Genomic DNA, 288,358 nt, shown 5'->3' with positions numbered 1-288,358 from the left:
TCCTGCTCTGTGGGCCTCTCCTGGGCTTGCTAACATGCATGTGCGTGCCCCCTGGTGGACCAAGCACCACCAAGGCAGAGGCTACATCTTTTACAGTCTGAGCTCAGTAGTCACATACCATTATGCTATGGCATTTTTCAGCCACAGAGAACAAGTCTGGTTTGATATGAGGACTTAACTCTATAAGGACCATGGGGCCATTATTGGAGGCTTTCCTGCAGTACTTTTGCCCATATCATGAATCCTGAAAGTTACAGAATTTGAATGTTTTTCCCTTCCCTCCCCCCAAATCAGGTATATATTTGTCTTGAATCTGTCGAAAGTTGTAGTTTGTTTAACCAGCACAGTGACACAGAAGACAGTGGAGTCGGCTGGGAATCTGAGTCAGAGAGCCTAGAGGAGGCACTGCGGAGGTTCAATAAGAATATGGAGACATTCCCTCCTCTGACAGACTTCAGAACAGGTACTAGTCTTTCAGGAAAGTGGGATTCCTAATGAAGTCATTGTTTTGTTTCAGTGCTGATGAGATTGAGTTGTTTCTAAGGTTAACTGGTATTTTTATTGCCCTTACTTTATACGCTTGGCCTCATGCCTTAGGGCACTTTGATTTTCCAAAGCTCAGGCCGCCTGTGGACACTTGACTGCATGAAGATGGCTTTTCTGAGCTTGAGGTTTTACCAGTAGCTCAAAATTGTGAGTTGTTATTCAGACCTAAATGGCACTTAATTTCATTACAAGCCACCTAAATAGAGAATTTTGGCGTGAGGGCAGGGGAATTCACATTGTGTCCTGTCCTGTCAGGATGGACGAAATTGTGCTTTTCCCCTTTCTAATATATATTACCATCCTTTATTAAATACATGGGATTCTCCTCGGAAAATGCATTTCGTTACCTGTGTTGACAGTTCCTGAAATACTGAGCAGTGTCTGTACATTTTATCCATGTCATGTATAGAGGTGCGTTCATCCTTGTAGTTTGTACTTATCAGAGGATACTTTAGCAAAGGAAAGCTAGAGCCTAATGTCTTATCTGCTACTTAATAAGATTTTAATCACTTATGACCCATGTTTGGCTGATAACACTTGCCCTTTTCCCTGCCTGGAAAGTTCTGGAATGTGTATAGCAAGACCTCTGCTCTACTTTCCCCTACCGCAGGTCTTCTTCCCTGGTGCTCTTCCTCCCGCACCCCCCCCAACTTCCCTCCCCTGCCCTGCCCTTCTCCACCACCTCCTCTCCCTTGCCTCCAGGAAGGGGCACTGTGAGCAGGAATACTTTGTACTGCAGTGTCCCTAGCTTTTGAGGAAGGCAACTTGCATGAGTAGGTGCTCATAAATATTTGTTGAATGAGTGAAAAAATAAGCTCATTATCATATTTTCTTTTAGTAAACTAATTTATAGTCTAGAAGAAACAATTCCTTCCTCATGTTCTTCTCTCAAGGGAAGTTACACACTCTGTGCATGATACGGTAATTCACGGAGCTATCTATACATATATTGTTTGTGCATTTTTCTATAGTTATTGTGGAATTAAAGTTAAGTATGTATATGTGAAAGTTGATTCATAAGCAAGTACATATTAAATACATATGGAATCTATATTAAAGGAGTTGAATAAAGAATCTGTTTGGGTAACACGTTGAGGATATATGGTCAGAGTGGGTTGGGAGTATACAGTTCAGAACCTTGTAAATTGTAGTCTAAGAACTTGGTACTGCAAACAGTTAAGATGCCATTGAAAAATGTTAAACTAGAGAGCAATGGAATTGCCTTGGGTGGGGGGAATTAAAAGTAGGAATAGAACCCATTTTACTAATCCTTTGCCTAAGACAGCTGCCCAAAAGAAAAAAACCAGGGGCATATAAGAAGTGAGAGGAGTGGGAGAATGGTCTAAGCCATGGGAGGTAGAACTAGGAACTCTGAGAATGGGATAAATGTCTGTCTTCAAACATTTTCCTAATTTAGGAATTAGGAAAAACAGGGTATATAAACAGAAAAAAGAGCACAAGCCAACATATGGCTGTTGAGTGTTTAACTCTGAATAACAGGTATATGGGGATTATATCTTCTTTATACTTTACTGTATTTCAAAGCATATATATTTTTAAGAAACTAAAAGGCAGTGTAATTTTCCCCTTTTTCTGTCTTTTCAGAAATGCCTTGCCTTGCAGAATATGATGATGGCTTATGGTATAGAGCAAAGATTGTTTCCATTAAAGAATTTAATCCTCTAGCTGTCCTGGTACAATTTGTTGATTATGGATCAACTGAAAAGCTGACAGTAAACAGGTTAAAAAACAAAAAAGTAAACTTAGTTACACTAGGATTCTTAGTTCTGTGTTCTTTTTTTAATAATTAAAAAGATTTTACTTCAAAAAGCTATTTTAGAGCTACTTTGGGAGTTTGTTTTTACTCTAAAAGTTATTCTTTATTCTGGTAAGATGTACATAACATAAAATTTACTGTGTTAAAGTTTTTAAAGTAAAAAAAATTACCGTCATCCATTTTTAAGTATACAATTAATTGACATTAAATACATTCACAGTGTTGTACAACCACTGCTGTTGTACATTTTCACAACTTTTTCATAATCCCAAACAAAAACTCTGGACCTCTTAGTAACATTCTGTTCCCTTTCTCTCAGCTCCCAGTGAGTCCTATTCTACTCTCTGTATGAATTTACTTAAGTTCTTCATACAAACATAATCATACAATATTTGCCTTTTTATGTCTGGCTTATTTTACTTAGAATAACGTTTTCAGAGTTCATCCAGTTGTAGCTTGTCAGAATTCCATTACTTTTACAATTAAGTAATATTCCATTGTACATATACACCACATTTTGTTTATTCATCTGTTGATGGACACTTGGTCTGTGAATAATACTGTGGTGAACACTGACATAAAAAGATCCATTTAAATTCCAGCTTTCAACTGTTTTAGGATATGTACCTCAAAATGGAATTGCAGGATCACATGGTAATTTCATGTTTAACTTTTTGAGGAAATGCCAAAGTTTTCCATATCAGCTATACGATTTAACATTTTTACCAGCAACACACAGGAGTTCCATTTTCTCCACATCCTTGCCAACACTGTTATTTTTCCAAGTTTTGTTGTTATTTGTAATTATTTTTTAAATAGTGATATAATATACATATAAAATCTATCATCTTAACCATTTTTAAATGTATAGTTAAGTAGTGTTAACTCAATTTACATGGTTAGTGCAACCAATCTCCATAACCCTCTTCATTTTCAAAACTGAAATTAATATTGTACCCATTAAATGATTCCTCATTGTCCCTTCATCCAGCCCATCGGCCACCATTCTGCTTTCCACCTCTATGAATTTGATTATTGTAGGTATATCTCACATCTTTTTATAACTGGCTTATTTCACTTAGCATAATGTCAAGGATCAACCATGTTATAGCATGTTAGAAGTTTCTTCCTTTTTACAGCTGAATAATATTCCATCATATGTATTAAACACATTTATCCACACACCCATCAGTGGATATTTGACTGTTGTGAATGATGTTATGAAAATGGACATACAAATCTCTCTTTACAACCTTGCTTTCAGTATACTGAGAAGTGGAGTCACTGGATAATATGCTTATTCTTAGTATTTGGAGGAACCATCAAACTTCCCCAGCAGCATTTTACATTCCCACCAAATGTCCAGTGGTTCCAGTTTCTCTCTATATCCTCACCAACACTTGTTATCTTCTGGGTGGTATTTTGTTTAATAGCAGCCATGCTAATGGGTATGAGGTGATATCATATCATATGGCTTTCATTGGCATTTCCCTGATGATTAGTGATGTTGAACATCTTTTCATGTGCTTGTTGGCCATTTACAGCTCTTTGAAGAAATGTCGTTTTTAACGTGAACATATATTCTCTCATTCTGCAAGGTGCCTTTTCACTCTATTGATTGTGCCTTTTGCATAGTTTTAAGTTTTGATATAATTGAATTTTCTTCTGTTGCCTGTGCTCTTGGTCTCATATCAAAGAAATCACTGCCAAATCCAACTTCATAAAGTTTTCCCCTAATTGTGACATTCACATTTTTTTAATAGGGGTTTTTTTTATTATTCTTTAAAAAAAATTTTTTTTTAATTTTAGACTTTCTTTTGTGACAGACTGCGTCAAATCCCTCTTCATCTTATGCAGTATCCAGCCCGAGCCATAAAGGTTCTCTTGGCAGGGTTTAAACCACCCTTGAGAGACGTAGGAAAGACAAGAATACCATATTGTCCAAAGTGGAGCATGGAAGCATTGTGGGCCATGATAGACTGTCTACAAGGAAAACAGCTTTATGCTTCTTCCATGGTAAGTATTTGTCTTAACTGACCCAAGATTCTTTTGAAGCTATTTCAAGGCTCCCTAGTAATTTTCTAAAGTGCTTTACATGTAAAATGCTTTAAAGTTTATAATTCTATAAATACTATAGGATTAATTTTAAGGCTGGTTCAAATGATGTCTTAGTTTTATATAATTTATACTTAAGCTTTTGATTAGCCCTGCAATGATTTAAAATATCAGGGATGTAATGACTAAGATAAAAAATGATCCAGATGAATATTCTATAATTAAAGAACGGATAAGTCAATGAGGTTCTCAAGGCAAGAATACTGAAGTGGTTTGCCATTCCCTTCTCCAGGGGACCACATTCTGTCAGACCTCTCCACCATGACCCATCCGTCTTGGGTGGCCCCAAATGGCATGGCTTAGTTTCAGTGAGTTAGACAAGGCTATGGTCCATGTGATCAGACTGGCTAGTTGTCTGTGATTGTAGTTTCAGTGTGTCTGCCCTCGGATGCCCTCTCTCAGTGCCTACCTTCTTACTAGGGTTTCTTTTACATTGGACGTGGGGTATCTCTTCACGGCTGCTCAAGCAAAGCAAAGCCGCTGCTCCTTAGAGCAGCTGAAGTCAAGTGGGCCTTAGGAAGCATCACTACGAACAAAGCTAGTGGAGGTGATGGAATTCTAGTTGAGCAATTTCAAATCCTAAAAGATGATGCTGTGAAAGTGCTGCACTCAATACACCAGCAAACTTGGAAAACTCAGCAGTGGCCACAGGCCTGGGAAAGGTCAGTTTTTATTCCAATCCCAAAGAAAGGCAATGCCAAAGAACGCTCAAACTACCACATAATTTCACTCATCTCACACGTTAGTAAAGTGATACTTAAAATTCTCCAAGCCAGGCTTCAGCAATACGTGAACCATGAACTACCAGATGTTCAAGCTGGTTTTAGAAAAGGCAGATGAACCAGAGATCAAATTGCCAACATCTGCTGGATCATGGAAAAAGCAAGAGAGTTCCAGAAAAACATCTATTTCTGCTTTATTGACTATGCCAAACCCTTTGGCTGTGTGGATCACAACTGTGGAAAATTCTGAAAGAGATGGGAATACCAGAGCACCTGACCTGCCTCCTGAGAAATCTGTATGCAGGTCAGGAAGCAACAGTTAGAACTGGACATGGAACAACAGACTGGTTCCAAATACGAAAAGGAGTACGTCAAGGCTATATATTGTCATCCTGCTTATTTAACTTATATGCAGAGTACATCATGGGAAACACTGGGCTGGAAGAAGCACAAGCTGGAATCAAGACTGCTGGGAGAAATATCAATAACTTCAGATATGCAAATGGCACCACCCTTATGGCAGAAAGTGAAGAGGAACTAAAAAGCCTCTTGATGAAAGTGAGAGAGAAGAGTGAAAAAGTTGGCTTACAGTGATCATGGCATCTGATCCCATCACTTCATGGCAAATAGATGGGGAAACAGTGGCTGACTTCATTTTTCTGGGCTCCAAAATCAGCCATGAAATTAAAAAACACTTACTCCTTGGAAGAAAAGTTATGACCAACCTAGACAGCATATTAAAACGCAGAGACATTACTTTGCCAACAAAGGTCCGTCTAGTCAAGGCTATGGTTTTTCCATTGTTCACGTATGGATGTGAGAGTTGGACTATAAAGAAACCTGAGCGCCAAAGAATTGATGCTTTTGAACTGTGGTGTTGGAGAAGACTTTTGAGTCCCTTGGACTGCAAGGAGATCCAACCAGTCCATCCTAAAGGAGATCAGTCCTGGGTGTTTGTTTATTGGAAGGACTGATGTTGAAGCTGAAACTCCAATACTTTGGCTACCTAATGTGAAGAGTTGACTCATTTGAAAAGACTCTGATGCTGGGAAAGACTGAGGGGAGAAGGGGACAACAGAGGATGAGATGGTTGGATGGCATCACCAACTCAATGGACATCGGTTTGGGTGGACTCCAGAAGTTGGTGATGGACAGGGAGGCCTAGTGTACCGTGGTTCATGGGGTCACAAAGAGTTGGACACGACTGAGCAACTGAACTGAAATGAACTGAAGTCAGTGACACTGTTTCCACTGTTTCCCCATCTATTTCCCATGAAGTGATGGGACCAGATGCCATGATCTTCGTTTTCTGAATGTTGAGCTTTAAGGCAACTTTTTCACTCTCCTCTTTCACTTTCATCAAAAGGCTTTTTAGTTCCTCTTCACTTTCTGCCTTAAGGGTGGTGTCATTTGCATATCTGAGGTTATTGATATTTCTCCCAGCAATCTTGCAGATGGTGATTGCAGCCATGAAATTAAAAGATGCTTACTCCTTGGAAGGAAAGTTGTGACCAACTTAGATAGCATATTCAAAAGCAGAGACATTACTTTGCCAACAAAGGTCCATTTAGTCAAGGTTATGGTTTTTCCAGTAGTCACGTGTGGATGTGAGAGATGGACTGGGAAGAAGGCTGAGTGCCAAAGAATTGATGCTTTTGAACTGTGGTGTTGGAGAAGACGCTTGAGACTCGTCCTTTGGACTGCAAGGAGATCCAACCAGTCCATTCTAAAGGAAATCATGTCAATCTATGCCAAAACCAATACAGAATTGTAAAGTAAAAATTAAAAATAAATAAATTAATTTAAAAAATAAAAAAAATAAAGGAAATCAGTCCTGGCTGTTCTTTGGAAGGACTGATGGATGCTAAAGCTGAAACTCCAATACTTTGGTCACCTCATGCGAAGATTTGACTCATTGGAAAAGACTCTGATGCTGGGAGGGATTGGGGGCAGGAGGAGAAGGGGACGACAGAGGATGAGATGGCTGGATGGCATCACCAACTCAATGGACATGAGTTTGAGTGAACTCCGGGAGTTGGTGATGGACAGGGAGGCCTGGCGTGCTGTGATTCATGGGGTTGCAAAGAGTCAGACACGACTGAGCAACTGAACTGAACTGAATTCAGTGAGGGGAACGTGTAAACCACTAATAGAAGTAGAATGAATTAAGTGTGAATCAAACAAATACAGGTATTTGCAGGTGAGACGTAGGGAGAAGCAGGAATGATATCTATCTGAAGCAAAAAAGACACAGATGTGTATAGCGGACTTTTGGACTCAGTGGGAGAGGGAGAGGGTGAGATGATTTGGGAGAATGGCATTGAAACATGTATAATATCATGTAAGAATCGAATTGCCAGTCTATGTCCGATGCAGGATATGGCACGCTTGGGGCTGGTACGCAGGGATGACCCAGAGAGATGATGTGGGGAGGGGGGTGGGAGGGGGGTTCATGTTTGGGAACGCATGTACACCTGTGGTGGATTCATGTCAATGTATGCCAAAACCAATACAGAATTGTAAAGTAAAAACTAAAAAAATAAATTAATTAATTTAAAAAAAAAAAAAAAGATTGGAATATGGTATTTGAGCCCCTGCCCAGTAGAGTACGACAGGGGAGAAGTAACATTTAAACTGCGTCCTAAAAGTTGGAAAAATTAGAACGGAATTGTGGTCAAAATCAGAGAAAGTGGTTTTCATGGTACCCATAATTATACTAATTTTGAATTGTTTAATGTAATAGAACTGTATGAAAAGGTTCAAATAAGAAAATCCAGGTCATGCTCAGTATTAATATGCTTTCTACTTTAGAGGCTTAGACACAAAAGGGAGACCCACAAACTCTGACCTGTACCCATGTTTAATAACACAGCTGTTTTAAAACTGGAAAATTATACACCAAAACTGCTGTTTTTAAGTGTCATAAAATCTAGTATTTATATATTTTATGTATTATAAAATCTAATATTTTATATATTTAAATATTATAAAATCTTCCGGAATGACAACACAAGTGGTGCCACAACTGTCCCTTTAGATGGAAACATGTTCTTGGTTCAGCTTCATCCTCACCACTATTGTTTCAGCCCAACTTGCACTGATTTGAGGACCTGAGATTTGGGGATTTCTGATATATTGGCTGTGGCAAAAATGAGCTCTTAATGAACTAGTGCTGTTACTAGAAAGTGCTTTTCGAAGACCTCTGTACACATCACACTCCTGTGTGTGCAGTAAAGAGCTTATGCAAGGTTTCTCTCAAGAAGCCAGTGAAAATACTAGCAGACCAAGTAAGTGTTCTTACAAATACATGTGTATTCACCTCATGAACAACAATCGAAATGTGGTGTGTGCATAAAGGTATACTTTATGTGTACAGTGCAAATGAATTTTAACAAGGAAGGTACTATGAGAGCCCACTGGCTCAATCCAGGAAAGCTTTGGGGATGAGTAACATTTCAAATAAAGTAGAAGATGGAAGGAATGGAATTTAGCAAGAAACCATCACAGATACCTTTGAAAGGACATAGTACCAATTTATAAACAAACTTAAGAGAATGCCTTGTCTCTCTTGCCAGCTGTAGGAGGAAACAGGCAGCAAAGACATGATGGTATTTTCTTGACAAAGATCTTTTCATTTTAGGCTCAGGTATCAGAACAAATGGTGACTTTATATGAAGATAAACAGTATCCAATTCATATGTCATTAGTAGAAATGGGGCTTGCAGAACGAGATGAATGATGTAAGTACCATGATTTCTTGTTCATCCTTACAGTCAGCTTCAGGCACAGCACTGACACAGCAGAGATTCACGCTATTTCTCAAAGGAATGACAACCAAGCTCAACAAGAATCTCTCTTCTAGATTTCTCCTTAACAGGCCCTTCTATACTACTGAGTGTCAGTATCAGAAAGGTTCCATAGTTGTGAAAATGCTGGGACCAAACAGCTGTCCTGATTGTTCATGGTACCAGATAGTTTCGGGGTGTAAGGAGGAGAGCAGAACTGAAAATAATTGAGCCTCGTAACTCTTACCTCTGCATATGGTACTACTGGACAACCAGTGTCCTAATAACAAAGATCATTAGGGTTAATCAGTAAACAGCTCATACTCTATCCATTCACATAAGTGTAACACACGATTTAGTAACTAGATTTGAACATTAAGCAGAGGTTTAAAATAACACATTCTGTTTTTCAGGTATACAGTACAGAGCATCTGTAGAAGCCCAGAAGAAAGTTTTCTGTTACAATGTAGACCATTTCAGACTTATTTCCTTCATTTGTTCTGTAATACTGCTGGGCTTTTTTTTTCCTTACATGTTGAACTGTTAACTGTTTGAAAAAAGTTAATAAATATTTGCTTTCAAGTATTTACTTATTTTAATTTTTAAATATTTTAGCCACATTAGGAAAAATATTTCCTATATATTCAGTTTAAGAAATAAGACACTGTCAGCACAGGTGTAGGTGCCTGTTCTACCCTTCCCCAATCATTCTCTTACCTACAAAGGAGGTGAATACTGTGAATTTGGCATTTATTGTGCTTATATACCTTGGAGAAGGGTATGGCAACCCACTCCAGTATTCTTGCCTGGAGAATCCCATGGACAGAGGAGCCTGGTGGGCTACAGTCCATGAGGTCGCAAAGAGTAGAACACAACTGAAGCAACTTAGCACATGCTTATATATGTCTTTATAATTTTACTGTATATGTAAGCATCTATAAACAATATACAGTTCTGTATATTTTTAAGTATGTGCAGTATCACACAGTTGCCTTTCTCCCTACTTTATTTACAGTCTTCTATCCATACTGATATGCATAGCTCTGTTTTATTCACTTGCATTGTTACATCCCTCTATGCACATCATTTATTCTGTTAGATCTTTAGGTTGTTACCAGTTTTTTCTCAATTATTCTACAGTAGGACCCTCTCTGTACCTATGAGTGGTTTTCTAGTGAATATACTTACTAATGGAATTTACTAAGTCCTGAGGTAATTGTTTTTCAAACTAACTCTACCATTAGTAATCTTGAGTTCCTTGCTGACATGCAGTGTGGCCAGACCATTATTTGCCAGTTTATGATACTACTATAAAGAGATACTTCATTTTTGTAATATGCATTCACTGGTTTAGTTGCTTGTTTATTGCTGATTCGTATCTTTTGTAATTTTAACTAGTAAGGTTTCTTAATGTATTTGGGTTATTAATCCTTTGTCAGATATGTGTATTTTTTCCTAGTCTGTGACTTTTTTGGGAGGGCTATCTTTGGACAAACTTTTGACTCATTAACCTTTAAGGTTTATGCTGTGTCTCATTTAAAAGTCTTTCTCAAGGGTGGACCTTGTGATCTAGGGGTTAGAATTTGGCACATTCACTGCCGTGGCCTGAGTTCATTCCCGGGTTGGGGAACCTGAGATCCCAGAAGCTGTACAGTGTGGGCCCCCCAACCAGAAACAAAAATGGCTTTCTATCCTGAGGTTCAGTTCAGTTCAGTCGCTCAGTTGTGTCTGACTCTTTGCGACCCCATGAATTGCAGCACACCAGGCCTCCCTGTCCATCACCAACTCCCGGAGTTCACTCAAACTCATGTCCATCGAGTTGGTGATGCCATCCAGCCATCTCATCCTCTGTCATCCTCTTCTCCTCCTGCCCCCAATCCTTCCCAGCATCAGTCTTTTCCAGTGAGTCAACTCTTCACATGAGGTAGCCAAAGTATTGGAGTTTCAGCTTTAGCATCAGTCCTTCCAAAGAACAGCCAGGACTGATCTCCTTTAGAATGGACTGGCTGGATCTCCTTGCAGTCCAAGGGACTCTCAAGAGTCTTCTCCAACACCACAGTTCAAAAGCATCAATTCTTTGGCACATCTTTCTTCATAGTCCCACTCTCACATCCATACATGACGACTGGAAAAACCATAGCCTTGAGTAGATGGACCTTTGTTGGCAAAGTAATGTCTCTGCTTCTGAATATGCTGTCTAGGTTGGTCATAATTTTCCTTCCAAGGAGTAAGTGTCTTTTAATTTCATGGCTGCAGTCACCATCTGCAGTGATTTTGGAGTCCAAAAAAATAAAGTCTGACACCGTTTCCCCATCTATTTTCCATGAAGTGATACCATGATCTTCATTTTCTGAATGTTGAGCTTTAAGCCAACTTTTTCACTCTCCTCTTTCACTTGCATCAAGAGGCTCTGTAGTGCCTCTTCACTTTCTGGCATAAAGGTGGTGTCATCTGCATATCTGAGGTTATTGATAGTTCTCCCAGCAATCTTGATTCCAGCTTGTGCTTCTTCCAGCCCAGCGTTTCTCATGATGTACTCTGTGTATAAGTTAAATAAGCAGGGTGATAATATACAGCCTTGATGTACTTCTGTTCCTATTTGGAACCAGTCTGTTGTTCATGTCCAGTTCTAACTGTTGCTTCCTGACCTGCATATCGGTTTCTCAAGAAGCAGGTCAGGTGGTCTGGTATTCCCACCTCTTTCAGAATTTTCCAGTTTATTGTGATCCACACAGTCAAAGGCTTTGGCATAGTCAATTAAGTAGAAATAGATGTTTTTCTGGAAGTCTCTTGCTTTTTCCATGATCCAGCGGATGTTGGCAATTTGATCTCTGGTTCCTCTGCCTTTTCTAAAACCAGCTTTTCTAAATCCTGAGATTACATAAATATAATTTCTTATTTTCTCTGAAGACTTTTAACACTGCCTGGTTGTTTCTCAGGCCCCGCCTTTCTCACATGTCCTGTTTTGACCAGATAGATATCACCCTGATTACAGCTGCTTTCTCCTCCCATGAGATTTGCACTCGCAGAATGAACTCTTCCTACCTGTTTGACTGATTGACTTCTATATTCCCTCATTGTTTTAACTTCCCATTCTGTGACCTTGGTGGTAGATAAAATGCTTTAATTTCAGCACTGATTGAGTATAGTGAGTGGAGAAATGATTCCTCCTTCAGTGATGTTTCTGAGCATGACCTTGATAGGGCTGACAGGCAGTAGGAAAATCTGTGTGATAAAAACTATGTGATACTGTATTTCTTGTACTTCCTGGTTTTCATAGCCATCACCAACCATAGAAAGCATCCCCTTATTAAAGTCTATGCTGCTTATGACCATAGAAGACAAGGGAGATGAATTAAAAATGAAAGCTGCCCTGTTCATTTCAAACATAAAAAGCAAGAAGTTTTATGCTCTAAAGTCTTTTCTATTTATTTATATACACACACAGACGCGCACACACAGAGTACATAAATTAAACCACAGAATCCACAAGAAATGTACATTTCTTTTTAACAAGAAAATCAAGTTAGTGTCATTTCATGATGAGTCACACAATTTTCATGACAGTTTTGTGTCCATGAGAACATTACCGTCCTTGTCTTTCATTCTTACTCGACCAGATGTGTACTTGGTCTCCTGATGCCCGTTTGTGTACACAGTTTTCACAGTGCCGTCTGGATACTCCCGTCTCTTGAACTGGGCCGTATGCAGTTCTCTTTGGCCATTATTAAACTCTATGATTTTGTTGCCATCTCTGTAAATTTTAAATAGAATTTAATTCCTTTATAAAAACATGAAGAGTATAGCAGGAGAAATCTGGCAGTTACTCCTCCTCCAAGAGTATCCCTGGTCCTTATTTTAAGAATAATGTCCCATTATAAAACAAAGCTAGGGTGCTGAAGTTGAGAAGCTGTCAAACTTCTCAACACAGAATGTTTTTTTCTATTTTGGTTATTTCTCAAATTTCGTATGAACACATGTGTGGCTCTCTGCCACATACAAAGGTTAGAGAGCCACTGCTCTAGTAAGTATGGCCCTGTGGTGTCTGTATCACCCAAGAGCTCACTAGAAATGCAAATTATTTGAGTGGGGCCCAGCAACAAGCCCTTGAACAGTCCCTCCAGATTCAGATGCACCCTGAAGTTTGAGAATCACTGCTGTAAGTGAAAAACAGCAGTTACCCTGAATGAATTGCACATTTGAAAGCTACCAAGAGAATAAAAGTTTTTATGACAAGAAAAACATGTAATTATGTGTGATGATGGATGTTAACTAGACTTTTGTGATCATTCTGCAGTATATATAAATATCTAGTAAATTTTTGTGGTACACCTGAAACTAATGTCATATGTCACACCTCAATTTAAAAATGATAATCCTGAATGAACTAATAACATTGGATGTGTCTGAGTACAGACGAGAAAAGACTGGCCATGAGATTAAATAGATGGCTCTAGGGAAGTTTTCATAAGAGTCAAAATTGAGAAGTTTCTGATGAAATCTATACTGTACACATAAGCTTTTCCTCAAATTTTATTTAGTTGAGCACCAGATAAAGAGCACCAGATTTCAGACCACAATAAGGGAAAAAGTCATGACCATAAGGAGTTCCTACATTATTGCCAAGTTTACATCACATAGTTCAAGTTAATGGGTACTTAACTGCTACACTCCAGGAAACGAGGGTATAATTAAAAATAGGACTGGATCTGACAAACCTCTATTATGGTTTTAATTATAATGGAACCTATAAGATGCTCTTCACTGTGAATTAAAGAAGTCATCTCTGACTTGAAGAAATTTAACATTCAGAAGGATAAAGAAAAATTGTTAATTTGGAATTGGCTTAGAGAGGCCAGAAGAGTAAAGTGCTTAGGCTGGGACAGGAAGACCCAGAAAATCAAAATACAGAGTCCAGTTATTCTTAACAATTGACAGGGAAGCTTCCCTTCTGTGTCTCACTCACTGTTTTCAAATTTCACCAAACTTATTTCTAAATAAGTATCTGCCATCCTTTTGTGAAGTGTTCTTTAGATATCCTTTAGATCGCTAGGCTAAAGACTAAGCAAACATTCGAATCCATTGGTCTCAAACTTGTCTAAAATTCTAAAGTGCTGCAAACACATCTTAGCTGCTTTCAGATTCTGAACTCAACTAAAATGTTGAATGACTTATTAAAGTTTCAGATTTTTAAACTTCATTACTGATTGAAAGTTGAAAACCAGAAACCAACTTAACAGGTAACATACCGTTGTACTCTGACAACTGTACCATCTGGGAAAATGCTCTCTTCTTGTCCATCAGCAAACAAGTTTTTGATAGTCTGGTCAGGAAATGTGATTTCTTTTCTTCCATCTGGAAAATGTTTTTCTGTAAGAAAGGGGGTTATTATAAATATTTTATTTTTAAAGGAAGGAAGAATTTAATAGAACTGAGAAGGCAGAGCAAGTTCTCACCTATTTGGCCATTAGAGAAATGTAGAACTTCCAGCCCTTCTGGGAATGTGGTGTGGGCAGTCTGCGTGGCTGCATAGTAGTAGATCTGTAAAGACAGGAAGTCAGCGCTGCCACTCCTTCAGGGGTGTTTATGCTACAGAGAAAACAGACCTGTGGAAACCTACCACTCTCCCATCTGGCATGACCTGCTTGATGTCACCGTTGAAGAAAGTGACAGTGACGGTCTCCCCATCTGCACTCACTTCCTTTCGCGTTCCATTTGGAAACAACACAACATGGCACCCATTCTTATAAACCTTCTCTATCTACAAAAAAGAAAACCAAACTAGCAAATATTTCCTGAGACCACATGACAAAAACGTCCCTAATTCTTATAAATCACTTACTTTGATATTTTCACAATAAAAATTAAAATATTTCTCAGAGAGAAAAGTTACAATTCAAAACAATCAACTTCACCTATTAGCACGTCATGTCCATTCTTAAGTCACCTATTCCCCCCAAACTTTTCAGTTGATTTTTTAGGCAACCTTCAGATTATCACTTCAGCTCTAAACACTTCAACAAATCTCTCTACTGGAATAGTAACATAACCAAACTATTATCATCCCTAACACTATATCATAACCTTTACACTGTTTTTCTTAAATTCGCCAAAAAAAAAGGCTTTGTATGGTTTACTTGAGTATGGATGAAAATAAGGTACACACACACTTGGGCTGATGTATCTCTCCAATCTCAGTTTTTAATGGTCCCTTCATTTACCCATTTTAATGCCAACTGTTGAAGGAATGAAGTCACTGAACATATAATATTGACCACATTCTGGATCTGGCAAATTACTTTTCTACTTTTGTGTCAGTTAACATATTCTCATATCCTGTTTTTTGTTAAAAAAACCCAGTAGTTACTCTCAAGGCTTGATTACATTCCAGGTGAATTATTCTGATGAGTGCCTTTTAGGTACAGCACTGGGCTCTGTATGACAGCGTGTCCATAAATTCAGTAAGTACGCAGCTGCCTCATGACCTCAGCACTGACTGGGTGGCATCATGAGACCCGTCAAACTTTCATCTGAGGTTTCAGCAGCCACTGATGACTGCTGCCAAAGACCCTTCCTTTCATTAGACCTTGTACACTGGTGATATCCTAATTTTCTCATTCCTCTTCTAAAAAAGAAAACCCTTCCTCATCAACGATTTGTTACCCGAAAGTAAAGTGTTGCTTTTGAACTGTGGTGTTGGAGAGGACTCTTGAGAGTCCCCTGGACTGCAAGGAGATCCAACCAGTCCATCCTAAAGGAGATCAGTCCTGGGTGTTCATTGGAAGGACTGATGTTGAAGCTGAAACTCCAATACTTTAGCCACCTGATGCGAAGAGCTGACTCATTTGAAAAGACCCTGATGCTGGGAGGGATTGGGGGCAGGAGGAGAAGGGGACGACAGAGGATGAGATGGCTGGATGGCATCACCCACTCGATGCCCATGAGTTTGGGTGAACTCTGGGAGTTGGTGATGGACAGGGAGGCCTGGCGTGCTGTGGTTCATGGGGTCACAAAGAGTCAGACACGACTGGGCAACTGAACTGAAAGTAGAGTGTACAGGAAAACTACTTTAGGATAGAGGTAACAACTTCCTTCTGATTGCTGGTCTTTGTCCTTCACTCATTCCTCACGATGCACAGTGAACTTCAACCTTCTCATTTCTATTAAAGTGGATCAAAGAACCTAGAAAAGTACATGTTCTAGAAACCTAAGGAAAAATCCCCTCACCACCACCTCAGTAACCCTGTTTCTGTCCCTTCCCTTGTCCTTCATTCTTTAACTGGAGCACCTAGCCAGGCTGTTCCCACTCAGAACGTTTCCTAAGCACAGGAATAATACTGTTGGGCTGAGGCAGAGAAGCAGCTAATCCAGGAAATATTTAAGGATAGGTAGGAGATGGAACAACAGACTGGTTCCAAATAGGAAAAGGAGTACGTCAAGGCTGTGTATTGTCACCCTGCTTATTTAACTTATATGCAGAGTACATCATGAGAAACGCTGGACTGGAAGAAACACAAGCTGGAATCAAGATTGCCAGGAGAAATATCAATAACCTCAGATATGCAGATGACACCAACCTTATGGCAGAAAGTGAAGAGGAGCTAAAAAGCCTCTTGATGAAAGTGAAAGAGGAGAGGGAAAAAGTTGGCTTAAAGCTCAACATTCAGAAAACGAAGATCATGGCATCTGGTCCCATCACTTCATGGGAAATAGATGGGGAAACAGTAGAAACAGTGTCAGACTTTATTGTTTTGGAATCCAAAATCACTGCAGATGGTGACTGCAGCCATGAAATTAAAAGACGCTTACTCCTTGGAAGAAAAGTTATGACCAACCTAAATAGTATATTCAAAAGCAGAGACATTACTTTGCCAACTAAGGTCTGTCTAGTCAAGGCTATGGTTTTTTCTGTGGTCATGTATGGATGTGAGAGTTGGACTGTGAAGAAGGCTGAGTGCCGAAGAATTGATGCTTTTGAACTGTGGTGTTGGAGAAGACCCTTGAGAGTCCCCTGGACTGCAAGGAGATCCAACCACTCCATTCTGAAGGAGATCAACCCTGGGATTTCTTTGGAAGGAATGATGCTAAAGCTGAAGCTCCAGTACTTTGGCCACCTCATGCGAAGAGTTGACTCACTGGAAAAGACTGATGCTGGGAGGGATTGGGGGCAGGAGGAGAAGGGGACGACCAAGGATGAGATGGCTGGATGGCATCACCGACTCGATGCACATGAGTTTGGGTGAACTCCAGGAGTTGGTGATGGACAGGGAAGCCTGGCATGCTGTGATTCATGGGGTTGCAAAGAGTCGGACACGACTGAGCAACTGAACTGAACTGAGTGTATAGAACTGAGGCTTTTACAAGTACTAGGGATTACCAAGACTTTCAGTCGTATCTGGGGAAAGAACAAGAAGTTTATACAATGGGACTGTACTCCTCCCCTTGTTGCATCTCTCAGTTAGAAATGGCAACTAAATGCATTTTCATTTATCAAGTGTTTTCAGAGGAGTCCAAAGGTTCAGGCTGAGGATATGTACCAAAGCATTGAAGACCTTAAGCCCCATCAAGTCTCAAAAGTCAATGATTTTAGAATCTGTTTCAATTATATTTTAACCCGTCTTTTTTTTATTTAAAAAAAAAAAAAAGTAACCTTTCCATCAGGATGGCTGATTTCTCCCTCAATTTCCTCTTTTTCATCCTCCTCTTTATAGTCAGGATCTGGAAAGTTCACTGGTTCAGGCAGCTCTCTGGGTGAGGCTGTCTATAAGGACAAGAGGCTCTTAGTCTGTGCTATATGACATGTAATAAAAATCTCAAGCAGCTAACAACTTTAACACTTATGTCCAAAAGCCAGATTTCACTATTATAGGATTCTATGGCTAGTGTTAGTGTTGTATAGAAAATCTTTACGATGTTAAGTAAAAAGCTTCCTTTAGAAATGGAAACTTAAACCAGTCCACTAATCAACTGTAAGCCTAAGAAATATGTCTGAATATATAAAAACAAAGATTTACCTGTCCCTTCTCCGAGCTGCCTAAATCACGAGGCTCAGACTTGGATCTTTGAGATGAATTGCCTGTTAGAATATTATTGTCAGAGTTAGTTTGATTATTTAATTGAAAGATTTTAGTTTACTCAATACTATGGTCAAACATTTCCTTAGTTCACTCTTATTTACCCATTATTTAAGAAAGTTTTATTATTTTTCTTTACTAATTCCTAGTTCTTCATTATATACATTTAAATGCTTATTCAAATACTTAAGTCCTGATGACCAAGAAAGACAAAGACAGTATCCGTTTTCTGAAAGTTTACAACCTCTTTCTGGAGAAAGAGACACATGCTCGCTCAACCAACTTAACAGATAAACCTGAAGGTACTCTGGAAACAGTCACCAGGAGCTTTAGTTAAGAGGGCAGAAATGGAGAACAAAGAGTAGAAGCATCCAGAAAGACACAGAGAATCTGGCTTGAAAAAGAAGCTGGATAGACCTAATGGCTATGGTCTAAACTTTTTAGATCATGACCAATACACCCAATTATACTGTGTATTAGTACACACATTATAAAATAAGCATACATGCGTGTACGTGCTCACACATAGACACCACATCACCACAGAAGCAACAAACTGAAGTTAGGTTAAAAAGGCACTAAAGTTCTAATACTGTCTTCCTATGTGCCAATGGATAGTAGTCCTAAATTTGAAGGGTTTCAAGCTCAAGTGCCAGGATCTGACTTAAATGTAAAAAACCAGAATGGATCCTGAATGCTCCAAGAATGGAGAAGAGCAAAGGTAGAGGGTCCACTAAGCAGGCTGTGGGCATCTGTGGAGATGGCAGTTTGTGTGCTGTGTCAAATAACCGACCCAAGGATCCCAAGTTGCCAGGTACTAGCAATTTCATTACACTTCAACATACTTAATCAATTCAGAAAAACATCAACATCAGAGGAGATTCGTTTAAGGATGGATGGGAATGCAGGGGAGTGGGGAGTAAAGATAAAAGGAATCAAGGAGCACACATAGGTTTTGGCTAAATGACCAACTTCCCCCACGTCACAAGTACAAAAACCACACTGCAGTCTGAGCTCTGTGTTAACATCACCTCTGAATCCTGTAATCACCCTCCACAGAAGAGACTAATATCCTCATTTTATAGGCAAGAGGACTACCCATAAAGAAGTGAAATTCAACTACATTAAAGAAAGAAACTGAGGAACTTTTAAGATGACATCAGCGTCATGGCAGCTAAGCCATTCTTTCCCCTTAACAACTAACTTGACATTTGTAACTGAACAAAACAGCCCCAACGCCTTACACCCAGGGATCTGGGGGGATTCTTGCCCACCTGTGCATCTGAAGATAGACCAGACCTCAGTAGGAGTTGTGGACCCAAGGGACTCAGCAAACCCGTCCCATCCCCACTCACTACGGGAGGAAAAGCCTGGAGAGAGTGGACCTGAAGACGTCCAGGGTAGACGAGCAGGCTACCAGGGCAGGACAGAGACAAGTTTGTACGCAGAGCAGAGGGGAACCCGAGACAGCTGCCCCCAGCCCAGGGGACAGTGCGTGGACCTGAGCTGTGTGGTGGTGGCAAACCACCTCTCCCGAGGAGGACATGGAAAGCTTGAGTGGGGAGCAGCTGCCCAGCCGCCTGCCATGTGGCTCACAAGCTGCTTTCTCTCCAAGAGCACCTGAACTGAGGAGGGACTGGACCTCCACGACTAGGGGGAGTCAGGAAAAGAGGAAGGGAGCAGGTAAGAACATCATTGACATGGAGGGATGCAGCTCCTGCTGTCCACTGCAGGACCTCTAATGGAGGTCCACCCATGCCACTCAAGGGTTGCCCCCTGGGCCCACGGGCACCTCAGGACCCTGAACCCCCACCCCCAGTGCTGCCAGCTCCTAGTGTGTCTGCATAGAGTGCTCAGAAAATAGGCCACAGTCAGTCTGTGGACAGGGAAGGAAGCACAAACTTGAGCTATGGCCCTACCTCCTGGAAAACAAAGGTTTCTAGCAGCCAGCCTGGTGAATTGAAGGAACCAATGAAGTCATAAAAGCTTTGTTAAGGAAGTATCTGCTACTTCAAATTCTGGAGGTGAAGAATTCAGTGACAGATGAAGAATGCAACAGAGAGCATCTACTGCAGAGCAGACCAGATGGAAAGAACAAGTGACTTGGGAACACGAATTCAAGAATAATACAGCTAGAAAAGGAGATGAAACTAAGAAAGCCAACAAGAGCTATTGGATTCCCACTAGAAGGGCAAATACTTGATTAACTTGTTCCAGAAGAAGAGTGGTAGAAAGGGGCACAGAGTTTAAAGAAATCAGAGCTTTTATATTTAAAGAAATAATAGGTGAGAACTTCCTAAATCAATGATAATAAACCTTCAAGGCAGCCAGGGGAAAAAAAGAAATAACCTATGAAGGCACAGTCTTAGGTTCTCAGTGGATTTCTCAGCAGAAACCCCAAAGGCCAAGAGAGGAAAACAACATATCCAAAGTAAGAAACAAAAACTGCCCACCAAGACTACTTTATCCGGCAAAGTTATCCTTCAGATATGAAGGGGGAAATAAAGGCTTTCCCAGACAAAAACTGAGGTAGTTCAGCATCACCTGACCTATAAGACACTGTATGAAATGCTGAAAGGATATCTTCAAGTAGAAACAAAAAGATGCTAACCAGCAACAAGACAACATGATAGTACACAACACAACACACTGGTAAATGTGAACAGTCAGATGATAAAAAAGCAAAAACCTAATCCACCTAATTATAGTATAACGTTTAAAGGAATATTTTTTAAAACTCCAGCTATGGAATTCCCTGAAAGTCCAGTGGTGGGGACTCTGCACTTCCACTGTAGGAGGTAAAGGTTCGTTCCCTACTGGAGGAACTAAGATCCCGCATGCTGTGCAGTGCTGCGAAAAAACCAAAAACACCAGCTACTATAAATAATGTTACTGAAATCAAGAGCATAAAAAAGGCAAATTGTGACATCAAAACATAAAAGGGTGGTGGAGCCTCTATAATGATAAGTTGCTAATAGCATACAGCAGATTGTTTTATCTTTGAGATGTTGACCACAAGCAAAAATCTAGAGTTGATCCACAAATACAACAAAACGAGATGAAGCACATCACCATGGGAAAAAGTTTATAGAGGAAGGCAGAAACGGGGGAAAAGAAACAACGGAAATAGAAAACCAAAAGAAAGCAATCAATAGGATGGCAGTCATAAGTCCTTACATATCAATAATCAACTAATGTGAATGCCCATAGAACAGAATAGAAAACCCCCTACATATACAATCAACTAATACTCAACAAAGGAGTCAAGAACACCCAATGGGGGGGAATGCACAGTCTCTTTATAAAGCAGTGCAAAAACTGAACACATGCAGAAAAATGGAATTGGATCTCTCTCACACCACTCACAAAATGAACTCAAAATGGATCAGGCTTAAACATAAGACCTGGTACTGTAAAAGTTCTAGAGCAAAACAAAACAAAGAAGCTCCTTAACAGTCTTGGCAATAATTTCTTGGCTATAACATCAAAAGCACAAACACCAAAAGCAAAAACCATCAAACTTAAAAGTTTCTGCCCAGCTAAGAATCAACAAATAACCTACAGAATGAGAGAAATTTTTTATAAACCATCTATCAAGAGTTAATATACAAAATATATAAAGAACTCATGTGTGCACTTTAGTCGTGTCTGACTCTGCGACCCTATGGACTGTAGCCCACCAGGCTCCTCTGTCCAAGGGATTCTCCAGGCAAGAACACTGGAGTGGGGTGCCATACCCTTCTCCAGGGCATCTTCCCAACCGCGGGATCAAACCCATGTCTCTTAGGTCTCCTGCATTGGCAGGTGGGTTCTTTACCACTAGCACTACCTGGGAGGCCCTAAAGAACTCATACAACTCAATAATTAAAAAACAAAGCACAAAAAAATACAATTTAAAAATGGGTTTAGGGCTTTCTGTGCTGGTAGCACTCTCGCAAACATGGTTAATGTTCCTAAAAGCCGCTGAACTAAGTATGGCAAGCACCAACCCCACAAAGTAACCCAGTACAAGAAAAGCAAGGATTCTCTGCATCCCCAAGGAAAGTAGCATTATGACAGGAAGCAGAGGGGCTCTGGTGGGCAGACTAAGCCGATTTTCCAGAAAAAGGCTAAAACTACAAAGATTGTACTGAGGCTTGAATACATTTAGGCGTTGAGCCCAACTGCAGATCTAAGAGAATGCTTGTTATTAAGAGATGCAAGTATTTTGGGCTGGGAGGAGATAAGAGAAAGGGCCAAGTGAACCAGTTTTGAGCTTCATGTTTTTTTTTTATTAAGACAATAAAAATTTGAGATTGTTTATGTGCTCACTTCGGCAGCACATATACTAAAAATTTGAGATTGTTTTAAAAAAATAAAAATGGGCAGAGGAACTAGAAAATATTTTTAAACATGGTATCCAAATGTCCAAGAGGTACATGAAAAGATGCTCAACATCACTAATCATGAGGGAAATGCATATCAATGGCTATCAAAAAAAAAAAAAAAAAAAAACCCCAAACGATAACAAGTATTATCCTGTTGGATAACAAGGATGTGGATAACAGGAAACCCTTGTACAATGGTGGTGGGAATACAAACTGGTACAGCCACTAGGGAACAGTATGCACATTCCTCAAAAAATTAAAAACAAATTACCACACAATTCAGCAATTCCACTTCTGAGTATATATATCCAAAGGAAATGGAAACAGGATATTGAAGAGATACATGCATTCCCATTTTTACTGCAGTATTATTCACAATAGTCAAGATATAGAAATAACCTAAAGTGCCCTTCCATGAATAAATGAAGAAAATGTGGTACATATATACCAGGGAATATTGCTGTATGGTATAACTTATATGTGGAATTTCAAAAAGCCACACATTAAAACAGAGAATAAAACAGTGGTTACTAAGGACTAGGAGGTGAAAGTTAGGGTATACCAACTTGCAGTGAGCTGTAAATAAGCCCTAGAGATACAAAGCACAGTGTAGTGAACAATACTATGCTATAATCATCAAACTTGCTAAGAAAACGAGATCTTAATTATTCCAATCACCAAAAAAGAAATCATAACTGTGATTTAATAGAGGTGCTAGGTATGGACAAACTGACAGTCACATTACAATATCTAAATGCATCAAATCAACATGATATACACCTCAGATTTACACAATGTTATGTCAGATATATTTCAATTAAAAAAGATACTTTTTATATCTTTAACATATTAAGAGTAAAAAGACAAGCTAGACACTGGGAAAAGATACCTGCAGTACATGAAACTGTTAGGGTTATGAGGATGTGGGGACCCTCCCACAAACAATAAAGAGACAGCTCCACAAAATAAAGATCTCATCAGTTTCTTCTCTAAAGATGAATTCTGAACAGCTACTAAACACAGGCAAATGTGTTCAACATATTTAGTAATGGTGATGCAAATTAAAACTGAGATACAGATACACTCCTAACAGACTGGCATGAATTTAATTCTGAAAATCAAGTAATAACAAGATGTGGAGCAAAGCAAGCACTTACATTGCTGGTGAGAGAGTAAAATCACTTTGGGAAATTTTTGGCAATATCTGTTAAAGATATTCCTACAAATTACTCAGTAACTCTAGCCCTAGGTATATGTCTTAGAGAAATAAATGTGTACCAGCAATGTATAGCAAAGTTCACAGCATCATTGTTTAACATTCCAAAACTTAAAATCTTAACCATCAACAGAAAAATAGCAAACTGTAATATATTCATAAATGGAATACTAACACTACCTTGCAGTGAAAATTAGTGAACTAGATCAACAAGACTGAATCTCAAAAACACAGTGAAAGAAGAATACCATGGAATACATACAGCATGACTAACTCTTCAGAAAGCTCAAAAAAAGTAAAAGTTTTTTTTTAGGACTATACCTGTGAAAGTAGAAACAATTTTCAAGGAAAAGCAACGTAATATGATCACAGAGGGGGCAGTTCTGAGGTGTTGCTAATTCTTATTGTGGGCAGTGGTTACTCATATTTCCTTTATAATTTTCAAACCACATATGTTATATCCATTTCTATAAATTTCATTTACAGAAATACTTTCTAAAACTTCCAGGCAGATTAAAGACCCAGCTGTGAAAACAAAAGTTCACAGAAGAAAATAGTGTATTTGTGACTTGACGTTTGAGAAGGATTTCTTAGTCACAAAAAGCAAAAACCATTAAAAAAAAAAAATAGATTAAATTCAATATTAAAAGGAAAAACACATGTATAAAGAAACACAAACCAAAAAGCTAAATATAGATGGGCAGAAGATACTGGCAGTGCTTATAATTAACTTTAATAAGCAAAACCTTACAAGCACACACAGAGTTTTAAACGGGCAAAAGAGATGAACAGGCAGTTCTCAAGAGGAAACTCAAATGTCCACTACTAAATATCAAAAGATGTTCACATTACCTCATTGGTAATCAGGGAAATGCGTATTTAAATGACAGTGACTCTTCATTTCACACCCATCTCACTGGCCAAATTAAAGTCTAAGCAGATCAAGTGTTAGCAAGCACAAAGAGCATGTTCTGTTGACAATAAAAAAACTGCAAAGGGAAGTGAAAGTCGCTCAGTTGTGTCCAACTCTCTGCGACCCTAAGGACTGTACAGTCCATGGATTTCTCCAGGCCAGAATACTGGAGTGGGTAGCCATTCCCTTCTCCAGGGGATCTTCACAACCCAGGGATCGAACTCAAACATCTCCTCAACTGAGACAAACCTGATGTGACCCAATATCCTACCCCTGACATTTGTCTAAGAGAAACTCACATGACCAAGACTTGTCCTATTCATTCTGTGACAGACATGGAAAATATGAATGCCCATCAACAAGACAGCTTAACTGTGGCAAATATACATGGAACATGTATAGCTGGAGTTTGTATTTATTACTGAGCGTAGGTTTTAAAACACTGAGAGAGAAAGCAAACGGCAGAGGGATGGAGTATGAAACAATACTACGTTGATTTATGGACACAATGTACTAAAAGAATGAAAAATAAGAAAGGGAATGTGGTCTGGGTGCAAATTAACTGGAAGTAGATACACAGGGGCTTCAATTATATTTAGAATATCTTATTTCTATTAAGTTGGTGTAAATTCTCCACTATTTAAATTTCTAAAATATTTTATAAAAAGATCATGCAACTATCTTACCTTGTGTTGGCAAATAATTTTTTTTGTACTTTTCTACCTGGGTTCCTGAAGAAATCTGACTCTTTTGAAATCGAATTGATGAATTCTATAGTATGAGAAAATGTTGAATATAAAATTAGTTTAGTCTACACATTAGTACAAGGAATGAAAGTAACAGAACTCAGCTTGCAAAGGGAATATTTTAAGTGTGTTCAATTTATGCTGTTTCCATGTATACTGAGTGAACAAGCAGAGTGAACCAGCTGCTCCTAGAAATGGACTACATGCATACTCACACGCCTCCTCTGGAAATACATTCACTCCTCAAGTGAGGCACAGCAATGTGAAACAACAGTTTTTGTGACGTTACCAGAGCGGTCAGAGGAGAGGGCTGGAACTCATGGTCAGACACCAGGAGACTGCACCCACTGTCCTCCCACCCCCAGGGGTTAGAGGTCAATGGAGATGTCCTCCTTGCTCCCATCTCCTCCTCCAGCCAGATCTCCTTCTCTCCTGCCCAGTCAGTCTCATCCACGTACCCTGCTTGTCAGGAGATGATGCCATAGCTGCCACCTCTAGACCACTCTCTCCCACCTCAGCTAGTACTCCAGTGGACAAAGGAGAACTAGTCATTATCAATATCTGCAATTATTAAGAGCTGCAAAAGTATCAATTTCAGAGCAACTTACAAAATAATAATCATTCAAAAAGCCAGTGCCATTTAATAAGTGCCAAAGTATTTAGGGGTGAGATGCCACAATTTCTGCCATTACCTTCAAATGGTTCAGCAAAACACTTTACATGGAAATGTGGCTAAATGTGAATAATGATTGGATCTAGGTGTGTTCAGGTATTCATCATACTATTCTTTCAAATTTGTTTGGCTCAACTTTCATAATAACATGGTAGGGAGGTGGGGAATCTCACCCTCTGACTCCACGTCCTGTCCTCCCAGCTCACCCCGCTGACATCCTCCCTCCTCCAGGGCTTACAGCCTGCAGGGTCCCACGATCCACTGATCGTGTTTCCTGCATCTCCCCAAACCTCTGCCCTTCTTGAGCAGACTGAAATCATGGCTCACTGCAGTCACTCTTACTATATATACTGTCAACTTCCACGCCCCTCTCACTCTGGTATTCACTGGGCTGACATACCTCTGCTAACTGTCTAACATTTACACTCGAAAAGCTGAATAAGCAAAAATAACAATTCCTACTTGAAACATACCATCTCTAACCTCTGTGGAGTCAGACCACATTTCCCCCTCGCTTTGCGCTCTTTCGTCCCTCCCTCCCCTCAAAGCTCCCAGAGCCTCCTCCATCCCCCCTCTCAGCAGAGAGCCAGGCTTCCCACTCCTCTGAGAAAAGGTAAAGGGCTGGGGGAACTTCCCACCAAGGGCTCCTCCACGTCCAGCTCTGTGTTCACCCGAGCAGCCCAATCACCAGGCACTGACGTCCACGCCAGTGCCTCCACCCCTCAAACCCCAGCTCCTCTCCACGTGCACACCGCTTCAACGACCCTCGACCCTCGGGTTGTATCCTGCTTCAAGGTTTTCCTCTCCGCCTACTCAGTCCTACTAATACATAAACACTTGTTAACTTTCCCATTTTAAAACAAAACAAAAAAAACTCCCCCTGCAGCTACTACCTCATTTCCTTGTATTTACTACAAGACTTCTGCACAAAGCTTTACACTCTGTCTGAAGCTTCTCACTCTCTCACCCAGTCAGGCTCTCCTCTGGCAAATTCCTGGATCCACTTTCAGCCCTCACCTTACTCAGCAGCAGCCTCTGAGGCTCAGGCCTCTCTGCCTACTGTACTTGGCCCTCAGGACACCACACTAACCTCCCCACTTCAGCTCTGGTTCTTTCTCCTCACCATCCATACCTTCAGCCCTAATGGTCTGGTCTCTCTCACACATTCTGAGGGCCCCAAACTTCTAGCCCAGACCTGACCTTCTAGATACAACCCAACTCCACCCCATGTCCACCTGATGTCCAGCAGGCAATTCAAACTCACCTGACCTAACCTGAGCTCCTAACATCCACACCCCCAGAAATGTGTACTCTCTTTTGAGGGGACAAGTGATAAATGGACAAAAAGAAAAAAAAACAACACTCGACTTGGAAGCCCACTTTCCTGCTGTCATACCCCATACCTAGTTTATCACTAAATCCCACCCACATCTCCACCCCCCGCAACCGCTCCACAGCCTCAGCCACCAGTCTCTGTTTAAGGCCACAATCCCCCAGTGCTCCTGAACCCACCTCAGTCCACTCTCACATCTACAGCAGGGGGGCCACCCCTCCCATGCATCCTTCCGAGAGTTAAGAGATCTCACTCAGAAGAAAAGGCAGCACTCTGGGAAGTGATTAAGGCCTAAGGAAGGCTGCACCAGCCACTCCAAGCCCATCTCCAATGTCACACCCTGCTCTGTTCCCCAGGATGGACTCTGCTCCAGCCACACAAGCCACAGGGCTCCTCTGGCTCGGGACTCCCAAACCGTCTTATCCTGGCTCAGCGCACCCTCTCCTGGCTGTTGTTCAAACCTCGCTTTCTCAGGAGGGCTTTCCCCAGATGCTGGACAGAAAACTGCAACACCCTCTCCCAACAGGTATCCCGCCTCCTTGCTTTTTCTCCTTAGTCCTCATCACAACCTCACACACCATGTCCAACACTCATCTTTCTCCCACCACTGGAATACAAGTTCCAAGAGGACAAGAAGTCTGTTTTGTTCACTGCTTGATCTCCAGTGCCTCAGTGTCCGCACATCACAGCTGTGAATATAGATGAGTAAAAAAAACCAACAATTGATTCAAAAGGATCATATGCACACACAAAAAAGGATCTCTGCAGAAAATTTACTTACCCTGTTTTAACTGAGTTTACCTGCCTATTGTGTTATAATTCCTCTACAAGAATTATCAAAATGAAGGACTTCCCTGATGGTCCAGTGGTTAAGAATCCATGTGCCAATGCAAGGGAAAACAGGTTTGACCTCTGGTCTGGGAAGACTTCACACGCCACAGAGCAACTGAGCCCACTGAGCCACAACCACTGAGCCCTCAGGCTGCAGCTGCTGGGCCTGCACGCCCTGAGCCCATGCGCCACAAGAGAAGCCGCTGCAATCAGCCCACACAACTAGAGGAGCCCCCACTCGCTGCAACTGGAGAAAGCCCGTGCACAGCAACAGAGACCCAGCACAGCCATAAATAAATAAACAAAAAGTTTTTTAAAAAAAGATTAAAAGTGGGACTTCCTTCATGGTACAGTGGTTTTAAAGAATCATAAAAATGAGTTTGAAATCTTTACAATGCAAAAAGAAGAATTTAACTGTGGTGAAATACACAAAGAACTACCATCTCAACCTTCTCAAGGCAGTTCAGTGTTTAAGTACACTCACACTGCTGTGCAGTTGCACCACCATCTCCAGAGCTCTTACCTCACAAAACTGAGTCTGTACCCAGGAAACAGCAGCTCCTCCTCCTCCCCTCCTCCAGCCCTGGCACCCACCCTCTATATCTTTCTATGAATCCAACTCCCCAAATATTCAGCATCTCCCCAGGGTGACAGAGGCTTCCCTGGAGGCTCAGAGGGAAAGAATCTGCCTGTAACACAGGAGACGCAGTTCGACCCCTGGGTCAGGAAGATCCCCTGAAGGAGGAAATGGCCACCCACTCCAGTATTCTCGCCCGGAGAATCCCACGGACAGAGGAGCCTGGTGGGCTACAGTCCACGGGGTCGCACAGAGTCAGACACGACTGAGAGACTAAATGACAACAGAGACAAGGTGACAAACCTACCAAGAACCCATCTTTCTTTGAGGAGGTCACACACTGACCCATCCTGGCGCTGCTCTCTGTGGCTTCTGCTTTCTTCCACGCATCTAGTCGGAACCTTTCCATCACTTTTATTTCCTCCCGGAGGTCTGTGTTCTCTCTGACCAACATTTCTATCTGGCTTCTAAGACGGCCATGTGTACTAGACCACTTTGCTTCCTTTCTTTTCAGATCTTCCTGTAAATCAGATACCTGCCGCTTCAAAGCCTTACCAAAAAAAAGAAAACACAAAACACCATTACTAGAATTAAAACAATGCAACAGAAGAGACAACACATCAACAAACCAGGATCACTAGCCCAGCACAAAGAACAGAAAAGGGAAGACTCAGCGAATCACATTTCAGAAACATCGGGTTCCTCAGGAAAATGAACGACGTTCAAGCTGGAGTCTCACCTCATACCATCAACAAAATTCCAGGAGATGGTGGGGGGACGGGGCGGGGGAGAGTGTCAGACACCACATAGGAGCCATGTGGTAACTGAGATCTAATCTAAGATATTAACTGAAATAGAAAGAGACAAGTGGGGTTATCTGGTGAAGAAAACAGTAACAGGAATCCATGACTAACTGAAGGAAGAGCGGTGACAAAGGGAATAAATGAAATCAGAACTCCCAGCCCTGAAACTGGGTCTATCTGAAATTCCTGAGACTGAAACTGGGTCTGAGAAAATGACTTGTTTCAGATGCACTGAATGACTAAGTGAAGAAACTCCTGGAGATGTCTGAGGAAGCTACCTGCAACTGTACAAACAGAAATCAGCCACCTGCACCCACATAGGCACAAATTATGGGGAGTGACTGAGAGCAGAGGGAAGCCAAATCAAGAAAGCATCGCCACCACCCACAAGCTCACTCCCGACTGAGGTGTGAATGAGGAGGCCCACCACCTCGTGAACACATATGGGCCTGGACACCCACCCGCCCTCTTACAGCCTCACAGCAGTCAACAGAGCAGCAAAGGCAACAGGGGGAGAACAGGGCTCAGGGGCCCTTCCCAGGTGTGACTTCAGAGACAGACAGAGGCTGGACCCAGGTGAGGTCAAGGCCCTTCCCAGGGTTCGATGTCAGAGAGACAGACTCAGGGCCCAGTTGAGGTCAAGGCTCATATCCCAGTTCTGCGCCATGAAAACACATGAAGCAAGGTCATTACCTCCCTGAACTTCCTATTTATAAAATGGTGGGGTGCAACCAACAAGTGAGCAATTTCTAACTGGTAACCACTGTTATCATGTGGGAAAATAAACTATTCTACTAAAATGGTAACTCATTAATCTAAATAATTTAAGAATCCAAAGCCAAATAAACCAAAAATAGACAAACACTATCGGAGAAGGCACTGGTGACCTACTCCAGTACTCTTGTGTGGAAAATCCCATGGACAGAGGAGCCTGGCAGGCTGCAGTCTATGGGGTCGCTAAGAGTCGGACATGACTGAGCGACTTCACTTTCACTTTTCACTTTCATGCACTGGAGAAGGAAATGGCAACCCACTCATGTTCTTGCCTGCAGAGTCCCAGGAATGGCAGAGCCTGGTGGGCTGCCATCTATGGGGTCACACAGAGTCGGACACAACTGACGCAACTTAGCAGCAGCAGACAAATACTATATAGTATCACTTACACACAGAATTTTAGGGGGGGGAAAGCTGACTTCCAAGAGCAGAATGCTGGTTTCCGGGAACTGGAGGGAGGCGAAATGGAGCAAGGGAGGTCAAAGGACATGAACTTTGAGCTGTAAGAAGAGTGTAAGTTCTGAGGGGCTTTGGTACAGCTCAGTGACTGGTTAACAAGGTTGCACTGTGCACCAGACAGTTGCTCAGAGCAGATCTTCGGCTTTCTCCACACCCACTCACTCAGAGATAACTTGACCTTGGTAATTATTCTACAATGTATATGTGCATCAAATCATCACACAGTATACTTTTAAACACAGAGCTATGAGTGAAGTGAGTGAAAGTCGCTCAGTCGTGTCCGACTCTTTGTGACCCTGTAGACTATACAGTCCATGGAATTCTCCAGGCCAGAATACTGGAGGGGGTAGCCTTTCCCTCCTCCAGGGGATCTTCCCAACCCAGGGATCGAACCCAGGTCTCCCTCATTGCAGGCGGATTCTTTACCAGCTGAGCTATCGGGGAAGCATAGCTATATATTTCAATTATTCCTCAGTAAAGTTAAAAGGAATTCAAAATCAATGTTTTGAATTTATCCATGTCATTATCATAGTCTTTTCTGGGGAAGTCTTTAGTAAAAAAAGAACTGACATATTTTATTCTTCACAAGTCAAGAGTACAGGACTTCTCTGGAGGTCCAGTGGTTAAGATGGAGGGGGCGAGGGTTCGATCCCTGGTTGGGGAACTAAGATCCCCATGGCATAGCCAAAGAGTAAAAAATTTAATAAAAATTTAAATGAAAAGCCGTGACTACAGAAGGTATTTCTGGTATCTCCAATTATCTGCTGAGTCAATGGATGATTAATACATTGATACCCAATTTCTCTTTGACACAAGTAATTGTAAAATTCTTACAAGACTGCCGTCTTTAATAAGTTATGAATATGATAAAAATAACTGACATACTTGTATTTCTTCACGTTCCTTTTTATCTGGAAAAGTTCTTGCAACTGTAGAATACTTTTCAAAAACTTTGCGTTCCTTTTGTAACTTCCTCATTTCTTCCTTTTTAAACTCCTCTATTCGAGCCAATTCTTTTGCTTTCTGTTGTTCAAAGTCAGCAATTTCTTTCCTAAAATGACCAAACCACATTATCATCTAAGGAGACCACCTCAATATCATAATCCACACGTGGTACAAAATGAAGCCCCAGTGACAGCCTGGAATGGAGAAGCTGCTGGTTTCGGTGACTCCACCTTCAATCAACAGTAGTGAAATAACAATCAATTCAGTAAAGCCCCTCTCATCAAGCATTTTCTGGGAACCTACTATGACTCAGGCACTATGCTAAGAACTGGAGAAACCACAGTGAAAAAAATAAAATCCTTAGTCTTACAAAGCTTCTTACATTCTAGTGGGAGCAACAGAGGACAATAAAGATAAACAAGTAAAATATATGGAACACTAGAAATGTTAAGAATAAAGCAAAGAATGAGGTTAGAAAATATGGAGGTCAGGGGACTGGAATTACAGATGGAATCATCTTGCTGAGATAGTACGTGAAGTGAAATCTGAGGGACCGGAAGAGATCAGTCATGAAGATATCTGGACAGAGTATTCCAGGAAAAGGAAACTCCATGTGCAAAAGCCCCAGGGTACGAACATGACTCAGTGTTCAAAGACCAGCCAGGAGGCCAGTGTGGCTAAAGAGACAGAACAGTAGGAGAGAATGTCAAAAACATGGTGGGGCTGGGGGAACCAATAAACGTCATGGTCTCTGGGACCACAGTGAGGACTCTGCTGTTGAGCACAGCAGCACATTGGTCTGGGGCTGTCATAACCCAGGGTCTTTCTGGATGCTGTGCTGAGAGCACACGGCGCGACAACAGCAGGACTGTGGAATAAGGGGTCCCGGCTCACATGCTCCCACACAAACGACAATCTGACCAGCATCTACAGACAAAAGTGGGAACTCGAGGCTTTTGTGGGAACTCAAGGACCCTGGGAGGTAACTAAGAAACCCTGATGAAGCCTGAGATCAAGGACAGCACTTTGAGAATGCAGGTCCACGCAGACCTACCAAATGGCGAACTGACTGCACTACACACAGCCCCACTGCCAAAGGAGGCAGGAGGAGCCATGCCCACCCATGCCCCCGGAAGCAGACCCACAGACCATGGTCCTGCCTACAGATCCTGACACAACCCGGTGACCCAGCTCTAACCCTGCTCTGGGTACGGAGGCAGTCCTGCCGGACCGGAGGCCCAGTAGAAAGATGCTGAGGAACCTGGCAGGAGCCACACCTGTGCTGACCTCTGGAAACACACCTCCCGTTACAGACCCAGCAGTGGTCCAGGAGGCAGCCCATTGACATAGCTTCAGTCCTGCCTGACTGCAGTCCAAGAAGCAGTTCTGTCCACTGGGGATCTGGCAGGAACCACAGCTGACTGCAACACTGGTGACAGGCCTATCAAATGGTGAATCCCTTCACTGTGGATCCAGCACAGTGAACCAGCTACAATCCCACCATGATCCTGGAGGTACCCATCAGTCCAGGAGTCCAGCAGGACAAGGTCTTTACCTGCCAGAAACAGCCTCTAGAGACAGGAGCAGGTATTTGTTCCTTCAAATACAAGGACATCCACACAAGTTTACACAGATCGGTAAGAATCAGGTAAACATGAGACCACCAAAGGAAACTGTTAAGAAAGCTTCAGTAACCAGCCCAAAGAAATGGAGATCTACAAACCACCTGACAAAGAACACAAATTAATTGTTTTATGAAGCTCAGCAAGCTACAAGGGACACAGATAAACGACTCAATGAAATCAGGGAAAAAACATGTGAAACAAAACAAGAACAAACAAATTATTTAAAAAAGAAAGAAAGAAATTCTAGAGCTGAAGAATAAAAGAAATGAAGCGACAAATGCAACAGAGAACTTCAACAGCACTCAAGCAGAAGAAAAACATCTGTGACTGCACAGGCTGGTGACTTGAAGATACCCAGTCAGAGGGAAAAAAAGGGAAAAGAATGAAAAGGAGTGAAGAAAGCCTACAGGACTTATGTGATGTGACTAAATGAATGACACACGCATTAGGGGAAACAAACCCCTAGTCAGACTAAGAAAAAAAGAGAAATACAGGCCTTAACAGATACCTCAGAAATAAAAAGGGCCACACATGAACAATTAGATTCCAAAACACTGGATAACTCAGAAGAAATTGACAAATTCCTAGAAACATACAACCTACCAAAACTGACCCAACAGGAAGAGAAAGCCTGAACAGACCAATAACAAATAAGAGGACTGAATCAGTCATCAAAAACTTCCCACAAAAGGAAAGCCCAGGACAGGTGGCTTCACAGGTGAGTCCCACCAAACACTCAAAGAAGGATTAGTCCCAATCTCCAAACTCATTCTGTGAAGCTAGTTTACACTCTCATACCAAAGGCAGACAAAAACACAAGGAAAGAAAACTATAAGCTAATGTCCCTGATGAATAAGGGTGTAAAACTCAAAAAAAAAAACAACTATCAAACCAAATTCAACAGCACAGTAAAGGCATTAACACACCATGACTGATCCCCAGGATGCAGAGCTGGCTCGTGCAGATGAACACAATATAACTGGCGTAGCCCCTGTGGAACAGCATGGTGGCTCCTCAGCACTATTCTCAATAACCCAGAGGCAGAAACAACCCCATGTTCAGCTGCAACCCAAGCAAGGCCAAGGATCACTAGAAACCAAGAGAAGACAGAAGAGAAAGCACAGCCCTGCTGATGCCCGACTTCAGGCTTTCAGTCTCCAGAAATGTGAGAAAATAAATTTGTGTTGTTTTACGCCACCCAATTTGTGTGCATTATGTCACAGCAGCCCTAGAACGTAATACACTGGCCAAGGTGGCGCTTGGATTCACAGTTCCAAACTGCTTGTCAAACTTCAGTTTATGACCTCATCACTAAGAGAATTCCCCTTTTGACACATCTTTGACCACAATAGGTCATTTTATCTAAATTTATTAAATTCTTTTGTGGTATGTATTTCATTTCCTTCTCTTGCTAGATTAACAGGAATTGTTTCAAATAGTTTAGATATAATCTTAAAGATATAACTGGATCACTGTACATTTCCCCCAACTTACCTGAGTTTTTCCAAGGCACTTTCTCGTTCAATGCGAAGTTTAGCTAAAGATGCGTTCTCAGCTTTAAATTTTTCTATTTCTGTTTCCAATTCAATAATTTTCTCTCTCAAAAGTTGAGATCGAGCATTGCCACCTAGAAGATAAACCACAAATACTGAACTTCACAAAAAGCTTTTAGCAGCACAACACCAGCTAGCTATTACACTAAGAGCCGAAGATATTCTCAATACCTGTATTATTAAAAAGCATTAGGAACAATACTTCTAAAAAAAATTTACAACGGCCTAACTTTGCAGATGGGGCAATCTAAACTTGAAGAATCAAATCATTCTACCTCAAAAAAACAATCTGATGACAAATTAACATCATATATTTTAAAAGTCATTCAAATAAATTTTTGAACAAATATACATAAACAGCTTAAGAACATGAATAAGCATTCACAAGAATGCACTAATCAACACCAAAATCAAAGTTTACCCCCCACCAATAAAAGAAATATAAGACCTTTTCCACATCAAATTTGCTACTTAACAGAATAGCCTATACTTTCGTCCTTCAACCACCCATTTGGAAAATAACCTTGATTTATATCACAAAACTGGAATACATGTATCTCCTCTCTGATCCACTTCTAAAAATCTAGTTAAAGAATGAACTTATAAAATCATACAAGTCATTCTACACAAAAATGTGCATTGCAGTGTTATTTCTAATAGTGAAAAACTGAAATGTTCAACATGAAACTACTAAATAAAATTATGCTACATTAATATTCTCTGCAACCATTTTTTTCTTTAAAGTGCACAAACAGTTTTAATGATATGGCCACAGCACTGCATACATCTGGTCAAAAAGGATAAGGCCAATTATATGTCTCTACCATATTAAAAATACATAGGAAAAACGAATGTAAAGAAATACATCAGTTACCTTAGGACTGACTTCCCTGGTGGCTCAGACAGTAAAGCGTCTGTCTACAATGTGGTAGACCCAGGTTCAGTCCCTGGGTTGGGAAGATCCCCTGGAGAAGGAAATAGCAATCCACTCCAGGACTATTACCTGGAAAATCCCATGGACAGAGGAGCCTGGTAGGCTACAGTCCATGGGGTCACAAAGAGTCAGACACGACTGAGCGACTTCACTATACTATACTATACCTTAGGATAGTCTAGTTATAAACACTTTTGCTTCCATACTTTAAGCTTCCAGCCTTCCTGCAAAAAATACAATTTTTAAAAATAGCTTATATTTTAAAGCACCCATGCTTTGCTAGACATTCGAGTTTATAATATACATAAAAGAACGGAAAACTGGTTTTCAATATAAGTTTAGAAAGTCCATCCCATCAACTAAATACTTCACAGCCATGAAATGGAATAAGACAGATGTGTATCACCACAAGCTTCAAAATGTATTACAAGCAAGGAGCAGAGCAGTATATACAAAGAGTGTTTACATTTGTGTAGAAAGGCAAATTATATACACATTCACACATACACTTTCATATGCATGGAATATTGGTAGAATACACAAATGAAATGGGAAAGCTGGTGTCTCTAGGAGCCCAGGTCTGGGGCTGGGGAAGAGAGGAAACTTGGATTTTAGTCTATTTCTTCTTCATATTTAGCAAGTTAATGCATGAGACCATTAAAAAAACTGATTTAAAATGATGTGCACAAGTGGAGGTAACACAGTAACACCAACCACAAGTTGGGTATTCCTTGGTTGTTGGTGGTGGTTTAGTCACTAAATCGTGTCCTACTCTTATGACCCCATGGACTGTAGCCTGCCAGGCTCCTCTGTCCATGGGATTTTCCAGGCAAGCATATTGGAGTGGATTGCCATTTCCTTCTCCAGGGGACCCAGGATTCGAACCCCGGTCTCCTGCATTGCAGGCAGATTCTTTACCAACTAAGCTATGAGGGAAGCCCAACAGCCCCCTGGGTTATTAAAGAAACTTAAACGTTATCTCACCTTACAGTAATTAATTTTAAAGCCTTGGCAATAAGACACAGGTTAAAATCTGAAAAAATCTGCAATCACAATTCTTCCAAATCGCTTATACTAGTGTGTGCACACACACACGTGTGTGTGACTATTACATTATTCAGGCTCATGAAAGAAATCAATCCTTAACAAACACCTACTAGGTATCTACTGAGCATCTAGAAAGATTAAGATTTTAAGAAACATTCTGACAACATACTGATAAAATAAATTTAAACTTACAACATTTCATTACAATACTCTGACATACCAGGTGGGTGGTCTTGACTTGTGTTTAACTTGGGATCCCTTCCTGAGCATGAGTGTGACTTTGAGTGTGACTTTGACTTCGATTTCAGAGAAGGAAAGAATTCCATCATCAGATCTGAGGTAGGAGGAGGGCTTGGGCCCCTGCTGGATTTGCCCAAGTCTTCTCCCTTCTTGACTGGCATGACCTTCCTTTTTATCGTTTTGTCCAGTACACACATTTCACTCTTGCTAGGGCAGGTTGTCTGGGGAGTCCCATAAATGGCTTCATTCCCAAGAACACCATCATGTTTAAAGGCATTATCTTCAAGGTCAGTCCAAGTTCTTTCATCATCAAAGTCAATTTTATTCACACTTATAGATGAGTGTCTTCCGGAGGAATCAGAAACTTTATTTTTCAAGCTTTCTATAATGAGAGAATCATCACTGCTATAATCCTTATCAGACAAATCTAAATCAACATCTCTCCTTTTCTCTTCATCTTGAGTCGTGGTGTCCCGAAAAGGTCCCTTACCATCACAGACTTGCGGACTATCTTCTCTGCTGCTGGAACTCCTTTCCTTACCCTCAGATGATGGCTTTATAGTGACGTCAAGCTGTTCCTCCAAATCGGTGCTATTATCACTGTCTGTAACACCTTCACCATCGCCTGCACTCCACCTGGTCTGCCTTTCAGAAGGATTCATTTGGTACACTCTCTTCCTGACTTCACAGGACGGTGCCCACAATCCTCCACGTGAGAACACTGAATCAAGCTGTCTGGGAGCAACCTCGCACTCAGCCTTGCTTCTACACTGGGCACTGTCTGGATCCTCGTTTTGGTTATGCTGACTAACAGAACCTGGTGTTGCTGTCTTCTCTTCCCGCACACTTTTGACAGGGGTAGAAGATAGCCGGCGACCTCTGCAGTTCTGCTGGTCCCTCTCTAAGATCTTCAGTACAAATGAGGAGTTACTAGAGAATGATATTTCATCAGCAGCTTTTTCTAAAAACAAAAACTCATCTAATTCAAAATTTTCCTTTTCCTTTTCTCGTTCCCAATTCTCTAACTTTTTCTGAAGAGAATCATCAAGAGAAGATTCTGACCCTTTCAAAGTTTCACTTGCTGGGTTCTGAGAAGCCATACAGCTGATGAGTCCTGTGGAAATGGGAAGTCTGTCTTTACTGCGTGCCTTATTCCAGATTGTGCAACCAACATCGCAAGGTTTTGTACACTCAGGTACATTTTCTTTATTATTAGATTCCACTTTTTTTCCTAAACTGATCTGCTCTCTAAATTGCCCATCACATTTCTTCTCTGCTGGCATTTTCAATCCTGATGGAGAGAGACTTTTCCTACTATTACTCTTAAGCACTTTTGGCTTCTGACTGAGTGTGAGAGAACGACACTTGGTTCTGACTTTACTGTTCTTTTTAACAGGAAGGTTCTCTGTACAGATTTCTTTATTTATAAGAGCAGTTTTCCGCTGGAATTGTTGTTTATCTGATTTAAACACAGGTTGGTCCTCTGAAATGCTCTGAGTGGTGACTAGGTTACTTTCTCTCCCCTTCTGAAACTTAGATTTAGCATTAGTAAATCTGGCTAAACCTTCTCCTCGTTTTAAGAATGGTTGTTTTGGTTTTGCTTTGATAAGCAAAGATCCTTCTGCTTCCTAAAATAAAAGAATATTTGAATTAATTCTGGATAGCCAAGTAATCTCAAAGCTATTTTTTAAGCAAATTATAAACAAATCTCTAAAGCCTTAGATAACTGGATCAAAATAGTAGAAATGCTAACCTTTAGCTGTTTTTGTTGCAGTTCTAGTTCTTCCAACCGAATCTGTTCCTCTAAGTAGTCTTCAAAAGTTTGTTTCCTTTCTCTAATAGCAGCTTTAATAGGCCTAATCATAAAAATAAAGTTATGTAACATGCAAACCATGATGTGGTGAATACTTTACACTTAGTGTGGCTGATAGACACCTCTAACTAAGAACTAACCTTTTCCAACATCACAAATTCCATTTGAGCATCTATTAAAATCTACAATTCCATTCCATCTCCCAAATACAGAAATACATGTCTCTATATGTGATTTGAAAAAGCTCCTCTGAAGTCTACCTACTGACCTCAGATTAACTTTTAAAGTAGCATATTCATTATATAACTAAGATATCTTTCCAAGAATAGTTCATTAAATAAATATTCTTTAAGATCCTTAATAATATTAACAAGTCATTCAGCATTCCAAACATATACTAAAATATTTAAGAAAATAATAACCTCACTATTGATATTTTCTTTGATATAAAAATAAACTTAAAATTCTATAACCACACTCAATTATTATTTATAAGTGATAGCATATGTGAAACTCCAATATATGATCTTTCTCTTCTCCAAAACAGGATTTACCTATTTGAGAGAATATTAGTTTTATCCAGGTATTTCCCTTAGATGAAAAAACTGCTGCTGCTGCTAAGTCGCTTCAGTCGTGTCTGACTCTTAGCAACCCCATGGACTGCAGCCCACTAGGCTCCTCCATCCATGAGATTTTCCAGGCAAGAGTACTGGAGTGGGGTGCCATTGCCTTTCCTGGAAAAAACTGCTAGATTCTCCCAATACAATGTCAAGGCTACTTTAACTGATTATCTTCCCAACCTCTTACTGTTGCTAACAATATGGAATAAGCTGGATCTTCAATCCTATACTTAAAAGCACGTCCAAGCAAAAACAAGAAAACTATGGATCTTTCAAACAAAGAAAGTACCAATAATAATGACTCATTAAATTCCTTTCAACGCAAATGATACCTTTCTTCAATATTAACCACTTCTGAGGAATCACCAATTTTTTTTAAGTTCGTATCGTTCCCTTCCTGAATCTGTTCCGCCATTTTCTCCAAACATGGTAAAATACCTTCTCCTAGAACAAAAATTAGGAGCAATTTAGTTCAGTAAAAAAAGCAGATTAAAGACTTAAAATGTGAGAATTTTACAAGTTACCATGCTTAAAAAAAAAATTTAGGTAAACAATGTATACCAAAGATTTTAAAACACTCAAGGACTTCTTTAATATGATAAAGAAAACTAAAAAACCCTAATTAAAACACAACATCCTTCAAAAAGTTAATGTTAAGGGGGAGAAATTTTCTAAATTATAAAAGACTCAAAAGCTACAGAAAGTGCCATGAGCACTTTTCACATTGAGTGGGAAAAGAACATAATTTATTACACAATACTCACTCTATAATTACAAAATATGGAAAGAAAAAAAAGGCCAGGGAGTGAGCACAGAAACAGGACTTTACACTAGAAATGCCTTGAGCGCTTGGTGAGGTTGGAACAAGCAGACACTAAGAGCCAGCACTCTGGCAGAAGTGTGCCGGGTGCTGGGAACACAGCAATACAGTAAGGGTGTTGGGGTTGGAGGGATTTCTCTTACAAGTAGTAAGTCCCATCACTAATCTATTGTTCACCTGTCACATCTTCTATCCTATTCCCCACCACCAACACACACTTTTTAAATAGATTTCAAACTTTTCCTAAGCTCTCGAGAAAAATGATCCACGCAGAAATTGCTTCCTCCCTTTCTGAAGACCGGATGCTACCACGACAACGTCTGAAGTCAGCAAGAGTCATCCTGCAACTTGTTCCTGGAAAGTGACAAATTCTGTGTCCAAACCAGGCTCAGTGGCTGTACAGAAGTTAGGATCTCTCATTTAAAGACGTAGCATGGACTTCCCTGGAGGTCCAGTGGCTAAGACTCTGCACTCACAATGCAGGAGGTCCGGGTTCAAACCTGATTATGGAATTAGATCCCACATGCTACAACTAAGTGTTTGCATGCTGCAACTAAGACCCAGTGCAGCCAAATAAATAAATAGACAAATATTTAGGAGGACAAAAAAAGACACGAATAGGAGAAAAATATGCAGGACTTTCTTGGTCTTAGAACAACTAGGTGACACTATCCATTAACTATAGAAGAGAAAAAGATAAGTAACTCACCTTTAGAATAGTTATCGTTTTCTTCCTTCAAATCATTTTTTTTCACAAGTGCTTCCTGACACTGTGCCTCATAAAACACACTGGGAGAAGCACCACTTCTTGAAGTTAAAACAAAATCCTGATGAGTAGTTCTACAGAAGTCGTTTTGTTCACTGGATAAAATGTTAGAAGGGTGTTTTTCTTCTTGGCTTTGATTTTGGTAGATATATGATGGCAAGAAGGGCATGGTTTTCTCTACAGTGGTTGAATTTCCCGGAGGTCTGTACTTTTTCTGGCTCTGGTCATCAGGCAGTGGAGTTAAACCTTACAATTAAGAAAATCAACAAAACTGATGATTTTCTATAACATTTTCTGTTCTACCTTTTAATGGCACCTATGTTTTCTCCAAAGTGAGAAAAGTACTTTTTTCCCTCATTATTAGGAAACTGTTTAACAAAGTCATGAAATTTTAAGAGTCTAAAGTGACTTTTGCACGCTTTTGATTGAAAGTGCATTTACACCACAACTCACGTGCAGTGTTCAAACGCCAGAGCTGCAGCCTGCCTAACTGTGGAAGGCATTATTCATCCTCCATCCGTGAGCACTGCCTGGAGCTGTCAACTCTAAGCCCTGTGACAAACAGTTAAATGCAGAGCACCGGTGCACAGTTACAAATAATCTGAACTGTTCCTTCACTATCAATAACTGCTCTGCATTACAACACTTGAAAACATTTTTTCTTTATGTTCCCATTAAGATACTGGTGACCTCCAGTGGTGGAATGATGGGTGATTTTGTTTTGTACTTTTCTGTAGTCCCTAAATTTCCTGTAATACTTTCTGCTTGTTCTGTTTCTTAAGTCTCTGCTTTTGAAATCACCCAATAGACAGAAGATTCCCTTTCTGTGTATCTCGAAGACAGAATTCTGTGTATCTCGAAGATAGAATTCTTAGAGAATAAATGGCAATACTAGCTATCCTGCCTGCTGTACCAGCCCCTTGAAATTTACTACTCCTGTTTTCCCAGATTATGTCTTATACCCTCTGCTTCTCCACTAGCCCACAAATAAAACTGGAAGTCAGGTAGGTCCTCACTGAGTATCAGATTCAACCTGCCGTCTTTAGTAACAATATTCTCCCATCTAAAATATTTTTCACTAATGGTCATCCCACTTCAGCCTAAAGACATCTCTGACAGAAGAACAAAATCCCAAAGTAGCAGTCCTCAAAGTGTGGTCTGTACACTCCCAGTCTCCAAGACTGTCAGAGCATCCACCAACGTCCAAGCCATCTTCAGAACTACTGAGACAGTATCTGCCTTTTCACTGTGCTGACGTGTACCCTGATCACATGCACTATCAGCGAACTTCCTGGGGACCTCACTCAAAAGCAGAACAGCAGTACCCAGTACCCAGAACACAGTGCTCACCACCACACTCTCAGCTCAAAAACTAACAACAGCTTTACTGAAGAATGTTCCAGACAAAGCAAGCAGGAAAAATATTAATTTTTTAGTTAAATTTTAACTCTTCAGTTCATGTCTTCTGAATATTTTATAGGACAAGATGAGAAGTATGCACAAATCACTTCTGCTGTAAACTAAGCCATGGGCTGTGAAATTTTTTCAGCCATAAGCTCAACTAATTGATCTTTCAGGGATTATCTCTATTTGAAAGAATGACGAACTATGATGATTTAAACCACAGTACTTGGCAGAACATTTTCTCAAAAATGAGACAACTGAGCCAGATATTTCAAGGAAACTGACGGTATTTGTTGCCAATGATAAAGTATGAACTTTCAAGTAAAAATCAGAATGTTGGAAAATATGTCCATCACCATGAGCTTGAAAGCTTTATATTTCAAGACTTTTATGATGAGATCTGTGGTAGCATTAATACATATAAATTTTTATACTTTATAATGAAATATAGCAATATTTTTAGAACCTACCTCACTCAGAGAACTATTATTTTCCAAATAACCAATGCATGATTTTACCAAACCATGGATGATGAAAAGTCCATTCAAAATGTCAAGATACTTTAATGTATTTTAATGTAACAGAGCACAGAAAGTTCATTAATATGATTGATTCCATACTGTGAATAACAGCTAAGAAATGACTACTTGTTAAGTTTGGTGGAATATCAAAGAAATAACCACATTATTTGAAAAAGCTTTCTCCTTTTTCCAATCACATGTCCTTGTGAGGCTGGATTTTTTTTTTCACATACATCAACCAAAACAACATAAATGAAGAGATGGAACGTGAAAGTAGATATGAGAATCAACTGAGTTCTATAAGCCAAAAGTTAAGAGATCTTCAAAAACAATGAACAATGCCATTCCTCTCAATTATTTTTTAGAAAAATTTTTTTGTTTAGAAGTGTTATTTATAGCACATAATTATTTTAAAGAAATTAGCTTTTAAATTTCTTAGTTTTAATCTCTAACACAATAAATATCAATAGCTATAGCCCATATAATAATACAAACTCTTTGGAGTCCTCAATAATTTAAGAGTATTATGAGGTTCTGAAACCAAAAAATGTTGAGAACTGTCCTAAAACAACTGTTACATAACTCAATGGAGGTACTTCTCACATTAGTAACTTTAAAATCTGCTTCCCTATTGCTCTACCATATGCTATTTCTACCCAGGAAACTATCACAGGCTATTATGTAAGTGATTGTGATTATTTTTTTTCTGTCCTCCATAAAGGAACCCTGAACCACTCAGTTATTTCCACATATACACCATATTCTCTATATTGTCTAAGATAAACATCCAAATTTCCTGAGCCATTCATTTGCTGCCTTCCTTGTCACCAGTGCTACCACCATGCCCAAGGTACCACCCAGCCACATCTGCATGCACACCGACCAAGATCTTTCTTCTTTGTATTCTCTACGTCCAGGACAGCCTCTTAACAGAACAGGTGCTCCACTCAATCAGCAAAGTGTGTCTCTTAAAAGGCAGCACCAAGTAGCAAGCACACTGCCCCTGACCACTGTTTTTCAAACCACAGGACACAATCCATTTTGAAATGTCCTTGCTACCTGCCAGGCATGTGAATAAGAACTGATTCATGAAATTTCTCTGAAATTATGAGTCATGATTTTAAATGTTTTTGTTACTATGCAATCTGGTCAAAGAACTTTCAAAACTACTGCTCCAGATCAACTTCCAACTGCTTGCTCGTCCCCATTAGTACATCATAGTTTCTATTAACTGATCTAGCATTCAACAGAAAAGCTGTCCTGTACTACCCCAGAAAGTACTTCTGGTATGGCTCGTTAGTGGAGCAGAATGGCTTCTACACATACACACTTTTATGAATGTGCTCAGTTTTTCATTCATCAGGCAGGGGTTGTACCTCAGTAGCCCAGGTCAAATTCAGCTCTGCATCTTTTATTCTGTTACTACTACTACTAAGTCACTTCAGCTGTGTCCGACTCTGTGTGACCCCATAGACGGCAGCCCACCAGGCTCCCCCGTCCCTGGGATTCTCCAGGCAAGAACACTGGAGTGGGTTGCCATTTCCTTCTCCAGTGCATGAAAGTGAAAAGTGAAAGTGAAGTCACTCAGTCATGTCCAACCCTCAGCGACCCCATGGACTACAGCCTACCAGGCTCCTCCGTCCATGGGATTTTCCAGGCAAGAGTACTGGAGTGGGGTGCCATTGCCTTCTCCCTTTATTCTGTTGGGTCTTTAAAAAAATTTTTTTTATAAATAAATGTCAATGCCTTTAAGTAGGGCACATATGTTCCAGAATGGCACAGATCCCTCATCTGTATTATATTACACCACTACCATTCCATAGTTGTCTGTCTGGCTTGAAATTGGAGTTGGCAACATGACAGAGAAACGGTAGGAATAATCTGTCAACTAAAAACAGGAAATGGGTATAACTGCCTACCACTGTACTGACCAAAGGCCTCACAGTAAATAATACCTGGGCGTGTCTGCTGCCCAGACACCAAGGCGAGTAGCTCCTCCTGCTCACCCATGAGCCTCTGCAACTGCTCGAGCTGTCGCCTCTTCAGCTGCTCCTGCTTCTTCTGTTGCTCTTCTTTCAGCTTTTTAGACATAAAATTGATTAAAATTACTATTTCTTTAAGGACCTGTGCTCCTTAACATTAATCTTAATCCCTCCCAGCTCCTTCCTCATATCTTCTCTAAAAAAGAGTTCCAAAGAGGGATCCCAAAGTAACTTAATCTGCCACCAAAATTCTAAACTCTCAACTAAGAAAGAGAAAAAAAAAAATCACATGAATCCTTTGATTCTTAAAGTAGGATCGGTATCAGTCCATTTATAATCAACTAATATTTGATCAGTCATTTCTAAATTAGTTTTTACAAAATGAGGTAGGAAGATATTGTTAAGTGCTATACTTGTATCTTACATATCAATCATGTCTTAATGTTTCACCTCAAACAAAGTATGATATTATGAGTAAAAGATAAACAAAGACCTGGAACAGATGACTTTTCATTGTAAACAGAAACCTGCAATAACTGTGCAATCATACACATACATATCAGATCAAACCCCATTTTACCTGTTCAAGCTTTTTAACAAGTGGGTCTTTGTAAGGCACTTCTTTGAATTCACTCAAAAGATCTGCGATAAACCCATTTTTGCTATCTTCCCATTGTCCAGGAACATCGTGACGTGCCACTAGCTGTGGCCCCTCTTTAGTTAAAGGAAAGAGACTCTGTGGTTCAGATTTATCTGACTGTAACTTGTACGGGCTGTTAGGCTCCAATTTCTGTTCTTCATGAAGTGAATCTTCTTCCCTTATAAAGCTTAAACTATTTGAAAATTTTGTAGCTTTAATAGGAAAGCTGGTAGAAAAGTTCACATTTGCTGGCTTCTCTTCCTCTGCTTCTAAAATAGGAAATCCACGATTTAATATGACCCCAGCCCGAGAAGGATTCGCCATCCACTGGGTTAAGAAGTTCTGCCCACTGTTTAACTCTGAAGAGGTTGGCATCAGAAACATTTTGGTCCAATGGCAGTACTGTATTTAAATAATGTAAAAGACGGAACAGTTATTAATTTCCAACACCTGCAGAAAGAAGACAGAAAACAAGCTATTCTACCCAAATCTCAACCTAGCACAAAAATCTACTGAGTATTTCTTATATAAAAGACTTCAGCAAAGCAATCAAGGAATTAGTTACATATTTTTTTTAATGTCCTTAAAAAATCCACACTGAGGGGATCAAAAATCAAAGTTCCCTCTGATTCAATCAGTTATGGATCAATTTACACAAATGATGATCAATCAAAAGACCTAAAACTAAGGGAGCAGGATTCCCTGGTGGCGCAGTGGCAAAGAATGTGCCTTTGCATGAGAGTTGGGTTCGATCCCTGGAAAAATCCCCTGAAGGAGGAAATGGCAACCCACTCCATTGTTTGCCTGGGAAATTCCACGGACAGAGAAGCCAGAGTCCATGGAGCCACAGAGTCAGACACGAATGAGCACAACACAACAACAAAAAACCTAAGGGAGTTAAAGCTCGTCTAAGTTATTTGATTACCAAAAGAAAAACAAGTCACTATCTATATCCACTACTACCCACTTTAACCACTTTCAATGCTTCTGACTGTAGTCCAATACTGCTTCTTTGCCCAACCAGGGAAGCAGTGTTCCTCCTAGTTCCAGAACAAGTCACCACCACCCCAAGGCTTTATCTGGCACCGTCTCCTGTTGTCCCTTCCTCCTCTTCCTATAACTCCCTTCCCGACCACGAGGCAGTCTCTTATCTGTATCCCTAGAGGTCTCTGACATCACTATTTTGGCATTCCTCTCATTATTACTGGTATTTTGTTTTTGTGTTCATAACCTACCAAGTGAACCATCCTACACTGTTGGTGGGAATGTAAATTGCTGCAGCAACTATGGAGAATAGAATGGAGGTTCCTTAAAGAAACTAACAACAGTGTTACCATATGATGGAGCAATCCCACTCCTGGTCATATATTCAGAGAAAACTCTAATTCAAAAAGATACATGCACCCCAATGTTCACAGCAGCACCACAACAGCCAAGACATGGAAGCAACTTAAATGTCCATTGACAGATGAATGGATACAGATGTGGTCTATATATACAATTGAATATTACTCAGTCATAAAAAAAGAATGGAATAATGCCATTTGCAGCAACATAGATGGATCCAGAGATTAAATGCTATCATTTATATGTGGAATATTTTTAAATGATACAAATCAAGTTATTTACAAAACAGAAACAGACAGACATAGAAAACACTTATGATTACCAGAGCAGATAGGAGAACAGAAGTTCAGGATTAACAGAAAGAGCCTCTTGATGAAAGTGAAAGAGGAGAGTGAAAAAGTTGGCTTAAAACTTAACATTCAGAAAACTAAGATCATGGCATCTGGTCCCATCACTTCATGCCAAATAGATGGGGAAACAGAGGAAACAGTGACAGACTTTATCTTGGGGGGCTCCAAAATCACTGCAGATGGTGACTGCAGCCATGAAATTGAAAGACATTTGCTCCTTGGAAGAAAAGTTATGACCAACCTAGACAGCATATTAAAAAGCAAAGACACTACTTTGCCAACAAAGGTACATCTAGTCAAAGCTATGGTTTTTCCAGTAGTCACATATGGATGTGAGAGTTGGACTATAAAGAAAGCTGAGTGCCAAAGAATTGATGTTTCTGAACTGTGGTGTTAGAGAAGACTCTTGAGAGTCCCTTGGACAGTAAGGAGATCCAACCAGTCCACCCTAAAGGAAATCAGTCCTCAATATTTATCGGAAGGACTAGTGCTGAAGCTGAAACTCCAATACTTTGGCCACCTGATGAGAAGAACTGACTCATTTGAAAAGACCCTGATGCTGGGAAAGATTGAAGGTGGGAGGAGAAGGGGCCAACAGAGGATGAGATGGTTAGATGGCCTCACTGACTCAATGGACATGAGTTTGAGTATACTCTGGGAGTTGGTGATGGACCGGGAGGCCTGGTGTGCTGCAGTCCATGGGGTCACAAAGAGTTCGACACGACTGAGCGACTGAATTGAGGATTAACAGATACACACGACTACATATAAAACAGGTAAACAAGGATCTACAGTATAGCACAGGGAACTACACTATCTTGTAATAACCTAGAAAGGAAAACAACCTGAAAAAGAATATGTATGTATATATAACTGAATCACTTTTCTATTCACTTGAAACACACTGTAAATTAACTATACTCAAATTTTATTTTAAAAAAAAAGCTAGAAAAATTTCCTCCCAGACTGACAAGTGCATTTTCCCTCCGAGACTTGTTTAGATGCACTGACAAACGGCATCACCATTGTGATGCAGCACTCAGACGTCTGCATCTGAAACAGAACAGGGCCCTGTGGTCCTTGCCCTGGCGTCCTCAGCCTGCCAAGTTTTCTGTGGAAAAACTTCAGCCAAAGAATAAGTTCAATCAGAGAAGTAAGGAAAAGCAGAAGCAAAGAAAAGCAAACAGGACAAAACAGTAACAGCTTAAGTCATTAAGCAAAATCAAAGGCCCTGTAGTTCCTTGTCATGGGTTAGTGATAATATTGCGAGCCATTCGGATGAGCTATCTTGGAGAGACTAAAACTCCCACCAGGTGGAAGAAGTTAACTCCATGATGACCAACCAGACACTAGCCATGACACAGCTGCTACAATTCTGAGACCTGGCCTTGAGAAAATGTGAACTGACTCTGAAACTGAAGATTAACTGTACTTAAAACAATCAAGATGACCCCAATCAGAGGACCGTCATGACGGATTTCAAGATGACTCTCAGAGCTGACTGTGCTGTTTCTCCATGTAGGTGCCTCCATCCACCTAATGGAGGGGGTGGTGGGGAAGGTCCTGTCTTCTTTCCACAAAACTTGCCTCTTTATTGGCTTTGAGCAGTGAGCAGGTGGACCCCGCTTTGGGTAATACATCTTTCCTCCACCTATAAAGGAAACCTCCACCGCTTCATGTCAATTTCATTACTATGATCCTGAAAGTATATTTAATGTCAGCATGATGCATAGAAATCCTGTTTTTCCACCATAACCTGTTATTTATTATTGATACTAAGGCCTTGGTAAAGGGAGCATACTCAGCAAAATGCCTAGGACTATCAGCATGTGAACTCGGATTTTCTATTATCAAAATCTGTTTGAAACAGACAGCCTTAAGACCTCCAAAAACTGCCACACAAGCATTCTTTAAAGCACCGGGGGAGGAGTTAAATTCTCTGCAACGCGAAGCAGAAAACGTAGATGCAAACAATTCAAACCCACCCTCAGGTCTTGAAAACAAATTGGTTGCTTAGGGAAGTGAATTTCCGGTCTCCCAAAGAACACGTGATTGAAACCCACCGACCCACAGCAAATCTTTCAAACCCACAGCTTTGAATAACCGCGGAACAGGGCACCCCGCACGGCCCCTCCACGACGAACGGCGCGCCCCCACCGGCCGAGCCGGTCCCTCCGCGCACCGCCGGCCCGCTTGGATTCAGGACGGCAAACTAACCAGCTCCTTAAGTCCCTCCCCACAAGAAGTCCCGCTCGGAGGCCGGGGGGCCTCAGGCCTCAAGCCAGAGCCGGAGCGGAGGCAGCTGCACTTACAAACCACCCGCCACTGCCGCCGCCGCTCCGCCCGCGGACCCAAAGGCTCCTGGAAAGTGTAGTTCCTTCGGCCCCTCTGCGCTTGCGCAAGCGCGCCGTCGGACAAACGCAAACTACAACTCCCAGAGAAGTTCGGTAGACACCCGTTAGCGGGCGCTCGCGGCCAGGCACCTTCCGCCCGGGCGTGGGCTCGGGGCCGGAGTTCAGTTCAGTTCAATTCAGTCGCTCAGTCGTCTCCGACTCTTTGGGATCCCATGAATCACAGCATGATGATTCTGTGGGGGCCGGAGTAGTGGGCGGTTAAGCAGCGGGGAGATGGTTGCTTCAGAACACTTCCGGGTCCGATCGACCCTCTCCCTTGGCCTTTGAAAGCTTCGCTGGCGTTCTCACGAGAATTGAGTCTCCTCGTCGCCGGAAACATGAGGCTGCGGCTGTTCTGATTGGTGGAGGAAGACTTTTTGCCAAGATTTCTTTGGTTTTTGTTGTCTTTGCCAGGCGGGACCGAGTAAAGGAAGGAAGGGCGGTCGGCCACACTATTTCATGGCAAAGACAACCTTGTGATGAATTCACTGCTTGTCTTTATTGCTTGTCTTTGCTGCCTAATGCGTAATTGGCCGTGTGCGCAGTGTTGAAACTATGTATTTTGAACACTGGCGTCCAAAGTTCGAAAACTTTTCTTAATTGCCATCGCAGAGTGCTGCGTAGAAGCGGACTCAACAATGCAAGGTAGCATTGTGTACACAACTTGGGTTTTGTGCCTGTTTATAAATATTTAAAGAAATCAAACGAAGTGCCATTTGTGACAACCGGTATAAGAAAACAAACTAGCGCCTACTGTTGGCCCTGCACGACAGGATAGGGCAATAATGGACAGACAGTTGTTGGGGCAAGGAATGATAACTATTCCAAAACCCAGAAAACAGAGAAAATGGTATACTTGGGCCCCTAAAGAACCATGTTGGCAGAGTTAGACTTCCGACTTCTTTTGCACTAAAAGTCTCCAGAGGCAGGGCAAGGCGGTAAAGTCACCTACTCCTGGTTCTCCTCAGCGTCTGGAGGAGATATGTTAATTTCTTCTTTCCTGCAGTCATTCAGGGGTGGGCCTAATAAGGATGTTTCTAGTCAGGGAGCTTGAAATCGGGGGAAATATATATTTGGTACGAGTTGTACAAAAAGAAAGGTACTTTAGCTAAACAAAGGTATTTTAGCTTAATACCAATTACCTGGAAGGCAGTGCTCCCACAGATGAGTCATTATGTACAATTTAAGCTGATAGGCAGAGGAACCAGCGATCAAATTGCCAACATCTGTTGGATCATAGAAAAATCAAGAGAGCTCCAGAAAAACATCTACTTCTGCTTTATTGACTACACCAAAGCCTTTGACTGTATGGATCACAGCAAACTGTGGAAAATTCTTCAAGAGATGGGAATACCAGACTTACCACCTTACTGCCTGCTGAGAAACTGCTATGCAGGTCAAGAAGCAATAGTTAGAACAGGACATGGAACAATGGACTGGTTCCAAGTTGGGAAGGGAGTACATCAAGGCTGTATGCAGAGTACATCATGCAAAATGCTGGGCTGGATGAAGCACAAGCTGGAATCAAGATTGCCGGTAGAAATACCAATAACCTCAGATGTGCAGATGCAGAGATCTGCAGATAATAACCTTATGGCAGAAAGCGAAGAGGAACTGAAGAACCTCTTGATGAAAGTGAAAGAGTGAAGAAACTGGTTTGAAACTCAACGTTCAAAAAACGAAGATCATGGTATCCAGCCCCATCACTTCATGGCAAATAGATGAGGAAACAATGGAAACAGTGACAGACTATTTTCTTGGGCTCCAAAATCACTGCAGATGGTGACTGCAGCCATGAAATTAAAAGACGCTTGCTCCTTGAAAGACAAACTGACCAACGTAGACAGCAAATTAAAAAGCAGAGATATTACTTTACCAACAAAGGAACATCTAGTCAGAGCTATGGTTTTTGCCAGTAGTCATGTATGGATGTGAGAGTTGGGCCATAAAGAAAGCTGAGCACCAAAGAATTGATGCTTTTGAACTGTGGTGGGAGAAGACTCTCGAGAGTCCCTTGGATTGCAAGGAGAGTCAACCAGTCCATCCTAAAGGAAGTCAGTCCTGAATATTCATTGGAAGGACTGATGCTGAAGCTGAAACTCCAGTACTTTGGCCAACTGATATGAAGAACTGACTCATTGGAAAAGACCCTGATGCTGAGAATGATAAAAGGTAGGAGGAGAAGGGTATGACAGAGGATGAGATGGTTGGATGGCTTCACTGACTTGATGGACATGAATTTGAGCAAGAGTTGGTTAGCAAGGAGTTGGTGATGGACAGGGAAGCCTGGCATGCTGCAGTCCTTGGGGTTGCTCAGAGTCAGACACAACTGAGCGACTGAACTTTCTGAAGCTGGTAGGCAACATCTTTTTAGTGATTAATTTGTATAGACTATGAAAAGGTTCTTTCCTATTACACTGCCACTGAGTTAAAGATAATTTTAAAAAAGCAGGGACTTCCCTGGTGATCCAATGGCTAAGACTCCATGCCATCTGTAGGGAGCCCAGATTGATCCCTGGTCAGGGAACTAGATCTCTCATGCCACAACTAAAAGAATCCACATACTGCAACCAAGACCTGGTGCAGCTAAATAAATAAATACATATATATTTGTTAAAAGATTACTTTAAAGACACTTCATAAAAATTGGGTTTCCCAAAAGTGTTTTGCTAGCTACTTCAAAAATAGTCCTTCTTTCTGAAATCATGGTTTTCTTTTTTTTTTTTTCTTTTTTAAATTATGGATGAAGAAGTCAAAGCCCAAGACTTCCAAAGTCACACAGCTAGATGCCACACAGGAACCAAATGCTCATCCTCATTTATTATAGTCCTTTGGCTTGAAAGCTTGCCCAAAAGTCTTATTTTTTTTTCAGGTGTGTATCTTTTTAAAATAGTCACAATATTTCCTACTTTTTTGCCTATATTTTATTCCTCTATTTTTATTCTAATTCAGTCTAAGTATCACGTTGGTTATTGGTTGAATAAATTAGTCTTTTACTACATTCAGGTCTAACTGACTTTTCAGTCAGTTCAGTTCAGTTCAGTCACTCAGTCGTGTCTGACTCCTTGCGACCTCATGAACTGCAGCACACCAGGCCTCCCTGTCCATCACCATCTCCCGGAGTTCACTCAAACTCATGTGCATCGAGTCGGTGATGCCATCCAGCCATCTCATCCTCTGTCGTCCCCTTCTCCTCCTGCCCCCAATCCCTCCCAGCATCAGAGTCTTTTCCAGTGAGTCAACTCTTCTCATGAGGTGGCCAAAGTACTGGAGTTTCAGCTTTAGCATCATTCCTTCAAAGAACACCCAGGACTGATCTCCTTTAGAATGGACTGGTTGGATCTCCTTGCATTCCAAGGGACTCTCAAGAGTCTTCTCCAACATCACAGTTCAAAAGCATCAATTCTTTGGTGCTCAGCTTTCTTCACAGTCCAACTCTCACATCCATACATGACTACTGGAAAAACCATAGCCTTGACTAGATGGACCTTTGTTGGCAAAGTAAATCAATGTTATATAAATGTTCACCTGTAGCCCAGGTGCCCACTAAGCTTAAAGGTTCTTAAAATCCATCACAAGGTGGAAGAGGGAGAGGGGAGGAACTGCCAGATACAATGAAAAATATTGCATCAATCTTGCTGTAGAGAAAAGTCAGACTAAGTGCTCCCACAAGGGATTTTAGCCACAAATTATCCATTCTGATACAATCTTTTATGTCATCACTGGAGGCAGGAGGGCACTGTAATATAATGGCTAATGGCCCATGCGTTGGAGTCAGGCAGCCTGGGATCAGAGGAGTTCTATTCTCAGAAACTGTTCTCATCTGCAAAATGGGGATGATAATAACACACTTGGCCCTCGCAACTGTGGTTCCACGTCTGCGGATTCAACTCAACAGAGATTGGAAAAAGCAGGGGAAAAAAATTACACGAATTTCCAAAGAGCAAAACTTGAATTTGTTGTGCACCCACAATTATTTACTACATGGACAGAAAAGCCTGGTGGGCTTCAGTCCATGAGGTCACAAAGAGTCAGACAACTGAGCAACTAAGAGTAGGCCTGAACACTATAATTATTTACATAGCATTTACATGTACTAGGTATTATAAGTAATATAGAGGTGATTTCAAGTATAGGGAGGATCTAAGTAGGTTACATGCAAACACTATACATTTTATATGAGGGACTTGAGCATTCAGGGATTCTGGTATCCATGGGTGTCTAGGAACCAGTCCCCCATGCAAACTGGGACACAACTGTGTCTGCTTCATAAAATTATCAACAATGTTAGATCAAAAGAATATGTCTAGGGAGTTCCCTAGTGGTCCAGTGGTTGGTTAAGAATTCGCCTTCTAATGTAGGGGATGTGGGCTCAATCCCTGTCAGGAAACTAAGATCTCACATACATAAGCCCTTAGGGCCTTAACTAGAGGGAAGCCTGTGTGCCAAGGAAGAGCCCTGCATGCCACAGCTATGACTTGACACAGCTGTACATAAGCCAATAAATAAATAAATCTTTAAAAAATAAAAATAAAAAAAAATAAAAAAAAAATAAAAACCACCATACTGAAGTATATGACTAGCATACAAAAAGCTATATATAATACATATAACTTGATGAGTCTAGAGAAGTCCTCACCCAAGAAGCCATCATCACATCTATACCATAAACAAATCCATCAAGGCACTTTCAATTTTATGACTTCCCAACTGTTGATGAACTCAGTTTGTCTGCCAAAGTCCAGCTCGATAGGTCATGTCAGATGGTTCTGCAAGATATAAAAATAATATGTAATTCTCAAGTCATTTGGTAAGAATACTATTTTAATTGGGCATGAAAAATCTTCGGAGAGTTGAGGAATTTTCTTTGCTAGCTATGATAGGAGTGACCACTCTGTCCAGAAAGGACAGAATTTCAGGTCTGGCTATGGGAGGCTTCCCATGGTGATGCTGTCCAGGCTAGAACAGGTGACCCCAGCAAGGGATAGGGGGACCTGAGAGATGCGAGTACCCAGCCTCTAAGCAAAGGCAAGAAAAGCCACAGCCCACTTTACCCGTGGGAAATAGAATTCTTCTCTAAGGTCCTAAGGCTCAGCTTTCCAGAATGTTACCTCATTAAGAAAATTTCTAACAAGTACGTTGGATGCAGAAAGACATCTTAAAAAAAAAAATCTTGTCATTTTAATATGGATAGAACTAGTGCTGGTGGGTTGGGCTTGCAGCAAAAGGTCATGGAAACCTGTGAGTCTAAACAATGAAGGGATTATCACATGCACTACATTCTAGAATGTCCGAGCAATAATGTGGAGTAGATAATAAAGAGAATTCTAGCCTGAATCTGCTGGGATCACAGCAGAGCAATACAATGATAGTTAATTAAGGCTTTACTGTAATTATAGTCTGATGGTTCTTGACACATTCTATGGGTTTTTATGCTTCAGATCAACTTGCAGCATTCTATGCGTTTTAAATGTTTTATTACACATTTTCACAGCAGCACATTTACCCTTCAGAAATAAGATTACTGATTCCAGGAAGGGGAGATCAAGATGGCAGAGTAGGAGGACACAAAGTTTGCCTACACTTACAAACACATCAAAAATACATCTACATGTGGAGCAATCCTCACTGAAGACAAATTGGAGACAGACAGCCTTGTAAAACCAAGCCTGTAAGAAAGATCCACACAGAATCAAGTAGGAAGGGAAGAGAAGAAATTGGCTCAGGACCTGCACCCTGGAAGGGGACACAGAAGAGGAGAGAGATGACACAGACCTGAAGACCTTTCCTGGGGAGGGGGCAGTTTTAGCCACTATTGGGCACCCTAGTCCTGGTATCTGACACTGGGAAGACATACCCCCTTAGGTGGCGTGAAAACCAGTGGAACTAATAGGAAGGCTGTAAGAACCCTAGACTCCACTCGTGAGGGACATGCACAAGCCTGCTTACTCCAGAAACAAGGGGAAGCAGACCGACGCTGCCTGGGTTCTGGCTGGTTTCCTGGGACCGCCCCAGCACACAGCCCAGCACATACCCACAGCTCCATGTTAGGTAAAGGTGCAGCACCTGAGGCGACTGCAAGTCTGTGAGGCACAGAACAGGCTGAGACCCCTAAACAGGGTAGGGGAGGCATTGGTGCACTTGCTGAGGAGCGCATCAGAGGCAGCGCAGCTCTGACTGGTGGTGCAGCCCATGCCAGCCACCTGCTCTAATCCCACCTGCTCCAGCCCTGCGCTCTTGAGAGCAAAAGGGTCCTGTGTGGGATCCTTGCAAGGGTGGGCAGACCACCCAAGTTAAGCCTCCTCGGATCAGTTCCTACCCTCACCCTATTTAAAGAACCAGGTCGCCCCAGCTCCTGGAGCAGGGGCACCTGATGTTTGTTTTCACGTCCTCTTACTGCAGCACAAGGCTGACCTCATCAATTTCTATCGATAAGGAGTCCAAGGGGACTTCCCTGGTCATACAGTGGATAGAAATCCACTCGCCAATGCAGGGGACACCGGTTCCCTCCCTGGTCTAGGAAGATCCCACATGCCTTGTAGCAACTAAGCTACAACCAGAGAAACCACCACAATGAGGAGAGGGTGCACCACAACAAAGAGTAGCCCCCCTCGCCGCAACTACAGAAAAACCCACGCAGTAACAAAGATCCAGTGCAGCCAAAGATAAAAATAATATAAACAAACATTTTAAAGAGAGTCCAAGGACCCCTGTCTATAACATTTATACATCTGCTTGTTTGTTGTAAACCTTTGACTATCTTCTAGGATCTGGTAAGGTAGTTTCTGACAAGTTTTGTCAAGTTTTAAAAGATGTTTCAAAAATAAATTTAAGAAACTGTTTTGGGACTTCTCTGGTAGTCCAGTGATTAAGACTCCGAGGTTCCACTACAGGGGGATAAGTGTTTGATCCCTGGTCAGGGAACTAAGCCCCCACATGTTGCCCTACACAGTCCCCCAAAATTGTTTTGGGGTAGGGATGGACCGTGTGCCATTTTTGCTGAAGTCAGCTAAATTGATTCTCACACAATCTTGTAAGGTAGGGGGACCCAACCTCTGGGATCTAATGCCAGGATCTGAGGTGGAGATGATGTAATGATAATAGAAATAAAGTGAACAATAAATGTAATGCGCTTGAATCATCCCACCCTTTCCGCAGAAAAACTATCTTCCCTGGTGCCAAAAATGTTGGGGATCGCTGCTGTAAGGTAGCTTCTCCATAATCCCCTGGGAATTAAGTAGTAAAGTCAGGATTCAAATCCATATTCTTTCTACATCTTTTTTATGACCATTTTATTCACTATTTTCAGAATTTTATTATTTCCCATTAGGCCTGTCTAGCCAAAGCTATGGTTTTTCCAGTAGTCATGTATGGATGTGAGAGTTGGGCTATAAAGAAAGCTGAGTGGCGAAGAATTGATGCTTTTGAACTGCGGTGTTGGAGAAGACTCTTGGGAATCCTCTGGACTGCAAGGAGATCCAACCAGTCCATCCTAAAGGGAATTAGTTCTGAATATTCACTGGAAGGACTGATACTGAAGATGAAACTTCAATACTTTGGCCACCTGATGTGGAGATCTGATTCATTGGAAAAGACCGTGATTCTGGCAAAGATTGAAGGCAGGAGAAGTGGACGACAGAGGATAGGATGGTTGGATGGCACCACCGACGCCAAGGACATGAGTTTGGGTAAACTCCGAGAGTTGGTGATGGACAGGGAAGCCTGACGTGCTACAGTCCATGGGGTCGCAGAGTCGGACACGACTGAGTGACTGAACTGATCGCCCCTCTACTCAGTGAGTGGCCAGCACCTCCTCTCTGGAATGGCAGATTGCTGTTGTCCTTGTTTAGTCCTTAAGTCCTGTCTGACTCTGTGCGACACCCCCGCTCCCCCCGTCCCCCCCGCCCCCCACCCCTTCCCCTTGGATTGCAGCCCTCCAGGCTCCTCTGTCCATGGGATTCTCCAGGCAAGAATAACTGGAGTGGGTTGCCATGCCCTCCTCCTCCAGGGGTTCTTCCCGACCCAGGGATCGAACCCGGGTCTCCACAATTGGTAGTCCGATTCTTTACCGGCTGAGCTACCAAGGAAAACACATATTTCTAATTACTCAGTAACACTACCAAGAACTACAAACTCTGAGAATCCTGCACTAAAATTAGCCTCATGTTTCCCCAATCTCAAATCCTCTCGAAATTGTTCTTTTCCCGCTCCGGAAAACTGCCCTCCTTCCTTAGGCAGTACCACCACCGCTTTCCCCAAACGACGAAGTTTGGAGACCTCCTCACAGCCCAAATCCCGCCTGAAAGATGAACCCGAGTCCTGACTCTGGAAGACCGCGCGCAGTCCCGACGCCGTCCGCGGCGATATCCGGGTCTTGCCGTGCGCGCCGCGGCCAGTCCAGGGCGGCGCCGGAACCCCAGAACCCGCAGCGGGGGCGCGCCCGGAACCCGGAAGGGCCCGGACCCGGGAAGTCCCAAGTCCTGAAGGCCTGGGAGTCGGAAGCTGAGGACTCGCGGGCGCCAGCGCCCGAGTGGGCCGGGGCCTCAGGCAGGTAGGTGGGCGCCGCTGCGGCCGACCGGTCGGGCCGGGCAGTCAGCTGAAGGTGCGGGGGTGAGGCCAGGAGGGGACCGCGCCGACCGTCCGGGGAGGGCCGGTCCCCTCGCCGCGGCGGCCGCCGCCGCCGGCCAAAAAACGCCCCCGCTGCCGGGTGCCTCGGCGTGTCCCCAGCTCGCAAAAGTGAGCCGATGGAGATAGAACTTAGTTTTTTCTTGGGTGGGGTTTTTTTTTTTTTTTTTGATAGTTTTTTCTTGTTTCCAATGTGCTAAACAGGCTTTCTCCTGAAAGTTAGGTTCCAGAGAAAGAACCTTGCCTAATACTGCATTTTGGTGACTAATCAGGGAATGTAGCCCGACCTGGCGAGTGACAGGGAGCCCCGGACGGAAACACGGAAGGTACCTGTGAGTCCAAAGTGGAAAGCCCGGAAATGAGTAGCTGACGCCTCGGGAAAGCGCACGGACGTGGGTGCAAAGTCTCAGCTCCTTAGAACAGGCGGCTGTGTGTCCTTTGCCATTGCAGGGGTTTTAACAGTCCCTTTAGAGATGTGCGGAATTAATGACATTTGAGCCCAGAAATGCAGGTAGTGTCAGAAAGGTTTTGGGTTTTTTTGTTTTTGTTTTTTTTAATACTCCTAGGCTTAAATTCCGGCTTCCCTGGTGCCTCAGATTGGAAAGAATCTGCCTGCAATGCAGGAGACCCAGGTTCAATCCTTGAGACCCAGGTTCAATCCTTGGGTCAGGAAGATTCCCCTGGAGGAGGGCATGGCAACCCACTCCAGTATTCCTGCCTGGAGAATCCCCGCGGACAGAGGAGCCAGGCGGGCTACAGTCCATGAGGTCACAAAAAGTATGACAGGACTGAACGACTAAGCACAGCAAACAGCAGGCTTTAATTCATGCTTGGAAGAGTTTATAGTTAGCAAGCGTTTGTTGAATGCCTGCTGCTGCTAAGTCGCTTCAGTCATGTCCTACTCTGTGCGACCCCATAGACAGCAGCCCACCAGGCTCCCCCATCCCTGGGATTCTCCAGGCAAGAACACTGGAGTGGGTTGCCATTTCCTTCTCCAATGCATGAAAGTGAAAAGTGAAAGTGAAGACGTTTAGTCGTGTCCGACTCTTAGCGACCCCATGGACTGCAGCCTACCAGGCTCTTCCATCCATGGGATTTTCCAGGCAAGAGTACTGGAGTGAGTTGCCATTGCCTTCTCCTGTTGAATGCCTACTGTGTGCCAAAAGATGTCTAGATTCCAAGGATATAAAGATGACCAAGGACCAGCTGTTCACATAGGCTTGCCATCCTGGAGACACTGATAATGTTAACAGTGCAGGCCTTCCCATGATTACAGAGAGATGTGTGATTAAAGCCACTGCTGTGGGCTCTTGAAGTGAAGGGAAGTGTTAGTCCCTCAGTCCTGTCCAACTCTTTGTGATACCATGCTCCTCTGTCCATGAAATTCTCCAGGCAAGAATACTGGAGACTGTTGCTGTTCCCTTCTTCAGGGGATCTTCCCTACCCAGGGCTTGAACCCAGTTCTCCTGCATTGCAGGCAGATTGTTTACTATCAGAGCCATCAGGGAAGCCAGGGGAGGAAATGCCAGCTGTAAAGATGCCAGATTGGGTGGCAGTGAGCCTCTTGCTCCCAGATGCATCCATGGTTTCTAGATAGAGATGGGATTTGTGAGGGGAGTGCTGGAGTTTCTTCAGACCTGAGGCTGAACTGGGCCTGATGGGTGGAAGACACCCAGAGCTCACATACAACAGAGCAGTCTCCAATGAAGATGTGAGATTGAGTTCATGTAGAGAAAGTTTAAGAAGAAGATCTTGACGGGTGGTGTATGTCTGTCAGGAAACTGCTCACAGGAGAAGAGGCAGGTGTTTGAGGGAGACTCCAGACAGAACCTGCAGGAAGACAGGAGTCAAGGCCAGACTTGAAGTTTCACAAAACTTGGTGTTAGTCTCTCTCCTGCCCATGCAGCCTCTGCTGGACCAGAGGAGGCTCACTGCCACCCAATCTGGCATCTTTACAGCTGGCATTTCCTCCCCTGGCTTCCCTGGTCGCTCTGACAGTAAACAATCTGCCTGCAATGCAGGAGACCCAGGTTCAAACCCTGGGTAGGGAAGATCCCCTGAAAAAGGAAACGGCAACAGTCTCCAGTATTCTTGCCTGGAGAACTCCATGGACAGATTTATTAATATGTTTAAAATCTTTATATTCTGGTTTCACAGTGTGAATGTACTTAATGCTACTGAGCTGTATGCTTAAAAATGATTATTGTTGTTCAGTCATTCAGTTGGACACGACTCTTTGCAGCCCCATGAACTGCTTCCCTGTCCTTCTCCATCTCCCAGAGTTTGCTCAAACTCATATTCATTGAGTCGGTGATGGCACCCAACGATCTCATCCTCTGTTGTTCCTTTCTCCTCCTGTCTTCAGTCTTCCCCAGCATTAAGGGTCTTTTCCAATGAGTCTGCTCTTTGCATCATCAGGTGGCCAAAGTATTGGAGCATCAGCTTCAGCACCAGTCCTTCCAATGAATATTCAGGGTTGATTTCCTTTAAAAATGATTAAAATGGTAAATTTTTTGTTATGTATACTTTGTTGTGCTAGTTATATCCAACTTTTTTGCAACCCCATGGACTGTAGCCCGCCAGCCTTCTCTGTCTGTGGAATTTTCCAGGCAAGAATACTGGAGTGGATTGCCATTTCCTTCTCCAGGGGATCTTCCTGACCCAGGAATCAAACCTGCATCTCCTGCATTGCAGGTGGATTCTTTACTGCTGAGCCACCAGGAAAGCCCATGTATACTTTACCACACAGGAAAAAAAATGTATAATGAACAATTTTAGATAACCAAATACCTGATGACAGGGTAGGAGTTAAATAACAGAAAACTTATGCACCACTACAAATTCTTTCAAAGAACATTTAGTGCCATAGGAAAATTCTCATGAAAAGTTAGAGAAACTATCCATAAACTTAAGTAAACAATATGAATAAATAACATTTTATAAGAATACTGTACAAAATAGTAATGATATGGGGAAAATAATACCAAAAAGAAATATCGCAGTGTCAACAGTTGGGGTTGTTTCTGGATGGAGGGATCACAGGTGCTTTTTCTGTAATACATGTGTATTACATACACGTGTGCAGAGTTGGTGGTATAGTGGTGAGTGTAGCTGCCTTCCAAGCAGTTAACCCAGGTTCAATTCCTGGCCAACACAGTGTTCTCAGTGTTGGAGACTGAGAGCAAGGTGGATGAACCTGAATAGCATAGTCTCATATCTTTCACAGTGTCTATCAGCATTCTTGTCTGTGCACAGTGCTAATTATGAATCCATCTGCATGTGAAAGATAGTCAACACCTGTGAAGTTATGGAGTTAGTAAACATTAATGCCACTGAAAGGCAGAGTTAAATCCAGGCACTTCTGTTTAACCAGATCTTAGACCATGTAAGAAACAAGAAATGTGAAGCCCTAGTTTGTTGATTGTTGGGCAGACACCACTAGGTCCTGGGTGTGATACACCAGTGTGAGTGGCGGCAGTGGGAGGGTCCTGGGGAAAGGAACAGTTGTGTGGAGGCCCTTAGGGTTTGCCAACCTGAAGAAAAGCCACCTTGGCCAGGATGAGGCTGCGGGGAGGCCATATCTTGAACTCTGACAGGAAAATTGAATTTCATTTAAAGCATAATTTTCAAAATAAGAAAATGGTTGTTCATGCTTCAGTGTTGCGAAGGAATGAGAGGCGCAGGGGAGCGGAGGTTGGCAGGGGAGCGGAGGTTGGCAGGGGAGGGAAACAGGTTCCTCTGCTGGGGGTGGGGGGAGGTTGAGGGGGTGGGGGGTGCTATAGGGGTGGGAGGGAGCCTGGCTCCAGGGCTGGGGGGAACAGGAACAGTTGCCTATGGCAGGTGTCCATGGCAAGTGGGGCCTTGACCTAGGACCGCACCCTGGTGGGGGCTAGCCAGGAGGAGATTGGACATGTCAGGGGCCCACGCTGAGACACAATAGACCTTCTGTGTTAAACTGGGGGTCGTTGGCACACAGGTGCATTCTGGGTCTCCCGTGGGCACTACAGCCCAGCAGAGGGCCTAGAGTGGGACTCCAGCCAGGGAAACCCAGTGATCAAGGGCAGGTGCAGTGGAGGAGGCCATCCTGAGAGGTCACCTGCTCACTGACCATCTTCAACCCAGTGGGACTTGTAGACTTCTGAAAAGTACCAGCTCACTGTGGACAAGCTCTCAGAGAGACTCCAAGTTCAAAGCCTGGCAAATAGCTACTGTCTATTAAACCCAGTATCTCACCATTCATTAGTTTATTATTAAATACACATAAAAGTTCTTTCAGTTAAAAATATGTTTATTTTTCTTAGAAGTAATTCTTTTTTTCTATGTTATATCTAAAAATAACAGTATTTTTATTACTAATGGTTCACACTTTTTTCCCCACAGTGGTTTTACAGAAACTTGTGTAACTAATGAGTCTCTTTAAGTTTAGAGAAGAATTATATGTAAAAATTCATGGCTTCACTGTCACATAATCGTAGTTTTTAATTTAGAAATAAATGCTTCTATGGTCTTAAAATGGGCTTCCCTCATAGCTCAGTTGGTAAAGAATCCACCTGCAGTACAAGAGACCCCGGTTCAATTCCTGGGTCGGGAATATCCACTGGAGAAGGGATAGGCTACCCACTCGAGTATTTTGAGGTTTCCCTTGTGGCTCAGCTGGTAAAGAATCCGCTTGCAATGCGGGACACCTGGGTTCGATTCCTGGGTTGGGAAGATCCCCTGGAGAAGGGAAAGACTACCCACTCCAGTATTCTGGCCTGGAGAATTCCATGGATTATACAATCCATGGGGTCGCAAAGAGTTGGACACGACTGGGCGACTTTCACTTTCATAGTCTTAAAACACACCCATTTATAACTGAAATATGCTACATTTTCATTAAGATGAGTATCATGAGTCTATGCAAAAGGATCTTGGGGTGTTACTAGCCACAAAAATTAGAAACCAACATACAATTTACAAATTTGAATAATCAGATTTTGTGATTATAACATGATTGCAATATCTTTTTTAAAAAAATAACGTCCAACTGCCCCACGGTTTTCCTGTAAAACAATTCTAAATTCACTGTCGACTGTATTCACTGGAAAGAGAATCCTTAAGAACTCTGACTTGAAACTTTTTTTCCTACAGGATGACTGTGGGACTCTTCACAAACTGTACCTTCTGTTTGAAAGTCAAGCACTTAACTCGTCAACAGAAGAGAAAACTACAAACTGATATTAAGGAAAATGGTGGAAAATTTTCCTTTTTATTAAATGCTCAGGTATTTTCAATTTTATGACAACTGTATGATAAACATTGTGCATTACCTGAGGGCAAGTCATGGTTAGAAGGGCAAGCAGAGAAAATCGGCAGCAGGAGAAAGCCAGAAAAGGCAAGAGAAAGTGTGCAGTTGTTTCCAGTTTTCACTGTTGTGGACAGTGGTGTGCTGGATGTTTTCCTGTCCCATCCTCATACGTTTCTTTAGTTATTTCCTTAAGAGTAAAATGAGCAGTTCAAAGGTGCTCATTATTTATTTTAATTTGTTTATAATTTTATCAATTTATTTTTCAATAAATATGAAGTATCTACACATTGTAGAATATCTAAAAACTAAAATAATAATAAGTTAACTTATTTCCCACCATGGTTCCCGACTCTGGAGCTGCTCTCTGCATAGACAGCACACACGAGGACACATGAGTGCACATGAGCACACAGCTCTGTTTCAGCCCAGACGCAGAAAACACACATTCTGCACTTACTTTTCCACTTCACAATTTTGAGAGATCATTCCTCACTGTCATGTATCAAACTACTTCCTTTGTTATAGTACCTGGTGTGCATATTTCAGATGTTTATATATATTGAAAAATAATGTCCAAAAAGATTGAAAAGTTTCTAAAATTAGAGACCATGTTGGCATTCTCTACCCAGAAGATGGACTGAGAATAGGCAGGAATTATTTATCCATCCACAGAGATGGTGAGATAGGTTAAGTTATGTGATTCTGCCTAACTGGTGGCAAATTGGGACATTTCATTTCTGACATTCACAGGCAAAGTATTAAATACCAGAGAAGCACCCAGTACCTCCTGGCTGGAACAGAACGTGTCTCGTAGAACAAGCAGGCTCCCTGTGGGCTGTGGTCCAGGAAGGGGCAGGTGAAGTCGGCGCCCCCAGTGACCCAGAGGGAAGCGCAGCCTAGGGGCAGGCCCTGCATTTCAGGCCTGGGGTCTAACAACTGGACTTCAAGTTTTACTTTTTATGATGAGGTGGTTAGTTGGTTAATCAATTATGGTACACCCATATCCATACTCTGTTGAGTTTTTAAAACTTTTATGTAACTAGAGATTGTCATTCATAAGAGTTTTATAAATCTGAGAAATATTAGTACCAATGGGGTGAAAAACAGGTACAAATAATTTATTAAATTTTTGTTTTTACTAATGCATAATTACTTGTTTTTTCTCAGTGCACACATGTAATCTTAGACAATGCTGATGTTCTGAGCCAGTATCAGCTGAAGTCTATTCAGAAGAACCATATTCTTATTGCAAACCCAGATTTTGTATGGGAATCTATCAAAGAAAGGAGACTGCTGGATACAAAGATTTATGGTCCCAGTGAGTCACTGGACATCACATCAGCTTCCAAGGAAGAATGGAGCAGCTCTAGTAAGTATTTCATGTCAACTGCCTAATGTATTGGGCTTCCTTGGGGCTTCCCAGCTGTTGATAGTGGTAAAGAACCCACCTGGCAATGCAAGAGATGTGGGTTTGATCCCTGGGTCAGGAAGAGCCCCTGGAGAAGGAAATGGCAACCCATTCCAGTATTCTTGCCTGGAAAATCCTATGGACAGAGAAGCCTGGTGGGCCGTAGTCCACTGGGTCACAAAGAGTCATACACAACTTAGCGACTGAGCACACACACTTAATGTATTAGAGTTCCTACAGTAAACATTTTGCTTTATCAAAGATATTATTGACAAAAGATTATCCAAATACCATGAAACTAAGCAGGCTTCTTGTCATCCCAGAAAAGGGTCAGCAAACTAGTGAAGGGCAAAAGACTACTTTAGCAATAGAAATAGATTTCTCAATATTCCGTCTGGTACACTCAGATTCAAAATGACTACAAAAACACTGGTAATTTCAGAAAGCTTGATGTGTAAAATCTGTTCAAAATTTTATTGTCATACAAAGGCTACATTAGGTTAAATACAACAAATACTATGAGGCAATTTTACATTTATTAAACTATTGTTCAAAGCATAAATTTACACATTGTATATACACTGAACACATCTGCTGAAGTCAGCATTGGTCTTCCATTGACATTTGATACATCTTAGTGAAAGATGTTGACTTTACAAGACTTTTTAATGTGAATCCTTAATATGAAAATTTGTACTACTTGTATGTAAATTGTTTAATGGAGAATCCAGTGAGTAGGCTTCCATCACCACCATATCCTCCATTTTGTTGCATATTTAATTTTAAATGCATATAAGGTAGGGCAAAGTGTCAAGTTTAAATCTGAACACATTACCTAAATCTCCCAGTTACCCACAGTGAATTATAGATGAAAGCTGGTTTGATCTGGTCCCAAACACCTAATACTAATGGTTTTTGTTTGCAAGAGAATTAACAGAATAAAATTGTTCACATTGTTCCACACTGGAATGTAGACTAGACAAACTTCACCTGCTACTTCAGATCTTTCTAAAGAAAGTGCTGATGCCTGTTGAAGTGGAGAAGCTGTCTTGGAGGCTTGGCTGAGTGGGTGAAGGCACAGAGAAGAGCTTTCATCATTGTGTCCAAAGTGATTGCAGCATCCTCCCCTCTTGCCAGTCACTGAATGACATCCTGTGATAAACGGCTGGCTCTGAAAAAGCGTTCAAAGCAGATGATTTGTGGAAAGAATCTGCTTCCATGCTATCAGAGAAAAGCCAGCCTCCCATATTCAAGAAGAGAGTTTTCCACAGTTTGATCAAGCTCATCACAGGATGGACTTCATGGGCTGCTTATAAACTTCATTCTTGTATTTCTTGTGAATCTTCGGGATGGTATTTAAGTCCTTAGACAGTTTACTTGCAAAAGAACCATAAACCCCATCATTCGGATAATACACAAAGTCTGGCTCATCACTTCTGGTATTTTATATTCCAAAGAAAAATGTATCACTTTCAATAGCTTTCTTTTCAATGATGTTAATAGCAAATGTAAAGGCAGAAGACACCTAGTATCTTCTAGGTCCTGAAGTTGTCTTAACGCTAGATCCTCCTGGAAATTGGAACATCCAGCACTGGGCTGGCAACATACGAACCTCTTTCAGCTGAACCTCTTTTTAGTTCCTGTGACCGTCCCCCCTCCCCCTGTCCACAGTGTATAGTGTGTTCATTGTGAGGCTGAGTTCTGCAGCCACGTCACACACTGGGCATCTGATAGAGCATGGGTGTTTACTTGAGAGTCTTTGCAGGCCCTTGAAACATGAAATTTGACCTCAGTAATTTAGACACCACGTTCCTTAGCATGTTCAAAAAAAACACCTATTGTTCTTCAGGGTAGTGCCGCCCTCAGTGTTACCTTCTGCTGCAGTAGGTAGTGAGACCTCAGAGAAGGGGGGATGCGGCAGGGCTGATCCACGCCCACAGCAGCACACGTCAGGCCTGCAGACTGGAGCTGCGTGGACGGTGCCAGTCTCCCCAGACCCAGGACAGGAGAACCAAGTGAGCCTCACAAAGTACAGTCTAGATTACAAGTCTTTTATGTCTCCTGCATTGGCAAGCAGGTTCTTCACCACTAGTGCCACCTGGGAAGCCCATAGCTAATTTAAAGTGAAAGTGAAAGTCACTCAGTCATATCTGACTCTGCAACCCCATGGACTGTATAGTCCATGGAATTCTCTAGGCCAGAATACTGGAGTGGGTAGCCGTTCCCTTCTCCAGGGGATCTTCCCAAGCTAGGGATCAAACCCAGGTCTCCCGCATTGCAGTCGGATTCTTTACCAGCTGAGCCATAAGGGAAGCCTGTAGCTAATTTAAGGACACCTAAGAAAACATAACAGCATGGCAAGATTTATTGTTAACTAACTGTAATATATATTTGAGTATTAAACATGCTTTGTTTGTTTTAATTCTAGAAATGGAAATGAATGATTCTTCATTCCCGGACAGTTCCACAGAAAGGGAGAACACTGTTGAACTCACTAAGTAATCTACTTCTGCTCTTTAAGACTTGACATAGTTTGTGAAATGTTTTGTAAACCTCAGTGTTAAAATGCTATTAGTACATCAGTGTTTTTATAGTATTTTAATTTATCTTGCTTATCTAACTATTAAGTTTTTAGTTATTCACTTACCATAGTGATAATTATTTTTATCTTATCAGTATTATATGAGACTAGATGTAATTGTTAGATTGATTTTAAAAAAGAAAAACCACTGGAGATGAGATTTGGGCAGTCTGCTCTTTCTGTTACCTTTCTGAACAGCGTTCAGAGTAAAGACCATTCATTAGTCTCTACCTGATACTTTAAAAGACCCTGATACTGGGAAAGATTGAAGGCAGGAGGAGAAAGGGACAACAGAGGATGAGATGTTTGGATGGCATCACCAACTCAATGGACATGAGTTTGAGCAGGCTCTAGGATTTGGTGATCGAAAGGGAAGCCTGCCGTGCTGCAGTCTGTGGGGTCACAAAGAGTCAAACATGACTGAGCAGCTGAACTGAACTGATATTTTAAATAAATAAATAGAGATAGAAATAACACAACCTTCCCCAAATGACGTATATGAGTCTAAAGTTCTATATGGCCTCTTAAAGTGTACATACCCTCAGCTGCAGTGTCATTTAAACATCACAATTGATCCCACTTTATTGTTAATCTTCATGTTACAAGACAGAACAAATATCAAAAATACAGATTATGAGGAATCTGATACCCTTAATTAATTAGTTACTTTGTTAATTAGCTAATTTATTTTAAAGAGGACTTGAGTGTAGTCTGGAGAGGTATGGGTCCCTCTGGAGTGACCGGCTTCCAAGGGCCAGAGCCCAGGGTGAACACAGGTTCCCCCGCCCCCATCTCTGTGACACATGTCACCCCCCCTCTGCTGCAGACTCACAGCACTCAGAGCTCTAGAATTGTGTACAGAAGGGATCAATCCATTCTTTCCACAGGACCTTGTTGCCATCTTTACACAGGACCTTGTTGTCATCTTTAGAATATCTAAGGAGGTGTTAAGAACTTATAATATATTTTGGATGGCATTAGGAGAGCTATAAGAATAATTTTATGAAAAGTCTGTTTAATCTAAAGCTTCATTTTAATGTTAAAATTGTATTATACAAATTTCAGGTTTTATGCAGAGGATGTTGAAATTCCTCATTTTCATCAAGATTTTGAAGTTGCAAAATATAACATCTTGGAAAAAGTAAGAGTCTAATTTTTAGTTGAGGGAGCAAAGCTGTTTGAAGTCTTCTGATTATTTTTCCTGTTTGATAATTTTCCCATTTTTGAAAAATTATGCATTTCCTGAATAAATACTCCTTAATATATGAGTTGATTTTTAATAGTAAAAAAACTTCACATTTAAAATGTTTGATTTTAGTGTTTTTATTATAAAAGAAATGCATGCTTATAATAAAATATAATAAAAATATAAATAGCACAAAAACTTAATATGACATTAAAAAGTGAAGATACTCCTCTCTGTTAACAGTTTCTTGTATTTTAAAAGAGTAGATTTCACACCAAGTATTTACACTATGTTGAATTTCCATTATTTTTCATTAAAAAGAAAAACAAAAATCTTTTCCTCTGACATCATATAAATGCAAAATAACAGTAGCATTTAAAATGATGCTCCATTTGTATTTTTAAGATATTTTAATAAAATGTAACTTGAAAATAACATTTCCTCTGTGATTAAGAAAATGTGAAAAGTGGAATGGTTTAAACATATACACGTATATTTATAACAAAAATTCCAGAAGTAAACATAGAAAAGTAATAATGATTACATATCTGCAGTAGGACTCCAGATGATTTTTATTTTCTATTTACTTTCTAAATTATATCTGCAAATGATATAATTTGTATCAGGTTTATAATCAACGTTTTTAAATGGCATGTGTAGTTTGTTATTTAGTGAATACAGATTATGAAAGAGCAACGTGTTTTCCAGGTTGTGACAGAGGGAGGTAAGGAGACCGCTGTGGTGGAGCTGCATTGCCTCCAGGGCCCTGGGGACCGTGGCTTTCTGATATGCACACACTTCCTCCTGGCCACCGGCACCCAGGTAAGGGCTTCGTGGTGACACCTACATTTTTATTGTCCACCTTGTTGACAGCGAATTTTGTAAAAACTGGTCAGTTGAACCAGCCAATCTGTTAGTGTCTCTCTTTTTAGCTAGTACCATTTTGAAAAATGGAGAGGTGCTCTTTTGGGATATGGAGGTGAGGAGTGCAGGCTGGGAGCCAGGAGAACATTCCCTGGGGTGCAGGTTCCTGCTCCTGCTCTGAGTTACTTACAGAAGTGTTCTTGATGTTTGTACCTTGGCACTGGATCCCTTCACTCACTTCATTAAATACCTACTCTGTACCAGGGAGTCGCCTAGAGGCTACTCCTAGTGTGAGTTAAAAAGACAACACACCCACCCTTGGAAATTGGGAGGGACAGCAAATCATGGTCCCGCCCCCGCCGTGACTCAGCTGCTACTGAAATGTGTGTGAAGTGCCTGGGCTCAGGGACAGCAAGTGGGGCTGCCCATGCCCGTGACCTTCTCGAGGTCAATGTCAGGTCAAGGGCAGGGTTCTGACCTAAGACAGGTAGGGAAAAAAACAACCCAGAGCCTACACCTGAAGTTCCAAGTAAAACCTGCAGTCCTGTCAGAGTCTTCTGTGAGACGCTAACTGACCGGAGGCTCACAGGCTCCCCTTCGAGTGACCACACAGTGGTTCTCTCGGGCTCAGGACGTGCCCGCTTCACCCATTCCCCACAGTGGGGGTCAGCTGTCGTCTAGGAAGGAGACATCTCAGATCCCAGACTGCTGGTGATGCCCCCGGGTTCCTGATGCCCGGCAGGGAAACAGTTACACAGTCTTGGGCCCAGGGCTCAGGCTGGCCATCTGTCGGTGTACACTGCTGACCTCCAGTCCTGGTATGGGACTCCATTACCCAAGTAGTTCTGCCAAATATTACAGCTGGTATCCCACACCTGTCAAGATTCCATGAGGACATAAAAGATTAACCCAAGGTCAAGTGTGTCCAAGAAGGAGAAAGACCTTGTTAACCTTCTACCCAAAAATGTAGACCGTGTTTTGTGGAGAATTTAGGTATGTGGGTAAAAAGTAAGTAAAAATCAAGTTGAAAACCATGTAGAATGTATCAGAGCTACTTCTGCTTTCCCAGCCTCCCTCCCCCAGCCTGGCCCTTCTGCTCCTGGGTGAGTCTGTTCCCTCAACGGGCATAACCTTCCCTGATGAGACAGCCAGAGCTTCTCTGGCCCTTGTCCTTTGTTAATCCATTGTGGCAGAAATCTTCCAAAATTAGGTTAAATTTTACCTTAAAAAATTTTTTTTTTGTAAAAATTGATTTATTGAATCTTGGCCCTTGTTCATTTTTGTTTTTAATTTGCTCTGCTTGAATGGAGTGACATGGACGTGGTATGTGTCCTGTGGCCAGTGGGGCAGGGTTATTGGCCCCATGTGATCCAGCCCTGATGCACAGCCTGCAGGGTCTCCACAGCCCCACTGGGCAAGCCCTCCATGTTCACTGAGATTGGGACGGGGCAGCATTTGGGGAGGACAGACACCCCATCAGGACAGCAGGAGTGACCATGGTGTTTGCCTCTGCCTTTGTCTGCGTGACCTGCCAGCACCTCTCCCTTTCTCCTTGGCTAGGCCAGTCCTTTCGTTTAGGCTGTGCCTGTCTCTAACGATGCCTCATCTCTGAGGTATTTTTCTTTCCTCGCCTTGCCCGGTTTTTCTCATTTCTGGAAGGCTAGAAGAAGCAAGACTTCAAAGCAGGGTAGGATGGTGTGTAAGGTCAGATTCTGGGCTCTGAATACATGTCCTGAGGCTCTTTCTTGAGTCCAGTGCTTCTTTCCCACCTGCCTTGCCTCTCAAACTTTCCCCCCAACTTGCAGGTTTTAGGCTGTTTTGTCAAGAATTGAAAATGTTAAGTAATTCCTTGAAATACTAGTTTCTCAGCTCCGTTACAGCAGGAAACTGGCAGCAGCGCCGTATCTGTGACCCTGTTCCCCCACCCCCACCGCAGCACCCGGCAGGTGTTCAGGAAAGGTCGATGTGCTAATAGGCTTCCATGAGCTCATGTCCTGACACTGTGCTACGCGCTGTAACTTACAGACCAGGAAGCAGTCCTCTGTGAAGAAAACCTCTGCAGACGCAAGTGAATACTATGAGAATTATATTGAGGAACTGAAGAAACAAGGCTTTCTACTGAGAGAACATTTTATACCTGAAGCAACCCAGTTAGCATCTGAAAAACTGCAAGCAGTAAGCTTGATTTCTACATATTCTTCTGTATTACTGATTAAATAAACAGAAATATTTTCTTCATGACAAATGAAAAGCTGGCAAGAGACGAGAATAGGAGTTAAAAGAAGGGAAGAGGGGCCCACAGAGAGGCTCAAAGTCGAGTGGGGAGTGAGTCCCAGGATGAGTCACAGACCTTCCAGCTTCCCAGAGATTTCACTGGGAGCCAGGCCAGGAGCCAGGCCGGGTCCTCAAACCCTTAATGCCACTTGATCTTTAATGCCACAGCAGGCCTAAAGAATTGCAGGGTGCAGAAAAAGGCAGGAGGGACAACAGCATGGGGGTGAAAGAGAAGAGGGTTGAGAGAGGAGGACAAGGAGCAGGGACAAGTTGGGAGGGGCCCAGGGTTAACGGTCACCCTCTCCTGGGATGACATGGGCTGTTTCCTCTCACACCTCTGTTCATCTCAGATTTAAAAGGGCACACTCATGAACTCTTTGTGGGTGTTTCTCTGTGGTTGCAGTTGCTTTTGGAGGAGGTAATAAACTCAAATGCCCTGAGCCCCGAGGTGAGCAGCTTGGTGGAGATGCTTTGGACAGAAGCCCTCGGCCGCCTGGAGGACACGCTGCTGATACCCGTGGGCATGATAGGCCTGAATGACGTGAGTGCCGTTTCCTGGAAGCAGGTTCTGCCAGGCAAGCCTGCCTTCTGCTTGTGGCTTAGAGGCCTGTACCTCGTCTGAACCAGACTCCCGCTGTGCTGCTCCTCTTCCTTCTCGCACTGGAGAGAGGGGTGTGAGGGGCGCTGCTGGGAAATGGGCTTCCGAGGAAGAGTCCCATCTGCAGCATCAGCCTTGGGAGCAGCACAGGGCAGGCCTGGGACATGGGCACTATGGGTCCTCAGGGAGAGGTACAGACCACTCACTTCAGAGTGACCGTCTTGAGCCTTCGACCAGGTGGGGGAGGGCAGGTGCACCTGCAGCCTTCAGGAGGCTCTTCTTGACTGTGTACAATTGAAGGAGCAGGTGAAGAAGGCGTTCCCAGGGGTAGAGCGTGTGTGGCTGCTCTAGCACATTGAAATAACTCATGGAGAAAGTAATGGGGTCAAGTCCAAAAGCGCTTGTGTGATGAAAAAGGTGTTCTGGTGGGCTTCATCCCTGAGTCTGATCCAGATGTCTTCCTAAATGTCTCGTATGGAAGGAAGTCCCCGAGTGAGAGCTCCTCTCTGTGGACGTGGACGTGGATGCAGATATGCTGAACTGAAGACTCTGGTTCCCTCTAGTTAAGCCCGTCCCAGTTTGGAAATGAGATGCATTTTCGAGAGCATCAAGCTTGCTTTATACATGTCCAGTTGAAAGCTAATAGTCATGATGTATCTAAGAACCATTTTAGGTATTGTTATACAAGTTACTTTACCTTTTCTAGATTATCAAGTTAAATTTTAATAATCATGTGTCATCTTCTATTTAAAGGTGAGCAAGGCAGAGGGAATTCTCCTCCTGGTAAAGGAAGCAATGAGAAATGGAGAAACACAGGAGCAACTGCAAACGATGCTGACCGAGTTCTACAGATTAATCCCTCACAGAGCTGCTGTGGCCGAGAAGGTCAGCCTGAGCCTGCTGGCTAAGAAGGAGGACCTGTGCCAGGTAAGCCTCTGCACCTTGGGGTTCAGTTTACACCTTGTGGGGACAGGGGAGAGGGATCTTTCACATCTGACTGAGATAACACTGGATCACGAAATTTGGCTCTCGAGATTCCTCAAAAACAAACAGTTGAGCCATTTGGGGGTGATTGAGGTCCTTACGGAAGTTACCTGAATCACACTCCCAAAGGAGCCTGTGTTGGAAGAGTGGTGCAGGAGCAAATGTTTAGAATTGTTACGCTGGGGACTTTCCTGACGGTCCAGTGGTTAAGCATCCACCTTCCAATGCAGGGGATGTGGGTTCAATGCTTGGCCTTGGAACTAAGATCCTACCTGGTCCCAGGCAATTAAGCCCACACGCTGTATCTAGAGAAGCCTGCAAGGAAGACCCAGCACAGTACCCCCAACACACACACACATACACTCAAACACACACAAAAAGAATTTTCAAAATTGCTATGTTGTGAAATGACTTTCCGAATCAGGAGATAAGTAGGATTATTTCCTAGAAGAAACAGAAAGCTGCTCCTGACTTGAACAGTGAGGAAGCTTGTCACCCTGTAGGATGAGAAGTGCAGCTGTGGGGTGGCCACAGGTCCAGTTCACTCAAGGCTGCGACCTCACTGGAGCCTGGCCTCTTCCCACCTCTGTGCTTCCTGCAGGAATGGCTCCCGCGCACCTGCCAACTCCCCTTCCCATCAGCTCACAGCATCCCTCCTAGATGGTTTTTTCTTATGTCTCTTGGAGGATGCCCCCAGTACCCTCTTATTTTTCTTTTTTTTTATTATTTTTAAATTAAGTATAGTTCATTTATAATATAGTGTTAGTTTCAGGTGTACAGCAAAGTGGCTAGGTTTTATATATATACATAGCTGTATATATATATATATATATTTTACACATATATATACACATGTACACATATATATACACACATGTACTTTTTCAGATTCTTTTCCATGATAGGTACTGTAAGATGCTGAATATAGCTCCATATGCTACAGTAAATCCTTGATTTTTTATTTCTTTTATATGTAAGGGTATGTATCTGTTAATCCCAGACTCCTAATTTATCCCTCCACTTTTGTAACTATAAGTTTATTTTCTATGTTTGTGAGTCTGTTTATGTTCCATAAATAAGTTCATTTGGCTTCCCTGGTGGCTCAGACAGTAAAGAATCTACCTGAATGCAGGAGACGTGGATTTGATCCCTGGGTCGGGAAGATCACCTGGAAAAGGGAATGGCTACTCACTCCACTGTTCTTGCCTGGAGAAATTTCATGGACAGAGGAGCCTGGCATGTCACAGGCATGAACAGAGGAGTCTATGGAGTCGCAAAGCGTTGGACATGACTTAGCAACTAAACAACAACAATATTAATTCCACATACAAGTGACATCATAGATATTTGTCTTTGTCCGACTTACTTCACTTAGTGTGATAATCTCTAGTTGCATCCATGTTGCTGCAAATGGCATTATTTTAGGCATTATTTTATTCTTTTTTATGACTGAGTAAGCATTGTCTAAGTTCAAGATTTACAGTGCAATCATCTAGCACACAGTACTGTGAAATGACTACCACAATCAGATTAGCTATCAAGAACATCTCGGAGAAGGCAGTGGCACCCCACTCCAGTACTCTTGCCTGGAAAATCCCATGGACAGAGGAGCCTGGAAGGCTGCAGTCCATGGGGTCGCTGAGGGCTGGACACAACTGAGCGACTTCACTTTCACTTTTCACTTTCATGCATTGAAGAAGGAAATGGCAATCCACTCCAGTGTTCTTGCCTGGAGAACCCCAGGGACAGGGGAGCCTGGTGGGCTGCCGTCTATGGGGCTGCACAGAGTCAGACACAACTGAAGCGACTTGGCAGCAGCAGCAGTATTCCATTGTATATATGTACCACATCTTTATCCATTCATCTGTCAATGGGCATGGGTTGCTGCCAGGTCTTGGCTATTTCTTTAGCCAGAAGCGAGTCATGTGTGCATAGCTAAGCCAGTTTTTGCTGAGGAAAACAGTATTACTGAGATTGCTCGGAAGTGGGGAAAGGAGCTGTTCTTTCACAAAGAACAGCAGGAAGGCAGACAGGGCTCACCCTGTCCCGGGTGAGGCAGCACCCTCTCTGACTCTGGGTTGCCGCATCTGAGCATGAAGGATTCGCGACAAAATCAGAGATCCATGACCTCTAGACTTCAGAGGAGTTTGTAGATGTTAAATTTTGCGTGTTTGGGGGAAATTACAGCTTCCCACAGATTCCCAGGTGGTGCTAGTGGTAAAGGACATGATTGATGCTACTTAGCATGCATGCACGCACAGATTCCCAGAGGAGTCTATAATCCAAAATATATGAGGAACCAACAAATGAGATGAGCTAGTGAATGAGATGACGAAGGACCTCTATGTTTAAAGTTCCATGATTTCCTCAACACTGAGTGTAACTTCAGTTCCTGGTTTTGCTACTGAGAGGGTGTGTGTGCTGCCCACCCAAATACTGTTAACCTGGATTCTGTATTTTCAGTAGGTCACACATCCTCATGATTCAGAAGTCAAAATTATATTTAAAAGCTGTACTCTGTTGCACCCTGTCCCCACCACCCCTATTCCAGCTCCTCTTCCCCAACACATAACCATGCTTGTTAGTTTCCTGTTTGTCTGCACCATTTCTTTATGCAAATAAATGTGAAAATGAACAAACATACTTAATCCTTCCCCCTTTTTCTATGTAAAAAGTCATATACCCTCTTCACTGTCCTACACCTGTTTTCTTTACCTGACATAATGTACTCTGAGTGTGGAGACCACCCTCATTCTAGTCCACAGTGGCCCCTGGGTGGGCATCCTCCACCCATCCCTGCCAGACACAGTGAACGACGCCACGGGAAGTAAACGCTCTGTGTGTCTGGTGTCTTGTTCTTGCGCAGGGGCATCTCTGAGAGGCAGTCCCTAAGGGAGAAGTGCAGCTCTAAAGAATAAACACATCAGTAACTGGGGTGATTTTGTCCGGTTCCCTGAGGGTTTCTCTGTGCTGGCCTCTCATGGCCGTTGAATGACAGTTTCCGTTTCCTGTCGTCTTATGAGCTGTGTCTTTGTCAAACTTCACCATGTGTATGGACTAGAAACAGCTTTGGTGTAGTGAGTCTGAGCACCTTTCCAGATGTTTTAGGGATGTTTGTGTTTCTTCTTCTGTGAACTGTCTGTTTGTGTCCTTTGCCTCTTTCTCTCTTGGGTCTTGATGTTTTTATTCATGGTTTTTAGGACCTTTGTTAAGTTAAGAAGCTTAATCTGTGTTGTGAATTGCGAATATTTGGCAGTTTTTGCAGTTTATTTAGGTTTCTTTCTTTGCTCATACTGAGTTTGTTGGTGATGAAAAAAGCTTATTCAACCTTTTTGAGAAATGCAGTATGATATAAATTATTTTGATATGTGGTCATTCTGACATGTCAGAAGTAGAAATGACTGTAATCATTTCTACTTACAGCTAATAAGAGACATGGTTAATGTCTGTGAAACTAATTTGGCCAAACCCAACCCACCGTCTCTTGCCAAATACCGAGCTTTGAGATGCAAAATTGAGCATGTTGAGCCGAACACTGAAGAATTTTTGAGAGTAAGAGAAGAGGTGCTGCAGAATAATCACAGGTAGGATTACAGGAGATAGGTGAGGGTCTGCTCTTTAACCTGCTTCAGATTCTGGTAGAGCAGATCTTCACACACCTAGATAATTAATCCTCACTGCAGGGTAATCACAGTGTGATGACAGATACTTACTTCTGTGTCTATAATAGGGCTCAGAGCTATATTCTGTGCTTAAACACTCCCCACTGTTGCAGTCCATTCCAAGTTCACCTACTGTTGCACAGAATTAAATTCTAAAAATTGAGATGAGAGAGTATTGGAGTTTGTTCACAAATGCAGTGTTTGAGTGCTAAAGGGTATTGCACGGGAAAATCCACTCAAATTAAGATTTTAAGGTGGATCTCTCTCTGAACCTGGCTGGACTGCTAAGCATCACAGAAGGTCAGCTGTTTATTACCTTCTTGATCTTGTCTCATCAGGGTGTCAGCTTGGCAAGGCTGAGACGGATTTTCTTACTTCTGTTGCTGGTAGAGTGCTTAGCACATAGTATGTTTGTTGAATGAATGCAGAGTATGTTTGTTGAATGAATGCATGAATAAAGGAACATATTCAATTCGTATATTCTGTATATTATATGTTTGATAAAATATGGGATATTTTGCATGATGTTTTATAACCTACTTATAACACTTACATCTTACTATAAGTTTTGTTTCACATCCTTACTTATTTTTAAGAGAGTATTTTTTAATGGCTGTATAGTATTTCCAAGAAATGTTGCATTGTGATTCATTGAATCAGTTCTCTAATAATGGACATTTGGGCAGTTTGGGGTTTTCTGCTGCTGCTAACAATTTTTTATTGTGCTTTCAATTATGTAATCTCAAAGTTTTCTTCTAATTCTACAGTAAGAGTCCAGTGGACATCTTGCAGATATTTAGAGTTGGCAGAGTGAGTGAAACCACAGAGTTCCAGGGCCACCTTGGCAATGTCAGGCACTTGCTGCATGGGTCTCCTGTGCAGAGCTTCATGGGAATCCTGTCCCGGTAAGAGCACACCATCTCTATTTTCCAGACTTTTCAGCTCACAGTTAGACTTTTTTTCTGTGGTACGTGGATCTATTCCATTAAAGTCAGCCAGCTTATTGAATTGCAGAGAAAACAGAACACTTGATAGTTAAGTATGTAATTTAAGTCATATGTTATTTATTATATATTTTAAAATGCAGTGCATGGAAACAAATTGCTTCTTGAAGAAAGGGGATTTTCTATGTCCTGACTCTTCTCTGTGTATCTAACTCAAAGACAGTCTAGAAATTAGAACTCCCAGATGCCATGAATTATGTATTCAAAACATAGCTCTAATTTCTGTTAGCTTTGAATAACACTTAATATTGGAGTTGAAACTGAAGTCACAAGGAGCAAGGGAAAGCATGGTTAAATCTAGATGTTAGTTAAATCCCCTACCAAAGACTTATAAACATGCAGGCTCCACCTGGAAAAAGCTTTAACTGCTTCAGAAGAACCCAAAGACAAGCTGATTAGAAAGATACAAGTTTTCCTTGAATTGACGTATGCATTTTGTGCTATCACAATAAGAATACTAACAATTGACTTCCCTGGTGGTTCAGTGGTAAAGAATCTGCCTGCTAGTGCAGGAGATACGGGTTCAGTCCCTGATCTGAGAGGATTCCAGATTGTGCGGAGCCACTAAGCCCATGCACCACAGCTATTGAGCCTGTGCTCTAGAGCCCAGAAGCTGCAACTACTGAAACCTGTCCACGCCAAAGCCCATGCTCCGCAACAAGAGAAGCCACCGCAGTAAGAAAGCCGTGCACCACAACTAGAGAGTAGCCCATGCTCGCTGCAACTAGAGAAAGCCCACGAGCAGCAATGAAGACCCAGCACAGCCATAAATAAATAAGTAATAAACCTACTAACAAGATTTTTTTTTTAAGAAAAGAAAAGCTGATTCTATAGCCTATATATTTTTTTAATTTGAATTTACCAGGGTAATTCTGAAAAAGAAGGATAACCAGAGAGGATTAACCAGTCAGATGTTAAAAACATAAAGCTTTACTGGGTAAAACAGTGAGGTGAGAAATGGATGAGGCAGCAAAATAAAAATCCACAAATAAATGCAAAAACATAGGGGCTTTAATATATGATAAAATTAGCTTTTATCTCTATGGGAAAAGTTTATTTTCTTCAGTACCATATATGGATATAAATGGTTAACTGTCTGGAAAAAAATATAAAGTTGGATCTTTACTTCATTCCTCACACAAACTCCACGTGGAGTGAAGATTTGAAAATTTAAAATAAAATGAAGCAGTAAAAACAATCTTTGAGAAAGAAAGATTATTTTAAGTACATCCCCAAAGCCATTTTACAAAATTGATTCTATTTTATAACACAGAACATAAACTTCAGATTTAATAAAAGGCAGGAGTTTCTCTTCTCCCACCTTCCCAGAAATAATCTGGTTTGTTTGATTGCAGAGAGTTCTAGAAAGCAGGAACTTGCAATGGGAATACAGTCAGCCTTGGCCTCATGGCTGTTCTGCTGAGCCCTTCATGGGCCCAGCCTGAGGGTGGGCAATGGCTAGCTGGCCAGCCAGTCCAGATGGTGATGAAAAACAGTGTTGGCTGTCCATTTCAATGGCACCTGGAATTCCTACTCTGAGGTTACTTTGAAATACATTTTTCTTTTCACTTCATGCCAATTATTTATTTATTGACTTTCAGTTGGTATATTTTTTCCAGGTTTGTAGAGTTATGATTGACAAATAAAAATTGTATATCTTTAGGTTGTACAACGTGATTTCTTAAAGTTGTACAATGTGTGGTTTAATATACGTAGTTATTATGAAAAAATCTCCACAGTCAAGTTAATTAGCATATCCGTCATCTCACAGGCTTACCTTTTCTTTTTCTTGTGAGTACAGAAGACCTAATACTATGTTAGCAGACTTCGGGTGTACAGTATCATCACAAACAGTTAACCACTATGGGCATTGCATCCCCAGAGTGTTTTTGTCTTGTAACTGGAAGTTAGTGATTTTTTACTAGCACCATCCCCTGTAGCTTCCCCCACCCCTAGCCCCTGGAAACCACAACTCTACTCTCTAGGTTTATGAGTTTGACTTTTTCAGATTCCACATACTAGTGAAGTCTCATAGTATCCGTCTGTGTCTGGCTTGTTTCACAGAAGTCGCTAAATAGCTCCTTTCTTGGCCAGAATTGTGAGGCTATAATGAAAGATTCCTTTTTTCTAGTATATCACTATAATGTTCTTTTCCAGTGGGTTGCTTTTACCCAAAGTAGTTGAAGATCGTGGCATGAAGAGGACAGACATTGGAAATCTTGGGAGTGGGATATATTTCAGCGATTCACTCAGGTCAGTATCATATCTTTTTAATCACATCATACACACCCGTCACCAAGGAGACGTGACCAACACTTGCTACAAGTTTTTACCAAGTTTTCACCTGTCTTTGCTTGGTGAGGATTTCTCACCAAGAACAGATAATTAAAGCAGCCAGTTTTCTGAGTATATTGTAGAAGCCTGTCTTGTGGTGGATATTTGGGAAAATTATATTTGAAATCGTCTTAGTGATTGTACTATCCTAAGAGCTTTTACCTGTATTTACTCACTCAGTCTCACAGCAAACCTCTGAGGTCAGGCCTTGTGACTCCCACCCTGATCACAGATGAGAACACTGTGGGACAGTGGGGGTGACTTGCCGAAAGCCACACAGAACATTGTCTTCTCCAGAGCTGGCGGTCCTGATTTCTCCAGCACATGACCTCGCTCACAGACAGGGCCTGGAATAATAACTGAGTCTGTCTTCATTTCAGCTACAGCATATTGAACTTACTAAGCACCAGGTTTAGTGCTTCAAGTGCGTTGTTTGATAACCTCACAGTGGTGCTGGGAATCATTTTATGAAGATGAAACACATTCATGGAGTTTAAGTAACTTGCATTCAGGTCACAAAACTAAGAAAATGACAGGTTCAGGCCCAGGACAGAGGATGACTATCCAGGAATTTAAGGAGTCCCCCCAAATCAATGAGAGGAGGAATACCCAGTATGCAAAGGGCAAAAGATATGAAAAGGAAACATGTATGGACACACTTGAAGAAATTAGTGATCAAGAACATGCAAATCAAAAAAGAATGAGACCATTTCACACCTGTTGTATCGAAAGACACTTCAACACCTTTAGGTGTTGGTGAGTCTCCCCTCCTGGAAAAGGGTCCCGTCATCTCATGGAGCTGAAGAGCAGCTGTGATGATGTGACTCGGCGGCTGGGGGGCAGTGCACCCCATCCTGGCTGCATGTGGAATCACCCACGAGCTTTCAGACAGTGTTGGTGCAGACTTCACTCAGATCAGCTCAGTCAGGGCTCACGGGCTGAGATTGGGCTCCCAGTAGTTTATCTGCTCCGTGTATGACTTTAACATACAATCTGGGCTGAGAATCACCACCTAATAAATACTGGTATACGTAGACAGGTGGGGATTGGACAGTGGGGTGGGTGTTGTGCTGGTGTGGTCCGACGTTTCCATGTGTGTGTGTGTGCGCGGGTGGGTTAACCAAGTGCCCTCCAGCTGCATGTGTCAAATGGATGAGCCTTAGGACCAGACCACAGAGTGACTCTGTCCACATAACATTATTACCGAGGGGCATGTGCCTGTGTGCTGACACCGAGAAAGACAGACAAGATAATGATGCTCTTTTTTCCTGAGCTGGCGGCAGCTACGATACCTGTCTTATTATTATTCTTGAGACTTAACATTTATAGAATAAATGCTTTCCTATGTACAAAGTATTTCCAAGTAAGCACTTTTATATGTTAAAATATTTTTCAAAAGGCAAACTGCCAGTCAGTTGAATTTAACCAAATTGAAGTCCTCAGTGGATATGGACAGTAGGGTTTTAGTGAGAAAGTGCAAACAGACCAGACTGCAGTAGGTTGAGAGCTGGTTCGCAGACAAGCCAGAGAGACAGTTGCTGATGGTGAGGGGTGAGGAGGGAGGTGGGGGCCGAGGGGAAGGAGAATAGATGAGCAGGAGGAGGGTGGGGTAGTCGGGGTCCTGTGTTTATAAATATAGGGCACCCATTAGCACAGACAGAAGTGCAAGTTTTAGAGGTGTGTCCTCAACAGTGCCCCCCAAGGCCCCCAGCCTGAACTCTTGACACAAAAGTTATTTTATTAAAGCTGTTGGTTGGTTCCTAAGAAAGTTAAATGAAATTGCTTGTTTGGGCCTCACTTGACATTTTGTTTTTCCACTTGGATCCAGAACGCTTCATGAGGGTGCAGCATTGTTTGTCCCTTGACCAGTTCTTACATGGCATTTCATGTTCTTTCTGAACTTCAGTGCCAGGAATTAATCCACTTTTTCTTCTTATCAGGTGGGCTTCTTCCTTCTCTTTCCTCAGTCTGTACATTTTAGTAGCTGATAAAGAGCTGCCTAGCACAGCAGAGGAGCAATAAATGTGTGTTTTACGTAAAAATTTTAAATAAGTAAATAGAGTTCTAAATGGAATCTTCAGAGATCCTTCAATAACAGTAAAATTTGGAATACTCTACTAGCAAAGTTGTTTGGATTCTGGTTTTCCTACATGTATAAAATAGTGTTGCCATGTAACTGTAAAGTAAAACACATATGTGCTTACTTCCTGTGACGTGCAGTACAAGCATCAAGTACTCGCACCCTGGACAGACAGATGGCACCCGACTCCTGGTCGTCTGCGATGTCGCCCTCGGCAGGTGTATGGACCTGCACAAGCGAGACTTCTCCCTGACAGAGGCACCACCCGAGTACAACAGCGTCCATGGGGTGCGGGGAACGGATATGGTCAGCTCGGACTTTGAGGTATTTCTATCGAGGCAGACAGACAGGCTCCTGTTTTTATCAAATATGTTTAAGTTTAAATAATTACTGTATAGCTACTGTCTGAATTCAACAGTTTATAAATTAACAAACATGAAATTCTGCTTTTATGAAAACATCTGTCAATAAAGTTTTTTTTCCTTTATTATTAAACTTTTGTTTTCTCTAGGATGACGAATTTGTTGTATACAAAACCAATCAGGTTAAAATGAAATATATTGTTAAATTTTCTGTACCTGGAGATGAAATAAAGGACTTTCATCCTTGTGATAATATGGAATTAGAGGAAGACAGGCCTGAGTTTTCAAATTTTTCAGCAGTTGAAGGTAAGATGGCTTTTTTGACTGCTGTTCTCTGTGATGTTTATAGAACTTAAACATTGTATTTTCAGTGAAATTTGTATTCATGTTTGGTAACTATATCTCTGATTTCTTACATAAATACTTAATTTCCTTTTTTATTTTATAAAAACAAAACCCGGAGTGATTGAGAGAGAGCCCCCTGTTACTTCATTAACGCACTGAGGCTGAGCTACCGCCTCCCTGAACCAAGTCTAGGTGTCGTAATGCAGAAGACACAGCCTTAGAGTTCAGAAGCTTGCCAGTTACCAGGCTATGCAATCTCAGACAAACCTGATAACCTTTCTGGGCTCAGCTTCTCCCCTGTGGGAATGACATCAACACCTGCATTACGGTGAAGGGGCTGCAAAGTCGCCATGTGCAGCTTGTGTGTCAGCAGAAGGTGACTGCTTCTCAGAAAATTGTAAATTCAAACTAGTATAATATTAATTGATAGCATTTAAAAACACATCAGCATTTTAAACTGTGATCAAATTATTTTTTATCAGAAATATATGGCTTCATATAGAACATGACCCCTGTTTTCCTCTGGGAGTCATTAAGTGTGTATCTCATGAGAGTGTATCTGCCTCTTTAGCCCAGTCCGGCACCTTCCCCACGTGACTCGTGAGGACAGGGGCTTCCTAGGACTGAAGTCTGAGAGACCTCCTGTCGCTGCAGCTCTATGGCACAATGACAACGCTGACTGAGCAGGGGGTGCAGAAACCCAGATTCATACTTGAGATACACTTAATAGGTGTTCTGAAGACCTGTGTGTACTTGTGTACGTTTAAACTCTGAATTTGCGAGATGATGCCGCATAGTTGGTAGACTTTGAAAAGACAGCATGCCCGTTGGGAATGCTTCCCTCACCCCATCTCATGTGGGTTAACTTTTCAGAAATGGTGACTGAAAATCATAAAATGCTATTTGTCCACTTACCCTAAAATGTAAGGTTTGAAGGGAAGGGGAAGGAATAAAGGTCAAAGTGACAGAAACACACAGTGGAGGGAAGGCTTTCAAAGCTGATATGAATGTTTCTGACTTGCAGATCACCAGCTTCCAGGCAGCACGCCTTTCCCTGACATCAAGGCCGGCCTCCAGGATGCCTCTGGGAATTCAGTTCCTCTGGAGGATGTTCATATCAAGGGGAAAATAATAGACTTTGTAGCCCAGGTATGTTCTTCGTGGTTTTGTGATGCTTAAACTAAATGAATGTAAATCATACACAAGAATTGGATTACAGTTGTGTGAACTAAACATGTACATTTCTAAAATTTGTTTGTTCATTGAGCACCCAGTGTGTGCCCTGGGGCCGTCCTAAGCTCTAGGTGAACCGCAAGGAGCAGCCTAAGGAAAGCCTGCCTGGTAGAGCAGAACCAGGCAGTGAACTCGGGAAATAAATCAAATATGTAACATGGGCCTGCTGGAGAGAAAACCAGGGCAGATAGGAGGGGATGGAATGGTGAACACTGTGGCCAATAAGTCCTCCTGAGAAGGGACATCTCAGGTGCCCATTCCAGGTGGTAGAAGGGCTTGTGCAAAGGCCCTGAGGCAGGAGTGCACCTAACATGGGGTGCAGCGAGGATCAGGGTGAAGAGGGGGTGGGGGAAGCAGTGAGCAGCAGTGGGGGCACCAAGGAGCAGGGTGGAAGGGATACTGAGGATCAGCATGGAGGGTGGGGGCCCCTGAGGAGCACCGTGAGGGGGCCTTGGTTGGAAGTGCGTGAGGAGGTGGCAGGCACTCCTGTCAGGCACAGACAGACACTCGGTGTGAGCGGGAAGCCTTTGGAAGACATTTGCAGTGACCTGTCAGAGCTGTGTTCTCACGGGATTACTCCGGCCCCCACCCTCCTCCGCAAGTTGAGGACAGTCAGGATGACCAGCTAGGAGACACAGGTCTGTCCAGGAGCACACCGTGCAGGGATGTGGGCTGGAGCAAGGCCTGCAGGGGGAGGAAGACGGGCTGGCCGGAGAGACTGGCTGTGGTCCTTCAGAGGAAAGTGGGGCTGGTCTTTAGTGAGCACCTGCCTGGGGAAGGTGGGGGTGGGGCGGGGAAGAGCCTACCTGCCACCCCTGAGGCTGACACCGCGTGGGTGTGTCTGACCTCCACCCCCACCCGTGCTGACCCACCCCAACAGCCCTGAAGCCCCTGGGGGCACCGTGTCCAGCTATGGGAAGGACCCAGGTGTGGACTCCAGGCAGGGCACTACAGGCGCTCCTCTCTGTGGGGCCATGTAGTAGCTGTGAGCCCATGACTGCCACTTCCTGTGACTCAGGCTTCACCTGCATGTCAGTTCTTCCCAGACTCCACAGAGTGAGCGCTTGTACTGTTGTTTGAATGAGGAGGCACTGAACAATATGATAAAGACCAGTCTGAACTCGTCATTCCAACTGGGATGGATTGAGTTGTGGGGGAACTGGTGTTGACTGCAGCGGAGCCCTGGGGTTTGAGAGCCCAGTTTGGAGTTCATGCTTCTCCTTCTCCAGCCTGGTCATGTGGTGGTTTCCTCAGGTGTAGATGAGACGGTAACGCTGGGCTGCCCGTCGGTAGTGGCTGTTCCCTGATGGTTTCCTCGGATGTAGATGAGATGGTAACACTGGGCTGGCTGCCCATCGGTGGGGGCCGTTCCCCAATGGTTTCCTTGGATGTAGATGAGACGGTAACACTGGGCTGCCCATCGGTGGTGGCCATTCCACAGTGGTTTCCTCAGGTGCAGATGAGACGGTAACGCTAGGCTGCCTGTCGGTGGTGGCCATTCCATGGTGGTTTCCTTGGGTGCAGATGAGATGGTAACGCTAGGCTGCCTGTCGGTGGTGGCCATTCCACGGTGGTTTCCTTGGGTGCAGATGAGACAGTAATGCTGGGCTGCCCATCGGTGCCTGTTCCGCATAGTGAACATGAGGGTCCCAGCGCACACAAGTGTTGCAGGAGCAGCCTGTGTCCTCCGTGTGTCACTGTGGATTAGACACTGTTTGATGAGGCTTTTCCGTGGAGAAGTTTGCCCCACACATAACTCGTGGTGCAGCCGTGAACCTTCCTCTCATTTCTGGATAGCTGGCCTGTTGTTTGACTTGAGTGTCCACACAGGCCGGCAGCAGGGAACTTGGCTGTACATAGCCCACTCTGGACTTCTCGGAGTGAGCTTAATGTTTTCAGTTTAACAACTAAACTGAACTCAAACACTAGTTGCATTTGAAGGAGGAATATTAAGATGTCAAAAATGTGTACAGCATATTAGTTTCTGTTGTAAGTCCTAGTAAAAATCCTCCATCATCTTTACCTAAAATTTCTTTCTTTTTGGTGCCTGTGCATCATCAAAGGCAGTGACTTGGATGGGGTCCTGACCTCTGGGGCCTCACATGCACAGCAGTTTCCATTAATAGCTGTTCCTACCAACATCATTCCTGCAGTTTCATCAAATATACGGGTTTTTCTTCTTCAGGTCGTTGTTTTTCAAACATACACAAACCAAAGTCATGTGCCCATTGAGGCAAAATATGTTTTTCCCTTGGACGACAAGGCAGCTGTGTGTGGTTTCGAGGCGTTCATCAATGGGAAACACGTGGTGGGAGAGGTAAGGGAGAACCCCAACTGTTCTGTGGGATGGGCCATCCTTAGTCCCTTAGTTTTGGGCTGAGTAGCAGCCTGGTCATAAAACAGAATGTTCCTGGAAGAATCAGGCCCTTGTATAGCCAGCCTCCACTTAGACATCTGGCGTCCCTCCCTGGTTAGCTAGCCCTGTTCCTGCCTGTCCAGATTCCTTGTCCAGACACTTCAACAAACAGTGATTTCAGTATCAAAAGTTTGAGAGACACATTGGAAAATTGGTGAAGCCCTTTATGTATTTTTGCAAAAATACTGATCCTTTGTATCCTGCTATAAAAGCCAACTGAAGTGAAGAAAAATATGTCCAGAAGAAGTATAAGGTGATTAATTCTTTGTTTGTTCTAATAGTCCACAGTTGCAATAGTAACTCACATTTTATCAAATTTAAGACAAACTTAATTTTTTATTTATTCAGAGTAAAGCTCCAAACTTCCTTTTCACTATCAACTCTCAAATATTTTGGTCCCAGCTTTTAAAGAGCATCCTCTTCAACTGGCCTTTTCTGATTCAAATTCTTATTAGATAAGTACATTTTTATGATTGCTGTATGTAAGTTTTCATTCATCTTGGATGCTTAGCTTTCTGTTTTTACCTGGATTTTAATAAATGTTGATAAAGTTTTCCTTATTAAAGTCCAGTCACTGTTCATATTGTGACTGGTACAACATTGTCTTTTTCAGATTAAAGAGAAGGAAGCAGCCCAGCGAGAGTACCGAGTGGCGATCAGTCAAGGCCACGGCGCCTACCTGATGGATCAGGACACACCTGTAAGACTTGATGTTCATTCAAGTCAGTGGAAATTGATTTAGAATATGAAATTCTAATTTTCACTAGAAATTTAGCATATGAAATTCTAAATTTCACTAGAAAGTGGAATCATTTTTACTGGTTTAGGCCCTGGAGGTTCATGTAGTTGGGAAGGGAGGTTGGGCTACTGAGACCCATGTGCTTGTTTAGATAAAAGAGGAAATGGCCAGGGTTGCCAGCGGATCCTAAGAGCCATTTCTGTCCTTGGGAACTGTGTTCCCCAGACGTGACAACAGAAAGAAACCATGTGGGCACATAATTTCCATCTTCCCATAGAAGGGTAAGATATTTACATTTCCCCCAGAACTAAGCTCACTTAGCAGTTTATCCAGTTTTCACCAGTCGTGTCTCAGGGAGGCACATCTGCAGGGCCTGGACTGGGTCCATGGTTAGGGTTAGGTCTTCACGGGGTCAGATGTGGAGATCTGGGAGGAGGAGCCACAGGGCCACATCCATGCGCTTCTTGCCTTAACTGTAAGATGTTTTAAGTATGCCTTAGGCAGGTGCTGGGCCGCGTGCAGCCTCTCCTGACATGTAGACATGTCAGTCATTTGTAAAAATAGGCCATGTGCTTCAGACACACCTCTGAGGAGGACTCATCGCCAGAATACTGTCAAAATGTGATGTTTGGAGCAGGCAGTTATTAAAATTACAATAGATTTAAGGGATAAATCTGCAGAATGGGGATTAACAAGAAGAGGTGATTGTTCCACAGGGAGCTCGCTGCCCCTGTGCTCAAGTGCTGGATCCCCTGGGGTCCCTAGAGGGGCATGGTGGCATTACACAGGCCCCTAGTGCTGTTTATCCGGAGAAGGCAATGGCACCCCACTCCAGCACTCTTGCCTGGAAAATCCGATGGATGGAGGAGCCTGGTAGGCGGCAGTCCATGGGGTCGCTAAGAGTCGGGCACGACTAAGCGACTTCACTTTCGCTTTTCACTTTCATGCATTGGAGAAGGAAATGGCAACCCACTCCCGTGTTCTTGCCTGGAGAATCCCAGAGACAGAGGAGCCTGATGGGCTGCCATCTGTGGGGTCACATGGAGTCGGACACGACTGAAGCGACTTAGCAGCAGCAGCAGCAGCAGTGCTGTTTATCCAGGTGGAGGCCCAGCTTGGAATCCCAGTGTTTAAGCGGTAAAGTAACAAGAGAGGTTAGATTAAAAGTTAATGGAAAAACGAAGAGAAAATTTGAGTGCCAAAAGCAAGGCTGGAGACAGTGCCTCTGTGAAGAAGGCCTGCAGGAGTTGGACCCCTGTGTCAGGAGGCCCAGGTGCCCTAACCATGGGTCCCCTCTTCCTCTGAGGGATTCAGCTGAAATTCAGTTCACCTGGCTGCCTGGCAGCTCGGCATTCCTTAGGGTTTGCGACAAGTTAGGAATCTGTAGGGGACCCAGGTGACACCACATGGGTGACAGCTGGCACCCATCCAGATCCTGTATCAGCAGGGCTACCATACACCTCCAGTGGCACCTCTCCAGGAAGCCCTGGCCTCCATACCCTTCCCTTGAGGCTGAGCGCTGCTGCCATGTGATAATCCTGTCTTCGTTGTTTATTCCCACCTTGATGTCAAAGGTAACAACAATTGACTCCTCAAATCCACATTATTCGTGATATCATACACCCCTAACCTAAGCACACTGAGTTTTCACAGCAGCACTGTTGAGTGAAACAGAGCACTGGCTTGGCCCTGTCAAGAGGCACCCAATGAGGGTTCAGTGGAAATGATCCAGCCTCTTTCTGACCTCACTAAGCATGAAGTTGTTTCCTTACACAGTGATTGGCAATACTCACTAAAAGAAAGCAAAGCAATTATTCTGAAAAGTAAGATGATGAATTTTCTAGAAAAGACTTAAATGAGGGCCAAGCTTGGTGTGACAGGCTCCAGCTCTATAGCCAGCAGGAGCCTGCTGGTATATTGTGTCCACAGAGAGGCCTTGGGGTTAGGGAGGTGGTCTCCAGGGAGGGGCGGGCAGGCATCCTGGGCAGACCCCTGTGGCCACAGAGAGGCCATAGGGTTGCAGGTGAGGTGGTCTCCACTGGAGCAGAGGCCACTGGGTGCAGCCCCTCAGATCCCAGACCACTGGGGAAGGGCCCTGGGTGGTTCTTCCACACAACCAGTGCTGGTCTGGAGGCCACGTCACCTTCTCTGAGGAGGAAGCAGGCAAGTTGTGATCAGACCATTTATGTAACAGGAGGGGCTCGCCTGCAGGATGGAGATGCTTCTGTGACACAGGATAAGTCATATACTTCCATTTCAGGACATCTTCACCGTCAGCGTCGGGAACTTACCCCCGAAGGCCAAAGTCCTGGTCAAAATCACCTACATCACGGAGCTGAGCATCCAGGGTGCCTGTGCGGTCTTCTTCCTGCCAGCCACCGTGGCACCCTGGCAACAGGACAGGGCTCTGAAGGAGAACCTTCAGGTTCGTTTGGCAACAGCAGCTTTGTTGTGATTTATGCAGAGGGAAGAAACAGCATCTAAATAACCTAACCTTTGAGCCATAGAGTCAATTGTAGTGACATTTAGGGATTTAGACACAATTGTAGTGACCTTTAGGGATTTAGACACATGTAACGTCTGCTTTATTGACTATGCCAAAGCCTTTGACTGTGTGGATCACAATAAACTGGAAAATTCTGAAAGAGATGGGAATACCAGACCACCTAACCTGCCTCTTGAGAAACCTATATGCAGGTCAGGAAGCAACAGTTAGAACTGGACATGGAACAACAGACTGGTTCCAAATAGGAAAAGGAGTCCGTCAAGGCTGTATATTGTCACCCTGCTTATTTAACTTATATGCAGAGAACATCATGAGAAGCGCTGGGCTGGCAGAAGCACAGGCTGGAATCAAGATTGCCAGGAGGAATATCAATAACCTCAGATATGCAGATGACACCACCCTTATGGCAGAAAGTGAAGAAGAACTAAAAAGCCTCTTGATGAAAGTGGAAGAGGAAAGAAAAAGTTGGCTTAAAGCTTAACATTCAGAAAATGAAGATCATGGCATCTGGTCCCATCACTTCATGGCAAATAGCTGGGGAAACAATGGAAACAGTGTCAGACTTTATTTTTGGGGGCTCCAAAATCACTGCAGATGGTGATTGCAGCCATGAAATTAAAAGACATTTACTCCTTGGAAGGAAAGTTGTGACCAACCTAGACAGCATATTGAAAAGCAGAGACATTACTTTGCCAACAAAGGTGGGTCTAGTCAAGGCTATGGTTTTTCCAGTGTTCACGTATGGATGTGAGAGTTGGACTATAAAGAAACCTGAGCGCCAAAGAATTGATGTTTTTGAACTGTGGTGTTGGAGAAGACTCTTGAGAGTCCCTTGGACTGCAGGAGATCCAACCAGTCCATCCTAAAGGAGATCAGTCCTGAGTGTTCGTTGGAAGGACTGATGCTGAGGCTGAAACTCCAGTACTTTGGCCACCTCATGCAAAGAGTTGACTCATTGGAAAAGACCCTGATGCTGGGAGGGATTGAGGGCAGGAGGAGAAGGGGTCGACAGAGGATGAGATGGCTGTATGGCATCACCGACTCAATGCACATGAGTTTGGGTGAACTCCGGGAGATGGTGATAGACAGGGAGGCCTGGCGTGCTGCGAATCATGAGGTCGCAAAGAGTCGGACACAACTGAGCATCTGAACTGAACTGAACGTCCGTGAGATGAAGAGAATAAACACAGATATGCTCAATGACATCCTGTTTTTATTCTGTTCAGTCTCTTTAAATTTTATGTTGGTACTGGGTGCTCATTATGAAGAATTTTGATAAGCGTAAAGAACGCCAATAAGCCAAAAAGGAAACTTTAAACCATCCTTAATTCCGTCACCAGAGACGCCACCAAAGCTGCTGTTGCTGCTTTCCATACAGTGTTCAGACCCCCTGCTTTGTGTGCATCTGTATAAATTGTGTACTTGTGTGTGTGTGTGTGTGGATTCTTGTGGTGAAACTGAGCAGATACTTAGTTGTGCGTATGTATTTTTCTTTTCACAGGATACAGTGGAGAAGATTTGTATAAAGGAAATAGGAACAAAGCAAAGGTTAGTACCCAAAATACAAAACCTGTTAATTATTCAGTGAACATTCATTTTATAGCTGAAGTTATCATTTAAAATTACACAGAAGAGCTGTATATAATTGGTCAGTAATTGGGATGTTGGACTGAGCCACCTCTCTGTTCACTTCGGTAGCTTTTCTCTGAGCATGTCTATCGAGATGCCACACATGATTGAATTCATCTTCAGTGATACACACGACCTGAGAAAAAAGGTTAGTAGATCTTTGCTTTTACTTCTTAAGAACTCGTATTTTAACATGAGTTTTCCAAAGCAATACATGCAAAGAGTTGACTCATTGGAAAAGACCCTGATGCTGGGAGGTTGTTCACAGTATGACTGGGGACGCCAGCCTTCACTTCACTGCCCTCTGTGTCTGTGCTTCATTATAGTTAGGACTCCTGAGTCTGGACTCTACTTGGTTAAATTTCTCAAAGTAATAAATCTTCAGTTTCCATTAGTGAGAACAGGTGCCAGCTGCTTGTTACCAAGGGCAGAGAGGGGACCTGGGCTAACAGCTCAGGGCATGATCCGCTCTCCAGTGCCTCCGAGGGGTCCTTCCCAGGGAGCTGCAGGCCCTGAGCCCACAGCTCAAGGCCGCCCTGCCATGGAGCTTGGGCAGTGGCTTCCTCTCCTCTGGCTGAATCACTTAACACAGCTCTGTCAGTTCTCCATCTTATTGAAATTTGCTGGCATCTTCTCTGCTTTTTCCTTTGTTCCCATTCTCAATATCTTTATGCCCTTTTTATTGTAGAGAGTTTTGGGATCTTGCTAGGGAATAGAGTTGTCTGTGTGCTCAGTCATGTCTGACTCTTTTCGACCCCATGGACTGTAGCCTGTTAGGCTCTTCTGTCCATGGGATTCTCCAGGCAAGAATACTGAAGTGGGCTGCCATTCCCTTCTCCAGGGGATCTTCCTGACCCAGAGATTGAAGCTGTGTCACTTGCATCTCCTGCATTAGCAGGAAGCTTCTTTACCACTACACCACCTGGGAAGCAAGGGAATAAAGTTAAACACATGTAAATAATACATCCTTAACAAGAACTCCTCGGCATCAGAGAGCTTTTGCTGTGTAACAAACAATCCCAACATCTTGTGGATTAAAACAATAAGTATTTGTTGTTTCTCAAGCTTTCCTCCTGTTGCTGGGGACAGGATGGTCTGGGACAGGTGGCTGGTGGCCTGGTGTCAGCTAGGGTGCTGGCCCTTGTCTCTCACCTGGCATAGGTTAGCTCAGAGCTCAGCACAGCAGACAAGGGCAGCCTGTTCCACAAACACAGCACAAGCCCCTGCCTGCATTCCATCTGCCATTGTCCCCTTGGCCACAGCACATTCAAGGCCAGAAAAATAGGCACGACCTCCTGAGAGGAGGAGCTGGAAAGTTTTACTACAGAGGGCAGGCCCAGAAATCTACCACACCGCCTTTGTCACTTAAAGCCTCCCCTCTGTATTTTCAGAAAGTATTTTATACTTATAAAAACACTATTTTACAATAAAGGCATAATTCTAAAATTCCCATTGGGTTTTCTGTTTTACTATTCTGTGTTGTATCTTCTGCATCCAGATAATGGGATACACAGACCAGTCACCTTTGGGTCCAGGGACTGAGACTGTCTCCAGGGGGCTGAGTTTGCTTGTGTATATCCACAGTAGATGGAGAAGGAAATGGCAATCCACTCCAGTATTCTTGCCTGGAAAATTCCATGGATAGAGAAGCCTGGCGGGCTACAGTCCATGGGTTTGCCAAGAGTCGACCACAACTGAGCGACTGAGCACATGTATCTTAGATTAGAACCAAGAAGATAAAAATGTGATCTGGCAAATGGATAGGAAAGCTGTGGTACATATACACAATGGAGTATTACTCAGCCATTAAAAAGAATACATTTGAATCAGTTCTAATGAGGTGGATGAAACAGGAGCCTCTTATACAGAATGAAGTAAGCCAGAAAGAAAAACACCAATACAGTATACTAACACATATATATGAAATTTAGAAAGACAGTAACAATAACCGTGTATGCAAGACAGCAAAAGAGACACAGATGTATAGAATAGTCTTTTGGACTCTATAGGAGAGGGCGAGGGTGGGATGATTTGAGAGAATGGCATTGAAACGTATAATATCATGTGAAACGAATCACCAGTCCAGGTTCGATGCAGGATACAGGATGCTTTGGGCTGGTGCACTGCTATGACCCAGAGGGATGGTACAGGAAGGGAGGTGGGAGAGGGGGTTCAGGATGGGGAACACATGTACACTTGTGGCGGATTCATGTTGATGTATGACAAAACCAATACAATATTGTAAAGTAATTAGCCTCCAATTAAAATAAATTTATATTAAATAAATTTTATTCTTGTTAAAAAAAAAAAACAACGTGATATTGGTCACACTTGTAAAACCTACAGTTCACAATTTGGGGAGCTGTTGACACATGTTGATTTTTAATAGAGTTATGTAAATCATGCACGGATTTGCTACTTGATAGTATGATGTAATTCACTTATTTACTTAGTTCTCACTCTTGTTTATTTTGCAGAGAACAGACTGTAAAGCTGTGATTAGTACTGTGGCAGGCAGCTCCTTAGACAGCAATGGATTTTCTCTCCTCATCGGTTTGGTTGATGTGTATCTCCCAAGAATGTGGGTTGAAAAGCATCCAGATAAAGAAAGCGAGGTATACTCCTTCTTACTTAGAAGTAGGAGATACTGTTGAAAAAGTATTTTAGGATAGATCATTTAAATTTGGAAATGATTGATAGTCTTGAAAAGCTAGCATTACAAAAAGAGCTCTCACCACCCCAAGATTTTACAATTAAAAATATTCGTGATAGAGGAGATTCCCTGGCAGTCTAGTGTTTCCACAGCAGAGGTTTCAGGTTCACTTCTTGGTTGGGATCCCCACATGTGAGAGGCACAACCAAAAAATACTTACGATATCAAGAATGAAAAATTTTTGTGGTTTCAAGCAAAGCCCCCATGTGGCATATTTCCCATAAAAATTGTCATTTTTCTTTTGTTTTTGTTTAGTAGCTAAGTTGGGTCTGACTCTTTTGTGACCCCATGGACTGCAGCCTACCAGACTCCTCCGTCCATAGGATTTTCCAGGCAAGAGTACTGGAGTGCCTTCTCCGAGATGTTCCTGCTAGCTAACCTTATTGTGGTAGTCATTTCACAGTACTGTGTGCTAGATGATTGCACTGTAAATCTTGAACTTACACAATGCTTTATGTAAATCGTGTCCAGTAAATCTGGAGGAAAGTTTTAATGGAAACTAATAGTAGTTCTATTTTGAGTGTTAGTTGGTTATAAGATAAAAGGTCAGGCTGTGCGTTTCAGTCATCACACACCACGGTGGCAGAGAGTGGGACATATTCATTATTCATTCATCCTGAAGGCACTTTTGATATCACAGCAATGTTCATATATTAATTCTGTATTAGTTCTGAATCCCTCAGGGGTTTATGAGGTTCACGTTGGGAACCCCAGCTCTGACATTCTGCTTTTTATTTGATCTCCTTTAGGCCATCTCATTTTTGAATAAATCTTATTCTTTTTGCCTTTATAGTATTATTTTGCCTGATGAGAAAGTTTTCAGATTTTACATGTAAATCTTTTCCAATAAACACATTTATGCCAAATGTTGCAAATCCTAGGTACATGTGTATCTTGTTTGTACCTTAGAGGGTTATTATGTGAGATACTGCTGCTGCTGAGTCACTTCGGTCATGTTCGACTCTGTGCGAGTCCATAGACATCAGCCCACCAGGCTCCCCCGCCCCTGGGATTCTCCAGGCAAGAACACTGGAGTGGGTTGCCATTTCCTTCTCCAATGCATGAAAGTGAAAAGTGAAAGTGAAGTCGCTCAGTCGTGTCTAACTCTTAGCGACCCCATGGACTGCAGCCTATCAGACTCCTCCGTCCATGGAATTTTCCAGGCAAGAGTACTGGAGTGGGGTGCCATTGCCTCCACTAGGCGTGTACAAACTCAAGGGTCTTTGAAGTGCCACAGCTGAGTGTGGTTTAAAGTTGCTGAGCCCTTTAAGTAGCAAGAATTAGTACCTTTTCATTCATCTTGCCTGTGATGTGGGTTGTTGTACACTGGCTATGCTCCTGATGAAGTGCACACTCCTATGTACATTAGTGTGGGGTGTATCTCCCTTCTGGAGGATTAGAGGATTTTTTTTTTTTGCCAGCCTTTCCCACTGGCAAGTGGCACATTCCCATGAGGGTCTGAGAAGTAGTGAGAAGCCATGGGCCTGAGCCCACAGAGCCTCATTGTTTAGGCTCAGTGCTTTGTAACTGTCCCAACTATGAGTCCATCGTTTAGAAAAGCTGTGGCGTGGGTTTTAGAGTGGAGTTCTGGGTCTTTGGGTGCATGTAAATAACCAGATGAACTCAAGTGATAAGAAGCACCAGCCTAGCTCCTGTTTTTCTCCCTCTAGGCCTGCATGCTTGTGTTTCAACCAAATCTTGGTATTACCGTCCCTGACGAAGCTGAGAGGAGTGAAGTGATTATTTGTCTTGATTGCTCCAGTTCCATGGAGGGCGAGACGTTCCTGCAAGCAAAGCAGATTGCCTTGCACGCACTGTCCTGTGTGGGAAAGGAGCAGAAGGTGAACGTCGTCAAGTTTGGCACAGGTGAGTGCTCCACCCTGTGCCTTCTCCAAAGCGTCAGGATGTCAGTGGAAAGGGGTGACTGTGACCTCTCTGTGCATTGAGAGGCAGCACAGCAAGGTTCAAGAGCAAGAACTCTAGAGCCAGGTCCCAGCTTGAATCACAGCTCTGCACCTGAGCCCTGGATGTGGCCTTGGGCAGCTTACTGGAACTTGGTTCTCTCATCTGTAACAGGAGAGAAATAGTCCCTCCTCATAGTGCTGTTGTGAGGGTTGAGCTCATGTATTTAAAGGACTTTAAACAATGCCTATCATATAGAAAACACCAGATGAGTATTACTATTGTTATTGTTACCAGTTGAACTGAGTGTGAGACCCTTGGTCTGATGAGTTCAAGGGTCCAAGGATCAGGACAGAACCTCTGAAATCAGCACGGTGGTAGAGGAGCTATTAGGAACAGTCTCAGGAGGCACCAGATAAGCCCCACTGAAGAAAGGACTGTCCCCTTGAGGTGGGGTCCAGGGGCCTCTCAGCCCCTCAGAAGGAGCAGCATGGGGTGTGGGGACAGCCACACCCTGCTGATTCTTATTTACTGTGCCGTTTGGCAGAAGAGGCAGCCCCTTCACAAAGGAGGAAGGAGCCGGGGTCTGCTGCTGCTGGTGGGGAGAGGTCAGATGAACAGGGACATGCCGAGGGCCGGAGGGCGACATGACCTGCTGCCTGGGCTGTCCCCGTGTCCTGTGTCTTCCTCTGCACGGAGTTGGCTAAGGAGCAGACTCCTCATGCACAGCCTGACCCAGGTCGTTTTTGCTCAGTAAAGTGCGTCATTTGAATGCAGCGGAATTTTTTAAAGGAATGCTGTGGTGAATTTTTTTTATGTATTAAAATTACCAACCATTATTATTGTTTGTTAGTGGTCAAAAAGTGAATATTTAATGGCAACATCTTAAACCAGTCTTATCACACAGGTTACAAGGAATTATTTTCATATCCTAAGTGCATCACGAACAATAAGACGCCCACAGAGTTCATCATGGTGAGTACCAGTAACTGCCTTTGTCCTCTGTCTTCTCTCCATCAGGCTTCAGTGGTTCTGCCAGGTCTTTCTCCCCAAGAAGCCCTAGTCCTTCCATTTCTGTATGCGGATGGGCTCTTTTAGTTCATTAATGAAAGTGATATGAACTCATTAAGAAAATGGAAAATTAAAAAAGAAAGAAAAAGTCTTTCACAGTCCCAACATCTGAATACAATCAGCATTAACAGCTTTGAATGTTTTGCTCTGTTCCCTTTCTTTCTTTCTTTTTTTGCATTGAACAAACTAGGAATGACCAATTGTGTCCTCAATCCAGACTAGCTGGCAATCCCAGGGGTGTTTTGATGTAATAGTTCTTAGAAAACCATAAACAAACACCAACTAATAATATTATAGGTACTGTGTGACATGAAATAAACTAAAAGGATAGTTGTTCCACAAATGAATCATTAGGAAAGAACTTCCTTTCAGTGACAATAACCCTCACTAAGGGGTGTGCTTCAGTAAGTGATTACAGTTGGTGGTCAAGACACCCCAAAAGAAGTAAATGATTTTGCTTCATTTCCTCCAGTCTGCCACACCTACCATGGGAAACACAGATTTCTGGAAGACACTTCGATACTTAAGTTTGCTGTACCCTTCCCACGTGTTACGGAACATCCTCCTCATATCTGACGGGCACCTCCAGAACCAGAGCTTGACCTTGCAGCTCGTAAGAAGAAGCGTGCCACACACCAGGCTGTTCTCCTGTGGGGTCGGGTGAGCACAGGCAGGCCGGTCCCACAGGGAAAGTCAGCAGGTGGGAGCTGCTTGGTGCAGAGGGGCCGGCTCTGGGCTCCTGGCCCCAGCCACTGCCTGGGTCTCAGAGCCTGAGCAGCCACAGGTTAGCCGTGACTCTGGGGGGAGGGGGACCTTCACCCTCTTCTGTGAGGTGGAGATGACAGTGGGTCTAATAGGCTTACTCTAGAAATCTCGTGAACTTGTATACATGGAAACAGCCAGCAAGCTCCACTTCAGTGTTGGAGACTGTTACTTGAATAATTGAGCCTAACCTGACAGGCCGGGCACACCCAGGCCTGATGGTGACCCCACCCCACCCCCGGCTGCTCTGTCCCTTCCCTGCACCTCTCTGACTGCTGCCATTTTCTCACTGGCATTTGCTCACCCTGCTGTGTACAGGAATCTTTCTCTAGAGAAGCTAAAACCCATGACTGTTGGGGTTCACTCCTTCCCCATTTATAGTTAATGTTTTTGCATTATATTGAGGATTATGGTGTAAAAATAAGACAGCGGAGAGTGGGGGCCATGCTGGCATTTGTACACAGCATACCTGACCCTGCCCCCTGTACTCCCCCGCTGTGAGGTCACTGTCCTGGCCAGTGGGCATCGGCCTCCCTGGGCAGGACATCCCGCTGCACAGGCGGGGGTGAGGAGAGATGTCCAGGGCTCTCCTACCCATAGTCATAGAGCAAAGGGAGCAGATCGTGACTAGGGAGGGAGGTGACCCTGAGCTTGGACACAGTTTGTCCAGTTTTTAGTGTTTTTCTATGGGTTTCTTCTTCATTTTATATATATGCATTTGTGTTCACATGCTAACCACATTTCGTGAGTCTTCAGGAGCAGAGACTGTTTATCCTGCCTGTTTAACAAGTGGTCCTCTCAGGCCCACACGGCAACCTCACTAACCCGTAAAAGCTGTAAATACATATAGACTCTGGCTTAAGGATTTTCTAATCAGTATTGTAATCAAATCATTTAGTTTTGATCACCGAAGACCTACCCACGTTATCAATAGGCTGATGTATATTTCCAAATATCTTTCTCAAACTTTTTCGATATTTTCTAAATATTTTTGATAATTTTGAAAATTATCAATCACTTGTCTAATATTTCAGGAGGAACTTCTCTAACAAAGTACTCTTGATTAGTTGTAGAATAATTGAGAGAAATGTAACAAAACATTGTCAATTAAATATCAAAGATTACATTTGCTGGAAAGAGAGTTACTTCCTAGTTCTTTGTTATCTAAATGTGGACCAGATTTTAAGATGCAGGCTTGGTTAACTCTTCTGTCAGCCTTGACTTTAGAATCAGTTGAGGGCAGCTTTGACATTCATTGAGAGTGGGTCCCAGTCACCATCCCTGTCACAAGCACTCCACAGGTTTCTCAGAATCATCTCCTCCCTCCTCCAATGAATCAGAAGCCAGAAATGTATGCTTTTTTCTCTTGTGGAAGAGACATGAGTCTTCTGATACGTGGGAACTTGGGTTACCCAGACCTGCAGATGTTTCCTACTTTCTGGCCTAAGTTTTATATCTGCCTTCAGCTGCAGAACATAACGTGTCTTCCACTGAGTCCTAAGCTGTGTCAGTATTCACTACATGTACTTCAACTTGTTTCTAAAATTTGGTTAAAACGTGAAATGTTATCAGTTCTACAGCAAATCGTCATGTCTTACGGAGTCTGTCCCACTATGGCGCTGGAGTATTTGAATATTTTAACTCAAAATCCAAACATAGCTGGAAAAAACAGGTATGTGTCTCATACATCTTATTTCAGTCTTATGTCTAAATGTGGAAATCTTATCTTCTTAGAAATCTAGTGACAGTAACTTCTGTATTTTCATCAATGGAAAAGGGAACTAGAAAAAGCCAAAAAGGTACCCAAAGCGTATGCAACCCACCCTTAGTTACCCCTAGCCTTCCCCCCCACCCTTAGTTACTGCTAGCTTGCACAGGAAACACTCCAGTGGGGCGTTCTTCTAGCTAACTTTTTTTTTTTTCCAATTTATGTATTATTGCATGGTTGCAAGCCTTAACCCTGGTTCTGACAACATGAATTCCTCTTCCCATCTCTAACCACTGATTACTGTAAACCTCGGCATACTGTTTATTTTAGCCACACGGAGCCTGGCCATTTATTCCATCTTGTCATCTGGATGAGCTTCAGATTCAAAACACACACTAACCAGAGCTCTCTGGTTTGATTTCTGCTTTATATAATGTCATGGGTTGGTTTTTAAAAGTGAAATATTACACTTATTTTTTGCTCGGATTAATTTTTTATTGTGGCAAAATATACATAAATTTTACCATTTTCAGGTATACAATTCAGGGTTATTAAGTGAACTCACAGTATTGTGTAGCCATCACCATGATCTAGCTCCAGAACATTTCCATCATCCCAAACAGGAAGTCTATCCCTATTTCTTTTCTTTTTTGGCTGTGGCATGTAGCAATCTTAGTTCCCTGACCAGGGATCAAATCTGCGCCTCTGCAGTGGCAGCACAGAGTCTCAACCGCTGGGGACCCAGGGAAACCCCTCTACCCCCAGTTAAACAATGACGCCTCGCCCCTGCACCCCCAACCCCTGGCACCCACCCTCTTCTGTCTCTGTGAATTTAACTCCTCTAGAAACCTCATATCAGTGGAATCCAGCAATGTTTGTCTGTTTGTGCCTGGCTTATTTCATTTGGCATAGTGTTTTTGAGGTCCATTCACGTAGTATATGTCAGAATTTTCTACCTTTTTAAGGCTGAAAAATATTCCATTATATATATACACCACATTTTGTGTATCCATTTATTGTCATTAGACCCTAGGGTTGTTCCTGCCTTTTGACTGTGAATCATACTGACATGATTGGTGTACAGGCATGTGTTGGAGGCCCTAATTTCAATACCCAGAAGTGGGATCGCTGAGTCATGTCGTAACTGCACTTAGTGTTTTAAGAGCTGCCATACTGTTGTTCACTGGCATTTTATATTCCCACTAGCAGTGTGCCAAGGTTCCAGTTTCTTCCACATCTGCATCAACACTTATTTTCACACTTTTTTATTTTATATAGCCCTCCCAGTGGATGTGAATTTGTATCTGATTATGGTTTCGATTTGCATTTCCCTTAGTAACAACATCTTTTCATGTGCTGATTGGCCATTAGCATATCTTCTTTGGAGAAGTGTCTATTCAAGTCCTTTGTAGGGTTAATTTTTATAACTGGAATCTACTACACGACAAAGTTGTTTATTGGTAATTAATTAATAGAATAATTTTAAGATGGTTTGTGAATTTAAATTGTGTGCTAGTGCTATTATTAAAAATTTGACTGAATCCTTTTGGAAATGTATCCTGTAGCAGGAATGAGGTAAAAAAAAAACAAAGAGCTACAATTCCCAAAGGACAGAATGTAAAGTCATTTTTAAGTGTTAGGTAACTATTTCTGAATGTAACACTGAAAGAGAAATAACTCCTCTTGATAAATAGATAGAAGCCCAGATGGATAGGCTGAGTTCTCCCAGTTGCCACTCGGTCTCCATCAAATGGCAGCAGCTGAGCACGGACGCACCCGTACCCCTGCAGGCCCCCGCCCAAGTGCAGTCCCTGTTTCACAGCGAGCGACTCCTTGTCTACGGGCTCACTCTTCACTGTACACAGGTGAGGAGCACGCAAGCGTTTTATTATGGGAACAGCAATGTGTTTTGCTAATAATTTTATTTTTATTTTTTCTTCCCTTTCCTTTACCCCCAAGTCATAATATGCTGCACAGTTTTTCCTGGGATCACAGCGGTTGGTTAACCAAGGGCACTGGAGAGCCTCTTAATTCCCATTAAAATCACTGAAAGAATCACTGTTGAACTAATCAGGACATTATGAAGTAGAAAAACTATAAGGAATTTTTTTCCCATTTCAGGCAACTCTACATGCGCTAATTCAAGAGAGAGAGTATTCTACAGTGGTGTCAACTACTGAACTTCAGAAGACAACTGGAACGGTGAGATTGTAAAGTTAAAATAATTCTGTTATTTTCATATTTAATGCACCACATCCTTCCTGCATTGTTTTCTGTGTTGACATCTTAGAACCTGATGTGATGTGGAGGGTTGTCATCTCCACAAGCGAGGACACTGACCATCATTTTCTAAGGCAGCAGCTCTTCATCCGGGGTCTTGAGTCCAGGAGTATCCACAGGGCCATCAGTGGGCATAAATAAGTGCAGTTAAACCTGGTGTTTTGTGAATGAAACCTTTAAAGGTGGTTCTCAAAGATGCGCATGTCTCCCTACAAGTTCAGTGTACCTGCAGTGCCTGGTCCTTGCCACTTATTTTAGAATACTGAGTATAACTGTACTGGATGACAAGTAAAACATTGTATATTGAAGATGTGTTTTTGTTTTTTCTATTTTGGGATTAAAAGCAAATGAATTTGTAGTATTTGCATAAGTACCAAATCTGCTATAGTTAGATCTGGAAAATTCCTAACCTGTCTATGCTGTAGGCCTGGAGAATTCCATGGACAGAGGAGCCCAGTGAGCTACAGTGCATGGGGTCGAAAAGAGTCAGATACGACTGAGGCAGTAACTACTACTACTATTCACAGGAGTATTTATATAATCAGACAGCCATTCCTTATTTATATCTATATAACCACATTGCTGTGGCTCAGTGTTAAAGAATCCACCTGCCAATGCAGAGGACACAGGTTTGATCCCTGGGTCAGGAAGATCCCCTGGAGAAGGAAATGGCAACTCACTCCAGTATTCTTGCCTGGGAAATCCCATGGACAGAGGAGCCCAGCAGGCTACAATCCATGAGGTCACAAAAGAGTTGGACATGACTTAGTGACTAAACAACAACAAAAATAAAGCAAAGCTTTCATTTTGGCATTGAATGAAAACACTTAACTTATTACTTGCCAATGGCTTATGTATAGAATTTAAGGGCATCTTTGTATTGTCTGAAAAACTGAATCTCAGTGGGATTTTACCTGGGAGCAGGTCATTTTCCATAAAGTCACAATTTTTATAGTTGTCCTTCCACTGTGAATCATGGCCTTACCAGTAAAAAAATGGCAGGAGTTGAAATTGTCACTGATGGGAGATGCTGCCTTTGGAGTCCTGTTGTTTCAGCCATTTGAGGAAAGGGCGGTGCCCTGGCCCTTGACTTCCTGGTGCTCTGTCTGTGGCCCCTTCAGAGTGGAGATCACAGTCAGGCCTCACAACCCTGGGCTGGCTCTTCCAGTAGCGCAGTTCACACGTGTATAGAAAATGCCAACTATAGGGACAGAATGGAGACGAATGGGTACCAGAACTGGAGGTGACTGCACAGGGACACGATACAAGGTTTTAATGGGAAGAAATCCCCTCCTCTGTGTTTCAGTGGTGCTCACACACCGTCTGTATGCATGTATACTCAGTCACTTGAGTCGTGTCTGAATCTTTGTGACCCCATGGACTGTAACCCACCAGGCTCCTCTGTCCATGGGATTCTCCAGGCAAAAATACTGGAGTGGGTTGCCATGCCCTCCTCCCAGGGATCTTCCCAACCCAGGGATCAAACCTTGGTCTTCTGCATCGCAGGCAGATTCTTTACAGCTGAGCCACCAGGGAAGCCCCCACATACAGTCTGTGAAAGTGAAAGTCGCTCAGTCATGTCCGACTCTTTGCAGCCCCATGGACTATACAGTCCGTGGAATTCTCCAGGCCAGAATGCTGGAGTGGTAGCCTTTCCCTTCTCCAGGGGATCTTCCCAACCCAGGAGTCAAACCCAGGTCTCCTGCATGGCAGGTGGATTCTTTATGAGCTGAACCACTAGGGAAGCCCACACACCATCTACATTAGTTAAAACTCATCAACCTGCACACCTAAAGGGGGTGAATTTCATTTTATGTAAACACATCTCAATTATTTAAATGATTTCCTATGTATGACATGGATTAGAATCTTTTTTCCTTTGGTGCCTGAACAGATGATTCACAAGCTGGCAGCGCGAGCTCTGATCAGAGATTACGAAGATGGCATTCTCCACGAAAATGAAGTGAATCACGAGGTTTGCTTTTTCACATGAAAGCCATCGTCTGTTTTTTTTTGGCCTTTCTTGAGTTGCTTTATCCGTGGAAATGTGAGTGAGGATCAGCAGGTGGAAAGGGACCCCTGTAATCATTGCCATGTTTTCCGTGCCGGGGTGCAGGGTGCCCCATAGTTACTTGATTTAGTTTTTATTTAGCTTGTTGAATGAATTATTGACAGAACAAAGGAGACTCAGACGCCTCCCTCAGTGCCTGTAAAGACATCACCTAGGTGCTTGTGTGTTGTAGGGTGAGTGTCTCCATCTGTGATGAAGAGGCCGGGTCTGGGGGGCTGAGCCGCCTGTGTAGCTCAGCAGAGCCAAGCCCACCTTGCCCCCGCATCACTGAGCCACTGAGGCCCTGGCAGGGGACTCCCTCTGCTACCCCATACCCAGATGACTGCTGTCAAATGATGGCTGGAACATTAGCACTCAGCGCACTCCTCCCCAGGCAGTTGGTTCCCTCAGAAGTCAGCACCCTCCTTCCCACTCTCAGGTCAGCAGCCTTGGTCCTGCTTTGCTCAGGGTCCTTTTCCATCTGAGGGCAGCTGACCAGCTGCATTGGCAGACCAGCTTGGACCAGTCCCTCCACCTCCCAACACCCCTGGGCTCCTCTTCTTTACAGTGAGAGACAGACTCAATGTGACAGGTCTTGGCAGCTCAGCAGCCTTGACCTTGAGGGCTCCTTATAAACACACCACAAAGAAGCTCATGAGTATGAATTGCTGTTTCTGTACTTTAGCCTCTCATTGAGCCCATTTTTTGCAGGAAATGGTAGGTTAGCCACTTGAGATACTTAGGCAGAGCCATCGACTCAATGTTGCAATTATAAAATTATCTACTTCTTATAGAAAGACACCTTTTTGTATTATGTAGTACTCATTTAATTGGTCGTATATAGCTAAATAGTGAAAAATAGGACATGATTTCATTTGTTATTCATTATTATTCTGTCTTATTATTCATTTTTCTTAGATGAAGAAGCAAACCTTAAAATCTCTGATTATTAAACTCAGTAAAGAAAACTCTCTCATAACACAATTTACAAGCTTTGTGGCTGTGGAGAAAAGGGTATGTATTGTTAATTCACGGTCATTTTATCTATATTTGCACGCTAAGAAAATGACTCTTGCCTTCACTGTCACTGGTGGCCCCTGCGTCCATGAAGAGCAGCAGAAAGCCTCTCATCCACGCAGGGCAAGGGCTTGCGTGATCTCTGCATGATTTACCTGTGCTGTTATTTTAATGTTACAGTTGAATTAGTACACAATAAAGATGAGAAATGCCAAAAATGTAACAAATTGTTGAATATGTGAATTTTAAGATATACTACAATTTGTTACATTTTTGGCATTTCTCACCTTTATTAATTCTTGACCCTCAAAAAATAAGAGAGGCCTAGGCTCCTCTTACCCTATGAGTGGCCCTTTCTTCTACAGTTTGAGAGGAGAGCCCTCCAAGGCACTTGGTGCAGCGCCACCCAGCGGGTGCTCTGTGAAGGGGACCCTCACCCCAACCTGACCATCTTCTCCCCCAGGACACAGGATCCAGTCCGACCCCCAAACTTTCCAAACCAAACATTCATGAGGCTTTAGAATTTGTAATAATAATTTAATGTGATAATGTCTGTTTTCTCTTTACCTGATTGTGATTCAATATAGAATGGTAATGAGTCACCTTCTCCTGATATTCCAAATACTTTGGAACTTATTGCCAAAGAAGACATAGATTTTCTGCCATACATGAGCTGGGAGGGGGAACAACCAGATGCCAGCAGGATGCAAGTGAGTGTTGATTACAAATCAATTGATACAATTGTGTGTACAAATTGTGATTACAAATCAATTGATACAATTGATCAATTGTGTGTTCATGCTTTTATGATGGTAAGGGGAACCCTTCGCTAAAATAGCACCCTTTTGATCTGTATACACAGATGCAGATGTCTCCCTGATGATGGGAATTTTTGCACATTTTAAAAAATGCTGTTATGTGACTGAGAAAGGCTCCATTTACAAATGTAGCTATAAGATGCAGAAGAGGAACAATTGTGGTTACAGACAAACTGTGGTTCAGGAAGCCAAAGGCCTTCCCTCTAAGAGTGACAGGCAATTCATCCTGAAAGTAGTGATAAAAGCCTATCTAATTATCTAACTTCACCACCAGTATTTATTAAAGTTTGTAGTGCTTTATGCTGTGGCCTTTGTGACCACATAATAGAAGCTGAGAAGCACAACTTAAATAACTGGAAGATGTTCGTCACTAGTCGTGTCCAACTCTGTGCAACCCCATGGACTCCCACCAAGCTCCTCTATCCTTGGAATTCTCCAGGCAAGAATACTGGAATAGGTTGCCATTCCCTTCTCCAGGGAAATAAAACCTGGGAGACATATACAAAAGCAAAGGAACAAAACAGTAGTAGTAAGACTCTGGAGTATCCAAGTTAGAGAAGTAAAACTGCCAAAATTTAAGGATTTAAAATCCAAGGGAAAAAATTTATGTGCTTCCAAGGTGGCCCTAGTGCTAAAGAACCAGCCTGCCAACACAGGAGACATAAGAGACACCAGTTTGATCCCTGGGTCAGGAAGATCCCCTGGAGGAGGGCATGGCAACTCACTCCAGTATTCTTGCCTAAAGAATCCCATGGACAGAGGTGCCTACAATTGGCGGGCTACAATCCATGGAGTTGCAAAGAGTCTGACACAACTTGGCAACTAAAGAACAAAGTGTAAAGGATCTTGGCCAGCTAAAACAACTTTGAAAAGGAAGAAGAGGTTGGAGGCCTTACACCATCTGATATCGAGGTTTACTGTAAAGCCACAGTAAGTAGGAAAGTGTGGTATTAACATAAAATGGACATCTAGACCATTGGAACAGCATGGAGAATCTAGAAATATATCCAGATATATAGGGCCAATTGTCTACAGAGGCCCAAGGCTATTCAATGGGGGAAAACCATCTTTTAAAAAAATGATTCTGAAAAGGTTGTATAGTCATGTACCAAAAAACAAAGCAAAACCCCTCTACCCTTAGCTCACTTCATAAAAAAAGATTGACTGGATTATTGGCTTGAATGTAATAGCTGAAACCTGAATATCTGGAAAGAAAACAGGAGAAAACCTTAATGAACTAGGGTTGTACAAAGCTTTCCTAAATTTAAAGAACAAACTACAAAATAAATTGGTGAACTGGACTTTATTAATATCAAAAACTTTTATTCTTCAGAAGACACTGTTAAGAAAATGAAAGGGCAGACCACAGACTGGGAGAAAATGTTTGCAAAACATATCTGACAAATATGTTTATCTAAAATATATAAAGAAATCTTACAATCCAATAATAAGAAAATAACCCAGTAAAAAAAAAAAAAAAGCAGATCATTTTAGAAAACTCTCAGTTTCTTAAAGAGCTAACTATACACCTATCATTTGACCCACCCAAATGAAATGAAAGTATGTGTTTACACAAAGACTAGTGCATGAGTATTCATTGCAGCTTTACTTGTAGCAGCCAGAAGTTGGACACAACCATCAGGAGATAAATGAATAAACAAATTGTGGTATAGCCTTACAAGAGTAACTACTCAGCGGTAAAGAGGAGAAATAGTGTTAGTCTCTCAGCCATGTTTGACTCTTTGCATCCCAATAGACTGTAGCCTGCCAGGCTCCTCTGTCCATGGGGTTCTCCAGGCAAGAATATTGGAATGGATTGCCATTCCCTTCTCCAGAGGATCTTCCCGACCCAGGGATTGGACCCAGATCTTCTGCATTGCAGGCAGATTCTTTACCATCTGAGCTACAGGGAAGTCGTGTAGTTCAAAAAAAGGTTAAAAAGGAGAATTAACCATTGATATATACAACAACATGGATAAATGTCAGGGCAGTTATACTGAGTAAAAGTCAAACAAAGAATATAAGCTGTAAGCTTCCATTGACACAAAATATGTGCAACCCAATCTGAAGTTACAGAAAGCAAGGAGGAGGAGTGAGATGGGTCACAAAAGGGCACGGTAAAGGAGTGTGTGCTGAATATGTCATTCCCCTTGTTGTGACAATGGTCTCAGGGATGTATATTTACACCAGAACTCATATGACTCTAAGATGCAGTTGTTTATATCAATTATACCCAAATAAATCTATTTTGAATATCTAATTAGCTCTAACCAAATTGCCTCTTTGCGTGTCCAACTCGGTGGCCCCATGGACTGTAGCCCATCAGGTTCCTCTGTCCATGGAATTTCCCAGGCAAGAATACTGGAGTTGGTTGCCATTTCCTACTCCAGGGGATCTACCCAGCCCAGAGATCAAACCTGCCTGTCTTGCATCTCCTGCATTGGTAGGCAGATTCTTTATCTCTAGAGCCACCTGAAAGCCCAGATTGCCACTACATAGGTTATATCAGTTCACTCTCCCATCAGAAGCACTTGAGAGGCTGTTACTCTATTCTCTCTTTAACCCGGTATATTATTCAAATTTTTTATCTTTACAGATCTGATAGGTTAAAAGCATATTAGTGATATTTTAATTTTCATTTCTTTATGAATGAAAAGGAACATGTTTTCATATTCCTAAGAGCCCACATATTCATCTTTTCTAGGTATCATCCATTAATGTCTTTTACCTTTTTAAATTGTGAGATTAGTCATTTTCTTATTTATCTTAGGCAAATTATATTTTTTAGGGAAATTAGGCCTTTATGATACAAGTTGTAAAAATTTGTTTCTCAGTTTGCCATTTGTATTTTGATGTTGCTTATCATCATTTTGTCATGCAGGTATTTTAATTAAGTCAAGCATTTTCATTTTTGGGTTTCTTTGTTTTGTATTGCTTTGTCTTTTGTCATGCTTAGAAATCTTTCCTTCAGATATTATGCTTTATAAAAATTTCCCATGATTTCTTTCTTTAAATAGTTGTATGGCTTCACGTTTACGTTGAAATTTGCATCCAATCAGAATCTTTCCTGGTATAAGATGGAACATATGGGAACAACTTTATTCCCTTCCAGATGACTTCCAACTTTCCCCAGCACCATTTATTAAATAAGTCTTCTTTTCCTTGAATTGATTTGAGGAATCTTTGTTGTCTTTATCATCTCCTAACTCCCCACATGTGTTAGGATCTGGTGCTGGACCCTGTATTCTGTTTCCTAGATCAGTCTGTTATAATTGTAATTTTATAAAAGTCTTTAATGTCTGATGGGTCTGGTCCATCACTTGCTCTTTTTTCACTTTACTCATCTAATTAAGAAAAATTTAACCAGATATGCATTTGTAAGTATTATTTTGAAATGTATGTCTTGTCCTGTGTCCTGCAGTATTAATTATATGTGCTGAGCTGTGCTTAGTCACTCAGTCATGTCTGACTCTGTGTGGCCCCATGGACTGTAGCTTACTGGAATAGGTTGCCATTCCCTTCTCCAGGGAAATAAAACCTGGGAGACACATACAAAAGCAAAGGAACAAAACAGTGGTAGTAAGACTCTGGAGTATCCAAGTGAGAGAAGTAAAACTGCCAAAATTTAAGGATTTAAAATCCAAGGGAAAAAATTTACGTGCTTCCAAGGTGGCCCTAGTGCTAAAGAACCAGCCTGCCAACACAGGAGACATAAGAGACACCAGTTTGATCCCTGGGTCAGGAAGATCCCCTGGAGGAGGGCCTCTGTCCTTGGGGATTCTCCAGGCAAGAATACTGGAGTGGGTTGTCATGCCCTCCTCCAGGGCATCTTCCCAACCCAGGGATTGAACCCAGGTCTCCCACATTACAGGTAGATTGTTTACCCTCTGAGTCACAAGGGAAGCCCAAGAAGACTGGAGTGGGTAGCCTATCCCTTCTCCAGGGAAGCTTCCCAACCCAGGAATCGAACTTGGGTCTCCTCTCCTGCATCACAGGAAGATTCTTTACAAGCAGAGCTACCAGGGAAGCCCCATTAATTATTTAAATATACACATTTATCTGAACTGGGAAGGGACTACTCCTTTAAAAGAAAAACTCGTTTACATTGGTAAAACTAAAAGCTGATTATTTCCAAGATATCTCAAGGACTAATAATTCGTATAAAATTTGATTTTGTTTGCATGCATGTTTTTAAGGAATACTCTTTAAAATTTATTCAGATAATAGTAGTGACAGAGCATCCCTTATTCTCTTTTTTTTATACATTTTCATATTCTAGTGTGAAAGACATTAATTTACTTAAAGCTTTGGAGATTTTTTTTTTTCAGTTTTCTCATTTTCTTAATATTGCTATAAAGCAGTATAAAAGACTGGAATAATTCATTCTATCAGTTTATTTTAGGGCTGCTAAGTTGCTTTAGTTGTGACCAACTCTCTGTAACCCCATGGACTATAGCCCACCAGGCTCCTCTGTCCATGGGATTCTCCAGGCAAGAATACTAGAATGGGTTGCCATGCCCTCCTCCAGTGGATCTTCCCAACCCAGGGATTGAACCCGCATCTTTTATGTCTCTTGCATTGGCCGGTGGGTTCTTTACTACCAGTGCCACCTGGAAAGCCTTTTAGGACTAATTTGACACTATAATATTGCTTATTGTCAAGTCTTTGGCAAGTCCCTTTTATGGTCCTCAGTTTCCTCTTGTGGAAAATAAGGAGTGTTTAAAATTCTGTGATTCTAAGAACAGAGAGAGATTAAGATATTTGGTGTATTTACCGCTGATATTGTCTCCTGCTCTCCAACTCCGTGTCTATAAATGAGGGCACTATAGATAAGTGACCCTGAGTGTCTGGTCTTCTCAGTGCCCTGGGACAGACCGTTTCATCAGTGCTGAGAGGTCAGCTCTAGGAAGCCTGGCTTCTTGATCATCATCCACTTGACCTGTGCTTTCCTTATATTGTCACTTCTCTTTTTGGCAGACACTTTCAGCATCCTCTGAATGGAACCAAGAACCCAAACATAAATGTAAACGTAAACGGACTAAAAAGAAGCATTCATCACTTAAGATGAAACTTTCTGAAGATTTTGAAGTCTTTAGCTTAGATGCCCCAGAAGAATCTGAAGCGGTCAGTTTTGTCTTCATGGATGCGGAGGAGCTCTGGGATTTGGGTCCGATGAAGTCATCTAAACAAACAGAAGTTAAACCACAATTCACAGAAGCCATCTCACAGAAAATGGCCGTTTCCAACATTCCTACTGCCCCTAGTTTCTTATCTGCACCTCTCCATGTTGGCTCTGCTTTCCACCATCATCCCAGCTCAGCACTGTTTGGTTCTCCAGCTGGTCCCAAACACTTCAGTTCCCCTAAGAAGTACCTGGAGATGGGCAGTGGTGCCGACTTTTCCCTGGACATGGAGTCTTTTCCTAGGCTGCATCTCCAGGGCTCACCTTTGCAACTTGCTGCTGCTCCCAGGGCCTCGTTTAGCTCCAAGTCACAGCTGCCCAAAACTGATCAAGGGGGTGCCACAGGCTTCGGTGCCCTCACTGCCCTTCAGCTGGATCCTCTCCCGCAGCCGAATCTTTTTTCCTGTCCTTCTGCAGGTCTTCTCCCTTGTCCACTTGTAAAGTCTGTCTTGTCTTCCCCTGCCTCTCCTCCCTCCCTACCCAGGGGTGTTGTTCCCCCTCCTCCCCCTCTACCTGGGGGGGTTGGTGTTCCCCCTCCTCCCCCTCTTCCCCCTCTAACTGGGGGAATTGTTCCCCCTCCTCCCCTTCTACCTGGGGGGGGTGGTGGTCCTCCTCCTCTCCCTCTTCGCCCTCTAACTGGGGGAATTGTTCCCCCTCCTCCCCCTCTATTTCAGGGGGTTGGCATTCCTCCTCCCCCTCCTCCCCCTCTACCTGGGTGGAGTGGTGTTCCTCCTTCTCCCCCTTTTCCCCCTCTATCTGGGGGAATTGTTCCCCCTCCTCCCCCTCTATCTCAGGGGGTTGGCATTCCTCCTCCCCCTCCTCCCCCTCTTTCCTCTCTTCTTCCTTCTCACCATATCCCATCTCCTAGGAGTGCCAGTTATAAGCTGCCAGTGGCTCCATCTGGCCCTGCTGAGGATGCCCAGCTGGACATTTGTATGTTAGCTGTGTATGATGAACCTCTGTCATTAGACTCCTTCCAATATGATTGTTCATTTTTTGAATGTTCTTCTGAAATGGAAAGTGATAAAACAGGAGGGCTTCTGGCGAGTAGGATTTTTAAAAATCTGGCAGAGTATGACCTAAGTGGCTTTACTACAAGCACTCAGGCACAAAAAGATGAGGATGGCCTAGCTGGCAAAGCAAGCTGGAGGAATTATGTGCCTTTGACTGAACTCTTCAGGCTTCAGACCAAGGTACTAGTCTTATCTCTCCATATATCTGTGCTTCATTAGCTTCAAAGTTCAGGATGGTGCCACACAAAGTAGCTCCTCACCAGACTGCTGCTGGTCCACACTGACATGAGGAGCTAGTGCCAGAACGCAGCTTCCTTCACTGAGAAGCCAGCTGAACAAACAGTGTGCTTGAGAAAAGCTGGTGCTTACCTACCTATTTTTAACTGTTAGGCCAGAATATCATGGAAGGGAGTGTTAACATTCCTCAGTTGAAGGTTAGCATCCCTCAGTGGGTCCTGGGGTAAGACATTAATCTCCTAGGTTCTAAAACTGCTGAACTGCAGTTCACACCAATTTCACATTGCAAAGTAAAGCACAAGTGTTGTAAGTACACTCTAAGTATTAAAAGTTCTCAGGAATATGACTCAACATGTGAGCTTATATTAGAGGTTAGCATTCCGTTTGTGAAGCTAAATCACACTCTGTAAATTTAGTTCCTGCACTGGTACTAAGACCCAATCTTATGTCTGTAATTAACTTGTTTTGATGAAATATGCTCAGTCGCTCTGCCATGTCTAATTCTTTGCAACCCCATCCACGGTAGCCTACGAGGCTCCTCCATCTGTGGAATTTTCCAGGCAAGAGTATAGTAAAGTAGAAAAGTAACTTGGTTTAGTGTCAGTTCAAGTCCCAACGCTTCCACTCTGTGATCCAGGGCAAGTCAGTCTTTCAGTCATCCATGAAATGGGAGTAATAAAAGTGTCCAGCTCGAAGAGAGGTAGACCAGCTGCCAGCAGCCCCCACCTGGAGAAATGCATGTGAAAGCAGCATAGCACACAACACTCTCTGAGCCAGAGTGTTGGGGTTTAGGTCCTGCTGTGACTACTTGTCAGCTGGTCACTTTGGACAGCTTGCTTAAGTTTTCGTACCTCAGTGTCCTCATCTGCACAGTGGGTTCAGTGACAGTACTTCACAGGAAGCAGCTCACAAGATAAGAAAACAGCACTCTTTACTAGGTGAGGGCCAGCTGGCACATTCTGTCAGTCCTGTTAGTTTTCAAATTGTTGCCATAGATCCTTTCACCCATGTGCTTGCCTGCACCCCACCTTCCCCTCCACGCCCTGTGTTAGTTCACCTTGGACCTGGAGTCTGTCTGCTTCTCAGTTAGGATCCCAGGATCCGCCTTGCAACACTTCTGTAAGCATGTGATGAAGATCCGTCTTAGCTGGAGTGGACAGGGTATGTGAGCACAAGGAAGGTAGTTTCAAAGAGCATGTTCAACATAATTTTATCTTTAGTGGAAAAGAGTCATTTTCATATTTCATCATAAGGACACATTTTAATGTTGAACAAAAGGAACCATGTTATTTAAAAGTTTGAGAAACATTGTTTCAAAGAATTACTAGAAGAAAAAAATGTATAGTACTATTTTTAAAAATCTCCATACATGAACCCCTCTACTGCTTTATTACAAATGCCACCAGGTATAATACTTACTGTCCATAGTGTTTATGAGATTCCCAATAATACTGTTTGCACATGAAGAAACTTTGATTTTACAGTAAAGATGTCTTAATTCCCTGAATTGAAAACATATTATTGATCACATAACTCATGTAATGAAATTGTAATAATGTGGCTGAAATTTTGTTTTCCTGATTTCATAGGATGGATGCTGGAAACTTACACAAGAACTGGGATTTATATTAAAACTTAATACAAATATTTTAAACAGCTTTCTTGAACAAAAAGGCATTCGATCTCTAGGTATGTCACTATTTTTCTATTTATAAATGTCATGCTCTTAAATGTTACACATTTTTGTAAACCAGTGTTCTAATATATTTGTTACATGTGAAAGGGATTACATTTGTTAATCATCAAAGGATGGGACGAGTTTCTAGTCATCTTTACCATTAAGTAGGGTACTACCTGTACAGATCTATTAGCATGAGTAGCAGTGACTGCTGTAAAAAGATCCAAGTAGCCTAAACACAAAGATCGTTTTCACGCACACCTCATAGTCAGGTGTTGGTCCACAGGAAAGTCCCACTCCACACAGCAGTTTGGATACATAGACTCCTTCTATACTGCAACTCGACCGTCACCAACATGTCTTTACAGTTACTCCTGGTAAAAAGAAAAGAAGAAGAAAAGATTATTCTGACATCATCCACCTGGTAGACCAGAGGGAGAGAGAGGAAATGTGGCAAGGATGAGCCTCTGAGCCCCACCCAGATATTAACACAGGGAGTTGGGAAATGTACTCTTTGAATTGCACTTCTTTGAATTGCACTTGACCAAAAGTAATGATGAAAACTTGCACCAGCAGAGTGTTCTAGTTTCTGGAGTGAAAGAAGAGCTGACTAACTCCTGCCAATAACATTTATTAACCCTAGACAAAATATTTTAAAACCACTCTCTGAAGGCCTGGAATATAATCAGAAGCAGACAGAAACTAGCAGGGACACAAACCTTGAAAGAAGAGAAACAAATTAGGTGAGCTCTACTTTTATCCAGCTTTTCACCTGAAGGCGCTTCTCAGTTCACAGGCACATGGAGGTTAGGACTGAAACAGAAAGTGTTCATGCGATGATGGCACAGGGGTCAGCATTTGAGGCTGAGAGCGCCTCAAAATTAAAGGTGAGAATACTTAATGGAGGGGACCGCAGAGCAGGGAGCTCTGAAAGCTGCATTGAAAGCTCCCTCAACTTTTGTTTTGGGATTGTGTGTGTAGTTTTTGTTGTGTTGATTTATTTGCTTGTTTTTAGAGAAACAAACTGCTATATCTGCTAGTGGAAGAAAATTGTTTTGCTCTGAAGATTCTGCAATTGTTCAGGCGTATCATAGTTCATAGATTGACTAGAATAATGCTAATTAAATGCCAGTGAACTTTATTTATTCTTTTTGTATGGCATGTACAAATTGTGGGGGGTGATAGTGTCAGTGGTCCCTCTAATTACCTTATGTAAAACATTCTCATCAATGTTGGCATCATCTGTGTAATACTCCCAGTAGATTTTCTCAAAGTCTGTTCACTTAAAATTGCATGGAATGACATAATAAACAAAAAAATTTGACTTATGCACACACATCTCCCTCAGATCCTTGGCTGTCCCCTAACATATACATACACCACTGTGCCTTCAAGGAATCCAGATAAAAGCAACAATCCAGAAGCTAGAGGGCTGAGCAGAGATTTCACCTGTCACCAGGTGTTAGGAAGACAGGATTTGGTGTTCAGATTACAACAAATTAGACTTGATAAATGTCTCAGGCTTTCCATTGAAACCCGAGAAGAGCCATAAAGACTGTATCTCATGATCGAGGACTGTCCGACAGGATGAGGGGGAAAAAACTGAACAGTCCCACCCTAACAAGGCCTAAAGCAAAGCCTTCAGAGGATCCACCAGAACAAATGTAAAACCATGAAAGTCCTAGAAGGACACAAGGAAAACTGAAAAATTCAAAGATATGTGGAGATTATGCAACATGTTACAGAAGAAAATGTGAGTCAAAAGAGCAATCAAAAAATACCTTAAAAATTAAAAAAAAAACACCTTAAGACAAATGAAATTAGAAATTATGGTGGTTGTTATAGTTGTTTAGTTGCTAAGTCATGTCCAACTCTTGCGATGCCACGGACTGTAACCTGCCAGGCTCCTCTGTCACCTGGTGGCTCAGTGGTAAAGAATCCTCCTGCAATGCAGGATGTGCAGGTTTGGTCCCTAGGTCAGGAAGATCCCCTGGAGAAGAGAATGGCACCCACTCCAGTATCTTTGCCTGGGAAATCCCATGGAAAAGAAAAGAGAAAATGGAAATACAACATAGCAAGATTTATGGGATACAGGAAAAGCAGTTCTAAGAAGTTTATAGAGATAAATGCCTAAATTAAAAAATAAGATGTTTAATAAGCAATCCAGCTTTTTCTACAGCCATTGAGATGCTAATATGGTCTTTATTCCTCAATTTGTTGAACACATTGATCAGTGTGTGGATATTGAACCGTGATGTTAACTCTTCTCCACATGTTTTGCTAGAATTCACCTGTGAAGCTGTCTGGTCCTGGACTTTTGTTTGTTGGGAGGATTTTGGTGTGTTTCCCCGTCCCCCGCCCCCAGTTCAGTCTCATTACTGATAACTGATCTGTTGATATTTTCTACTTTTCTTCCTTTTTCAGTCTTCTTGTTGTTCAGTCGCTATGTTGTGTCTGACTCTTTGTGACCCCATGGACTGCAGCACATCAGGCTTCCCTGTCCTTCACCACCTCCTGGAGCTTGCTGAAACTCATGTCCTTTAAGTTGGTAATGCCATACAACCACCTTATCCTCTGTCATCCCCTTCTCTCCCTGCCTTCAATCTTTCCCAGCATAAGGGTCTTTTCTAATGAGTTGCCTCTTCCCACCAGATGGCCAAAGTACTGGAGCTTCAGCTTCAGCATCAGTCCTTCCAATGAATATTCAGGATTGACTTCCTTTAGGATTGACTGGTTTGATCTCCTTGAAGTCCCAGGGATTCATGAGTCTTCTCCAACACCACAATTCAAAAGCATCAGTTCTTCGGCACGCAGCCTTTTTTATGGTCCAACTCTCACATCCATACGTAACGACTGGAAAAACCATAGTTTTGACTAGACAGACCTTTGTTGGCAAAGTAATGTCTCTGCTTTTTAATACACTGTATAGGTTTGTCATAGCCTTTCTTCCAATGAGCATGCATCTTTTAATTTCATGGCTGCAGTTAACATCTGCAATGATTTTGGATCCCAAGTAAATAAAGTCTCTCACTGTTTCCACTGTTTCCCCATATATTTGCCGTGAAGTGATGGGACCGGATGCCATGATCTTAGTTTTTTGAATGTTGAGTTTTAAGCCAGCTTTTTAACTCTCTTCTTTCACCTTCATAAAGAGGCTCTGTAGTTCTTCTTTGCTTTCTGCCATAAGGGTGGTGTCATCTGCATATCTGAGGTTATTGATATTTCTCCCAGCAATCTTGATTCCAGCTTGTGCTTCATCCAGCCTGGCATTTCACATGATGTACTCTGCATAGAAGTTAAATAAGCAGAGTGACAATATACGGCCTTAACATGCTCCTTTCCGAATTTTGAACTGGTCCATTGTTCCATGTCTGATTCTAACTGTTGTTTCTTGACCTGCATACAGGTTTCTCAGGAGGCAGGTAAGGTGGTCTGATATTCCCATCTCTTTAAGGATTTTCCACACTTTATTATGATTCACACCATCAAGGGCGTTAGCATATTCAGCAAAGCAGAAGTAAATGTTTTTCTGGAATTCTCTTGCTTTTTGTATGATCCAGTAGATGTTGGCAATTTGATCTCTGGTTCCTCTGCTTTTTCTAAATCCAACTTGGACACCTGGAAGTTCTCAGTTCATGTGCTGTTGGAACCTCACTTGGAGAATTTTGAGCATTACTTCGCTAGTGTGTGAAATGAGTGCAATTGTGCAATAGTTTGAACATTCTTTTGCATTGCCTTTCTTTGGGATTGGAATGAAAACTGACCTTTTCCAGTCCTGTGGCCACTGCTGAGTTTTCCAAATTTGCTGGCATATTGAATACAGCACTTGGGAGATCCAGTCTTGGGAGATCATATATTGCTAGGAATTTTTGCATTTCCTCTGTGCTGTGCTTTTAGAAAATAAAAATGGGTCAATCTCTGGGCTCAGTAGATATAAGCATTCATTTTCAATGTTGGTATTTTTCATAATAGAGTAAAATGTCTTGATTTGGATAAGGACACTGGTTACCTGTATGTACTGTTAAAATCATCAATCAGTCAATTGTCAGTCAGTCATGTCCGACTCGTTGCTACCCCATGGTTTGCAACCTTCCAGGCTTCTCTGTCCATGGGGATTCTCCAAGCAAGAATACTGGAGTGCATTGCTGTGCTTCCTCCAGGGAATCTTCACAACCTAGGGATAGAACCCAGGTCCTCCCGCATTGCAGGCATTTCCTCTAGATTGTCCATTTTCTTGGCATATAATTTTTCGTAGTCATCGACGATCACTTTCAAAAGCAGTGTTCGTCACAGGAATATCAGTCCCCAGGTCAGAGTGTTTACTTTTGAAAAGCTGAGGGAAGGTTGGAGTGTAAGTGGATGGATTGGAGGATGTATACAAGAGGGGCTTCAACTTAAAATATTTCTTTCTTTTAAAGAAAAGAGAAAAATTCAAAATGTGGAAAACTGTTAAGAGTAGATAAGCTCTGAGGTAATGGGGATATTCATCATATTGTTCTTTCTACTTTTCTGTAGGCTTCAAATATTTTTTTTAAAAAACATTAAGTGACTATGTTTTGGTGATGCAAACAGTGCTACGTATCGGACATTTTGGAAACAGTTAACTGACCTGGGAAACTACACATGTACATAGACATGTATGTAATTCAAGTTGTTTCTTTCTCTTGTTACTCTAATGATGATGAAGATTGTAGGAGGGGAAAAATAACTCTCTACCCTTCTGGTTCTTGGCTGAGACTCCCCTGTAATTAAAGGTTAACAAGAGAGAAACAACTTGAATTACATACGTGCATATGTATTTGTATGCATGGGAGCCAGAGAAACATATGAGACTCAAAAGGCAGCCAAGTAGCTGACCGAGGGAGAGGGACAGGGGCTGTAGGGCTCCCTGGAGGGTGGGGAATGGGCAGTTTACGGGCAGGTGAGGGGACAGAATATGTGGTAGATAGATATTTGCACTGCCTGGCGGTCAGTCTCTCGATAGAAGACTGGCAACAGCTCTCTTCCTGTTACAGACCCTCTCCTAATTTATTTTAGACTGTTGTGGGTAGGGAATGTAGTAAAAAGCTTTTCCTGAGTCTCCTAAGTGTTGATTGCCTTTAGCTTTTCACCAAAGTGGCAGATTCTGGGGTGGCTTATTTTGAACCCAAAAAGATGTGGAAAGTTTGGTTTCACAAAGTTTGGGATTGGAAAAGTAACAATATTTAAAATCAAAATATTTGTATAAAGTTATCTCAAATACATAGGTTGCATTTAGGAAATAAAAATGGGTCAATCTCTGGGCTCAGTAGATATAAGCATTCATCTTCAATGTTGGTATTTTTCATAATAGAGTAAAATATCTTGATTTGGATAAGGACACTGGTTACCTGTATGTACTGTTAAAATCATCAAAGAGGGCAATTTATTGATCTTGAAAAGCAAAAAAGGTTTTAATCTCACACTTCATGAAGCAGGCAGACTCCAGTCTCGAGCCCAGAGAAGGCACAGTAAGGGAGGGGCCTGCTAGCTTTTATAGGAGGGGGCAGCCAGGGACAGGAGGTGCCTCTGATTGACTGGTGCATATCCGACTTCTCAGAAAGACCCAGGAACAAAAAAAATAAGCAGAGAGCCTGGGAGCTGATTTAAGAGTTGCAGGTTTGGCTGCCTGAGTGTGTAGTGCTTCTGGTCAAGCAGAGCATTTACAGGAACATGAAAATTATCTAAATTTTGTTTTACTGACAGGGCCCCCAAGGCACGAGCAGTGCTAGAAAGTCTATTCCAAGACTACTGATCACTAGGAATAATTTGATATTAATACAGTGGTCTAATCAGTGTATCAGTTGTTCATCTGTTGTATGCTTAGGTTTATTCCTCTGAGGTATTTGCAGCAGGAGCCTAGAAACTAAATTTCTTTCAGTGAACTTCGCACATCTCTGGATATTTGGAAAGTTAGGGTGCAGGGGGGACTCAGGATGGAATTCATTTTGCTAACAACCATCAGGATATTATGATAGACACTTGTTCCAGTTGCCCTCCTTTTTTATTTAAATAGCTGGCTAGTTAAGGACCTTGGTAAGTATTACAGAGTTTTATGATGTGCTCATGTGTTCTGGTTTAATAGTAATATTAATGTAATTCTTCAACGGAACTGTTATAATCAGGTACCGTTTGGGATGCAGTGTCTCTTAACAGACATAAACAAATGCTTCACTTCCAGGTGTAAGAGGAAGAGAACGCCTTCTAGACCTGATCGCTACGTTTCTAGTGCTGCAGTTCCTTCGCACCAAGTTGGAACAGGAGGGAATAATCGTCAAATCGCTGATGAAACTGGACGATGCTTCCATTCCCAGGTGACTTTAACTCATTTATATTTTCAGTCATTTCTTTTTATTATATTTGTTTATCTATTTGCCCTTAGCCTGTTTGTTTCATCTTGTTTGTTTTCATCATGAGCAAAAGAAGCTGTAGCAAGTGTATGTGTGTCAGCCAGGTTTTTATTGTACTGTTTTGTGGATCCAGTGTAATAATTACGGAGAGTAATTCCTAAATTAACAATGATGCCCGTCTTCCCCACAGAATTATCTTAATCATGAAAAGAAATTGTTTAGGCTATGGGGAAATAGATTCCTATTAGGTACCCTAGTCAGCAACCAAACTCTTTCAGTAGATTTCTTGTAATAAGCAAGACACGGGTAGAGAGCAGGCCAGGAAGCAACTTTAGGTGCTCATAAATAGCACCCCAAGTCCTAAAGCACTATGTATATGGCTAAAGGAAAATTTGTCTTTATATATATGTTTTTTTATTCCAGAAAATAGTGGAGTAAATATTTTTTACTGATTTTTTTTTATTTTGTAAGTTTTTGGTATAATAAACCTATGCATTTTGAAATCATCTTTGAATTTATCTTTAAAAATTAACAAATTTTTTCACATCCTCGAGTCTTTTATTGGTCATTTATATGCCAGGTAGCAGCGTCAGCAAAAACAAACAAAACAAGTGTTTCCACCTAAAAGAGCATCCTGTCTCCTCATTTGCCTTTTCATGTAGTGCTTCTCTCCGAACTCTAGATCCACTTAGATGAAAACAGCTTTACTGGTAACAGATCTTGAGGGGAAAAATATTGATCAGGAGGCAAGAAAGCTATTGATAAACACCTCCCAAATACAAAAATACTAGTCAGCAGTTACTACACCAACTACCAGTTTCACATACAGTCTCCCTTTAAGGCTAAGGTGATCCTATTTTACAAGGGGTAGAGGCAACAAGTCCCAAGAGAATTCAGCCTTCTTTGAAACTAGCCCACATACTCTACAGTGGACACTATAAGCACAGCTTTTATGGCCACCGAGACCAGGGTTCAGATCCAATGAGAAGGGGAACTGGAGAGTAACAATTTTTTTAACCACTTTTACATTGAATAAAAGTGGATCGTAATTTATGCTGAGCAATTACAAATCAGCTATGTTTTTACGAAGTAATTGGAAATAGCTATTTTACAACTATTTCCTATTTGAAAACATTTTTTCAAGGCTGTAGTTCACAAGTGTGTGTATCGAGGGCAGGAATGTGGAAGATGAAGATGGATTATTTAGTTAAAAAGAAGAAAAAGCTCAACCATTTCTTAACTACTTTGTAAAAAGCTGCAGCGAAGTATAAGCACAGAGATAACTGTTCAAGGGAGCCTCTCACCGGAGCTCTTCCACTGTGTGCAGGTCAGACAGTGTTTGCACAGAAAACGGCTCAGAGAGTTACTGCGCTGCTGGCTCCTGGTTCAGTGGTCCTCTCACTACAGCACATGGCTTGTATGTGCTTTTGGAAAATCTAACATTTCCTGGGCCTGGGACAAGAATACAAATAGAGACTCACATGCTATATGTCTTAAGTATTTAAAAATTGCAGATTTAACTTGCAGTTAAATATGTTTAAAGCTGTACCCCAACAAATACAACTTTGTAACCACCTGGAAGACCAGGTTCAGATTTAGAATTCTGGGACCTCCCTAAGTTTTATGCTTAAATGTGGCAGCGTATGACAGGATGTGACAAGTTCCAGGGACCTAGCCCTTGGCTGATGCCTGGTACCACAGAGGCCTTGGTGGCAGGTATGAACACTCTGCTTGCTCATCAAAGCTGCATCTGTACCCATGCATATGATACAGTGTTATATGTATATACACATGCACATAAATACACACACACACACACACACATACACATTGTTTTTTCAAAAAAGGCAAGATAAGGGGAAAACTAACAAAACTAATAAAATATTTTCTTTGAGGGAGAAGGAGGAGACAGAATGGAAGTTAGGTTTCTCATGTACTTTGTTTTATGATTTTGACTTTGAAATTGTGTAAATCTTTTACCTAATGAAGTCCAGGTATCAGAGAACAGAGGTTGAACATGTTAAATTATACCATGGGAATGTAGTCAGCAGTGTCTGAAATATGAGGAAATAAATGGCAAGAGAAAAAAGAGAGGAGATGTGAAACCTATAAATTAAAGGACATTTAAAAAAAAATAGAGGGACGTTTGAAAGGAGGCAAACTGGATCCTGATTTGAACGAGACCCGTTGTACTTTTTTCTTTTAAAAAAAGACAGGGAAATTAAACATTACCTGAATATTTTGTGATATTAAAGAATATTCATAACTATTTTTAAGTTTCACATTTAAGAAAAAGTTCTCATCTCTTAGAGATAATATGCTGCTGCTGCTGCTAAGTCATTTCAGTTGTGTCTGACTCTGTGTGACACCATAGACGGCAGCCCACCAGGCTCCCCCACCCCTGGGATTCTCCAGGCAAGAACACTGGAGTGGGTTGCCATTTCCTTCTCCAATGCATGAAAGTGAAAAGTGAAAGTGAAGTCACTCAGTCACGTCCAACTCTTAGTGACCCATGGACTGCAGCCCCCCAGGCTCCTCCATCCATGGGATTTTCCAGGCAAGAGTACTGGAGTGGGGTGCCATTGCCTTCTCCAAGAGATAATTTAGACGAAACTAAAATAAATGAGTAAATCTATTTGTACCTTCTCACAGTTCAGTTCAGTTCAGTCACTCAGTCGTGTCCGACTCTTTGCGACCCCATGTATCACAGCACACCAGGCCTCCCTGTCCATCACCATCTCCCGGAGTTCACTCAAACTCACGTCCATCGAGTCCGTGATGCCATCCAGCCATCTCATCCTCTGTCGTCCCCTTCTCCTCCTGCCCCCAATCCCTCCCAGCATCAGAGTCTTTTCCAATGAGTCAACTCTTCACATGAGGTGGCCAAAGTACTGGAGTTTCAGCTTTAGCATCATTCCTTCCAAAGAACACCCAGGGCTGATCTCCTTTAGAATGGACTGGTTGGATCTCCTTGCAGTCTAAGGGACTCTCAAGTCTTCTCCAACACCACAGTTCAAAAGCATCAATTCTTCGGCACTTGGCTTTCTTCACAGTCCAACTCTCACATCCATACCTGACCACTGGAAAAACCATAGCCTTGACTAGACCCACCTTTGTTGGCAAAGTAATGTCTCTGCTTTTCAATATGCTATCTAGTTTGGTCATAACTTTTCCTCCAAGGAGTAAGCGTCTTTTAATATCATGGCTGCAATCACCATCTGCAGTGATTTTGGAGCCCAAAAAATAAAGTCAGACACTGTTTCCACTGTTTCCCCATCTATTTCCCATGAAGTGATGGGACCAGGTGCCATGATCTTCGTTTTCTGAATGTTGAGCCTTAAGCCAAATTTTTCACTCTCCTCTTCCACTTTCATCAAGAGGCTTTCTAGTTCTTCTTCACTTTCTGCCATAAGGGTGGTGTCATCTGGATATCTGAGGTTATTGATATTCCTCCTGGCAGTCTTGATTCCAGCTTGTGCTTCTGCCAGCCCAACATTTCTCATGATGTACTCTGCATATAAGTTAAATAAGCAGGGTGACAATAGACAGCCTTGACGTACTCCTTTTCCTTTTTGGAACCAGTCTGTTGTTCCATGTCCAGTTCAAGGACCGATTAAATTCTCCACTTCTGGGAAATTCCCTGCTAGTCCAGTGACTAGGACTCCACACTGTCACTGCCAACAACCCAGGTTCAATCCCTGTTCTTAGATCCCGAAAGCCTTGTAGCTCAGCCATAAATAAATTAATAAATTCTCTACTCCCAACAGCATCAGACATGAACGAGGTACTCAGAAAATAATTAACTGAGCATTTTACTATATGTAATATATAACTTCATTTTAAAAAGCAACATGTTTTAAATGAATATCTGGACAAATACCTTGAAGAACTAGTGGAAGGGACTGTTTGATTTACAGGCACAACCAGTGAGCCACCTCCTCTTTTTAAATCTTTTCCAATTATGATAGCCACTGGAATAAGTATTAATAACTTTGAGTCTCCTTTTGAATTGTAGTGGCACAAACTATTAAGTCAGGATTTTGAAAAACGGTGAAGTATATTCCATCACACATCATAACACCCATGCCGTTACCCTGTCACTGTTATTGTGTGGGCAAAATGGTTTGTTGGCACTTTATAACTATATTTTAAGTAATTTTTGTTTCCTATTTATGTATATTTAAAGCTTTTATATATTTCCAGCTTCATGATGTATGTAACTAATGGAGTAGCACGTTGCTTGGAGGTATTTGAACAAAATTTTCATGTTAGTAGAACCATCAAAATATAGAGGCCATCTGGATTCATGAGAATATTTAAAATCAGCTTGCTGCTTTCAGTAGTTAGTAACTGTCAGTAGACTAATAATTATTGGGTCTTTTTAGCCATGTTGGGTATGCCAGCTATTTAGTATGTTCATGTCATCATATTCAGCTAACATTTATTGATTGCCAACTTTGTGCCAGAGACTGTTAAATTTTGAATTCATGCTTTTTGTTAATCCCCACAGCAAACCCATAGGATCTTGTATCACTGTCATAACTGAAGAAACAGACTTCCAGTGATAAATGAAAGCTGTAGCTGTAACAATATCACACAACTAGGGAATTCCCTGGTGGTCCAGTGGTTAGGACTCTGCAGGTTCACCATTGAGGGCCAGGATTCAATCCCTAGTCAGGCAACTAAAATCCCACAAGACAGGTGGCCAACAACAACAATAAACCAATATCACAACCAGTGCTGTGTGATCAGAGGCAGGATTTGAACCCAGCTCTTAACTACCACACTACTCTGATGGCCTTTTCCCAGTTCATGGTGGGGCAGGGAAGATGGAAAAAATTCTCCAGGTTTTCAGTTTCCCCCATATTCTATAGTATATATCACCACTTGTTTGCTAGCAAGTTCTAGCAGACAACAAAACAAGGAGGAAGTAGCTAACTAATACTAATGAGTGATCCCACGGTTTTTCTGAGTCTTTAGTTTGAATAATTGACACCATTTTTTGGACACAAACTTGAAGTTTTTATGTTATGCACATTTTACAAGTAAGTTGTTCCTAATTTGTGTGCTAAAATTAAATATATACCAGTATCTTAGGTGACTCTCAGGTACTTTACAAGTAAATAATGGAGTTGAGAATTCGTGGGACAATAAAAAGGAGAGATAAATGAAAGCCTTTGTAAAATAGCATCAAGCTTGTCCTTGAAGGATGGAAAGATGATAACAAGCAAACATGTAAAGGGCCAGAGAAGCTGTAGTTGTCCTGGAGCGAGAAGAACATGTGTCACATGTGGGGAAGCTGGGCAGTGAGGGGGCTACTCTGTTTCCAAGTAGTTGAATAAGTTAAATGCGCCATGTCAGACAGGTGGAAGAACTTTCACAAAATGTCAGAGGGAAAAAAAAAGAGAACTGCTTTTATTATCTTAATTTTTGACAGATTTTGTCTGATATAATGTGCTAGATTTGGTACCACATGACATTTCGTATGTAATTATATTCTGAAATTGATGGAAAGATGTGTTTAATCTAGGAATATTCCCTGGGATTGTGAGAAAATAAAGAAAGCCAGTGAGTGGCTCAGAAGAACTGAAGGGCAGTACCCATCCATCTGCCAGCGGCTGGAGCTGGGTAAAGACTGGGACTCCGCCACCAAGCAGCTGCTGGGGATCCTGCCCAGAGATGCCGCCTCCCCTCCTCACAGGCTCCTTGAGCACAGCCAAGGCTGACGCTCATGCACTTGTCTTTTAACATGCACTCATGCCTCATGTATATGATAATCAGATATAATAGATACCTATAATGAAGTCTAGTTATGAGTTTATTCAGTATAGCAATCACTTTAAAATAAATGGAAAAAGGCTATTGTTTCAGTGAACTAACAAGCAACTATACAATAAAAATTTCAAGGAATTCCCTGGTGATCCAGTGGTTAGGACTCCAAGCTTTTAACGCTGTGATTCTGGGTTTGATCCCTGGTCAGGGAACAAAGATCCCGCAAGCCAAGCAGTACAACCAAAAAAAACTTTTTTAGATAAAAATTCTAATATTACAGACTTTTTTTTAAACCAGAGGTTGGGGGAGGGTGGAGATTGGATGAAGGTGATCAGAAGGTACAAACTTCCAGTTACACAATAAATAAGTACTAGGATGTAATATGCGGCATGAAAATATAAAACACTGCTATATAGTACATGTGAAAGTTGTTCAGAGACTAAATCCTGAGTTCTCATCACAAGGAAAAATGATTTTCTTCTTCTTTTACTCTATATCTGTATGAGGTGGTGGATATTCACTAAACTTACTGTGATCATCATTTCATGATGTTTGAGGGTCAGATCATGGTGCTGCCATCTTAATCTTATAGTGTGCTATATGTCAATTATATCTCAATAAAACTGGGAGAAAAAATTAAATCACTACCCTCTTTGACCTGTAAACTCCACTGGTAGGAATTGTACTTCTAGAAATTCATCTTACAGGAACATGGACACATTGACACACGCAGGTATCATATGTGCATATGTACATAGTGCCATCATCCAGCATATGCAATAGAGCTCATTTTAAAAGTTATACAAATAGGTGTTTACAAGATAGAAATCTATGATGTCATATTCCAAACCTCTGAGGAATAGAAACTTTATTTCTATCTTACACACTTTGAATTTTAAAAGTTGAAATTAAAAAAATTAAAAAATTTTACAAGGAACGTATGTACTTAGTTTTTATTTCAAAAATACATAAAAGCAGAGTAAATAGTGTAATGACCCCCATCAAGACTTAAAGTATTTTGTCAATTTTTTTACATGTAGAACAGTCTTCTCTCCCCTCTTGCTGTCTTATTGAATGTCCCACATCCGGATATGTCTGACTGTGTCCATTTCTCTTTCCCCATATTTTCTGTAAACTGGGAATTAAATCTGTAGTCGCAAGGAGATTAAGGATCAACGTTTTTGTCAACGTGAACCATGAAGTCTGATTTATCTGCTTTAATAATGTTAACATTGATGAGCAGTTTTCCAATATGATGCTGTTGTCTGAATCATTTTAAGAAATATTGTGATTCTCTATTTTATTTTCTTCTCATTAGATAGAATTATGAAATAATAAGCTGTCCCCCATCAACTAATGTTGCTTTATAATATTTTTTAATTGTAATTTAAATATTTTATTTTATTTAAAATATTTTATTTAATATTGTAAATATCTCAAATTATTAGAATTGCTGCCCTTCTTTAGAGGCTGAGAGTCCCTGGAGGGCAGGCTGTGATGTATTTATCTTTATGTTCCTAACGCCTAGGATGCTCTTAGCAAGCCAGCACAAAGATCTGCTGCATCAGAGTCGTTATCTGTTAATTTAAAAGTTAATTTTGTAAATTAAGTTGTCAACTAAAAACTGTCACTTGCCATCTGCCTCTACAAGGATGAGGTCATTAGCCACTGCAGTCTGACCTACAACACCTCCTGAAAGGAACTTGGGGCCAGGATCAGGAATGAAGCTCTGTGCTCTGGGAAAAACTTGCAGGACTGGCTTTCAGATAGATATTTTCTGGAGATTTTATGAGCCCAATTCTCACAACTCCTCATACCTAGAAAAGCACTAAAGTCATTAACAAGGACACCTGCTCCTAGCGACTAGCAGCGGCCCTCTGCCAAAGCAGGTGCTTGAGTGTGAGTACCCCCTTCACTGAAGTCACACCTGTGCTGAGCCCCCACCTCTTTGGAGCAGTTCCTCCAGTGCTGGGGAGAGCCTGTCTTCTGCATCGAGTTCTCATTTTACCCCAAATAAGACTTCGCTCACAATTCTCACCTTGTGCATTTGTATCAGTCAACAAAATTCAAGGTTAAAGGAAAAGCTCCTCTGCCACAAAGTCTGTATTTGCTTATTTGCAATTCAAAGAGAAAAATATTTCACCTAACTACTGTGGGAGCAAAGAAGAACTAAAGAGCCTCTTAATGAAAGTGAAAGAGGAGAGTGAAAAAGTTGGCTTAAAGCTCAACATTGAGAAAACTAAGATCATGGCATCTGGTCCCATCAGTTCAGTTCAGTTCAGTTGCTCAGTCGTGTCCGACTCTTTGCGACCCCATGAATCGCAGCACGCCAGGCCTCCCTGTCCATCACCATCTCCCGGAGTTCACTCAAACTCAAGTCCATCGAGTCCGTGATGCCATCCAGCCATCTCGTCCTCTGTCGTCTCCTTCTCCTCCTGCCCCCAATCCCTCCCAGCATCAGAGTCTTTTCCAATGAGTCAACTCTTCGCATGAGGTGGCCAAAGACTGGAGTTTCAGCTTTAGCATCATTCCTTCCAAAGAAATCCCAGGGCTGATCTCCTTTAGAATGGACTGGTTGGATCTCCTTGCAGTCTAAGGGACTCTCAAGTCTTCTCCAACACCACAGTTCAAAAGCATCAATTCTTCGGCACTTGGCTTTCTTCACAGTCCAACTCTCACATCCATACATGACCACTGGAAAAACCATAGCCCACCTTTGTTGGCAAAGTAATGTCTCTGCTTTTGAATATGCTATCTAGGTTGGTCATAACTTTTCTTCCAAGGAGTAAGTGTCTTTTAATATCATGGCTGCAGTCACCATCTACAGTGATTTTGGAGCCCCAAAAAATAAAGTCTGACATTGTTTCCATTGTTTACCCATCTATTTCCCATGAAGTGATGGGACCAGATGCCATGATCTTAGTTTTCTCAATGTTGAGCTTTAAGCCAACTTTTTCACTCTCCTCTTTCACTTTCATCAAGAAGCTTTTTAGTTCCTTTTCACTTTCTGCCATAAGGGTGGTGTCATCTGCATATCTGAGGTTATTGATATTTCTCCCGGCAATCTTGATTCCACCTTGTGCTTCTTCCAGCCCAGCATTTCTCATGATGTACTCTGCATATAAGTTAAATAAGCAGGATGACACCACTACATGGCAAATAGATGGGGAAACAGTAGAAACAGTGACAGACTATTTTTCTGGGCTCCAAAATCACTGCAGATGGTGACTGCAGCCATGAAATAAAAAGATGCTTACTCCTTGGAAGAAAAGTTATGACCAACCTAGACAGCATATTAAAAAAGCATAGATACTACTTTGCCAACAAAGGTCTGTCTAGTCACAGCTATGGTTTTTCCAGTAGTCTGAGAGTTGGACTATGAAGAAAGCTGAGCATCGAACAATGGATGCTTTTGAACTGTGGTGTTGGAGAAGACTCTTGAGAGTCCCTTGGACTGCAAGGAGATCCAACCAGACAATCCTAAAGGGAAATGAGTCCTGAATATTCATTGGAAGGACTGATGGTGAAGCTGAAACTCGAATACTTTGGCCACCTGATGCGAAGAACTGACTCATTGGAAAAGACCCTTATGCTGGGAAAGATTGAAGGCAGGAGAAGGGGACCACAGAGGATGAGATGGTAGGATGGCATCACCGACTCGATGGACATGAGTTTGCTTAAGCTCCGGGAGCTGGTGATGAACAGGGAGGCCTGGTGTGCTGTAGTACATGGGGTCACGAAGAGTCGGACACCACTGAGCGACTGAACTGAACTGTGGGCGAGAATTCACTTGGGGGGGGCACTTTTTGTCAATCACTTATAACCTGGGCAAATTACTTTTTATCACGTTCTCTGATTTTCCGGGGGGCGGGGGCGGGGCGTGCGGAGAATCCCAACTAGAACTTGGAAAATAAACGTTTTCCTTATCTTTAAACAGCACTCCCCTAAACCGTAACAGCAGTATGAGTTGCGTTTGATTGGATCCTAGGCGTTTATCCTAGCTACATCACCCAGATAAGAATCCCGGTATCTGGACAGCATTCGGCCAGGGAAGAGGTTTCGCCGGGTATCTTTCTGGCCCGCCAGCTCCACTCCCTTCCTGCTTCCCGCAAGCCCCGCCTGCCCACGCCCGGCCCCGCTCCCCACGGCACTGCCCATGCCCCTCAAGCCCCGCCCCCCCGACACTTTCCCGAGACGCTCGCCGCGGCTTTATGTCGCGGCTCTTCCTTCCGCCCAAGGCATTTCCCTCCCCTCGGCCCTCCCACCGGCTTCCTGTGGGCGGTGCGGGGCTGAGGCGCGCCCGCGTTGACGTGTTTGTTGTGCGCGAGCGTCGCACCTCTGTCCCGAGCCCGCCATTGGTGCTTTCCAGTTAACCGCGTCCGACTGACCGAGGTTCGGGGCTGCGAGAGGGGCGCTCTTAGCGGCCCCTCTCCTGGCAGCTTGGAGAGCTCCGTTATGGCGGAGGCGAAGGGGGAGGCGGAAGGAACGAGCATGGCTACAGTTCTTCCTGGTTCGGGTGCCGACGGCAGTGGTCAGTCGCCTGCAGTCGAAGGAGAGGGAGTTGGGGCGAGGGGCAAAGAAGAGGACTTGGCCGCGAAAGGAAAGGAGGCCGGCGGGGACAGCGAGGAGGACGGCGAGAATGTGTTCGAGGTGGAGAAGATCCTGGACATGAAGACTGAAGGGGTAGGTGCGGGCCCGGGGTGATGCTGCCCGCGCAAAGGGGGCGGCGGAGGTCCACGCCGCGGGGGCGCTGAGACCGGGGCCCCCTCCTAGGCCACGGTCCTCGGCGCGAGGGTGGCGTCTCGGCTCCGAGAACCGAGTGTCCTCGCCGCGTTCTGCCCCGCGCTTCCCCATCCCTCGTGGGGAACCCTGCTCAATGTCTTGTATGACCCTGGTCTCCCCACAGTGAAGTGCTTCCTCCGTTTGTGCCCTTACGAAACTGTATAGATCTCTGTTTTACATTTCAAGACTTCGTTCTTTACATGTTGGTCTCTTGCTAGATTGTGAACTCCCTTAGTACAGAGACTGTGCTCTGTATTAACTTGTTAACGCTGGCACTTGAGTCCGGTGCCCAGCATGCAGTAATTGCTTAATGTGTATCAGGTTGTTAAGTGAGTGAACCAGTTGTGGGCTGGCGGAAGGTGAGTGGGTGTAAGAATGGGCAATGGGAAGATAATATATTTTAGTAAATAGGTGTAGGGTGACCGAAGGCCCAACACGATGGTCCTCTGTGTGTTGTGTTTTCAGTTCAGTTTCTCAGTCGTATCCGACTTTGCAACCCCATGGACTGCAGCACGCTGGGCTTCCCTGTCCTTTTTATTCCTTATGTTTTTTTAATTGTCTCTCATTTCCCATTTGTCGTATGCTACTTTTTTTTTTTTTTTTGCTCATTCATTCGGTAGAGTTTTGTTTTCATTCACTGCCTGGTAGGTGCCGTGTTGCTGACATAAAAGATTCTCTTGTCCAGTGGGGGATAAATAACTAAAATCCAATGTCGACAGTATTATTGTTAGTTGAAGTTAGGGACATACTTATGTATTTAATTTTCCCAATTACGTTTTAAGTACCTTGAGGTAAAAGGTGGAGCAGTCTTACACTTTAGTATCACCTGCATTTAACATAGTGCCAGGCAGGTGGGAGATATTCAGAAAATAGTGAAGACGGTATTGTCTTCACAATTAAGATGATTCACTTCTTGATACAATATTTTATTTTGTTAGCTTCCAAGGATTGTAGGAACTGCACCTAAAGCCCCATCTTTAAAATCTTTTTCCTTTAAGTGGAATCTCACTATATTTGGTGTGCATCTGCTTTTTTTGCTCAGTAACATCTTTGTGAGATTTAATCCCTGCTGTTGGAGCTATAGTTTTTGTTTTTGTTTTGGTTTTGGTTGCTGCTTAGTACAGTTGACCTCAAACAACTTGGGCCCTAGGGATGCTTGGCCCTGCACAGTTGAAAAGCCAGTATAAATTTTGACTCCCTCAAAACCTAACTACTAAAGGCTTTTTTACCAGAAAGGGAAGCCTTACCATAGTGTAAACAGTTAACAAATATTTTGTATGTTATGCGTATTATATACTGTGTTCTAAAAAAGGGCTTCCTTCGTGGCTCAGCTGGTAAAGAATCCGCCTGCAATGTGGGAGACCTGGGTTGGATCCCTGGGTTGGGAGGATTCTTAATAAAAGAAAGAAAAGAAAATATTAATAAAATTGTAAGGAAGAGAAAATATATTAATGGTATTGCCTACCCTATTTACATCGTTTGTTTACAAGATGAATTACCTGTCAGAGCCTACATCAATATTGTCTTAAATAAAACATTTTGGTGTTGTATGTATTACTAATACTGACATCAACAATGAAAAGATAATGTGAAAATGAGTTGAATGATTCAGTGTTTTATGGTAGCCTAGAGTAATCGATCAGAGAAGGCAGTGGCACTCCACTCCAGTACTCTTGCCTGGAGAATACCATGGTGGGAGGAGCCTGGTGGGCTGCAGTCCACGGGGTTGCAAAGAGTGGGACAAGACTGAGCGACTTCACTTTCACTTTTCACTTTCATGCATTGGAGAAGGAAATGGCAACCCACTCCAGTGTTCTTGCCTGGAGAATCCCAGGGAAGGCGGAGCCTGGTGGGCTGCTGTCTGGGGGGTCGCACAGAGTCGGCCAAGACTGAAGCGACTTAGCAGCAGCAGTGTAATCGATACAGTTGCTTCACAGTAGCCTAGTTTGGGCTTCCCTGGTGGCTTAGTGATAAAGAATCTGCCTGCAGTGCAGGAGGCGCAGGAGCTGCAGGTTAGATTCTTGGGTTGGGAAGATCCACTGGCGGAAGGCATGGCAACCCGTTCCAGTATTCTTGCCTGGAGAATTCCATGGACAATCCATGGGGGTCACAAAGAGTCAAACATGACTGAAGTGACTTAGCACAGCAAAGCAGTCTAACCTAGACACTAAAGAACAAATCATTAGAAAATTTTTATGGCATACAGTATTACAGTCATATTTATAATATAGTATCAGAAACATTGTTACATTTTTAAAGACATCGTTTACCTTGAATAATAAACTAATATTCAATTTCTGCAATTAGAAAAGAATGATAATATAATTCTTTGAAAGCAGTTATAACACGTTAAGAAAACTTAACACATTGATTTTCCATTAACTGTCACTCATCTTATGCTTTTGTAGTAATAGACCAACATCTGTATATTCTTCATGCATTCTTTGCATACTTTTTTCTTAATTATTTCAATATTTCTAGACTATATGGTTCATCTGCAGCTTTTTTCAAATTGTTGAAAATCTCTAAAATTTTTTCAAATATATTTATTGAAAAAAATCTGCACATAAGTGGATCCCACAGTTCAAACCCATGTTGTTAAAGGGTCAACTGTATTCATTTGTATGAATATATTACAGTTTTCTCTTTTCTACTACTTTTGTTGGAGACCTGGTTTGTTTCCTGTTTTGAATAATGCTTCTGTGAACTTTACTGATGGAGAAGGAAATGGCAACCCACTCCAGTATTCTTGCCTGGATAATTCCATGGACAAAGGAGCTTGGTGGGCTACAGTCCATGGGGTCACAAAGAGTCAGACACGAGTGAGTGACTAACAGGCAGGAACTTTACTGAACATGTCTCCTGGTGTATTGTGCACAAATGTTTCTCTTGGTTGTCTTGCTGTATACCTAGGAGTGGGAGGTATACACTAGGAGGACAAGATGCATATGTCTTCAGCTTTAAGAAACTGTTTTCAAAAGTAGTTGTACCAATTTACACTACTACTACTGGCTTACGAGAATTCCTTTCGTTTCGCATCCTGTCAACACTTGATATCATCAGTCTGTATTTTCAGCCAGTAGTGGTGGTGTATTTGTTGGTATTTCCTACTTGTAATTTATATTTTTCTGGATTTTACATTAGAAATCAGCGTTGAAATCATTGAGCGTCTTTTCATATATTTAGTCATCATCTGGTTATCTTTTATGAACTGCCCTTTCAGATCTCTACTGAGTTGTCTTTATTGATTTCTTGTATTCTGGATTCAAACCCTTTGTGACTGGTGTCATGTAAATCTCTTTTCCTGCTATGTCTTTTTGGTAAATAGAATATGATTAATGTAGGAAAAGTTAATTTGTCTTGATGTTGAGTGCTTTTAATGTCTGGTTTGAGAAATCTTTTCCTTACTCTAAATATTCTTTTTTTTTTTTTCTGAAAGCTGTGTTGTTTTGTCTTTCTGACTTATGTTTGCACTTTACTTGTAATTGATTTTGTGTATAGTGTAATGTAGGAGTCAGGTTTCATTGAGCAAATCTTTCTTTTTATTCTTTAACAAAGCCTTGTAAATTTTAGAATCAACTTGTCAATTTCCTTGCACACAAAAACTTTGAGTTTTTATTGAGACTTGCATTGAATTTGTGGATAAATTTAGGATTAATTTAATTTTTTCAATAATACTTTATAACTCTTTTTAAAAAATAACTTATTTAGCTGCACCTGGTCTTAGTTGTGATGTGTGGGATGCTTTTTGTTGTTGTTAGTTTCTGCAGATGTGATCTCTTTAGTTGCAGCCTGTGAACTCTTAGTTGTAGCATGCAAATTATTATCTGACCAGGGATGGAACCCAGGCCCCCTGCATTGGGAGCAAGGAGTCTTAACCACTGGACCACCAGAGAAATCCTGTTTTATAACTTTATGTTGAAGTTTTAGTAAATTGATTTTTAGGTGTTATTGATTTTCCAGTGCAGTGGTAAATGATTTTTTGAAAAGTTTCCTTGTCTTACTGTTTGTTGCTTATGCAATTAATTTTTGTATATTTACTCTTTGTTGAAGAGAGTCCCTTTATTTCTGGTTGCTAAATACTTTTATTGTGAATCAATGTTGAATTTTTTTAAATCGTTTTTGCTGCATCTATTAAGATGATTGCATAATTTGTCTCCTTTATACCACTAATGTGATGAATTACATTGATTTCAACTTCATGTTCATAGAATAAACCAAAGTTGGCTGTGATTTATCCTTTTTAATATTAGAGTGTATAGTTCTTAATTATTTCATTTATTTTTGCTTTTTCTTTATGATTATCTTTCCTTATTTGTTGGTCTTTTTCTGACATCTTGAGATGGATGCACAGGTTTTAAAAAAAATGTTTATTTTTAATTGATTGGTGATTGCTTTACAGTATTGGTTTGATTTGTCATACATCAACATGAATTAACCATAGGTGTACATATGTCTCCTCCCTCTTATCTCCCTCCCACCTCCCTCCCATTCCACCTCTCTAGGTTATTAGAGAGCCCCAGTGTGAGTTCCCTGAGCCATATAGCAAACTCCCATTGGCTGTCTATTTACATATGTTGGTGCGTATGCATTCATGCTGCTCTCTCCATTCATCTCCCCCACCCTTGTCCGTGAGTCTGTTCTCTATGTCTGTGTTTCCACTGCTGCTCGGCAAACAGATTTGTCAGTATCTTCCTTCTAGATTCCATATATATGCATTAATATAAGATACTTGTTTTTCTCTTTCTGACTTACTCCACTCTGTATATTAGGCTCTAGGTTCGTCCACCTCATTAGAACTGACTCAAAAGAGTTCCTTCTCACGGCTGATGTGATTGTATATACGTACCACAGCTTCTTTATCAGTTCATCTGTTGATGGACATCTAGGTTACTTCCATGTCTTGGCTATTGTAAATAGTGCTGCGGTGAACATTGGGGTACTTGTGTCCTTTTCATTTTTGGTTTCTTCAGGGTATATGCCCAGTGGCAGGACTGTTGTGTTGTGTGGTAGTTTTATTCCTAGTTTTTAAAGGAATCTCCATACTGTCTTCCACAGTGGCTGTATCAATTTATGTTCCCACTAGCAATGTAGTGGTTCCCTTTTCTTCATACCCTCTCCAGCACTTGTTGTTTGTGGTTTTTTTGATTATGGCCATTCTGTCTGGCATGAGGTGATATATTTCATTGTAGTTTTGCTTTGCATTTCTCCAATAATGAGCGATTTTGAGCATCTCTTCTTGTGTTTATTAGCCATGTATATGTCTTCTTTGGAGAAATGTCTGTTTAGGTCTTTTGTGCTTTTTGATTGGGTTGTTTTTCTGGTATTGAGTTATATGAGCTGCCTGTATATTTTGGAAATTAACTCTTGACAGTTGTTTCATTTGCTATTATTTTCTCCCATTCTGAGGATTGTCTTTTCACCTTATTTACAGTTTCCTTTGCATAGCTCACTGTTTTTAGCCTTTCTTTTTTCAAATAACATATCTTTATGTTATGTTAAATTATGTTCTCATCTTACTTTAGTTGCAGTTCATAAATTATGTTTGTTTTCATTCAGATGACATTATTTTCCAGTTTCCATAAATTGTGTGTAAATATATGGCTTAATTTCCAAACATTTGATTATTAGTAAATGTTTCGTGAAGAATTTTTTACTTTCACTGATATAAGTTCTTATGTTGTTTACATTGAATATTTGCCTGATTAAGTGTGTTGAAAGTGTTCAACTCAGTCACTAGGTGGTGTCCAACTCTATGACCCCATGGACTGCAGCCCGCCAGACTCCTCTGTCCATGGGATTCTCCAGGCAAAAATACTGGAATGGGTCGCCATTCCCTTCTCCAGGAGATCTTCCCTACCCGGGGATTGAACCCAGGTCTCCTGCATTGCAGGCTAATTGTTTATCATTTGATCCACCAGGGCCCAATTGGGTTACTTGAAACCTATAATACATCTGGCAGCAAGCAAATCAACCATTAGTTAAGAACTTGAAACTGTGGAAGAATGGGGAAGTAATTTGAGAATAATTTGAATGCAGGAGGCTATTCTCTGTTTCATTCAGTTTCAGTTCAGTCACTTGGTTGTGTCCAACTCTCCAACCCCATGGACTGCAGCACACCAGGCTACTCTGTCCATCACCAGCTCCCCGAGTCTACTCAAACTCTTGTCTGTTGAGTTGGTGATGCCATCCAACCATCTCATCCTCTGTCATCCCTTTCTCCTCCTGCCTTCAATCTTTCCTAGCATCAGGGTCTTTTCAGATGAGTCAGTTCATACTTCATATTCCTGATATTATTGATTAGTTTAACTGTCATTTTTTTGTGATGTGTTTAAAGCAGTACTAAAAGATACCAGATATTTTTACTTCTTTTATTACTCATTTTTTGCCTCACCATTTTAGAATATATTAGCTATTTTGCTCCTTTAATTATTTATTGCCTTGAAACAAGACATCCTGACCAGGGATTGATCCCCCAACCCCACATGAGAAGTGCAGTCTTAACCATTGAACCTCCAGGGAAGTTCCTGATTTTATTATTAATATACTTGAAGTCCACTAAAGTGCCTAATTACAGTTGTGCTTTTTTTTTTTTTAATTTCATGTTCATAATACACTCAGACTCACTGGCCTTGAGTTTTCTTTTTTTAACTAATTATCTAGTACATAGAATCTTAAGAGGATAGGAGGACCATCTGCTTCCTTATAGTTTGGCTCATGGGTTAAGCTCAGCTACCAAGAAAATAGAGATTATGGGAGTTTTGAAGATAAGTTTATAGATCCCAGGGCTGTCATGAAATTTTTTAGTATACAGCAAAGTCTTGGGCAATATTTGGGTTGACATTACTCCTATTAAAAAAAAAAGTATAATTCAGTGATTTCATTTCTTTTGTATACTGCCGTGCACATAAGTGACCCTCAATAAACGTTTATTGAATGAATGAATGAAGCAAAACTGCTGAAATAAAGGCTATTTGTCAATTAAGTCTGGAGCTAAAATTGAGTACTCCTTATACTCAAAAATGATTATTAATATTCCTCATTGTCACTGACTAGATCAAACTTAATTGATAACTAATATTAAATTTATATCTATGCTCATTGTTGAAATAAAACTTTACGAGTTTTTTTTTTTTCCCTTAAATCAGAAAAGCTGCAAGAATTGTGTAGTATCTCCCACATGCCTTCACTCAGATCCCCCAGTTGTTAATATTGGCTTTATTTTTTTCCTCTATATACATTTTTTTTCTGCTCATATGAAAGTAAGTGGTGTTTTTTTTTTTAAGCCCCCTTGAGTAATAAATTTATCATTATTTTTATGCACACAAAAATCAGGTGGCCCCAAAGCAAGGATCATTTGTTTCCGTGCCCTATTGTTGGTACATTAAGGTGTTTTTCCACTCTGCTATAACAGTGTAACTTCTCATGTGATACTCCTACCAAGACCAAGAATACTGCTCCTTGAAGGCAGTACAGCACACTATTGACTAAGGTTTTTTTCCTTTGCCTCCATTGGTACAGAGGAGTTCAGCATTATGCAACCATGCTGTCTCACCTTGGTGTATCTCCTTTTAACTACACCTTCATAGAAGCTGTCACAATGTCGTATACTAATAGTTTTCTTTTTCCACACTTTTGCTAAAAAGAATGTGCATACATTTTCATTTGGTATAATCACTCCCACCCATCCCCCACAGCTGCATAACTGAACCATTAAACTGACTTTTTTTTTTTGGCCACTTTGCAGGATCTTAGTTTCCTGACCAGGGATTGAGCCTGCTCACCATGTAGTGGAACCATATAGTCTTAACCACTGGACTACCGGGAAGTTCCTACGTAGGCTCTTAATTACTATTTTAAAATTATAAAGATTTTCAGGATTATTGTTGGAAGTTAAGAGGCTATATACTTTTCCCATCATCTCTCACTTTCTCACCCTGTTAAAGGCTGATACTGAGTCTTCCTACAGGTAGCAGAGTGTCTGGAAAGCATTGTGGGCATGACTGGGGACTGACCTGGGAGGGCACTCAGCTTGGAAAGTTTGTGGCCTTGGTGGTTGTGTGAATAAAATCAGACAGTGTTCAAAGCAGAGCTAGAATGGTGCTCTGCAGATCGTGTGGGAACTATTGAATTGAGGGCGTTCTTGCTTCTCAGTGAAGTTGGGCATTAAGGAGAAAAAAAAATCAGAAATCTAGAGAAGCAAGAATTTGGAATATATATGACAAAGACTTAATAGGGACTTCTCTGGTAGTCTGGTGGTTAGGATTCGGTGCCTACTGTGGCCCAGGTTCGATCCTTGGTTGGGGAGCTAAGATCCTGCAAGATGCATGCAATGACCAAAAACAAAGGTTTTGAAGAGAAAAATTTTATAAATGAGCAAGAAAAATGGACAAAAGACGCAACAAGGAGCTTTAAAATGTTTTTGTTGTAGTTTATGTATATGGGCTTCCCTGGTGGCTCAGATGATAAAGAATCTGCCCGCAGTGAAGGAGACTTGAGTTTGATCCCTGGGTCGGGAAGATCCCCTGGAGAAGGGAATGGCAACCCACTCCAGTATTCTTGTCTGGGAAACCTCATGGATAAAGGAGCCTGGTGGACTACAGTCCATGGGGTCACAAAAAGTTGGACATAACTGAGCGATTAACACATATATACGCATTCTATATGTGTATCTTGAATTTTCCACTGTAACCACTTTTCAGTGTACAGTTCAGGGGTAGTTAAGTACATCCACATTGATGTGCAGCAGCACCTCTGTCCAGCTCCAGGACTTTTCCATCTTCCCAAAGTGAAACTCTGTCCCCAGTAAACACTGATTCCCTGTTCTCTCTCTCAGCCCCTGTCTCCTTTCTGTCTCAGTGAGTTACCATGTTGTAGGTGCTTCATATGAATGGAATCATAAATATTTTCCTCCTGTGCCTGGCTTATTTCACCTAGCATGTTTATAAGATCCATCCATGTCATAGCATGTGTCAGAATTTCCTCCCCTTTTAAGGCTGACTACCACATTTTGATTATACATTCATCTATTGATTGACTGATTGGGTTGTTTTCCACTATAGCTGTAGTAAATAATGCTTCCCTGAAATGTGTGTTCAAATATGTCTCTGTTTTCAGTTCTTTGGGATATATACTTCATAGTGAAATTGCTGGATTATGAGGTAATTCTGTTTAACTTGTTGAGGAATTGCTGAACTGTTTTCCATAGCAATTGTATCATTTTACATACCCACCATCAGTGTGAGAAGGATCTCATTTCTCTACATCGTCACCAACCCTTATTATGTTCTGTGGTTTTGTTTGTTTGACCTAGTAGGTGTGAGGTAATATCTCAGATTTTTTACATTTATTTTGGTCGTGCTAGGTCTTCACTGCTGCACATGCTTTTCTCTAGTGGTGGTGAGGGGGGCTACTTCAGTTGTATTGTGGTAGCTTATCTCGTGTGGCTCCCCGGCTCTAGAGCACAGGCTCAGTAGTTGTGGTGCACGGGGTTAGTTGCTCCTTGGTATGTGGGATCTTCCCGGATCGGGGATCAAACCTGTGTCTCCTGCATTGGCAGATGGGTTCTTCACCACTGAAGGGAAGCACAGTTGCCTGTTTTTTAATCCGATTGGTTTTTTTTACTGTGTAGTTGTATTGGTTCTCTTTTTTTGGGGGTGGGGGGTCCGTATGGCATGCAGGATCTTACTTCCCTGATCAGGGATCGAACCCACAGCCCTGCATTGGAAGCCTGGTGTCTTAACCACTGGAAGTTCTCAGTTGTTTATATGTTTTGAATATTGACTCTTTATCAGATACACGACTTGCAAGTATCTTCCCATTCAGGCAGTTGCCTTTTCATTTGGTTGATGACTTGCTTTGCTATGTAGAAGCTTTCTAGTTTGATGTAGTGTGACTTTTTTGCTTCTGTTGTTTTTGCCTTTGGTGTGATAACTTTTTATTTTTCATATTTATTTATTTACTTATTAGGCCATGCCAGGTCTTCGTTGCAGCACCTGGGGTCTTTAGTTGGAACAAGTGGGATATAGTTCCCTGACCAGAGATTGAACCCAGGGTCCCCTGCATTGGAAGTGCTGAGACTTCACCACTGGATCACCAGGGATACTTTTTTTTTTTTTTTTTTAGGCCACTTGCGTCAGGAGAAGAACTCCCCCGCACACACACATTTTATTCTTGTCGTTATTTAAATTTTTATTTTTTTAATTTAAAAATTACTTATTAAGTGAAAAGTACCATATATAAAATAGATCGAAGATGAACTCTCCTTCCGCTTTCCTCCCCAGAAACTTACAATCACTGGCTTCTGTCTTAGAACAATTTTAAGAGATGGTTTTAGGCCAGTTCATGTTAGGAGGGGACGAAAGTTAAAATGTGACTGATGTCTTACTGTTCCACTGTGGTAAGCAGTTGCCCTCAGAGGAGAAACTGTAGCTGGACTTGGATTGGGTGGAATTTCATTGTGTTTTAAGGAATTCACAAATGATCTCGAGATGATTTTTTTTTTTTAGATGGACATTCTTTATCATGATTTTAATCTCCATTGTAAGTTGGTTCATTTGTTCTCAGCAACTGTATGGCTTTGGAACTATAATCAAGTCTAATATCCTTTATTTGCCTGTTTTTAATTTATGTTACAGGGTAAGGTCCTTTATAAGGTTCGATGGAAAGGATACACAGCAGATGATGATACCTGGGAGCCTGAGATTCACCTTGAGGACTGTAAGGAAGTTCTTCTTGAATTTAGGAAGAAAATTGCAGATAACAAAGCTAAATCAGTGAAGAAAGATATCCAGGTATTCTATTTTATCTCAGTGGTTTTTTTTAATATAATACATTTACTATAAATATAATGGAATACAAAATATACAGTATGGAATTTACAAGGAAAAGTGAAATATACAGCATTTCTGTTGTAAGCTCTGTACAACCAATTGATTCTCATAGAATGCTTTCATTGATTTTTGCCAAACTGTTCTTTTTGTAGCCATCCTGTGATTGCAGGTGACAAACAGCTATAGTTTGGACATGTTGATTAAGTTACAATCAAGAAGAAAGTGGGGAGAAAAGAGACATGTTGAAATTGTACTTGTTTGTCCATGATGTGAACGTTGTGTTTTCGTATACCTGAGGAATACCTTTTGTGCTATTCACAATACTACTGCTATTCACATTACTACAACACATAACTTTTATATTTAATCAGCTTTCAGTTCAGTTCAGTTGCTCATTCACGTCTGACTCTTTGCAACCTCATGAACTGCAGCACACCAGGCCTCCCTGTCCATCACCAACTCCCAGAGTTTACTCAGACTAATGTCCATCGAGTCGGGGATGCCATCCAACCATCTCATCCTCTGTCGTCCCCTTTTCCTCTCACCATCGATCTTTCCCAGCATCAAGGTCTTTTCAAATGAGTCAGCTCTTTGCATCAGGTGGGCAAAGTATTGGAATTTCAGTTCAACATCAGTCCTTCCAATGAACATTCAGGACTAATTTCCTTTAGGATGAACTGGTTGGATCTCCTTGCAGTCCAAGGGACTCTCAAGAGTCTTCTCCAACACCGTAGTTCAAAAGCATCAATTTTTCAGCACTCAGCTTTCTTTATAGTCCCAACTTTCACATCCATACATGACTACTGGAAAAGCCATATCTTTAACTAGATGAACCTTTGTTGGCAAAGTAATATCTCTGCTTTTTAATACGCTGTCTAGGTTGGTCATAACTTTTCTTCCAAGGAGTAGGTGTCTTTTTATTTCATGGCTGCAGTCACCATCTACAGTGATTTTGGAGCCCAGAAAAATAAAGTCTGCCATTGTTTCCACTGTTTCCCCATCTATTTGCCATCCGGATGCCGTGATCTTCGTTTTCTGAATGTCAAGCTTTAAGCTAACTTTTTCACTCTCCTCTTTCACTTTCATCAAGAGGCTCTTTAGTTCTTCACTTTCTGCCATAAGGATGGTGTCATCTGCATATCTGAGGTGATTGCTATTTCTCCCAGCAGTCTTGATTCCAGCTTGTGCTTCATCCAGCCTAGCATTTCTTATGATGTACTCTGCATAGAAGTTAAATAAGCAGGGTGACAATATATAGCCTTGACGTACTCCTTCCCCTATTTGGAACCAGTCTGTTGTTCCATGTCCAGTTCTAACTATTGCTTCCTGACCTGCATATAGCTTTCTCAAGAGGCAGGTCAGGTAGTCTGGTATTCCCATCTCTTTCAGAATTTTCCAGTTTATTGTGATCCACACAGTCAAAGGCTTTGGCATAGTCAATAAAGCAGAAATAGATGTTTTTGTGGAACTCTCTTGCTTTCTCAATTATCCAGCAGACATTGACAATTTGATCTCTGGTTCTTCTGCCTTTTCTAAAACCAGCTTGAACATCTGGAATTTCACAGTTCACATATTGGAGAAGCCTGGCTTGGAGAATTTTGAGCATTACTTTACTAGCATATGAGATGAGTGCAATTGTGTGGTAGTTTGAGCATTCTTTGGCATTGTCTTTCCTAGGAGTTGAAATGAAAACTGACCTTTTCCAGTCCCGTGGTCACTGCTGAGTTTTCCAAATTTGCTGGCATATTGAGTGAAGTACTTTCACAGCATTGTCTTTTAGGATTTGAAATAGCTCAACTGGAATTCCATCACCTCCTCTAGTCTTGTTCATAATGATGCTTTCTAAGGCCCACTTGACTTCACATTCCAGGATGTCTGGCTCTAGATGAGTGATTACACACCATTGTGATTATCTGGGTCATGAAGATCTTTTTTGTACAGTTCTTCTGTGTATTCTTGCTACCTCCTCTTACTATCTTCTGCTTCTGTTAGATCCATACCATTTCTGTCCTTTATTGAGCCCATCTTTGCATGAAATATTCCCTTGGTATCTCTAATTTTCGTGAAGAGATCGCTAGTCTTTCCCATTCTGTTGTTTTCCTTTGCACTGAACACTGAAGAAGGCATTCTTATCTCTACTTGCTATTCTTTGGAACTCTGAATTCAAATGGGTGTATCTTTCCTTTTCTCCTTTGCTTTTTGCTTCTCTTCTTTTTACAGATATTTGGTGTGAAATAGTGATTAGTAAAACTAATCAGCTTTAGTAACATATTTCTAAGTCTGACTTTTCTGCTAATTAAAACAATTCTTAGATCACTTTATAAAGCTATAGTTTTTAATCTATAACTTAAAAGCTATACCTTTAATCTGTTTCAAATTATTCACAAGTCTGATTACATCCACTTCAGTTTTTAGCCACTTTATTGTTTTTTAGGAGCTCTTGTTGATGCTAAGGAAGGATAACGGATTCAAAGGAACTCAGATGAGTTATTAAACTTCCTTCAGCAGCAGTTTGGAAAAAGACTTGATGGTGGTTGAAAGTGGGATAAGGTTAAAATTAATGCACAAATTTGGCAAGGGTTTCCTTCTAGGGGTTTATCCGTTGTTTTATCCGTTGTTTTATCTTTGATTCTTGTATTCCACACATTATTGAATTGGCTTTATTTATGAATCTTCTGAGAATTTCCTGTTTTACTTTAAGTTTCATTTATAGCTTTTATTTATAAATCAACCCCACTCTTGTGCAATTTTTCTTTTTGCTTTTAGTTTTCTTTTTTATTAGAAATAATTTTCATTTTTTATACTGACAGATGTTCTTGAATTTAGAACTATTAATATACAGTGAAAATCACTCACAACAAAATTTCTTATTGAAGTTTTTATTTTAAGGACTGAATATTGATCCCTTTTTTCCCTACAGTTTGAATTTTATTACCTACTTAGTATCTTTTAAATGGTAAAAGCAATATTAGGACTTGACTGTGTGTAATGGTTTTTGATAATAATTGTAGTGATAGAGGCACCTCTGCCTGGCTAGTGCTTATACTCTGTATATACGAGATACCCGGCCAGCACTTTTATGGATTAGACTGAGAAAACTGACTCAAATGAGCTAAGTAACTAGGCTCAGTTCACCAGTTAGTACTGATAGAGTCAGGCACTATGGTAGGCTTTCTTTTGGTTTAGGCTGTAGTTTGAAATTGATTTAGAAGCGTGGAATTACCAGTTTTTTTAAATGTATGCTGTAGTGGCAGGGTCTTTAATAAATAGTTTTTAAATTACTAAGGAAATTCTTTAGTACTTTTTAAATTTTTATAAAGGAAATCCTTTATGAGTTCAGATTAGAGCCTTTTTTCCTTAAGTGTTTTGCTATAATCATACTTCACTTTTCTAGAATGGGTGCCTACTCCCTCCTTCCCTATTTCTTTCACTAAAAATGCTTATAGACACAAATGCACCCATCGTACAAGGTGATCGGTTCATATTGCTCTCAAAATTTAGACATTTTGATTGAGTTTTCTTAAATTTATCTTTAACTTTACTCTCTGATTAGTGAGATAAGTTTGCTAAAACTTTTCTCAGAAAGTCTTGACTCATAGAACACTGGCTTTGTTGTCCCATCACGTCACCAGGGCTCTGCTTCAGTCCAGCTTGCACAGGAGTCTGGATGAGAACGACTCCTGATAGACTGCTGGGTTTGAGGCTTCTTCTTAAGCTTAAAAATCCTTGTCCTAATTTTATGGAGATACTTTTCCACTAGAAAGTGTCTTTTTCTAAGTTGTCCTTACTATTTTATAAATAACTGAAAATCCCAGGCACTAATAACATTTTGAATCTTTATAAGACTGAAACCTCTGTTCTTTTTTTTTTTTATATTGGGGTATAGCCGATTAACAACATTGTGATTGTTTCAGGTGCATAGCAGAGCAACTCAGCCATGCATATACATGTATCCATTCTCCCCCAAACTCCCCTCCTATCCAGGCTGCCATATTAACATTGAGCAGAGGTCCCCTGGGGTGTAGAGTAGGACCTTGTTGGTTACCCATTTTAAATATAACAGTATGTGAAAATGAACATGTTAGTCACTCGGTTGTGTCTGACTCTTTGCGACCTCATGGACTGTAGCCCTCCAGGCTCCTCTGTCCATGGGATTCTGAAGCAAGAATACTGGAGTGGGTAGCCATTCCCATCTCCAGGGGATCTTCTGGACCCAGGGATCGAACACAGGTCCCAGATTATGGGCAGATTCTTTACTGTCTGAGCCACTAGGGAAGCCCATATTTATACAGTATCCCAGTATTTATATTGCTATGACTTTTAACCTAATTATTGAATGGTGTCGGTAGACAAGCCTATGGCAAAAATGAGTAGTTACTCATTAACCTTTTCCCACTTTAGCAAAATAGTTTTGCTGTTCATAAGTTCTTGTGATTCTTTCACTCTAAGTGTAGGAGGAGAGAGTAGGAGAAAATGGCTTCATTCACCTCATCATCACTGGTCATGCAAGAGCTGTCTCTTGTAAAATACATGTGCCACTTGTAAAATACAATATTTGCCTATCTCCAAAATCTTTGTCTTATGGAGAAGTGTTACCAATTCTGGGAGCCCTGCTTGTTCAGGACTCAGTCAGCATCACAGAAATAGAAATGGTTTCTACCAAAAAGTGATGGTTGATTCTATTCACCAGAAAGTATACATCATGCAGAAATGGTATTTGTTCATTAAAATACTTTTTTTAGCATTTGGATACCTTTATCTTTTTGCTGACCATCGGGTAGTTTGAAATTTTTTTAAAAAGTGATGAAGTGCTATTTAACATTGATTTGTGTGATACAGTCTAGACCTTCATTTTTAGTCAGCTAAAAATCCACAGCTAGGCACTGGCTGGTTTCCTTGAGAGCTCTGATGATGGATGTTACATGACAAAGAATAACCTCTGCTGGACCATCACAGCAGCATTTTACTGCTTTTACCTTCCTGGTTTTCTTTTTTAGGGATAGCATGTTTTGTTTTGTTTTAGTAAATATCAAGTGTCTTATATGGGCCAGACTCTTAAATAGTCATAGTTTTATGAGAATAGATCATATCTATCTTTTGTTCTTGAGGATCAAGATGTCCATGTGTGATCTTACTTTTAAGAATAGTTCCATATCCTTGTCTTCTGCCTTTCTTTTAAAATAATTTTTTATTAGTACATATTCTAGCCAGCAAACAGCTGTGTTTTTTAATAATTAACCTGTGTCCCTACTCCTCAGCTAAGAGATAGTTTTGCCTTTGTTTTAAAATTTTTCTGAGGATAGTTGTTTTTTTTAGCTTCTTGAAATACCGGCTATAAAGTAATATATGTACTCTTTTAATATAAAACGAATGAGAATTTGCACACTCAAATAAGCTTTATTTTTAAAAGTGTAGATTTTGTGAAGTAAACATTTATTCCAGTAGTGCCATGAACCAAAATGTTTTTAAACTTACTGTTTTGGAATTGTCTTCATAAAAATGTGAATGTCATGCAAGAAAATGATTTCTAATGACGCCTCCTTTTTGTGTGCAAAAAAAATGCATGATGATGGTTCTTACAGTGCAAAAATGCACTTCCAAAAGTTATTTGAGCAGTGGTTGCACTGCTGAAGAGTTCATGCTTCCCAGAGATGATTAGGTAGAGGGAGTGACCCCGAGGGGGGTGTATTCTGTGCAGTGATTTTGTCATCACACCTTGTCCACAGGGTGTTGACCTAGTGGAGGAGGGTGACTGACCCTGACCTGCTTCAGTCAGCCCCAGCATATGCCTGTTGACTTACTGTAATCATGATCAGAGCCCCCCTTCATTTTCAGATTTTCCCTAGTTTATATAATAAATAATATGCTTGTTGTGTGTGAAACTATTCAAGTAAGTAAAAAGACAGATTACTAGTGTACTGAAAGTGCTCAGGTTTGTGATATGTGTGGTTTTAATTTTATTCACTTTTTAATTATTTTAAAAGTTAACACTAATTCCTTTCTATCATCTAATACCTGTGTATCAGTTGGTAACTAATTTTATTATCCTGACTTCATTGAATCTGGCCAGGTATTCCAGGGCTGGATCACCCTAGTGCAGCTAACCCAGCGATTCATTTGAAATCAGTGGAGAAGGCAGTGGCACCCCACTCCAGTACTCTTGCCTGGAAAATCCCATGGACGGAGGGAGGAGCCTGGTGGGCTGTAGTCCCAAGGGGTCGCTAAGAGTCGGACACGACTGAGCGACTTCACTTTCACTTTTCACTTTAATGCATTGGAGAAGGAAATGGCAACCCACTCCAGTGTTCTTGCCTGGAGAATCCCAGGGACGGGGGAGCTTGGTGGGCTGCCGTCTATGGGGTCACATAGAGTCGGACACCACTGAAGTGACTTAGCAATAGTAGTAGCAGATAATTTCACACTGTGAAGTTACACTTTTTTCTTAATACTCTCTAATATCTAATAATGTATTCAGTTTCTCTCAGTTGTCTCAAACAAAGCATGTCTTTGTTGACTTGACTGAATTGGGATTTGAAAAAGGTCTGGATGTTACATATCCTTGATAATCTATGCATCTCTCTTAATCTATAACAGCTTCTTCCTGTAACCTTCCCCCATTTTTCCCCATCATGTCTGTTTGATGAAGAGACCAGATTATTTTTGTGTAGAGTTTCCTGTATTCTAGGTTTTGAGCACATGGTGTCTTTTAACGTGTTCCTCTGTCCCTCCATGTTTTTGTAATGGAGAAGCAGGATTGCATGGGAGTTCATTGGCTTTTTTATTGATATTTTGCACAGATGGTCGTGAGCCTTGCTGTAACATGTCAGAATGCCCATCTTGTCTAGTTGACTCCTCTCCCGTGAGGTTAACAGAATCTCTGAGATGAGTTGTTTCAGTCTGATCCACGTGACAAGTCCTCACATTTCATGTGTAGGTTTTAGGAGCCACGGGTGGTCATTGCCAGGAATCATTATTACAGCTTGTGATTTTCTAATTCTGACATTCCTTTGCCTTTACTACTTACATTACTGGGAAAATGATTCTGAGACACTGTGCTCCTGACTGACTCTGGAAGGGGAGGTGGGAGGAGCTGAGTTGAGGTGGTGAGGCTGCAGAATTGATGCACGACGGTCAGTGGCTGAGGGAAGAGCAGACTCAAGAGACAATTCGAATTACTGGATTGGGAACCTAGATAAATCATGGTGTTATTTAGGGAACAGCTCCAGTTTTGAACACATGAGATTTTAGTTACTTGCTTGTCCAAGTGAAGATGGCCAGTCTCCCATTGGAAACATGGGTCTGGTCTGAGTTGAAGAGGAAGATTTTGGCTAGAAATGTAGATTGGGGAGTTGGTGGTGTGTGGGGGATACTTTTTCTTATTAACTCTGTTTCAACTGATAATCTGACTATAAGATTGACTGTATTTGGGGAGAAAAAAATTCAGTTTTAGAATTCATTTAAAATCTTTTTGAAGCAGTTAGTCAGCTTTGTCTAGCAAGCTTTGTCTGTTCTTTCTCTTTGCCCCCCACCACCACCCTGCTTTCTCCCCCTTTTTTTCTTTTTCTTTTTTTCAAGGAAAACTTCATCAAATGCTTCGGAAAGACTGACTAAAAAGGAGTCACTTAAAAAAATCACAGTTGATTAAGAGACATTACATAATGAGGAAGGTTTCAATTCTCCAAGAAGACATAACAATTCTTACTGTGCCCCCTTTATCAATGCAGAAAATTTAAGTAAAAACAGTGTATTCTGTTTGGAAATGAGGCATCACCACTGTTTCAAGAAGGTGGAAGTCAGTTGTCAACTCTTCAGGATTGAGGGAAATTTGAGATGGTCTCCCACAGGCAAGTAGTTCTGTAGACAAGTGTCCTACAGAACTTGCTTAAAGCAGAGGGGTAGCTTTTTCAGTGAGCCTTGATTGAGTTGCAGGCTTTGCCTTTGGTTTCTGAGTGTGTGTTCGACGCAGCAGAGACCCTCTTCTGTGTCAGGACGCGTGACACAGCAGCAGCATCGCGGCAGCAGTGCTCCTATCACAGGTGCGGCCGGTGTCTGACCACAGTGTGGGTTTCCTGGGGGGTCCGTCACCAAGCTCTGTCCTGTCTCGGTTTCCTCTCGTCTAAGACCCTCCAGAGCCCCCCTCCTTTTCAGAATCCAGGCCAGTAGTTTTATGGAAGCTTCTTCATATTGGAATTAGATGGATGCTAATTAATGTTAAATCACAAATAGTATTTTTAAAATTGAAATTAGATGATTTGTAGATTAAGCATAGACATTTGGGCACATGTATTCTATTGGTAAGGTACATGACATCGATAGATGAGTCCTGCGTCAGTTATCTCATTGCTGGTGTTAAATTATAATTATATGATAAAGTGAGGTCTATCATTTTTTCTTCCCTTTTAAAGGTACCTTTTCCCCTGTAAAATAGTAAGTAACCTAATAAGTAACCTTTTGGACTGTGAGAATCACTTCTTCAACAACCTCTCACCCATGATTTTAAGATAATTTTGAATAATTTTGCTTTAATTGGTTATTACTGTGGTGGTTGCAAATAACAACTTTTCTGTTTTTCTGAGCTATTTAGTTTGTGTCCTATAAAGAGCAGCTCCTCCCTCCCCCTTAAATTTTTTAAGTAGCGGTACACACTCTTGGAGTCTTGTTACTTGATTGCTGCTGTTAAAGCAGGCCCACCGCTGGGCTGCGGGAGGCCCTCTGAGTGAGCTCCTGCGTCCTCCTGTGGTTTCCCTGTCTGTCTGGGCGTGTCTTTGCTCCCTGGACAAAGTGTCCCCATGTACCCTCCTGCTCCAGCCCTGGCACCAACTTTTATTCAGGGAATCTTGATTCTTTTTAGGGCAAAATAGAATTTAGAAAGCAAGATGCCGTTATTGCTACTGGGATATAATTATTTCTGGGCCCTTTAGACAGAGATAAAGGGGAAAGTACATGTTAGTTTTAAGTCAAGTTCATACTGATGTCTAATTTCAGTCCGTCACCACTGTGTCTTCCTTTCGTTCTTAGTGTCTTTAGTTCTGTCTCCCTTTTCTTCCATGAGAACTCTGGTGTTCATCAATATTATATGTAGTCATTTACTGAGCCCTGCAATAATTAGAAATTAGTTTCAGATTTACTATGCCCATTCTACTGTGAAATTCCAAGTTTATTTACAGTTTTTGTTCTTACAGTGTAATTCAGTTCTGGTGTTGATTGTTCAAAAGTTACTTGGATGAATTTTTTTTTTCTTTTCTGTGGTTGTCAATTTGATAATAGGTTATTTGATGTTGTTGATTAGTACCTGTTTTCTCGCATCCTTCCCTTTCCCTCCACACCCAGTTTGAAATACGGATCTCTAATGACAAATCTGAGTTTCTTTCTCATATGAATCACTTGGTCTTTTTACCTGATGCCTCAAATTTTTTTATTTTCAGTTTTATATAAACCAAAATTCAACTGAGTAAATTTGAAGCTCTAATTGGCTTTATCCAGTTCATAAATCAGACAGCATCTATCTAACAAACAGAAAGATGCTCCCAGGAGCTCATGAAAGGAAAGGTTGTAATTGGCAGATGGAGACGATTCAGTTCAGTCACTCAGTCCTGTCTGACTCTTTGCAACCCCATGGACTGCAGCACTCCAGGCTTCCCTGTCCATCACCAACTCCCGGAGCTTGCTGAAACTCCTGTCCATTGAGTCAGTGATGCCATCCAACCATCTCATCCTCTGTTGTTCCCTTCACTTGCCTTCAGTCTTTCCCAACACCAGGGTCTTTTCCAGTGAGTTAGTTCTTCGCATCAGGTGGCTGAAGTATTGAAGCTTCAGTTTCAGCATCAGTCCTTCCAATGAATATAAAGTTTGATTTCCTTTAGGATTGACTGGTTTGATCTTGCAGTCCAAGGGGCTCTCAAGAATCTTCTCCAGCACCACAGTTCAAATGCATCAATTCTTTGGCACTCAGCTTTCTTTATGGCCCAACTCTCAAATCCATACATGACTACTGGGAAAACCATAGCTTTGTCTAGATGGACCTTTGTCGGAAAAGTAATGTCTCTGCTTTTTCATATCCTGTCTAGGTTTGTCACAGCTTTTCTTCCAAGGAACAAGCATCTTTTAATTTCGTGACTTCAGTCACCATCTGCAGTGATTTTGGAGCCCAAGAAAATAAAGACTGTGAGACTGTTACAGACCAGATCACCTTCCCTCATGGAGAGGCTGGGGGTCCTATTAGGGCAAGTAGTACCCTTCACTAGTGCTGATCAGGAAACTCTAGACTGCTGGTTTATAATTCTGAGTGTGATTAGATATTTGTCTTGGTGGGCTTAGGATCAGTGACCGCGTTTGGGGCCTGTTGTTTCTTTCTAACAGTAGGTGTGTCTCTCTTCCATCCTGTTGTTCTTTTTAGGTTAATTACTCTGTTCCTTTGTCTGCTTTCTCTCATAACAATTTAATAAAATGCTCTAATCAATTTATACTGCTTATATTTATATGAATTACTTTTTTGAAATTTTAGGAGGCAAAGGAGAACAAGATAGTATTTTTTAGCTTCATGACTGCTGAGCAAACTTTATTTATTTTATGAAGAATTAGACAGTATAACCTCAGACTTTATGAGGGGACTTTTGGGGCTCTAGTTTCACCCTTTCACAACCACCATTGTTGCTGATTAGTCACTAAGTCATGTTCGACTCTTTTGCGACCCTATAGGCTGTAGCCTGCCACCACTATCACTTATATCTGAATCTTCTGTTTTCTTTCACCTTCTTTGTTTGGAATCTGATCTCAGCAGTTTCTCATGGTGAGGCCTTTTCCAGTACACCTGGCAGGGAGCGTCGGCTGGTTACTCTAGAGAATGCTCAACCTGGGCCATCCCTTCACGGTCCAGTGCCCAGAGCTCCTGCCCTTTCAGCAGCTCCCCTCCCGGTGACCCCACTAGACTTTTGAGTGATTTCTTCCATTCTCCTTGCTACCTTTGCTTGCTCTTGTGTGGATATTTGTACCACAGGGTTCTTACTGCTATTACTAGTTTGTTCCTGAAGTGAAAATTAAAGTGAGAGTCACTCAGTCATGGACTATACAGTTCATGGAATTCTCCAGGCCAGAATACTGGAGTGGGTAGCCTTTCCCATCTCCAGGGGATCTTCCCAACCCAGGGATCGAACCCAGGTCTCCCACGTTGCAGGAGGATTCTTTACCGCCTGCAGTGTTTGTTCCTACCAGCTTATATTCTGGGATTCATTGAAACACTTGGACACTTAATTTTGTTGTAGATGTTGTCTGTGGCATGGGGTGGGGGGCGGGGTTGTTTTGCTGTCCTGGTGAAACTGTGTACCTCAGGTTGGGACTTGAACCCACTGTCTTTTAAATCCCTGATCATACCTGGACTTAAAGAAGCTCAAGTACTTGATGTCACAGAAAGAATTCAGTGAGAGACAAAGTGATAGGTAAGAAGTGAGTTCACTTAGAAACAGTCCACAGAGTGAGGGCCATCTCAGAAGGCAAGAGCAGCCCCAAGCTAAGAGATTGTCAGCTTTTATAGGTGAGTAATTTTTTATATTCACCTATATTTTTTTATAGGTGAGTAAGTTTTTATAGACTAATAAGTGGGAGGAGTATTCCAGCTGTTTTGGGGAAGGGGTGGGGATTTCCAGAAATTGGCCTACTTCTTGACCTTTTATGCTCGACCTTGGAACTGTCAACACTTCCCGGGTGGCTCACCTTCAGTCTCTGGGTGAGGAAGATCCCCTGGAGAAGGAAATGGCTACCCACTCCAGTATTCTTGCCTGGAAAATTCCATGGACGGAGGAGGAGCCTGGCAGACTACAGTCCATGGGGTCGTAAAGAGTCAGACATGACAGACCCACTAACACTTTCATTTTCTTGGAACTGTCATGGTGCCTCTGGGTGTGTCACTTAGTGTGCTAATGTGTTACAGTGAGAGTACACTGAGGCTCAAGGTCTAGTAAAAGTCTTCTTCATCATCTTGGACCTGGTTGTTCATTGTTCGGTCACTTAACTCATGTCCAACTCTTTCGGCCCCATGAACTGTAGCACACCAGGCTTCCCTGTCTTTCACTATCTCCCAGAGTTTGCTCAAACTCATGTCATTGAGTCAGTGATGCCATCCAACCGTTGTCTCATCCTCTGCTGCTCCCTTCTCTTGCCCTCAGTCTTTCCCAGCATTTGTGTCTTTTCCAATTAGTCAGCTCTTTGCATCAGATGGCCAAAGTATTAAAGCTTCAGCATCAGTCCTTCCAATAGATATTCAGGGTTGATTCCTTTAGGATTGACTGGTTTGATCTCCTTGCTGTCCAAGGGACTCTCAAGAGTCTTCCCCAGCACCAAAATTCAGAAGTATCAATTTTTGAGCTCTCAGACTTCTTTATGGTCCACCTCTCACATTTGTACATGACTGCTGGAAAAACCGTAGCTTTGAGTATACAGAACTTTGTCAGCAAAGTGATGTGTCTGCTTTTTAATACACTGTCTAGGTTTGTCAGACCTGGTTAGTTCTAACCATTTATTTCCTGTCCTTGGGCCATGTCATTCTTTTAAAGACTGTGCTTTACCCCTCTCCCTCCTATTTCGCTAGTTGTTTTTTGTGAGGTGCTGTAGGGAGAGTCAAAAAGTTTTGCCAGTGCCACCACATTTCCACTACCTTATTAAACTTGGTGGTGGTCTTTGCTGAAGCACCACCGGGAAAACTTAAAAATACACCTATCTTTATTCTCCCTCTTTTCCTTCCCCAAGTCATTTAGAAGAGAATGTGGGGAAATAGGACCTGAAAATGCTTTGCCTAGGGGTTTTATATCTAGACAGATACTTAGTTCTTAAAGGGTTATTTTGACATCAAATAAATAAATCTTTACAAATTACTTACTGGTGTTTTGGAAATTTTGAAGTTGAAATTATACATAACCCCCCATACGTATGACTGTTAGGACCTACAGCAACACTGATAATTTCTGTCCCTCTGTGTTTATCTGTTTCCTTAAGTTGATGCTTATTGTCACCGATCTATTTCTTAAGTTAGCAATATAAGTAAGTTATACAACCTCAGTTACATAAACAATTTTAAGAAGTTGAGAAACTGGAGGAAAAAAAATTCTACCAGATTTCATTAGTACAAGTATTCAAAACCTTTTAAATTATTGTGTTCTTATTGAGTTTTAAAATCTTTTTTATACTTTATAGAGACTGTCCTTAAATAATGACATATTTGAGGCAAACTCTGATAGTGATCAACAGAGTGAGACTAAAGAAGACACTTCTCCAAAGAAGAAAAAGAAAAAAGTAAGGCATAAGGAAGAGAAAAGCCCCGACGACCTGAAAAAGAAGAAAGCAAAGACTGGGAAACTGAAAGACAAGCCCAAACCAGACCTGGAGAGCTCCTCTGAAAGTTTGGGTTTTGATTTAAGGACAAAGAAAAGAATTTTGGAAGCCAAAGAAGAATTAAAGGAATCCAAAAAGCCCAAAAAAGATGATATAAAAGAAACTAAGGAGTTAAAGAAAGTTAAAAAGGGTGAAATAAGAGATTTAAAGACTAAAATAAGAGAAGATTCCAAAGAAATTAGAAAAACAAAAAAAGAGAAATGTGTTGAATCTCAGGTGGACTCTGACCTGGGTGTACTTAGTGATTCTCCCCTTCAGGAAGAGGACTGTGAAGATTTCCAGGTTGACAACAGAGAGGAGAAGCAGAAGTTTAGAGGTGCTAAAGATAAAGCTGAGCAAGAAGCCAGTCTAGATCCTGCTTCTGATATACAGCAGGATGGCAGTGTAAGTGCTGATGAGGATGAGGTCAAAGCAAGGAGAAAAAAAAAGAAACCGAGAAGGACAGAGGAGCTTAAAGAGAGCAAAAAGCTAGAAAACAAGAACCTCTTCTTAGAGAAGAAAACTACACAGAAAAAACAAAGGAATCAAGACAAAGGCCAAAGCAGCACAGAGTTGGATAAGCCAGTGCCTGCTTCTGCCCTGACACCGCCAAGGATGTCCAGGCCCACAGACTCCCCGGGGGAGGTGAGTACACAGGTCTTGGTGGAGGGTGGTTGGATCCCACGAAGGTTTGCATCTGACAGAATACAGGGACATTCCACTCAGGCTGGTGCTCTCAGTAAAGACTTGGAGACAGTGGAGCACAGCCCATCCTCATTTCCTTTCACTTAGCAGATAGTGCGTTTTTTATTAGACTGAAGGTTTGTGGCAACCCTGTATCTGAGGCGCTCTTCCTGTAGCATCTGCTCACTTCCTGTCTCCGTGCCACATTTTGGTAATTCTTGCAATATTTCAAACTTCTGTTTTGCTCTTTGGCCACCCTGTGTGGAACTTCCCTGACCAGGGATGGAACCCATGCCCCTGGAGTCTCAACCATTGGACCACTGGGAAGTCCTAAACTTTTTCATTATTACTGTACTTCTTACAGTGTTTGTGATCAGTGATCTTTGATTTTGTTTTTGCAAAAAGCTGAAGGTTCAGGCAACAGCCAGCATTTTTTAGCAATACAATATTTTTTTAAATTAAGTTAGGTATGGCTATTTTAGACATAATGCTGTTGCACACTTAATTCTATAGTATAAATATAACTTTTATATGCACTGGGAGACAGAAAAATTATAACTCGTTTTATTGCAATGTTTGCTTTATTTCTCGGATTTGAAGCCTATCCTGTAGTATCTCTGTTGTGTGCCTATAAGAGAAGTTCTACCATTAGGGAGTTAATACTTTATCGGGAGATTTTCTTCTCCCTCCTAGATTCTAGGTTGCCTGGCTGCTCTAGAATTGAACTGACATTAAACAGATTAACATGGGGAAAATTAAAAGTTTACTAACACATACACATGAAAGAGACCTAGGAAAACTGAGTAACTCTCCAAAATGGATGAAACCCTCCCCTCAAACACCACCCTCAGCCAAAGACAAAAGAGGATGCTGAGGATGGGGAACCAGTCCTGGGAGGAGAAGCACTGTAAACAAGGGCGAGGTTACCTCACTGACTGGTGAGCCCTCGCCTGCCACTTGAGAACTCCTAGATGTCCTAGCCAGAGGAGATTTCCCTCAGAGTTGCAAATGTCTCTCAAAAGGGTGGCTCTGACTTAACTTTCAGAGTTTTTTCCTTGCCTGCTGTTACTTATCAATAACCAGCTTAAAATAGTTAAAATGCCAAAGAGACTGTTCCCCTTCTAGTCTGTCTGTGCTGTGCTTAGTCGCTCAGTCATGTCCTACTCTATGCAACCCCATGGGTTGTATATAGCCTGGTATTCTCCTCTGTCCATGGAGATTCTCCAGGTAAGAATGCTGGAGTGGGTTGCCATACCCTCTTCCAGGGGATCTTCCCAACCCAGGGATCAAACCCAGGTCTCCTACATTGCAGGCAGGCAGGTTCTGCCCTGGTCTTCCCGCTAGTCTGACTGGTGGGAAGCAATTATAAATGCTGACGATCCCACTTTGGAAAGCGCCTCAAGTTTTCTCTTAGTCTAATCTAGACTTTCTTTTGGACTCACTGCAGCTGGAAAATTGGGGGCTAATTTGTGAACAAGTTAGGGTTTTTAGAGGAATTCAGATACGATGTAGCATTGAAGTAAAGCTTAGAGCTTTGTCAGTTTATTAGCTTTTCACATCCTACTTATATTTTCCCCATATTGTTTTAAGAATATACCACTTCTGGAACTTCCCTGGTGTGTGTGTTAATTGCTCAGTTGTGTCTGACTCTTTGAGACCCATGGACTATAGCCTACCAGGCTCCAATGTCCATGGACTTCTCCAGGCAAGATTACTGGAGTGGGTTGCCATTTCCTTCTCCAGGGAATCTTCCCAACACAGGGATCGAACCCTGGTCTCCTGCATTGCAAGCTGATTCTTTACCATCTGAGCCACAGTGGACTCTCCTGGTGGTCCAGTGGCTAAGATGTCCGTCTCCCACTGCAGGGGGTGCAGGTTGGAAACTAAGATCCCACATGAGTGCAGTGAAGCCACTGTACCCACCCCAGCTTGTGACGAAGAAAAGGTCAGCCTTTATGGGAAAGGCCCCAGTGCAAAGAGAATGCGTGTGGCTCCTGCTTGAAAACCCCACCTCTCCAGAGGGTTTCAGCATAGCATTTTTAAAGGCCAGGGGTGGGTGGGGGGGGGGAGGAGGTGGCAGGACCTGTGATCAGTTGTGCACAACTCTGGTTCATTGATGGTGAGATTAAGCAGTGGTGTCACAGGGTTAATATTGATCCTTAGACTCCATTAGGCCTGGGAGGGCCATGTCTTAATGGTCATCAAGCAGTTAACACCTTCCCTTTGGTGGGGGATTTCACATCTGTAAAACTATACAGGAAGTGTGCACCAGACACTGTTACCCAGGTTCTCCAGAGTGGTTAGCTGCAGCAGAGGTTATGGGGTGTGCAGTGGGCGGATCTGCCCTGGGAAGGCCCCATGGGGGTCCTGTTCTGTTATTAAACTAATGCTATACTAGCCTGTCTAGTCATGAGGGAAAAAGTTAAGAAGATACAATAGTTGGGGACTGTTAAATATCCACTGAAATATTATGAGGTCAGCATAGCAAAAATAGAAACATTTACAAAATGTTACGGTGAAGAAAACCATACATACATAGGAACACAGTCAAGTGAAAATATCTATGCAATGTAAATAAAAATAAATTTTAAACACAAAATTATCTGTAAAATTACAGAGATCCAAGGGACAATGTGGAGAATTAAAAACAGTTATGTTTGGTTAGTAGGACTGTAGATGAAGTTTTTTGGAATTTTATTATTAGTAATAAAAAATTCTTCAAGGAAACTTGGTGTTGGGTTTTGAATGTGATATTTTGTGAATTGTCGAGGTTGGGGGTAAACTTGACCAAGGACGCAGTTGACATGAGCAAAGACATCGTCAGGGGTCCTGTGCACAGTTCACAGAAGGGGGTCCTAATGCCAGAAACCTGTTTCCCAGTTTTCAGAATCAGTATCAGCTCTGTCTGTGTTTTGGGTCTTACATGTGTCTTTTTCAGGAGAGAGAGACCAAAAAATACGAACCCAAAGAAAAATACCAGAAAAGGCAAGACTTGGACAAGGAAGAAAAAGGCCGAAAAGAGCCCAAGGCATTAAAGAGTGAGTGAATAGTGACATTTGTCGTTTATGTTGGTCTTTCAGACAAAGAGTCTAGTTCATTGTGAAGACAGACTCTCTTCTAACCTGCAAGGTCACTGAGTAGAAAATTTGTTTACTGGGGACTTGAGAATATTATGCTACTGTTGTTCCTACTGTTTATTACATAATGTCTGTTGTTAGTATAACTAACTCCTCCCCTATCTAACCACGTTGTTCTTTTTCCTGTTGGATATGAGATGAAATATGTTATCTTCATTTTTTTTTTAACTTCAATTTTTTAATTGAAATATAGTCAATTTACAGTTTTAGATTCTGGTGGGAATCGTTAAAGAGACAGGAAATTAGTTTTGACAGAAAAGTAAATAAGTATCTCTTAAAGTAGATGCCGAGATAAACTTCTGTTTAATCAATTTATTGTGCTTAGCTCTGTGTCATTTGTATAAATACAATTAATATACATTTTAATCACATCAAGATAGAACTCAATTAAGAATCTATAGTACATGTTAGTATTAGAACAAGTACTTTATAAAACATTCACCATTACAATGTTTGAATAAAACTGGATATTTCAGTTCACACACCAAAAAGTACTTGGAAAACAAGTTCTTTGAACAAGAAAAGGTTCAATTTGTGTTGGTTAGCACTGCATTCATATAATGCTTGCTTTTCCTCTGGTCACACCATGTTGTGCGTTAACCAGGATACCTCTACTCGAAGCAACTCGAAGCAGTGATTTCTAAGAGATGGATGATTTCTTGAGAATGTTCTCCCACAAACTGTGTACCTGAGGTAATACTAAAAGTGAGTTTTGGCTCTAAGCCTCAGTTCAGACTTGGCAGAAAGTGGCAGGGTTGATGGAATCTGGGAAGGAACAGCTTTGATGGCTTATGTGTAGGTGAGTGATGTAGAGACTGTGTCTCTTCATAGTGATACTGCAATTCTAAGCCTCTCTTCAGAGAGTGACTGGAGATTCAAAATATTGTAAGATTAGAAGTAGTTAGGAACTTTTTCTTCCTCTGAGTATCTGTCAGTTTCAGGTACATTTTTACTGTGAATGTTCAGTCTGTTCCTTAAGTTCAGAAGGCCACACCTGGAGTCCGATTTTCAGTATCTCTGCTGCTAAAACCTACCTGCTTCCACCCCAAGTCCAAAAGGTGCTATGGCTGGGACTCACTGTCTGCAGTTTTCCAGTTTTCAGAGTCTGTTGACCGTAACCTTGCAGCTTATATGTACCTGTGCTTTTGTCTGGTCCTTGGCACCTAGCCTCCAGGACAGAAATAAAATTGCATTTGGGGGTATATTTTGGGAGTGTGTCAGAACTGGCAAACAGGAGTCTTTACATTGCACTATGCTGTATTACAATGGATTCAGCATCCTCTTCATACAGTAGCTTGGGAAAATACCAGAATTCAGTTGCCTTCAGATTTAAATGTGGAAAAAAGGACTTACCTGTGGAAAAAGGAAAGAATGGTTATTGCTTTTATTTCTGAACATTGAATGAGATGTTCCACTTGCCATTCTCTATTTTTGTTACTAGACTGGTGTTCTGTGCAAATAACCAGGATATTCAGAGTTTAAATATGTCTGGGACAAGCAGCCTCAGTGCTGCCACTGTGGTATTACGTTCTGCATATGTCGTTTTGTTGCGTTATATACTTGGTGAGGTTTCTTCAAGGGACGTAGAAAACAAAATTGGTAAATTGCTCAGGTTCCTTTCACTGTGGTTTGGAAATGATACATCTTTATAGAATGAGAGCTTTATTTGGACTAGCTTTCTTACTGAGCAAGAAAAGGTTCAATTTGTGTTGGTTAGCACTGCATTCATATAATGCTTGCTTTTCCTCTGGTCACACCATGTTGTGCATTAACCAGGATACCTCTACTCGAAGCAAACTATAGTTTATTACAGGTGTTTAAAACTGTTTAAGCCTATGCAGTTCTTACAGAGGAAGATAAATGAGAGATGTCACCTAAAAGTACTGTTGAAAAGGTATTCCTATTTAACATAAAAGAATTCAGAATTTAAACAAAACACCTATCTGCTATATACCTAAAATTTATAGTTGTTCACTCTGTTCTGTTCTACCCCTTTTGGGGGTTATTATTACAGATCTGCTGCTTTGCCGTTCTCTCTGCTTTGTCTTTAAAGCGAGTGGATTGTCACAGGCATCAGGTGCAGTGTTGCTGGGCCACAGTCAGTGTGCTGACACCCTTTCATCTCCCAGTCTCCGCCAAAAGTCATTTTTGTACCAGGTCACTTCCGGGCATGGTGGAGGCAGTATCTCAGCAGAAGGTGGTTGGTGACATGACTAGGATTATTCTGAGGCACATGGGCTGTGGTCGCCTTTGTCAAAACTGCGAGTAGTTCAGACCCCCAGAAGAAGAGCCGTTCACTTTGGCTGTCCTTTCTAAGTACGGAGCAGCCAACACAAAGATGAATGGAAAGGCTTCATGGCTATGACAGTCAACCTGATCAGGCTTTCTAACCAAGGCAGATATTAGTAAGAATTAAGAAAATATCTGTGTGGTTTTTTTAAAAACACCCAGATTTTCTTTTGATTACAAAGAAATCAATGACTCATAATCAATTTTATTTTTTTCTAGTAGCATTTAAGGAAATCAGAAATGCATTTGATTTGTTTAAATTAACTCCAGAAGAAAAAAATGATTTTCCTGAGAATAATCGGAAAAGAGATGAAATACTGCCAGACTGTAAAGTCACTGAGGACCACAAAGCCAAGGAAAACAAGCCGTTACTTAAAGAAAGAAGAAATACAAGAGATGAGACTGACACGTGGGCATATATAGCTGCAGAAGGTGACCAAGAAGTTCTGGACAGCGCGAGCCGAGCGGAGAGTCCTGGTGAGGGCGTGTGACTGTGCAGTTTTCTCAGGGCTGTGTGCAGAGCTGTCTCCTCACCTTCCTCTCCTCTCCGCAGTTGTTAAGGTCTCAGGATGGAGTAGAAAACTGTTTGAATCTATTTTCTGATTCCCTCTAGAATAGCTCAGCACATTTATAATTACAGAGATTTCTGGTTTGCTACCTTATCTCCTCTTGGCAAGTTGTCTGTATATCTTACTAGATTTCTTTCAGAAAACTGTCAAAATACAGACTTACTTGTATTCTTCCCTTTCAACTTTGTAGTAAAAAACACTAAATGAGGTTATATTATGAGTGCTGTTCTGAAATACTGGAATTAGCTGAGGAGGCGAGGGCTGTGTATAGGATACGTAGTGGTGGAGAAGAGGAATGAAAGTATATTTATGTATTTATAACTAGGGCAGGGGTTTAGAGATTTGTCTGATAAAACTTTGTATAATTTATAAATCTTGTAAAACAGTTGAGGTTGTGAAATATTTGGGGATATATAAGAAGCTAGATGTTAGGTAACCTCTTATTGCAAACACCCTGGTAACACAGTTGTCCAGCTGGTTGGAAACTGGGTTAGTTTCTTCAGCCAGCATATGGAGGGGACTGGGCTGCCCAGATGTCAGATAGCAGCACTGCTGTTGAGACACTAGGCAACAAAGGTAGTCCAGGAGGTATTGATCCAGCCAGCTGGGGGGCTCTGGATAGAACCTGAGACCGACCTAGTTCACAGAGGGCAGGGAGACCCGGGAAAGAGGCAGCCACCCTGGATGGGGAGGCAGGTTTTACAAGCAGGGAGCTTCTGATTGGGCCGGCCTGTGCGCCACAGGATAAGTATCCCTCACCACCCCCAGAACTGTAATAGTGTGGGAAGCCCCGAGTCCAGCCCACATGCGCCTCAGTTCTGCTCCTCCTGCGGAAACGGTGAGCAGAACATACAGCCCGAGGACAGGGAGGATGTGGTGGCCACTGGGACCTTCTCCCACAGTAGAGCACTGGTGATGCCAGAAGCTGGTTCATTGGAAGACTGATAGAATAGACCAGCCTCTGGTAGTGCTAAGGGAAAAAAAGAATGAAAACTTAAACAGTACTTCCAGGGGGAAAAGAGAGTCCATTATAGGTGGCAACCAGATTAAAGCAATTAAAATTCTATTAGCATTTTCTTGCAATAAACTAGAAAATTGAATGAAATGGGAAATCCCTAGAAAGATAATAGTTTAACAAAACTGACCCAAATACAAAAATTGGATATTATTACTATTAAAAAATGTGAAATAGTCATTTAAAGTAGTCTTTCAAATTTAACACTAGGCACAGATGGTTTCATATGCAAGAGTTTATCAAACTTACAAAGAAGTCTTCCTGAAAGCAGTTGGGCTCTGGGCCCCACCATCACCTCAGTCCCCAGACCAGACAGAACTATCCCAAGAAGGGGGCGGGGACGGCCAGGGTTCAGCACTCACAAGCTCAGCTGTGAAAACCCAGCAAAGCAGGAGCAGGTGGAATCCAGCCACTTGTAAGGCTTCAGTTCAGTTCAGTTCAGTCACTCAGTCATGTCCGACTCCTTGGGACCCCATGAACCGCAGCACGCCAGGCCTCCCTGTGCATCACCAGCTCCCAGAGTTTACTCAAACTCATGTCCATCAAGTCAGTGATGCCATCCAACCATCTCATCCACTGTCGTCCCCTTCTCCTCCTGCCCTCAATCTTTCCCAGCATCAGGGTCTTTTCAAATGAGTCAGCTCTTCGCATCAGGTGGCCAAAGTATTGGAGTTTCAGCATCAGTCCTTCCAGTGAACACCCAGGACTGATCTCCTTCAGGATGGACTGGTTGGATCTCCTTGAAGTCCAAAGTTCAAAACTTGTAGCACCATAGTTCAAAAGCATCAATTCTTTGGCGCTTAGCTGTCTTTATAGTCCAACTCTCACATCCATACATGACTAATGGAAAAACCATAGCTTTGATTAGACGGACCTTTGGCAAAGTAATGTCTCTGCTTTTTAATGTGCTATCTAAGGATTAGCATCAGGTTTCTGTGGTCAGTAAGGGCTGTATTCACAGAGGCTCATTCACATCGTAACATTCTTTTAGTATATGTCTAATTTTTTATTTTAAAATAGAGAAAAAGTTAAAACTGCTAGATGTTGGATTCAGTGCTTGGTAGGAATGAACAGAATGAACTTAGGATTTTAGGCCAGTTGGCTTCATCGTGATCCCACTGAGTATCATGGCTCTGTGTAACTGGAGGCACTGTCTCAGTGTCTGTGAACCCTCCGCTGTCCTGAGTCCCAGTCTCCCTGGGGGGCTTGTGGGGGGAAGCAGCTGAGGACTCAGACACATGTCAGTGCACACATGGCTTTCCTTATTTGTAACATGGCTCCCTCACAGATTTTTGTGTGTGGATTGAATGTACTGATTCATGAATTTAACACTCCTTTCTGAATGTCCACTACTGTTGTTACTCAGGAAGTGAGGTACAGCAAGTATATGCGACTTACGCAGTCATACATGGACAAGGCTGTGCTGTTTCTGTGTTGCTGCTGCTGCTGAGTCGCTTTAGTCGTGTCCGACTCTGTGCGACTCCATAGATGGCAGCCCACCAGGCTTCCCCGTCCCTGGGATTCTCCAGGCAAGAACACTGGAGTGGGTTACCAGTTCCTTCTCCGATGCATGAAAGTGAAAAGTGAAAGTGAAGCCGCTCAGTTGTGTCCAACCCTTAGTGACCCCATGGACTGCAGCCTACCAGGCTCCTCCATCCATGGGATTGGTTCTGTGTTGGGATGTCCTTAAATCCTTTTTAACTTTTTTTTTCTCTAAGTATAGTTGATACACAGTGTTGTTAAAGTGTACAGCAAAGTAATTCAGTTACATATACACACATATATTCTTCAGATTGTTTTCCATTGTAAGTTATTACATGATACTGAATATAGCTCCTTGTGCTATATACTAGGTCTTTGTTTATGTTATATATAGGAGTTTGTATCTTTTAATCCCAAACTGCTAATTTAGTTCCCTCCCCTTTCCCCTTTGGTAACCATTAGTTTGTTTTCTGTGAGTCTGTTTCTGTTTTGTCAGTAAATTCATTTGCATCTTTTTTTTTTTTTTTTAAGATTCCATATAATATTTGTCTTTTTGTGTCTGACTCACTTCACTTAGTATGGTCATCTCCAGATCCATTCATGTTGCTGCAGATGTCATGATTTCACTCTTTTATGGCTGACTAGTATTCCATTTGGAGAAGGCAGTGGCACCCCACTCCAGTACTCTTGCCTGGAAAATCCCATGGAAGGAGGAGCCTGGTAGGCTGCAGTCCATGGGGTCCCTAAGAGTCGGACACGACTGAGCAACTTCACTTTCACTTTTCACTTTTATGCATCAGAGAAGGAAATGGCAACCCACTCCAGTGTTCTTGCCTGGAGAATCCCAGGGACGGGGGAGCCTGGTGGGCTGCTGTCTATGGGGTCACACACAGTCGGACATGACTGAAGCGACTTAGCAGCAGCAGCAGCAGTATTCCATTGGGTATATATATGTATATACAAACACATGTGTACACACACGCCACATTTTCTTTATACATTCATTTATCGATGGACATTCTGGATATTTAAGTTGCTTCCATGTCTTGACTGTTGCAAACAGTGCTGCTATGAACATAGAGCTCCATGCATCTTTTTAAATTAGTTTTCATCTTTTCTAGATATATGCCCAGGAGTAGGATTCCTAGGTCATATAGTAGTTGTTTTTAGATTTTTGAGGAACCTCCATATTGTTCTGCATAGTGGCTGTATCAACTTACATTCCCACAGTTTGTAGAAGGGTTCCCTTTTCTCCATGCCTTCTCCAGCATTTATTGTTTGTAGATTTTTTTTAATGATGGTCATTCTAACCAATGGGAGGTACTGGCTGTAGCTTTGATTTGCTTTTCTCTAGTAATTAGCAATGTTGAGCATCTTTTCCTCTTCTGTTAGTCATCTGTTTAAATCCTTTAACTCTTACCATCAAGCATTTGTGCCTTTCACTGTTTAAAACAGTACAGCCATTTTGAGTTCCTCCCAGATGTGTTCTATTCCACTGCCAGTAGGGAATAAAGATTTTCATCCCTAGTGTTGATGAGTCCATAGGTCAGACATGAGGGTGGAAACTAGCACTTGCATCACTTGTAGTGGGGGTATCTCAGGGCCCTGAGTGCTGTGGGGTTTGGTGCAAGTACTTGCAGGGGGTGAAGCTTGAGCCAAGTCTGACAGGATCACAGGCAATGACTTATTTATATTTAGAGTGACTTTACCTACATGAATATTGGAAGCAGTGTACATTCATCCCTTGTGTAAGGTTGACCCTCTGTCTCTGGCCCTTCTGGTTGGGGAGGGCCGACCAGCTGTCCAAGAAGAATGGCCAAAGGAACAAATCACAGGGCTTCCTCTTACTGAAGCCCTGTGATTTCTCGCTTTCTTTCAGCTACTGAAATTCATGTTACTATTTTACAGTTAATAAAATACCTATTAGTCTTTATGCCTCTTCATGTATGATATCTAAAAGTGGACAGTCCATATTACTTCCCAAAGAAAGTCAGAAATTTAATGAGAGACTCAGATAATGACATAGATTTAAAGTGTAACATTTGGGTTAGGACACCATATGCTTAAATAAAATGGCATTGTATTTTTTATAGTCCATAAAAGTATATCTTAATAAGGCTCTTCTGTGTCCCAGATGGCAGACAGCAGGTTCTGAGTCTGGGCATGGATCTGCAGCTGGAGTGGATGAGACTGGAGGACTTCCAGAAGCATCTTGATGGAGAAGATGAGAATGTTACTACAGCAGATGTGATTCCAAGCAGTGAGTAGTTTTGGAATTATGGGGATCTTCTTCATGAGTCTAGTTATTGAAAACCTAATTTATCTTTTCTTTCATTTTAGATTTATTGAGGGATGCTGTGAAAAATGGGGATTATGTTACCGTGAAGGTTGCACTTAACTCAAGTGAAGAATATAACCTGGACCAAGAGGTGAAGTGTCTTTGAAAAATCTGATGAAAGGAAGATGGAAAGTAGCTCTTTTAAAATAACTCAGGTTTATTCTTTAACTATAAAAGTAATACATGTTCACTTTATAAGAGTCAAACATTGTAGAAATGTATAATAGAATTACAGTTCTTGTAATTCCAGCCCTGTATAATGATCTTTAGTTACCATGATATGCCTGGTTTTGTCTGTGGTTTAACCTCTGCGTTTTGAGGGGAAAGTGACTCCTCATTTTGTCACCATTTGTTTTTGATTGATAGTTGCCTATTTACAGCAACTGCCCCTCTTTCTATTGTTTTGGGGTTTGTTTTTTTTTTTGGACCATGCCCTTGGCTTGCCAGATCTTAGTTCCTGGACCAGGGATTGAACTTGTGCCCTCTGCAGTGGAAACAGTGTTAACCACTGGACCTCCAGGGAAGTTCCCAATCTTTTATTATTGTTGCCGAGTTTTTTTCACACTGATTTATAAGGATACTTTAATAGAAGCATATTAACCCTTTCCGTTTTACGTTTTTGAGTCTTACTGCTTGGGGAGATTTTTATTTTTAAATAGTTAACATCATTTGATCTTTTCCCTTATGGCTTTTGGTTGTCTAATCTTGCTTAGAAAATATTTTTATATATCTTTTTTACTTTTCTTGCTTTAATTGTGGACTTTTTAGGTTTAATCCCTTAGGATTACATTAAAATAGATTAATTTGTCTTAGAATTGACATTTTAACATTTTGTGTCTTTTTGAGGAACATATCTACTGTACATTCATTCAGCTCATCGTTTCTTCTCTTAAACCAAATTCTTTGGGTTTTTTCTTCATTTATTTTAAATGCACTCATACAAATCATCTTATTATGTTCATTGGGCTCTTTCTCTCCCACACTTTTGCTACCACATGGGTAACAAAACCAACGCAGGATTCGAGCGGGATGACACTGGTGATGCTCGCAGCTGCAGGAGGGCAGGACGACCTGCTGAGGCTGCTCCTCAGGAAGGGGGCGAAGGTGAATGGTCGGCAGAAGAACGGGACTACAGCGCTCATCCATGCCGCTGAGAAGGTGGGCCATGCAGCGTGCTGTGCTTTCATAGTCTTGGAGAGAGAATCTGTATCTGCGGAGCAGTGTGCCAGTCACACAGTCACATAACTTAGTTCAGTTCATCTATGACTTGTCATAAATCAGTGTTTTTATTGACAGTCGTACTTTGAAATTTCCCATATTGTCTGTCTAGTTGAAGGTGATTTGTATTGAAAAAGAACTTCTGATTAAGGTATTAATATTGATTTAATTCTTAGATTAAAAAAAAATCTTTTCCAATCTAAAGTATTCCTTTGGTTAATAATTTAATTAAAATATTCCCATGTTATCTTATTAAAGGACTGAGATGAAGAGGTTCTTTATATTGAAACCAGTAGTTAAACTTGAGGTTGAAGTTGCTGGCAGACAGTGTTGCAGCTATGCAGGGTGCCAGCGGGAGGGGCCACTCCGTGCAGCCCCTGACCCTCCTGGGACCTTGGAGGGCGGGAGGGAGGAGCAGAAGCGGTGGTCTGTGGTATTCACCAACCTGCATGAGATAGAATCTGAGTACTTTTGCTAATGGCTAGAAATCTCAAAACATCTTGAAATATCTTACCTGTAAAGAATTTGAGGGGATTAAAACCTTTTTTTTTTTTTTTAAACAGAACTTTTTAACTACTGTGGCTATTCTCTTGGAAGCAGGAGCTTTTGTAAACGTCCAGCAGAACAATGGTGAGACGGCACTAATGAAGGTAAATGCCTCCCTGGGAGCATGTTCTCCAGGACCTCCCACTGCCACTGTACTGGGGCTGGTGATCAACAGGGACAAGACAGTCTGTGGACTTGAAGGGGTTGCAGCTGAGTGACAGAACAGACCCAGAAAGAGGGAGTTACTGGGTGTGACGGGAGGAAGCACAGGGAGCCGTGGGCTCTGTAACCTGGTGGCCAAGCGTTGTAGATTCAAGCTGAGCCTTGGAGGGAGGCTGGCAGCTGGCTCAACTGCATGCTGAAGATCTAGGTCAGCTGGGCTAAACCGTGTCAGTGGAAGGGGACAGGGTGTGCCCTGCAGAGACCTGGGCATGGAGCAGATGGACGGGGATTCCTTACTTCACATTGGTGACTTCATCTCCTTGGCCTCAGGTTTCCTCACCTGTGTGTGGTGTGGAAGCTTGGAGAAGCTCCCCACCCCCCACCCACAGCTCCAGGTTTTCTGGCCTGAGGTGCTGTCCACCCAGCAGGTCGTGACCCTGTTGTGGAGGCTGTGGCTCCCGCCTCCTCCGTGAAGGGAGAGCCCACCAGGGGGTGGTGGCTGCGGTTCCTCTTCTAACCTTCTTTCCTGAGTCAGGCAGATGGTGACCCCTCATTCACCATGGTCCAGACCCTGAGGCTGTGCTGGACTCTGCCATTCTTTCACACTTGGGGGTTAAAACTTGTTCACTGCTGGTGTTTCTGTTTCATTTTTGGTTCATAGAAAAGTTTATTTTGTTCCCCTCTTGAATTTTAGTTATCCTTTATGTGTTCCTATTGAAGTATGTTTAGAGCATAGGTGGCAGCTGAAAGCATGAATTTAAAACTTGTTGAGAAATCACCAGGCACATTCTAAACAACAGATATTTAAACAGGAGCATAAAGGGTGTGTGTGGAGTGGGGGCTGCACAAAACCGTCTATATCTGTGCCAAGGAAGTAGGAGTTCATTCAGATAGCAGCTGGGAGCCTTCAAAAAGTTTAACCTTGAGAAAGACTTCATCAGAACAGAGGCTGGGCTTTGATGCTGCTGTGTAATATCCCCCATTACAGTGGGTGGCATGGATTGGTTTGCAGACTTGTGGTAGGATTTTTATACATACTGTAAATGCTCGGGTGTTTAACATGTGAATCTTAAGCCCAGGAGAGAGGCAGGCTAAACTCAAATCGGGAGGGAAATGGCAGAGAAGCAGAGGGGAGGGACAGTCACAGGAGGACCACAGGACTTCTATTTCCAAGCCAGTTTCCAACCCCAGGGATCGTTCTCCATGGAGAACTCTCAGCTCAGAGAGGAACAGACACTGATCACAGCTGAGTAATTTTTACTCCTTTACTCTTGACACAGGCTTGTAAAAGAGGAAACTCAGACATTGTCCGGCTGGTCATTGAATGTGGAGCTGACTGCAATATTCTCTCAAAGCACCAGAACAGTGCGCTGCATTTTGCAAAGCAGTGCAACAACGTACTGGTATACGACCTGCTGAAGAGCCACTTGGAGACGTAAGTGTGGGAGGAGTGTATGTAATGGACGGTGTGTATGTAACTGCTCAGAAGATAAGTACAAGTCACGATGGGTTTCTGGTCTAAGAAGATGAATTTTAAAAGTGGTGTACAAAGTCTGCAAGTTATTGAGGACTTAGAAACCTTAAAACGTAATGCCTATCTAGGAGTATCATCTTATAATCTTAATTACACTCTTCACTTGGCTTCCAGACATTTTCTTAAAACCATTTAAACTTCATTGTTTCTAAGAGATAAAATTTTTGAGAGCAGTTTCTAGGTTCTGAGAGAAGTTGAACAGAAAGTAGTGATTTCCCACACGCATTGTCCTACCCTGGCAGTGAGGCCTTTACAGTCAATGGACCCCCAGTGATGGGGACCCACCATCATGGCTAACCCACACATCCTCTTGACTTAGAGACCCCCGAGGTTCCCCTTGGTGTCACAAATCCTGTTTTTGGGTGAATGTGTGATGACATGTACCCACCATCGCCCTGTCACACACTCAACTCACCACCCTAAACATCCTCTGTGCTCCTCCATCTGTTCAACTTGCCCAAACCCTGGAGACCGATTGATGTTTTTACTGCTAGTTGGACTCATACAGTATTTGCCCTTTTCCAGGTTTGCATCTTTGTGATAAGCATTCATGTTGTCTTCCCGTCTTTACGCAGCCTCATAAACTTGTTTTTTAGTGCTGAATGGTTATTACATTGTCTGGAAATTATCACAGTTTAGTTATTCAAGTTCCTGCCTTTTCAAATGAATTCAAAATCATTAGATGTTATTGGAAGTCCATATAAGTAATTCAGTAGCTTTTTATTACTTCTCTTGCTCACATGTAACAGGAGCTTCAGGAGCAGTACTATTGTAGGTGAGGTGCTTTCTGTCAGGTAGCACAGCCCCTCTCCTCCTCGCCCACCGAGGGTAGGATAGGACTTGGATCTTCACGCCTGAAAGATGGTTATTCTCGTTCCAGATATAGGCAAATTTCAGACAAGAGACCAAAAAAAAGGCATAAGGGGGTGTTTTGGCAACCTGGGCTGCCATCCGAGAGCCTCAGCAGCCAGGTATTGGTTATAGGTGGCCACCAAGTAGAGAGACTAGCCTGCCTGCTTTGCCCACGGCTGAGGGTCCAGGCATGCTGGGCTTTGTTTCACGTTTGTGAGTAAATGGTTTTGGGGATTTTATGCTCCTTAAAGCAGAGCATCTTTTGGAAGGTGGCGGGGGTGGGGGGGGGGTTGGGTCAGGTCAGTTACACTTTATCTGCAGGACAGTCTCAAAATACTTTCTGAATTAGCACCAATCATTTTATTTGACTGCTTTCTAAACCAAGTACTATAACAAGACTTTGTGTGACAATTCTTGGCTTTATTTTCTAGCAGAATTCTTATTTCTGATTCTCCTCGATCATTCATGCACTCATTTGACGAGTTTGTGTTCAGCTCCAACTGTGTGCCTGGCACAACGCAGAAGACTCGGGGGGTGGGGGATTAGAGGACATGTAAGACAGACAGATGTGTACTGTGTCCCGTAGGAGTGCTCAGAACAAACAGCAAGGGACAGGAGTTTTTCAAGATGGCTCTGGGGAGGCTTCACTAGTCCAATTGTTTTGCGCCTCAGGATTCTTTCTTACATGAACAGCTTTTACTCTGCTTTTTTATTAGACTTTCGAGAGTAGCTGAAGAAACTATCAAGGATTACTTTGAAGCGCGTCTTGCACTACTGGAACCAGTCTTCCCAATAGCATGCCATCGCCTCTGTGAGGGGCCAGATTTCTCGATGGATTTCAATTACAGACCCCCACAGACTATACCAGAAGGTAAGCCTTGTTTTTCTCCCACTTTGAAATGTGACATTATAAACATTAATAACTTTTCTTTGAAGAAAACCTTAACAAACTCCATCGTGTATACTAATTACGTAAAATAGGTAAGAACAAGATGCAGCCAATACCATTTGTAGATGACCCTGAGGAGTCCACACAGCAGTCTTTACATTTGTTTTAGAAGTTTAATAATACTTTTTATTAAAATTTACTGAAATCTAGCTTTCAACACGGTAAGCCCAGAACCAATATTTTTCTTGAATTTTATTATCACTGAGTCTTGCCCTTTTAAAGAGATCAAGAATAAAGAAAATGTGTTGCCCCATTGTAAAGTTGAGTAGTAAGAGATGAGAATTTCAGTCCTGCCTCCTATGAGTTTATGCTTAACAGCTACTTGGCAGGTGAGACCATGGCCGCCTCTAGGACACGGGTGCCGAATATATGGAATGGAGACAGCACTCTCTTGGCCTGAAAGGTGGGAATTGGGTTGGGTTCTGGCTTTTGTTTTGTTTGTTCTTGTTCAGTTGCTCAGTCGTGTCCCAACTCTGCAACCCCATGGACTGCAGCATGCCACACTCTGTCCTCCTCTATCTCCCAGAGTTTGCTCAAACTCAAGTCCATGGAGTCAGTGATGCCATCTCATCCTCTGCTGCCCCCTTCTCCTCCTGCCCTTAGTCTTCCCCAGCATCAGGGTTCTTTTCCAGTGAGTCTGCTCTTCACATCTGGTGGCCAAACAATTTGAGCTTCAGCATCAGTCCTTCCAATACATAACACAGGGTTGATGTCCTTTAAGATCAACTGGTTTGAAATGTTTTGTTTAAATATTTGTTAATGGAAACTTAAGCTACAGCTCTACCAATCAAAGCCAGTCATTCCTAACATCTTAGTTGTTGGACAGTCAAATCCACAGCTGACTAAGTGGACCATGTGCATTACTGGGCATCCACACCAGTGCTCTGGTGCACCTGGACAGCCCTGGGTTACACATGGCTTTTTCTGCACATGCACAATGTCTGCAACCACCACCACCGTTTTCTACTCCTCTGAAATCTTACCAAGATACCCAGCTATTCTGACTCTTGAGACTTGGCATATGGTCTCCTCAGTCTGTTCTCAAAGCCCCACCCAGACCAGGACTTTCAGCCAACACCTTTAAAAGTACTCAAGTTTGACAGACATTGACCTTGGTATCTTGAGGGGTGTGTAGCTCTTAAAACTGAAGGAAAACAATTTATATTGATAACCATGAAGCAAATGCCAGCAAATTGATAAGAGTCCCTTGGTCATACCCTTTGTTTGGATCAAGTATGTGTCTGTCAGACTAGGGTTAAGGACCACTCTGCCCCTGGATCCCAGTCACTCAGGTTGGCAGGAACATAAACATGACCTTCATGAACACGTTTTCTAATAGGATTCCCCTGTGGATGGCCTGTGCACTTAGGCTCTCATGATGCCCTCAAGCTCTGCAAGGTGCTGTCTTCGGATGGAAATTAAAATCTGTATTTACATCTCCTCGATTCAGGCTCTGGCGTCCTGCTGTTTATCTTCCATGCAAACTTTCTGGGTAAAGAGGTCATTGCTCGCCTCTGTGGACCATGTAGTGTACAAGCTGTTGTTTTAAATGATAAATTTCAACTTCCGGTTTTTCTGGTAAGTCTCTAAAGTTCATTACTGATTAATACCTTCTTCTAATCAAAAGCAGAGATGACCTATAAATTCTTCTATTAATTGCAGTTTTGGGAAATGGCAATAACCCAGTAATAATCATTGTTTTAAAATTCTCATGGTCTAGAAACTAATTTTAAATATGCCTTTAAATGCATTTAATTACAAAAGTTCACTTAAAATTCAAAAAGAAAAGCATGCTGTCAAAGTTTCAAAAAATCCCAATGCAAACACTGTGCTGCTTGTATTTTAGTTATCTTACTATAATTTTGATTTTTATATAGTGACCATTTTACTAAATTTTTTTTTTTTTTTAATTAAAAATGCCCTTGAAGATGTTCCCTGGTGGCTCAGACAGTAAAGCTGCCCACAATGCAGGAGACCTGGGTTTGATCCCTGGGTCAGGAAGATCCCCTAGAGAAGGAAATGGCAACCCACTCCAGTACTCTTGCCTAGAAGATTCCATGGATGGAGGAGCCTGGTGGGCTACAGTCCATGGGTTCGCAAAGAGTCGGACACAACTGAGCGACTTCACTCTCACTTGTCATATACAAATGTCTGTCCTTAGGCTGAATTAAAATTAACTGGTTATGAAGATTTTTAATACTCATGCTGTATATATATGACTGGATACCTATTAATGAAGGATTTATCTCTATATTGCTTTTCCAGATGAAGGTATCTAAGTCAAGGGAAAAGTAATCACAGCATGTTGCCTTATAAAGAAATGCAAACAAAATGTGTATTTTCTTCTGTGTCATTAGAGTCTAAAGATGTCTGAAGTCTGGCTATTTCTAGATAGAGATGGCTGTCTACAAAAATGCTCATCTTCGTTTGCTCTCTTCCCTAGGACAGTCATTTTGTTTACTCATTCAGCCCTGTGGCAGGCCTCAATAAAATGTTCATAAGACTGACGGAAGCACCTTCTGCTAAGGTGAGAATCCTTTCCTTGCTCAAGTGTCACTGCTCAAGTGTTTCTTCAAGTTTTCAGGATTGTTGTGTTCCTGCCTGGATCTGAGATGGGCTTAACCCTCTGATGTCCATGGTACACATCTGTATGTTGTGTGCTTTGATATTTAATTTCCACGTGTATGATCACTAGCTAGACTGAATAAGGGAGTAACCTAAAAATTCAAGTACTTGGATCTTTCATTAAAATAATGGTAATCTAGCCACTACACTGATAACCAACCAATTTGAGAATCCTGCCAAAGAGACAAGGTTTTTTTTCCTCTCTTCTAACTAAGGGAAACTAGAAATATATGCTGTTTTTTTTTTTTCTTTCAACAGGTTAAGTTGCTAATAGGTGCATACAGAGTACAGCTACAGTGACCAGCAAGAATTGGAAGAGTTACTCTTAAGACCTATTTCTAAATACTCTTTGAAGCAGTTTGGAATTCTGGCACAGCTAACATTTCCAAATTTAAAGTTTCTTCTGTAAGCCTCTTGCATTGAAGGCCAGTTATCTGTTACAGTCTGTTGAGATGGGACACAGTGGGTCTAACATAAAACACAGATGTAAGTATTTGTCCAAGTGTTCTGAATCTCAATGTTGTGTCCAGACTATGTTTTTCCACAATGTGGAATGGTACATATGAGGATTATTTAAGAAAATTAAAAGTTTTTTTTTTTTTAAGTTGAAAATTTTTACTAGCCCTAGCGAATTTTTGTGTTAAAAAGCCCCAGCAGGAATGTTACATTAAGTTACCCAGGCACTAAGATAAGGTGTGAGTTTGCAGCCGAAAACTCGAGGAAGGTTTGACCTTTCCAAGAAGCTGTTGACATTGATCCTGAGTAAGTGACAGCTTTATATATGTGCAGTTATCCTTTATTGTTTGCAAAGAAAATAAACCAGAATCTGAGATACAGCAGAAAAAACAAACTGGGACATTACATGAGGCATAAAAGGTGATACGACATGTGAACTGTAACCTTGTTCTTGGACCCGAGTCATCAGATGGTCTGTGCTTACTCTGCATGCTGGGAAGACCAGCCACACTGTGCCTCCTGTCAAGTGATTTCCCACAGGTCTAATGCTTCCATTCTTTCAAGAAATATTTGGCGAACTAATACAGCAAGATGTCTGGATTATAGAAATGTATAAAATCATTAAGTTCGATTGGTTATATATTGAGTTAAGTTTTAATGAAAAATTTTCAGAAATGTCTGGGTTCCAGAACCCCGTCAGATACCAAGGATGCTCACTCAAGTCCTTTATATGAAATTATATGTTGTATCTGCATTTAACCCCTTTGAGTCCCACCTTTTACTTTTAATCATCTCTGGACTAACAGTATCTAAAACAAAGTAAATGCTAGGAGTTAATGTTAATTTTATGTAGAGGGTTCCTGGTGTGCTTTGGGGAACTTTTTTCTGCCCTAGACACAGGCAGAACCTGTGGATACTTACAGCAAACCACATACACTGTATAGATATTTCAGGGTTAAACTGACTTTTCCTACAGTGTTCTCAATAAAACACAATGTTTGTCTATTTTCTATCTCAAGTCTCAGGACTTCAGCAAAAAGGTCTGGTTTAGCAATAGCAATACCTGTGTTAGACTTTTCAACTGTATTGGATCCTGTACTCCTCTGCATCTGACTTCACAGCTGTGAGATCTGTGTCAGCAGCAGTGCACTTTGTCCAGAATTGTAAGAGAAGTGAGTTTTTAAAGAACATTCCTGTTATCATAAGAGCACACCTTTATAAGAGCACTGGGAATATAACCACTTGTAGAGCCATGCAGGTTAATATAGTTTTCATCTAAACTCACTTCTGTCTATAGCAGGTAAACCTAAGCAGATGTGCCCTTGGGTGGGGAAATTCTGACCCTTGTGGCTTAAGGATGATGAGGTCTTGAACCTCTCAACTGCCAACTGACAAGGCAGCTGTCAGATCAGATCCTTCAGGTAATACTTCCGTACGTGTGTATAATGATTGCTCTGAAAAACCCAATTCTCAAGCAGTACCCTATCAAAGGTTTGCAGATTTGCTGCTACTGCTGTGAGTAGAAACCAAAGCCATCTCAAGCCCCATAACTACAACTGGGCTTAGGGCCACAGGAGATCTCAACTACAAACGGGATTGCATTGCTCATTATCCAGACTCACTGAAGAGCCATTAGTACACATTTTTCTACTTCAGTTTTCTCTTAACTCTAAAAACCGTGACTCCTCAGCAATTACTACTTTCCAGTGTATATACTGAGGTAAGGACATAACGCAAACTTGGGTGCATTTTAACCTACCAGAGACCTGGTCAACTCTCATGAATGTGGCTGTAACAGAAAGCACATTAAACATCCTTGTTTACGGTACCAGCACCAAAGAGAAGCATCTAATATACCTACCAATTAATGCTGAAGTATGGCTGGATGGGGAGTTACTGCCTTTGCTAGACATTCTCATCCTCTTAAATTTGTAGAATTTCTTCAGTGGAATGTCAGGAAGTTTCAATTTGAAGCTCAAGTGCTACTTTTAAAATTCTACTTGGAACTGTTACACTTCTAGAGTTAAGTCATATGAGAATTTGCTAGTTTATTTAGTAGTAAGACTTTAGCATACAGAAAGTTGACAGACTTTAGAGTGTTTTATGATTAATGCCTTACAGTATCTTTGCAACTGTAGGATATAGATATGAGAATAACAAAAAGTGATCTATAAAATAAGAATTCAGAAAAATTTGAGACTTGCCTGGCAGTCCAGTGGTTAAGACTCCCATGTTTTCCAGTGCAGGGGGTGCAGGTTCAATCCCCGATCAGGGAATTAAGATCCTACATGGCCAAATATATAAAGTCTTAAGAGAATTTAGAAATTTTTCATGAATGTAGTAAAATCTGTTTCACAGCATAAAACAGTACAAACCCTTTTAAGTCATTCTGAAAAACATTGCTAGGTAAGTTCAGGACACTGAGGGCGTCTACACCACTTCCCTCTGCCAACCTGCAGGCGATGAAGCTCTTTTCCAGGCTTGACTTCTCCCAACTGGTACAAAAGAGCTTTACTCGTGGGCTGGAAAATGGTAACAACAACGTATAAGTAGTTCCTTTATCTTGGGGACTAACCCAAAATTGTAGGTTACTTGGGATATTTTTTTTTTTTTTTAAACCTACAACACTTTCTAGTTCCAAGGGGTAGGGGCTGGGTCTGTGGTAGTCAGTGTGCCAGGGAAAGGTATACAATTGAGGAAAACAAACCTGGATAAAGTGTCATGACTGTTCATCTATCCACAGGTTGTTTATAACGGAGTGGTAATAAATTGAAAAATAAAACAAGATTCTTCTGGCTCATTTCTCCCTTGTCATTAATTTTTCCCATAGAATGATTTCACCTGGTGGGGGGGAGTAAATTCATTGTTAGAAAATAGGAAGTAATAGTATATATTTTTATAAAGAAAAAACAAGGTTTCTGTTACAAATAATTTGCTAGGATAGAATTCAACACCTGAAGTCATATATTTGACTTATAAAACTTTCTATAATTAGTATTTCGTTGTGAACTCGTATACAGAGATTAAAAGTACCTTGAGAGTTTGGAAAACCAGGTCCCTAGCCTAGAGCAGCACTACCTTGTTAAGAAATGAAAATTCTTGGGCCTTTAAATCACACAGTGGGGCCCAGCAGTCTGTTGTAAGATTTCTGACAGGGAAAAATAAGACACTACTTCTTCCTTCTTATAGAATTAAATATACATCTTCCATTTTATTTAACTGTCAAAGTTACTGTTTTCCTTGAATGAAGTTTCTTTTCACTGACGAGAAAATAAAGTCTGGAATGAAAAGCAGTAGATTGGCCTTATAAAACCGTATCTTCAGCATCACAGCATGGTTGGCTTATGTACATGGGGGTTTTTAAGTAAGGAACCTATGTACCAAAACACTTCGGGTGTTTTGTTGGCATTAAATTTTCAGAGTATAAAGTAATTCTCTGTAAACCTATTTTCAAAAAGCAATTATAAATTATAATTGATTAATCAGTAAAAAGAGGGTTTTTAAAAGTAAAACAATGAATTTTTAAAGGGTAGGGCAGGCAGGGTAGAGCTCGTTGGTCTAGAGCTTAAGAATCAGTGCCTTCACTACCATGCCCTGGTCAGTGACCTGAAATCCCAATAAGCCATGTGGTGTGTCCAAAGTTTAAAACATAGTTGGATCCCACCGCATACCACCACCACCACCCCACCCCCAGCAAGATCCTGTTCAGTAGACAATGTGTAGAGCTGGGTATTGGCATTTTCAGGAAGTTTCCAGTTGATAGTGATTTTGACTTGGAGCTTTGAGAACAACCACCCAGTGTAATTCCAGGGCTAGATAACAGCCTGATAAACAGCTGTCATACTGTGTGTCCATGAGACCTCAGATGCTTTGAAAAGGTGACACTTCCCAAAAGTGTGGCCCCGGTCAGTGCTTTTCACTCACTGTGTATGCAGATCCCCTGGGACCCTATTAAGCCAGTGGTCTGATGTCATCGGTCTCCTCTCACAAGCGGTACTCAGGAAAGGCTGAGGTTCCTGCTCCCCAAGCCCACTGTAACAAGAACAGATTAAAATCACCAGATTGGGGTGGGGGTGAGGGAAGAAATATCCTTAATACTTTGGGGATCTATTAGGATGACAATATACCATTCATGATGGTTGTCATAATGATCATATAGTGTGAATGACTTTAAAGAACTTTATAATTTTTTAAAATATTAGAAAATCTGTTTCTAAAATACTCTTAAAAAAGGTGGAAAGCACCAAGGGAAAAAATGGGAGTTCATGTCCCAGGTTGAATCTGATTTTATGACGTTGAATCATTTTTAAGATTATACGCTTTCCTAAGGGACACAAGACTAAAATTTTAGGCTGAGAATCACTAGAAAACAGGAGGGACTTTTTTCCTGCGTAAATAGGACCTGTTCATTGCATTTCTATTCCCTGTCCAGTCTTGCCTAAAGACCAATCAGTATATTACCACCAGTGGGGGAAATTGGAGCTAAAAATAACTTCAAATCTTCCACAAAGAAAAGGGCAGCAACCCTCCGAGTTGCATACAAAGACAGAGAAGCGCCGGTTTCAACTTGCCCATAACCTGTTCTAATGCTAACACGTGGACCAGGTCATTCAGCAAGTCCTAGCATCGGGAAGATGAAAGGAGTGGCAACTGCAGGTGAGGGCTGACCTGAAAGGAAACTGCCAAGTTTTCCTCAGCTCTCAACTTTGGGCTCACACAGGAAGCCAAATTTCAAGTAGCTTCATCCATGTTTCCTTTTCTCCTAGGATTACAACAAAATCAGATTTAGCCATTTAAAAACAAGTTTAAATGATAAATTAAAAATTGTATGTTATCTCATTTCCCACAGTCCACGACAGTAATTAAGTTCCACCAAGACGCCGTTTAAATCTCTACCTCATCTGATTATGTCCATTCAGTCAAGACTGTACTTTCTTTCGTGAAAGAAAATCAACTGACTTAAAATTCTGCTCAATTTTGTGTTTCAGCAGCAGAGAAAACACTTAAATCCTAGATGGTAGTGTCCTGTTTTCATTTTCCATAGATAGGTCCTCTTGTCTGGACTCCTGGTTCCTCATCACAACCCCACGACGCTTATAATACAAAATCCTACATAGGATCCCGATTCCTATTCTATCTACAAAATGTTATTCGGCTTGTTCCAAGGCAGGGCACGTAAAACCTGTGCTCCATCAGATGACTTCTTACCTACGAAGACAGCATGCACTCCAGGTTTTCTGCTGGGATACAGGTTTGTTTGTTGTTACCTCATCTTTATGAAGTGTGTCTTAATAGCTAGCACTGAAATACTAGTGCTGTAGTACACAATTATAATTGAGAAGTAAATAACTAGTTTTAGGCTCACTACTACTAGTGACCCAAATATACCAGAAGTAACTATCCTCAACTGGTACTCTTCAAACCCGTTTAGGTTTCAAATTACCTGAGAATTGGATGAAGTATCACCCTCCCTGCCAAAAGCATGCAAAAATTATATGAAACTGCTGCGTGTGAAACAGACTCACAGCCAACAGGCTCCGTAGTCCCAGTTTAAAAACCTTAAATACTTTTTCAAGCAAAGCATGCCATAAATCAACAAAAATTATGTTTTATATTTCCATCTGCAACTAGCATTCTACGTTAGTTTTACATTATCTTTGGTAAAACCAAGGATGAGAAGAAAAATGGAAAAAAAATGGACACCCGGATTACTTCTTACAGACACAATGACACCCAGACTACTAAAGATTTTAATTATCTTCAGTGAACCCACAAATCTTGCAAAGCACTAACTACACTGAAAACCAAAAAGGTACTCTCCAGAATTTAGAAACTGCTAGTTGCCAGTCTTAAAAAGGGTGGTTTACCTTAATCCTTTAATTCAATATTTAAAAACAATCACTAGAGTTTTGTGTAAAGAAGTAGCCTCTGGGATTCCTGGGTGGTACAGTGGTTAAGAATCCACTGCCAATGCAAAGGACACAGGTTCAATTCCTGGTCTGGAAGTCCCACATGCCATGAGGCAACTAAGCCTGCGTGCCACAACTACTGAAGCCCACCCACCTTAGAGCTGGTACTCTGCAACTAGAGAAGCCACTGCAACCAGAGAACAGCCCCCACTCTCCACAACTAAAGAAAGCCTACACACCATCGAAGACCCAGCACAGACAAAAAACTAAAATGATGTAGTCTCATACCAAATGTGGCCAGATTTACTCTGCACTGGATTGTAACCAGTAAGACACTTACAGGTGTCCTGCTACCCACATCCATTCAGTGATGCTCATAATTTGGAGTTAAGAATCTGAGGAGATACAGAAGTTTGATTTACTTTTAATATTTTCTGATCCTGAGGAATATTCAAAATGTGAAAACCAAAACTTGCATTTAAATAATTTTTTGGCAGTGCCACAAGGGCCTATGGGAAATTAGTTCCCCAACCAAACAACAAACCCAGGACCGTCAGTGAAAGTGCCAAGTCCTAATCACTGGACTGCGAAAAAATTCCCTAAAAGTCTTTAACTAAAATCTGAAGCTGTAACTATACCAAAACTAGGTGACAAACTGTTTTTAATTTTAGGATGAAAAGCTCAATCAGAACTTTGTAAGGTCTTCACAGTGGATAGGAATCTGCCTGCAAATGCAAGGCACACAGGTTTGATCCCTGGTATGGGAATATTCCATATGCCACGGAGCACCTAAGCTCTTGTGCCACAAATACTGAGCCCACGTGCTTCAAGAGAGAAGCCACCATGATGAGAGTACTGCAACGAAGACTAGCCCCCACTCGCCAGCATAAAGCACCCATAAATATTTTTTAAGTCACTGGCAGAGTTACTTTTAAAAAAAAGAGCTGTGTGAGAATTAAATGTTTGATTTTACATTCCATGCCAGTACATCTGAAATGGCTGGTAACAGTGAAAACAAAAGACTCCAACCACACCGTAAGATTTTTTCACACAGTCAGAAATGTGAATAGCCAATACCACTTTTCTGATGACTTTTCTCAAAGAAACAAACATTAAAAATACAGAAGCCATATTCTTTTAAACAGTCAACTATGTACCAATGAGACTGAGTACTCACATTCTCATTTTCCAAGTCAATCATTATTACATAGTCTATTATATAAATTATATATAAATAATAGTACATTGCAAGAAGTAACTATGGAAGATAAATACTACATAATTCAACAAGTAAGGAGGTTGAGGAATACTCTACAAAGCTCTTCCAATTATAACACATGAATTGTAAAAACTGAAGAAATAGGATTTTAATAATGGCTCATGGTGAAAAATAATACCTTGCCAGAAATCACCCCCAAAGGTAATGTTCTCCTCTGGAGCAGACTCCTGGGGTATTGAACCATAAAGGAATCACATTCTTTATTAAGAGGCTCGCAAATGCCTTCTGAGAAATTCTGAAGTTTGTAGTTATGGAGAAGGGGACATCCTCCTGATTGTCACCCTCTGTGATCTTATGCAGAACCAAACATGATCCTCTGCCTTGATGGCAAAGACACCACAATAATGGCTGCTAAAACAATAAACCAAAGGCTACTACCACAGGCAATTTACAACAGGCAAAATATGTACTGTACTCTTTATTGAAATAATCTCATTCTGTTACCTAACACATTCTCTATAAGCAACAAAGAATATGTCTTCAAAGATTATAGAGAAATAGTTCGTGATTAAGAGAACAGTAGACCAAAAATTCAGAAGTCATTATTTTCCAAGAAAACATAAAAGCAGTAAATCTGTTAAAAACATAATACATATTTACAAGTTCTTCCTGCTTTTTGATGTAATACAATTTCAACTGATGAACACATGATACAAGAAAATACACCTTCAATTGACTGAATTCATTAGAAGGTAGACATTTTCTCAACATGACTCTAATTTTCATGACTTCTGGATTGAAAGTTTGCAATAAAACTTAAAAAATCTAAGGCTTCGACTTTCTATCAGGCTCGTGGATCTTCCACCCATGTTATCATGCCAAAAGATAGCACAAGTTCAACTAATAAGTAAGTTTCATCTTTCAGCTGGTATTATACAAAAATATGTAATAAAAACATTCAATTTGGATTCCCAACATCATCTGGCTTTTCAGAATTCTAAAAACTATCTGTACTTTAAAAATATATATATATATATATATAATCTCATAGGTTATATAAACAGATCAGTGAGTTTTATATCAGCTAGTAATTAAACTTACACAACCTAGTTATAAACAGCAATTAAGAGTATGGTAAAAGAAAGGCAAATATGCTTCACTAAAAAGGTACCTTAATGGCCAAAACTATCTGAAAAGGTAATCACCATGAGAAGTTACTAGAGAAACATAATGCACCTGCATCTCAACAGTGAAAAGCGACAGGACTGATGCTGGCATGGATACAGAGCTGCAGGCATCATCACTGCTCTCAGGCTACAAGGCCAAGCAACTCTGGAAAACTGCTTGGCTATTTCATACACAACACTCAGCAACTTCACCCTTAGGTGTCTTCCCCATGAAAAATAAAATGTGTAACTAATTTGCAGAAGAACATTCATAGCAGTTTTATGAAGAGCCCAGATCTGAATATATCTGCCATATGTACAAAAGCGATTGTCATGAGAGAAAAAAAGACCTTGGAATTGAAAAACACCACTGAAAATTGTCAAACTTAATTATGTTCCCAAATTCCTACAAAGGCATTTTAAGTTAAAAAAAAACAAAACAAAAAACCCGAAACAGAGAAAGCAAAACTCTTCAAAACAAAAGTAAAAAAAAAAAGAAAATCCAGGGACTTCACCGATGGTCCTGTGGTTAAGAATCTGCCAGCCAATTGAAGAGGACACTGGTTCAACCCCTGGTCTGGGAAAATCCACATGCCTCAAGGCAGCTAAGCCCCTGCACCGCACGCCTGAGCTCACAAGCTAAAACTACTGTAGCCTACGCACACCAGAGCCTGTGCTCCACAAGAGAAGCCCATGCACTCCAACTGGAGGACAGCCCCTGCTCTTTGGAACTAAGACAAACACATGCACAGCATGTGAAGACTCAGCACAGCAAAAAAATAATTTTTTAAAGGGAAAAAAGCCCAGCAGCATTATCGAGTTGTGATAGTATTTCTCAAGTGCCTTCCCCAAAAAAGCCAAAGAAAACCAGCCTCTCTGGTTGTATACTCAGGTTAAGTTTTAAAAGCAAGTTCAGCTACAGCAATGATAAACTGTGTGTTTTGCTCAAGACAACGTTACTTGTTCAGCCTCCACTGTTTTCTTTAAAAATTCAGTATTCCAAATACATTACTGTCACACAGAATCCCACAGTAGTTACTTCACAAATTAACCATGTTCACAGATAATGAAAAGGAAATAGAATGAACAGTCAAGTTTTTTCAACATATACTTCAAACCACTTAAACATAGCATCTAATTTACACTGAAGATACCATGTAAATGAACAAACTAGAAAAAGCATTCCTTGCAGAACCCTCTACGCATTCATATGCAATGAATAATATCACAATGCTGTACTTAGGAGACGTCGTTCTTTAGTTGCTCAGTTGTGTCCGACTCTCCTGCAACCCCAAAATATCAAACAAGTTTAATGTGCACTGTTGTGAGTTGATCATCTATTTAAATCTACTTAAATCCAAGGTGGAGATAGGTGCTGAGCGACCTCAGCGAGATGGCCAGAGGGTCACCATCTCAGAGATGCTCTTTCACTCTGGGTACCAGCTACCAGGCCTCTCTCACAGAAACTGTTTCTGAGTTAGTGTGTCCCAAACAGCATTTCCCTGAAAATTCAGCAGGCGAAAAAAATGTCTGTTGGGGTTCTCCATAATAGCTTACAGAAAAAAGTCTAAATGAACTTTTTGGCCAGCTCAATACATGGAGGTGGTTAGATATCTTAATGCTCTGTTCATAAACACTGCACAAGATTCCAACCATTTCTTCTCAAGAAAAAAAAAGGGGGGGGGACTGAAAAGTCAAAAAATGGGAGAGTTTTTTTTAAAAATCCTATGTCACATTTCTTAAAAGCGCAAAATTTTATTGATTATTGGGGAGTTTAAGAAATTCACACTCTGCAAACTAGATGACTTAACATAAAATGACGGCATAAAAAAACCATAAAATCATCCATCATAAATCTCACTTCTCAAACTTTTTATGTCTCCACAACATCTGAATATGTAACATGCTCACCTCAGCAAATGCTAGGAGGGCTGCTTGATGTCCCACCACTTGGCCAAGGACCCCACAACCCTTCACAGAGCACCACAGGAACTACAGAAATGTGTGGGCACCTCGGCACTCCCTTGAGTACCTTATTAGACTATATATGCTATCGTATTTCCCATTTTTGGTCACCATGAGGGCTTACAAAGACATATTTTAAAAATCTCACTGTGACTTCCAGGAACTCCAGTGAGAGCCTGGAAAGCTGCCTGCTACCTGATTTCACAAAGCGAGGTGGGCAGGGCAGCAAGAACCCCTTTAGAGCCTCAACTCAAACAGTGTCCCTCAATAAACTGCTCCAGAACCACTTTACTCCAAACAGCACTCAACTGAAACTGTTCACATACTAATGCATGAACATTGCTACTGCGGTAAAACAAAAAAAGAGAAGGCAGGCTTTTAAACAGATCCCCCCCTTTCCCACCCCAGAAAAAAGTCTGGAACGAAAGGCACAAGATATAGGGTTACGTTCCTGCTGGGACAAAACAAAAAGTTGAAACAAGTCTGGAGTTTTCAACATTCTAAATTTGTGTGTGTGGGATCATCTAGCTACATCCAAGTGACTGAAAAATGGGAAATTTAAATGGCTTCAAGGATGAAAATCAGACTCCACTGTCTCTGTTGTTTCCTGGCCAAACTTCACTGAGGCCCACAGATGAGCTCCCCTCAACAGTAGACAAGACACCTTTCATGACCATCAAAGCTGAGGCCACTGCATCCGAGTCATTGAAAGCCTGTGTGGACCAAGCCCAGCTCCCTTTCCCTTCTCTTTACTGGTCACTGGTCTGCCTGTTGCTTGCATCCTGGGCTCTCCTTCAGTCAAGTCCTTCATGAGCTGCTACAAGCCTTTCAGGTGAGTTCATTTCAGTTGCTTAGGTATGTCCAACTCTGAGACCCCATGGACTGCAGCATGCCAGGCTTATCTGTCCATCACCAACTCCTGGAGCTTACTCAAACTCATGTCCATCAAGTCAGTAATGCCATCCAACCATCTCATCCCCTATTGTCCCCTTCTCCTGTTGCTTTCAACCTTTCCCAGCATCAAAGTCTTTTCCAGTGAGTCAGTTCTTCGCATCAGGTGGCCAAAGTATTGGAGTTTCAGTTTCAGCATCAGTCCTTCCAATGAATATTCAGGACTGATCTCCTTTAGGATGGACTGGTTGGATTCCCTTGCAGTCCGAGAGACTCTCAAGAGTATTCTTCATTCAACACCACAGTTCAAAAGCATCTTCAGCACTAAGCTTTCTTTATAGTTCAACTCTCACATCCATACATGACTACTGGAAAAACCATAGTTTTGACTAGATGGACCTTTGTTAGCAAAGTAATGTCTTTTCTGAACCACAAACCAGGTCACATCACTGCCCGGCCCAGCCCAAGCCTTTTCTCTGGCTTCTCATTCCATCAAGTAAGAGTCTCATGGCCTCCACACACGTGGCTCTAGACTTGTATTCTCAATAGGCCAGAACTGCTCCCAAGAGGGAGAAAATTAGTTGGTCAGCAAAATTTTAAATTTTATGTATAAAGCACAAATACAATATACAAACAGCTATCTGTGGTGCTAAAATTTCACTCAATGGGACGGTTGAGGGCTTCAGTCAGACAAAAATGGGAGGAAAGAGGGGTAAGAACCCTCGGTTCACTCAATTCCAGCCACAGTCCCTTGCTGTAAATGGTACCCCTCAGCTTGAACAGGACTCGCCTTCAACCTCTAACCTCCCAAGCCTTCTCCTCCTCCTGTCATTCATATCAGCTCAAGAGCCGCCACCCCTCCTCAGGAAAACCTCCGGGCTGTCCTGGCTAAGTGGACAACCCGCCCCCTCCCACCGCCTGCAGTGATGTGGATCCCAGCTGCAGCCCCAGCACCAGCAAGGCCATACCACATGTTCAAGAACACTGCTCACCTGCAATAATCACCACCACGCATGAGGGAACAGAACACCATGGAGAGAACACTCATCATGACAGTGTATACTGGGAAAGTGACCTGTGACCAAGGACATTCCAATGTTTCAAAGAGCAAACTACTCAGTCCTTGGGTATACAACATACATGTAATTATTACTACCTTAAGAGACAGAAAATTTTTAATTAAAGTCATTTCACTTTGCTATAGAATGTTCAATATGTAATAATTCATTGGATAACAAACTGTAATCCTTTGGGAATTAACACAAGTGTTTCTAAACATTTTATTAATTTTACATAAAACTTAAAATATAGCTTAGGGACTCTACCCTTTTTGGTTTATAAATGAAGTATATCTCCCCCTCTAGTATTTCCAAGTAATATCAGATTTTAAATTCAAAGTGAAATTTTAATATCAACAGCAAAGAGGCAGAGGATTCTTCTAGAATAAAGAATTCCCAGTTCTTCCTACTTTTGCTATTTAAGAGGTGAACTTCAAGTCAAGCACACCACACTGTTAATACACTGACCCATTAGCTCTCCCCAGTTCAATCATATAATTTCTCTTCCTAGACTTTTACCATCACCTGCAAAGATGCCATTATTTCCTATCAACATTTGACATTTACTGAGTTTATGGCCTCAGCTTACGACTGCTGGGGGTAACGTTAAGTTGCCACTGTCCACAATAAGGAAGTCAGTATCTGAAAAACAATCTTAAAAACACACATACCTGGGCTTCCCTGATGGCTCAGTGGTAAACAATCTGCCTGCCAACGCAGGAAACATGGGTTCATTCCCTGATCTCGGAAGATACCACATGCCACGAAGCAACTAAGTCCCTGTGCCACAATTACTGAGCCTATGTTCTCTACTGAAGCTCACACTGTAGAGCCCATACTCTTCAACAAGAAAAGCCACCACAATGAGGAGCCCAAGCACCCCAACTAGAGAAAAAAGTCCACGTAGCAACAAAGACCCAGCACAATCAAAAGAAAAAAAAAAGACCCCAAAACCACACATACCCAATGGCCTAGTAGAAATTTTATCCTACAGACATATTCACACGCAGTCTCTATTCTGTGTACCCCACAACATGCTGCAGAGCATATAATGGGGGAAAAAAAAAAGAATCAATGAAACACTGTCCCCAAAAGATCTGGTACACACACCTATGACCTACCAATAAGTATAAGAAGAGTGAGGGATCATTTAGAACATTGAAAATAGAATATTGTCAGATGATTAATAGAAGTGTGTAGTGTGCTTGCATATGTATTGTTTAGAATGTAAACATGGCTGTGAATGCACAAAACCTTCCAGATGGATGCACAAGAGATTGTAACCATGGCTGCTCCTGGACAGAGAAGCTGGGTGATGTGTAGACAGTAGCAAGAAAGTTTCACTGTGCACCAATCTGTATCTCCGCGTTTGTGAATTAGATGCATATTATTCAAAAACCTCAAAATACACTGCATTAGTTTATGCATCAGTAGTATTTGAAGGCCTCTTGATTTTTGAGATGTTAATGCTTTCTAATACACAATGGTGTGACAAAGAATTTCCAGGTCTCCAAGGACTTGAATACTGCTACAGTACACAGCCTGCGATAAACAGGGCTTATTCCACCTTTGGTTTCCACACTGTCTAATGCTGGCCATTAACCAAGTATGAATTAAGTAAGTTATTTAAGTGTGCATTTCTAATGAATACAATGGCAGTATTCTATGGAGCCTTAAAGGTTTAGCTGTATTCCAGTATAAGACTCAGTTCACCGAAGGCTTCAAGTTCAACCTAAACATCCAGAGATGTGTGAAGGGTCTATCAGCCCCTAAACTATATACATGTGCACTGGTCAACTATCTGCTTCACACTTTATCAATTGGTGCTCACTGTTGATGACTGTCAGAATTCTCAAGCCAAGATCATTTCCTAAGCTGAATGATTTTCCATACTCAGCACCCTTTCTAGATGCCACAAGAACTTGAAGAGCTCCATCCTGACTTCACTGCTCTGTTCCTGTAAGTTGCTGGCACCAAAATGGTATACCAGATTTGGGGTTCAAAACCAGTCAATCTTACCTTTCTTCCACATAACCTCCCCAACATTCAATCATCCACCTTCTGATCATTCTGTAATTCACTGATATATTTTGATTTGATTCCTACTTTTACTCTCCAATCCTTTTCCTGATCTCAACAGGCTGTCTGGCCTGCAAGTCTGAGTTTAACCAAAGTTGTCCTTCCACAATCCAGGTAACTTTTATGAGATACAAATCTCAGGAGTTAATCTCTTGCCAGTATGCTCCTTGGGGATATCATGGAGTAAGAGCTGACTAGTTTTCCAGTCTCACTTTAGCTAACTTCTCACTTCATACACCTTTGTTCATACCGAGTCCTCTTTGATACCACCTGCTCCCGAAACAAGATGCAGCTAACCTTGGAGACAATACTGGGACATCTCTACCTCCCCAAACTTTGGACACACTCATGAAGTAACTCTCCCCTTATGTTCTGAAGGGTCCTCTAATCCTCCTGCCCTGAACAAAAACATTCCCTTCTCATTCATAGTATGCATATCCTTCCCAACTAGTTTATCTTATTTCCATTTATCTTCTCCAAACTCCCTGTAACAATTCTTGTTTTGTTTTTTGGTTTTTTGTTTTTCCTGTAACAATTCTCAACAGGTTTCACATGTACTGTACCAAATCGCCAAGTGTCCCCAGCACTGCCACTGAACTGTGTGCACAGCAGGTGATTATTTGACATGAGCAAACACTCCAATAAGTCCAGCACAAGGTACACTCTTTTCTGATAACAAGACTCCATGCTCTCTTGAATTCTCCCTTCTTCTGCTTCCCAACTCATGCAGATATGACCAATCTCAACCCTGCTGGTGTTCACCAGCCATCCCTGCACTGCACTTTAGTTCCTGTGCTGTACTCGAACCACAAGAGTTGGAAGTTTCTCAAAAATATGAACACCTTGTGTCCACCCAACACTGGCTCCTTGGCCTTAAATAAAGCAAACCCTCTTCGTATGGAGCTAATAGACTTTCTTCATGACCAATGATTCAGAATCACCAGCCACTTCTAGTGAATACCTAGGCTTTATCCACATCTAACAATAACATGATCCTTTACAGTTCATTTTTGGACCCTATACGGTTTTTTAAAAATCATTTATTTTATTAAAAAATGTAGTAGCAGCATATATCCAAGTATCATGACAGCAATAAAATGTCTACATTAAATTAGCATTTTTAATACCTACATCATGATGTGATAAAATTCATTTAAAGGAAAAAAAAGCAAAATGCACTGTGGCACTAGCACCCATGCTGTGTACGTGTGCTCACATACTGTCCAAAAGAAAAGAACTAGTAAAGGACAAACTGGAAGAGAACTGTCGTTAACGGTCACGATGAACTGTCCAGGGTTCACTTAATGCTTAATCTTGCCAAGCACATGCCAAGAGGAACACATGGATCCAGCAGAGCCCTGGAGCGCCAAGGGGCTGCTGCAGCTGTTCCGACAGCTCGGGTGGGAGCAAACAAGGCCAGCCTCCAGAGGGAGCCATGTAAAGACGGTGATGAGGAGCAAGGGAAACTGAGGAAATGTTCAAGATTAAGGGCACTGGGAAAATTTTATGAAAAACTGAAATAGTTCAAACACCTAATTAATTAGTCTTAAAAAAACAATTGTCTTTCTACACTAATAAGTATAAAGGCAGGAAATTGAACCATAATTCAATAAAATGTATTAAAACATATTTCAAATACTATATATTCGCTATATATATAAAAAAATTAAACATCTAACTCAACTTGATTATATTTATTTGACCTTCATTAGAAGTTAGGGCAATATACACACAACTGTAACACGTTGATTTTTACCTGAAATGGCACTATATTGTAAACTAGAAAAAATTTTTGATCCTCTCCAACTGCATTTATTTCCCAACTTTTCAGCAGCTCTGACGTTAGGAGCGAAGAAATCTCAAAACAGGAAACTGCTGCTTGCAGGTTCCGAGATGGTGGACCACACCCACTCTTCATACTCTGCCCGTTAATCTGTCTTCACCATAAAGCACCTAGTCAGAAGACTTATAGACGCCAAAGTGCAGGCACTAAGGGTTGTCACTATACAGTTTACTACAGTCTATAAACACTTCAAAACGCCATCTCAAAGGCAACCCAGAAAAGCAAATAATGACTGTAAGTAATTTTAAAAATCCCCAGAATCCATCCAATTCAACAGTAATAAATGTTAACCAAAAGACCACAATAACAGAAGCAAACAAGTGAAAACAGGGTGCAGTGAAAGGGAGCCAGCAGCCTTAATCAGGGCATAACCCTTGAATAGGAATTAACAACACAAAAGACCGAAAAGAGAAAAGTTTCTTCAAATTACGTATTACATGCTTTTTCTCCTCCCAATATTTGTACAAACTAATATCTCAACCTCTTTTTTGATACAATACCCAATTTACTAAACAAAGCCTGAGAGGAACAACTATTCCCTTCAAAACAGAGCATTACTGAACTATTTCTCCTGGAAACCATAACCACGGAGCCACCTGACAGTTCAGTCACTGGAGGAATTATCACCATCACCATCCGTGTCCGCTGGAACACACATGACGATCATGCTCCCTGACGAGCTGTTCTGGCCCACTTGTCCCCTTCTCTCCAGGCCATACCAATGCCAGGAAAACAAGAACAGAACCTTCAAAAACCAGCAGCCTTTGGTTGACACTCAATTAGAGAACACCAAACTCTCCTGGAGAGGACTCTGGCAACCTGCTGCCCTTTCTCATGAATGCCTGGTGCTCCTCTGGCACCAACCTCCACTGCGCGGAACTCAGCCACTCACAAAACTGCAGTGAGAGCCTTTTTAAGTTAGAACTGGTACCAGCACCCTCGCCTCTCCAGGCTCCCCTGTCCATCCCGAACCACTTCCTTTACATTCTCCCTTCTTTCCTAGCTCCTCACTCTTTCTTTTTAGACATATTTCTATAGATGTATGTAAGGGCATATAGTCTCCCAAATTCTATTACACATGTGGCTTTGCTCAATGTTCTGCCTGCTCTTCTTGCTCTAATTCCCCACTGTGGTGACAGCTAAGAACTTGCCAGTTCTCACGTTTCCCTCACCATTCACCAGACTCCAAGCTCACAGCAGGCAGAGACCAAGTCTGTTTTCTTCATTATTTACACACAGGCTAAGACAAAAGCTGCTTAAAAACTGTCTACTGAATGAATAAGCAACCTGGAGTATCATCCACACAGATGAGCTGCAAACTCTCAAGTCTATGCCATTTCCTCTTGGATATCTCCTCAGACCAGTTCAAGAAATAGAAGTACCAACTGTGCCATGATACTGGGAACACTGATAAAAGATAAGTAAAAGGCAGGTACAACAAACAAGCACCACACACTGACAAGCTGACAGGAATGAGAAGTGGTCTAGTTCTGTGGGGAAAGGGTCCTCCTCAGAGACCCAGGGAAACAGGAGCCATCTCAGGGCTCAGTGAGCAAGGGCAGAAGGATGGTGGGACGGAAACACGAGAGCAGGTCAAATAATGCCCATGGCCAACAAGACAGCAGGGGCTCTGTTCAGACAGAACTACTGCATCGGGCACAGGGTAGGAGCCTTTTAGAAGGAAGCACAGGACATTATATGGAGAATAGCTGCAAGAGGGACAGTAAAAGCAGGACCAGCTTGAAGTGTACTAAGTCACCTTCAGTGATAAATGACAAGGCCTTTCTAGGTCATTGTTCACCAGACAGAGAAGCTTTATACAGTCTTTAAAACCCCAACGAATCACTGTAGGAACTCAAATCCAAAATATTATAAAACCCAGTGGACAGCCATTCTCTCCCTCAATCAGCTACACCCCATGCCCAATCCTGAGCACTTACCTTCCATGTCTCAGCAAACGGTATCACCACTGGCCCAGCACTCAGACCAGACACCACAAGGTCACCAGCACCCTAAACCTCCTGCTCCCACCAGATCACTGCAGTCGGCCCTGGGCATGCACAGGGGGCTGGTTCCAGAACCCCCTCAAAACACCATATTCCTCTATAATATGGCAAAGCATTTGAATAAAACCACGTTCATCCTCCTATATGGTAAGTATCTTTAGATCACTTACAATACCAAATATAATGTAAATGTTATGTAAATAGGTGCCTATGACAAATTCAAGTTTCAATTTTTGGAACTTTCTGGAATTCCCTACCGCTCCCACCCCCACACTTTTCAGTCAGCTGTTAGTTGAACATGTGGATACAGAATCCAGGGACACAAGGGCCAACTGTGGTCTCAAACCGCACTCTATGTGTAAAATATTTGGCTGGAATCTGAACAACCCTCATAAATACTAAAGATCCTGTCAAGGAGCATGTGTAGCTGGGGAGGGGAGGTTAGGGAATCAATAGTCTATGTGGTCACCTGGCTTTCCATTTATGACCTAGCCACTCCTGTCCTGATCCCACCTCATCTCAAACTCAAAATTTAGCAATCTTCACTTCTCCACCCTGACTCCTGGCCCTGGACAGCTCGTTGTTAACTGCTCACTGCCCCAGAGTCCTCTCTTCAACTCCCACGTAAAAATCTACCCTGGGCAAATACTTACTCACCTTTAAGTCCTGCTCAAAAATGATCATCTTAGTGAAGTCTTCCCAAAATGACTGGATATTCGCTTCTGGGTTTCCAGAGCACTACCTAATTGTTTCATTACTACCAACTGGCCTAATAGTTTGCTTAATTCCAAGAGGCAGGTGCCATATTTTGTTCATTTTTATATTCTCATTAGTGAATACGGAGTCTGTCTTACAGTTGGTATCATTCATCCACTAAACATTTAGTAAGGACTTGCTAGGAACTGAAAATATATCACTAATTGACAGATAAGGTCCTTAACTTTCTCAGAACTGACATCCTAGATTAAATGGAGTAAATAAATGAAGAAAATTTCACAAAGTTTTAGGAGAAATCTTACATGACAAAGCGTCTTCAGGAGTTAACAGTAAATATTTTATAAAGAAAGTGTCAGGTAGATAATATACATAAGGGTGTAAAACGCGTGTCACTACCTCCTGAGAACTGGGAGTTCAGCAGCGCTGGCCACTCCTGCACAAATACCAACTCATCATACAGGAACACTCTCCCACCCTGACACTGCATGGTGAACATACACTCAGCAAACCCTCAACCTCAAGTTATTCTTTTTACAAGATAAAAATAACCAGATTCATAACTATAGGCCATGTAACAGGATGTGAGGATTACAATCATGTAAGGAAAATAACAGAATTTGACAGTTACTATCCTAGACCAGCATTTCCCAGAAGAAAAATAATGCAAACAACAAAAGAAATTCTCAATTTCATAAAAGCAACATTGAAGGGGGGGGAAAAAAAGCAGCAAATGAAATTAGCTTCATAGTATACTTTATTTAACCGAATATATCCAAAATATTACCAATCCAACAAGTAGTCATATGAAAAGTTGAGATAATTTATTCTTTCTTCATACCAAGTCTCTGCAATTTTGTGTCTATTTTACATATCTACTTCAAATGGCAAATTTTCTTCAATACTTATATATTAGGTTTCATTAAACTTAAGATGCAAAAGTAAATTCACATATCCAAATTATCCCCAATTGATATATTGATAACCGAATTTAAGTTAATTATAATACAATTAAAACCCAGTCCCAGCCTCACCAGTCCTGTTCCAAAGACTCAATAGCAACCTGTGGCCGCCACATGGGACAGTGCAGCTACCACAGCAGACTGACTATACCACTTACTTCGACCACAACTCTGTTTTATCAGAACAGACTACATTTAAGAGGGTTCTGTCCCTTTATCTCCAGAGATGGTCATTTTCCAGTCTCCTTGTCTAATAAAGCAGCTATCATTTTCTCTAGTCATCTCAACTATCTGTCACTGAGTGTCTTCAGATCTAGAATGCAAATGCCAGAGAGCTGAGAGCAGGACTGCCTTTGGCACAGCTGTCTCTGCAGTACCCAGGCTGCAGGACACTACTGCCAATATCCGACTGCTGAAACCAGTCTTGTTTACATGTTGCTAAATTATTGTGTGTATTATATGGATATGACCTAAAAAAAAAAAAAAAAGAATGACTAGATATGTTGTGACAGGCAGTGTTCTTCCATATAGTTCAACTGATTACAAGATAATTCAAATTATCAGATCTGTATTTTTAACCCAGAGAAATCATCCAGTCATTGTCTAAAAGATCATAATGTGAATAACTTGGCTTACCTATCTCTAACACTTGAAGCACAAACACTAGGATATATAGTCTTCCTGAAATATAAACACATTATATTGCAAAGCAGAAATTAAGAATCTGAATAGGTATTTCTATATTGTACTTCACAGCCCCCAAATTTGGAAAATGTCATTTTCCAAGAACTTCTGATCGTCCTCCTACATATAATTTACAAGATTTAATGGCTCAAGATAAAGGCCCATTAAGCCTAATATACAACAAGCAAAAACACAAGGTATCTTAAAATTTCCTAATAAATCATTATGCATAAATCTAAATAGCAGCAACACATCATAGAACTTTGATGGCTTCCTGGAAGAATAATGGTGGGGGGCTGTAAGAAGCAAAGGGAAAGTCTGAATCCAAAAACTACAACAACATAAAAATTATAAACAGAAACACAAGACAGTTTCCTTCTTCAAAATTTATCATTTTTCTGCATTCATATGCCTAAAAATAGTTAAGCGTTGACTTTTGTGGATGTCCAAGGACTTCCCTGGTGGCTCAGATGGTAAAGCTTCTGCCTACAGTGTGGGAGACCTGGGTTCAATTCCTGGGTCAGGAAGATTTCCTGTAGAAGGAAATGGCAACCCACTCCAGTATTCTTGCCTGGTGAGCTACAGTCCATGCGGTCGTAAAGACTCAAGACAGGACTGAGCGACTTCACTTTCACTTTCAAGGACTGCCAGCCACAGGACTTCAAATCAATTCTTGGCTGAAGAAAACCAGCAATAAACTTTTAAACAGGAAAAACAAATGTATCTAGAAATCTATCCACATAAATTTGCTTTAAAGGATGGATGAAACAAAGCCTTCCTCTCATTGACCTGCATGAGAATTTCTGTTTGAAAAACAGTTAACAAGCTACCCTAGGATAGAAGTTGAGCCTCTTAAGTCCTGGACTCCAAAGGAGCAAGGAATCTGACTCCTTAATGGGGTCTGAGGATATGAGGACTTCCTAGACCACAGTTAACACTCCTTCCTGGAACCACACCTATTTCTGGCTCATAAAAAAGAAAGCTTGGTCGAAGTGGATTTCTGGTGTCAGGGTTATTAGTCTAGTGGGAAGCAGGACAGAGAGGCACCCAGGAGACAGCTGGATTACAAGGAGAAACAAGTCTCCACACTTTTTGCTTCACACAGATATTCTTAACTAACATATACCACAATGTTCTAGAAACTATATTCCAAGATATTTAGAAGGCTGCAAACCAGGCAATTATTTCTTTGCACTAACATAGACACAATTGTTTCGAAGAAACTATCGTCAATACATTAACTATGTGCTCTCATTATGAACCAGTCTGATTATTTCAACATACTATATAATTTTAAATAGACTTTTAAATCACATATATATGTAGCATACATATATATCACTGTAAGGTCTCACAAAACAGGTTATAACTCTACCTAAAATTACTTAACAATTCTCATTTACTAAACTGCCAGATGGGTATCACTAAAGTGTGTAATAAAAATTGAAGCTGCAAAGCAAAAGAAATTACATTTAGTAAATATATACATGGTCTTAGAAAAAATAATTTATCAAAACTTTATCCTCAATCTGGAAAAGCAAAAGTTGAGATCACTTACAAAAGCCATTATTTCATCAAAATAGTATCATTCTATTCATATTCACCAGGATGGGAAGTAAAGATCAGCAGTTTTCTAGCACCTTCACGGGTCATCTGGCACAAGCACATTCAAATACACTGACACAAAAACAAATTATTACACTGTTTTAACCTCATACTGGTAAGAATAGCTGAGAATCAGTTAACTGAAAAAACTTTACATTTCAAAGTGTGTATTTCTCTATATGCCCTCTTCACTTGAACTAACTAAATTTATGAACACACACACAAGAAAATCCTACTTCAAAAAGAGCATTATGTTTAGGACTCAGCACTTAATAGCCAAGTCATAGCCTAATAACAATAACAGACTTTTTGCAGTTCTTGCCAGCTGGCAGCACCTGGGAAAGCTTGAGTGTTTTGGTTTCTCTTAACGATTGGAAAAAGGTTCTACTCAACATACAATGTACCAGGACAATCCTCTCTGCCACCACCACCAAAAACAACCAACCAAAAGAGTTACTGTTCCTCTTCAGAGGAACACTTTAGAACAGAGGTTTTAAAGTGGGGTCCCCAGACCCAACGTATGGGTATCACCTGGGAACTTGTTACAAATGCCTGCTGTTTAGCCCCACCTGAGACCTGCTGAATCAGAAACTGGAGGAGGGCCCAGAAGTCTGTTTTACTGAACCTCCAGGTGATTCTGGTGCACACTTAGCCTGAGAACCATCAATTCAGAGGGACATCCAGGACTACTGTAATTTATAGCAGGGATTTTTTCCCCCCACTGTTGTATCTCAGCTCTGGAGAAGGGTCCAAAATACAAGAGGACCTCTCAATACATAACTGGTACAACAAATAAACAAATATAGTGAATTCTCAATGACAGAGCTCCCATAAACATTTTTTGTCATAAAATGATATATTCATATTAGATACCACACCATTTATTTCTCACAACCAGGTCTGCTCAGTTTGCTGAACTGTTGGCTCCATAGTTATTCTGTTTAATATTCTAACCACAGGCATAAAAATGTAAACATTTTAAACACAGGCATAAAAAAAGAATGAACATTATAGATTAAATAACCACTGAAGAAGTTATTATTGCTTATAACACTAAAAAGGTCAGAAATTATTAAGAGAATCACTATGTGAAGTTAACATCTTTTTAGTACATGAAGAGAAAAAAAAGTCACACTTGTAAATCTAAGCAATGTATCATATTTGATACGAATTTACATTATCTAAATTAAAACATACCTTGACGAGAAATTAACTAAAATCCTGGCAAAATGTAAAATGAAATAAGATGGTTTCTCTATTCTTATGTATTAGATAATATGAATAATTTGCAGAAAATAGTTTTTTAAACAAGCATACAAAAATAAAAATGTACATAACTTGCACAGAACATGGCAAGGATAAACATACACAAAGCTTTATTCACAGAAGCCTGGTTCACTGACACTTCACATAAAAGACATCAGAACTCGAAGACTGTTTCTTAAAGATCCACTCACAAATATGACATGAAACGTTATAGCTTTTTATATTATTTCATATATATATATTCTACCTTAAACTGAGATGTATAACACATAATAAAAATGAACTTGATCCTGTAGTAACAATTTCAGAGCTAGAAACAAATTCCAGAGCTAGAAACAAATTCCAGGTATAAATGTCAATTCCAAAACCTTCAACAACATGCCATGTAAGACATATATGGTGCACTTACATTATTACGGAACCAATCATCACAGGGCCCTTGTATTTAATGAGTAAATTAAAACCATTTATTTTTTTATACTCTTAAAAATATAAAAAATATAGAAAGAAAAATTCACGTATTCAAACTATATACACTTCATTCTACCTAATCCTAACAATTCAATTTTTACACAGAAGTGAACTGCCTGAAACTTGACATTTTACTTAGAAGCAATACCATCTCTTTTGAAATTCACTACTTTAATTCGGGATGACAAACTGTAATTTTAATTAAGATTTTTAAATGAACAGTGAAAATCTGAACAAAGGAGTCAATAGTTACAAGACTGATTTAAGCTATAATAGAATATACTTGAAAAAGAATTTTTAAAAATATGAATTACAAACTCTGGCTACATTACTCTAAGAAATGTGATATTCTTCATCTAAAAAATGAAAGTTTATCATATTGAAAGTATCACAAAACAAGAAAGTACACACTGCTAATTCCACCAGGTGAATAAAAATACACCCTAATAATAGGTTTCAACCAAAAGGAATCCTTAAAGATATTTATAATCTAAACACAATTTTATAGAAAAAGACAAAAGGTCAAATAACATTCCCAAGGTAACACAGCACTTGGACCTTTAAATATTCAGTCATGTAAGATTCAAACTTCAATCAGTAATAACGTTATTCAGTAATCAAGACCCTTTGAAACAAAGACACTTTCAAGATATTTTTTCCTATACTCAGAAGATAGTGCTATTGATTTAAATAAAGAATATACAATATATAATCCTGATTTTAAAGATCAGAAAACTTTTTTAAAAATCAGATTCTATAAAAATAGTGAAATCCTTCACCATTTTCCCACAGTGACATTCTATAAATTACTTAACCACATTCAACCAGGAAACTGTATCTGTATACTTCATTATATACACTGGAGAAAACCAGTATCTTATACTACTACAGTTTCCCGTTTTTAAAAATTTAGTAATGAAGGGTACTGGAAAGGAAACAATGCTCTTAAAAAATATAAAACTACTGTCAACTTATTTAACCATTATTTGTTTACAATGAAATAAGCCACGTTGGGCTATATATACCACTTAAGAGATGGCCTGGCTACTTACTCTGAAGTAGCCCCTCACCTGACCCCAGGAGTTCCTGTGGAGGAGCGTCTAACCAACTAGGAAGTAAAAGACAGGGCAACATTTACAATGGTGAAATCTAGGAGTCAGGAATGTGCCTTATTTTTGAAAGCAAGTCTGACTTTAAAATCAGTTATGCTCTCAAATTTCAGGAATATAGTTAAACATATTACTACATATTATAACAAAACTCTTAACATACCAAAAACCCCACATTCAAGTATCATACTACTCCCTAGTAAAGTATCTTTTTCATTTCTGACTAGCACCATTTGACACTAAATATCAAAAATTTTAAAGGTTTAAACATTTATCACATTCTTCCACAAACCATCTCAGTTCAATCACACATTTAATGTTCTTCCTCTCATTCATAACCTAATTTGTAATTATAAACCCATCCCCAAATCATTAATGTGACCATTAACCATTCATTGTGACATTTAGCAATTATTATAGAGTTTACACGTAACACCAACTTTCTGAAATCTGTATGTTCGACAAGTACATTTCTGAATAAAATGTGATAGCATAATTTCAATTAGTACTCAAGAAACAAAATTCAATTCAGATACTGTCATTGTTGATCATCTCTGGTTCTATTAAATGGCGATTCTAGGTAAAACAAATATTCTTCCATGTTACTGATATTGTAGGATTCAAAACAAATATTTAATATCTTCCAATGAATGCTCAGCACCGATTTTAAGCATAAAAATCCAAAACCTCAAAATAAATTGAGCTTTATGAAATACAAGTGAACCAATAGCTTTTTAAAAACAGAGTCTATCAAGAAGAAAATGAATACATTCATTCTCAAAATAAAAACGGAGAAATTAACAAAATACATCACTAAAATAAAACAATTAGGAAAATGGATATTCATTTTATTTTGTGCATGTTAATAACAGCATACGAAACCTAAATCATGCAGACTTTAAATGCAGTGTTTCAAATCATTACACAAAAAGAAACTGTGATGTTATACTAGTAATATTGTTTCATATTATCTTTTTAAGAAAAGAATTATGGGAGCATGGATGACAAAATCACACTTATTTAGAAAAGCTAATACTATTCTTTATTTTTACATCTACAAGTTTTAAGCAAATGGCATTCAAATGTCTTCCTTGGCATTCTTTTCCACAAGAAAAAATAATGACTGAGCCACAAAGTTGTTTAACTGGACAAAAACACTAAAAACTTGAGTAACTAGGAGTTCACAGATGCTCCACTTGACTCACTCAGAAGCTGACTGTTCCCAGGGTAAACGTGGTAAGAACTGGAACAAGGACTTTCTCGATGAAGGGAAAAAGCTGTGTAGAGCTCTGTTCTTGGAGCCAGAATGAGCCGGACATTAGAATGTTCAGATTAGGGCATTTCTTTGTGCAATGCTTTCAAATGTTCTTGAATCAATCGTACGGAATTTCACAGCCTTGGCCAAAGCTAGCTTGGTATTAACATCAAGGACAAAGTTTCTCCCAATCTTAATTCAGTTTTGAAGCAAAATACAATACTAAAAATTACCTAAAGATTTTACGAATAAAAATACAGATGACGGGAAATGTATATTCAGGTGCAGCAGATTATCACTTAAAAATTATAGCTGATGTTAAAACTCCCCACACTGCAATTAATGTCACAAACATAACAAATGACACCCCTTGCCAACTCACATTCACAGAAAATGTGATGAGAATAGTCTATTATTTTACCATCTCCTTATCGTGTTTTCAAAGATTGCCAAAAACAATAGAATGCTGCAAATTTTGGAAAATAATTCCATCCATATTGTTTCTAAAAAAAACAGAACATAAAATAGTACATAAGAAAAATTTGATACAAAAGCATGCATCTCAAGCATGCCTTATATTCAACTGCTTTTATGCAATCTTAAGTAACCAAACTTCTTTCAAAGGACGCCTTCCAGGAAAAACAGAAACCGTGCCTGGGTAATATTTACATACTGCTCACTTTTTTAAAGCATTCTTCAGAAAAATGCTAAAAGCATGGTACAGTAACACACTGAAATGTTATGTGAGAAGTAACTGTGCTACAACCAATGCCTGATGCCTTAGATTTGTGGCTTAAATACATGATTCCTCAAATGTAATTTTAAGTTAAACATGGCTAACATACAAAATTTTAAATATAATGAGAACTCTGTTTTGGAATAAAAATCCTAATGTGATGTTTCTCCATTCTACTGAAAATCAATCTTTAAAACATAATTGATAAGAAAGAGATCTAATCTGATTGCCGTAACACTCACTACATGAACCATATTTCTAGGAGACAAAACACACCTCGCCTGTCTGACTGCAGAGAGACCCCTGAACATTCATAGCCCTGCAGTCAGGCTACCTTGAACATTTCTGGAAACAAACATGCTCAAGAAATGCCCAATTTCTCTTAAATACCACAGCAAATTCCCAACTAACATCCTAGCTAATGCTATTTATTGTTTGATTTTAAAGAAAATGTAAAGAGTAAGATCTAGATATTGACACCAAATAAATAACAGCCAATAAGATTAAAAATAGATATTTTATAAGCAAAAGAGATTTGCCTTCAAACATTTTTTTTCAAGATTCAAAAGATTTATTTGGAAAACTCAGCACAAGACAAAGATATCCTTAATATTCCTCCTCAGAATATTTGAATATTCAGAATCTGTATGAAATGTAGACAGCAACTCTGATTTCACAGGACATCAATGGTGCATACAGGTGTAATCCCCACACCCGCCCTCCCCCGCTTGCTACTCTACCTGCCCCTTACTGACATCAGTTTTCACTAAGCTCCTATCTTCAGGGCAACTTGCACAAATAAAAATCATTGTCATTTGTAAATGGCTGGGGTTAGTTAAAGCAAGTATTACTGTTACAGCAAAGTTTAATAAAACTGTTAAGAGAATACCACTAATAACAGTTTAAAATTATCCAAGATGATTTCTTTATTGAGATTAACTACACAGAATTCACAGTACTGTGGCATACTTATATTTAGCTAAAGTCACAAACACATTTGAACATTCACAATGATGAGTATCATCATTACCATTCTAATCTACAAAGCTTATGAATAAAGAAAAATACAAAAACTTCAAGTATTTTAAAAAAAAATTTTAAGTCTAAATACAATAACAATAAAACTTTTCTTCTAGGTAACAGGTAAAAGTTATTTTTCTCCTCTAAACAGTCATGAACGGAAGACTGTTTAGTATCTACGACGCTTGTTAGGGCCTTCAAAGTTGGCCCCTTGGCTCCCTCTACCAAAACCACCAGGACCACCACTAACAGGACCTACGCCACTCATCGGTGCTTGAGGGGTTTCAGAACCTGTTCTACTACCCATAGGTGATCCCATCTGAGACGGTGGTCCTTGTGGAAATCTATCATTGTGCTAGAATACCACATAACAAATGTGAAGTCCATTTGGAACACGCCAAATATAAGTGACAAGAAAAATTGGCACAATCCCAAGTGGTGGTGTCATGAAGTTCAGCAGAAAGTCCAGCAGAATCAGGATCACACATAGAAGGAAGAAAGGAGCAATTTAATTAGTTACTATGTTTTAAAAATAAAAAATAAAAGAAGCATCTGAATGAAGAGTTACATTTTGCTAATGCTATGCCCCAATTTCATGAAAAAAGAACTGATTTTACAAAGTGAATGCCATCTTAAACTTAGTTATTATTTTACTGTTCTGATCTCTCTTTTTATTTTTATTTATTTTTATTTATTTTTGCTTGGCCATGCCATATGTGGCTTGTGGGACCTTAGTTCCCTGACCAGGGAAAGAACCCAGGATCACAGCAGTGAAACCACACAGTCCTAAACACAGACTGCCAGGGAACGCCCTCTCTTTCATTAAAGTTTATACTGCATGTAACAGTTCAGTTAATAAACGTACTGTGTTTCAAAAATCAGAGACAAAACTGGGGAGCAGCATCACATTGTTTGAAAAAGTACTGGGTTGGCCAAAAAAGTTCATTCAGGTTTTTCTGTGCCATCTTATAGAAAAACTCCAACCAACTTTTTGGCCAACACAGTAATTATAAAAATTTAAACAGTAATGCATTTAACATAGAAAGTATATACAAACACGGTTATAATTTCAGTATGAAAACTTTCAAGGAAGGTGCTTTTCTGTAAAGACTATTACTGGGAAAATAGTTTTTAGAAGTCAACAAAAGGCAGAATTAAACAGGAATTGTGTATTCTGAAAAACTTCACAGTAATAACTACCTATCATAATCGCAAAGGTTGACCAGAACTCCCTATAAGCAGTAGTAAAATACCACTGTGAAAAAGACTAAGGGGGATATCTAAATAAATGTTACCATTTCTGTGTGAGGTAGGGAAAAGCAGACCAGTTACTTTTACTAAGTCTCTGCTGATTACATGCTACACAAAACTTTAACCAAAGTATTTTTACAAGTTTTTACTAGCTCTCAGACACTTTACTATGAACTAAGCCTCCACTGAAGGACACAGGTACACTGACAGTATGTAACACCTGATCTGATCACAGTCAGTATTATGTTACTGCCTCGTTATCTGTGTAGATACTCATTTAAAAAACCTGTTAGCATATCCAGTTTGTCCAAATTCTTAAAGGACTATATTTAAAGTAAATAAAATTTAAAATAGAATACTGCATACACTGGTTCTAAGACCCACATTCACTGCTTGCATCTCTGAGATCAGGAGGGTAAACTTTAGAGCTGATGGCAGGTCTGAGTCTTAACAGCAACACCTCTTTCTCAGCAGTAATGGTATCTTCTATTCCAGAACTGAGCTTCCTTTTCCAAATACACAGTCAACTAATTTCCCCTTTCTTAATGTTACTTAGGACAACCATTAACAAAAACCAAGTAAGAAAATGTTTTACCAATATAAAGTCTCATTTAAATAGTGACAGACTTTAAGGGAAAATAAAAATGGTATGAGTCTTGTCACTGATACTTAAAATATGAAGTACAACTGAAAAACATTTTTATAATATGTAACCCAGACAAAGATATCTTCACACTCTCAAACCAAGATATGAAATTGCCTAAATTTAGTAATAAATGTAACTGAAATTACTAAATCTATTTAGTGAGAATGCAATATTAATATGTTTAAAATATACTTTAAAACTTTAATGTAAATTTTATAGTTAAATTCTCTGAAATTACTCATGATTTTCTAAAAAAAAAAAAGACAGAAAACTGTGTTTTCATACATATTGGGGCTTCATACCTCACCAAAGGTAAGGAATTCAGTGCAAAAGAACACTATCACAAAATACTAAAATGTACACTGAATGCTAGTAAGAAGTGTATACAAATGAAAATCACTGTAAAATGACTGTAATTAACATACACATCTGCTATACACTCATATACAAAAGCATGCCGTGGATCATAATCCTAACTCTTGAGATAATAAAAAACTGCCTCTCATAAATCAACATCTAAGTTCATAATATTACCTTTTCTTCATTGGACATTGATCTTTACTGACAAAACAAATGATGCCAAATTATGTTAAGTGTGAAGTTACCTTTGGGGCAGAAGTAAATACTACTGATATAATCACAATAATGTGCATGATACATTACCACTGCTCCATTATCTGGCATCATTGGAGTTCCCATATTTGCAGCTCCTTCTGGCCCCATGGCAGGACCAGGACCCATTGGCGGGCCAGGAATAGTTCCTCTGTTGTTCATATTCATACCCATCATTGCAGGAGGACCTTGGTTACCAGCAGGTGCTGGGCTAAACGCATCTATGCAAAACAATCTATACTTAGAGCTGTCCTATCTTAAAGTTGAGTAAACATTTAAAATTTAACAATACTTAGGCAATCTACATAACAAGAATATTATCAAAATCATTTTACTTCCTTAAGAATGGGACACTCAATTATTGACTCTGATAAAGCACTACATTTGCTAAACAAATGTACATATAACAAATGAGAAAACTATCAATTATGTCTGAGACTATCAAAGCTTGAAAAGTTTTCTTTAAAACATCAGTATTATTTGCCACAGTCTGCTTTTAACCTAATTATTACTCCCTTATGAGTGAAGAAATTATGACAACTCTCTACCAGTTTTAATCAACTGCAAAGGATTAGCACTCACCACTTAATTTTCTTATAGTCATGACTAAAAATACTAGCATGTAAACTATATTAAATTGTGATGGGAGAAACCACACCCTCATATATAGATATGTGTGTGTGTGTGTGTGTGTGTATATATATATATATATATATAGTGTAGGTGTGTGTGTGTACATTATATGTATATATATATATGTGTGTGTGTGTGTGTATGTATATATATATATATATATATATATATATAAAGTTGACTGTAAAAAAATTGGCTTTTACAGTTACTGAACATCTCCCAAAATTACAGGAGGTACTCTGTTAACTAGAAATATGCAATAGAAACAAACTAAAAAATTGAAATGATTCGTCATGACAAAACTTTTTTCTAAAAGCAAATGCAGATAAAATACAGAACCAAATGCAGATAAAATACAGAACCAAATACAGATAAAATATTGATGCAGCAATTTGAATTTTTTTTGAAATACTGAATAAAATTCTGGAAATGAGAACAATCGGATACCTCAAATTTTTTTTTCATCAAGACACCCATCCACCTGCCTCATGTTAACTACAATAATGTTTAAGCTGTAACACAACATTTATAATGGATGCATTTTTAGGTATCCTCTTGTAACTTTTTAAACTAGTTATACTTGTTTATCATTAAGAATTCATGACAAAGACTGAATTTTCTTCTAGTATCAGCTAGTTAATTTCATGACATTCAGAACTCAATTTCTCAAAAACACATTATAATAGGAGTGGGAAGTTGTCATTCAAATTCACAATTCAGTATCCAATGAAGCTCAACTTTGCACAAGGCAGAGTACAGGAGCAGCTGAGGGAGCAAGTCTGACTTCCTGTCATTCCTGGCAACATACTCTGTGGCTCCTTCTGAACCCAATCCCCAGACCCCAACCACTTCCTGGAAAGGAAGTAGTTCCTTAATCCCAAAATATTCTCAGGAGTAAATCTACACTTGAACTATCCAACAGTGTTTCTATTCCCTTAGGATAGCTACAAATAAAACTTTTACTAGACTTCTACAAACTTCTCCCACAAGCAAAACGATTAAGGGCAGAGGCATGATCCAGGAGGAATCCTACCTCAACTTTCCACAAAAAGAACAGATCAAGGATTAGGGGTTTGTTTTTTTTCTTCTTTTAATTAAACATAATTATCACACCTAACTTCTAAGATACAATATAACTATACAAGTATGGGTGTAATAAAAGAAAAATATTTTCAAGTATCAACAGTTGAACTACTCTTATTTTTAGTAATTATGTTCTTCTACCAGATGGCTGTAATTAGACTAAATGTAAAGATCTAATAAGGAATTTTAGAATTATCTGGTCCCCTGAAAAGCAATTTTATAAACTGTGTTCCACGTGGAATACACCAAAAACCTTTGTCACATTTCATCTGTGTAACTTGAGAGAATATGACAATTTACCAACTGAACAGTGACATTCAACTGCATGATAAGGACTTAAAAGTCATAACACTCACTTTGAGGATAAACTCTCACTTTGAATAAAATATAAAGAGGAGAAAATTAAATGGAGTGGATGTTAGGGGAGCTAACTAAGTGTTCAAACATGGTTCTTTAGTGAATAAAATGCCATCAAAACTTTTAAATCTCTTAAATTCCTAACTAAATAAGAAATCTAAAGGTATATTCTCCCATTTCTTCTAATAAAGTTGCTCATCAAGTCAGACTGTTTTCATGGTCCCTAAAACATCAGAAATATTTCAAGTTTGGTTCTGACGTTAATGGACAATCTAACAATTATAATGGCATTTCAAACTACCCGTAAATGCCATTTCAAACAACCTCACACTGAAAATCCTTAAATCCACCTGGATTATATTATACACCAGCCCACAATTCACACTCTGAAAATGATATAAACACTCAACTACTTGTACATCACTATACCCTCAACTGTACTACCTGATCTAAAACTTCTCATGTACTCTTGGTTCTCTGATTTTTTTCATGTACCACTGTACTACAATTGTACTACACAATTAAGTTCTTTGAGTTAAGGGCCATGTTTTGTGCTTCCTTTGCATCTCAGAGATGGTCAATAACCACTTTTCTGCAGATAAGAAAAGTGACAAAAGTAAACAGCAGTGGTCTTAAATGATTTAGATTAGCTAACTGGCAAATGGCAATAAACTGGCACGGTGGGAAGTGGTCAGTCATGGAAAATGCTCGACCTACATAGATGCTTTCAGATTTCTTATTCCACACATCGTGCATACGTTCTAAGCGCAATGTGGATCTCCTCACTGGGAGTGCACTTGATGCACTGGAGTGTTCAGGTGATGTAATCCTTGCAACAATATGTACATTTGACTTATGTAGATTTAACCTCAGCTTCTGAGAAAATCATATATAAAACTTATTTATCTAAATCTCAAAGGTATGACAGTTAAAATTTAGTAAAACTTATGAAAACATCCCACTTATGTTTCTCTTAACTTATTTACTTGGTACTGCTCCCCTGACCACCTGAGTAGACAAGCAATCAATATTAAAGTGCTACTATGAACATTTTCTTAAAACTTCACATCACTTCTAAAGATATACATGAGCTGAAATATGTAAGACATATCTCATTTACTTGACAAGTCACACATGTCTCCAAACAGTGCATTTCTGTGTACGATACTGAGGGCTAGGGCAAAATAAGTTAAACATTCATAAAAATGAATAAAAATAGCTTCAAAGTTATGCAAAATGTTATGTTAAAATAGAAATATATAAAGTACTCTCAAAAAGTTTAAAGACACTGTAACTCAGAAGCTAGCAAAATTCCAACACCAAAAAACCAATTGTAGGGCATGAAGTTTGATTTTTAAAAGTACAACAACATAGCTATATTATACCATGTGATGACTACAAGTTTCAGGTTGTTAATCAAAACCTGTTTACAGGTTTCTTTCATTGCATCTATTAAAACATAATACATCTTTCAGCCTTTGAATAAACAAAATAAAACTGTTCTTCCTAGCATGTATTTTAAATATACTGATTTTTTTCTCAGTTTAATAAATGTAGGAAATTTCACCACTTACAAACGTTGGTTCCAAATTTTTGTTACTGACATACCACAAATAGCATGTGTAGTTCCCTGAAAAATGACAAGTAAGTGACAGAAGCCTGTGCTTCAAATCCCTACCTCCCATGTTTATTGCTCCACGGGGACCCATATCACCCATTCTCATTTCCTGTTCTCTCTGTAAGTAAACATAGTTGTCACAGTCAACCTATCGATCTTAGGACTTAACATTTCCCATCTAAAATTAAAAAGAAAAAGATAAGTTGGGACATAATGTTCCATTAAAATTTTAAATTTCCAACATCATTTACTTAATAAGAACACTGAAAAGAAACTTCACTCTCACAGCCTTAATTAAACATATTACAAATGCTTAGGGCATCCAATTTATACTTCTATATATTACCAGTGAGTAATACATAAAATCTATTACATGACATTTTTAATATTATTCTTCCAAGAGATCATAGATACACACCTAGATTCTAGAAGAAGAAAAATCTAGTAATAATAACCAAGACCACCAATTATTTCTCCCACCTAGGTCTCTAAAGTCTTAAAACAGAAATGACCATTACCGCTTTCACATTCAAATCTATTCAAACACACAACACAGCTGTGGGGCACTAAGCCAAAAATAAGGTTATAGACAATTTTCATTTTTGCAATATAATTCACCTTTGCATTTTTCTTCAAGTCCTCTGGCATTATTTCACCAGGTCTTTCAGATATACCATAAAGCCTCCACTACATACAAGCAATTATTGAAAGCTCAACATAATACTGCTTCCTTTATCTGAATAAAAATTTTTTTAGAAACTGAAATAAAGTGTTATCACACAGTCATCAAGTTCTGAAACAAAATGCTCTTGAGGTTACCTATGACATAAAAGGCCACACAAATGTACAAAACATTTTAAGTTTCAGTACAAAAACTATTTCTTAAAAGCTCATTTACCAACAGTTACATAGAACTAACTTCAGTGAAATCTCTAGGTGAAATTACCCAACATATTGTAATTGAAATTTATACTATTATTTAATGATTTTTTTCCAATACCAGACAAGTGTTACAAGTAGCAATCATAAAAAAATTCCAAGTGATGTCTATATCTGAAGAAAGCATAATTTTTCTACTTTCAAAAGCAGTTTTATTACAACGGGTTGGTTTTAAAATACTAGTGAAAAGTACCTATAAAGCTAGAAATGAAGGAAATAAAAAGCCTATAAATGGAGAAAAACCACTAAGCAGCAAGTCAACTGCCCATCTAACCTAATGGAGGTGCCTCTAAAGCTAACCCATAAGGAAGCTACAACACAAGAAAAACACCACTTACATAACAGTTCCATGAAGAAATGTTTCTCGTTGCCCAGAAAATCTGAATACCAAAGCTTTCTCAAAGTTAATGTTTAATTTTCCAAAAAATAAATGTTTCATCATAAAACATTTGACTATTAACAGGTAGTAATACTGACCAGCAAGAAAGCTAGACTATTTTATAAAACTGATTACCAATGAAGTCATGTAATTCTGAAATTATAGGGAAAATATTATTCTATAATCATACTTCACACTATTATCAATAAATTAAGCCAAGCTCTCATTTCTCAGCAGTAAAGCTTACTGATAACGTGTGGACTCTTTCACCAAACCCAAAATCTTTAACGTTACTATTTACAGTAGATACTTCTCACAAAGAGCTGGCTGAGCTCCAGTACCAGAGTAAAATACATGGATTTTATGGTCCCAACATGTTGGAGGGAACAAAGGTTTAACTTATGTTTTTACTTTTGATTTGCCTTAACTATGAAAGACTAGGTAGGCAATAGCTAATCACTGACAGAGAGTAATTATTAGTCTCACTGTTTGAGACTTCAATTTTCAAATCCCCCTATATATTCCAACACCCATACTCAATGCCTGTAGTTCATGGTGGGGCAACAGAGAATCTTTTTTATTGTTTAAACCTCTTTATGATTTCAGCATTACCTGTCACCCTCAAAAATAATACTGTTTAGCTTTATCATTCATAAAGTACTTTTTAAAGAAACATATTATATTAGTCTATTTCCTTCATTAACAGAGTTCTGCGGAAAGCGTATTAACATACTGAAGAGATCTATGGTTTTAAGTCAACTATTCAACAGTGGCTGAAACAGTCCCTTTTTGATGCTCTGTTATAAACTATTTCCAGTTTTAAAATATCTTTAAATGAGACAATCAGAATGTCATAACACTCTGAGGTAGCAGATCATTGGATTACAGTAACAACTCATGCTATGTATTACACCATTTTTCACTAAAAATGCATAATTTGTTAATATTTCCCTAAAGAAAACTGCTGAGTACTATTTTACATAGCTATAATCACAAGATTAAGAAAAGAGATAATACAGATGATAGATCAATTTTTAACTAATTTAGAAAAAGCAAAATTTTTAGCTCCCTAGTCGTATTTTAAGGTTATTAACTTTCTATAAATCCACTGCTACATACTTCCAGCAAAATGCAAGAGGCAGAGATAATATTTAAGGGTAGTATTATCAGAAGAAATTAAGACAGTCCTTCTCATAACTTGATATATTGAATATCAATAAGGAAAAATCACTTGAAGTTCACTGTAACTATGTACCTACCCAAACAATACATAAGGCCCTCACTGCTCCTGCAAATCCTTCTAATACATTTTAAATTGGAACTGATACAATAATATGTGATATTTTTATAATACAAATTTTAAAGACACTATTACTTAACCAAAATTATTGTAGTTTAACAGGCAACAATTTATATGTAAACAAAATCTCAAAAGACTGCAGCGCTACATAAAAGGAGAAAGCTAAGATGTCAGTTTTAACTAATTCAACAAATCCTCACAGCAACCCCATGAAGCAAGGTCGAATGTTATCCTATTTTAAAGATGATAAACCTAAGGCCCAGCATTGTTCAATAATTTATGCAGGGACATACATGTAGCAAAGTGATTGAGCTGACCTATAACAATCTGCCCAAATAGAGTTCATGGAATTATCTTCTTCACAAGGCACCTTCATTCTTCAAGAATCTCATTAAAGACTAACAAAAGGCAATGGTTTTTAATATGTTTTTACCATATTATTAAGAAGGTGTTCCTTTCAATTATAAGGATTATGCATATGTATTTTTGAAAACTAGTTAGTGAAACATGCTTAAATACACAGTTGACCAAAAACAAAAGAAAAGTACAACTGATCCCAGAGCCACATTGTATCAGAGCAACAATTCATCAACACAAAGTTCTCAAGATGTGGTTCATGGAGTAAAAAGATCTCCCAAGACGCACCCAAGATGTGCACGACCTCAAAGCTACTTCATCAGAACACAGTTCTAACATTGCTCTATCTGGGCTTTCCACTGAGACACTCTAGGGCATGGTGCAAGAGCAATGGTGAGCAAAAATCCTAGTGTTAAGAGCACAAAGCAAGGCATCTGCACTCAGTTTTTACTAGCAATCACTGTACTCTTCACATTACAATTGCAGTTAAATAACTTCAGTCACGGCTGTCTGGGCCAGAGCACCTGGAAAAGACTAAAGATTAGATTGTAAGAAAAGAAAATATAGAAGCCACATTTCAAACACCTGTATTTTATTTTCATTCATTGTGGCTGAGTCAAGGCATATGGGATGTTAGTTCCCCAATGCAAGCGTGGAGTCTTAATTCCTGGACCATGAGGAATGTCCTTAAAGACCTGCTGTACAACATGGGTCTGAAACAGCTATCAGTTTGTTTCACAAAACATCTCTGAATTGTGTGCAGTTACTTGGTTGAGTAGGTCAAGAACCCTGTCATGAGACAGGTGAAAGGGAAAAAACCCAGTCACAGATTTTCTCTAGCAACAAATGAGATGTGGTGATCAAGGCAAAAGAAGCCTATCAAATGGGTGACATCAGTCAAAAGACAATTCTGACCGGGCTTCAGAGATGCAGCACATCAGTTTTTGAAAAAGAGGTGTCGAATTTATGTGGAAGGAAAAGCAGACTATGGCGAATATATGGATGAAAGAAATGTGAGATGACAAGCAACAACAATTACAATTGATGTTAAATTTCTAGGTGATCAGACAAAAGACAAGGCATAGAATGCATGATTCTTCTTTGGCCATTGTGTGGTACAGTCTTATTTCCAAATCATGACAAACAGTATTTACACTTGTATAAGGACAAGAATTAAGATACTTTTTTATATTAAAAAATAGTAATTTCAACTATGAACACCTGGATGAAATAGTAAAAAGGATTAATTTTATGAACTTTCTATCTTTAGGTACATGTCTTTAATTATTTTATGCAACAAAATAGATGTCTACATTAAGCCCTTCTACTGCATTCTGAAATTGGGTGGGTATTTCAAGAAAACCACTGCTGTGACTGGGCTGCAGCTGAGTAAGATACATTTTCTTGAAGCAAGATTATTACTTGAGACACCATTTGACAGACAACCAGATTACTGACCTGTGTAATTTCTTATGAGTGGATGGTATTAAGAAATGTGACTTGTTTTAATTTTGTATAACCAAATACATTAACAGATAGTTGGTAAAACTCAAGGGATCACTGTTTTTCTGTTTGGTACATTACAAACTCATGCATAGGAAAACAATCCACTCAAAGATAAGGTAGACCAATGGATTCTAATGCAAAAGAGTACTTTTAAGAAACTACTGCTTGTCAAGTTTCACTGCAGCATCAAACAAGAATATTTCAATTATCTGAAAAGGTTAAAATATATATACTTGTCTCCATTTACTTATCCATGTGAAACCAGGTTTTCTTCATGCTCTTTGACCAAAAGAGCAGTTTGCAATAGGTGGAATGCAAAAGCAAATATAGGAAGCCAGCCACTTTCTTATAAAGCCCAAAATTAAAGAAATTTCACAAAGGAGTAAAACAATACCACTCTTCTACTACACAAAGTCAAGCACTAGAGAAATTTGCAAAAACTGTAAAATAAGGCCCCTCTTTCCAATACAACACATTTTCTTTTAAATGTCTCTTTAAATTGTTAATATGGCATTGATATAATGTAATTAAAACCTTTTTGGGGTCCTCAATAATTTTTAATAGCTTTTAAAAAAGGTTTGAAACCAAAAAGCTTAAGGACCACTGCTTTTAAGTTCCTGTCAATATTTACTCATGAAAATGTCAAGTAGCAGAAAATTTGCACTAATGTAAATTAACTAAACCAATATACCTTAATGTAGAACTTGACATTATTTTATGGAGAATATTGACTTTCTTCCTTAACACTTAATGTGCTAAAATGTGTATATGAATGTCTAGGGTTTAGCAAACAGTAAACTAATCAAAAACTGACTTTACATAATTATCAGCTGGAATAACATTCTGCAAGCAATGATATGGTGTGTTCACCCAACACAATGATCAATCTGTGTCCTCGTCTGAGTCAATACAGTTCCAACAGCTACAATCCTCTTCCTTTAATCCATATAGTCCTTTCTCGGGTATGTCTCTAAAAAACTATCTAAGGATCACGATGTGCCGTCTCAGTTCCGTGTCTTAATAAAGAAAATGCTAAAAATCCTGAAATAAAACTTTCAATCTAAAAGAAATATAATTCTAGAGAAATGTATAAGTTCTGGCAAGTAACAATATTCAACCTATCATTAAATATTCCTAGAGTTTCTCCTAAAAATAAATTCTTGTAGCACATGGAAATGTATCTTTTCACTAGAGAAGTTTACGTAACAAGAATAACTAGACTGTTAGAGAGTCAAACTTTCATTAGAGAAGACAAACTGTCAGTATCTAGAAATATTAGGGAATAAACATATTTATAAACAAGAAAGCAACAAAAATCAATTACGTAAAATATTTTTTTAAATAGGTATAAAGAAAAATAAAATCACAAAAAAAGGTAGGCCACTTTGCCAAGAAATTATCCACTCATTTAAAATGCGTTATTAAAAGGTGTGTATTAAGAAAGTAATCTTCTAATAAACTAAAATGGGAAATAAGAAATGTACCTATTAATAGAACTCAAATAACAGCATGCAAACCTTCCAACATAACCAACAGAGAAAGGCATGGAAGACTTAACACTCTAAATTCAAGTACTAAAAAACAGTATTTTCCAAGACATTTATATCATTCACTGCTATATGGGGAGGGGGGAAAATATTTTAATTAACATAAGACAAAATTAAAATATAAACTATACAGTATGTTTTCCATTCAATTTGAATGCATGCATTCCAAAGTATCTACACCCATGAGTATGGAGGAAATGTTCCTCAGTTTATGACTGCCAGAGTGAACCATTAATTCACACTTCATTAGGGAACCACAAAGTAAGAAACAGTTATCAGAACACATCTATTAGAATGCCCAAAATCCTAAACAGTGACAACAGGAAATGCAGGTGAGATTGTGGAGAAACAGGAATTCTCATTCTTTGCTGGTAGAAATGCAAAACAGTATGTCTACTTTAGAAGACAATTTTAACAGGTTTTTGGTTTGTTTTTGTTTTTTTTACAAAACTAACCCTCCTCTTACCATATGATCCAGCAATCACACTCCTTATTATTTACCCAGAAGTATCAAAAACTTATGTCCACACAAAAACCTGCATACAAATACTTATAACAGTATTATTCATAATTGCCAAACAAGATGTCCTTCATTTGGTGACTGGATAAACTGTGGTACATCTGGGCAACGGATTATTATTCAGTGTTAAAAAGAAATGGGCTATCAAGCCATGAAAAAACAGAGGAGGAACCTACTTAAATGTGTATTACTAAAAAGCCAAAATGAAAAGATTCTTGATTCCAACTATGTGACATTCTGAAAAAGGCAAAAATATGGACACAGGAAGGGAATCAGTGGTTGCCAGGAATTATGGGGAGGGAGAAATACTAGGTGGAGCACAGAGGATGTTTAAGGGCAATGAAATTAATTACTCTGTGTAGGTATGTGTCATCACACATTTGTCAAAACCCGAGAATGTGCAGCAACGAATATCAACTATGAACTTTTGGTGATGAGGATGTGTTAGTGAAGGTTCACCTGCTGTGACAAGTACACCCCATGTGCTACAGGGATCTGATGTGAGGGAATCTGACAGTGAGGAGTCTGTAGGCATGTGGGGTGAAGGGAACATATTTTTTATCTAAAAAATAAAAGTTTACTTTTTAAAAACTTTAAAATGTTTCTCTTTGAATAAATTTTATCTTAACTTACATCAAGTTTTAGTCATGAACTTGTTAAATATTGAATCAGAAACAGAAAGAACCCCAAATACAAGTAGGGGATTTTATTCTTAGCTTACTGTATTCATTAACCTAAATATATGCGCCTCTTAAACTACATTCACTCAACAGTGCATTTCTAAAGCCTGGTTCAGGTAACTTAGTAGACATAATGTTTGGAAGTCACTGTCAAATTCAACTGACCAAGTAGCAAACTTAATTGTCACTTGTTAACACACAGGATGACTCTCTTAATTGAAAATGAATTAAACGTAACTACATATAATCTAGCTATACCCATCAAGAGACAGAAGGGAATAAATATTTTAAACAAATTAATTTTTAAATAAAATTGTATTGAGCTGAGAATTTTATTTCTAATCTATATACCTATGGGACATTTTCAAGATCACTCTTTTCAACTGTCATGGAAAATTCCATTTGAAAAGCTGCTTTAAGGAACTGAAATTAATTAGGGGTATATAATTATTCCTCAAATTTATTTTACCTCAAATGCTTAAAGAAATCAGCAATCTGGATATCAACTACAACACAGACATAATACTTTTAATTGTATCTTACCAATGTACATATAATACCAGTGATTGGTTTGCATTTCTTTACCTATAACTTCTTACCCAGTACACTTCCATATCAAAATCAAAACAATTATCATCACTGGTCAGATCAAGTGATGAAAGACGAAACAGAAGAACAAATATCAGCTGCAAGAGAAGCAATTTCAAGTCGGTCTCACCAACAGAAGAAAGCTAATAATAAAGCATAAGTATTTCAATGTATGAAGAATTATGTATTTAACAGATGAGAATATCTTTTTCTATTTGTGATACTAGACATAAAACAAGTTATCTTAGTAGTCTACCAAAAGACTAAAATGTTGACAAACTAGTTTCTAAGTAGTTAACTCAAAGCAAGAAACTCAATATACAGTAATATTTAAAAGTACTTAAATGATACCTAAATACAATTCAAGAAGTTACTTAAAATTACATTTATAAGAGAAACTACTATACAAGCATTTAATTTTGTTTAAAAGCAAGATTTAGGGAAAGTAATAGCACACCAAATTAATATGTTACATCTTTAGAATCACTACTTGTAGAATCACTATACAAATTTATAACCAAAAAAGACAGGATTTGAAAGGCACAACGTAGTGGAGGGTATCACAAGACAACTAGGCAAACTTACCCATATATGTTCAAGAACTTGGAATTCTAAACTGAAGTGCATTTCATCAGCAGAGCATGCTTACAAACTCAAGCTTCCTGCTCCCTACCACTCAGTTCAGTTCAGTCGCTCAGTCATGCTCAGTCATGTCCCGACTCTGAGACCCCATGAATCACAGCACGCCAGGCCTCCCTGTCCATCACCAACTCGAAGAGTTTACCCAAACTCATGTGCATCGAGTTGGTGATGCCATCCAGCCATCTCATCCTCTGTCGTCCCTTTCTCCTCCTGCCCCCAATCCCTCCCAGCATCAGGGTCTTTTCCAATGAGTCAACTCTTCTCATGAAGTGGCCAAAGTACTGGAGTTTCAGCTTCAGCATCAGTCCTTCCAAAGAACACCCAGGACTAATCTCCTTTAGGATGGACTGGTTGGATCTCTACCACTAGTAGTTAGTAATTACACAGGGATACTGACATTCACATTTATCTTGTTTGATCTGGTAAAAAAATTCTGACATTTCAGGTAATACTACAAAGCTTCAATACGAAGTATGGAATATACAAAATACTGATTGGCCTTAAAATAATTTTTTTTACATAGTTACCTCATAGGATAACTCCTGTAAGAGGTTCTAAATATTTTAAGAAGTCACAAAGGAGAAGTAACAAGTTTTTATGCCTTCATAAAATGTTTTGTTATGATTTCAAGCTACTTAATAATTGAACAAAATTCCTATTATTTACACTGCACATAGTGGACATTTCAAAATCCGTGTTCACTCTAGTTCACTTACAAGTGAGCTCTTTTCTCCAGCCTTTCTTAAAAAGGTAAACATTAGCTAAAGTGCTTACCATTCTAAACCAAGTAAGATAAGAACTTACCATTTCAAATATACCTACAACACAACGGAATAATAAATCAATCACATTAGCTTTTAAAATATACCCAATATAGCCCCTCAACAGTGCAGAGACTATACACTCTTTCTCAAGAAGGCAATTTTCTCTAAATTTTCAGAACTTTTTTTAGCTGTGTCTCTTAACCTACTCCACATAGCTCCTCTGTACCTAAAATACTCTAAAATCCTCAAAGATGTGACCCGAGGCTTGATTTCTTTCTGTATCCTCTACAAAGCTCAGGACTATTATAAACACAGGAAAAACAGTGAACAAAATTTCCTTACTAAAGGAAATCTTCAGTCTTGCTGTAAGTCTAACAATCTTGAAGGGATATTCAAGTGGAATGCACCTACTAAAAAGTTATATGTGTGAAAACTAAGCACAAAAAATGGTTATTTTACTCTTCACTATGTGATATCATTATGAACACTACAAAAATACATCAATAGCTACGTCTCAATGCCACCTGTTTCAAAACTACTGGTGATGAACATCTGAGACTTCAGTATTCAATAAAAATACTGAGGTTTGGTGGCTCATAAAGAACACTCAAAACCATGTGATTGAGCTGCTTGCTGTAGTCTGAAAGACAACTATTTAACCCTCCCAGTTTACATTTAAGTAACTATAACAAATACAAAATGTCTGACCGCGAAAAACTCAGAGGTCAACTACTGAACAAAAATGTCAGAAAATAATTAGAAGGCAATATAAGTACTAAAAATCATATTAAAAATGATCCAGGATCACAGCTGGGGTGAGCAGTCAAAGATTATATATGTGCTGAGCACACACATTCTCCATGAGGGAAAAAGGGATATGGAAGTTGCTGTAGAAAATAAGCCTCTTAGTGACTATAATGGAAGGTAAGGTCAAAGAAGTCATCTAATATGACACAGAGATAATTAAGTCTAACAAACTGTTCTCTGATGAAGTGTGTAAAGAATCAAACCACTTTCATCTGGATTCATTCAAAGAGTTGGAAATATGAATGATAAAACAGAGGGGGTAAAATGCTGTTCATAATCATAACAAGGGAACAAGGGTGACCACAAACACAACCTGATTTGCCCAAGATGGCTTACTGTATACCTGATGTTTAAAAAAAAAAGAAAATTTTACGTAGTACTCATATTCACTTGTCCTAGTCTGGATGAAAACTTTAAAGTTTTCCCTACAAATAATTAGATATTATTAAAATAAATAAACAAATCCTTTTGAGATGTGATCAAAGATTTAACAGCTGGTTAAAAATGGTGTTATATCTTCAACCCAAATTACACAAATCATCAAAATTCTAAAGATCATCTAGGGTCTGTTAGTTAACATTATAAAAATGTTATCTTTGCTTTTATTTGATTATAAAGTCTATGTACCATCCTCAAACATTCAGAAGAATTCTTGGCTCACTGTAATAAATCAATTAAATTATTTTAGTAAATAAATGAAACCATATTTAACAATAAAAAATGGTCACAACTAGTACATCCTATGAAAGACCACTGCAACAAACCTATTATCCATTTGAATTTTCACCATCAGGTGCAAACCATCAGAAGTGGACTTCCATTATACCAGCAATTGGCAATGACCTTCCCACACCTAAATCTGACACCAAACCCTATACCAAATAACTCTTCAGTTATTTCCATAGGATGATGAAAAGCTGTCATCCTACGAAATGTGTCAGATACTTAACCCTTCCAAAATAATGCAGTTTTCTACTGCAATACAACCAAATCACTTGTTAGAACTAAATAATTTACTGAAAAAAAGAGAAATAATAGCCATGAGAAAACCACCAAATTTTGGCAGCTTCTCTCAAAAACTCAAAAACCATTTAAGAAAATGTACTGGATCTACTCATTACCAAGTGACAAGTGGGATCAGTTGGCTCTGCCAGCACCTATTAAGGAAACTTTATTACTGGCTATAATTTCTGTTGAGTTTTATACAGGGAAAATGGGGGATTGTTGGGGGGGGTTATAATTAAATCGGGGATAATGATAAAGAGAAATAATACCCACACAAGAAGCAGGAAGGGACTGGAATAAAATTAAACAAAGGCCAAATGTGGCAATCCAGGTCAAAGGATTTGCCTCAACTGACTGAAAAAAAGAGACTTGACCACTCCAAGACATCAGCAAAGTGGCTGTGATGCTGTATCAGCTCTTCCCATAACTTCTGCTCTGACTTATAACCATGACTACCAATGAACATTCAGGACACTAATCTGGATTCTTCAGAACCAAGAATCAAGGTTCTAGGATATGAGGCTTTCTGCTCAATAGGCCTTCTAAAAACACTGAAAAAAAAACAACAACAAATTAATAAAATTACATCTTAAATCACAAATTATGAGTTTGGTTAACATGGGGCATTTTTTATAGATTCCCTCCCCTAACTGAAAGGTTGTTGCTGAGCGGTGGAAGACGTTGGGATTCTCGACCTCCGGAGGAGAGGAGGGGCCAGTGACGAGGTTGATCGCTCAGAGAGTTTGTGTGATAAGGTTTTATTAAAGTATAAGAAAGACAGAGACAGCTTCTGACATAGACGGCAGAAAGAGGGCCCCCCTACTAGTCTTTAGCCGGATGTTATATAGCTACTAGCAGGCTGTTAATTAGAGAAAGGAAATGTCTCAAAACTCAGAGACTGGCATCAGGCCCCTCACCCAAAACATGCATTTTGGGATGACATTGGCACAAGGCAAGCTGTCCTGGGCCACAAAACTACTGACATGAATCTTGAAGAAGGGCAGGTTTCCAAGCAAATACTAGTCTCATGAACATAGCTTAAGAGAACATTTGCATGAGTAAAATATACTGGTTTGTCAAGTCGGTTCTGAGTCTTAGGCAAAACCAACTTGAAGACAGTCAAGAAAAACATTTCCGTTAAGAAAAATGCATTGGCAAGGTTAAAGAAAAGTTAAGTTCAGGTGGAACCAGGTGTCATCATGGCAACACAGAATTTTAAAAGAAATCTCTTTTTAAATCTGTATAGAGAAAGGAAAAAAATCTAACACTTGTAATTTGTTTCTTTCTGCTGCTTAAGAGAGAGAGAAAAAATGTCTGACACTTGCAGGCTATTTCCTCCATTTGGAGACCCCTGGCCTTCCTGCCTGTTACCCTCTCACAACTCTCAAACTGGCCAGAGATCACAGGTCAGCAAACTTTTTTGGGAAAGGACTGGGTAGTATTTCAGGCTCTGCTGACCATACAGTCTTGACACAACATCAGAGTTATGTCACCACTAGTCAATGCTGCCATTCTGGGGCAAAGCAGCCATAAGCAAAACATAAACATGGCTGCATTCCCATAAACAGGCAGCGCTCAGATTTGGCCTGACTTACCCTAGTCTGCAGACTCCCAGTCGAATGAAATATTTTAAAAACAAAAAATTAATGTATCATTTGAGACAATACTCCCTTCCATATAAAGGATGAAAGTCCAACAAAAAGTTGCCACACCAAAACCCTACATAATTCACACAGAAGGCTGTGCCATTTGTACTGTTAACTAGGCGAGCCCTATCTCCCATGCAGAATGAGCCTAAAGTTCTCACTTCACCCAAAGTCCCCAGGTTCCATAAAAAATTCAGCTAGTATCACTATATTCATCTCAACATATATCTCATTTCAACATCTGGCCAGTGGTTTCTGACCTTCGCTAATGAAAATAAGTAACCCAAAGAACTTTTTAAAATGCTGATCCCATGTAACCCAGTCCCACTGGACTATATCTCAGGCACTTTTCTAAGTTCCACAGAAATGCTGCAAAGGCTGAAAATTACTGGATTTTCAACCAGTATGTTACCAATGGATAATCCATCAGAATCTATTAAAACCACAAAATGAATCAGTGAGTAGGATGGAGACCCACCTTTTTTAAAAGCTCCCTGATTCCTTACTATGCATGATCAGAAATACTACCAAGAAGAGGCCTCTCTCTCTTAGCTGGGCTGCATCCCCTCACTGCTGGTGGCCTTGCTGTCCAATCCCAAGAGCTACAATGGACACCTCGGACTAAGGAACGAGGGTCAAATTACTGCCTTGGCATGTAATAAACATTCAGGTTTTTATGCATGTGTTCAATTCTCCAGGGCTATTCTCACCTACTCAAAAAGGAATAAAAATTACATATATATATATGTATATATGAAACAGATATGAAGGGCTATTCTTTTCTTTACTAAAACCCAAACATTAGTATTTGACCATGCCAACCAAAGAAACTACTTAAGTTTTAAAACAAAGTAGCATCCAATCTCGGAGAAGGCAATGGCAACCCACTCCAGTACTCTTGCCTGGAAAATCCCATGGACAGAGGAGCCTGGTAGGCTGCAGTCCATGGGGTCACTAAGAGTAGGCACGACTGAACAGCTTCACGTTCACTTTTATGCACTGGAGAAGGAAATGGCAACCCATTCCAGTGTTCTTGCCTGGAAAATCCCAGGGACAGGGGAGCCTGGTGGGCTGCCGTCTATGGGGTCGCACAGAGTCGGACACGACTGAAGCGACACAGCAGCAGCAGCAGCAGCAGCAGCAGCAGCAGCAGTATCCAATCTAAGCACTGATCCAATTCTCCAAGTCGAAGTATTTTATAACTACATGATACCACTACTAAAGCCAGAAAGATATTTACATGTTTTATGACATCATCATTTTTCCAAGAAAGTTTACTCCAGGAAACTGCATTTTTAAAATATTCTAATTAAAATTTCCTCTTTACTCCAATCCAAGCTGTATCCACAAATAAAGACTGGTACATACATAGCAGTACTTAAATTTTAAACTACTGAATCTACAAGCAATAAAACAACCTAATATTTAAAAAAAAAAAAAAGACAATCATAAAGACAGATTCACAAAGTCTTACTGTTAACTGAATAACTCCTGTGTTCAAAGCTGTAAAATTGTGATAAGCAGAAAATTTCAACCTAGAAATTGGTCTGTCTAGAAAATGGTCCCATTATACTGCAGTAAAAACAAACCTAAATGAAATTAAGAAACAGCACAAAAATATATACAGAAGTAAAAGAAATATTATACTGCAGGACTGAAAAATAACATGTTTAATTTATAATTACAAATTTATTATCAAAAAGCATGACTTCCTCTAAGGAGAAATAAGGTATGAAATTAAAATGACAGCTTCTAATTGATGAAGAGTTGGCATATTCTTGAAACTCTTAAAAATATATTCCTATGTATGTTATAATATTATGATCAATTTGAAAGCTAACAAAGAAAAACGTGATCAAATATAATAGGTCTTTTGATACATTAAAAAAATATATACTATTCAAGACAAAATAAGTATTTATTTTGTACTCCAAAGCAGCTACTATTTGTTGTGTTGGAATATTCCTAATAGGAATATTAGAAAGAAGTGAGAGGTGGCATCGTAAAACAAACCAAGTAAACCTACATGACTTTTATTACTCAGGCAAGCTGAACACTTACCATGTGATTCCTCCCTTTACACTGAACAGGGAAATAAGAGAAGCACATAAGAAGGCCTAATTTCAAAGCTTTTAAAAACAAAAACAAACATTAAAATTGTTCAGCAAATTTTTCCAGAGACAGTTTTGAAAATAAATGAAGAATAACTGATGCAACAATGGCCTTGATGTTTTTCCATTAACACAAACCACTTAAGACCAGTAAAGAGCTTTTGTTACTATTTCTTTAGTGCCTGATTAGCCTGATTAGTTTATACTGACAAGCATTATGAAGCTAGGAACCAAATAAAACTGAGACCAAAATGATGAAAAATGTGTCTATTCATAGTTTCTTATCTCAGAAAAACCTGAAAATAGAACAAAGACTATTATTTTCCCCTACATATTAAATATCATTGCTACATACTATTTTAAATGATTCCTTTCCAAAAAATTAAGAACATACTAACTTTGTGGCCTAATATGACTATTAATTAAAAAGAAAAAATCACCAACTCCAGCCTACTGTTCAGTAAACTTTTTCTGTAAAGAGTCAAAGAGTAAGTCTTTTAAGTTTTAATGGTCACAAGTACTGTTTAGTAGTCTTTTTTTTTCTTATCAACACTTTAAAAATGTAAACACCATTCTCAGCTCTGTGGTAGGGTGGTACAAAAACGGGTGGAGGTTCCAGGCTTCCTTTGCACACCTTTACTCCACCCAAATTAATCTTATGATGCTTCAAATATGTAAAACATTCTTTTGGTAACTATTTAAAACTCTATGTTAAAATATTTAATCAACTAACTTTTCTGACAGCATAATCTTGTGAAACAATAAATGAGCTACTTCTGAAATTTCACTAAACCTGCCATACTTTTAAATATCTAATTTATTTATTCTCAAAGTTCCCTGGCTATTATATCTTACCCACCATTAAAATAAATGTGAAACATTCCAATGTTTTAAGTATTTGCAGGATTTCAATTTTAAACTGTAGCAAGATTTCTAAATAGTTTTTGCATTAAAAGTCAAAACTATCTGTCCTTCATTAAGTATGCCTACCACTTGGAAGTATTAAAAAATATTGATGTATGTTTTTAAAAACTGTGAAATTTCAAAGAATCAGAGTTTGTAGTCAAGCTTTTGATGTAGCCAACTTAAGTTTATAGAACATAGCAATCATTTCTTTCTGGTCCCTAAATGACTTAAATCATTAGACACAGCTACATATTTGCTCCAAGGACATAAAGTTTACGCCAGAAAAATATTAAGAAAGCTAATCCCACCAGCTTAACTATAGACAAGCACTTTAGAAAGTGATATACTGAAGTACACAGAAGAACTAGGAAGAATTTCCTAGTTATCAATGGAATGAAATAAAATTTCTCTAAGAAATGTATCACATGTACTTTTCTATATTTTAAGATTAAAACACTTTACTACTTTTCAAAATATACACATTTGGGAAAATTTTTAAATTCCACATTATTTTACCATTGTAAAATATTCTCACATTGATAAATCCAACAAATTTATATTAAAATTTAACAGTGAAAAAGAAGACCACAATTTCAAAATGTCACTATGTAAGTATTATGTACCCAAGAGGAAAAGAGAATTGCAATAAAGCTAGAAATTACTAAAGAAAAAAAAAACCCAATGCTCAAAAAACTTACTCAACTAATTTGGTAATGGGATTTAAAAATCTATTAACTTTTAGTGTGATTATAAATAACAAAAAATTTTCTAACTGAATTTAAATGAAAATGTAATTTTCATTCTAAGGATATTTACTTGATGGAAGGCAAAATAAAAAGTTCTTGATTACTATTCTACTTAGGATTTACTTCGCTGTATTCATTTTAATTTAAAAAGCTTAAAAATTTTTCAGGGACAGAGACAGTCAGGAAAAAAAAAGGCACCGGTGATTTCAATTAATACGTTTAGCCTCAGAAACTTACTTAAGAATCATGGCTTTAAAACAGAGAAAAAAATATTGGTAAGTATTTTTTAGTCAGTTGTTAAGCTGTCATTCATCTAAGGTGAACAACAAGATTCTTATCATTTAGAACCTGTGGGTTATAACACATTTGAAGTATCCTTTTTTGCCCTACCATTTTGACTCCCTAAAACAAAAACCTAAGTCAGATAAAGTCTCTAAAACTAACTTCCAGTTTGTAAGAAACTCAGGCATAAAGAAACTTGTTGAACATCACTGCCAGGATATAATCAACAAAATCCAGGATGTGAAATATTCTTTATGAGGGGCTGTTTCTTTAAAAATAAAAACAGTAAGGAAACAATGAAAAACAAAAAAAGAAAACCTACAGACTAAAAAAGAATGGATGCATCAACCTATTTAAAGAAACCAAAAAAATTTTTTTCAAATTATTTTTTTAAAAGATTGAAGACTTGGACAAATTGGGGCTTTTACTACTTAATATTAAGTAACTGACAACTTGTAAGGTATGATAAAGAAATTTTTTAAGAGTCCTTATCTTTTATAAGTCCACAGTCATATAAAATTATATGAAGTCAAGGTTTTCATACAAAAAATTTCAGGATTACTTAAACATGAAAAAGATCGGCCAAGTGCTAATAACTGTTATGGCTGACTAATAAGCATATACTACTCTACTTTTCTATATGTCTAAAATGTTCCCAACTAAAGAACTGACATCAATTAATGGTGAACATCAGTCAAGTGGAGATGACGGGATTTATCAAGATTCCTAGTTTAGCAGCAATTAAAAAAAGATAAAGTGAAATGAAGCAAAATTTAATATCCATTTCATAAAGCATGATTATCTTCAGAAACTAATTTTGGTTTACTACCTGTAAGAGGTTAAGAGACTTGTTATTTTATCATAAACATGACGATTCAGAAAGATTAGAAAATACAGTACTATATAAGGCAGTATCTAAAGAATTCTAAGTATACATCATCCACCTGACAATATAAAATCACTTTAGTTAACTGGTACTTTACTTACATTTTCCATATAGTTTGGCTTAAAGCCCTCCTGCTGTCGCCTCAGCTCCTCCTGTTCTCTGTGTCGGATCATTTCCTCTTCACGACGACGGTGCTCTTCCTCATGCCTGAGAGATTTGTAAATAAAACCTCAGAGTGTAACATATAAGCCATAACCAGATACCTTATTTCAGGTAAAATAAAATCATGTATGTGTATACATGTATGTGTATCATGTATTTATACATTATGCCAGTCTCCGATAATGGGTGGCTTATCAAATTTATCTTCCTTCTATTTTGTTATAACCTCTAATAACTCAAACAAACCAATGAAATGGTAATTATCTAGGGTAAATTTTAAAAAAGTAAAGTAACAGCATCCTAGTTATATGCTTACAGTCAAAAAAATCCAGCCTCCAAAAACTCAAAGTGAAAGTGAAAGTGGAGTCGCTCAGTCGTGTCAGACTCTGCAACCCATGGACTGTAGCCCACCAAGCTCCTCCCTCCATGGGATTCTCCAGGCAAGAATACTGGAGTGGGTTGCCATTTCCTTCTCCAAAAGCTCAAACCAGTACTCTATTACGGAACAAAGAAAAAGCCTGGAATTCACCAATGGCAAAGCAGTTAGTATCAACCATTGCAAATTACCACACTGCTGAGACAAAAATCCTATGTACAGAAGGAAGCCTTCACAAGCCCCCTCTCCCTCACTGCATCAACCCACTGAGGAAATCTCCTGGGAACAGGTATCTATGTACCACCTATTTTTGTATTTTGGAACAATCATTCACTCACTGTCTGTGGCTACCTCTGGGTTAGAGCACTGTTAAATAGTTGAGACAGAGACCATATGACATGGAAAGCCTAAAATATTTAAGAAGGACCCCTTTCCCAGAAAAAGTTTGCCAACCTCTGCCCCAAAGGTATATTCAAGCACGGAACAACAAAAATACAATATGTATGTGAAGAATTACTTTAAATAATAATTAGTTGTAATATGATCAAGAGGGAAACCCACAAAATATTAATATTATTGAAAATATTATCTCAAAATATTGAAATATATTGAAAATATAATAATATTTAAGACATCATGCTATTGCACACTTAAAAGACTACAGTATAATATAAAGGTGACTCTTTATTGAGGTATTCTCTTGATTGTGTAGCCTGGAACCAAACCCATACTAACTCTTCGGTATGCCTATATTACTGCAGTATTCATTCCTTGGTAATTTTCTCTCAGGCTCCTTTCCCATTTGTTATTTGGATTCTACTTCTAACAACTAAGGAAGAGCTGTCCATTCTCCTCCATTTATTTACTTATTTGTTAAATTACTTTTATCAGCACAGACTCATGGGTATTTGACCTGAGTAAATATCATTTGACAAATGTAAAACCTATCATTTCTTATTTTGTTGTTGAAATTGTTCCAAATTTGGCCTTTAGGAGCGTCTTCAGTTTAGCTCCTGTGTTCTTTCAACAGGCCTGAGCTTAGTTCAAGGATCTCCCTTCACTCTGGCACAACATCAGTCAACTTGGACTTTTTAATACTGGAATCAGCCACTTTTCCAAAAAGCCCTGGTTCCTTTTATTGGAGAATGGTATTCAGAAACAAAAATCTGGGCATTATTCCCAAGGCATCACTGCTTCTGGGTAGACAGAGCTAGGAAATATATATATGTATACATATGAACCCACATAAATACACACATCTGTATTTTTGTATTTGTCTAGACAAAACGGCACTCAGTTCATGCTGATACTGATCTCCACTGAACATGACAGAATTCATTTTCGCCTTTCCGCCTTCTTTCCTTCTCCAACAATGAGAAAGCTCAGGTCATATTTACCTAATTTATTCATTTAAGAAAGTATAAACATTATTTTCAATAAAGTCTTGATCAAAAAGGGAAAAAAGTAGTTTCAGAATTGCAAACCTATATCCTCTATATATTTTTTCATTATGGTTTATCACAGGATACTGAATATAGTTCCCTGCACTATTCAGTAGGACCCTATTGTTTGTTTATTCTATACATAATAGTTTGCATCCCACACTACTTACTTTTAATTACTTATTATTTCAGCCTAAGTATAGGGCACTAATTTTAAAAGCCTACCTGTAGAGGATAAATGTAAAAGGAGAAAGCTAGATTCAGAAAGGTTTATTTTAGAAGAGAGGAGGTTTCCTTTTATTTGGACAAGTAGAGACTTAAACACAATTACATAAAACAGTAAAAAGCAGTAAGAAAGAAATTGAGGACGTCCCTAGTGGTAAAGAATCCGCTTGCCAATGCAGGGGACACGGGTTCAATCCCTGGTTCGGGATGATTCCACATGCCACAGAGCAACTGAGCCCACGTGCCACAACTACTGAGCCCGCACCCTAGAGCCTATGCTCCACAATAAGAAAAGGAACAACAACGAGAAAAACTTGCACCGCAACTAGAAACTAGCCTCTTCTCTCTGCAACTTGAGAAAGCCCACGGGCAGCAAAGACACCAGTGCAGCAATCAATCAATAAATAAATAAAAATTGTTTTTTTTAAAAAAGAAAGACATTGAAAACGGCCCCTTGGGAAAGGAGTTAATTGGAGAGTTTCTTTTACAACAGTGGTTTCCTAAATTTAGAATGCCTGAGTCACCTGGAGGGTTTATCAGAACACAGGTAAGTCAGCTTATGACTCAACAGTACTGAGGCTAAGATGCTGATGCTGCCTGCCAAGTACTATAAATTGAGAGTAAGTAGGTTAAAGTCACAGTAGTCCTAATACAGAAACACACACACATTGATATCATCAGGAACAAAGTTGGAAAAAGTATACTATATGAACTACTATCTACCTCCAGACCGTGAGGACACTTCAAACTCATTAACAGTTTTTCACTTTCTTTTATTTCCCATGATCTCCTTACTTCCCATCACAGCACTTAGTACTTTAACAGCACTTTCAAAACAAAATTTTAAGTTTGCTTTAATCTATCATAGCCGTGCTTACAATTCCTAATTAAGACTGTTGAAACATGTAAGAGTAATACTTATCTTGTATTTTACAATTAAATCTTGCAAATGCAAGGAAAATTGTTACTTTTTCTTTCCACATCTTAGATCAACTACTCCCTTAAACTTCCTTCCTTAAAAGATTTTAAGTTGCCTGTCACAGTTGTCTATCATGTACTGAGATCTCATGCTCATATCATTTTTACCGTGAATTCCACCGCCAGGTATCTTTTTTAAATAAATTATCAGAAAAACAAAAATGCATAATGGCATTCAGACCAGTCTTAAACACATGGAAAAATCAAAACTAAGAATGCAAATATATGCATCTATAGAAAAATAGCTCAGTAAATCACAGTCCATTTTTACAGTAAATTATATGAAATAATGCCTAAGCCCTCTAAGTTCACAGTGTCTGTGAAGTGTCCAAAACTGGCTAGAAACAATCATATTGATAGAATAATGAAATATGGGAGATTGTTAGTAATCCCATAACTGTAGTAAAAAATGGACAATTGTTATTAATATTAAATACAACTTGTCAATAACAGACACTGGAGTTTTATTAATAACATACACAATAAAAGCTACATATATTCACATATATGTTATAATGATGTTCTTTACCTCAGCTGTATTTGCTTTCGTTTTTGTAGCTCTTGGTTTCTGAGTTCTTCCAAACGTCTGAGTTCCTCTTGACGCCTCATTAAATCTACAAAATATTGACTACAGATTAATATTTTTAGCTGCTTCTTCTGTATTTTTACATCTATAAGCATACAGGTTCTCCACGACTGGCAATATATGTAGTAACTTATTCATACTCATGCACCTAGCTTCTCTTTTTAAAGTCTTATCGCATCATTCTACAATGAAAGATTATAAGCTGTGTAATGAACCAGATAATATCATTCCTGGGCCTATTTCTTCAGGTATATGAAGAAAATAAAATCTACCCTTATGCTAAAAAATTAAAATAGGTAGTAACTGCTTTAACACAGGGTCTGGAACATACTAAAAATAGAATGAACAATAGCTACATTTTCATTTATACAGTTTGAGCAAATTACAATTTTTTTCAGCAGCAAGCTTGAAGCCCAAAATGATGCCTTGGGAAACATCAGCAGAGGGCACATTAAGCATCAGACCAGAAACAGTAAGGAAAAATGGGATAGGACACAGCATAAAACCCCAAAACATCCCTCCCAACACTATCAGCACGTTTCCTCCTGCATCAAGTCAGCGTCACATGAAGAAAAGAAGGGACAGGTCCTGAAAGGGGAAAAAGGGCTGAACACTGATGTGAACAAGCCCACTTTAAACAGGACGAGCATTCCCACTGTCACCAACTCATGTCACATATCAAGAACAAGGCTTTCAGAGTGAAGCAACACAACAAAAGATGCCCATGTGAGAAGCAGTGGATAAACTTCCCAAGTGTTAAAATATCTTTGTACTATCCTACCAAATTATATATGCATGCATGCACTAATAAATATATTTTAAAATATATATAAGTACTCCAGATAACACAATTATTGGCTTTCTTTTTTCTATAACCATGTTATCTCAAATTTCTAAAATGAACATAAATTATCTCAAACATTTCTTAATAAAATACTATATTCAGAATTCTTATAATACTAATGGTTCAAGTTAAAATCCCATAGGCAAATAACTCTAACATCTTAACTATAACAACACAGGCATCATAATCATAAAAAGGTAATATAATCCTCCCTGAAGGTTAAAAAAGATTGAATTACGTATTAATTATGTACACAAAAAAAGATCCAGACAGATTATATGGCTCTAGTCATCCAGGCATGATATGGTTACTTTGGAATACTGTCAGTATTCCAAAGCTCCTTCCAAAATGTCACATCCCAGACCTGGATATTCAGTCTCAACTGAGAAACTAAAAAAACAAAAATTTAAAAAAAAATTGGGGGACTCTGCTCAAGGAAAGTCTGCTTTGGTATATGCACCAGGAACCAGGTGATTAAGATAACATCCCAGTTGAGAAAAACATTTATCTATCTAAAAAACATGACAACAATGATCTTCAAACATTTTTACCATTAACTGTCAACCTTACTAGCTCATTAGAACTGCTCAAGTGCCTTTTAACCACAGATTAATTAAATCAAAATCTCCTGGGATGTGAACCAGCTATGAGTTTTTTCTTTTTTGAAGCTCCCTAGATGACTTCATTGTTCAACCAACATTGAAAGCCCATAACTGTCATATAATTTCTATAGCTGGTTAGACTGGTAAAGACTAAAAATATACAGTCTATTTATATTCCTAAGGGGAAATGCTTCAATAAGACAAAACATGGGAAATATCTTACTATCATTAACTAAGAAAGTCAATACAATGTATCCTATAACAATTTTATTACTGGTTTTCTAGGTTTGCTGCTCTTAAAACAGCAACATATATAACAATAAATGTAAAAATATGTACTATATTTTCTTCCATGAAAAGGAGTAAGAAAAGAGCATGAATATTTCCTGAAAACTGAATCTTCTCCTTTTAAGCTGGGCCTGTTAAGAAAACTGCTTTGCCCTCTCAGATCATGCTTCCTCATCACAACAGGGTACAAAAATTAGCTCAAAGGATCTGACAATCAAATTATCTGATAAGCAGACTATCTAATACAAAGCAGGAGCACGATCAACTTAAAACAACATTTTGTATCTTCCAATTAATTCCTTTAAGTTGCTAATACCCAAAGTTTCTGAAATTTCGCAAAAAGTTATGTATTTGTATATTGCCATGATAATGTACTTCTGGAGGAACGTATTACCCAAAAAATATGTAACCTGGGGTGTTTTTTATCCTTTAATCCAGTAAATAACACAGGAATTTTTATTAAAAAAATAATAATAATAATAATCCAGTAGGCTTCCCTGGTTTTCCAGTGGTAAAGAATCTGCCTGCCAATGCAGTGGACACAGCTGTTCAAACCCCACTCCAAGAAGATACCACATGCCATGGAGCAACTAAGCGCTTGCACCACAACGTCTCAGCCTAGAACCCACTCTAGAACCCACAAGCCACAACTAATGAGCGCCTGTGAGCCACAACTACTAAAGCCTGTGTGCCCTGGAGCCCATGATGCGCAACTGGAGAAGCCAACACAATGAGAAGCCCACACACCACAACAAAGAGCATCCCCTGCTCACCGACACTAGAGAAAGCCTACATGCAGCAAGACCCAACACAACCAAAAGGAAGTATTTTTGTAAAAGATTATAAATATAAATAAAATAATGAATAGTAAAAATAACAGGCAAGAAGAGTTACTGACTGGAGGAGGGAGAGAAGATGGGAGATGGTAGAGCTGAGGAGTCGTCAGCAATAGGAAACAGGGCAAGCTGCAATTTCACTCACACTTGATCCTGATGGAACACACATCTTTGAAAGCTTGCAACTTGAAGATTCCTATTGAGAGGACTTACCGTATACCTTTAAACATACTAGTATATGATATGAATGAGTTAAATTTTATTAGAAAAAGAGTGACTTTACAGAAACATTAGGTTTAGGGGACCAAAGAAACCAAAAATATCTGACTAGTTTCTGTTGTTTGCTGAGCTGGATTTTAACTTACTTGGCACCAGCAATTATTCAGTGACTTGACTAAAACTGCTTCAAAAACATGTACTAATTGTGTTAGTCGCTCAGTCATGTCCAACTCTTTGCGACCCCATGGAATGGGGTCCATGGAATTCTCCAGACCAGAATACTGGAGTGGGTTGCCATTTCCTTCTCCAAAACATGTAATGAATAGGCTAAAAAAAGCTAACGTGGATTTTATACTAAAGAAAATGAGAATCTACCATATAAAGATTTACAGATGAATGCTGAGCAAATGGCTGATTCATGTCAATGTATGGCAAAAACCACTACAATATTGTAAAGTAATTAGCCTCTAATTAAAATAAATACATAAATAAAAAAAAATACTGGCTCTAGTACAAAGAATAGTTTAGAGGAAGCCAAGATTAGATGACATAAAGTCAAATAAGAAAGCCTCTGCCAAATTCCCTGATGGTCCACTAGTTGAGACTCTGTGCTCTCAATGCAGAGTGCACAGGTTCAATTCCTGGTCAGGGAACTAAGATCCGAAATGCTGTACAGAAAAAAAAGACTAGTTGAGTCAGTAAAATTATTTCACACTTCATAAAGAATAAAAACAATTTACATATATAAAAAAGAAAGAAGGTTGCCATAGAAACCAGGCAGCTATCTGTAACACCTTCATCTCTGACGGGCAGCCAAGAGAAGGTAGATAAAGGTTCTGTTGTTATTGTTGCAGTCATTAAGTCGTGTCCAACTCTTTTGCGATCCCATGGACTGTAGCCCACCAGGCTCCTCTGTCCATGGGATTTCCCAGCAAGCATACTGGTGTAGGTTGCCATTTCCTCCTCCAGGGGAGATAAAGGTTTAATGAAATATTAAATTTAAAAAAAAAAGGCCAAAAAATTTAAAAGCAAAATAGAATGCAATTAGACGCTTTAAAGAAACGCAAAGTTCTGGCAATTCCCTGGTGGTTCAGTGGTTAGGACTGCACACTTCTATTCCATGAGCACAAGTTCAATCCCTGGTCAGGAAGCTAAGATCCTGCAAAATGCACAGCACAGCCAAAGAAAAAATTTTAAGGAAAAAAAAATAAAAAGTTTTATGGAAAATGGAAAAGTGATAGGAAGAATCAGAAAAAAATTACATGGAGAATTAACAGAAAAGAACAAAGAGGAGAGAGAATATAAGCAGGCATAATAAGAAACCTAGAAACAAGGTTGGGAAAAAGTAAGCTTCTGATATATACTTAAGCAGCTTGTCACATTAAGTATCTGACCAGTGAATATTAATAAATGTATGTTATGCATAACACCTGTTATGAGTGCTCTTAAAAATTCAGTTAACAACAAAAAATCATGCACAAAAAAAATTCAGTTAGCTCTGTCTCAAGTGTTTAAAGTGTTCTTGCCAAATACTAAGAATTTAGTATTCCTAAATTCCCATTATCCATCAGCAAACCTGAATCTTTTTCATCTCCGCCAAGGAACATCCATCTGTAATCTTTTGACACGTAGTAAGAATCTTAAATAGTCAGCTTTTTTTGCCTTGAAACTCTTAACTAGCCACTTCAATAGTAACGGTTATCAATGAGAAACATACCTTGCCGCATGAGCATCAGCTGGTGCTCATGCCGGGCCGCTTCCATCTCCGCCTCCAGTTTCTCTTTGGCTTCTCGGATGTTTCTGTCAACCTGCTCACGCTGCTGCTTCTCCATTTCATCCAGAGCCTTCCATCGAGATGCATACTCAAATTCAAATGTCCCAGGCTGAGCAAAACGTGGTGGTTGTTCTCTTTCCCTAAGTTTACATGAAAAGACATACAGAAACATATGTTTAAAAACTAAAACAACATACAAGAACAACAAGCATTACCGTTAACTAAGCTCGTATAGTGTTCGTGGCACTGTCTGACAAGTAACCTCCAAGAAATACTTCACAGCAATGTTGTCAAGCACTTTAACAAGCCTAAGTTTAAGAAACTGCCCAAAGATGCCCAACTAATTAATAAGCAAGAGAGCCAGGATTCAAACCAAGACAACCAGATACTACAACCTGCACTCCCCAAATTACCACCTGCAATAAAGCCTTTCTGGTTTTCAATCAACAATTTTACATAAGGCAGTCTGTAACATATGAAGCAAATGTCCCCTAAGTTAATGGTCTGAAGTCAGATTTTTCTAAAAGTAATAACTTTTAGGGACAGTGATAAGGCAGAAACAGTTTGTTGAGTGTTATATGCCAGGTTAATTGGCTACACCAAATAATACAGGCCTAATTTACTTCAGTTTGTTTTATACTTGTTTGCCTTGCTAGACTGTAAACTCAATGAGCACGTGAAATTCCTGTAAACCACTATACCTAAGTACCTAGCACACTGTACACATTTAGTAGTTATTTCTTAAAAAATGAATATATGACCGGGGAAAAAATCTTTTAAATGAAGACCTATGAATGTACCCAACATTCAAAGAATTTCAATTATTCAAAAGTACTTTTATAAGAACACAATTCTCACCCACCAATAAAACCACTGATGCCTTGTAATCATAAATTTTAACTTTTATTTGGGAATGGGGAGGGGAAGATGGTGGATGGGACAAAGTTGGGAGATAAAGGAGGAGGTTGTCACAGAGGGAAAACATAGTGACAAGAAACAGCTTCAGATATTCAGGGGGTAGATAAAATCAAAGTTAACCATGATCAAGGGATTCTAGGCCTAAAAATAGACTTGGATCTTTTTTCTTTTTAAAGCATTGACTGGAAAAGGGAAAGGAATAGAGAGATCCACCACCCACTAATTTTTCTGAAAGAACTGTTTATTAGCAGTTCCTAAGTCAGATGTTCACTACAGTAATAAATATAAAACCTTCATTTTCTCCCAAAAGAAACAATGTGGATTTGGGGCACCAGAGCTGAATTTGAATCTTGACAAGATCTTAAGTTTCATGAATATTCCCTTCAGAGCATAACTCTTTAGCAGTAAAGTTTAAAATATTATGAGATCATGTAATGTTTGCTGGAATAATTCAGTTATTATATAAACAAGTTTGGTTTGGGTTGGTTTTTTTTTCCAATGAAACAAGTACAATCTATAAATTCCACTTCCTGTAACACCCTTATAATTCCAGTTCTCTAATTCCTGAATGCAAAAGGATGCTCTACTTAAAATCTGTAATAAGCTATAACCAGAAGTCAAATGAAGAGGAAATTAAATGTAAGCCATTTGAGAAACAGCATTTAAGAGAAATTTACATGGTTGAGTTACAACTGATTACTACCAATCCCTTGCTTCTAGGACGCATTCTGCTGGATGTCCCTCCCACTTCAGGGACTGCTCCCACTCAGTCTCTGTTGATTCCTTTTGACCTTTCCAACTTCTGTCAAATGAGCATTCAGGAGTTTGACATTCTTTTCCATCACATTGGTAACTTGAGCCCAAACAGCACATCTGAATTCCAGACACAAATCCAACTACCTTGACAACAGATCCCAAAACAAGGTTCCTGATCCTCCTCCCCCAAATCTACTCCTCCAGGTTCTCCATGTCAGTCACTAGCAAGTCCCTACTTTCCAGTTATTTGGGCCAAAAACCTCATCATCACTCTTTTAACTCTCTTTCTCCCACATCTCCATATCCATCAGCAAAATCCAATCTATTTTTCAAACCACATTCAGGATCTGACCACTTCTGGTCATCACCACTGTAACCACTTCCTGTCAGCAGAATCCTAAACTTACCTCCCCAATCCCACCAGTGGCTCTTTATAATCTAAACAGAGCAGCTACAAAGCTGCTTTAAATTTAAAATTAAATCACTATCCTGCTTCTTCCTTTCACATGAATCACAGAAGCCAAAGTTAGTTCAATAGCCCACAAGCCCCACAGTCTGCACTCCTCCCACTACGTCCTAACTCCCCTGATCGCTACAAGGTTCCCCATACTCACCCTAGTCTAGTTAACCTGGCCTCCTCACTGCACCTACACCATGTCAGTCCTCCCCCAAAGCCTGCAGAGCCGTACCCCTCAGCTGACTGAGATCCCTATCCCATCCGGTGCCCTCCCCCACCAGCCCCTTCCCCCTACCCCCGCTTTCAAGTTGTGAATCAAATACTACCCTCACAAAAGCTTCCTTAACCACCTGTATAAAAAGAGGCATATTCTTCTGCTCCCCTACACCCACTTTTCCCTGTCTTTCTGCCACCTTTATTTTATTGTTTACCCCCTGCTTCCCAAGGGCTTCCGTGATAGCTCAGTTGGTAAAGAATCTGCCTGCAATGCCAGAGACCTTGGCTCAATTCCTGGGTCGGGAAGATCTGCTGGAGAAGGTATAGGCTACCCATTCCTCCATTTAAGAATTTCTGGTTTATTCTGTTCATTGATACATCTCCAACACCAGTCAAAAATAAGCACCCAGGGACTTCCCTGGCGGTCCAGTATTTAATAATCTGTCCTGCAATGCAGGGGACATGGGTTCAATCCCTGGTCGGGGAACTAAGATCCCAAATGTCGTGGAGTTACTAAAGCCCTCAAGTCACAACTATAGAGTCTGTGTGCACAACAAAAGCCAAATCAATCAATAAAAAAGCACCCACATTTGTCATTTAAATCAACTACAAGGGGAAAACCAGTCTACACTAAAATCAAAGAGTGCTATTAAAATGTGTAAAATGTTATTTTGAACACAAACTATCAAATCTTAAAATCATAACCATTTTTTGGTCAGGATGAAGAGAAATACTTTTATGCATACACCAATGAGTATAAACTGGTATAATATTTTGGGAGAACCATCTACCAGAATTAATCACATTAAATATGCATACTCTTTGATCTTAGCATCATACCTCACTTTAGTGATTTTAAATGGTATTTCTCACTACTTAGTATATTTATTAAAACATTAATCTTTGGTTCAGTATTTACTGTGTAGCCCTGCCACTAGAAATGTAAGCACCATGAGGGCAAAAACAGTTCTAAGTTGCACTGGCAGCATCTAGGACAGTGCCTGGCACAAAGGCGTTCCAATATTTAGATTCATGCACGCAAATATTACAGTGTTTTTTGTTTTTCAGTCACACCACACAGCATGTGAGATCTTAGTTCTCTGACAGGGATCAAACCAGTGCCCCTTGCTTTGGAAGCACGGAAATGGGATCACCAGGGAAGTTCACTACAGTCTTTCTTACTATAATAAACAACTGAATAGTTAAGAACAACACAACGTATTCACACAGTCAGCTTACATAAAAATATCTGAACCACACTGAATGAAAAGTACTTGTTAAAAGGTTATTTTTCTTTTTCATCTTTAAGAATTCTTTGGAGAAGGAAATGGCAACCCACTCCAGTATTCCTGCCTGGAAAAATCCCACAAACAGAGGAGCCTGACAGTCTGTAGTCCATGGGGTTGCAAAGAGTAGAACACGACTGACAGAGCATGCATACAAACACACAATTTTGGTAGATACCACAGATTAATAAATTTTTTAAAAAAGAATAATTCTTACCCTTTCCCAAGTTATTTAACTAGAACCATTTTTCTACTCCTGCCAAAGTCTCCTCTTAATTCATAGTACACCTGTAGCACAGTCAATACAGAAACTTTTGTATCTAAAATTCACTGTTTCTCTGGCATAGGTACTACAGACAGTATACTCTTATGGAACCCACCCATGCCCCAGTTATAAAAGTTGAACTTTTTGAAGTCAAGTTAACCTTTTACCAAGATACACAAGAAAACTAGCATTCCATGTAGACCAGCCCACTCTACTGACCAGATTGTTACTGGCTAACAATTGTTACTAGCTAACAAGACTAAGTAGAACACCTTATAATCCAACAATATTCAATAACAAATGTAAAGTAATAAATACCCTTGAAAGCACATTCTAAATTTATCAGAATTTATCTTATTAAGACCTTACTTATGATACTGCTGAGTTTTCTGCATTAGTTTCTCTGGCAAACCATCTTCATCATCAAACTGTTCCATGGGCTCCACAATAACCGGACGAGGGGTCCTGGATAGGTTAAAAAGCATTAATAAGAATTAAAACAGTATCTAGAACTAAAATCTTCCTAGAAATCTTTTATAATAATTCCAAAATACATACTTGGAAAATTTATCTGAGAAAAAAAGTCTCAGAAAGTATCACATATACACATAATATCAGTCAATAAACACTGGTGCACCAACACAGGTGAACATCTAAGTCAAAGATGAGTGCTTATTTTTAGAGCATGGAGTCTATTCGAGACCACAAAAAAAAACATCAATACAGACCTGCCTGACCGCTGCAGTTAACTTCTACAAAGAGCAACGCAGAGGAGCAAGTATCCAACTCTCCTGTGTGTCTCATCCACACACATACCCGGACCCCCATCCCCTCCATGGCCTCAAACTCCCAACTTCACCCAGCTCCTAACCTTCCACTGTCCAACCATTCTCAAAAGGAAAAGTCTTTCTAAAACCTAAAATATATCAGCCTAAAAGATATCAGTCAAGCAAAAGGGAAGGGGGTGTAGAAGTGAAGTGAAGTCTCTCAGTCGTGTCCAACTCTTTGCGACCCCATGGACTTTAGCCCACCAGGCTCCTCCATCCATGGGATTCTCTAGGCAAGAGTACTGGAGTGGGTTGCCATTTCCTTCTCCAGGGGATCTTCCCGACCCCGGGATCGAACCCAGGACTCCCACATTGTAGGCAGACGTTTTACCATCTGAGCCACCAGAGAAGTCCAAGGGGGTGTAGAGGGACAGCCAAAAGCAACACAATCAAGGAAGAAATGGGGTGTGGGGACAAGAAGAGTAGATGATGAAAAGAGCTGACCTGGAAACCCTCCTTCTGTATTGTTTTCCTAAGGAAGGGAAGGCTCACTGAGGAAAGACAAGAGAAATAAGTGGAGGAGATTACATACTAATATTAAAGTTTCCTTGCTATCAGTCTCTCAGCATGAAAGCAAGTCTGAAAAATGAACAGAGATGCTTTAAAGAGAAAAAAAATCATGGCTAACTTCTGAGGTGTTAACAGAAGAGCTAGAGAGGTGAAGGAGCTTTCAGGGTTCAAAATATTTCCCTTTATAAATAAAGACCCAGAGATTAACAGAGACTAAATCCTTCTCTATATGGAAAGTAAAGCTATAAAATGGTCACATAAAAAGTTATTCCTGAGCTAGTGAGACATTTGAGAGAAAAAAAGAATTACAAGCATGTGTGGAATACCTTGGAGTAAATAAAAACAATGCAATTAGAAACCTCAGGTAAAGTGAGTGGAAACCCAAAAGAAAAGCAACTTACAGGCCTCATTCTCCAGTCTGAGACCTCATGTCCAATACATAAAAACAGAAATGTAATAAAGAATGAGTAAATAGACCCTCAGAGAGTTCACACGACTCAATGAAGTTTGAGAAAGCAGCTGAGAACTCCTGAACCCACCCAGCCCACAGGAGGATGTGGTACTTCTAAGAGGACCCAAAAGGGCCCAAGGACAAAAGGAAGACACATCATATGAACCACTTACCTCCTGGAAGCTGAGGCAGGACCACAAACATTCAAAGAGTAATAGAGCCAGGTAAGAACTACACCTGAGTAACTGTAATTGTACACCTGAGTAAGTGTTATAATTATACAATTCCAACTTCAGGGACTTCCCTGGAGGTCCAGTGGTTAAGACTCTGTGCTCCCAACACACTGGGGGAAGGGTTCAACCCCTGGTTAGAGAACTAAGATCCCAGATGCTCCAAGGCTTGGCCAAGAAAAAAAATTCAATTTCAACATAAATGTGGCCACTAGATACTTTTCTACAAGTTCTCTAGCAGAGAACTTGACAAACACATACAAATGTTATATATTTACATCTTGCTTCCACTATTCCATTTCTCAAGAGATACATGAGTAAGTAAGGATCACCCACAACCAATCATCATAGTAAGACCATGCATGTTGTACACAAGGGACATCTTTAAGGGACTGTGTCTTGTTTTATTGGGATACGTGCTAAAATGTGAACATTTATGGCTTCACTGTATGCACCACTCTTGTGTCCAACCCACCTTGTTTATTTAAGTTTTAAACTTAACATAAGGACTCAAAGTTCTCTCTACTGAGGACCTAGGTTCAATCTCTGATCAGGGAACCAAGATTCCACACCCCACAAGACTTGGGCGATGTGGCAAAATAAATAAAGAAGGAAAATCTAACTTAAATTTTGTCTATAGGACTTTCCTGGTGGCTCAGTAAGTAAAGAATCTGCCTGCCAATGCAGGAGACACAGGTTCGAGCCCTGATCCAGGAAGATCCTACAGGCCCTGGACAACTGAGCCAATGCACCACAACTACTGAGCCTATTCTAGAGCCAGGGAGCTGCAACTACTGAAGCCCAAAGTGCACCACCACTAGAGAAAAGCCCATGCAGCAACAAAGACCCAGCAGAGCCAAATAAGTAATTTTTAAAAATTTTGTTTATACATGTAATTACTTAATTTACTCCTTCTACAAACATAGGTAAATATTATATAGAAAAAAAGACTGACAACCATGTATTAAATCTGGAATTGTTGTGATACCTTTTCCTTCTCACGCTGCCCCTAAATTAATCATTATTTTGACTGTAAAACTGATAAATGTTCAAGTGTGAAAAACTTTAAATATAGTAATTTTTATGTAAGAAAGTAAGACCCAGGACTTCTCTGGTGGTCCAGTGGCTAATACTCAGCATTCACAATGCAGGGTCCCAGGGTTCAATCCCTGCTCAGGAAACTAAATCCCACATGCCACAACTAAGACCTGGTGCAGCCAAATAAGTAAATAAATAATAAAATACATTGATAGGCAATGGAAAAATTTTTAATATTCAATTAAGATTAAATTCTGACATTCAATATTAAATAATAATATTGGGTAAGCGTTGTTTCCTCAGTGTGACAATTACACTGCAGCTCTGCAAGAGAATATTCAAAGGATATACATGCCAAGTACTGTAATTCAGTACTGTACTCTGCAGCCGACTCAACTGAATTGGCAAATAAAAAAGAAAAAATATATATATATGTATTTCCCATAGTGAAAAAGCTATGGCAAAATGCTAACAATTAGTGAAGATAGGTAACATTTACACTAACATTTAAGGATTCTTTAAAGGGAAAATACCTTTCTCTAAATTGAAATTAAAAGACACATTTTCCTGTTTCTAAGGAAACAACTCCCACAGCATTTTTAGGGTATAATTCAGAAAATAGTAAGAACAGACCACTACATCTTCATTTAAGTTAACCTGCAATGATCTTTAAAACAACAACAAAAAAGTAAAAGAAAAATTCGAAAAGTGAGCACTTTTCATTATCATTATACCTCCTCAATTTATGTGAGTTCTAAGCATGAGCATTTCTGCTGCTCTAGATATGATTCTAAAGTTTAAAGATGTGGGCATACCATTATAATCATAAATTTTTAATTTCCCCTTTTTATCATTTTTCTGCCTCGTTAGTAATTTCAAAACAGCATAGATATACAACTTATACATACTTTTTCAACTATGTGTTAATCATTATACATACTGTATACGAAGCTGTTTATCTAAAGCCATGTATAGTATACAATATTTTATGACAATTTAAAGATATTTTCAAGAGAAATCTTGATTATAAAAGATATCTACATTAGAAACAAAATCCCTGTAATACCACCTTTATAAATCACTTGTATTAACTAAGATATCTGAGATTCAGTTAGTCAATAAATCTGATCACCTAACAGGTTCCAAGACTAGTTGGAGCTAGGGATCCAAGGATAAACAAAACAATCCCTGCAAGTCTTCTAAAAATTGCCCCCGCCCCTAAATGAGAAAATAAAAGGATCATTTTAGAGCCAAGAAAAAACCACACTGTCAGAAGGAATAAGAGAGGAGCCACTTTAGACAAGGCAGGAAAATCCTCTCTCTAAATCAACACTTCAGCTGAGACCAAGTATTCAAACAGCAGGGAAGACATCTGGAGCTCCATGAGAAGCTTTAACAACAAAAGACCTGAGCAAGGAGAATCTACAGAAAGTAGAAACCACTCCACCTGTGGCATACTTTAAGAAGCAAGGAATTTGGCATCAGACTGAACTCCACCATCTATTAGCTGTGAAATCTTAAGCAAATTACTTAACATCTCTGAGTCAATTTTCTTATCTGAAAAATGGGACAAATAATAACCAGTTCTCCAGAAATCCAAGTGATCGTGATTATGAAATAAGACAGATAAAATGTTCAACACCTTGCCCATTCCTTCCTAAGTGTTGTGTGTTAAGTGTTAGTCACTCAGTAATGTCCGACTCTTTGTGATCCCAGGAACTGTAGCTCCTCTGTCCATGGAATTCTCCAGGTAAGAATACTGAACCAGGAGAAGGAAATGGCAACCCACTCCAGTTTTCTTGCCTGGAAAATCCCATGGACAGAGGAGCCTGGTGAGCTACAGTCCATAGGGTCGCAAAGAGTCGGACATGACTGAGAGACTTCACTTTCACTTAAAATCATTGCAGATAGTGACTGCAGCCATGAAATCTAAAAAAAATTTTTTTAAATAAAAATAATAAAAAAAAGAATACTGAAGTGGATCACCATTTCCTTCTCCAGGGGATTTTCCCAACCCAGGGATTGAATCCTCTTCCATTGCAGGTGGATTCTTTACCATCTGAGCCACCAACCAGGGAAGCCCTCAAAACTGTATATAAATTATTTTTTATATAAAACATTTAACTGATTGGTCTTTGGGGGGAATCTGATGCATCACTAACGTATTACAACTGGACCACTAATCTTGTAGCTTCATCAACATTAACTGGTACATTTTCATGACACTGCTGAGAAAACAACTGTTTCTGCAGCAGCTCAAAGCAAAGGCCTTTTGAGAAGTTTGTAAGTTCCTTTTGTTTATCTACAAAAGCTTTATTCACTGTTAACTTTTTCAGCATTCACAATGTTTATATTCTTAAAGATTAGTGGTAACAGGTTTTACTTTATTTTTAACCTTAAAGCTTTTTTAGCTAGTTATGTGGAATACATTCCTGGACTTCTGCCCTTTTAGTTTGTTCTTGGCCATCATCAGACCTCCAAGATCCCTGTGCAGCTGCTCAAGTTCCAGGTGATGCCATCTGCATGTCATTTATGAATTATTCTAAAAGCTACCTGTTAAGAAATACTTTGGCCATCTGATGTGAATGGCTGACTCACTGGAAAAGACCCTGATGCTAGGAAAGATTGAAAGCAAAAGAAGAGGGCAGCAGAGGATGAGACGGTTGTATGGCATCACCAACTCAATGGACGTTAATCTGAGCAAACTCTAGGAATTAGTGAAGGACAAGGAAGCCTGGCATGCTGCAGTCCACGAAGTCACAAAGAGTCTGACACGACTTAAGTTACTGAACAAGAAGAAATAGTTAAATATTTATCAGTTACCGACTATGACTTTAACAAACAGCAATTAATCAAAGCTTACAGCAGAAAATATATACTAACTACATGCCTTGCCTACTGCTTTAGGACTTGCTTTCCTTCACTCTTTAAATAACTATTGCAAACTTACTAAGAATCCAGGAAATACCAGAATACAAGTGTCAGGATTATAGTGTTTAAATGAGACAAAGTCCCTACCTCAGGGGAGCTTACATTCTAGGTAGAGAATGCAACCTTAAGTGCTATGAAGAAAAGTTAAGTTGGAGAGTAAAGCATTAGGCTATTTTAACTTAAAACAATCAGCTTCCCTTAAGAGATAACATCTTACCAAAATGTGAGTGAAATGGGAGAGGAAGACCTGTGATGACGGGAAAGAGAGTATCTCTCTAAAGCAACGGGAATGGGAATAAGACCAAAATCTCTGAGAGAACAAGCTGGCAGAGCTGTAAAATGTCTGCTCTACAAGAGCTTCAGCACAAATGCTTAACTGTCAAAAACAAACTGAAAAATGCTTCACAAGTCACCAAACTAAGCTCCTTGGAGATAGAAAACAATTTTTCTACACTGTCTTTGTATCCAATTCCCCAAACCCTAAATATTTGAATGATTCCAATCAATAGCTTAAGTGCCAGAGCTAAAAGAAATCCATTCAATAATCAACTTAGGAACTTTTACAAATTCAGTCTGAAGACTAAGAATGCACATTGAGAACTTTCTTGTGGGCAAACTGAAAGGAAAGCCATGTTAATATGGTAACAGGTTTAATGACCACTATAATTACTTTAAAATATTTTTAAGTCAATGGATAAACACATCACATTCATGGATTTGGAAAACTGCTGATACTGTGAAGATGTTAATGTTCCCCCGAATGATCTGTAGATTCAAAACAATTTCAACCAAAAGCCCAGCAGAACTTTTTAAATTGACAAGCTGATTTTAAAATCAGTAAGGGTATACAAAGAAATGATAATAACCAGAACAATTTAAAAAAAAAGAATAAAGTTGGATGCTACTATCTGACTTCAAAGTCTAGGATAAGGTAATTAAGAAGTACAGTAATAGCATAATAGACATACCGATCAATGAAACAGGAAAGAGAGTAGATTTTTTTCCAGTTATTTGATAAAGGTAAAAGGTAACAAAGGGAAAATCGTAACCTTCTCAATTAATGGTGCCAGAACATTAAAGCAATGAACTGCTACCTCACATCATACTCAAAACGTACCACAGGTTTAAACAAAAAGCTATAAAATTTCTCAAGAAAATATGAGAAAGCTTTGCTACCTTAAGAAAGGCAAAGATTTCATACACAAAAATTCCAAGGAACAAACCAAGAAAGAAAATAAATTGATAAACTGGACTTCACAAAATAGAACAACTTCTGCTTTGAAAAACACGATTAAAAAAAATTTAAAGGACTTCCTGATGTTCCAGTGGCTAAGACTTTGTGCTCCCAATGCAGGGGACCTGGGTTCAATCCCTGGACAATCCAAAATGCCGCATCTAAAAATCTTGCCATATGGCAACTAAATATTCTACATGCCCCAGTTAAGATGGAAGATCCTGTTTGCCGCAACCAAGACCAGGTGCAGCCAAATAAATCAATTAAATAAATTATCTTTTTAAAAAAATTAAAAAGCAAGCCACAGACTGGGATGAAATAGTGTTAATACAGGCCTGGACCCAGATTTGTTAAAAAACATTAAGACAAACCAGGCAATTAAAAAACAGGCAAGGAACTTCTCTGGTGGTCCAGTGGATATGACTCTGTACTCCCAATGCATGGGGGTCGGGGTTTGACCCCTGGTCAGGGAACTAGATCCCACATGCCACAACTAAGCTGCGGTGAAGCCAAATAAATTTTGTTTTTAAGGCAAAAATATCAACAGACATTTCACAAAAAAAACACATATCCAAAAAGCACATGAAAAGATACTTATCATCAGTTGTTAAGAAAACAATATTTAAACCACAAAGAGATACCACTACACTCACTAGAATATCTTAAAAACTTCAAGTGTTGCTGAGGGGACATGGTCATTAGAACTCTCTCATTCATTGCTAGCAGGAATGTAAAATGATACACATATCTGGAAAACAGTTTGGGAGTTCCTCATAAAGTTGAACATACATTTACTCCTAAGTATTACCTAAGCCACATGAAAGTATACTGTTCACAAGTTTTATACACAAATGTTCATAATAGCTTTATTCACAAAGGCCAGTAGTTGGAAGCCACTTGAACATCCACCCAAAGGTCACCACAGTTGTAACCTGGCCATAAAAAGGAACAAAATACTAATATAGTGATATGGATGAAATCTCATAAACATTATGCTAAGCAAAAGAAATCACACACAAAAGAATACATACTATTAATATATAACTTCATTTATATGAAATATAAGAAAAAACAAAACTATAGTAACAAAGATCAAGAGCAGTCTAGGCAGGGCTAAGAGGAGTAACTGCAAAAGAACACATAAGAATTTTTGTTGGATGCTGAAAATGTTATCTTGATTGTGGTGGAGGGTAAATGACTACATACATTTTTTAAAAACTTCACTGTGTTATACATGCAAAACTGGATGCATTTTAACATATGTAAATTATATTTCAAAACTGATTAAAACCTCATTCATTAAATGTAACGTTTTGCTTTGCACCTAATACACATTCAGTAGGCTGAATAAAAATGGTAACACAAAACATTCCTGAGATTCCGTATGGATTAATACACTGAAGTTTGAGTAAAGTATTGATTCTTGACTCCTGGAGGTACACAAATATACCCTTATTTGTATTCACTGAATACTTACTCAACACCTATTTACCACATGCCAAGACAACATACAGGGAAGGAACTATAAAGAAAAGAAGAACAGAAAGAAGCCTATGTGTAACTCTACAGAAGAAAGACATTTAAACTTACGTTGTTAGCAAGAACGCCCCATCACCACATCTTTCCAGAGCCTTTCGTGCAGGAGGTTTTGCTGCAAATTCCACAAAACCTTTTCCCGTGGCTCTACCACGATCATCCACCACAACAACAGCTTTCTCTACTGGACCAAACTGGGAAAATGCTTGCTCGAGTAGCTCATTGGAAACCACCGGAGAAAGGTTCTTAACAGTTAGGGCTGCTCCATGTGTAGCAAAACGAATTCGGAGAGGTCTGCTCTTCAAAATGGTGCCATCCAGCTCTGCTTTTGCAATTTCAGCCAGTGTTCTGGACTCCTTTTTAGGAAAAAAAGATCACTTTTTAAAAAATTACAGTTAACAAAAAAATTTTTAATAGTGGCTTGTTTCTAAAGAGGGCTGGGTAGTTTTACAAAATGGCTGACAGGGCCACTTTGTTTCTGTGTCTTTCAGTTATGGTATCACACATATTTTATTAATTTTTTTAAGATAAGTAGTTTTAAACATTTTAATAGAAAGTTCCAACCCCAACATTCTGTTAAAAATCATCACTTAAAGATGATTTGTTCATAAACCGATTGCTATTATTTAGTCACTAAGTCAAATCCAACTTTTATGACCCCATGGAGTGTAGATTACCAGCTATTAAATATGTAACCAGTATCTTTTATAAGTCTCCTAAATGTATTAAAGGAAATACAGAAATACTTTTTAAGACCAAGTATCAATTACTAGAAACTACTATTGAAAATAGTTTCTCTATACACTTCATGTTTGTTATTTATATCTTAATAATGTGTACCACCTCTCCAATGCCAGACAAATCCCTTTTCATTTCCATTTATTTTACATTATCTGTAAAAAAAAAAAAAAAAACAAGAACTGCTATCAGGTGTTATTAATTACTTCTTCTAAAACATTTTCATGGGCTACACATTTCTCCCACTACACTAAAAAAAGCAAATATCTGTTCATGGGCTAAAGAAGTCTCTCCATTAAACAGAAAAGCATGTACACATATCCTTATTATTATAAACTAGAGAATATGTTCACTGCCGAACAACAAGGTAAGAGAATTTCCTTCTTGAAGAACTCAAAAGTTTCTACAAAACACAGGCATCTAATACAGCAAACTTGTAAACTTACTATAGGTATGTTCTTTTTCAGTTGTGAGAACTTCCAGCAAAAAACTGAGAGGCTTAATATGCATTTTGTGAGAAAAGTACAAACTGTACTAAGGAAAAAGTCTTTAAGATCACAACAGCTTTTTATTCAATCTCTTGAAATGTTCACAACAGCTTTAAACTACTTCACTTATGCAAAAATCTACCTACAGAATTAATTTTACAAGAACAAATGAACCTAACCTCTTTAGATATTCAAAATGGCCATTTTATTACTCTCTAACTCTGTAATAGCAATACTACCAGCAAACATTTCACAAATACCTAACAAGGGTTACGTCCTTTGCAGCTAAGATGTCACTAATTCAACAACTCTTGAGGGGTAACTTTTAGGAACAGAGTCTTGGATTAGAATTGCTGTCACACATATAACTAGGAATGAGAAGAAACATGAGCAAATTTCATGGGGTGATGATAGTATCTTGATCTAAAATCACAGATTATACACTAAGTATCTGTGCATCTCCTTATATGTAGGTTTCAAATACCTTAAAAAACAAAATTGGACTCTAGTTAATGATAAGCATGCTGAGAGTCATGGACTGATGGATGGAGTGAGACAGCGATGAACAGATACATGAAAAAATTACAGCAAAATTTAATTGTAGACTCTAGGTATTGAATGTATGAATATTGAGTGTATCAATGTTCATTTCTAAACTCTGAAATTAGTCATAATAGTGTGTTTGTGGGCAGGGCAGGAGAGAGAGCCTGGTAAGGACTCTATAAAGTGTTTCTAGAGAGCATCTTCTGTTCAGATTCAGTCAGATATAGTGACAAAGTGTGACATGTCATTTTTCAAGATAAACAAATTTTCATTTTTATGTTAAATCAAGTACTTTTTTATTGTTGGAAACAAATACAATTTTTAATACTTTCTAGGAAAAATAATAAAATGTTTATGCTATCAAGAATTTCATGCCATAGTGCATCTTCAAAGTTTATACTTTTGGTTTTAAATGGTTGTACATCAGAGTTTCCCAACCTCAGCATATTATGGACAAGATAATTCTTACTGTGGAGGCTGTCCCGTGCACTGTTGGATGTTTATGCCAGTAGAACCACCCTTCTACCACCACTGTTTAACAACCAAAAATGTCTCCAGACATTGCCACATGTCCTCTGTGAAGTAAAACCACTCCATTTGAGAACTACTGCTCTATGTGTGTACTGAAGTAACTATCAAGACAATTAAAATTATGTACTTGAAACGAACCAAGGATTTCCTTACTTCATAGCTCAGAAGTGACAATAACTTTTACTAAGTGGTTATTATTACATGCCAGTCATTTATTCCTCCCCCATATATTAATACACATACACAGGTCTTTGCCTTATCCTTCATCAGCCTCACCAACAATCTCATGAAGTGGGTTTTGCTACTATCCTCACTTCACATAGGGAAACAGGCTTATAAAGGTTCAAGTAACTGGTCCAAAATCACACACAAATCTGATTTTTAACCTATACAAAATCCACAATCCATCAGTACAGCCTTCCAGCTCTATCTCTGAATCACACTCTTCATAAAACGTTGAAATTACAGGTTCTTAACTAAAGGAATACAGAAAACAAAAAACTGAAGTTACTACCCCAAGAGAGACTGCTTGAACTTGGGTCCAACAACCTCCACTGGCTCCACTTGCCACTTTCCAACAGCCACTACACCAGCAGTACACACTACAGCCATCGTGCTGGCTGTAGTGTGTTGTTTAGTTGCTAAGCTGTGTCTGACTGGAGACCCCATGGACTGTAGCCCACTAGACTCCTCTGTCCATGGGATTTTTCAGAAAAGAATACTGAAGTGAGTTGCCATTCCCTTCTCAAGGAGATCTCCCCAAACCCAGGGATGGAACCCGCCTCTCCTGCATTGCAGAATTCTTTACCACTAAGCCACCTGGGAAACCCCACACCATTACCAATATTCAGATCAGGTACTTATATTCAGATCAAGTATGCACTATGATTTTCCTAAACAGAAAAAAAATGTCTAATAGGTCACAAATATTTAAAGTTTTTAAATTCACCTGTTAAACACAGAGTTCAGATTAAACAGTAAAGTTATCCAGGAACTCAAATCTCAAACTAAATTGTAATTTCCAACTGAAAAATCTTTAACATTCTTACACAAATATTTAGGATGATGGCTCTGAAGAAAGCATATCTCAAAAGAGCAGACAATAGCAGCCCTTCTCACCTCCCCATTTCACAATCCCATAGAAAGCTTTTTTAAAGAAAAGTGAGGACCCGTGTTATCCAATAATAGCAGCCACAAACCACATGTGGCTATTTAAACTGAGAACAAATAAAATTTAAAATTCAACTCCTCGGCCGCAATAACCACATTTCAAGTGCTGAAACTCACATGGTTATACTACTGTCACTTAATTAAGATCAGTTTTCTCCATATTAAGATTTTTGCCTTGTCCACTCACGGAGAGAAAACCTATTAAAGTACTTGAAATGAACCAAAGGTTTACTTCATAACTTAGGATAATGATAATAACTTTTACTAAGTGGTTATTACAGGCCAGCCATTAATTCCTATTAAGGTTTAGATGAAACGGAAAAAAATGCGTGCTATTCTACTACCACAGGGCATAAGGGAGACACAAAAAAGCGGTAAGTCCTCGTGGGAAGTTCCCTCACGCGAGCCACGCGACAGCCGCCCGGCTTGGGGGGAGGGGGAGGAGTCCGAGGTGAGGAGGAGGTGACGGGGGGTCGAGGTGAGCCGGGGACAGCGGAGAGGCGAGGTGAGCGGAGGGAAAACGAGGGACCTCGCAGCGCCCGAGCCCCGGGAGGCCCGCGCCCCAGCCCGCCCCTCACCAGGCGGATGAAGCCGAAGCCGCGGTCGCGGTTGATGAAGACCTCGCTGGGCTCGCCATAGCGTTCGAACAACCGCTTGAAGTCGTCTTCGGTGATGTCCGTGGGCAGGTTCCCCACGAAGAGGCGGCAGCGCTGCGTGTACGTCTTCTCGCCCGGCTTGAGGAAGCTCTTGATGTCAATGGTGAAACCGCCCTCATCAGCCGGCCGGTCTTCTCCGGCGGGCGCGGCGGGAACCGGCGGCTCCCCTGGCAGCGCGAGCGCCAGGGCTGCCGGGTCCCCCTCTCCGGCCGCCGACTCCAGAGCGCGAAGGCGCGCCGGGTTCTTCTCAATGCGCACTTGCTTCAGGTTTCCTCTCAGCATCATCTCAGCGCGTGCCTCCCGAGCCGGCCGAAAGCTCGAAATGCACGTCGGTGTCGACCCACCGAACAGAGGTCGGGAAGAACTAGCTCGGAGACACTTCCAGCCAGCCGCCCGCACTCACGCCCAAGATGGCGCCGCTATAGCCGCGGTCGGAGGGAGAGACGCCACACAAGCCCCGCCCCTCCGAGGGCGCGCTGAGGCCGATGCGCCTGCGCACTCCTGCGCCAACGTCGCCCTGGCGGCGTGCGCATGCGTACTTATGTGCGCGCGTCCCTGTTCCCAGCCTTCCCAGGGCTCGGAAAGATGCGGGTTCTCAGTTCAAGATAACAGTGGCGGTAGGTGTTGCAGCAGTGTGTGAAAACGCAATGATTCAGGGAAACATCCACATTCTCCTTGACATCCAGCTCTATTTTCAATGACAGCGGGAAAGTGAAGACTTGTAGATTTTATACACAGCATGAACAACGAGGTAGTTCCCAGTAATTGAAACAAGTGAAAACACATTTCCGCCCTTTTCAAGAGCAAGGTTATTATATTTCGTAATGAAAAATCCAGTTCTATATAATAGTTGTGATGTTGATTATTCACCTCAAAGAAGGACTCCCTGAACTATGGATCACACTCTAAGACAGGGTCATCAAACGTTTTCTGTAAAGGGCCAGATGGTAGATATTTTAAGATTTTCAAGCCATATACTATGTCGGCCAAACTACTCAATTCTGCGAGGTACCGCTCCCGGCAGGCACATTAAGTATTAAAAAGAAATCCATTCACGGTCACTTTACAAACCCTTCAGCAGTTTCTCGTGAATTTAAATGCTTAATTTAGAATGGGCAGTGTTGCTGTGCTGTGCTTAGTCGCTCAGTCGTGTCCGACTCTGCGACCCCAAGGACTGTGTAGCCCCCATACCCCTCTGTCCGTGGGATTTTCCAGGCAAAAATACCGGAGTGGGTTGCCATGCCCTCCTCCGGGAAATCTTCCCGACCGGGGAAGATCTCCCGGGTCTCCCTCACTGCAGGTAGGTTCTTTACCCACTGAGACACCTGGAAAGCCCAGAACGGCAATAATACTTAGTAAATCTGTCGGCCAAGATTTTGCATGAGACGTTTAAATTAAAAAATTGGAGAACGGGAATCCCTGTGCTGTTTACCCAGATGAAATGAAAACCTGTGTTTACACAAAGACCTGTATGAAAATGTTTATAGGGATTTTATTTGTAATTAACGAAAACTGGAAAGAACCCAAATGTCCAAATGGTGAATGGACTAACAGTGGTACATTCATATAATAGAACATATTCAGCAATAAAAAGGAAAAAACTACGGATAAACGCAATAATGTGACTCAAAGGCTACACACTGAATATATGACATTCTGGAAAACTAGCTACAGTGGTTGCCAGAAGCTGGAAGGGAAAGTAAGGTTGACTAAGTAGAGATACAGAGAACTTTTTGGAAAGACGGAAGTAAATCTTAGCGATTGCCTGACAGTCCAGTCCTTGGTACTCTGCCCTTTCACTGCAGTGGCCCCAGGTTGAATCCCTAACCTGAAATAAGATCCTCCCCACGTCACTCATAGATGATATTGTCAAATTTGTTAATTTCACTGAAGAAAAAGACACAATCAGAAGAAAATTGCCTCATTCTATCAGCACCAAATCAACCCACTTAATTCCATATGTAGCCATACATGCTGCCTTATGTCCTATTAATAAAACGAATGGTCAAAAATCCCCTCTAAGGCCAAACCACTGGATGGCATCTTTTAAGTGCTTTGCTTCTACAGTTACCTAATCTCCTTCCAAGGTGAATAGTTACTTGATCTAATAGTTAATAGATCAGTTCTATTGAACTATTCAGTTCTACTGAACTATTCCCACCAGCAAAAGAAACTGTTGATGAAACTAGCATCTTGGGAAAAAAAGGGGGGGGGTACTCTTCCAGGACCATGGGTTGTCCTTTAGTTACCATTTCTTGTTGGAGAAGACTCGAGAGTCCCTTGGACTGCCAGGAGATCCAACCAGTCCATCCTAAAGGAAATCAGTCCTGAATATTCATTGTAAGGACTGATGCTGAAGCTGAAACTGCAATACTTTGGCCACCTGATACGAAGAGCTGACTCATTTGAAAAGACCCTGATGATGGGAAAGATTGAGGGGAGGAGGAGAAGGGGATGACAGAGGATGAGATGGTTGGATGGCATCACTGACTCAATGAACATGGGTTTGGGTGAACTCCAGGGAGGAGGATGGACAGGGAGGCCTGGCGTGCTGTGGTTCATGGGGTCGCAAAGAGTCAGACAGGACTGAGTGACTGAACTGAACTGTAGTCAAGCAAGAAAGGAAACAAGAGTTGTGTTTGCTTTGTCTTGATTCACTCATCACCTGATTTCTCCTTCAGCCACACAAGCAGATGTCTATCCCACATTCCATCCCACTGAAACCTCTCTTGTCACCATGGGCAACATCTCCCACTTTGACAAGAGACAGCTGTCCTGTCACAGATCTTGCAGTAGCATTTGACATTGTAGATCTGGGAGTTTCATCACGTGTCATATAGAAAAAATACCTTCTTTGCAGAGTTTTTGTGCATATTAAATGAACTAATTCAAGTACAGTCTGCAACTTCCCTTGTGGTCCAGTGGCTAAAACTCCACACCCCCTGTGAAGAGGGCCTGGGGTTTGATTCCTGGTCAGAGAACTAGATCCCACATGCTGCAATTAAGATGTGGTACAGTTAAAGTATATAGTCTTAGGGAAATAGTCTGGCATCATAAATACAACTCTATTATTAATGATCACTTCCCTCCTACTTTCTTAAAACAGTGTTTTATCTTTCGCACTATGATATTCTCTGATATTCTCACAGCCACTGGCCACTCTTCACTCTCTGCCTTTGCTGGGAATCTGCACTTGAGAATGTTGGAGAACCACAGGTCTGAGTTCTCCTCTCCTCTTCTGCCATACTTATTCCCTAGGTCAGACCATCCACACTGAGGTGCCTCAGAAGCATTGGAACAGGTTTTCTTAACTTCAACACTATTGATATTTTAGACCGATGATTATTTATGTTAAGGAAATGTCTAGCTGCATGGCTAGCTTCTACTTACAGGGGTGCTATTGTACTGGGCATTACTCTAATTGCTTTTTACTTATTAACTCATTAATCATCACAACAGTCTTTTAAGATATGTATTATTATCACCTTAAAATTTTTATTTATTTTTGGTTATGCCAAGTCTTTGTTGCTGTGTGGGAGCTTTCTCTAGTTGTGGTGCTTGGGCTTAGTTGCTCCACAGCATGTGGTGTCTTCCTGGACCAGGAATAGAACCCTAATCCCCTGCATTGACAGGCACTTAACCACTAGACTATCAGGGAAGTCCTCATCTTTTTTTAAGACTATTTTTTGGAGCAGTTTTTGGTTGGCTGCAAAATTAAAAGAAGGAATACGCTTTCCTGTACACTTCTTGCCCTTACACCTGCACAGTCTCCTCTACTATCAACATCCCCCACCAGATGAGACATTTGTTACAGTCCACGAGCTTACACTGACACGTCATCATCAACCAGAGTCATGACATTAGGGTCACTTTTCATGCTGTACATTCTGTGAGTCAAACAAATTATAATAACCTGTATCCAGCATCATAACATCACACATAGTATTTTCACTACTCTAAATCTCTTCTTTTCTCCACTTATTCATCCCTCTCCCCATCCAACCCCTGTAACCCCTGATCTCTCTACTGTCTCCATAGTTTTGCCCTTCCAGAACATCTCAATATTGAGTCTTCCTATTCATCAACATGGTATGTCTCTCCTTTTATTTATTTCTTTGATTTCATTTATCAGAGATTGATAGTTTTCCTCATATACATCTTATATCTTTGTTAATTTTTATCTAAGTATTCATTTGTTTTGGGTAGTAATGGAAGTGGTATTGTGTTTGTAATTTTAAGTTTCACCTGTTCATTGCTGGTGTGTAAAAACATTATAGTCTATGAGGTCCCAAAGTCAGACACAACTTAGCAACTGAACAACTATAGCAACAACAACAAATTACTGACTTTTGTGTATTAACCTTGTATCCTTCAATTATCCACTTACTTTTTTTTGTTTGTTTGCCATAGTATGTGGCTTGTGAGATCTTAGTTCCCTGACCAGGGATGGAACCCAAGCCCCCCAGAAATGGAAGCACAAAGACCCTAACCAGGGAATTCCTCCATTTAAATACTTTTAATTTATATATGCCTTTAATTTAAAGTGGGTTTCTTATACACAACACAGAATTGAGTCTTGCTTTTTGACCCACCCTGACAATCTTTGTCTTCTAATTAGTGCATTTAGATCAATGACGTTCAAAGTGATTACTGATACAGCTTGATTACTGTCAACCATTTTTTTTGGAAAATTTATTTAACTGCATCAGGTTTTAGCTGAGGCACTAAAGATCTTTCCTGGCAGCGAGTGGTCTTACTCGCCCTACAGGATGTGGGATTTTAGCTCCCCAGCCAGGGACTGAACCCTCGCCCCTGTGTTGCAAGGCAGGTAGGTTCCTAACCACTGGACCACTAGGGAGGCCCCTATCATATTTTTTATCATTTTCCACTTCTTGCTCTTATTCTTTGTTCCTATCGTTTTAATGGTTTTTAATTGAAATAGTTAATGTACAATGTTATGTTCATTACTACTGTACAGCAATGTGACTCATTTATACACATATATAAATTCTTTTCCATTTTCTTTTCCATTATGGTTTATCAAGTTCCTATTTTTGTATACCACTCTTTCTGCCCTTTGTGATTTTAATTAAGCATTTTATAGTTTCATTTTCTCTCATTCATAGCGTATCAGTTGTATTCATTGTTCTGCTTTAAGTGGTTGCCCTAGATTTTGCCATATACACTTATTTACAACTAATTGTAAGACCACTTTCAAATTATACTGATTACTTCACTAGTAGTGTAATTTACAACAGTAAAATAATCCTGATTCCTCCCTGAGAACTCCCTGATTAAGTTTAAATGACCATCCCTTCTATCTCTGCAGTCATTCATTTTATTTATACATAAGCATAAATAAGTTCCCATACTTACATTCCCAATGTAACCAGGACTGAGAGCTATGGGCCTCCCCAAAGCCTTTCTCGACAGGAGCTTGTGGATTCCAAGAGGATCTTAAAGCATTGTCTGAAACTTTTCAATTATGAACACAGAGCAGGGTTTTACACTTGCAAACAAAATAAGCCAGGAGCTGAAGAGGAACATCAAACCAGTTAGAGATGATGCACACAGAACCTGGAGTCAGGACAGGTTCTGCTTCTCAGGGAAATAGGATTAGAAAGTCTCTGAGGGATGGAAGGAAGGATTATGGATGAAGCTGAGAGTGCGGATGGTCAGGCCTGATAGGCAGTGTCCTTGTACCAAGCCCTGAAGCTGGTGTGTCCTCTCGAAACCCCTATGTTCAAGTCCTGTCCCCCCAGGACCTCAGAATGCAACTGAGGATTTGAAGATGACATTTTAAAGAGGTGATTAAGTTTAAATGACATCATTGGGGTGGGGGGCCAATCTGATATGACTGGTAACTTTTTAAGAGTTTAGGGAATTCCCTGGTGGTCCAACGGTTAGGACTTGGGACTGTCAACGGGTCAGGGTTCAATCCCTGCTCAGGGAACTAAGGTGACAAGCTGTGTGGCATTGCCAAAATAAATAAATAAATAGGTAAGAGAGGATGGCATGTAATTTTTCTTTCTTGTATTATTCTTGTTAGGTGTTGTTGTTTACTTGATATTTGTTAAATTTGTTACTTGATATTTGTCTAGGGTATTTCTGGCCTTGTAGAACAAGCTGGCACAAGCCCTTTTCTTTCCATTCTCTAGCAGTGTTATGTTCAAGATCTTGTCCCTAAGGAAGAGAAGGAATCTGAGCCTATAGTTTCTTTGTGGGAAGGCTTGTAATTTCAGAGTCAATTTCTTCAATAGGGACAGTCTATTCAAATTTTCTATTTCTTATTGGGACAGATTTGGTAAATTTTTCTCAAGTGATTTGTCTTATCACATCAAACTTACCAAATTCTTGACCTAACTTGATCATAATACCTCATGCTTTTAGTGTCCATAGGATCTCCAGTGATCTTTCATATTAGTTATTTCTCCCTTTTTTGATCCCTTAATCAGTTTTAATAATGAAACTGAGTAGAACTCTGTGAGGTCTGCCTGGGTATAAGCCTCTCCCTATTCTGCACCTTTTGTCTGTAGAAGCAGCTTTGGTCTCTGAGACCTTCCCCAAGTTCCTCCTCAAGGGATGTAGGTAAAAAACTGAGCACACCCTTGAGTCATTTTACAGAAACCAGGGCCCCACCACATGGAATCAGTTCAGTTCAGTCACTCAATCATGTCCAACTCTTTGCAACCCCAAGGACTACAGTACGCCAGGCCTCTCTGTCCATCACCAACTCCCAGAGCTTGCCCAAACTCATGGAAACTGCTTAACAAAGTCAGAGCCCCCGGACACGCTGGAGCCAGAATGACAGAAACCTGTAAAGACCCAACCAATCAGAACCATGTCCACACAGTTAAGACCCTTACCTTAATTTTAGTCTTTAAAAACACTTGCCTTGAAGCCACCAGGGAATTTGGGCCCTTTGAGCCCTGGCTGCCAGGTTTACTTGCTGGCGCCTTACAAATAAACATTACCTTCCTGGGTCAGTGCATTGACTCTGGTCAGTGCCTCAGGTGGGCAGACCACAATTCAGTTTGGCAAACTAGTGGTTTACAATTCTATTAATTTAAAAGCATATGACTTATGAAAGTCTTTTTAACACATGCCTGACTGAGGTGTTAGTGCCATTTCACAAGTTTCAGGTTTCCCTTGCTTTATCTGTAAGTATGAAATGGGTTAATTGCTCTTCACTTCAAATGTGACTTCCACAACAGAGACTCATAACCATCTAGCAATACAATCTCAGCTCCTAGGACTTCCCTGGCGTCCCAGTGGTTAAGATTCAGTATTTCCACTGCAGGGGGCATGGGTTCGATCTCTGGTTGAGGAATAAAAATCCCACCTGCAGCAGCCAAAAGCAAAACAGTTTTTTCAAAACCTTCTCTACTCCGGAACATCCAGTGCAGTTCAGTTTAGTCACTCAGTCGTGTCCGACTCTTTGCGACCCCATGAATCGCAGCACGCCAGGCCTCCCTGTCCATCACCAACTCCCAGAGTTCACTCAGACTCACGTCCATCGAGTCCGTGATGCCATCCAGCCATCTCATCCTCGGTTGTCCCCTTCTCCTCCTGCCCCCAATCCCTCCTAGCATCAGAGTCTTTTCCAATGAGTCAACTCTTCACATGAGGTGGCCAAAGTACTGGAGTTTCAGTTTTAGCATCATTCCTTCCAAAGAAATCCCAGGGTTGATCTCCTTCAGAATGGACTGGTTGGATCTCCTTGCAGTCCAAGGGACTCTCAAGAGTCTTCTCCAACACCACAGTTCAAAAGCATCAATTCTTCGGCGCTCAGCCTTCTTCACAGTTCAACTCTCACATCCATACATGACCACAGGAAAAACCATAGCCTTGACTAGACAGACCTTAGTTGGCAAAGTAATGTCTCTGCTTTTGAATATACTATCTAGGTTGGTCATAACTTTTCTTCTAAGAAGTAAGCGTCTTTTAATTTCATGGCTGCAGTCACCATCTGCAGTGATTTTGGAGCCCAAAATAATAAAGTCTGACACTGTTTCTACTGTTTCCCCATCTATTTCCCATGAAGTGATGGGACCAGATGCCATGATCTTCGTTTTCTGAATGTTGAGCTTTAAGCCAACTTTTTCGCTCTCCTCTTTCACTTTCATCAAGAGGCTTTTTAGCTCCTCTTCACTTTCTGCCATAAGGGTGGTGTCATCTGCGTATCTGAGGTTATTGATATTTCTCCCGGCAATCTTGATTCCAGCTTGTGTTTCTTCCAGTCCAGCGTTTCTCATGATGTACTCTGCATATAAGTTAAATAAGCAGGGTGACAATATACAGCCTTGACGTGCTCCTTCCCCTATTTGGAACCAGTCTGTTGTTGCATGTCCAGTTCTAACTGTTGCTTCCTGACCTGCATACAGATTTCTCAAGAGGCAGGTTAAGTGGTCTGGTATTCCCATCTCTTTCAGAATTTTCCACAGTTTATTGTGATCCACACAGTCAAAGGCTTTGGCATAGTCAATAAAGCAGAAATAGATGTTTTTCTGGAACTCTCTTGCTTTTTCCATGATCCAGCGGATGTTGGCAATTTGATCTCTGGTTCCTCTGCCTTTTCTAAAACCAGCTTGAACATCAGGGAGTTCACAGTTCACGTATTGCTGAAGCCTGGCTTGGAGAATTCTGAGCATTACTTTACTAGCATGTGAGATGAATGCAATTGTGCGGCAGTTTGAGCATTCTTTTGCATTGCCTTTCTTTGGAATTGGAATGAAAACTGACCTTTTCCAGTCCTGTGGCCACTGCTGAGTTTTCCAAAAACTCTGGAACATTACACCATTTTCCCAAACTATCTCACTTTCTCAAAAACCAAGACATAGATACTTGCTCACATTTTTCTTTCAGCTCTAGTTAAATTCTCAGATCTCAATTTCATCCTAACATGGTCACCCTTTACAGTTCAGTATTACAGAGGACTGCTCCACTTCTCAAATTTTGTACTTCACTTTGTCATTATCCACAACCTCTTTCCCTACTGTCGGCCACTGATAATTGGCTAACAACCTTATGCCAAGCAGCTGGAGTTTCAAACTGAAAGTGACGGGGAGCTTCCAAGCTTTGAAGCAGAAGTGATGTGACCTATAATGATACAGCATCACTCCTTCCACTGAACTTAGCTGAGCTCTTTACTCATTCACTACTATATCCTATGCAGTAAATTGTGACTTGTACCTATGAAGAGGCTATTAGCAACTCTTAGTTGACTACAGTAGTAAGTAAAGGAGGGACGGGGGAATCACAGGAAGAAAATGGCTCAGTGTAAGAGTCCTAAAGACAGCAATTTTGAAAATCTGAGGTTGATGAAAAAAATTCAGTTGTCCTCTATGAGATTAACAAAACCAGTAAGTTGCCATTTCTTGAGGACTGTTATTCTGAACTGTCTTTCCTAATTTTTGATATTAAATTTGCAGTAGGGGATAATTTTTTTTCTAAGACTTGCATTTGTTTCCTTCCTTCCTTCCTTAAGGTGAGCATATACTAATTTTACAATGTAAAAAATAAGAGCTAGATAAGGAAAAATAAATGATTCACCAGGCTAGAGAGATATACTTTTATCATCTTCAGAATTTACAGTTAATTTTTCTTCAACATCTCACTACGAAAAATTCATACACACTAAAAAGTTGAAGTTTACAGTGAACAAGGATAAACTCAGCACCCACATCTTTGGAATTTTTCACACCTAACTCATTACACATGCCTCACAGGTGTGCCTGCAGTGTGCTGAACATGGCCACTGGTTGATTTCATTAGTTTGGTCAGATTACACAAACGTCTAATACAACCATATGACGAATCAGTAATTCAATTAACTGGTAAGTGCTCACAAAATAGCAGGCACACAAAGCATTTGCAGAGTAATTTCAGAAGCTGTTATGCTCTGGGTATCCTCGCAGGCCTCTGAAGAAACTGGATTTTGGAATTATTCCAAAGCCTCATTCAGACCCAAGTATGAAACACTGAAAACGACCTAGCTGTCAGGAAGCAAAACAGCTATAAACTAATGAGACTGATGTTCTGGGTTATTTCCCAAAGTTTTCTGTGCTGGCCTCACCAACAGAGTCTGCCAAGTGCCCCATGTCGTCCTGCTCCAGCCACCATTCACATGCCATTTTGTTTCACAGGAAAAGCCTTGAGACAACGGTATGTAAGGATAAAATATATGACAGAACTGCTATCAGAAACCAGAAACAAGGGAGAGTTAGTAAATACATGGTGAAGCAACATGACTGACTACGTGAAAAAACCGACACCCTTCTTTTAATTTTCATGAGTGTATTTTTCCTTTGGATGAAAACAAAAAAATTGCCACAACACATAAAGGTTAACTTAATATATTTTTATTTTAATATTTATATCAACAATAAATTTTATATTTGCACCAACATAAAAATAGGTATATTCTTTATGCTTATAGTTTTCACATGACAATAAAAGCTAAAACATTTATAAATTAAATTAAAACAAAACCAATAAAACACAAATTAACCACCTTAATTCATTTAACATAACAAATGATGCTGCTTTGTTCAAAATATAACATTTTGCCCAAATGAAATAAACCATAGGTATTTGGTTTACTAGCAAAAAGCTGCAGTTTCAGATCCCATTCTATTTCTAAATAACAATACTTGTTCATATATGTATCTTGTTCAACTGTTATTGATAAATTCAAGCCTTTTTCTCCCTCTTTCAAGATAATCAGAACAAAATATTAATTACACCGGTCAAAAGTCAGTCCTGAAACGCCCATTTTAAAAGATGTGAATTGAAAGAATGAAAAGATCAACAACTGCCTTCACTGGAATGGGCATTAATCATGAGAACCTGGAGCAAAAACCATCTTTACGAGTTAACTTGCTATGATACTTATTACTAATGAGCGGAGGAAGCACTGTCTGGGAGCCTCAGCACAAAGGACCGACTATCAGGGTACAGCTCTGAATAAGTATTCAACCCCTTCATATCATGTCAGATCAGGTCTAAGGTGTACAACAGCTTCACACCATCCTCCCCCTCACTCTCCTGTAATCTGTGTTCTGAAGCTTCAACAATTTTACTTGTTTTCAAATCAGATTTTAATTTTGAATATTTAACACTATTGTTGATGTGCATTTCACTCTCCTCGTGTTTGCTAAGAATATGTGATAAATGCTGCCAATCTCTGCACCCATTCTCATTCTTCAGTTGATTTTTTCCCTCCCCAAAGAGTTTGCAATACAGACAAAAGACAGAATCTTTTGAGGTTGAATAAAGTAACCAGGATCTAGTGGTTTTCTCACCATTTGCAAGAATTCTTGTATAGTAAGTTTCTGAAAACTTCCTCCCTGTACTGTCTTTTGGGAAGTTAAAATTTCTTACTTGAGGTGGATCATTTTCAACTAGAGTGTCCCTCTGTTTAATACTCAAAATTCGGGGCCATGTACCTGGATCTGCAGAAAGCACAGCTGGAATAACAGAGTCTTCTGATGGTTTCTCTCCCAGTTGCTCTTGAAGTTTATCAGCTATGTCTGACATGGAAGGAGGTAAATTCACATTCTGTTGGACCACTGACGTGTCTAGGATACATTCTGCTAAAACCTGTAGTTCTGAAGTCTTTTCCTTTTTTTCTGGTATTTCTTCTATTTTTTCTGGAAGTATGGTCAATGATCCATATAATTCTCTTTCATTTTCTTCTCCAACAGCATTCCTTTTTCTGTTTTCTGATGCTAATACTTTTTTTAAGTTTGTTTCCATCATCTGAGGAAAAACAGATTATAATTTTTCCTTACATTATTAACAATGAAAAAAGTTAATGTATATACAAATGCCCAATAAGCATATGAAAAAGATGCTTATCATTAATCATCAAAGAAATACAATTCAATACCACTACAAATCACTTCATACCCACCAGGATGCCTACAATAAAAGGAGTGATAATAACAAGTCTTAGCAGAGATGTAGAAAAACTGGAACCTTCCTAAGGCACTGGTGGCAATGTAAAATGGAAAATAATGGCAATTCCTCAAAATTAACAGTCACTCTATAAGACACCCTATGTCATCCTATGGTGACATATATGGTCACCATAGTGACCCTATACCATTTTCGAAGAGTGGCAATTCAAAAATGAAAATACATGTCCACATAAAGACTTGTACAAAATGATCACAGCAGCATTATTCACAAGAGCCAAGAAAATAGAAATAACAATGTGGTATTATCCATACAATGAAATATTATTTGGCAATAAGATTAGGTGTGGTAAAGATACATGTTACAACTTGGATGAACCCTGAAAACAGTGTATGTGAAATTCAGTCACAAGGTACCATATAGTATATGATTTCATCTAATGAAAATTAAAATTAGCTATTCTGGGGTCAATAAAATAAAAATGTACACACACACACACACACGAGTCAAAATAAGAAATGTATGCACTGTGAAGGGCATCTGCTAGTACTAAAATACCTGACCATGGTAAACAATGGAGCTCAGGAACCAAGAGCACTGCTCTGAGGCAGTCCTGCATGCAGAGGCAGCACCGAGGCAGAGCTGGAGTGACATGATGTGGTGTGTGCCCTGGAAGACCGCCCTGACTGCACCCTGGTCTCCAGTGCTCAGGGAAAGCAGGGAACAGAGACAGCCAGGAGGCTGTGGGGCCAACTCTGGCAAGCAGGGACGGTGGTCAGGTCTAGGACTACGGTGGTGGGCACAGGGCAGAGCCAGGAGTTGGTTAGGAAGTAGAATCCAGGTTAGTTGGGACATGAGTGGCCCTGGGGGCTAAGACAGAGGAGTAAGGAATAACCCAAAGTTTCTGCTTGGACACCTGACTGGATGGGGGTTTATATACTGACTTGGGAAACAAAGAAGGAAAGCAGGCTTGGAGTGTCAGTTGTGGACCGAGTTCCAAATATTTGTGGAACATTCAAATGGAAATTAGACAGACATACTGGTGTGAAACTGAAGAAATATATATTCCAGATATATTCTGGAAGTCATCAAAATACATATTAGTTGAAACTATGGGACTGGTAAGACGTACCAAAAGAGCATATTTAAGAAGAGACAGAATGCCAAGGACTATTGCTAATGTTATTTTTTTACACAACCAAACTCGAGCCTTGGTCTTATTTCTTTCCTTCTTGAGTGTCTTGGTAACGGATAGGTAGTCAAGTTGTCACAATTCCCCCCACATCTAGGACTCATCTTCCTGGGGATCATTAAATTGAATCCAGTGTAGATCATCAGGAAACTCAAGGCTTACGTATAATTAAACGTTGGCATCAGTGCCAACACAGCATATACAAATACATATTTTCTTGCACGATCTTAGTTCCTCACATTACCTAAGGTATTATACATGAGGTATAACAACTTCAGTATCTTTAACACTATTTCGAAGGTTTTATTTAATTGAAAGTTAATAAACATTTAGTAAAGAGAATCAACTAGTTACATCTGGCTAATTAAAAGAAATAATTCAATTAATTAAAGCATCCCTTTTCCCAGAAGTTAAGTACTTTGAACATTTTTAGATGTTTCCTTTCCATGTTTATTTCCAAGTATCACAATAACATGTTTCTATCACTATTTACTGATTTTTTCCTCCCACTTTTAGGCGTCGCTATCGACTTCTCAATGAGGTGGATGCAAGTTTAGTTCTCTCTGCCACTGTGCTTACCACACACAGTCACCCTCCAGCTGCCTTCTCATCCTTTTTCAACTTTGGCACCAATGATATATTGGCCAGGTCATTCCTTGCTGTGAGGGCCTGTCTGGCCCATTGCAGGTCTGTCTGCATCTTTAGCCCCCACTCACTGATGCCAAGCTCTTAGCTGCTGCATGTGGGATCTAGTTCCCTGACCAGGGATTGAACCTATGTTCCCTGCATTGGAAGGCAGAATCTTAACCACAGGATCACCAGGAAAGCCCTCCCACACAAAATTAACTTGAGATGGATCACAGATATAAAATCTAAACCTAGAAAGAAGACAAGATAGGTAAATATCTTCATAACCTTGGTAGGCAAAGACACCCTAAACAAGAGTTTTTAATCAGAAAAGCAAACAGTAAATTGGACTTTATCAAAATGTAAAACTTGGAATTTTCAAAAACACTGAGAAAAGACAAAAACACTGTCCAGTAGAAAAATCTTCCAAATACATTTATTTTACAAAAGAAATGTATCCTGAATATATAAGAATTCCCATAACTCAATAACAGAAAAGACAACCCAATTTTAAAAAGTGAACTAAAAAAAAAGTGAACTAAGACTTGGACACTTTACAAAAGAAGATACACGTGTAATAAAAAAAAGAACAGCAGTTATCAGGAAATTAAAACCACAATGAAGATAATCATTTCATACCTACTAAAATAGATTAAATCAAACAGACAACATCAAATATTGTTGAGATTACGGAGTAATTGGAACTAGCGGGGATGCAAAACAGTACAGGGGAAAATTACTCCTTGTAATGTCTGCAAAACGTCAAGTCTTAACGCAAGCTTACTTAGATCAATTTCAATACTCATTTGAGAGTAATATTCAATGAAAGACTGACAAAGGAACTAAATGAGATTCTAAGAAAAATCTGCTTAATGTAAGCTAACAGGCCGGTTACTACAAGCTTGATCATTTAAAACTCATTAAAAGAGAATTACCTGTTTATACTCATTAGCACAACTTTGGCAGCAAAATCGCATCTGTTGACCTTCAATGACCAGGACATTGTTCCCAGCTCCTTTGCCGGGCAGGTACTCGCCACACTGCTCACAGCAATTCATCACTAGACCATTGGCCAGCCTGTACTTGTTAAAGCACTGGTTACTGCACAGCTTGTGTGTCACATTGTTAACGCTGACTTCATGCCGAATCTAGAAGAAAAACCAATTTATTAAATAAATCAACCAGATTTGCATCATACCTGATATATCTATTTTTTTTCCAACAAATAATCTCCAGTAATTTCTCAGTGGAAGAAATATTCAGGTAGAAGACATTAAAAAGCACATTATACTACTCTTTCATTTTTAACTTTGATTTCTTGTAAAAAGGAAATATAAGATTTATAGAATAAAAAGCAATGATATATTTAAGAACAACAGAAAATGAATTAGATAGCAGGTTTTGATATGACTTGATTAAAAACAAATGGATAGGGAATTTGTAGGTATTATAAACTTCACTGCCCTAGAAAACAGGGTTGTGGGGGGGTGGCCAGTGGGCACCAGGATCACCCACTTTCAGGATAGTGTCTGTAAGAACGTAAGTTCTTGCTCTGCTTAGCTCTGTGGTAGCTGAGATAAAATCCTGTCGAGGATTTGCATGGCTCCCTGATAACCCAGACCAAACTCAGCCAAGTGAGCACTCCCTGGATGCCTGGGAAGACAGCAGTGCCACCTAGGAAATGTGGGATGACCTACATACTTTCACTTCACTTCTTTGTGTTCTTCTAGGACTGGTTGTTTCCTTCATGTCCTAAATCTACATTCTCATTTAGTGTGGCTAATAAGAACAAAATCCACCATGAAACCACTGCTTTCTTTATGACTGCATTCAATTCCACGTAAGCAGATGTTTACTCCCCATTCCAAAGGAAGGGGACGTTTGTTAGGAGACAACTCTAACATATGCCTATTCTTCCCTTCAACTTCACTGAGGGAATTCAGGACACATCTATTAGGTAGATTGCAGAACATATAATAGTACCTAAAAGTTAAAATTATTCTGGTTAATCTAGAGAGTAACTTAAATAAAAGTCCAGACCTCTGTTAGTTTATTACAGATTGTACATCTTGATTTGTTCAGAACTCTTTTTCGAAGATTCTGGCTGTCTTCATAGGGAGACAAACGAGATGTACTACAACATTTTGGGAAGGGTTCACTTGACTCCCCTTGAGGAACAATGGTAGCTTTTTTGGTAGGTGCATCTCTGAAATGCAAAGGACAGACAATTAAGAACATTTCTTTTTGGTCATGCTACCTGGCTTTCAGGATATCAGTTCCCTCAGCGCCCCGACCAGGGACTGAAGCCAGGCCACAGAAGTCGCCAGGGAACTCCCCAGAATACTGCATTTTAATAGAAGTCAAATATATGAATAACAACCAATATTTTTCATTTTCTCATGATTTAATCCTAGGAATCAACTATAATTTTTGGATCCAGAAAAATCTACATTTTGGTTTCACTGCTAAGAGTTCCTAAATAATATGGGAAGAGATTCAGAAATAAAAATATTTTGTTGAGACTAATGGTGGTCCAGTGGCTAAGACTATGTGCTCCCAATGCAGGGGGCCTGGGTTCGATTCCTGGTCAGGGAACTAGATCTCACATGCCACAGCTAAAGATCTCTCATGCCAGAATGAAGACTGAAGATCCCAAGTACTGCAACTTAAGGCCCAGCGCAGCCAAACAAATAAATAACCATAAATTAACTAAAGCAATTTTTGTCGTCACAGGTTATGACTTCTAGAAGCATACAAAAAGGGGACAAGCAACCAGGTAGAAACAAGACAGAGGGTGGGGGAAAGGGTGAGGCAAAGGCAGTGGAAAAGAGAGGGTCCGTTTATTTCTATACCTAAACTTCATTTCCCTGCCAAGAGTAAGTACAGTACAAATGACCCAGAGCTCTGATGTATGCTAAGATAACTCAAGTTCTGTAAAGCTGAAGAAACGTGTGCATCCATTCTACCCATCGATCTCTGCAACTCTGTAAGGACATTCAGAACACACATTCATACTACCAGTGTCCAATCATGTGGAGGCATGTTGAAGGGTACAGCTTACTTTTTACATGTCACATTGCGTTTCTTTGGAGTACGCTTATGAGAGAAGGAAGAAAGGCAGGTGGTAGAACAGAAGAGGTGAGCTGATCCTTTTCGCTGATAAGCTGTCTGTCCCTTCTGTAAAGGTTTTTTGCAGTTTGCACAAGTGATTTTAGCTGCTTTAGTGGGTTGCTGTTGGGCAGAAGACTGGAAAATCTGTTTAGGAAGCGAGGCCACTGGTGATAAAGAATCCACCCCTGGCTGTTTCTGATTACGGGGAAAGGATGCTGACTGGGAGATCCAAGAATCTTAAAAATAAAACACACAAGAAAGTCACGAACAGTTAAAAACTCACATCAAAAAAATACTTAAAATTTTTCATTTTGCACAAGTTTAAGAGAGTATTAAGGCAGGCTTGTTTTACAACCCAGCAGAACAATCAGCTTCATATTCTAAGTGAATTAAGCTCTACTGTGCCAGCAATGGAAATGGTGGTCCTGGAATAGTACACTGAGTAGCCAGCATCTCTAAATAAGACCCTCTGCACTACAAATTTTGCAAGTAATTTAAACTGAGCCTTGGTTTTCTCAGCTACAAATTGCAATAACACCCAACCTATCAGTGTTATGAAATATAAATGAGAGGAAATTCCCTAACAGCCCATTGGTTAGGACTTGATGCTTTAGGTGCCAAGGGCCTAGGTTCAATCCCTGGTTGGGCAACTAACATCCCACAAGCCACACAGCAGGAAAAAAATAAAACGCTGAATGAGACAATGCATATACTAAAACATCAGTTTTGTACATGGTGCATTTCCTAAGGTACTTTTTCTCTTCTAAGAAAGAATTAATACATTGTAAAGAAATGTACAAATATAGACTAAAATCTAGTATGCTGCTGCTGCTGCTAAGTCGCTGCAGTCATGTCCAACTCTGTGCGACTCCATAGACGGCAGCCCACCAGGCTCTGCCATCCCTGGGATTCTTCAGGCAAGAACAATGGAGTGGGTTGCCATTTCCTTCTCCAATGCATGAAAGTGAAAAGTGAAAGTGAAGTCGCTCAGTCGTGTCCGATTCTTAGCGACCCCTTGGGACTGCAGCTCACCAGGCTCCTCCGTCCATGGGATTTTCCAGGCTAGAGTACTGGAGTGGGTTGCCATGTCCTTCTCCAAAAACCTAGTATATGATACCCATTTTGATAACAGCTTCCCCCTAACATTATGAAAAATTTAAAGCATACAGAGAACCTTAAAGAAATTTACTGTGAAGACCCATGTCCACCATGTAGATGCTATACTATTTTATTGGTTTTGCTTTATCACACCTTTCTATTTATTCATCCCTCTAAATAATCTATCTTGTTATGTAGTTCAAGTAACTTGTAGATATTAGTACACTTCCCTCCATAATACTTCAAAATGCATGTAATTTAGACATAGCATTTTAAAGCAACTGTCTACAGTTACTATACTTATTTCCAGGCATCAGTGAGGTGGTATGGGCAGGAAACTCAACTCTCCTACCTTTACACAGGCACTCTGCTGTTTGCCTCAAAATGGTACAGGTTATGTATGGGTTACAGTGCCTTAACATGCATACATTCGTTTGGCAATCTTGTTTACACAGAGATTCCAAACTAGTAGGTCAAGTGAGGGGCCTGAGATCTGCATTTCTAATTCACTCCAGGGTAATGATGAAGCTTTGAGAGAAAGCCCAAGAGTGAGATGAGAAAAATGGCCCAAGAGTACTGAATTATTTTGTAATCGCTCTTCAAAAATAGCTTTTATCATTAGCAAAAGGCCTATGTCCCCTTCACTTATTATAGCTCCAAACAACTTTCAGAATACTAGCAATATTAAAAACTCTATTTTCACTTCTCAATTTCCATGTGCTGCTTCTAATTTTGTCCTTTTTGACATTTTATCGAAATAGGCAAAAAACAGAACCAAAAAAGTAACCAAAGAAATTCTTTCACTCCACAGGAAGATATGCTGGCAAACATGAAGTATATTCCAATAAAGATTTTTAGATTTCTTTTTGGCTGTAAAACACATCTTATAGGATCTTATTTCCCTGACCAGGGATTGAACCTGGGCCCTCATTCGACGTCCTAACTACTGGGCTGCCAGAGACTTCCCCTGATTAAGTTTTTATTACCAAATGCCCGTAAGTTTATTGCTTCACCTGCCTACTTTTGAACTATTTCTTTAGAAAACAAAAATTACCTGTTATCTATAAAATACAGGATGCATTCTGGGATCAACTTCTCTGTAGATAATGTGGATAACAAAGCAGATTTAATAAAAGAAATAAATTCAAAGCACTGCAACATTTCCCATTACCATCACTATGAAAGAAAAATTGGGCTTTTTATTTTTAGCCATGCCAGGTGGCTTGTGGGATTCTAGTTCCTTGACCAGGGACCAAACCCATACCCTCGGTGTGAAAGCATGGAGTCCCAACCACAGAACCGCCAAGGGGATTCTCTGGGCTTGTGAATTTGTATACTTATCCACACTTAAAGGGGACATACTTATATATAATTACGAAAAGTGAAACTTCTACTGCTAAGAAAATAGATTCTGTAATTTTTCACTTTAGCTTCGACACATTCATAAATAAAGCAAATGTTTTCTTTGTTCATACTGCAACCATTTAATTTATCCTAATTTCCAAGTTTATTTTAGTATTATTTATCTTTGCCTGCACTGGGATTCTGTTGTTGTGCATGGGCTTCTCATTGCAGTGACCTCTCTTGTTGCTGAGCAAGGCTCTAGGGCCCAAGGGCTTCAGTAGTTGTAGGTCACTGATCTACAACACAGGCTCAGGAGTCATGGCCCACGGGCAGCCCCATGACATATGGGATCTTCCAAACCAGGAACCGAACTCATGTCCCCTGCCCTGGCAGGTGGATTCTTAACCACTGGACCACCAGGGAAGTCCCTCAAAGTTTCTTCTTCCATCAAATTCCTATTTTATTTATTAGTGTCTCCAGGTTAAAGAAAAGAAGTCTCAATCACATTTTTCCATGCTTTGTTCCCAGAGTAAATTTTAAGAAAAGGGGCCCAGAAGATTAATGCAAACCCTTCCTTACATGCAAGGTGGTCTGCCCAAGACCAGTACATGCCAGACACACTATTTTGAGTTTTAGGTATTCTTTCTTCCCACATCCAAACGCTACTTCCTAAAGAATAACATCTTAGTATTTCTTGAGTATTGGTCTGAATGAAGTTACTTTAGTGTCTCAGTGGGGTTTCTTTGTTGTTGAAGAGCAACACATGAAGCTTGAATATCCTAAGTGCAAAGCTCAAAAAAGAATCCACCTGCCAATGCAAGTGCCACAGGAGATGCAGGTCCGATCCCTGGGTCAGGAAGATCCCTTAGAGAAGGGAATAGCAACCCACTCCAGTAATCTTGCTACAGAATCCACTGGACAGAGGAGCCTGCCGGGCTACAGTCCATGGGGTCAGAGTCAGCCATGACTGAGCATGCACACACCTATACTTTTATTACCATCACCCAGATAAACGCACAGAAAGGTCCTCCTGTCTTTTCAACTCAATCACTTCCCTTCTTTCCCACAAGCCATACCTGTTGACGTCAGAGTAGTTGTCTTATTTTGAACTTCACATATGTAATCATGTAGCCTGTACCCTGAGTTTTCACACACACTGAAGATAGCTGTTCATCTGTTCCCACTGTTGAGTATTCCATTATGTGGTTGATACTATTTATCATTCTATTTCTGATGGACATTAGGACTGCTTCCAATATTTTGGGCTGAGGGGACATCAACAGTTTATTGGATAAGGGGACCTGATAAGCAAGATCTTGATTGACACCTCACTGTGTATGACAGAGTGGGCAGGACACAAGCGCGATCTTTGCTACTCAGGGGAGGAAGCTACAATGTATAGGGGGAGGACTGTCTTCCAATTTTTGATCACGATTTCTGTACATGTCTTTCAATGGTTTCCTGGGTATTTATCCTGTTCAGTATTTGTAAAGATTCTCAAATTCAAATGTTTTTTCTCCATTTTAGAAAATCTTCAGTTACACTTCTTCTGCCTCATTTCTTTCTTCCTCTTCCTGGGATATTAATTACATGTCCTTTTCATCAAGTATCCTAAGTCTCTTACATTCTTTTCTGCATTTCCCCCTTTCTGGTTCTGACTCAGTCTGGATAATATTCTGATAAACGTTCCAGTTCATTCACACTCTCTTCAGCTGTTCCTACAGGTAATCTACAGTTAAAATGTAGACTGATAATTCTATTATCATACCCCTTATGGACGCACTTCTAATATATTGTGTTGTTAGATGGCCTGCCTTCTCATATCCCTGACTACCATTTCTATATGAAAAACTGGGGAAAACACTGAGACTCTGGTGTTCACATTCCCAATCCACAGGTCAATGGTTTTTGTTGTTGTTTGTTTTGAAACCAGTCCTTCCTTGCAGGCCCCATGAGTCTGCTAAAAGTCCCCCTTAACTCAGTGGCCGTTTCCGGAACTGACCAAACTCACATTACAGAAGAGCAACCCCAAGAAGATAGCATCGTCTCAGATATGACAAACCTCATTTTTCCAGTGTACTTGTAGCTCTATAATACTTCTGACATTTTATACATTTTGTCTCCCCACCCCTCCATTATTCTCTGTAGGAGAACAGGAGTTACCTATCAATTGTTAGTTTAAAATCTATTATCATCAGAAGCAGAACTTCCTAGAATCAGTATCCAGGCCAGAAATGCTTATAATCCAACGAAGATACAACACAGATGCCAAGAACAATTTCCAAGTATTCTCTTGGATGAGATTTTTCCATTTACATAAAGATACATGATGACCAAAGAACTTTCAGTGTAATACAGTATACCCTAAAGGTTAATGAAAAAATTAAATAACACAAAGTCCATTCTAATGGACACAATCCTATTTTCATAAGCTGTTAAACAAGTTTTATCTGTAATTTATAAAATTCGTTACTTTTACCAAAGCTGACAGCAGGCAAAAACAAAATTTGGGGTTAACACTAAAATTAGACAGCTTTCAAGATGCTATATTCCATTTTAACAAAGAAAAAAGCAGCAACAAGGCATTCCTTTTGGAAAGTGACTCCACCTTTCAGAAAACTTGACACATCTTCACCATCACTCTTTACCTGACAACTTGGTAGACACTCTTTTAAGAATTCTGGACCACATGGTATTATTTAAAAGGATATAGTCTGTAACTTCTGTCCCCCAAAGTAGAACTTCAGAGAACCCAGGAACACTGTAAATTCATTCAAACTTCATAGATAACAGAAAGGAATTGCCTCAGCATACACAAAATAGTTCAAATGTAGCTAAGAACTTTTTCATATATATGAATGAGTATCAAGTGAGTCCTTTAATGCTTGTTTTTGTTATATTTTAAAATCATTGATATTTCACGTCATGAGAAAATATCATAGTAATATACAGTTTTGAATTAGTGAGATAAAAGGATGACATGAACGAAAATACATCTAAGTAATCTAAACAACTTTTGCTAGTCTCAATTATGTCCACTATTTGAGTGGAGTGACAGTATCACATCTAACCACAGTATGCTCCTTTATAGTTAAGTATCAAATTTATGTGCTATGCTTTTAAACTGAAAAGCATGTTATTGATCCACTTCACGATTAAATACACAACTTCAATTTACTTCAGAAAGTGAAAAATGGGGATTTCCCTGTTAGTCCAGTGGTTAAGACTCCAAGCTCCTGATGCAGGGGGCTTGGGTTCGATCCCTGGTCAGGGAACTAGATCCCACATACCGCAACTAAGATGCAACACAGCCAAATAAATAAAGATTTTAAAAAAAAGAAAGTGAAAAATGGGTCAAGGTTGAAGCATCAAAGATATACATGGCAAGGTTTCTGATTTTAACTTCACTTAAGAGCTTATATATACATAAGATTGAATTCATGCTTCCACAAATATACATCTAAAATTTAGGAAATAATTACAAAATAAGAAATAAGTGAAAGAAACAAATCAATTATATTAGAAATAAATTTTTTTAAGAGTGAACAGATCCAAAAGAATGACTTTTCAATGAATATTATTTCAAGTCTTCAACATCTTCAACTGTTAAGCTTAACACATCATTCTTCACAGAGATCACAAGTGTTTTATATTATTTCTCATGTTTCATTCACAATAAATAAAAGATGTACATGGTAATAAATATGACAAATATGAATGAACAAATTTATATTTTGCAAATCTATTTTTAAAAGTTCAATGATATATAAATTAGGGCTTTCCTGATAGCTCAGTTGGTAAAGAATCCGCCTGCAATGCAGGAGACCCTGGTTCAATTCCTGGGTCCAGAAGATCCCCTGGAGAAGACAGACTACTCACTCCAGTATTCTGGGGCTTCCCTTGTGGCTCAGCTGGTAAAGAATCCACCTGCAATTCAGGAGACCTGGATTCGATCCCTGGGTTGGGACGATCCCCTGGAGAAGGGAAAGGCTACCCACTTCACTACTCTAGCCTGGAGAATTCCATGGACTGTATAGTCCACGGGGTTGCAAAGAGTCAGACACAAATGAGCACTTTCACTTCACTTCAAAGCATTCTTGGCTAAAAAATTCCATGGACAAAGGAGCCTGGTGGACTATACAGTCCATGGGTTCACAAAGAGTCGGACATGACTGAGCTACTAAGCAGGCGAGCATGATATATAAATGAAGGAAGTTATCACCTTTAAATGGTCAGTTTAGCAAACATTAAACAGTATTCCTACTCCTGAGGACAGTTTACAACATGGAAAAAAGCCCAAATTTTTTTTATGAGGGCCATTTTGCATTTACCATGAAAAGCTTTAAAAAACTGACGTCTGACTTAGCCGTTTCACCTACAGAAACTTCTCACTAGAAAATAAGTATGATAAACTTAAAGATTTGACATGTCAATCAATATATTACTGATGAAATTCAGTCAAATGCTTCCCCCCAGGTCAAGAACAAGACAAGGGAGTCCAGTGGTTAGGACTTGGTAGTTTCACCGCTGAAAGTTGGGGTTCAATTCCTGGTTGGGGAACTAAGATTCCACAAGACCCACAATGCTGCCAAAAAAAAGCAGACAGCAAGACTTTTTATACTTTGATCACTCCTATACAACGTTACATAAGAAATAAAAGAGGATGTGACAGACTGAACTATTTTCATAATAAAACAGATTATTTGTCTTTTTCACTATGCTGGCATTTGCAATAATGGTGCAGAAGCAATGATGAGTAAAACTGCTCACAGTGGAACCCAACTGTACTAGAAAAGCTGTCCTCACTATCAGGCACATTTACTTCTACTGTTCTTCTTCCAACACGGACAGGTCAACACGATTCTGATACTAAACACCTGGAGTGAGCACCAGCCCTGCTTAAAGACACATCCACAACAAGACTGCCCTCCCTTCACATGCCACCTGGATGCCTGGCCAACTGGCTGCAAATCCGGGAGCTTCCTAAGGCCACTTCAGGTTTGATAATTTGCTAGAATGACTCAGAGAACTCAGGAAAGCTTTATACTTATCATCAGTATTATTTAAAGGATACAAATCAGGACCTGCCAAATGAAGAGACATACAAGCTGAGGAGAGGGAGGATCCCAATGCAGAGCTTCTGCCCATTCTCTGTCAATCAGGTAGCATCACGCACTGGGCACGGATGAGCTCACCAACCAGGAGGCTACACTGATCTCAGTGTCAAGAGTTTGTACTGGGTTTCATCACCGTGTGGAGATGAATGATGGGATTATTTGCTGCAGGTGATCAGACCATCTCAGTCTCTTTCTCCTCCATGGAGGCTGTGCTGGCTCAAAGGCCCAAATACTTGAATCACATGGTTGGTATTGCGACCTTCCCTTAGACTTTTTTTTTTCCCCTTAGCCTTAATCTTCATGAATTGGTTAATCTCAAGGATTCAGCCTCTCTCCCAAGAAACATGGACAAAGACCAGTGAAATTATTTATTATACAAAAGAAGTCCTTGTTGAAAAACTAAAACTTAGTATGAATTTTACTAAATTTCAGCCTCTGATTACATTTTAATACTCTGTATGATGAATGAGGAAACTGTATGATGAACAGGGAAGCATCCAGAAGCCACTTCCTTTTCATAACAAAGTACAATGAGATACAGTGGAAAAGCACTTGCAAAACTTGCACTGCAGGCTGAACTAGCCTTGAAAGAAATGACAAACTGGTTACATTTTCTTAAATTAAGCTTTTCATTTCAAAAAAATAACTATTTGTTGCCAATGAGAAAATTTGATGTTTTGAGTGAAAATCAGAATCTCTGATAACTTGCATCTAACACTGCTAGCTTTTTAAGGTGTCAACATTTAGAAGACCTAGGTAACTCAGTGAATCAACACTTACAAATAATGAAAGCACAATGTTACCAATTCATTCAAAGGTAAAATTCATCCGAAGATTAATGAATTTTAGTGTAATAATGTATGAAAAGTTCATTACACAGTTTCAGATTCCACACTGTAAGAATTTTTAAGAAACAACCACTTATCAAGTTTTGGAGATATGTCAAAAGGAAAAGAAAATATCCATAGTTAACTAAAAAGACTACTAAAATATAGCTCCATTCTACAATTATGTATGTATGCGACGCCAGATTTTCTCCTTATACTGCAAACAAAAGAAGACAAAGCAACACATTCTATGTAGAAATCAACCGGAGGAGCTAAATATACTGTCTTCAACTAAGGCAGAATAATGTCACTTTTTTCACTAAATTTCTTTGAAAGTAGTTATATTTCATTAAAAATGTCACATAATACATAATTATTAGGTACTTTTCAATTTTAAGTTTTAATTTCTAATATGATAACAGATAAAAACAGAAACAAAAAACTCTGGGTTCCTCAGTCATTTCAAAGAGTGAAGCTGAGTTCAAAAGTTTGAGAACTGTCCTTTAGAAATAATAAACAATGTAAACAAAGACATTTAGTGTGTGGAGTTTCAACAGTTAAAAAAATGACAAAACATAAATGCCTAAAAAGTAGAGGAATAAATATCTGAGACAACAGAATATTTTATAGTCACTGAAAATTCTATTTTTAAAATAACGTAACATACTTAAAACTTACATTAAAAGTCAAAAGAACACAAAACTATATATAATATGCTCTAAATTCTATTTTTAAAACCACAGAGGCAAAAAGACTGATAGCAAACAAACTAAAATTTTAACAGCTGTCAGTCATTTCTACTTAGTGGGTTGGTAACAGATACTAGTTTCTTATTTCTAACTCTGATTTCTTTCAAATGTTCTGTAATGTTCTCATAATCAGAGAAAAAGATTAATTTTAAAAAATTGTAAAGAAAAAATATACTAGCATTCCATTAAACAATAAGTGATTCGGTTCTCAGCCCTAGTTACTTTATAGTTCTTTTCTAAAATTCTAAGTTGACAGATGGCCAAAAGCAAACACAAACAAAAACCAGAGAACAAACAAAGAAACAAAGGGCACATTAAGTCACGAAAAAGCTGAAAAAAAGATTTGCTAAATTTTAAATAACTTTCATTATATTTTACCAGAACACGAATGGCCACGGAAGTGTATTTAAAATATAGATCTCTAATTTAAAGAAAGTTTTCCAAATTTAAAATGAAGAAACGAATAAAGTACTAATTTAAAACAAAAATCAGAGACAGTCCAAGAGTAAACACTTGAAAAGTAAAAATTGAAAAATCAAGTTATGTAATTACAAATTAAATAAAATTTAATTCTTATGTAATATTACTTTAATCCTTTAATTCACTACCCATCTTTTTATCCTAAGAATTTTACATTAAAGATGGTAAACAAAGATGGAGGTAAGAATTATGAGAGTTTTCAGTTAAAACTTAAAATACAAAACACTTGGGTAAACTGCAGTTATACTAAGCAAAAAAATTCTACCTTAATATGAAAGTTAACAAAAAATATTTCACATATAGAATAAATAAACTGGATGTAGGTACTAAAAGCCAAAAGCTTACAAATTTAGGGTGAAAGGAAAGTATTTAGTATCACTCACTGCTTACCAGGACTATGATGAGTTGTAAATCCTCCATTCTGAAATTCACCTCCTGCCACATTCATTCTACCAGGATTAAAAGGTCCTACTGCAGTCTTGGTCTGTGAAGTTAAAGACGGGGTGTATGTTTGCATATTAACACCAAAATTACTTGACTGAAGTCCTTTATCGACATCTCCCAAGTTGGAATTCTACAGTGATGTTATATTTGTAATCATTAAGTTCATATCTCGCCCATCATTCAGAGCTTAAAACCTGCTTCTAAAGTTGTAACATTAGTAATATGAATTTCACAGTCAGTTCTGTAGTGATAACACCATTACCCATTCCTGCATTTACCTTACTTCTTGAAAGACTGGAAGTGGAGAAATCCAAATCTTTGGTTCTGTTTTTAGTTCCAGGAAATCCCCATTCAATAAAACTGGGACAAACTGTCTTTTCCCTTCCATTTGTTTCCATGTCCTCTTCATCATCAATAACAATTGTCTCACTTATATTTCCCTTCTGAGAAGCCAAATATCTTGAGGAAGGAAGAATTACAGAATAATGTCCTTGAAGCTTTTTATTTCTTGATGCAGGAAATACAAAATGTCTTTGATCAGCTATCATTGGAGCACAACTTGAAGGAGGTTGTATAGATTCAATAAACACAACATCATCATCATCACCATTATCACCTTCCACCAATGAGTTTCTAGATCTATTAACTAACGGACTAACTGGGTCACCAAATGAGTCTCCTACATCCATGAGACTAGCTGCCATGGCTTTACTCCCTAATAAGACAGGAGTCTGTTCAGTCAAGTCTAATCTTCCTGCTGAACATTCACCCATGCCAAAGAACCTGTAACAGAGAGAAAAGAAAAAAAAGTTTGAGTAAATTATGATTATTACATTTTATTGCAATTAAATAGCATAAGTGAAATTTTAAATTCTTTTCTGTGATTTTATCTATTAGTAAGTCCTTCACTGAAATAGAAAATAGTACAAAATAATTCCATCAATTACCAATAACCCAGGGTCCAAATACAATTAGTATACCAGATATACCTTTATCTACTAAAATTATTATATTGTCCAAACCGTTTCCCTAGTGTTTTTGTCACTGTTTTTCAAATTCTCTGCTTCCAACATAACTGTGTAATTAAATCATTCTGAAACTTTTTTGTCATTGTCCACAAATTGCCAGATACTATATTATAGGTTTATGTAAAATTCTGAAAAAACCCATGAGGTACATATAGTTTAATTCATTTTATAGATCAGGAAACATATGGGTTAAGCCCAAATAGCATTTCCACTCAGGGCTCTAATTTTAGGCCCCAAATTCTTAGCCTTGGTTTTATTTAACAAACACTTCTGTGTACCTATATGCACTAGAGAATGACAAAGGAAAGGATCCAGATCCAAATAATTGGAAGAATTTGGAGAAGTGAAAGATCAATGAAGCAAAGCTCTCAAAGCAGATGAGACAAGAGGAGGATGAGGATATGCACAGCACAGGCGGTAATGAAGCTAATCATGAACAAGAAATCACCTTTATCTCAAAAGCAAGAGGGAAAAGTTAAGTGTATGGCTGTCCCTCAGTACTCGCAGGGGGTTTGGTCCCAGGATATCCACAGAGGCTCAAGTCCTACAGTTGGCCCTCCGTATCTGAAGTTCCACATCCACAGATTCAACCAATCCTGGATCCTGCAATACTACAGTATTTCCTGGAAAAAAATCTATGTATGAAGTGGATCTGGGCAGTTCAAACCCACGTTGTTCAAGGGTTTGTCCAATTATAACTGGAGCGTATAAAAGTATGTAGAAACAATAGATGGAAAGCTGAGCTAAGTTTACAAATGCTGGCTTCAATTTTCTTAGAAGTTCAAGACAGTGAAAGAGGTGGGATCTGTAGGGGTACTGAATAATTAGGAGAACTCATACAGCAGTCATCATTCAATTTTAAACATTTCATACTGAAATATGCTAAGTAACATTCTATTCTAAAATTTTCCCAACTAATTTTAAGTGATAGTACTTAGTCATACAATAGATAATGTTTATTCTTAATGGGTGCTATATCATTAAATATAGTAATTCAGTAAATGCTTAAATAAGTGAGGTAGGAACTATTCTTTGTCTCATTTTACTGATCAGGAAACTAAGTCTCAGAAGACAGTAAGTAATCTGCATGGCCTGCCCAAGTCTCCACTGCTGGAAAGGGTGGAATCAGGAGTCAAACCCAAGAAATCTGACTCTATAATCTATTTCATAGACACCACATCATATGCAATTATTGTATACAATTTCTTAAGTCCTTGTTTTATTAAGATGAAACAAAATTAACAATATGTAACTCTACTTCAAAGATAACTAACAAATCTAAGGAACCAGTTAAAAGGGTTATAAAGCAAATACGAAAATTAGGATCATAGTTAACACATATCCAATAAGCTTATAATGTGATTGATTTTCAAAGGAAAGAGGCAATAACTCGCCTAAACTAAATCATGAAATTTAAGAACTGTTATTTACACACACACAAATTCTTGTTAGTTCTTTCTGTATTGAATAAATCTAAAACAGAAAAGAACAATTTCTGGGAAAGAGCAATAGCTAACTCCATGGTGCCCTCTGGTGGCTGTTAGGTTCTATCTTGATCTTCCCAAAGAAAATAATAGAAAGGGGATTCTTTATGCTCAGCTAATTCCAGTCAATTTCTGAAAAAAAAGATTAAGTGTTTACCTATTTTCAAATTTCAGATTGTAAAAAAGTTAAATCCTAACCCTAACCACTATTAAAAGTCACTGTTTATATACTTTAACTATCATTTTCTTAATTCTGTAAACATAAGCCTACAAAAAAGTTTTAAATATTTCTATGATATTATCCAAAAAGAGAAAAAGTTAAAAGTTTAGCTAAGGCACTAAGCAAATTACCTCACTTAATTGAGTTTTACTTTTCTAAACTGTAAACTGTTGTTCATACTATAAATGGGGATTTAAAAAAGGACTCTGAGGTTTTTATTGTGATAACTGGACATACAAGTCCCTGGTCTCTGCCTGGACCATATTAAAGAGTGCAAAAATGATAAATCTCTCTCTACTGAGAAGGTATTCAGGCAAATACTTTGGCTCCACCCTAAGATTTCAACAAGTGTCTAATTAATCTTAAATATTTTTGTCTTCCTGTGGTATCTTTTTAAAAAAAATCTTTATTGAATTTGTTACAATGCTGCTTCTGTTTCATGCTTTGGTTTTCTGGCTAAGAAGTATGCGGGATCTTAGCTCCCTAAACAGGAACTGAACCTTCACCCCCTGCATTGGAAGGAGAAGTCCTAACCCCTGGACCACCAGGGAATTTCCCTTCCTGTGGTATCTTATTCATCTACAACTATTTAATTTTCATCTTGATACAATGAAAATTAATATAAAATTAAAGGAAAATCCACACAGAGAAGTGTGGAATCTAATGGGAGTTCCCTGGTTGCTCAGTGGTTAACATTCCAGGTTTTCACTGCTGTGGCCCAGGGCTCAATCCCTGGTTAGGGAAGTGAGCTCCCACAAGCCTCACAGTGCAGCCAAGAGAAAAAAAAATTGGGACTAGAATTTCAGCCTAACTAAAAAGTTAGGCTGAAACCCAAGCAAGACTCATATGCAAATTATCTCTAGGTTGTAAGTAATAATCGTGCAACGTTAAGAAGGTATTTCATTATCGATAAAGATGAGAGTTAACACTGAAACAAAGACACAAATCAGGGTCCTTTGCCCTATTGTGTTTACTTTTATTCTAGTTTTTATTTCCTAAAGATTGCTACAGTTATCTTTTCAAAAGATTACACTAAAATATATATAACATAAAATGGTATTTTAATCATTTTTAAGTATGCATTCAGTGTTATAGTTTTTTAAATATGCGTTTTTAAAACTGCAAAAATGTCTGCTGCATTGTTATAATTCAGTATCATTAACTTCCTGACATCACCTTCAATTAAAAAAAGTTGAATAATTTACTAGCCAGTTAATATTCAATTATGTTTATGCACAGTTTGGTAGAACTTACATATTAAAATGACTCAAAATACAGTAGCTAACATAGAAATGGTGAGTTATTAATTTGACAAGATTAGCACATGATGATAAAGGTAAACAAATCTGCTCACAAGCCTTCAAATATTAAAATCACCAAGAAAGTATTTTCAAATATTTAATCACTGCTCCAAAGGTTCATTTTTTGCTACCTATAGGCACATCTATATCTTCAAGGCTCTATGAAACATAAAGGATGCATGCTATAAAAATTTGCTGATCACTTAATAAGTTCTAGAACACATTCTATGGGATCTCTGAACTTATACTGTAACATCTTTTGTAATATAAAAATATTTGTATATTTACATAAAAATAACATCAATTTCAAAGTTAGCTTCCTGTTAGTATATACAAGGATTCCCACTTAAAATCAAAAACTAAATAAAGGTGTATGATGATTCTCAAGGTTTTACTCACAAATGTAAAGAGATAGGAAAAGGAATTAAATGAACAATCACAACAAACAGTAGAACTACTTAAGTACCTAATAGGCACTTAAGAGATGGTAGACTGATCACACAAAACTAACTTCAATCCCTTCTAAAATCCCCATAAATGACAGTAAAGTTCCTACTCACAAGAAAAGGAAAAACTAAAGAAACAAAAGCAAAAACTTTGATAAGCAGGTGGATGAGTAGTTAACCAACTCTGCCTGAGACAGCCTACCTCTAAAACAGTGAAGGAAAAAACTGAGAAACTTCTGACATAAGCTGCGGAATCATCAAAAGGCTCAAAGCCTGTAACTCCTGATATCACTGGAATAGGGAGCAGACAGCTAAGACAAGGAGGATGTGAAATTCCAGGTCCCTTCCCTTTCTCCACGTTGATGATCACAGGTCTTCCCCCTTTCTGGCCCAAGTTCTAGACTTCTCTTCTTTGGAGAAGACAGAACAAACGGTCTTTGTTTCAGGTTTACCAGCCACTGGTGAATGCTTCAGTATCATGTATTTGAAATGCTCCCTTTCCCAGCTGATTTCCAGAGAGCTGGCATCCAGACTTCAATCTTCCAAGCAGCAGACCCTTCCCCAGAAAACTTCTTTCTCAGAAACACTCCTTTCTGTGGAATTAGAAACCCCTCAAAATGGAAGACCTAAAGATAATGACTTCAGAGGTTCTCCATCAATTGGCCTAAAAAGATTCATCCTACAGTGAAGCTCCAACTTGAAACATTCCACTCATTTTTCTAATCTATTTTCTATTTCTCAATTCTTAACCACGAGTAGACCAACCAAGGATTATAAAATATCTGAAGAAATCCTCTAAGAAAAATAGTCCTGACATATATATACTATTGATACTGTGCATAAAATAGATAACTGAGAACCTACTGTACAGTTTAGGGAACTCTACTCAATGCTCTGCAGTGACCTAAATGTAAAGGAAATACAAAAAAGAGGGGATATATGTATATATACAGGTATAGCTGATTCACTTTGCTGTACAGCAGAAACTAACACAATGCTGTAACACAACTATACTCCAATAAAAAATAATGTAAAAGAAAAAGTTGTTAAAAGAAAAAATGGAGAAAGAGAAAAGTGCAGGAAAAAGAAAACAAAATCGAAATCCACACAACAATCAGAACTCTAGCCCGACACATGACAAGCAAAAGACCATAAAAAATTGCTATTTCTTGTATTAAAAAAGAACTTCTAGAAATAAAAAGCTTAGCAAAAATGGAAAACTCAGTGAAAGGACTGAAAGATAAAGCTGAGGAAATATCAGAAGACAAAAAACACAAGAATTATAGCTACCGTTAACAATGTGTGTGTGTGTTTCACATAACTTACGGGCTAGGCACTTTACAATCTTCATAGCAATTGGGAACACAGACACAATTTACTCACGTATAAAATGTGGATAAAAAAGTGTATTTAACTGAATAAGATGTGCATTTATAAAGGTTCAGTTATTGACTCTTATTTAGTTTGCACTTGCCAAAGTAATAAGAGAGTAGAGATATAAACCAGATACAAATCTGGCTGGCACTAAACGTAGTCCTTCCCACACTGTGCTCACCTATGCTAGGAACCTGCTGTTGAGAAAAGTGGCTTTTCTAAGTGGTAAAAACTGAGTCAGCAATTTGTTATCCTTCCAGTCTGTTAGTCTCCACTAGTTCCCTTTTCCTAATAAAGTCCCTCATAGCTCTAGAACCCTGTCCACATTCCTTCATCTCACACAACTACCACATAATCTGAAATATCATTTCAGGTATCCTATGAAAATCATCCAGTCAAAACAATATCCATTCCTAAAAGCTGTCTAACTAATGAAGTGTGCCATGAAGCATATCAGAGTAAGTGCACAGTCAAGTCTGGCAAGAAACAACAACAGCAGAGGGAAGGCAGGAATATTACTATGAGAAACAGCAGTATTCACAAGTTTCTTTTTGATGACTGGTGAAAAACTGACCAGCTGGAAGGACAAAATAGGCAGGATCTAAGACTGTACAGAATCCCAGATAATAAATGTAGAATCAGAGATTTTTTTAAAAAAATCATTTTGAGACACTTTACAAAATTATTGATTCAGGAAAGGATTGGTGTTAAAGCCATTAACGCAACAGCTGACAAGGAACTGGGCATTTTATTGTACCAAAATGAACAGCACTTAGCTTACTTTTTAGTAACAAGAAAAAAAACACATCAACTTCATAATGGAGACTGTCACTACCAATTTAGTAATTCGGTGGTCAATCTTAGAATCGCGACTAGGGTAAGAACTAGCATCTCTTTAAAAAAAAAAAAAAAAAAGTTTCCTGATGTGATGCTTGCCTGAGTTTTATCAGGATACAGAAAACACAAATCTTCCTCAAATATAAGACAAACACACACACAAAGTATTGTGTCCATCAATCTTAGAGTAACGATAAGATTCAATCGGTCTAGTTAATTCAACACTACAGAAAAAAATTATTCCTAACCACTAGAATGCAAAAAAACTGTTAAAAAGAAAGCATTAAAAATGGAACATCTTAGAACTCTAGGAGAACACCAGTGGTGTAAATATCAGCACGCACTCCCCATGCTTTCCCAGGGACTTCCCTGGCTTGGCTCTGGGGACAAGGTCCCTCCAGAAACTAGCTCTCTGCTTTCAAGGTAAGAGAAAGGTAAGTTCCACAGAAGCACACTCTAGTACTGCGCTAACTGTATTCCACAAACACGCGGGGTAAAATTACTCACCGTGCACGCTTTCCTCCTTATTTACTATCACCGAACTATCACCAGATTGTCCTGTAGGTGATTCCTGGCCCTAGAACGAAGGATGAAAACGGACTTCGTTATAGCCAAGCTGGACGCAGCACCAACTCACCAGAGAGGAAGCAAAGGGACAAGTGAAGAAGCCTCAGCGCTCCTCCACACAGACACCCCCCACCCCACGGCAGCCGAGGCGCCAGGTACACAACACCGAGGCTCCGCCACCACCACACGCCCGCACAGTCCCTACGAGCCAAGGGCGGGAGGAGGAGGGCGAGCGCGGCCTCGAGCCGGAGGAGACGCCTATCCCCCGATTCGGCCCGCTCGCCGCCGCCGCTGTCCCTCAGGAACCCACTTGCCCGCAGCTCGCGTCGCCGCGGGACGGAAACCCCCGTGTTGGCCCGGAGCCCGAGACCTGCCCGCTCCGCGTCCGCCATTAGAAACTCGCCCAAATATGCCGTGAGAAGACGCCGCGCCGGGGTCTGGGCGGCCGAGGAGGGGACCTGGTGCGGGGGGGCAGTGTCCTCAGCCCCAGACTTGCGGACCCCGGGTCGCTGCCGGGAGAGTGCCAGCGCGGCCACCAGCGCCCAAGCAGGCGCCCCCTCCCCCACCCCGCGACCCCCGAGGCCCGAGGCCCGCCGGCGGCCCCCTCACTCTGCTCTCGCGGCCGCGCCTGCACTCCCGCCCGCCAATGCGCCTGGGACATCAGCGGAGCCGCCGGCAGCCTGAGGCCCCGAAGCGGCAGCGGCGACGGCTGCCGCGCCGCGGGGCGCTCGTCCCGGGTCGGTGGGAGGCTTCGGAGGCCGCCCTCACCCATCTTCGCCTCCCGGCGCCTCCGCCTCCGAAGGCTGCGCCGCTCCCGGCCACCCCCACTGTCGGAGGCCCTGAGCTGGACACACGACGGGAACAAGCCTCACCCGGTTCTGGCTGCGGCTCCGCGGAACGAATCTCTCCGTCCCCGGCCCACCACCCACCTCTTCGGCAACACGCACAACTCCGCTCGGTCCAGTCCCAGCTTTAGCGCGAACGAGGCGGCGGAGGCGGCGGCCGCGGCGGCGCGGCCTGACCCGGCAGGCCCCACCCCCTGCGCCCTCACTGGCGACCGGGGAGAGCGGGCTGGGCACCTCGGACACGCCCATTGGCCGCGTCCGCCTTCCTTCAGGACCCCCCTTGAGGGGGTGGTCCGATGCCCTGTCCGTCAGCCGTAGGCCACACCCCCGCGCCTCTATTGCACTCCCCGCCTTTTCCGCACGGATCTCACACCGATGCGTCGCCGTGTAGGCACAGAGTCTGTTACTACTTGCAGTGGTCGAGCGCTGTCGGGCCCCCGCGGCCCGAAGACCTGCCGGGCCACCTGCCTTAGCAGCGGCTGCTAGCGCCGCGGCCTTGATATCCCTCTCGCCCTCCCTGTCCAGTGTCTGGGAGCCCCGTGAGACGGGCGGGCAGGGGCTTCAGCGACGGGGGAGGAAGCAGGGGTCTGGAAGGCCGGCGGCAGGGCCCCGCGCGCTCCGAGGGCTGGAAGCGCTTCCCTTCCCCTCAGCCCCGTGGGGAGGCGTCCCCCGCTCCCGTCATGGCTGCTGGAGGAGACTACGTCCTCCATCTTGACGGGGCCGCGGGTGGAACTGGGGACCACTCCGACTGGTCCCAGGAAGTCGGGGCTGGGTCCTGCGGCGGAGACGGCGCCTGCTGCCGGCTCCACACCTGGGCCCGGCCTCAACTGGAGAAAGCCCTCACGCACCAGGAAGACCCAATGCAACCATAAAAATAAAATTTTTTAAAAATCACCAAGGACATAGTTGAACTCAACACCATCACTCAACTGGATATACTGACATCAAAAGTCTTATCCAATATATGGTAGAATATATATTCTCAAGCTCACAAGGATCATTCACCAGGAATGATCACAAAACACACCTTAACAAATTTAAAAGGACAGAAATTCTACAGTGTCTGATTTTTGACCATGGTAGAATTAACCTAAAATTAAATAACAGATAGCTGGAAAATCTCAATAAATGAAGACTAAACAACACAGTTGAGCAAGCTCTGGGGAGTTGGTGATGGACAGAGAAGCCTGGCCTGCTGCAGTCCATGGGGTCGGGTCATAATAAAGAGTCGGACA

General features: G+C 40.2%; 6 protein-coding genes and 3 pseudogenes across 24 annotated transcripts in view; 4 read left to right on the top strand and 5 right to left on the bottom strand.

Moving 5' to 3' along the window:
* Window positions 1-8,973, top strand: part of RNF17 (ring finger protein 17) — a 115,783-nt gene extending 106,810 nt beyond the window's left edge. Inside the window, exons 33-36 of the mRNA XM_040266846.1 lie at window positions 295-463; window positions 2,152-2,287; window positions 4,150-4,339; window positions 8,801-8,973. Coding sequence (XP_040122780.1) covers window positions 295-463; window positions 2,152-2,287; window positions 4,150-4,339; window positions 8,801-8,899 — 594 coding nt within the window. The 3' untranslated portion in view covers window positions 8,900-8,973. The remainder of the gene's footprint in view (window positions 1-294; window positions 464-2,151; window positions 2,288-4,149; window positions 4,340-8,800) is intronic.
* Window positions 8,974-12,348: 3,375 nt separating this feature from the next.
* Window positions 12,349-46,364, bottom strand: CENPJ (centromere protein J). Of its 3 annotated transcripts, XM_040266843.1 has the most exons (16): window positions 45,562-46,358; window positions 44,955-45,078; window positions 41,018-41,320; window positions 39,821-39,932; window positions 38,809-38,911; window positions 37,036-38,683; window positions 34,776-34,908; window positions 31,597-31,762; window positions 28,983-29,225; window positions 25,202-25,286; window positions 17,960-18,021; window positions 17,596-17,706; window positions 14,566-14,706; window positions 14,402-14,486; window positions 14,195-14,315; window positions 12,349-12,699 (listed from the first exon to the last, which is right to left on the bottom strand). In XM_040266843.1, the coding sequence occupies exons 1-16, from the start codon at window positions 46,003-46,005 to the stop codon at window positions 12,504-12,506; spliced, it is 4,077 nt and encodes a 1,358-aa protein (XP_040122777.1). In that variant the 5' UTR covers window positions 46,006-46,358; the 3' UTR covers window positions 12,349-12,503. The 3 variants fall into 3 exon arrangements, with proteins under 3 accessions (XP_040122777.1, XP_040122778.1, XP_040122779.1); XM_040266844.1 differs by lacking the exons at window positions 44,955-45,078; window positions 45,562-46,358 and adding an exon at window positions 43,883-44,025; XM_040266845.1 differs by lacking the exons at window positions 12,349-12,699; window positions 14,195-14,315; window positions 14,402-14,486; window positions 14,566-14,706; window positions 25,202-25,286 and having other exon boundaries at window positions 17,650-17,706; window positions 45,562-46,364.
* LOC120882984 lies at window positions 21,960-22,313 on the top strand (annotated as a pseudogene).
* An 11,752-nt stretch (window positions 46,365-58,116) lies between the features above and the next one.
* Window positions 58,117-127,593, top strand: PARP4 (poly(ADP-ribose) polymerase family member 4). 2 transcript variants are annotated; one of them, XM_040266841.1, is made up of 34 exons: window positions 58,117-58,262; window positions 63,467-63,599; window positions 64,791-64,992; window positions 67,460-67,529; window positions 68,678-68,753; window positions 69,507-69,620; window positions 71,688-71,837; window positions 72,340-72,477; window positions 73,288-73,461; window positions 76,942-77,102; window positions 77,948-78,085; window positions 80,342-80,437; window positions 82,739-82,922; window positions 83,110-83,266; window positions 84,330-84,454; window positions 86,724-86,855; window positions 87,568-87,654; window positions 89,954-90,118; window positions 91,701-91,747; window positions 91,898-91,976; window positions 94,306-94,443; window positions 96,212-96,407; window positions 97,351-97,418; window positions 97,987-98,174; window positions 99,849-99,948; window positions 101,679-101,849; window positions 102,106-102,186; window positions 104,159-104,239; window positions 105,233-105,328; window positions 105,919-106,041; window positions 111,127-112,524; window positions 114,171-114,270; window positions 120,459-120,591; window positions 126,158-127,593. In XM_040266841.1, exons 2-34 carry the CDS (start codon window positions 63,468-63,470, stop codon window positions 126,351-126,353), a joined length of 5,496 nt encoding a protein of 1,831 aa, XP_040122775.1. In that variant the 5' UTR covers window positions 58,117-58,262; window position 63,467; the 3' UTR covers window positions 126,354-127,593. The 2 variants fall into 2 exon arrangements, with proteins under 2 accessions (XP_040122775.1, XP_040122776.1); XM_040266842.1 differs by lacking the exons at window positions 58,117-58,262; window positions 63,467-63,599; window positions 64,791-64,992; ... (4 more) ...; window positions 72,340-72,477; window positions 73,288-73,461 and adding an exon at window positions 76,575-76,862 and having other exon boundaries at window positions 76,910-77,102.
* LOC120883362 lies at window positions 66,030-67,337 on the bottom strand (annotated as a pseudogene).
* A 3,091-nt stretch (window positions 127,594-130,684) lies between the features above and the next one.
* MPHOSPH8 (M-phase phosphoprotein 8) lies at window positions 130,685-175,363 on the top strand. 4 transcript variants are annotated; one of them, XM_040266837.1, is made up of 14 exons: window positions 130,685-131,082; window positions 141,819-141,974; window positions 155,199-156,020; window positions 158,998-159,097; window positions 161,708-161,962; window positions 166,686-166,811; window positions 166,892-166,980; window positions 167,907-168,047; window positions 168,671-168,757; window positions 170,096-170,250; window positions 171,918-172,072; window positions 173,601-173,728; window positions 174,594-174,677; window positions 175,034-175,363. In XM_040266837.1, the coding sequence occupies exons 1-14, from the start codon at window positions 130,855-130,857 to the stop codon at window positions 175,073-175,075; spliced, it is 2,568 nt and encodes an 855-aa protein (XP_040122771.1). In that variant the 5' UTR covers window positions 130,685-130,854; the 3' UTR covers window positions 175,076-175,363. The 4 variants fall into 4 exon arrangements, with proteins under 4 accessions (XP_040122771.1, XP_040122769.1, XP_040122770.1 ...); XM_040266835.1 differs by having other exon boundaries at window positions 161,708-161,968; XM_040266836.1 differs by having other exon boundaries at window positions 161,705-161,962.
* PSPC1 (paraspeckle component 1) lies at window positions 167,248-252,624 on the bottom strand. 8 transcript variants are annotated; one of them, XR_005725631.1, is made up of 11 exons: window positions 252,036-252,624; window positions 248,042-248,343; window positions 239,600-239,695; window positions 235,276-235,472; window positions 230,713-230,797; window positions 227,102-227,207; window positions 224,131-224,151; window positions 179,900-179,993; window positions 179,156-179,263; window positions 177,939-178,072; window positions 167,248-172,800 (listed from the first exon to the last, which is right to left on the bottom strand). XR_005725631.1 is itself a non-coding variant. In XM_040266838.1 (9 exons), exons 1-9 carry the CDS (start codon window positions 252,396-252,398, stop codon window positions 203,359-203,361), a joined length of 1,563 nt encoding a protein of 520 aa, XP_040122772.1. In that variant the 5' UTR covers window positions 252,399-252,624; the 3' UTR covers window positions 203,017-203,358. The 8 variants fall into 8 exon arrangements, 2 of the variants coding, with proteins under 2 accessions (XP_040122772.1, XP_040122773.1); XR_005725630.1 differs by lacking the exon at window positions 167,248-172,800 and adding an exon at window positions 177,255-177,753; XR_005725629.1 differs by lacking the exon at window positions 167,248-172,800 and having other exon boundaries at window positions 177,255-178,072.
* Window positions 244,422-244,845, bottom strand: LOC120882981 (annotated as a pseudogene).
* Window positions 252,625-262,452: 9,828 nt separating the features above from the next.
* ZMYM5 (zinc finger MYM-type containing 5) lies at window positions 262,453-287,302 on the bottom strand. 6 transcript variants are annotated; one of them, XM_040266831.1, is made up of 9 exons: window positions 287,208-287,296; window positions 286,219-286,288; window positions 286,060-286,123; window positions 279,300-279,804; window positions 278,968-279,061; window positions 268,913-269,198; window positions 267,892-268,057; window positions 266,787-266,999; window positions 262,453-263,873 (listed from the first exon to the last, which is right to left on the bottom strand). In XM_040266831.1, exons 4-9 carry the CDS (start codon window positions 279,792-279,794, stop codon window positions 263,106-263,108), a joined length of 2,022 nt encoding a protein of 673 aa, XP_040122765.1. In that variant the 5' UTR covers window positions 279,795-279,804; window positions 286,060-286,123; window positions 286,219-286,288; window positions 287,208-287,296; the 3' UTR covers window positions 262,453-263,105. The 6 variants fall into 6 exon arrangements, with proteins under 6 accessions (XP_040122765.1, XP_040122764.1, XP_040122767.1 ...); XM_040266830.1 differs by having other exon boundaries at window positions 287,151-287,249; XM_040266833.1 differs by lacking the exon at window positions 286,060-286,123 and having other exon boundaries at window positions 287,208-287,302.
* Window positions 287,303-288,358: the final 1,056 nt, after the last annotated feature.

Source organism: Oryx dammah, unplaced genomic scaffold (assembly GCF_014754425.2).
Source record: "Oryx dammah isolate SB20612 unplaced genomic scaffold, SCBI_Odam_1.1 HiC_scaffold_24, whole genome shotgun sequence".
In the NCBI taxonomy this organism is placed as follows: Eukaryota; Metazoa; Chordata; class Mammalia; order Artiodactyla; family Bovidae; genus Oryx; species Oryx dammah.
This window is presented reverse-complemented; position numbering and strand designations above follow the sequence as displayed.

What these genes read in the sequence shown, in the direction of transcription:
- PSPC1 (XM_040266838.1), bottom strand. Translation starts at nt 252,398, where the DNA reads ATGATGCTGAGAGGAAACCTGAAGCAAGTGCGCATTGAGAAGAACCCG. An exon ending in GCTTCGGCTTCATCCGCCTG is followed by an intron (nt 248,344 to 252,035) that starts GTGAGGGGCGGG and finishes TTTCCTAAAAAG; the next exon opens with GAGTCCAGAACACTGGCTGA. An exon ending in GGGGCGTTCTTGCTAACAAC is followed by an intron (nt 239,696 to 248,041) that starts GTAAGTTTAAAT and finishes TAACCTATCCAG; the next exon opens with GACCCCTCGTCCGGTTATTG.
- CENPJ (XM_040266843.1), bottom strand. Translation starts at nt 46,005, where the DNA reads ATGTTTCTGATGCCAACCTCTTCAGAGTTAAACAGTGGGCAGAACTTC. An exon ending in AAACGATAACTATTCTAAAG is followed by an intron (nt 39,933 to 41,017) that starts GTGAGTTACTTA and finishes TTTTTGTTCTAG; the next exon opens with GAGAAGGTATTTTACCATGT. An exon ending in TCAGCCATCCTGATGGAAAG is followed by an intron (nt 14,707 to 17,595) that starts GTTACTTTTTTT and finishes TCTTTTTTGTAG; the next exon opens with ATAGAGAAGGTTTATAAGAA.
- ZMYM5 (XM_040266833.1), bottom strand. Translation starts at nt 279,794, where the DNA reads ATGGGTGAATGTTCAGCAGGAAGATTAGACTTGACTGAACAGACTCCT. An exon ending in CCAGTCTTTCAAGAAGTAAG is followed by an intron (nt 279,062 to 279,299) that starts GTAAATGCAGGA and finishes TTAACTTCACAG; the next exon opens with ACCAAGACTGCAGTAGGACC. An exon ending in GTGCTAATGAGTATAAACAG is followed by an intron (nt 263,874 to 266,786) that starts GTAATTCTCTTT and finishes GTTTTTCCTCAG; the next exon opens with ATGATGGAAACAAACTTAAA.
- MPHOSPH8 (XM_040266834.1), top strand. Translation starts at nt 130,855, where the DNA reads ATGGCGGAGGCGAAGGGGGAGGCGGAAGGAACGAGCATGGCTACAGTT. An exon ending in AATATAACCTGGACCAAGAG is followed by an intron (nt 166,981 to 167,906) that starts GTGAAGTGTCTT and finishes AAACCAACGCAG; the next exon opens with GATTCGAGCGGGATGACACT. An exon ending in CTGAAGAGCCACTTGGAGAC is followed by an intron (nt 170,251 to 171,917) that starts GTAAGTGTGGGA and finishes CTTTTTTATTAG; the next exon opens with ACTTTCGAGAGTAGCTGAAG.
- PARP4 (XM_040266841.1), top strand. Translation starts at nt 63,468, where the DNA reads ATGACTGTGGGACTCTTCACAAACTGTACCTTCTGTTTGAAAGTCAAG. An exon ending in TGGTCAGCTCGGACTTTGAG is followed by an intron (nt 82,923 to 83,109) that starts GTATTTCTATCG and finishes TGTTTTCTCTAG; the next exon opens with GATGACGAATTTGTTGTATA. An exon ending in CACACGACCTGAGAAAAAAG is followed by an intron (nt 91,977 to 94,305) that starts GTTAGTAGATCT and finishes TTTATTTTGCAG; the next exon opens with AGAACAGACTGTAAAGCTGT.